This window comes from Salvelinus alpinus, chromosome 16 (genome assembly GCF_045679555.1).
Source record: "Salvelinus alpinus chromosome 16, SLU_Salpinus.1, whole genome shotgun sequence".
In the NCBI taxonomy this organism is placed as follows: domain Eukaryota; kingdom Metazoa; phylum Chordata; class Actinopteri; order Salmoniformes; family Salmonidae; genus Salvelinus; species Salvelinus alpinus.
In genome coordinates this window covers 29213658-29502015 of record NC_092101.1, presented here as the reverse complement: position 1 = coordinate 29502015, position 288358 = coordinate 29213658, and the positions used below count along the sequence as shown (strand labels likewise).

General features: G+C 44.9%; 2 protein-coding genes and 1 pseudogene across 5 annotated transcripts in view; 2 read left to right on the top strand and 1 right to left on the bottom strand.

The window, feature by feature from the left end:
* The first annotated feature begins 111106 nt into the window (after positions 1-111106).
* LOC139541310 (E3 ubiquitin-protein ligase LNX-like) lies at positions 111107-224053 on the top strand. Of its 4 annotated transcripts, none has more exons than XM_071345819.1 (11): positions 111107-111270; positions 125999-126583; positions 167580-167839; positions 169513-169668; positions 208316-208521; positions 208867-209286; positions 211573-211707; positions 217583-217760; positions 219079-219325; positions 222636-222794; positions 223030-224053. In XM_071345819.1, the coding sequence occupies exons 2-11, from the start codon at positions 126090-126092 to the stop codon at positions 223163-223165; spliced, it is 2391 nt and encodes a 796-aa protein (XP_071201920.1). In that variant the 5' UTR covers positions 111107-111270; positions 125999-126089; the 3' UTR covers positions 223166-224053. The 4 variants fall into 4 exon arrangements, with proteins under 4 accessions (XP_071201920.1, XP_071201921.1, XP_071201919.1 ...); XM_071345820.1 differs by lacking the exon at positions 111107-111270 and adding an exon at positions 111347-111484 and having other exon boundaries at positions 167580-167833; XM_071345818.1 differs by lacking the exon at positions 111107-111270 and adding an exon at positions 111347-111484.
* Positions 224054-231226: 7173 nt separating this feature from the next.
* On the bottom strand, positions 231227-267814 carry LOC139540606 (pre-mRNA 3'-end-processing factor FIP1-like; annotated as a pseudogene).
* A 1068-nt stretch (positions 267815-268882) lies between these two features.
* Positions 268883-288358, top strand: part of LOC139541308 (sec1 family domain-containing protein 2-like) — a 232142-nt gene continuing 212666 nt past the window's right edge. Inside the window, exons 1-2 of the mRNA XM_071345816.1 lie at positions 268883-269816; positions 270065-270233. Coding sequence (XP_071201917.1) covers positions 269003-269816; positions 270065-270233 — 983 coding nt within the window. The 5' untranslated portion in view covers positions 268883-269002. The remainder of the gene's footprint in view (positions 269817-270064; positions 270234-288358) is intronic.

The window sequence follows — 288358 nt, the reverse complement described above, 5'->3', positions numbered from 1 at the left end:
ATTCCAGGGATCAGTTACTTTACATTCCCTGTAGAGCTCTGTATAGAGTCCAGCACCCCTCTCCTCCCCTCCTGTCCCCTTCTCCGTCTAATGGCTGTTTAAGGGGGGCTGGGATTTAATAGCGTTGATTGTGCTCCTGTGAAAAAGGAACAGTTTCTTCTGTGTTAATTTTCTATTTTGTTGCTGTCTGTGTGCCCAGCTTTGTGTCCAATTCTTCTTCCCTTCCTAAACGCCACTGCCTCCCCCTCTCTTATTCCTGTCTTTTAATTTCTCTTCTTGTCAGACCATCTAGATTATGTTGCTAAGGAGATTTTTTGCTTTTTTCACTGTTTCCCATTGATTTGGTGTTAATGCGTTTTGAATGCCCCTTGGTGTGTGCCGAGCGCGGGGGGACGAGGGGAGCACAGGGTCTTGCTGAGTGGAGGAATTTCAATCTGAAGCGGTTAGGTGGGGGGGGGGGGGGGTTAATGCCCAAAGAGAGGCACTCAAGTGAGAAATGAAGTGGTTTGCAGAGCCCAGGAACCCCTTAGACATCCGCCTCCTTCACTGCACCCCTTTTCTCCTCCTTCCCTCCCTCCCTCCCTCCCCCTTTCCTCCTTCTCTCTTCCCTCCCTGCTTCTCTCCCCCCTCCCTCTCTCCTCCCTCCCCCATCTCTCTTCCCTCAGTCGTCTTTACTCCATCCCCCCTTCTCTCCTCACTTATCCTTAGAGTCTGGTCCACTGACAGCTCACAGGTGCACTGTCCATCTCCCCCTCTCTCTCACTGAAAACCAGCTCTAGATGAGTCAAAACAAATGCTGATTTGCTGCCCCATTAGATAGATGTGTGTGGTTATACTATAAGTGGCTCTACTATATACAGTAATACACTACATGACCAAAAGTATGTGGACACCTGCTCGTCAAACTTCTCATTCCAAAATCATGGGCATTAATATGGAGTTGGTCCCCGTTTTGCTTCTATAACAGCCTCCAGTCTTCTGGGAAGGCTTTTCACTAGATGTTGGAACATTTCTGCGGGGACTTGCCTCCACTTAGCCACAAGAGCATTAGTGAGGTTGTGCAGTGATGTTGGCTCACTGTTAGCGTTCCAATTCATCCCAAAGGTGTTCAATGGGGTTGAGGTCAGGGCTCTGTTCAGGCCAGTCCAGTTCTTCCCCACCGATCTGGACAAACCATTTCTGTATGAACCTCGCTTTGTCAACGGGGGCATTGTCATGCTGAAAAAGGAAAGGGCCTTCCCCGAACTGTTGCCACACAGTTGGAAGCACAGAATTGTCTAGAATGTCATTGTATGCTGTAGTGTTAAGATTTCCCTTCACTGGAACTAAGGGGCCTAACCCGAACCATGAAAAACAGCCCCAGACCATTATTCCTCCTCCACCAAACTTCACAGTTGCCACTATTCATTCAGGCAGGTAGATTTCACCTGGCATCCGCCAAACCCAGATTTGTCCGTCGAACTGACAGATGGTGAAGCGTGAGTCATCACTCCAGAGAACGCATTTCCACTGCTCCAGAGTCCAATTGCGGCAAGCTTTACACCACTCCAGCCAACACTTGGCGTTGCGCATGTTAATCTTAGGCTTGTGTGCGGTTGCTTGACCATGGAAACCCATTTCATGAAGCTCCCGATGAACAGCTCGTGCTGACATTGCTTCCAGAAGCAGTTCGGAACTCGGTAGTGAGTGTTGCAACTGAGGACAGACGATTTTTACGTGTTATATTTTTCAGCACTCAGCGGTCCCGTTCTTTGAGCATGCTGACCGCTGAGCCGTCTGTTATATCTGGAGTACTTCTCCTGTCTTTTCTGGTGTCCTGTGTGAATTTTAGTATGCTCTCTCTAATTCTCACTCTCTCTCTTTCTCTCTTCTTTCTCTCTCTCTCTCTCTCGTTCTTTCTTTCTTTCTTTCTTTCTTTCTTTCTTTCTTTCTTTCTCTCTCTCTGAGGATCTGAGCCCTAGGACCATGCCTCAGGACTACCTAGCCTGATGACTCCTTGCTGTCCCCAGTCCACCTGGCCGTGCTGCTGCTCCAGTTTCAACTGTTCTGCCTGCGGCTATGGAACCCTGACCTGTTCACCGGACGTGCTACCTGTCCCAGACCTGCTGTTTTCAATTCTTTGGAGACAGCAGGAGCGGTAGAGATACTCTGAATGATCGGCTATGAAAAGACAACTGACATTTACTCCTGAGGTGCTGATCTGTTGCACCCTCGACAACCAGTGTAATTATTATTATTTGACCCTGCTGGTAATCTATGAACATTTGAACATCTTGGCCATGTTCTGTTAAAATCTCCACCCGGCACAGCCAGAAGAGGACTGGCCACCCCTCGTAGCCTGGTTCCTCTCTAGGTTTCTTCCCAGGTTCTGGTCTTTCTAGGGAGTTTTTCCTAGCCACCATGCTTCTACACTTGCATTGCTTACTGTTTGGGGTTTTAGGCTGGGTTTCTGTACAGCACTTTGAGATATCAGCTGATGTAAGAAAAGTTTTATAAATAAATTTGATTTGATTTGTTGCTCCTAGACATTTCCACTTCTCAATAACAGTACTTACAGTTGACCGGGGCAGCTCTAGCAGAGCAAAAGTTTAACACACTAACCTGTTGGAAAGGTGACATCCTATGACAGTGCCATGTTGAAAGTCACTGAGCTCTTCACTAAGGCCATTCTACTGCTGATGTTTGTGTATGGAGATTGCATGGCTGTGTGCTCGATTTTATGCACCTGTCAGCAACGGGTGTGGCTGAAATAGCAGAATCCACTAATTTGAAGGGGTGTCCACATACTTTTCTATATACACTGTATAACATACATTTGAAGTGAATGGAAGGGAAATTTTGAAGTGAATGAGATCATGTATGGATGTTGGACTAGCCTTTTTATAGGATCTAATGTCTATGTATACTCTGAACCCTGTGTGAACTGGAACCAGCTGACTCTGAGTTACATACCAATACTTATTACATTTTAGTAGTTATGGTGTGGTGTCAGTATAATTCCAGAAAGGGTGTCCTCTCTTCAGTCCTTGAATGCCGCCTCATCTCCCTCACTCACACACACACACACACACACACACACACACACACACACACACACACACACACACACACACACACACACACACACACACACACACACACACACACACACACACACACACACACACACACACATACACACGCAGGGTTGGGTACCCAACCCTGCAGCTGTGAGCAGATTGCAAATGACCCCCGCACCCATAATGACCTCTTGGGCCAATTTATCCATGCTTGCTCTTAATCAAGGGTTACCTAATTCTAGAGAGGTTGTTTCTATAGCTCCTGTTCCTTTCAAACAGCTGTGGTTTTCCTGTGAGGCACCTTGGTTTGGCTTGTTTTGACCCCATATATTTTGACTACATGTTCCATGCACCCGAAGCCATGTTTTCACCCCTTTCCTGTAGGTTTTTCCTGTACTTTAGAATGGGTGTGTCTTTGTTTTTCTGCTCTCTAGTTAGTCAGGAGGTCTGTTTCGCTGCCTGACTTTGGGGTTACAGGTGATTGCCTGGGGGTGTTTTCCAAATCTCCTCCAGACCCGGCCTGATTTAACCTCTAACATTTGACCCTGATCTATCAGTACGCCAGTGGTCAACCATTTCCAGATGCCAATGCTGTAACTGGCTATTAACTGGAAAATACGAACACCTCACCTCAACATGCAATGGCTTTTGGTTTCTCAAACTCTTTTCTCAAAAGGTTTGATTGAGTTAGTCTGAGTTACTAGTTTAAGACACAAGTATATTAAGATACTCCAGACACATATGTTAATTGGGAGTGTCACCAAACAATGTTATTCAAAGGACAGAAATGGCCAAACAGCTGCAGCTTTTGAAATGTGTGACTTAATTAAATTAAGTCTATGCTCTGCTTTGAACATTGTGAGCTAAAGCTCTAATAATTTTACAAGAAATAGTGTGAAATACTATTTATATTCAACCGTAAATATAAACTAAATTGATATTTTTACATTTACTAAGTCATCATTTTTTTTTAACTATATAACATATCTTCCTGTCAGCTTAATATTTACTGAGATGAACAATCGGGACATTTTATTCAAATATTCCAGCTTGCTGATGTTTGCATTGCTGGGAAACTTTCAGAGTAAACATTTTTTTTTATCCCTTCCGTCTCATCCTTGCTGAGCGGAGCTTGTGTGTTTGTGTATACAATGCTGAGAGTGGACGATCCATCTGACACATTTGTGATTTAGTCTTTTATTTTGGTAATGAGAGTGTGTTTGGTCGGAGGACAAACGGTAGGAAAAACGTATTAGTGTCGTTCAGAAAACCAACAATGCCACCATTAATTAAGGTTTACATTAGTTTGTATGTTTATTTGTTTGTTTCTGACTATGGATGATGACAGGTTGAGCTTTGAGATACAGTATGGATGAACATAGAGCACCCTGGTGCTTTAACCATGGCAACATACATACCAGTGGATGTAGCCTATACTACCACCTATACTTTAGATATTGAACAATATGAACTATGGGCTGTTGATCCCATTCTACTCCCTCCAGTGTATAGACTTCTGTTTATGTCATGGACTGTGCCTACTTGCCATTACTAGACAGCAGAGGTATGGTTTCAAGTTGTCTGACGACCCCGTGGGAAGTAATGCCAAGCTTTCCCTCAATGTGACACCACATGGTCGACAGACTGTCATGTAAACATATAACAGCATATCACACATATACTTACACCATATACTTACACACAGACATCCTTCACCAGACAAAATACTCACAGGCATACTTGGAGACCGACACACTTGTTGCAGCCACCTGTTTTGCACTTCTGCAACAGTAGCTGTAGAACTAACAGCTGATCTCCAGTCAGGACAGGGAGGCGTGGGGGTGCCATCATTCGTCATATCTTCATACGTTTGATCCTTTAGGCCGGGAGCTTTACTGCCGGAGGAGAGAAAATCAGCAAAACTGAGTTAATGTGTCTTTGTCCTCCATAGGAGGGGAGAGCCTTTCTTCTTACCCAAGTACAAATCGCACGACGTTGGAAGCTTTCTCCGAGGACAGAGGGAGGCAATGGGGGAGAGAAAGATCTCAATCAGACATTGATCTGAACAAAACTAATCCCCCATTGGTGCCAATGTGACCCTAAAAAATCGGCTTAGAGCAGCTCGGTTAAACTGGACACGGTTTTCTTTTTAAATGGCCCCTCTCTACCCCCCTGCCTAATTCTGCCACCCACAGACATGAGTAGAACAGAATTAAGACACATACATTCATAACGCTTTTTATTACAGGCGGGTCGGGATAGGGTGGGGTGGAGGGGTGTATCTGGGGTATATTGGACGCCCCCACACAGAGTGACAGCGCAGCAGGCAAAGACACACGCTGGTACTGATGTGGCGGAACAGGATCTCTGTTCTGTCTGTTCTGTGTGAACGCTGCCAACACTTTATGTTTCAGGGTGTTTTTAAACTGAAACTTAATCAGGTAAAAGGTCTTTACTTCCAACAGCTATATTTTTTCTGCCTTTTTCTGCAACTCCCATTTTTAGAGAGATACAGTAGCTTTAGAAAAGTGCATGCACTGCAGCCACAGTCACAGGAACCTAGCAAAATCAGAGTTAAAGGAGGGTTTGTGTGTAAAATGTAATTGTCCCTAAAGAGAAAGTTTATTACCCATGATGAGTAATAAAATACAGATAAATGAATCCTTGGGTAGCACCAAAAACGAAGTAATGTAGCTCAATTCTCCATGTGCTAAAACATGTTCTCCACACATGCCACTATTATTTTTACACCCTGACTGTCATTAGACAAAGCACAGAGTTTCACTGCTTTTCTGTGTGTCTGTGGCTAAATCTCTTATATATGGCAAATAGAGGTTTGAGCTAGTCCTCTTGTACATAAAAATAGTTATGTCCGGAAGTGTGGGACTTTTCAGATTGTAAGAGTGGACCATGATAAAGGAGCGATGATTCGATTGTTACTGTGGTGTGGTCTGTTGATAGAGGCTGTAAACACAGAGGATTTTCAGAAGAGGCCTTTTTTAGCGTGTGGAAATACAGAAATGCATTCATAGAGCAGCAGACAATAGTAGGCTGAACCACTCTAGACCCACTCCAGAGACAGAGGAAAAATGCAACCACAATAAAAAATGACCATATCCCATGATTTATGTACCTCCAAATGCATCGCTGATCCTCCCGCACCACTTCCAGGGATCAACGGCTAAATCAACAGCAAAGGTTTTGGATTACTGGCAGAGTGCCAGGACACAGAGTAGTTCCCATGACAGTGAGACTCCTTTAGTACATCACACACCAGACAGCCACAGAGAGTTACACAGACAGACCACGCAGATAGACCACGCAGACAGACCACGCAGATAGACCACACAGACAGACCACGCAGATAGACAACATAGACAGACCACGCAGATAGACCACGCAGATAGACCACACAGACAGACCACGCAGACAGACCACGCAGACAGACCACACAGATAGACCACGCAGACAGACCACACAGATAGACCACTCAGATAGACCACACAGATAGACCACGCAGATAGACCACACAGACAGACCACGCAGACAGACCACGCAGATAGACCACATAGACAGACCACGCAGATAGACCACACAGACAGACCACATAGACAGACCACATAGACAGACCACGCAGATAGACCACGCAGACAGACCACGCAGATAGACCACGCAGATAGACCACACAGACAGACCACGCAGACAGACCACGCAGATAGACCACACAGACAGACCACGCAGACAGACCACGCAGACAGACCACGCAGATAGACCACATAGACAGACCACGCAGATAGACCAACTAGGCAACAAAGACATGCTCACTCAGATGAATTCACATACTCTCACAAAGACTGAAACACATAGTCACAGATGCAAACTCTTCAAATGGTGAAGCAATTACGCTGATTATGCAAAGGAAACATTGCTCTACCTACATGTATGTGTTTGTGTGTAGGCATACAAATATGAATGCATGTAGGTTTGTTTATCTATTAGTGTGACGTGTTGGTGTTTATGTGCAAGGCATATACACGTGTATATTTTTCTTGTACTGTATATGTCTGTGTCTTGGGCAGTTGTGTAAACACTGTCCCTGTCTGGTGAGGAGTCTGTTTGCTGTTTAGTCTGGACTGGGGCTATCCTGAGAGCACTGCCCCTCCCTGGGTCCTGTCATCCATCCTGTCCCATCTGTCTGTCCTGTCTGCTCCTCTGGATGTTGAAGGGAGGCAGAGTAAGAAAACAGCACACGCACGCACGCACGGGGACACTGATACTAAACACACCAGAGAACCAACCCTGTTAAGGTACAAGCTGTCACAGTCACACATTTGTCTTGTCAGAGTCAGAGGGAGAGGCAACTTACCAAGAGGAGAGGGATTTGCCTCCTAATCTCTTGGAGTGATGCTGTAAGTGTTTCTCCTGGTTGCCTGTAAAGGTCGTGGCTAGGTGAAACCCATTCCTTGTTGGCTGACCTTATCCTGAACTGACCTTTTACCCTGTGACCTCACCCTCATACTGGATACCGGACTATAATGATGATGTGGGCCTCGACGGGTCCAGCGGATGGAAACTTTTCAAAGCAAGCTTAGCGTTGTGCAGTGATGTCATCATCATGTTAGTTTTAAGTTTCAACGTTTATTCACCACTTGCACAGGATACAACAAGTGTAAAACATTACAGTGAAATTCTTACCTTGAGAGCTCTTTCCCAACAATGCAGTGATAATACTAATATAGATAATATACATAGTAATAAAATATAGAATAAAAAATAAAAAACACACAAACTACGATGTGAGTTCAAGAAACACGAGAATTAGGCTAGCGGCCAATCCTCCATTTTTTTAGATACCCCTACCCCAGGTAGAACAAAACACAACCATGTTTTTCAAATCTCTAATGTCTCCCATTTATTAAATGGATGGTTGTGAAAAAATATTTTACTGCAAAAGTGGTTAAATGTATAGATTTTGTGATACCCCGTAAACTCAAAAGGTGCAGAATAATGCCTAGCTGAAGGGGGGGGGGGGGGGTGAGCCACATAAGCTCATGTAACACAATATTGTTCTGATATTGCAAAAATGTGTAATACAAGTAGTTGTCTATCATGCATACACAAACAAACAGCATTAGGATATCTTAACGCTCTTGGAAATACAGTGCATTCGGAAAGTATTCAGACCCTTTGACTTTTTCCTCATTTTGTTACGTTACAGCCTTATTCTAAAATGGATTAAATATAATATGTTCTTCATCAATCTACACACAATACCCCATATGACAATGCGAAAACCGTTTTTTTTTAAATTTAATTTTAGCAAATTTCAACAACAAAAAACTGAAATACCTTATTTACGTAAGTATTCAGACCTTTTGCTATGAGACTCGAAATTGAGCTCAGGTGCATCCTGTTTCCATTGGTCATCCTTAAGATGTTTCTACAACTTGATTGGAGTCCACCTGTGGTAAATTCAATTGATTTGACATGATTTGGAAAGGCACACACCTGTCTATATAAAGTTGACAGTGCATGTCAGAGCAAAAACCAAGACATGAGGTAGAAGAAATTGTCCTTAGAGCTCTGAGACAGGATTGTGTCGAGGCACAGATCTGGGGAAGGGTACCAAAAATGTCTGCAGCATTGAAAGTCCCCAAGATCTCAGTGGCCTTCATCATTCTGAAATGGAAGAAGTTTGTAACCACCAAGACTCTTCCTAGAGCTGGCTGCCTAGCCAAACTGAGCAATTGGGGGAGAAGGGCCTTGGTCAGAGTGGTGACCATCCAACCTGACAAACCTTGAGAGGATCTGCAGAGAAGAATGGGAGAAAATCCCTAAATACAGGTGTGCCAAGCTTGTAGCGTCATACCCAAGAAGACTCGAGACTGTAATCACTGCCAAAGGTACTTCAACAAAGTACTGAGTAAAAGGTCTGAATAATTCTGTAAATGTCAAATTTCAGTTTTGGTTTTTGCTTTGTCATTATGGGGTATTGTGTGTAGATTGATGAGGGGAAAAAACAATTGAATCCATTTTAGAATAAGTCAACGGGTCGGAAATACTTTGCACGGTATAAACCTGTAAACACAGAGATACAATAGGTGGAAATATAAACTGTTAACTATTGATGAATGTAAGCTTTACCTTTAGGTAGCTTATTAATTAACAACTTTTCAAGTCAAATTTGCTCTCACTCAGTGCTGTATGGTCCTGCCTGACAAAAGATTCATGCAGTTACACATGTTTTTTGATGTTGTGGCTTTTGTAATCTAATCATCTCTAAGGAAACAAGTGGGCTGAGACAGTGAAAACTGCCATTTCTTTTCAGTCAAAGGTTCCTGTTGATTTTATATTTTCAACCTCTTGCAATTGCTTTACCCCCCCCCCCCCCCCCCCCCCCAATCCATTATGGTGTCCAAAATCAAATATGGCTGCCAGAATACAATTAAATGGTGGTTCAATTACCTATACATGTTTTAAATGTGAGATATCTTTCATATTTGTGTACTGTACTTATGACCTCTACTCAATAAAATGTTTGTGTAATTCAACTAGACTCTTAGAAAAAAGGGTTCCAAAATGGTTCTTCGGCTCTCCCCATAGGAGAACCCCTTTTGGTTACAGGTAGAACTCTTTTGGGTTCCATGTGTGGAGGGTTTTTTCTAAGAGTGTATGTTGGGAATCCAATAGGCCTGCCATAATGACACTCAAACACCATTGTCTAGATATAGAAAAGGCAGCAGACTGCGTTGCATGGCAACACCAAGTATTCCAAGTTACGAACCTCTTTGAGGACCAATGAGGCAACTTGGAGGCTCCAACAAAAGGAAAGAGAACCCTGGGCACCCTCGCCCTAGCTCTACAACTTGCGGTATACCGCAATATATAACTGTGGTATAACTTGCACCTCCAGGATTGGGATCTTAAGTCACCTCCTCATTTAGAAGTAGTCTTTGATTCATTACTTCCGAGTGGTGCGGTGGTCTAAGGCACTACATCTCAATGCAATAGGCGTCACTACAGTCCCTGGTTCGATTCCAGTGTGTATCACTTCCGGCTATGATTGGGAGTCCCATAGGCGGTGCACAATTGGCCCATTGTTGTCCGGGTTTGTCCCGGGTAGGCCGTCATTGTAAATAAGAATTTGTTCTTAACTAACTTGCCTAGTTAAATAAATACAAATATTTTTTAAATTGCTAATCCAATACGGCTGCCTGAATCCAACATGCCCTTCCACTGTCTCACTGCATTGTGATACGCATTGGGATGTTCTGGTGCACTCTTCTGCTGTTTGGGTTGAGCTAACACATTGCTTTAAAAAAATAAGTTATGTTCACCATCCTGGCTGTCTGCCCTGGAGTTGCCGTATATGTTGACTTGGTGACATCATGGTGTATGGGGTGGATGCAACCACACATGATGACAAGCGCATAAGGCAGGTAGGTGTTCACTAAGATAAACCAACACAACCTGACACTCATTGACAAGTAATGCCATCAACTTAGTGGGCCTTCACATATCATAGGAATTGTGCCTATCCAATGTCAATGCAATTTGAATCTTCCAGTCTGTGCTGGAGTTACCGAACATGTTGACTTGGTGACCACATAGATGACAAGCTTATAAGGCAGGTGTTCACCACATTGAACCAACATGCCTCTCCATTGTCAATGCCATTCTGAATAGCCCAGAACTCTCCTTGATAGGTCCACTCCACCATCAGTCCCCCCTCTGGCAGTTAATAGAGACACCATGGAACTGGACTGCCACATGTCAGGAGGCCATTCAACAGACAAAGTTACATCTGGAAAGTGCTGGCATGCATTGCCCTCATATGTATCTATTTTGCTTCCACCCAAGTCTGGCCAGCCCATGTGACACCTGAACTGGACTCGCATGTGAAGAATGAGCTCTTATGCTGTGGTGGGTCATGTATTAGTCTGGGAAACTGTTCAGTAATCCCAACATCCCTATAAGGACATAATGCCATCTACGGCAAACAAGAGGCCCCTAAAGATTTGGCATGGGCCCTCTACAGCTGCACCATTGACAGCATCTTGACTGGTGGCATCACTGCTTCGTATGGCAACAGCACCACCCTTGATCGTATGGTCCTACAGTGGGTGGTGCGGACAGCCCAGTACATCACTAGGGCTGAGCTCCCTGCCATCCAGGACCTCTATATCAAGCGGTGTGAAAGGAAGGCCTGGAAAATCGTTAAAGTCTCCAACCACCCAAGCCATTGACTGTTCTCTCTGCTTCCGCACGGCAAGCTGTACCGGTGCATCAAGTCCGACACCAACAGGCTCCGTAACAGCTTCTATCCCCAAGCCATAAGGCTGCTAAATAGGTAATAGAATCGCTACACGGACTATCTGAGTTGACCTTTATATTTTATTTTGTATTTTTGCCCCAGATCTACAACCACTACTGGCTACGTTGTCTCCTCACGCTGTTAGGACACACTCATGTCCTGGTCATCTCAAAGACTTGGTTTCAGTGGAGAAAAGAGGGGAACTAGAGCTGTACATATACTCTACTAGAATAGCTGACTGTTGTACTACAGATTGCTTTCCTGGAGCTTGGTTACACTACCGTGTGCTTGTGTCGTGAAAAATATGAACCCACATTGAATAGCTAGTTGGCTTCAGCTATTCAAACACAACAGAGGCATGGCAGTGCCACTCTAGTCCTAGGGCCCTATTCAATCTGTAACAGATTCTGCGATATGAATGTTAAGGTAATTTCTGATTGAGCTGACGTATGAAGCATTTACCATGAATGCAGTCTCCGCTAAAGCGGGAACTTTGCCTTTAAATTTCAAACATGTTGTAAAGCTGAACTTCTGCGATGCGGATCGAACTGAGCCTCTAGTTATACCAAGAGCCTTATGAAACCCTTTTAAAGACAGAATAGCACTATATAAAAGAAACTAGGGCAATTTATATGCAGGAGAAGGTGTTTGAGTGTGATTATGTTGGCCATATTCGATTCAGAGTAACATTTATTTACACCAAAACAGTCTTTACAGGCATTAGTGTTGTACACAATTCTTTTAAAAAATTCTCTCATCTACAAAATTAATATTTACATGTGATTTGACCTACATCAAATGGTATTATGGCAGACCTATTGGATTTTGATATTGGATTTGAGGCACCAAAGATAATCTGTGGTGCACCCCTGACTAAATTGCATGAGTATGAGCTAAAGATACAAACATTTTTATTTCGACGTCTGAGCCCACTTGTTATCCTTAGAACCGATTACAATAACCAAAACATCAAAATACATGTGTAGCTGTATGTATTTTTGTCAGGCAGACATGGAAAGTTGTCTATTAATCAGCTACCAAAAGGTAAAGCTTACATTCATCAATAGTTATTAGTTGATATTTATATTATTAGTTGATATTTCTATTTCTGTGTTTACAGGTCTATATTTCCAAGATTATTAAAGATATCCTAGTGATGTTTGTTTGTGTACTGTATGTAGGGAAGACAACTGACTACTTGTTTAACAAATTTGAGCAATATCAGAACTTGCAATATTGTGTTACATGAGTTTATATGGCCTATCCCACCTTCAGCCAGGCATTATTCTGCACTATTTGAGGTTAGAGGGTGTCACAATATCTATCAATTTAACCACTTTTGCAGTAAAATATTTTTACACAACCATCCATTTCATAAATGGGAGACATTAGAGATGTGAAAAACATGGTTGAGAAGAGATGATAACTGATTTACCTTCAATGCGATACGACCAAGTTCTCCATCCAATGTGCTGACTGTGTCCCCTTTTGGAGGGCTAGTATAGTACACATTTGTCTGATAATGCAATTTTTACATAATCAAAGCCGTATCACGGCCTGTCAAAGATCTTCTGAAAGAGAATGTCAACAGTGTGAGACACGTTTGAGCCAGTGCAGTCATGATTCTTGATCAGATTTCTGGTATATTCTTTTTTGTTTTCATAACAATTCTAGTTCCATAACTGTATCACTCCCAGGCTGCACTGTGTCTTTCATGGCTGTGAGGGCCAGGAGGGGACAGAGGCACTCTTGGTAAATGAGGCAGCTTACAAAGACTGCAGCACTCTTAGCAAGTTCCTTAAGAGAGACAGACACACTCAAGACAAAAACACACCCTGAAGAGCGAGCGAGAGGCTGAAACATCAAATAAAAAATAGATCATATGAAGGACCTGCAGCTGGAATAAGGTTCTAAAGAACAATTGTTGTCATCCTCAGTTCAGGAGAAAGGTTTAAACCCATTAGGGTACTAAATCAGTAAGAGTAGTTCATTAACTCCACCAGCCGGGGTAGGAGCAGCACACACACTTGTATGAGAAGGAACATGTTTTGTCCTTGACCATGAAGATAAAAGTCTTAACAGTTTTCACTTTCAAGTGGTACTGTTGACAGCTATGTTTCTGGGCAGTGTTTAACACACCAAGCAGTAGTTCTGACTGAGGTAATAGTGAGTCAATCATGTTGTTTCAGAGAGGCAGTGCACAGATGGAAGCAGTGAGTCATAACGAGCAGAATGCGAAGAGTGGAAAAGAGTGGGGGATATCAAGAATCCATCTTCAAAATGAGATGGACAGTCGTGTCAACCTCCTGATGTCAACCTCCTGATTATACCTGTCAACCAGACTGTCCGGGGTCGCTATAAAGAAAAGCCATGATCGATACATCAACATTCAATGAGGGACAACCTTGTCTGAGCAAGGTTAAGACTCATTAGAGTTACGGTGTTATGATGTACTCAAACTCAAACTGATTTGATTCATTCACTATCGGAAAATATCTGCTTCCACTGAGCATTATTAGTGGATTGTTTTATTGTCAAGCATGTTGCTAACTGTGCTATATGGTATCTGCATCTACATGTCATACGCTATTTTTCATGTTGGCTGAGCACATATAATCAAATGACTGGGTAACCACACACAGAGGAGCACATATAATCAAATGACTGGGTAACCACACACAGAGGAGCACATATAATCAAATGACTGGGTAACCACACACAGAGGAGCACATATAATCAAATGACTGGGTAACCTCACACAGAGGAGCACATATAATCAAATGACTGGGTAACCACACACAGAGGAGCACATATAATCAAATGACTGGGTAACCACACACAGAGGAGCACATATAATCAAATGACTGGGTAACCACACACAGAGGAGCACATGGACGTGGACAGCTGTGTTTGTGTGACCTTGTGAACCTGTCAAGCCAGTAAACATTGCATTGGAAATAATACAAACAATGGCGTCAGTAATAAATATGTTACATGTAAGTAGCATGGTGTGTTACAATCTATCTATTGCATCATCCTTTGGACCTGATTATAATGGCTCGCACAAATTAAATATAAAGACCTATTAGTTAGAACAAAATAATAAACACTTTCACAGATATTATATTATGACACTCAAGTTATAAAGTAAAAAATATAATATGCAAAAACAGTTGGTTAAAAAATACCTGACTTTAGACCACCACAGTCAAAGCTGGATTGGAAAAGGAAACACTGCCCTCTACCGTTATTCTGTGAGACAGGATCTGAGCATGAAGGTAAACGGCTCTGTAGCCTTCACTAGGTAAGCTTTTGTTCATTGACAATATTTTAACCTTTAAACCACAGGCAGTGATAAATCATTACTAAAAGTTGACCTACAAACGACACACCTAGCTGTTAACGACTGATTATGACGGGTTTGTGGGATATTTTCCTGGGTTGTGCACTGTTTTGATTTCATTTCATTTATTTGGCTTATGGTGCTGTGCTTCAATGGAATGTTAAATTGTTTCCTAGAGAGAGCCAGTGAAAAGTAATTACCAGTGGCGTGACAATGATGTCTCTTTAACCCAACAAAAACCCGACAATGAGGCAGGGGGCTTGTTCCTGTGATGCAACCAGATTTAATCCAATGGTCAGCAAAACACTCTTTAATACAATTTCAATATATAGCATACTTCCTCTTCAAAAGTTTAGTGCAGCAACAGTTTTTGGTTTGTTTGATTTTATAATCTTGCTGATTCACTCGATTACTGACATGTTTAAATACATTTTAGGCACAGATTAATATAGCATTTAAACAACCAAGCAGTCTTCAAAGATAAAATGATTATTCAGCATTTGTCCCCTTGTAACAGCGCAGTGGAGCGGAAATATGGAAATTTGCCACTGATTATAAATGCAGAGACAATATTGCTTTGTTAACTTAAACAATGTACGACAGTCCGATATGTTGGGGGATGATATTAGGGAGCCAGGGAGTATTGTTTTAGGACCAAAATACTGGTGCTTCACTATATCACATTTGACATTGTCCGAAAGCTTGACTTCATTTGCACACAAAAATATCATACAACGATGGAACGACCTGTCTGTTGTCCTTGTTAATGCAAACAGAGAAGAGCTCCAATTTCTTAATCATGGCCTCAATTTTGTCCCACAAATTGAATATAGTTGCGGAGAGTCCCTGTAATCCTAGATTCAGATCATTCAGGCGAGAAAAAACAATACCCAGATAGGCCAGTTGTGTGAGAATGATGGTCAGTAAAGAAAACTTTAAGCTCGTCTCTCAATTTAAAAAAACGTGTCAATACTTTGCACCTTGATAACCAGCGCACTTCTGTATGTTGTAAAAGCATTACATGCCCATATCATTGCATAGGGTTGTACTTTGCTGAAAAAAAAGTATGTCCATTGTGGTATGGGTCAGATTGACCCGTGCAGTTTAAACACACTCTAGACAGTCAAAGAATCAAGTAAAAACAGCCTAAACTTGATGTTGTCTTGTCAGACCTTTCAGAAAGAACAAAATACAAGAAGATATGATTCCAAAAACTCTATATTCAAGAACTAAACATATTTCATTTCTCACAAACAAGCATTTTCTGTTTGGAACTCATTTTGAGTGTCTATGTCAGAGATCTGCTGCTCTCGTACTGAGAAAGAGAAGCTCCTTTTCACCCAAACATCATTATAAAAATGCATCCAAAACCAATCAAAACAAAATACATCAAAGTTTATTTTGGACCTGTGCAAAGATCTATATACATGAAAGCCTCATGTTTGTATACAAAATCTACACAGACATTCCACAACACATCAGTGTGTCCACATTTTGATGTTAGGTTCATGACCCTAAATGAGGAAAAGTTATTTAATTTCATGGAGAAAAAGAGAGGTTAACTAGTATTTTAGACAACTCAAAAGTGGAAATGGGTCAAATTGACCCGTAACATAATAGGAGGGTTAAATGTGAATCAGATTTTTATTGTGCGTACCCCTGACGGCAGTGTACCCCAGTCTGGGAATACCTGCTCTACACCAAACCCCTCCCTTCTGCTAATTTCACCTGTGTTTATCATGGCCAAAAAGGTCATTTTTCCAATATAACCAATTTTTACTTTGTGCCTGTGGATTTTAGTAGAAACTGTTTATCATCCACACACGGGCTTGAAAATTACTGCACCATAATTCTACGTGAGCCTTGACAGATTCTCGCCGTTTCATCTGTCCTCGAGACTCTGTCCACGAGAGATTTATCATTATCAAAAGTCTTAACTTCATTCATGCCAAAAGTCACATCCCATGTGACAAGCTGACAGTAGGAACCAACGTCAGACCAATAATATCATGGTGATGGTGGGAGATGGGCCGGGATCTGGGATCCAGGCTGCAGACAGGGGTTGTCTGTGGTGACTCCTGAGGAGGTGACCCATCCCAGAACCGAGGAGTGTGATGGGGACCCGCTTGAAATGTGGATGACCTCTCTGTCAGTCAGTGGCGAGGTCAGTACAGCTGCATCCCAGCTGGAACCGAGAGACTGAAAAATAGCTTCTATCTCAAGGCCATCAAACTGTTAAACAGCCATCACTAACACAGAGAGGCTGCTGCCCACATACAGACTTGAAATCATTGGCCACTCTAACAAATGGATCACTAGTCACTTTATTAATGCCACTTTAATAATGATGTTTACATATCTTGCATTACTCATACCATATGTATATACTGTATTTTATACCATCTATTGCGTCTTGCCTATGCCGCTCGGTCATTGCGCATCCATATATTTATATGTACATATTCTTATTCCATCCCTTTACTTAGATTTGTGTGTGTATTAGGTAGTTGTTGTGGAATTGTTAGATTACTTGTTGATATTGCTGCACTGTCGGAACTAGAAGCACAAGCATTTCGCTACACTCACAATAACATCTTCTAACCATGTGTATGTGACCAATAGAATGTGATTTGATTTGAATCACCCCTCCCTCCCACCAGCCTGCCAACTTGCTCTTCCAGAGTCAGGTGCTACTGAGATGAACATCATCCCTACTGTACAGGATCTCATCAAAAGGCCCTATTAAAGGTATGGCCAGGATAATTACCAAGGTCTATCTGCTAGTCAACCTTCTGAGTGAAGATTTGGAGGGTGCTGTCTGGATACCACAACTAAGGATGATGATGATAGCCATGATTGTGGCTCTGCTGCTTGTCTAAATAGAGACATAAATAACTATGTGTTATTTGCCAGGTGTTACTGGGCCTCAAGGCCCCCTACTACAGGATCATGATAATGAGCTATGGGCTGAAATGACACTGGTGGCTCTGAAAACAGTGCCCTCCTGAGCCAAATCCCACACCTCTTCTTGGACCAAGTGGGAGGTCTAAGAAACCCGACCCCTCCCATCTATTTAACGAATTGGAGCTGTACATCCATGTACCAATGCTGGGGCATCTTTCTGGACGTATTGGCAGTGGTGTAAAGTACTTAAGCAAAAATACTTAAAAGTATTACTTAAGTAATTTTTGGGGGTATCTGTACTTTACTATTTATATTTTTGACTACTTTTACTTTTACTTCAATACATGCTTAAAGAAAAATTATGTACTTTTTACTCCATACATTTTCTCCACCACCCAAAAGTACATTTTGAATGCTTAACAGGACAGGAAAATGGTCCAATTCACACACTTATCAAGAGAACATCCCTGGTCATCTCTACTGCCTCTGATCTGGTAGACTCACTAAACACAATGCCAAGTTTGTAAATTATGTCTGAGTGTTGGAGTGTGTCTGAGTGTTGGAGTGTGTCTGAGTGTTGGAGTGTGTCTGAGTGTTGGAGTGTGTCTGAGTGTTGGAGTGTGTCTGAGTGTTGGAGTGTGTCTGAGTGTTGGAGTGTGTCTGAGTGTTGGAGTGTGTCTGAGTGTTGGAGTGTGTCTGAGTGTTGGAGTGTGTCTGAGTGTTGGAGTGTGTCTGAGTGTTGGAGTGTGTCTGAGTGTTGGAGTGTGTCTGAGTGTTGGAGTGTGTCTGAGTGTTGGAGTGTGTCTGAGTGTTGGAGTGTGTCTGAGTGTTGGAGTGTGTCTGAGTGTTGGAGTGTGTCTGAGTGTTGGAGTGTGTCTGAGTGTTGGAGTGTGTCTGAGTGTTGGAGTGTGTCTGAGTGTTGGAGTGTGTCTGAGTGTTGGAGTGTGTCTGAGTGTTGGAGTGTGTCTGAGTGTTGGAGTGTGTCTGAGTGTTGGAGTGTGTCTGAGTGTTGGAGTGTGTCTGAGTGTTGGAGTGTGTCTGAGTGTTGGAGTGTGTCTGAGTGTTGGAGTGTGTCTGAGTGTTGGAGTGTGTCTGAGTGTTGGAGTGTGTCTGAGTGTTGGAGTGTGTCTGAGTGTTGGAGTGTGTCTGAGTGTTGGAGTGTGTCTGAGTGTTGGAGTGTGTCTGAGTGTTGGAGTGTGTCTGAGTGTTGGAGTGTGTCTGAGTGTTGGAGTGTGTCTGAGTGTTGGAGTGTGTCTGAGTGTTGGAGTGTGTCTGAGTGTTGGAGTGTGTCTGAGTGTTGGAGTGTGTCTGAGTGTTGGAGTGTGTCTGAGTGTTGGAGTGTGTCTGAGTGTTGGAGTGTGTCTGAGTGTTGGAGTGTGTCTGAGTGTTGGAGTGTGTCTGAGTGTTGGAGTGTGTCTGAGTGTTGGAGTGTGTCTGAGTGTTGGAGTGTGTCTGAGTGTTGGAGTGTGTCTGAGTGTTGGAGTGTGTCTGAGTGTTGGAGTGTGTCTGAGTGTTGGAGTGTGTCTGAGTGTTGGAGTGTGTCTGAGTGTTGGAGTGTGTCTGAGTGTTGGAGTGTGTCTGAGTGTTGGAGTGTGTCTGAGTGTTGGAGTGTGTCTGAGTGTTGGAGTGTGTCTGAGTGTTGGAGTGTGTCTGAGTGTTGGAGTGTGTCTGAGTGTTGGAGTGTGTCTGAGTGTTGGAGTGTGTCTGAGTGTTGGAGTGTGTCTGAGTGTTGGAGTGTGTCTGAGTGTTGGAGTGTGTCTGAGTGTTGGAGTGTGTCTGAGTGTTGGAGTGTGTCTGAGTGTTGGAGTGTGTCTGAGTGTTGGAGTGTGTCTGAGTGTTGGAGTGTGTCTGAGTGTTGGAGTGTGTCTGAGTGTTGGAGTGTGTCTGAGTGTTGGAGTGTGTCTGAGTGTTGGAGTGTGTCTGAGTGTTGGAGTGTGTCTGAGTGTTGGAGTGTGTCTGAGTGTTGGAGTGTGTCTGAGTGTTGGAGTGTGTCTGAGTGTTGGAGTGTGTCTGAGTGTTGGAGTGTGTCTGAGTGTTGGAGTGTGTCTGAGTGTTGGAGTGTGTCTGAGTGTTGGAGTGTGTCTGAGTGTTGGAGTGTGTCTGAGTGTGCCCCTGACTGTTCTTAAATTTAAAAAACATGAAAAGTGTGACATCTGGTTTGCTTAATATAAGGAATTTGAAATGATTTATACTTTTATTTTTGGTACTTAAGTATATTTCAGCAATTACATTAACTTCTGATACTTAAGTATATTTAAAACCAAATACTTTTAGACTTTTACTCAAGTAGTATTTTACTGGGTGACTTTCACTTTTACTTGAGTCTATTAAGGTATCTTTACTTTTACTCAAGTACACATTTGGGTACTTTTTCTACCATTGCTTATCAGGAGGTTAACTAATTTAGGCATACCACTCCTCCTACCTTATTTTACTGTCTTCACCCTTTCCCTCACCTTTCTGTCTTTTTTCAGTTACTGTTCCTGGATTACATCTTGATTATAACTTTAATCTATTATGTTACCGTTTTAATCTAATCTCATGAAAAATCTCTTACTTTTTTAGTTTACTGTTCCTTGATTACTGTATATTATTTGACTCTACTCTTCTATTATATCCTGAAAACATTCTCTCTCTTTTATTGTTTTCAGTCTCTCAACAAACTTTCTTCAGTTTTCAAGTAGGCTAACTCTTCTGACTTTGTCTCTCACTAACTCAGTCCCTCAGTCACTCTCGCTCTCTCTTTCCCTCCTTCTCAGACTTGTTTCAGGCCTGTGGGACATCACTGATTGGCTGTTTGGGCTTTGGGTTCTCCTCTTTTTCTGAGCCTGGTAAACCGACCCTAACTTCACCCTGGGGGTCATGGATTATAGGTCAGGGGGACTGGTTTGGTGTGCTGACATGGTGTAAACACCCTGACAGTAACCGTCCCATGTATCATCTAGCCTCCTGTCCAGGCCCCACCGGGCCTGGGACACCCACCAATCACTAGGCATCCTGTCAAACAGAAAGACAGGGCCCTAATTCATCACCCCTTCACTGTCTTTGTCTCTGAGTCTACATGGGGCTCAGGCTCCAGCCAAGCCAGAACCACAGTACTGTAACCTACTCTGGGTCTGGTTCTGAGATAGAGTCTAACCCAATCGTCGTATAACTGCTTTAGTGAGTGTTCAAGGCTTCTCTGTGATCTGTCTGTTGCTGTTCTTTTCCACAGAATCATGTTCTGCATTCCAAATATGCAGCGTTTTATGGGTGTTGGTGTCAGCAGTGAGGAAAAGCCAAAATCCAGGCTCAGTCTGCTGAAGTCATTAGGTTTATGATGGAGAGCCTCTGATATGTTTTACTGTTAAAGGCTTGGTGCCGAGGAACTCCCGCCCTCCCCTGTGACCCCCCACAGGCATATCTCAGAGTCCAATACACACATGCATGCACGTACGCGATACACATACACGCGCACACACACACACACACAGACACTTTCATGGCACATACACACATAGACAAAGTTAAAGCACACACACATTAAAATTCTAGCCATTACAAAGCATAATACAAAACACATCCCCACCCAAAGCATAACGTATCAGTCACTCCCTGCACACACTTACAGTATGGCCCCACATCAACACAAGCCTCAATTTCACAGTGATCAGCACCTACAACTCCCGAACCCATCATTCATCTCCCCGGTCCCCCGTGGCTGATGCACTACTTTGTCTGATCATCTCAAAGTATTGGATCCTGTAACCTGTAGCCGGTTAGCAGCCTGCCTGGTGGGGGTTCACTGCCATGTGGGGCCGTTAGGGAACAGTCTCTGGGTGGACACTGGGGTCATCTCCCTGACAACACAAGATTAATGCCATGTTTATCTCCGCCGGTGAATGACCAGTGCGTAAATCTGTCATCAGCGCCTCCTGAGGTTAACCACTTTCACAGAGGTGTCTGCAAACCCTTAATCCCCCGGGACACTGATGACACACAGACACACACATGAACACACACACATGAACACACAATTTATGTAAAGCCACATGCACATTATAAACATATACTGCACATATAAGTGCATACTGTATAGGCAGCCTAATACATTTCCCTCCTGTCATATACATTCATTTTTTCCTGGAATTTCAGATGGTTATTTGGATGGTTATGCAACCAGCTTTGGATAAATATTCAGTTGAACATCTCAGCTTGTCCAATTCGAAGTGGTTGCCCTGTGGTGATGTGACCATGGTTACCTAGTCAGAGATGTGTGTACTGTAGCACAAACTCTAAAGCAGAGAAAACAGGCAATTCTAAACCCTATCTACTTTATCTACCAATCTCATTCACTACACAAAATGCAAAAATAAAGAAATACATGTGCCTATATGCAAGCCTTGCACAGACTAACACACACAGACACACACTCTCCTTTCTCCTTCCGGAGATATAAAGATGCTGTCAGAGATGGACATTCGATGCTGACTGTTTATCCTTTTTTCTCTAAAAGCTCTGATCCTGTGCATTTTTGGGGGGAGGTGTCATGGCGTGGGCTCTGGCTCTGGTGACGTTTAACAGACTCCAGATGTGGAGGAGAGGGAGGAGAGGGGAGGTGAGTGGAGCGGTGCGCCCGGCAGGCCCAGAGAGTGAGAGAGAGGGGCCGTGGCCCCCGGACCCCACAGGGGACATGACTAATCGCTGTGTCACATCCGTCTCCCAAGACTAACACAGAGCCCTCCCTCTTTTTCCCCTCTCACGCTGGCTTTATCTCTCCCTTCGTCCTCTCTTTAAACCCACCTTCTTCTCTCTATATCAGTATCTTATCTGTTTTCCTCTCTCGCTCTTCCCTTCTCCTTTTATCCTTGCTGTCCCTCTTTCTTGTGTCCATCAATATCCCTCTTAGTATTTCTACCCCTTTCCATAGATACTTCATGCTATTTGCATTCATCTTCCTTCCTGTATCTCCCTCTATTCCCAGCTCACTCAGGAACATGCAGCTCCTCACAGTGATGTCTCTGTTTGAGGAACACAGCAGAAGACATTTAGAAACGTACAGGACTTTAGTTTATTCTGGCTGACAGAGCTGGCTTGTCCTCCAAAACAGCACATGGAGCGGATTAGTAAGAATCTGCAGTTTCCATCACCCCTCATCAGAGACTCACACGCACGCACACACACATACACACACACACACACACACTACATGAACACACTCGCAAACCAACTCACACACACACACATACACACACACACACACTACATGAACACACTCGCAAACCAACTCACACACACACATGCACGCACAAACACACACACATTATCATAAATCATTTAATCGTTTAATCGCTTTAAGCTGGTTATTTAGTTTGATTTACATGAGGGGATATATAAACCTAATCAGATGATGAACGAGTGTGTGTGTGTATTTGTATGTTTATGTTGACGTCAAGAGGGACTAAATTGTAAGCTAAAACACAGTTATTTTAGGAATGCATGGCATGCCTCCCCTAAACTGATTTATCTTGCTTATCAGCAGTTATTATTTACAAAGATACATATACACACATACACATACAGTCAGGTCCAAAATGATTGGCACCCTTGATAAAAATGAGCAAAACATTGTATACAAAAAAAGGGGAAACAAGTAACAAGTATTAAAGAACATCTCAGAAAGATGTTTTCAATACTCCAGCACCCTCCCCTTGCAAGGATAATGGCACCCAGCCTTTTTCAAAAATGTTTTATGAAATTGGAGAACACATTGGGAGGGATCTTAGACCATTCCTCTATGTCTATACAGACTCTTTCCAGATCCTTGATATCCATCGGTCTGCTCTTATGGACTGCCCTCTTTCATTCAAACCACAGCTTTTCAATGGGGTTCACGTCTTTAGAATGAGACGGCCCTCTTTCATTCAAACCACAGCTTTTCAATGGGGTTCACGTCTTTAGAATGAGACGGCCCTCTTTCATTCCAACCACAGCTTTTCAATGGGGTTCAAGTCTTTAGAATGAGACGGCCCTCTTTCATTCCAACCACAGCTTTTCAATGGGGTTCAAGTCTTTAGAATGAGACGGCCATTGCAAAAAGTTGATTTTGTGGTCAGTTAACCATTTCTTTGTGGATTTTGATGTGTGTTTGTGGTTATTGTCTTGCTGAAAGCTTCCTGGCAGAGGCAACCAGGTTTTTGGCTAAAATATCATGGCACTTACATGATACAGTTCATGATGCAGTTGACCTTAAAAAGGGCCCTAGAACCAGTGGAAGCAAAACTGCCTCATAACATCAAAGATCTACCACTATATTTGACAATGGGTATGAGGTTCTTTTCTGCATCCATCTTTCGACGCCAATCTCAAAACTGGTGTGCATGGCCAAAGAGCTCTATTTTCATGTCATCTGACCATTGCATTAGTTCCAATCCATGTGTCAATGTCGTTTAGCAAACTCCAGGCGTTTACAACCTTTTTTGAGTAAAATGAAGACGAAAGAAATGGCAGCAGTTTTACGGGCACCCAACCAATTGTGCTATTATGTGGGGGTTTTTTCGCGTTATTTGTAACTTATTTTGTACATAATGTTTCTGCAATCGTATCTTACGGTAAAAAAGAGCTTCTGGATATCAGGACAGCGATCACTCACCTCGGATTAGACAAAGATTTTTTCTTCAACAAGCAGGACGCACAGGACATTCTCCGAACACCCGACAAGGCCAACATCCCAGTTATTTACAAGAGGAAGAGACGCAGGTACAGAGGACACAGCGGGGTGCCTCATAAGGATCCGCAGAAGGCGAGTGGGAAAGCAGCTGTTACCGTCAATATTACTCGCCAATGTGCAATCATTGGACAATAAATTAGACGAAGTACGATCACAAATATCCTACCAACGGGACATCAAAAACTGTAATATCTTATGTTTCACGGAATCGTGGCTGAATGATGACATGGATATTCAGCTAGCGGGATATACGCTGCACCGGCTAGATAGAACAGCACACTCTGGTAAGACGAGAGGGGGCGGTCTGTGCATATTTGTAAACAACAGCTGGTGCACGAAATCTAAGGAAGTCTCTAGATTTTGCTCACCTGAAGTAGAGTATCTTGTGATAAAATGCAGACCACACTATTTGCCTAGAGAGTTTTCAGCTATACTTTCGTGGCTGTTTATTTACCACCACAGATGGAAGCTGGCACTAAGACCGCACTCAGTCAGATGTATAAGGAAATAAGCAAATAGGAAACCGCTCACCCAGAGGCGGCGCTCCTAGTGGCCGGAGACTTTAATGCAAGGAAACTTAAATCAGTTCTAACTAATTTCTATCAACATGTTGAATGTGCAACCAGAGGGAAAGAAATTCTAGATCACCTGTACTACACACAGAGAAGCGTACAAGCTCTCCCTCGCCCTCCATTTGGTAAATCTGACCATAATTCTATCCTCCTGATTCCTGCTTACAAGCAAAAAATTTAAGCAGGAAGCACCAGTGACTCAGTCAGTAAAAAAGTGGTCAGATGAAGCAGATGCTAAACTACAGGACTGTTTTGCTATAACAGACTGGAATATGTTCCGGGATTCTTCCGATGGCATTGAGGAGTACACCACATCAGTCACTGGCTTTATCAATAAGTGCATCAAGGACGTCTTCCCTACAGTGACTGTATGTACATACCCCAACCAGAAGCCATGGATTACAGGCAACATTCGCACTGAGCTAAAGGGTAGAGCTGCCGCTTTCAAGGTGCAGGACTCTAACCCGGAAGCTTATAAGAAATCCTGCTATGCCCTCAGAAGAACCATCAAACAGTCAAGCGTCAATACAGGGCTAAGGTTGAATCGTACTACACCGGCTCCGACGCTCATCTTATGTGGCAGGGCTTGCAAACTATTACAGACTACAAAGGGAAGCACAGCCGCGAGCTGCCCAGTGACACAAGCCTACCAGACGAGCTAAATCACTTCTATGCTCGCTTCGAGGCAAGCAACACTGAGGCATGCATGAGAGCATCATCTGTCCGGACGACTGTGTGATCATGCTCTCCGTAGCCGACGTGAGTAAGACCTTTAAACAGGTCAACATTCACAAGGCTGCGGGGCCAGATGGATTACCAGGACTTGTGCTCCGGGCATGTGCTGACCAACTGGCAGGTTTCACTGACATTTTCAACATGTCCCTGATTGAGTGTAATACCAACATGTTTCACGCAGACCACCATAGTCCCTGTGCCCAAGAACACGAAGGCAACCTGCCTAAATGACTACAGACCTGTAGCACTCATGTCCATAGCCATGCAGTGCTTTGAAAGGCTGGAAATGGCTCACATCAACACCATTATCCCAGAAACCCTAGACCCACTCCAATTTGCATAACCCCCAACAGATCCACAGATAATGCAATCTCTATTGCACTCCACACTGCCCTTTTTCACCTGGACAAAAGGAACACCTACGTGAGAATGCTATTCATTGACTACAGCTCAGCGTTCAACACCATAGTACCGTCAAAGCTCATCACTGAGCTAAGGATCCTGGGACTAAACATCTCCCTCTGCAACTCGATCCTGGACTACCTGACGGGCCGCCCCCAGGTGGTGAGGGTAGGTAGCACCACATCTGCCACGCTGATTCTCAACACTGGAGTCCCTTAGGGGTGCATGCTCAGTCCCCTCCTGTACTCCCTGTTCACCCACGACTGCGTGGCCAGGCATGACTCCAACACCATCATTAAGTTTGCAGGCGACACAACAGTGGTTTGATCACCGACAACGACGAGACAGCCTATAGGGAGGAGGTCAGAGACCTGGCCGGGTGGAGCCAGAATAACAACCTATCCCTCATCGTAACCAAGACTAAGGAGATGATTGTGGACTACAGGAAAAGGAGGATCAAGCACGCCCCCATTCTCATCGATGGAGCTGTAGTGGAGCATCGAGAGCATCCTGACTGGTTTCATCACTGCCTGGTATGGCAACTGCTCGGCCTCCGACCGCAAGGCACTACAGAGGGTAGTGCATACGGCCCAGTACATCACTGAGGCTAAGCTGCCTGCCAGAGGAAGGCGCTAAAAATTGTCAAAGACCCCAGCCACCCCAGTCATAGACTGTTCTCTCTACTACCGCATGGCAAGCAGTACCGGAGTGCCAAGTCTAGGACAAAAAGGCTTCTCAACAGTTTTTACCCCCAAGCCATAAGACTCCTGAACAGGTAATCAAATGGCTACCCGGACTATTTGCATTGTGTGCCCCCCCCAACCCCTCTTTTATGCTGCTGCTATTCTCTGTTTATCATACATGTATAGTCACTTTAACCATATCTACATGTGCATACTACCTCAATCAGCCCGACTAACCGGTGCCTGTATATAGCCTCGCTACTGTTATAGCCTCGCTACTGTATATAGCCTCGCTACTGTTGTTTTTCATTTCTTTACTTACCTATTGTTCACCTAATACATTTTTTGCACTGTTGGTTAGAGCCTGTAAGTAAGCATTTCACTGTAAGGTTCTTATATTCTGCGCACGTGACAAATAAATTCTGATTTGATTTGATTTGTTGGTTGCTCTCAATAAGGCTTTTTTTTTATGGCAACCCTTCCAAGTAGCCTGTTTGCTTGGAGGTGGCATCTAATTGTAAATTTGGAGACTTCGTGACCAGAAGATGCGATCAAATTCTGTAATTCTCCAACTTTGTCCATTAGATATTTTTTTCCCTCCTTAACCTTCTTCCTCACTGTGCGTGGGGACAAGAGAAACCAGGCTAATATTGCCCTAATAATGGTAAGTAGTACATTACGGTTTTTAGCAATTGTTTTTACCCATTGCCTGATTAATGGTCAACAACCATTTATCTCTTTATGTTTGTGAGTTCCTTGAATTTTCCAATGGTTATGGATGATAACGGGACTTTACATGTGTTACCTCATTTGTATACCCCATTGAATCAGGAAGCCATAGAAGGCCACAATACAGTTCCTTATGCTGACATTCACTTAAAAAAGTAGAATGTTAAGGCAGATTTTATTTTGTTTGATTTTATTCATAAGAATCTTTAGGGGTACCAATAATTTTGACACTTATCTTTTTCTTTAAGCAATTGTATTAGGATAAAATAATATATTGATATAGCTCGGTATTTTAATTATTTATTTTATACAGTCTTTTTTGCTCGTCTTTATCAAGGGTGCCTGACTGTATACTGACTGTATACTGTGGCAGATTTTTGTGCTACACTGCCATTTACAGAGCTCTAGTGCAATTTCCTCCAGTGTCACATCATAGTCATTTTCTCTGAGTATGTGAGTGTGATGGATGGAGGGGGAGCGAGAGAAAGCGAGAGAAAGAGGAAGATAAAGGGAGAGAGAGAGAGAGAGAAAGAGATAAAGATAGAGAAAGAGAGATAGAGGAAGATAGAGAGAGAGAAATAGGGAGATAAAGGGAGAGAGAGAAATAGGGAGATAAAGGGAGAGAGAGCGAGAGAGAGAGCGAGAGCGAGAGCGAGAGCGAGAGCGAGAGCGAGAGCGATAAAGGGAGAGAGAAATAGGGAGATAAAGGGAGAGAGAGAGAGAGAAGGAGAGAGAACAAAACATAAGCCACAAGCTTTCAAAAGGTATAGGTACCTATCCGTGGTGTGAGCTGCTCATTAAATGCATCGTGCTGCGACCTGCTGATTGGACACACCCTGCACGGATCCTCTAGTCTCAATCCCACCTGATTACCCATCCGGTTAGCTCAGACCTGACTCATTCACACACTGCTGGGCCTTACAGGGGCCCATTGTTACAAACAGACTTCAATCAGACAGGCTCTCCACAACTATAATGACTTTCATCATACCAGCAAAATTGGACTCAACTTCAGCCCCTGAGACACACAGTGACACACTCATTACCCGTAGTTACAAAGGGATACACACATATATCCACATTCAGTGTCACACACACACACACACCACACACACACACACACACAGACTACCATAAATAGACATACAAGAAGGATTTGACAAAGTGAAGCCTCTTTTACCATCTATTTTCATTTTGACCATCTCCAGATCCCTCTACCAACCAGATTACTGCCTGGGGACCATGGTAACAGCCAATAACCTGGAGAACAGCCTATTTGTCACGATTGTCCAAGGGAGAGAGAGAGGACCAAGGCGCAGCGTGTAAAAAATACATCTTCTCTTTATTAAGGAGATGAACGAACGAAGCAAAACAACAAATAGACGACCGTGAAGCTATAACCGAACAAAATGCAAACATGCAACCTAGACACAGACACAGACCTAGACAATGACCCAACAAAAACATGATGCCTATGGCTGCCTAAAATATGGCTCCCAATCAGAGACAAATGAACGACATCTGTCTCTGATTGAGAACCACTCAGGCAACCATAGACATACCTAGAAACATTCACACAACACAAACCCATACACTAAACCCAACACCCCCCTTTTCCATATAACCACCCGAAACGAGACAAAACACAAACATTCCCCATGTCACACCCTGACCTAACTAAAATAATAAAGAAAACAAAGATAACTAAGGCCAGGGTGTGACATAACCCCCCCCTTAAGGTGCGAACTCCGGGCGCACCAGCATAAAGTCTAGGGGAGGTCTGGGTGGGCGTCCGTCCGTCCACGGCGGCGGCTCCGGCACAGGTCGTGGTCCCCACCCCACCATAGTCACTACCCGCTTACGTAGCCTCCTCCAAATGACCACCCTCCAACTTAACCCCACTGGATTAAGGGGCAGCACCGGACTAAAGGGCAGCACCGGACTAAGGGGCAGCACCGGACTAAGGGGCAGCACCGGACTAAGGGGCAGCACCGGACTAAGGGGCAGCACCGGACTAAGGGGCAGCCCCGGGACAAGGTAGCTCAGGACAAAGAGGTTAGCTCAGGACAGAGGGATAGCTCAGGATAGAGAGGTAGCTCAGGATAGAGAGGTAGCTCAGGATAGAGGGGCAACTCCGGACTGAAGGGCAGCTCCGGACAGAGAGACAGCTCTGGACTGAGGGGCAGTTCTGGATAAATGGCAGCTCTAAGCTAAGGGACAGCTCCGGGACAAGGTAGCTCAGGACAGAGAGGTAGCTCAGGATAGAGAGGTAGCTCAGGATAGAGAGGGGGCTCAGGATAGAGAGGTAGCTCAGGATAGAGGGGCAACTCCGGACTGAAGGGCAGCTCCGGACAGAGAGACAGCTCTGGACTGAGGGGCAGTTCTGGATGGCGAACGGCTCTGGACGCTCATGGCTGGCTGACGGCTCTGGATGCTCATGGCTGGCTGACGGCTCTGGACGCTCATGGCTGGCTGACGGCTCTGGACGCTCATGGCTGGCTGACGGCTCTGGACGCTCATGGCTGGCTGACGGCTCTGGACGCTCATGGCTGGCTGACAGCTCTGGACGCTCATGGCTGGCTGACGGCTCTGGACGCTCATGGCTGGCTGACGGCTCTGGACGCTCATGGCTGGCTGACGGTTCTGGACGCTCATGGCTGGCTGACGGTTCTGGACGCTCATGGCTCACTGGCGGTTCTGGCGGGTCCTGTCTGGTTGGCGGCTCTGGCGGGTCCTGTCTGGTTGGCGGCTCTGGCGGATCCGGTCTGGCGGAAGGCTCTGGCGGATCCGGTCTGGCGGAAGGCTCTGGCGGATCCGGTCTGGCGGAAGGCTCTGGCGGATCCGGTCTGGCGGAAGGCTCTGGCGTATCCGGTCTGGCGGAAGGCTCTGGCGGATCCGGTCTGGCGGAAGGCTCTGGCGGATCCGGTCTGGCGGAAGGCTCTGGCGGATCCGGTCTGGCGGAAGGCTCTGGCGGATCCGGTCTGGCGGAAGGCTCTGGCGGATCCGGTCTGGCGGAAGGCTCTAGCGGCTCCTGTCTGGCGGAAGGCTCTAGCGGCTCCTGTCTGGCGGAAGGCTCTGTAGGCTGATGGCAGACGGGCGGCTTTGCAGGCTCATGGCAGACGGGCGGCTTTGCAGGCTCATGGCAGACGGGCGGCTTTGCAGGCTCATGGCAGACGGGCGGCTTTGCAGGCTCATGGCAGACGGGCGGCTTTGCAGGCTCATGGCAGACGGGCGGCTTTGCAGGCTCATGGCAGACGGGCGGCTTTGCAGGCTCATGGCAGACGGACAGTTCAGATGGCGTAGGGCAGACGGGCAGTTCAGGCGCCGTTGGGCAGACGGGCAGTTCAGGCAGCACTGGGCAGACGGATGACTCAGACGGCACTGGGCAGACGGATGGCTCAGACGGCACTGGGCAGACGGATGGCTCAGACGGCACTGGGCAGACGGATGGCTCAGACGGCACTGGGCAGACGGATGGCTCAGACGGCACTGGGCAGACGGATGGCTCAGACGGCACTGGGCAGACGGATGACTCAGACGGCACTGGGCAGACGGATGACTCAGACGGCACTGGGCAGACGGATGACTCAGACGGCACTGGGCAGACGGATGGCTCAGACGGCACTGGGCAGACGGATGACTCAGACGGCACTGGGCAGACGGATGGCTCAGACGGCACTGGGCAGACGGATGACTCAGACGGCACTGGGCAGACGGATGGCTCAGACGGCACTGGGCAGACGGATGGCTCAGACGGCACTGGGCAGACGGATGGCTCAGACGGCACTGGGCAGACGGATGGCTCAGACGGCACTGGGCAGACGGATGGCTCAGACGGCACTGGGCAGACGGATGGCTCAGACGGCACTGGGCAGACGGATGGCTCAGACGGCACTGGGCAGACGGATGGCTCAGACGGCACTGGGCAGACGGATGGCTCAGACGGCACTGGGCAGACGGATGACTCAGACGGCACTGGGCAGACGGATGACTCAGACGGCACTGGGCAGACGGATGACTCAGACGGCACTGGGCAGACGGATGACTCAGACGGCACTGGGCAGACGGATGACTCAGACGGCACTGGGCAGACGGATGACTCAGACGGCACTGGGCAGACGGATGACTCAGACGGCACTGGGCAGACGGATGACTCAGACGGCACTGGGCAGACGGATGACTCAGACGGCACTGGGCAGACGGATGACTCAGACGGCACTGGGTAGACGGATGACTCAGACGGCACTGGGTAGACGGATGACTCAGACGGCACTGGGTAGACGGGCAGCTCTGGCCGGCTGAGGCGCACTATAGGCCTGGTGCGTGGTGCCGGAACTGGTGGTACCGGGCTGGGGACACGCACCTGAAGGCTAGTGCGGGGAGAAGGAACAGGGCATACTGGACCCTGGATACGCACATCAGGCCTAGTGCGTGGTGCCGGAACTGGTGGTACCGGGCTGGGGACACGCATCTCAGGGCTAGTGCGGGAAGCAGCAACAGGACACACTGGGCTCTCAAAGCGCACTATAGGCCTAGTGCGTGGTACCGGCACAGGTGGTACCGGGCTGAGGGCACGCACCTCAAGGCGAGTGCGGGGAGAAGCAACAGTGCGTACAGGGCTCTGGAGACGCACATTAGGCCTAGTGCGTGGTGCCGGCACTGGTGGTACCGAGCTGGAGACACGCACCATAGGGCGAGTACGTGGAGGAAGAACAGGGCTCTGGAGACACACTGGAAGCCTGGTGTGTGGTGCCGGAATTGGTGGTACCGGGCTGGAGCGGGAAGGTGCTACAGGAGGAGCAGGACTAGGGAGGCACACAGGAGACCTAGTTCGTGGAACTGTCATTCCCAGACGGTTAGCACGCAACTCAGGACGAGCATGGAGAACTGACTCAGGTAACATCACATCCCGCACACGCTCTGTCGGGTGGATGTCGTGCCTCACGCACCAACACAGCAGCTCCCTCATTTCACTCTCCTCCAAACTCCTCAATAAATCCTTAACAGTCTCTGTATCATTCCCGCTGCTCACCTCCAATATCCGCACAACTGGCTCTGGTTCCCTCCTTTCACGCTGCTTGGTCCTGAATGGTTGGGTCATTCTGTCACGATTGTCCAAGGGAGAAAGAGAGGACCAAGGCGCAGCGTGTAAAAAATACATCTTCTCTTTATTAAGGAGATGAACGAACGAAGCAAAACAACAAATAGACGACCGTGAAGCTATAACCGAACAAAATGCAAACATGCAACCTAGACACAGACACAGACCTAGACAATGACCCAACAAAAACATGATGCCTATGGCTGCCTAAAATATGGCTCCCAATCAGAGACAAATGAACGACATCTGTCTCTGATTGAGAACCACTCAGGCAACCATAGACATACCTAGAAACATTCACACAACACAAACCCATACACTAAACCCAACACCCCCCTTTTCCATATAACCACCCGAAACGAGACAAAACACAAACATTCCCCATGTCACACCCTGACCTAACTAAAATAATAAAGAAAACAAAGATAACTAAGGCCAGGGTGTGACACTATTAGAGCCCAGGAACAACACAGGGCCTAATGACCAATAGGTCCTTCACTGAACAAATCAGAATTCACTGCTAGGCCTTAATTCCTTACCTTTGTCTTTCTTCTTCTTGTCTTTTTCTGCATCGTACAATCTCTTTAGATCTGAAATCGAGAAACCAAATAAAAATGTCTTAAAACAAGGCCAACGATTAATTGAAAACAAAATTATCCAGTAGTCTGATGAAAGAAACTAAATCTAGGTGGTGATGTTGTGTGTCCATTAGTGCAAGCGATATGACTGGTCTTGTGCTTTCCAACATAACAAATATGAAGGATGGCAATAATAACTACTCCATTAAGCAACGTTGATGATGGTGCTCATAGATAAATATTTACTGTCAAGTAAACTATTTGGGGTTGTGTTTAGGATCTTTAACTATTCATACTCCATCGACCCACAGCATCATGGGTAGTTTGTGTTTCTAAAAAGCTCCAATCCAGATGTTCACGGGCGAGAAGGAGGAGGGGGAAAGCCAAATATTAGTCTACTGGAAGAGACAGAGTGGGCTTTGGGGTTAAAAAAGATCAACAATACAGGGCGGGAAGCGAGATCAAAGCCTTAGACAAGGAGAAAGAGGGAAGAATGCAGGAATCTGAGGAGAGAGAGAGAGCAGGGGTGACATGAGTCTTGGGTTTCATACAGAATGCTGGTATAGTTTTCCAAGGAACAAAACAGTTGGCTGAATGAGACTCATTCAGGCTGTTGAAAGACTCTCACACACACACACACACACACACACACACACACCACACACACACACCACACACACACACCACACACACACACACACACACACACACACACACACACACACACACACACACACACACACACACACACACACACACACACACACACACACACACACACACACACACACACACACACACACACACACACACACACACACACACACTATAGCGCCGCTGCATGAAAAACATAGAAGTTGATCTTGCAGATAGAATTATTCTGAAATACTGTGTGCTGATAACTTATTTATGCAGAGTGGGTGAAAACTAGTGGTCTGGTTTCCGGTGCTGTAGTTATAGTCGGCAGTGAGGGAAACAGGGTCACAATATCCCTGGTGATGATGTCATTAGCTGCCTCAGACTGGCCAATGAAGGAGTAAAAAAGGAATGTTACTCTAGGCCACTGCACCCAAAGACTGCTCCACTGCAACAACAGAGCAGATACAGATAATCACTTTTCTCTGCATTATTATTTTCTCTGATTAGGTCAGTTATAAAGTAATAATGCATGTACTGTACGTTTTATCTTTTACAGAGAGAGCTATCAAAGGACAAAATAGATTGTTTCATGTTTGTGTGTTTATGCAGCAAGACTGTGTGTGTGTGTGTGTGTGTGTGTGTGTGTGTGTGTGTGTGTGTGTGTGTGTGTGTGTGTGTGTGTGTGTGTGTGTGTGTGTGTGTGTGTGTGTGTGTGTGTGTGTGTGTGTGTGTGTGTGTGTGTGTGTGTGTGTGAGTGAGTGAGTGTATGCTCCCTCCCTTGCAACCAAACATGAAGTCAGCAGCTATTTCTGCTGGAGTGACGGATTTTCCTTTTCAAGGCCCTCAGACACAAGGTCACGGTGGTCAGTGTGTGGAGATCACAGGCAGGCCAAACCAACCCCACCCTGCCCATCACCAGACCCACTCCATCCACCCTGCCCATCACCAGACCACCTCCATCCACCCTGCCCATCACCAGACCACCTCCATCCACCCTGCCCATCACCAGACCATCTCCATCCACCCTGCCTATCAACAGACCACCTCCATCCACCCTGCCCATCACCAGACCACCTCCATCCACCCTGCCTATCAACAGACCACCTCCATCCACCCTGCCCATCACCAGACCACCTCCATCCACCCTACCCATCACCAGACCACCTCCATCCACCCTGCCTATCACCAGACCACCTCCATCCACCTTGCCCATCACCAGACCACCTCCATCCACCCTGCCTATCACCAGACCACCTCCATCCACCCTGCCCATCACCAGACCACCTCCATCCACCCTGCCCATCACCAGACCACCTCCATCCACCCTGCCCATCACCAGACCACCTCCATTCACCCTGCCCATCACCAGACCACCTCCATCCACCCTGCCCATCACCAGACCACCTCCATCCACCCTGCCCATCACCAGACCACCTCCATCCACCCTGCCCATCACCAGACCACCTCCATCCACCCTGCCTATCACCAGACCACCTCCATCCACCCTGCCCATCACCAGACCACCTCCATCCACCCTGCCCATCACCAGACCACCTCCATCCACCCTGCCCATCACCAGACCACCTCCATCCACCCTGCCCATCACCAGACCACCTCCATCCACCCTGCCCATCACCAGACCACCTCCATCCACCCTGCCCATCACCAGACCACCTCCATCCACCCTGCCCATCACCAGACCACCTCCATCCACCCTGCCCATATCACTATACACCAGCAGGGGCGCAGACACGGCATGGGCAACACCAAACCCCAGTCAGCCAGCCAACCAACACACAACACAGCCTGACCTTAACGCCGGTATCCCTGATCCAAATCATTCCTCAGTGTGCTTCTGAGCCGATCGAAGGAAGGGTTGTAAGTGTTAAGTGACAATAAATTACCTGATGAATAAATAATATGAAAGGTCCACAGAGGGGTAGTTTACCATGTAAATCTAATTATTACAGAGGTGCAGCAGATGATAGTGCAGCCATTAGACCACTTTACCATTTTATTATCTGTCTAAAAGTAAGGGCCTATTCTGCAGAATGGTCATTCACACTGCTTACAGTTGGATAGTATGGAAACGTTTATGGGATTAAAAGAGGGGAAACAGGAGATGATCAGCACATAGCAGCTGTGTGATCGAGGAAACGACAGCATTCTTGGAAACCTTTGCTTCCTTAGGGCCTACTGCTGCTGATGATAGTTTTCCTATTAATCTGTTTTATATTTTTTCCATTTCTCCACCTGTGAAGATATGGATGGACCAATAGACCAATTCTGATATTTTTTGGGGGAATTGGTTCAAATTAGGTTAAGGTTAGGGTTAGGGTTAGGGTTAGGGTTAGAGTTAAAGGAAAACTCTACTCAAATTGTGGATTTTCCCTTTAAGGGTTTGGTTAAGAGTCAGCAGTGTCCTGATAGTCTCTCCCATCTAGGATAGGTCTACCGTCATTCCCTGCCTGCCTCTGGTTGTAGGCCTACAGAGAAAGAGGATGACAGAGATGCAGGGAGAGCGACAGTGAACCATTGTGAAAAAGAGTTTCATGACAGGAACGCGTTTCTTTTTTGGGTTTGGGTCAGGGCTACATCTCTCCCCATACAGGAGACTTAGCCTACTCTCGCCCTTCCCTCGCATAAATATTTGGCTTCCTCTGATATATCTAATAAAAGTGTTTATAATGTTTCCCAAGTGTTTTCCAATAGAGGAAGGATGTAGACTATTTTACAGGGGGAAAGAAAAAGCGTGAGAGAGAAAGCGAAGAGAGATTGAACGTCAGAACGCACCTTTTGTAAATATTTGAGACATCTGTGAATCCTGTATAACCTTTTCTGTCTTGAGAGAGATTTACTGTTTCCTGTGATAAGTTCTCCATCTCACCGCTCCAATAAATACTGTCTCAGGTGCTACCATTAGCACACAAAGTCGTGGATTTAGCCTAGGCTACTTCTCTTCGTAAACCTAGAGAACAGGAGTTTGCAACGCGCCTTACCGCCAAAACCAACATAGGACACTGCACATGCAACCATGATATCCACACCTGTCGGCTTCCTTTGAACAGAACAAGAGTTGACCAATCTCCTCTTCACTTCAGTTTTCTCCTCAATTAATGCACCTTGGAGAGCGAGTATAGGAAAACTTCACTTTCTCTTCACTTAACACAAAAATGTCAAACGCATCAAATCATTATTGTTTAAAAGGCGACCACAGCCACATGTCATGACTCATGATGAATAGTAGGTCGTACACCATAGAAAGAGAAAGTTGTGAGATGTCGTGCTCTTAGTCTAGCAACGTTTATGAGTCAAACAGTAACAACACCAAACATCTGGCGTCATCAACAACACGCCTGTGTTTCGCTCTCTCTCTCCTTGGTGTGTTAATTTACATAAACCGGATTATTGCATTGTTGGGTTTTGAGTCTACAAGAAAAACATTTCACTGTACTTGTGCATGTGACATTAAAACGTGAAACTTGAAACTTCAACAAATTAATATTTATGCTTTGTTTTGGTGTCAAGCCTTGTTATTCATTTATTTTCCACCTGTGATGTGTAGGCTACATTTGAGATGTTACTTCATAAGGACAATGGCCACATCAGAGAGAAATCCCCCATGAGTAGAACCAGCAGTGAAGTGAACGTTCTGCAGCACGGTGATGATGATCCATGTGATGTTTGTAAGATTTTCAGTAATCAGTTTACAGTATTGAGAAATAAATAAACCGTGCCTCTTCATTAGCATTAATCTCCCTTTGGTTCGAAAAAAGCCACAATGACAAAATACTCTTTGATCCAATATTTCACCAAGGTTATTTTCATCCCTTTGTGATTGTTAACCGGCATGGCTACCACAGCATTCTGCAGCAATATGCCATCCCATCTGGTTTGCGCTTAGTGGGACTATCATTTGTTTTTCAACAGGACAATGACTCAAAACACACCTCCAGGCTGTGTAAGGACTATTTGTCCAAGAAGGAGAGTGATGGAGTGGAGCATCAGATGGCCTGGTCTCCACAATCACCCAACCTCAACCCATTGAGATGGTTTGCGATGAGTTCCACTGCAGAGTGTAGGTAAAGCAGCCATCAAGTGCTCAGCAAAATGTGGGAACTTCTTCAAGACTGTTGGAAAAGCATTCCTCATGAAGCGGGGGACATTCCTGGTGTTCTCATAGGACCATAATGCGCATTCCCAGAACCTCGAAGCATAACAGTAACCATTAAAAGTTAATGGTTTTTCTCTGAGCTATCTAGATAGTACACAGTGTTAAGAATCATATAAGGTCTACTGACAGTAGGCGTCTATGTAAATAATGTAAGACATTCTATATGCAGATCAATTTCTGTATGCCTTTGAGGGAGTACGTTTCAAAAGGATCAGAGAGGTGATCATGAGAAAGATGTACAGATCCTTTCAATGATCATAGGCCACATTGACTTCTATTCTTTTATTATCTGTCTTTCAAAAGAGGCATCTACGTTAACTGTATGATAACTCTCTCTCTCTTTCTGTCCATCTTTTCATCTCTCTCCTTCCCTCTGTCTCTCTAACACTCCCTCTCTCTCACTTTCTATCTGACAGGTAGCTAGCTACATATATATTTAGCTATAGGCCTATAGACTGGGATCTTCTGATAAGGCTTTCATGTTTCGGAGAGCTGTGAGGGGAGTGACTTTGAGTGAGAATGTAATCCACCATCCTATCTACCTGGGATAGAGAGAGCCCCCAGGGCTCAAAGCATAGAGACAGACACAAGCAGCAGCCATCTTACTCAGGATCCAGGCCAAACCCTGCTACATAACACATCTAAACTAGCACACTGTGACTCTGTGATATACATTGCACAGAAAAGGGCACAGTTGTCAGGATAAATCATCAACAACGTAGAGAGTTTTGAACATAATAGAAGGTATTAGATATAGCATCGCCAGTGACGTCATCGTACTGCAACATTAGCATTATAACAAAGAGGGAAGAGAGGTTCTGTTGTGTTGGATGTCAGTATGTCTAGTTTATCATTCAGAGCAGGAACACATCATCCACACAGTGAATCACAGACATACACACTATATTCATATTCATTCTAGTACACACACAACAAAACATCACTTCCAAATACCAGACACATACAAGGGAATACACATTGTGCATCAATTTGGACATATGTAGTTTTCACACTCCTCTAAGATTGACTATGTTTCTATTAAAACATTAGGTCCAGTGCATCTGTTCTTCCTCTAATGGTAGAGCTCTGTTATATGGTTATGAGTGTTGTCAGTTAGAAGGTGTGTGCATAGTGAGAGGTTCCCCAGGCCTGAAGGTCTGGAGCCTGCAAGAGCAGGTCTTGTGTAACACTGACCCTGACGGTCTCTCTGGTGACACAGAATGGGGCATTCACTGAACCATGGCCTGATGGCAAGTGACGCATTGTACTACTGTTGCAGTGTTTGGACTCTATGTTGCGTGACTGTGTGTGTGTGTGGTGTGTGTCAGATACTCTTAGGACCTGTCATCATCACAGCAATGTACAGATATAGGATCTTAATTTGATCACCCTGTTGCAGGAGAATGCCGATTTCAGGAAATGTAAAACGTATTTGAGATGTAAAAAGTGTATTTGAGGTTTAAAATAGCTTCTGAAGTTTGTAATTTCCACTTTTCAATTTCAGACTTGATTTTCCCTTATGAAAAATGTATCAACCCATACAAAAATATCCATGAATTATAATTCACATTTCTTGTTGCTGCAGGATTATTTACCTGGTGTAGAAAACTGGCTCAAATTAATATCCTACATTAGGAGTCCCCATCTGTATCCACACACAACCACACGACACGAACAGGCTGACCCCACATCAATGTCACATAGTCTATTCTGGAAGGGCTGTGGAAAGGAAAGGAGTACTGGGAGAGGGTGAAAGGGGAAAGAGGGTGAAATGAAGGCCTATATACAATTATTTCAATTAATTTAAAAAACTGTCAGAAATTAAATGAACGTGTTGGAAATTAGGAAATATCGAAAGATAAACTGAATGTATTTATTATAGAACTGTATTAAGTGTGCCTTGAATTCTAAATATATCACTGAGAGTGTCACCAGAAAACCACCCCCACACAATCACACCTCCTCCTCCATGCTTCATGGTGGGAACCACACATGCGGAGATCATCCGTTCACCTACTCTGCGTCTCATTAAGATACGGCGGTTGGAACCAAAAATCTCAAATTTGGACTCATCAGAGCAAAGAACAGATTTCCACCAGTCTAATGTCCATTGCTTGTGTTTCTTGGCCCAAGCAAGTCTCTTCTTCTTATCGGTGTCCTTTAGTAGGGGTTTCTTTGCAGCGATTCGACCATGAAGGCCTGATTCACACAACCAGGCAAGTCAGTTAAGAACAAATTCTTATTTACAATGACGGCCTACCCCAGCCAAACCCGGACAACGCTGAGCCAATTGTGCGCCACCCTATGGGACTCCCAATCACGGCCTGACGTGATGCAGCCTGAATTCGAACCAGGTACTGTAGTGACACCTCTTGCACTGAGATGCAGTGCCTTAGACCGCTGTGCCATTAGTTACTTAATAAGTGAATCTATATTCAGACATGAAGGGATACAATTCATATTCCATGAAGGTGAAAGAATGTTTAAGATGAAGACCTTTATTGTCCTGACTGTGCTGCTCCTTTCTCAGCTTGCTTTACGGCTCAGAGTACTGCTTTATAGATGAAAAGCTTGTGAAACCCAGTGTATTAATTATAGAGTGCTTCCTGTGTAGTGGTGAGTCATGTGAAAGGTATGAATGGGAAAGAGGAAATTACACAACTCTTTTCCGAACACATTATAATCAAAACTGACAGATTGTCAATTTCGTTCAATAGTGCAACTTAAAGGTTAACAATTGCAATTAGGTTTGACGTGCGTTAGGAGAATACAATCACTGGGGTTAGACAGTGGATCTATAGCTGTGCATGTGTAATTAATGCATTCAGCTGTGTGCTGTGCTCCACACTAAAAGGACAAGTCAAATATAAAGGGTGGTCTTAAGCCAAGGTAGTGCATACATGTATATTTTTGTTTCAAAGTCAGATGATGAGTGTGTGTGTGCGTGCGCGCCCATACGTGCGCCCATGTGTTTATGCATTTGTGCATGCGTGAGTGGATGAATGTTTGCATGATGTGTGTGTGCGTCCGCATGTGTGTAGAGAGCGTGAGCGTGGCAGATGGTACCAACGGCTCATCAGATCTTAGCACGACAATAAGTACCCCATCACACTGTCTATTAGATGATCACATCCTGAGATATATTTTGCACAGGAGCATGGAACTTGGTTTTTGTGGGAAACTCAGGTGTTTTGAGCTGCGGTGTTGTCTCAGATGAATTTGTAAATGTGTGTGCTGTGTGCAGGGTTGGGTAGATTACTTTCTGAATGTAACTAGTTACTAGTTACCTGTCCAAAATTGTCATCAGAAACGTAACTTTTGGATTACACAAACTCCTCAGGGAGTCATGACCGCAGTAAAATTCTACTTGACTGTTGAGTCACGGTTATCTCCTTTTATGCACTCTGAACATGCATTAATAGTACCCAACTCCCTAACAATCATCAGGTCCTAATGGCCTGGTACTCTGGGCTCTATTGTTCCTCTAACCACTCTGACATCAATGCAATCAAAAATCACATCAGGCACTTATCATCTAAACAGTATGTGCTTTTAAATCTCACCTCACTGTGATTGATCAATTTGAAGAAAGAGGTTGAAACTGAGTGGAAAACATGTTCGTTATGGATGTTGTTTTGAAGCCTAACACAATGAAATGGACAGCGCTTTCTAAGGTGATGATTAAGAGATTATGCACAAGCATAGGCCTACACATTATATGAGCCCAAGCCAAAAAGATAACCTGAATTAAAATAATGAATGTGCCGTTATACAATGCATAGCCTACGCATACTACGCATGGCAGAAAAACATTTAAAAAACGAATTTAATATCTTTGGTACATAATTGGTAGTCTAAATTAAACAAATTCATAGTTAGCCTATAATTATAGTGAATTTGTATTTGATTGTGAATAGCCTAGTAATAGGGATTTTTTTATATTTTCATAATTAATAGTCTGACATTACTTTAGCTACAGAATATTGTGATAGAAAAAGTACATTTACCTGGTTTATATGATATTAATGGTTAACAATTAGTGCTTGGATGGGGGGGGGGGGGGGGGGGGTACATGACTGTGATTATAATCAAAGAGAATTCTCTTGGTAGATAATGCGGTCCGCATTTGATTGTAAGGAATTCCAGGTCAGGAGAACAAAAGGACTTGAGTTCCTGTATGTTGTTATGATCACACCACGACTCGTTAATCATAAGGCATAAGGCCCTTCTTCTTACCAGAGAGATGTTTGTTTCTGTCAGCGCGATGCGTGAAGAAACTCTTTCTACTGCAGTCCCGTTGATGTGGATTGGGACGTGTTCAACAACTCCTTTGTTTCGCAGACAGTAAGGGAGAGGTTGTTGTCCTGCCATAATGCCAGTTCACTTAGCTCCTCACTATAAGCTGACTCTTTGTTGGTTATCAGGCCTACAACCATGGTGTCGTCAGCAAACTTGATGATGGAGTTAGTGTCTTGCAAAGCCACGCTGTCGTGGATGAAGAGGGAGTACAGCAGAGGGCTGAGGACACACCCCTGGGGGGCCACTGTGTTAAGATGCAGTGTGGAAGAGGTGTTGTTGCCACTCTTTACAGCCTGTGGTCTGCCTGTCAGGATGTCCAGGATCCATTTGCAGAGGGTGGTGTCCAGACCCAGGGCTCTGAGCTTGGTGTCGAGCTTCGAGGGAACAATAGTGTTGAATCCTGAACTGTAGTCAATGAACAGCATTGTCACATACAGTACTGTAGGTGTTCCTCTTGTCCAGATGTATGATTACAGTAAAAAAACAATTGCAATCAGAATTTATGTAATTGATCACATGTAATCAGTTATTCCCCAACCGTGTGAATGTGTTTGTGTATGCGTACTGGTTTATGCACTGGGCTGTATGTGTTTTCATGTGTTTTAATGCCTGTAAACATAATACTTTACTGAGAAACGTTAGAACACTAGAAAAACAATAAACATTAAGTCTTGAAAACTCTCTCAGGAAACGAACACACACGGTAAACAATTCAAGCTTCTCCAAAGGACAACAGAAAACACACCTCTTTTAACAGGGAAACCATGATCAGTAAATTGGACACACCTGAGTGTCGTTAATGTCTGTAGGACGGTCTCTGCCACCCTCTGGTGACAGGTGGAACCATGACAATCAGAGCTGCTGTGTCTGTGTGGGAGAAATGACAGGCCGTCAGAGCTGCTGTGTCTGTGTGGGAGAGATGGCAGGCCGTCAGAACTGCTGTGTCTGTGTGGGAGAGATGACAGGCCGTCAGAGCTGCTGTGTCTGTGTGGGAGAGATGGCAGGCCGCCAGAGCTGCTGTGTCTGTGTGGGAGAGATGACAGGCCGTCAGAGCTGCTGTGTCTGTGTGGGAGAGATGACAGGCCGTCAGAGCTGCTGTGTCTGTGTGGGAGAGATGACAGGCCGTCAGAGCTGCTGTGTCTGTGTGGGAGAGATGACAGGCCGTCAGAACTGCTGTGTCTGTGTGGGAGAGATGACAGGCCGTCAGAGCTGCTGTGTCTGTGTGGGAGAGATGACAGGCCGTCAGAACTGCTGTGTCTGTGTGGGAGAGATGACAGGCCGTCAGAGCTGCTGTGTCTGTGTGGGAGAGATGACAGACCGTCAGAGCTGCTGTGTCTGTGTGGGAGAGATGACAGGCCGTCAGAACTGCTGTGTCTGTGTGGGAGAGATGACAGGCCGTCAGAGCTGCTGTGTCTGTGTGGGAGAGATGGCAGGCCGTCAGAGCTGCTGTGTCTGTGTGGGAGAGATGACAGGCCGTCAGAACTGCTTTGTCTGTGTGGGAGAGATGACAGGCCGTCAGAGCTGCTGTGTCTGTGTGGGAGAGATGGCAGGCCGTCAGAGCTGCTGTGTCTGTGTGGGAGAGATGGCAGGCCGCCAGAGCTGCTGTGTCTGTGTGGGAGAGATGGCAGGCCGTCAGAGCTGCTGTGTCTGTGTGGGAGAGATGGCAGGCCGCCAGAGCTGCTGTGTCTGTGTGGGAGAGATGACAGGCCGTCAGAACTGCTGTGTCTGTGTGCGAGAGATGGCAGGCCGTCAGAGCTGCTGTGTCTGTGTGGGAGAGATGACAGGCCGTCAGAACTGCTGTGTCTGTGTGGGAGAGATGACAGGCCGTCAGAGCTGCTGTGTCTGTGTGGGAGAGACGGCAGGCCGTCAGAACTGCTGTGTCTGTGTGCGAGAGATGGCAGGCCGTCAGAGCTGCTGTGTCTGTGTGGGAGAGATGACAGGCCGTCAGAACTGCTGTGTCTGTGTGGGAGAGATGACAGGCCGTCAGAGCTGCTGTGTCTGTGTGGGAGAGACGGCAGGCCGTCAGAACTGCTGTGTCTGTGTGGGAGAGATGACAGGCCGTCAGAGCTGCTGTGGAGAATGAAAGTGATGCTGAAGAGGAGGAAGGCCTGGAGGAAGGCTGGGAATAAACAGCCTGATCTGTGACGCACACAGACATGCATCTGAGAGAGAGAGAAGGAGAGAAAGAGAGAGAGAGCAGGCTATAAAAGATTGTGGGGGAGTTGTTTTTCTCTACTGCCACCCGAAGAAGCACTCACAGAGGAATGTATTATTGACCAGACAGCAGGCAGGCTTTTAGATGTTGGAGACCAACTCAACCCAGAGCGCTTAACTTCCCTCAGGGATATAAGCACACACCCACCCACCCACCCACACACACACATAAACACACACACTAACCCTAACCCTAACCCAACCCTAACCCTAACCTTAACCCTAACTGTAACCCCAACCCCTAACCTAACCCTAACCCTAAACCCTAAATCCTAACCCTAATTCTAACCCTTATCCTAATTGGAATCCTAACTCTAAACCTAATCCCTAAGCCTTTACTATCCTTCTGGTCCCCACAATGAGAGTAAAACCAAAATCACACACACACAATCACAATCACACACACACACACACACACACACACACACACACACACACACACACACACACACACACACACACACACACACACACACACACACACACACACACACACACACACACACACACACACACACACACACACACACACACACACACACACACACACACAGCAGTTTTATTAATACACAAGTAGCATGTAGTAGACTATTATTCTCTCTAACATCTCAATCGTAGTCTCTCATCATTGTTGGACAGAATTGTTGAGATAATAGAGGGTGCTTGTGGACAGATTTGATGTTGTATAAATATAGGTTTTGAAGATATTTTGAACCCAGTGTAGGATTAGGGCCATGCTATTCTCCTGCTGGGATAGGAGATTACTGCCGTTCTTATCTAAAGCCCTCTGCCACCGAGGGCAGGAATAGTGGGCCCAACACAATTTGTTTGCACCACCAGTACACTGTGTATTTGTTTGTTCTGCGCGTGTGCATGGACGTGTGTGCGTGCAAGATTTCTCAGGTCTTTTGAGAAACGTTCTAAGCCCTGTTATCCAACAAGATCTCATAGTTTCGAAATTTGACGTGTTATGGATGAACGTCTGTTTTTGACACATTCATTCCGAGTGGTTAGAGGGTTAATTCCATGCGGTTACAAGGTTAAAACAAAACAACTCAAACGGTTAAGATTAAGTATTCATTTTGAGTGGTTAAGGTTGGGGCTATGGTTTGGTATTTTGGTATTTGGTATTTATTAGGATCCCCATTAGCCGCTGCAAAAGCAGCAGCTACTCTTCATGGGGTCCACATGAAACATGACATAATACATAGGAAATAACATTATTAGTCAAGGACTGAACTACATACATTTAAAACATCCCACATTGCCTACATATCAGTGCATGCACACAATAGCTTGGTCTAATACATAATACAGTGCAAATTATAATGCAATATATATAAAGTGGATGTGTCTCTTCACCGTCCCCTTTTTAATCTGGTTTTATTGCTAGTTTGAGTCAACTGGGGTGGCAGAGAGTTCCATGTAGTCATGGCTCTATTTAAAACTGTGTGTTTCCCAGCCGCTGTTCTAGACCTGGGGGCTGTGAAGTGACCTCTGGTTACATGTCTTTTTTGGTACCTTCAACACATCAACATCTTGCACAAAGACCAATAGTGATGGAGTCAATCTCTCCTCAACCTTTGAGCAAGAATATATTGACATGCATGTTTCTGATACTTGCCCTCCGTGTACATCTAAGTGCGATACGTGCTGCTTTGTTCTGGACCCACTGCAATTTACCTTTGTCCTCCCTTGCCGCACATGACCACACAGCTGGACAGTAGTCCAGGTGCAACAAAACTAGGGCCAGTAGGACCTTTCTGGTCGACCGAGATGTCAAGAAGGCAAAGCAATGCCCTATCATGGGCAGACCTCTTCCCATTTTAACAACCATTGAGTTTTCACCATGACAGCTTGCTATCTAGGGCTACACCTAGCAGTTTAGTCTCCTCAACTTGCTCAATCTAAATGAGGTTTAGCGTTGAGCAAGTGATTTCTCCCAAAACTTATGCTTTTTGTTTTTTCGACATTTTGCACCAGCATATTGCTAGTTGCCCATTTTAAAACTGACTGGAGCTCTATGTTAAGGGTGTCAGTTATTTATTTTACTGTTGCAGCCGACGTGTATACTGTTGTGTCGTCAGCATACACCCAGGCTTTATTCAATGTCAGTGGAAAGTCATCAATAAAAACAGAAAACAGTAATAGCCCTAGCCCGGCTGCCCTGCGGTACACCACACTTAACTGAATTTGCACGAGAGAGGCTTCCATTAATAAAAATCCTCTGTGTTCTATTTGATAGGTAACTCTCAATCCATAATAAGGCAGAGGATGCAAATCCATAACACCAAAAAAAAATTCAGCATAAGGTTATTATGATCAATGACATCAAAAGCCGCACTTAAGTCTAACAGAACAGCTCCCCCAATCTTTCTTTCAACCAATCATCAGTAATTTGTGTCAGGGCCGAGCATGTTGAGTGCCCATCCCTATAAGCATGCCGAAAGTCTGTTATTAATTTGTTTTCTGTAAAATAACTTTGTATTTGATAAAACAGAATTTTTTCCAAAAGTTTGCTAAACACTTGTAACAGGCTGATTGGTCAGCTGTTTTAATCATTAAAGGGTGCTTTGCTATTCTTGGGTAGTGGAATGACCTTTGCCTCTCTCCATGTCTGAGGGCACACACACCGTCTTCTAGGCTTAAATTGAAGATGTGGCAAAACGGTGTCACAATGTATTCCGCTACCAACCTCAGCAATTTAGCATCCAGGTTGTCAGTACCAGGTGGTTTGTCCTCATCTACAGATAGCAACAACAAAAAATCACCTCTTCCACACTCACTTTGGTCCATTATGCATGAATATGAAGGCTCAGCATTTGTTGTTTGCACATCATGCCTAAATTTGCTAATCTAGTCAACAAAAAGGTTTGAGGCTTAAAACAAAATAAATAAAATGATGCGCTATTACCATGAAGTATCATCGAGTATTCTCGCGACTTGCTAGAGCATTGAGAACTGTCCTAGCGCAGTAGTCTGAGCAGCATGCTCTGAGCGCCATGAGTTTGCTCCTAGTGCTGGGCAACTTTTCATTTTGTATTTTTTTGAGGATTGAAGAAGGCATATATCGATGTTCTGGAGATCTTTTCAAACGTCTGAAATCGCTGTCTATTTCTAGTGATCAGTCTGTATTATCAGCAAGGGGCAGTGCAGCCTCCTTAGATAGATTTACCTTCACACAAACATAATTATATTTCAATGAATAGATACAGTTCCATTGTCACGACTTCCGCCGAAGTCGGCTCCTCTCCTTGTTCGAGCGGCATTCGGCGATCGACGTCACCGGCTTTCTAGCCATCGCCGCTCCATTTTTCATATATCCATTTGTTTTGTCTGGTTTTCATTCCCTAATCATTCTACATGTTTTTAGCCTTCTGTTTCCCATCATGTCTTTGTGTGTAATTGTTTGTTTGTGTTGTGGATTATTGTCGGGCGCTTTACTTTTGTCATGTTCCCTGTTTTTGGCACGTTATTGTTTTTATGTGCTGTATATTGTGGAACGGAATTAAAGTGCGCCTGTTCACTACACTCTGCTCTCCTGCACCTGACTTTGCCTCCCGTACACACCCTTGACATCCATAATTCGACCTCTGATATTATCAGGGTTGTATTCTGCTTGAAGCCCTCCTATTAAGCCCACTGTTATTTCTGTCATTACAACTGACCTCAGTTACATAAATGACACTTGATATAATGCTGATATAGAGGGAATAATAGCTGCTGGGTTCCTAGCCATGGTCAGGACTGAGCGTGACAACAAAAGGTTGACTAACTTACTGGTTGTATCTAAAACTGCACGTCTGTCAGCCTTATCTAACACTGTACGTTTATCAGTCAATTGTAGTTTCTCAAGTTTGTATTTTGTGTGTTTTTTTGTTTGCCAGTGAGCTTGTATCAGTGCCAGTATATGAGCCAGTGTCAGTGTGGCAGTTACCTGAAGCAGTATTTGCTAGTAATTTACTTCAACCAACATTATAATTCCTTCATAATTCCTATCACCCACTCTCCCTCGCCCTCAGCTACATACTAAAATTGCTGAGCCATGCCCACCTAGTGTGGTGGCTTCTGTCTGTCTGTCTCACCCACACAGACACACACACACACACACACACACACACACACACACACACACACACACACACACACACACACACACACACACACACACACACACACACACACACACACACACACACACACACACACACACACACACACACACACACACACACACACACACACACACACATACACACACACACACACACTCAGAGAGAGAGAGAGAGAGAGAGTCACTCATGGTGGGGGTAACAGGGTCTGAGAGCTGTGGTAATTACCTGCATCTAAGTGGCGTCTCTCTCTGACGGCAGGCTGCTGGAGTACACTGTTTAATTACAGCTCTCATTATCCCGCTTAAGCCAACCAACGCTCCCAACGCTGTGAATGTGTCCCCAATGTGTATGAGAGGAGGAGAGCCGCCGCCCCTTCCTGGTGGTCGTGGTGTAATGAGCAAATGAGTGCGTGGGGATCAGGGAGGCTGAGTCATCTGAGAGGAGAGACAGCGGAGGAGACATTCTCTCCAGGTGAGAGGCACACAGAATGCAGGTCTAACATTAGTAGAGCTCTGAGCCATGCAGAGTACCGACCCCATATTAGAGTATATCACTGAAATGTTTTCAGGTGCTAATTCACACATCAGCAATGCTTTCATGGATATGCATCACAACCTCACCTCATTAGAATCTAAAACAATTCATAGCAACACCCTGTTTTGAACAGGAAGTATAATGTATTTTGTGTATAGTTCCATCTAACAGCAACAAGTGTAAATATTATACACATTATTATAGCTATACTTAGACCACAGTATGGGGTGATTTTAGGAAAGCATGTGCGGAACAAGACCACAGATTGGATGTTGGAAATAAACTGTGCAGTTATTTTAGGAGTTGTCCAGGGTTTGTGATGTCCAGGGCTAGACGAATGAAAGCCACCCTATCAGAGATAAAGGGCCAGGGTGAGTGACGGCCAGTGAAAGCTTGTCAGTGTCAGTGTATCCTATCAGCGCCCAGACCAGGCCCATACAGGGTAAACACTGGGTAATCTGACAGGGAATTAAAGTGCCATAGAGGGAAAGCAATCCCTCAGAGGGTGCAGGCGTGGGTAGCCGAATGAGGGCATGGCAAGGTGGCAGACTGGCAGACCCACAGAGTAATCAGTTCTGCCTCTTTAATCTGGTGCCCCCTTGACCTCTATGCTATCAGTCCTGTTTCCATGGTAGCTGGACAGGGATGGGAGTGAGCAGGGCGGTGGCAGGGGCAATATTGGATATGGCAGGCTATAGCAGTTGCCATACCCTAGCTCTAGACCAACAAGTATGTTCCTCTGCCTTATCCAAGGTTTAGCTGAAATGACGTCACTTGGCACAGTATGTCATCTGGGAGGTGGCCTGCTCCAGTCTATTTTTGCCCTGCTTTGAGTGTATGACTCTCTCTGACTCCCGACCTGCTCCTCAACCCAACACGCAGGATTGGGCAAAATAGTAACGACTAGCAATAACCCACAGGCTACATTCACAAAGACACGCTCACATGTGCATGTGTGTATTATTGCTAGCTCAGTGTGCCAGTCTGTGTTTTAATCCGGTCTTGATCATCTCCGCCGAGGAGATCAGACAGGACATCATCAGCTGGAACACTCTCTATTGGACTGACCTTTTCTCCTCCTCCCTGACCCCTCTCCCCTGCAATGAGGGCTCACTCCTGTGGAATGTTCTTTGCCCTGCACCTTTAAATTAAATTTTTTGTCATTAAGCTGACTCTCTTATCCAGAGCAATTTACAGTTAGAGCATTCATCTTAAGATAGCTAGGTGGGACAACCATATTTCACAGTTACAGTAAATACATTTTTCTTCAATACAGTAGCTATCAGCAGTCAGAGCTAGTAAAGAGGAAAAGAGTCAAGTACGAGTGTCTGTTGGGGGGGTGGGGGGGTGCTGTGGGATTATTTAAGATACTCTTTGAAGAAGTAGGGTTTTAGATGTTATGGGAAGATGGGCAGGGACTCTGCTGTCCTAGCTTCAGGGGGAAGCTGGTACCACCATTGGGGGGAGAGGGCCAAGAGACCAGAGGTGGCAGAACGGAGTGCTCGGTTTGGGGTGTAGGGTTTGAGCAGAGCCTGAAGGTAGGGAGGTGCAGTTCCTCTTGCTGCTCTTTAGGTAAGTACCATGGTCTTGTAGTGGATGTGAGCTTCTACTGGAAGCCAGTGGTGTGTGAGGAAGGAGCAGGGTGACATGGGAGAATTTGGAAAGGTTGAACACCAGGCGGGCTGCAGTGTTCTGAATAAGTTGCAGGGGCTTAATGGCACAGGAATGGGAGAAGGTCTCCAGAGATGGTCTGGAGAAGGAAATGCAGGTGAGCGGGTAGGTTGTCGGGTGGCCGTCCCTAACTAGTCGCAGGATTTCATCTGGAGAAAGAAGGGAGAAAGATGGGACCTGTGGACTCATTAGGCTTAGTGAATGAGGAGCGTATGTCATCAACCTTCTTTTCAAAGTGGATGACAAAGTCATCCGCAGAGAGTTAGGAGGGAGGGGGTGGGAGTGGATGATTAAGGAGGGAGGAGAAGGTGGAAAAGAGTTTCCTATGGTTAGAGGCAGCAGCTTGAAATTGTCACGCAGCTGCCCGAAGCCCTGTTCTGTAAGCTCGCAATGCGTCACAGCCACAGAGCAAGAAGGCAGGGCTGAGCCGGCTGGGAGGAAAGGGGACAGTGCGAGTCATAGAATGCGGAAAGCGGGGATAGTAGGGTCGAAGAGGCAGAATCAGGAGAGAGGAGGGAGAAGTATTTATCATAAGGGAGAGATGATAGGATACTAGTCACAAATTTCCCTGCCCCTTAATCCTGGTTTATGTGTCAACAATCACCTGCAAGTTATGAGCAGTCAGCAGTTCACACACTCAGTAGGCTGCTGGGAAGACAGGCAGCAATTAAAATAATTTACAGTCTATTGATGCACCCGTCAATCTAAGTAACGTAATAAAAATATTGCCATCCAAATCTGTCTATTTGAGCGAGAGATATCTGCATGGGCTGTGTCTCAATCCACTGCGACCATTTATGTCGGCCTTACGCATCTGTAGCGTCTGTAGCGTCCAACCGGTTTTGCTCCAGGACCCCCACAAGCCCCACAGGACTTGTCTAAAGTGAACCGGTTTTAAAAAGTATGGAGGTAGCTTTGTCACCTCATAAAAAGCAGCTCATTATGTGTCCAAAGAAAACCTATATTTCTTAAGCTTTCTTACACAATGGCCAGAAGTATGTGGACACCTACTTGTCGAACATCTCTTTCCAAAACCATGGGCATTAATATGGAGTTGGTCCCCCCTTTGCTGCTATAACAGCCTCCACTCTTCTGGGAAGGCATTCCACTAGATGTTGGAACATTGCTGCAGGGACTTGCTTCCATTCAGCCACAAGAGCATTAGTGAGGTCGGGCAGTGATGTTGGGCGATTAGGCCTGTCTCACAGTCAGCGTTCCAATTCATCCCAAAGGTGTTCAATGGGGTTGAGGTCAGGGCTCTGTGCAGGCCAGTCAAGTTCTTTCACACCAATCTTGACAAAACATTTCTGTATGGACCTCGCTTTGTGCACAGGGGCATTGTCATGTTGAAACCGTAAAGGGCCTTCTCCACACTGTTGCCACAAAGATGGAAGAACAGAATCATCTAGAATGTCATTGTATGCTGTAGTGTTAAGATTTCCCTTCAGTGGTACTAAAGGGCCTAGCCCGAACCATGAAAAACAGCCCCAGACCATTATTCCTCCTCCACCAAAATTGACAGTTGGCACTATGCATTCGGGCAGGTAGCGTTCACCTGGCATCCGCCAAACCCAGATATGTCTGTCGGACTGCCGGATGGTGAAGCGGGATTCATCACTCCAGAGAATGTGTTTACCGTGCTCCAGAGTCCAATGGCGGCGAGCTTTACACCATTCCAGCTGATGCTTGGCATTGCGCATGGAGATTTTAGGCTTGTGTGAGGCTGCTGGCCATGGAAACCCAGTTCTTGCTGATATTGCTCCCAGAGGCAGTTTGGACCTCGGTAGTGAGTGTCGCTACGTGCTACAACACTCAGCTGTACAGTTCTGTGCGCTTGTGTGGCCTATCACTTCGCGGCGTAGCTGTTGTTGCTCCTAGACAGTTCCACTTCACAATAACAGCACTTACAGTTGATCGGGGCAGCTCTAGCAGGGCAGAAATTTGACAAACAGACTTGTTGGAAAGGTGGCATTCTATGACGGTGCCACATTGAAAGTCGCTTCAGTAAGGCTGAGATTGCATGGCTGTGTGCTCGATTTTATACACGTGTCAGCAACGGGTGTGGCTGAAATAGCCGAATCCACTCATTTTAAGGGGTGTCTGCATAATTATGTGTAGTGTATGTTGACATTTCTTTGCATCCTTGACAATCGCTAATCAGTATCCAACAACAGCACATCCTCATTTTGGCAGGGGGAACGGTGTTGCAGTAGTCTAGTGTGTAGTTCGGGAATAATTACAAGTGAACCTTGGGAGCTTTGTGTTCACGTTGCCCTAAGAAAGGGAACTGGACCGCGGAGTTCAAGCGAACCGAACTCTGACCACCTCTCGAGATCTCAGTTCGGTTCACTTCGGGGGCTCTTTTGAGGGGCCTGAGTTCCTTTGGAGTGTTCACACTGCACAAAAAAATTAAGCGAACCGCACTGACAAAACAAAAAAACAGATGAAGACAAAAAGTATACTTATCTATAGCTAGGAGTCCTCTAGCTATAGAAGTAAGCACCTGCCCCCTGTCCTCACCCCTGCTCTCTCCCATGCTCTCACTGTGACCCCTACCCTGGAAGCTGTGCCCTGTGGATGCTCTCTTCCCTTCCCTGCTTCCTTCCATCATCTCCCTTCTCCCCAGTCCCCTGCCCAAGGGGTGCTCTCTGCAGACTGCCCTCTCCCCTGTCCCCTGCCCAAGGGCTGCTCTCTGCAGACTGCCCTCTCCCCAGTCCCCTGCCCAAAGGCTGCTCTCTGCAGACTGCCCTCTCCCCAGTCCCCTGCCCAAGGGCTGCTCTCTGCAGACTACCCTCTCCCCAGTCCCCTGCCCAAGGGCTGCTCTCTGCAGACTGCCCTCTCCCCAGTCCCCTGCCCAAGGGCTGCTCTCTGCAGACTGCCCTCTCCCCAGTCCCCTGCCCAAGGGCTGCTCTCTGCAGACTGCCCTCTCCCCAGTCCCCTGCCCAAAGGCTGTTCTCTGCAGACTGCCCTCTCCCCAGTCCCCTGCCCAAAGGCTGCTCTCTGCAGACTGCCCTCTCCCCAGTCCCCTGCCCAAGGGCTGATCTCTGCAGACTGCCCTCTCCCCAGTCCCCTGCCCAAGGGCTGCTCTCTGCACTGCCCTCTCCCCAGTCCCCTGCCCAAGGACTGCTCTCTGCAGACTGCCCTCTCCCCAGTCCCCTGCCCAAGGGCTGCTCTCTGCACTGCCCTCTCCCCAGTCCCCTGCCCAAGGACTGCTCTCTGCAGACTGCTCTCTCCCCAGTCCCCTGCCCAAGGGCTGTTCTCTGCAGACTGCCCTCTCCCCAGTCCCCTGCCCAAGGGCTGTTATCTGCAGACTGCCCTCTCCCCAGTCCCCTGCCCAAGGGCTGCTCTCTGCAGGCTGCCCTCTCTCCTCTCCCCAGTCCCCTGCCCAAGGGCTGCTCTCTGCAGGCTGCCCTCTCTCCTCTCCCCAGTCCCCTGCCCAAGGGCTGCTCTCTGCAGGCTGCCCTCTCTCCTCTCCCCAGTCCCCTGCCCAAGGGGTGCTCTCTGCAGACTGCCCTCTCCCCAGTCCCCTGCCCAAGGGCTGCTCTCTGCAGACTGCCCTCTCTCCTCTCCCCAGTCCCCTGCCCAAGGGGTGCTCTCTGCAGACTGCCCTCTCCCCAGTCCCCTGCCCAAGGGCTGCTCTCTGCAGGCTGCCCTCTCTCCTCTCCCCAGTCCCCTGCCCAAGGGCTGCTCTCTGCAGGCTGCCCTCTCTCCTCTCCCCAGTCCCCTGCCCAAGGGGTGCTCTCTGCAGACTGCCCTCTCCCCAGTCCCCTGCCCAAGGGCTGCTCTCTGCAGACTGCCCTCTCTCCTCTCCCCAGTCCCCTGCCCAAGGGGTGCTCTCTGCAGACTGCCCTCTCCCCAGTCCCCTGCCCAAGGGCTGCTCTCTGCAGACTGCCCTCTCTCCTCTCCCCAGTCCCCTGCCCAAGGGCTGCTCTCTGCAGGCTGCCCTCTCTCCTCTCCCCAGTCCCCTGCCCAAGGGGTGCTCTCTGCAGACTGCCCTCTCCCCAGTCCCCTGCCCAAGGGCTGCTCTCTGCAGACTGCCCTCTCTCCTCTCCCCAGTCCCCTGCCCAAGGGGTGCTCTCTGCAGACTGTACTCTCCCCAGTCCCCTGCCCAAGGGCTGCTCGAGGCAGACTGCCCTCTCCCCTGTGTTGGTTCCAATGTAGTGCAGTGTGACTCAGGCTCAGGTAGCTAGCTGAGGTACATGTTCATGCTAATCACCAGAACGGTCCTTCCACAGGCCCCTGTCACCTACAGTAGCAACACAGAGCCAAACTCAAAGCCCTGGAATCTCTCCCCCTTTCATTTCTCCTGTCTGTGTTCCTTCTTATCTTTATCTTCTCCCAGACCTTCTCCTCACTTCCTTCATTCCACAGCCAATGACAGATTATTCGGCTAGCCAAATCCAGCTTGCCAGCATAGTGGGGTTTTTACTGTGCGTGTGTGTGTGTGCGCGCCTGCATACACACACATGTAATTCCCAATAGACACATATTGTAAATTATGATTTGTCTTCCTTCGCTATTCCTTTCAGATTGTGAACTTATGACCTTGACCTATGACTATCCCAGAAAGATATGGTATTTTCCCCTCATTTTACATCCAAGCTGATCTGAATCGCATTCGGTGAACCTTGTTTCTATTGACCTCTGACTGTTGATAGGAATGTGTCAGTTCCAGTTCATACTGTATGTTAATGACAGAGGTCATGAAGTTGCTCTGGACTCTGCTCCACAGTGCCCCTTAACCTCCCTTGGTCTGTAGACAGTAGACACAGGGAGAGCTGCTGGTAGTGTGGGTGATGACAGGAGCTCCCCTGGGCCCTGTCAGAGCTGTCAGCAGCAACCCCACAGGAAATGCCCAGGCTTCAGGCCTATCAATGGGCCCTTTTAGCAGGAACACTGTGCCTGTTCTGGACGAGGTAAACAGAAAGTGATTCACGCCTACAGTGCAAACACAAACACACACCACTGCTGCACACACACACACATAACACATACACACAATCAAATACATATTCCTAGGCACACTGTCACACACATACACACCCTCGGGCATGCTGGAAAGCCACTGCTGTATTTGACCGTTTAATGTGAGAATCAATGTATTACTATAATCTGTCAGGGTTTAATATGGTCTAATCAGGTGTAGTCAGTCTCTCTGGAGAAGGCTCTATTGTACTGGTATTTGGGTTTCAGGGCTGAAGTTGGAGGTGGCTGAGGTGTGAGACAGCAGATAGCTCTTACTGCTCCTAGTAATGAGTTATTTAGTGAATCCTAGCCACTTGTGGCTAGAATTCACTGCCGTATTATAATGAAGTGACTACTAAAAGTTGGCAATAGAGAGGGACAGCAAAGGTGTAGAGAGAGAGAGTAGAACAGTGAGAGGGAGAGGTGGATGGATGGAGATTGAGAGAAGAGGGACAAGGGAAAGGGAGAGGGAGAGAGGGAAAGAGCAGGTTGGAATATGAAGATTCATTCAACGTAGCTGTGGAGCAGACGTTTGTTTACTTGATCTATGAGGAGAATATATGACAAATTCTGACAAGAGGGCTTTGAACTTATTAAGGATGAAAGAGAGAGGAGAGAGAGGGAGAGAGAGGAGAAAGAGCGAGGGAGAGAGGGAGAGAGAGAGAGAACGCAGCATGCTACGTCTCCGATAGACAGCTGTTTCTTATCGTTCTGCTTCACGCCCCGTGAGTCTGACACGTCCCATTCCCACTCGTGCAGCATTTTCATCAGGATTCGTCACACATTTCAAACATTGGAAAAGCTATTTTTGCCGCCACGCATCCGCGCCTCTCATTAAAGATCTCTGTGCCCATCACCTTCCAACGAGCTCAGATGATAGATATTCCTAGCCTGGGCTGACACAGAGAATGGATCATTATACAACCCAACAAACCAATCAACCAATCATGTGGGCCAGTGACAGGGTAGTGCAGGCACAGTCCAATCACTGATCTCCTTTGATCAGAGTCCTTTCGTTGATCAGGGATTCTGTCCAATCACATGGCGGCATGCACAATGAATGATAGCTCATAGACAGGGCTTATAGAGGAGTTCTGGGTTGTCACTGTCTCTGGAACAGCCTGTCCATGTAACACTCTGGGCGTAGTGGGTGCGAAGTCAGGCACAGGAAGCAGAGAGTACAGGGTAGTGCTATTTTTTGCACACAAGCGAACATAAGCCACCCCACGAATCACAGGGCGCACACAAAACAAATGCCCCAAACAGGGGGACTCAAACAGTCCGGAGAAAAACCCACGCACGAAACACGTCAACATAGAACGTGCTCAGAGCAACACAAAACAATCCCGCACAAAGAGCAGGCGGGCTTACTGGCTAATATAGCCCGACTAATCAGCCTACACACAAAACAGGTGAAACCAATAAACAGAAAGGGGTAAAGGGATCAGTGGCAGCTAGTAGGCCGGTGACGACGACCGCCGAGCGCCACCCGAACAGGAAGGGGAGCCACCTTCGGTAGGAGTCGTGACAGTCCATCTCTCCCTCCCTCTCTCTTCCTCTCTTTCCCTCTCTCTCTCTTTCCCACTCTCTCCCTCCCTCTGACCTCTGCCTTTCTGATAAGAAGACAAAAGACAAACAGCCCCTCCTGCCATCTATCGCCTCAGGGAAAAATCTTAATGGCTTGCCTCAAAGTAATAACACTTCTGGAGTTCTCTCAACTGATGGGGATGATATACAATGGGGAGAACAAGTATTTGAAACACTGCCGATTTTGCAGGTTTTCCTACTTACAAAGCATGTAGAGGTCTGTCATTTTTATCATAGGTACACTTCAACTGTGAGAGACGGAAAAATCCAGAAAATCACATTGTATGATTTTTAAGTAATTAATTTGCATTTTATTGCATGACATAAGTATTTGATACATCAGAAAAGCAGAACTTAATATTTGGTACAGAAACCTTTGTTTGCAATTACAGAGATCATACGTTTCCTGTAGTTCTTGACCAGGTTTGCACACACTGCAGCAGGGATTTTGGCCCACTCCTCCATACAGACCTTCTCCAGATCCTTCAGGTTTCAGGGCTGTCGCTGGGCAATACGGACTTTCAGCTCCCTCCAAAGATTTTCTATTGGGTTCAGGTCTGGAGACTGGCTTGTCCACTCCAGGACCTTGAGATGCTTCTTACGTAGCCACTCCTTAGTTGCCCTGGCTGTGTGTTTTGGGTCGTTGTCATGCTGGAAGACCCAGCCACGACCCATCTTCAATGCTCTTACTGAGGGAAGGAGGTTGTTGGCCAAGATCTCGCGATACATGGCCCCATCCATCCTCCCCTCAATACGGGGCAGTCGTCCTGTCCCATTTGCAGAAAAGCATCCCCAAAGAATGATGTTTCCACATCCAGTAGTGTGTTACTAATGAGACTGTGGTCCCAGCTCTCTTCAGGTCATTGACCAGGTCCTGCCGTGTAGTTCTGGGCTGATCCCTCACCTTCCTCATGATCATTGATGCCCCACGAGGTGAGATCTTGCATGGAGCCCCAGACCGAGGGTGATTGACCGTCATCTTGAACTCCTTCCATTTTCTAATTATTGCGCCAACAGTTGTTACCTTCTCACCAAGCTGCTTGCCTATTGTCCTGTAGCCCATCCAGGCCTTGTGCAGGTCTACAATTGTATCCCTGATGTCCTTACACAGCTCTCTGGTCTTGGCCATTGTGGAGAGGTTGGAGTCTGTTTGATTGAGTGTGTGGACAGGTGTCTTTTATACAGGTAATGAGTTCAAACATCCCTTTAGCGGGATCATTTTCGTAGACAACCGCTGAATTGCAGAGTGCCAAATAATACTAAAAATATTTATAAACATGAAATCACCTATGGTGTCAGATTTTGAAAATATGCTTTACAACGAAAGCAATCCTAGCGTTTGTGAGTTTATCAATCACTAGACAAAACAGTGAGAACAGCTAGCCCCAAATTAGCTTGGTCACGAAAGTCAGAAAAGCAATCAAATTAATCGCTTACCTTTGATAATCTTCGGATGTTTGCACTCACGAGACTCCCAGTTACACAATACATTTTCTTTTTGTTCAATAAAGATTAGGTTTATAACCAAAAACCGCCATTTGGTTTGCGCGTTATGTTCAGAAAACCACAGGCTCGTTCCGGTCCTGAAAGGCAGACGAAAATTCCAAAATGTATCCGTAATGTTCGTAGAAACATGTCAAACGTTTTTTATAATCAATCCTCAGGTTGTTTTTAACATACATCGATAATATTTCAACCGGACGGTAACCTATTCAATACTACAGAGAAAGAAAATGTCGAGCTACATCTCTCGCACGCAGGAACTAATCAAAGGACACCTGACGTGTTTTGAAAAATCTCGCTCATTTTTCAAAATAAAAGCTTGAAACTATGTCTAAAGCCTGGTCACAGCCTGAGGAAGCCATTGGAAAAGGAATCTGGTTGATACCCCTTTAAATGGTGGAGGGGCAGGCAACTGAACAGGGATTTTTCCAAATAAAAGGCACTTCCGGGTTGGATTTCCTCAGGTTTTCGCCTGCAAAATCAGTTCTGTTATACTCACAGACAATATTTTGACAGTTTTGGAAACTGTAGAGTGTTTTCTATCCTAATCTGTCAATTATATGCATATTCTAGCATCTGGACTTGAGAAATAGTCTGTTTACCTTGGGAACGTTATTTTTCCAAACATAAAAATTCTGCCGCCTAGCTGAAAGAAGTTAATACAGGTAATGAGTGGAGAACAGGAGGGCTTCTTAAAGAAAAACTAACAGGTCTGTGAGAGCCGGAATTCTTACTGGTTGGTAGGTGATCAAATACTTATGTCATGCAATAAAATGCAAATTAATTACTTAAAAATCATACAATGTGATTTTCTGGATTTTTGTTTTAGATTCCGTCTCTCACAGTCGAAGTGTACCTATGATAAAAATGACAGACCTCTACATGCTTTGTAGGTAGGAACACCTGCAAAATCGGCAGTGTATCAAATACATGTTCTCCCCACTGTATGCTCTGCCCCTGATGGCACCCATTTTGAGCCAAGAGAGACAGAGAAGGGGAGAATGGGAAAAGAGAGGAGAAAAGTGAGCTAGAGACAAATGGGTCAAAACATACATGTTGTGTAGAGTATTCTAGTAATGATGATGATGAAGAAGATGATGATGATGTTGTAGGCTAGTCATTACAGTAAAGTAGTCAATGCTCATTGGTCTGAGTCCAGACCACACTGTGTATTGGTGTGGAGTCGTTTCTACAGCATTAGACCTGACACATTCAATCCCACGGTGCTCTAACTTCCCCATGGGACTGTAACTGCTTAACTGCTCTGTAGCAGCTCCCCCTGCACTGGACTGCACTACACTGCAGTGTATACAACATTTACAGGGGTTCAGGCTGCCTACAAACATGTGTCAAGCCCCATCACCTTTACACAGCCTCCCTGATGCACCTTCCCATCCTAAAAGACTGCAGATAGAGAGTTCAAACAGGATCAGTCCTCTAGAGTTGTCTTTGTCATTGATTCTTACCCACGGTGGGTGTCACTATGTGCTTCTGTAAGTCTCATTAAGTAGCCAATTAGCCATGTGCCGAACACATTAATGTATTATCAACCGCTAATTATGTTGGCGAATAATAGTAGATGTCCTCGCACTGCTGCAAATGTCAGAAACGTAATGGAACATGACGGGGTTGAGTCATCACAGATACAGTTCTATCTGTCTGCATCCACCAGATAATGGCCAGCTTTGAGGCCAATTATAATATACATGTATCTATAAGAATATACCTAGAATTGTAACATTCTAAATGTTCCTCTTTTGTGGCTTAATTTTGACATATAGAACATCTCACCTTCATGATTGAGTCTAGATAATCTAGTAGAGTTTGCTGGGATGTTTAAAGCAGACCTGGGGTTAGAGGTCATGAGTATGACAATGAGGTGACAGTGAACAGAGACAACTCCCCCTCCAGCTACTGTGGGAACAGGCCTGACCTTCTGACCCTGGCAGTAAGGTCCTCTGTGGTTGGCTGTCTCTGTATCTCTGTGTCGCCTGATCACAAACACTCACCTTGGGCCTGATAGGCTGTGAGGACGAGGTCAGACAACTCAACCACTGACAGGAGGAAGTCACAGGACAGACCCCAGATAACTGTGTGGGTGTTGGATCACAGGAGGGTAGAGAGAGGAGGAGAGAATCATGAATGAATATGAATATGTATGGCTCTTAATTCACACAAAGCTCGACAGACCTCCCCAAAATGATGCTCTCAGAAATATTAAACAGGAAGACAGCTCCCAGCTCTCTCGCCGCTTACATTGGGAGAATCTAAACTCTCAGCAGTGTGTGTGTGTGTGTGTGTGTGTGTGTGTGTGTGTGTGTGTGTGTGTGTGTGTGTGTGTGTGTGTGTGTGTGTGTGTGTGTGTGTGTGTGTGTGTGTGTGTGTGTGTGTGTGTGTGTGTGTGTGTGTGTGTGTGTGTGACCCTGTTTATCTGTGTGTAATGTGAATAAAGGCAAATGTGTGTGTGCGTGTTGCGTTTGTCTATGTATGCGCTTGTGTGACTGGACTTGTATGCGCTCGGTCAGACTGGACTTGCAGGATTTAGAGCACAAGTCCCCTGGCTTAAGGAAAGGCATTGCTTAGCAACAAGCAGAGGTAGAACACAACAACAATGAACAGGTTTCTGCTTTTATTCCACCTAGATGAGAATGAAAGGATGATAGGAAGTCTGTTATAATCATACTTAATGACACATATACTTCTGTTGTTCAGTACTGTCCATCATGATATGTACAGTAACTCATGTGCATGCATGTGTGTGAGTGTTGAGTGAGTGCATGCACATGCATGCCTGTGTATTGCGTGAGTGTTCAGTGGGCTTGTGTTTTCTTCAGCCTGCAGAGTCGCACTGCAGTAGCTCCTCTCTCCTATCTCCTCTGTCCTCTGTCCTCTGTCCTCTGTCCTCTGTCCTCTGTCCTCTCTCCTCTGTCCTCTCTCCTCTCGCTCCTCTCTCCTCTCCGCATTCCTAGATGATATCGCTCCTCTTAATCTTCAAAGTGAGTCCTGACACTCAGGAAACGCCCCCCGCTTTGAGTTCCTCCTCTCTGTCAGACACAAGGCAGAGCTCCTGCACGGCGGCGTGCGTGGCGCGGTATGTTACATAAGCGAAGTGTGATGGAGGAGAGCGCTACGCTAGCTAGTACATCTTATCTCTTTGATCAGCGGGGGGTAGAGATGCTTAAAGATGCTCCCATGATGCAGAGCCGATAAGCATGAGGAGTAGTTCAAAGAGGCAGAGCCACACTTGGATGGTTATCACTGAGGATTACATTATAAAGAGGGACACCTTGTAAATGATGTCTCCCGGAATCTGCCTTGTCTCCCAATGACCTAGTCTGTGATTTTATAGTTAGTTTGTGTGACAGGGATTTCTCAGTTAGTTTGAGGGACAGGGATTTCACAGTTAGTCTGAGGGACAGGGATTTCACAGTTAGTCGGAGGGATAAGGATTTCACAGTTAGTCTGAGGGACAGGGATTTCACAGTTAGTCTGAGGGATAGGGATAAGCCAGCAGCTCATACTGCGCAGCTGTAGATTGCAGGGTGCCACACGTGACAGAGGTGTGAGACTCTCACATATGGGCCTTTAATTACCAGGTCACAGTGAGGGGAACAGGTGTGGACGGTGGAGCGTGGAGATGTGTGTATGTGTGGCACTCCTATGATGTGCCTTGTCAAAATGGTCTCCAACGACCCTCCAGGCCCTGCGCTGGGTGACCTTTTTAAGATGGCTGCTCTTCAAGAGCTGTAAACAGCTTGTTGGATGGTGTCACTTTAGCCTGTTGGCTGCTGCTAGGAATGCTGGGTAATGGAGATAGGAAATGGGAGGATGGGAGAAATGAGAGAAAAGGAGAGGAAATGAGTGAAGCAGCAGCCAGCTGAACAAGAGCCATCCCACCCTTTCAGTCGAGAGAGAGAGAGAGAGAGAGAGAGAGAGAGAGAGAGAGAGAGAGAGAGAGAGAGAGAGAGAGAGAGAGAGAGAGAGAGAGAGAGACCCAGTGAGGGTGTTTTTACTGCCTGTGTGGAGAGTTTTTTAAAGGCTCTTTAACAAACTCACACTGATGGATTCCAGTGATGCGGTCTGCCTTTAAATAGAATCCCATTCACATGATATTTACTCCCATTCATCTGAGCAGATTATTCTGTTTTTATTTTATCTTACAAATGCATTCCGGAGTACTATACTGGCTTTGTAAAATAACAACAACAGAGAGTCAAAGTAACCGCTGGTCTCTTTGTGTAGCTAGTGTACATGTCTGTGTGTCTAGGTTACATAGGCTGAGATTTGTGATTCTGGGAAAGGAAGGCGAAAGTCACTGGAGTTAATTAGGAGGGGGATCTGTTTCACATTTGGTAGTGGAGACGGCATGGAAGGCCTCGTAAAGCAGATGAAAGACTGGAGGCGTGGTCAGAACGAGACTTTATTTTGCCAAAGAGAGACGTGGGGAGAGTGAGAGAGACTGACTTTTGTCTTACTTTAATGAGACATTCTCATTATGCTAAAAACACAACATCAGCCCAATCTCTACATTAGAGAGAGAGAGAGAGAGAGTGAGAAAAGTCCAGAGAGAGAGGAAGAGTGAGAGAGAAAGGAATAGAGAGAGACAGAGAGGTTTCTTTAAGCTACAGGATACCAGAGGCATCAGAAAGACTTTGTGGTGCCAGGACTTCAAATTCATGTGGAGATGGAGACGCAATAACAAGACAGATCTGAGGAGAGAAACAGAAAGGGGGGTAACAGTGGGGGTGAGAACCCTATAGGTTAGAGAAAAGAAGAGTTCGGAGAGTACACCAGAAGAGAGAACACTATAGGTTAGAGAAAAGAAGAGTTCGGAGAGTACACCAGAAGAGAGAACACTATAGGTTAGAGAAAAGAAGAGTTCGGAGAGTACACCAGAAGAGAGAACACTATAGGTTAGAGAAAAGAAAAGTTCGGAGAGTACACCAGAAGAGAGAACACTATAGGTTAGAGAAAAGAAGAGTTCGGAGAGTACACCAGAAGAGAGAACACTATAGGTTAGAGAAAAGAAGAGTTCGGAGAGTACACCAGAAGAGAAAGGGATAGAACAGAAGAAAACAAGACTGCAGCACATCATAATTCTCAACAAACCGTCACAGATACAGATTACACTACCTGGGGGTGTGTGTGTGTGTGTGTGTGTGTGTGTGTGTGTGTGTGTGTGTGTGTGTGTGTGTGTGTGTGTGTGTGTGTGTGTGTGTGTGTGTGTGTGTGTGTGTGTGTGTGTGTGTGTGTGTGTGTGTGTGTGTGTGTGTGTGTGTGTGTGTGTGTTAAATCATGTCATACAGATGCTGATCGTCTAAGTCTCAGCAGAGGAAGAAATAGAACATCCACTATCACTAACCCCTGTAGTTTGATTAATGACTGATCAGCATGCAGACAGAATCCAATCCACTATCACTAACCCCTGTAGTTGGATTAATGACTGATCAGCATGCAGACAGAATCCAATCCACTATCACTAACTCCTATAGCTGGATTAATGACTGATCAGCATGCAGACAGGATCCAATCCACCATCACTAACTCCTGTAGTTTGATTAATGACTGATCAGCATGCAGACAGGATCCAATCCACTATCACTAACCCCTGTAGTTGGATTAATGACTGATCAGCATGCAGACGGAATCCAATCCACTATCACTAACCCCTGTAGTTTGATTAATGACTGATCAGCATGCAGACAGAATCCAATCCACCATCACTAACCCCTGTAGTTTGATTAATGACTGATCAGCATAAAGACGGATTCCAATCCACTATCACTAACCCCTGTAGTTGGATTAATGACTGATCAGCATGCAGACGGAATCCAATCCACTATCACTAACCCCTGTAGTTGGATTAATGACTGATCAGCATGCAGACGGAGTCCAATCCACTATCACTAACCCCTGTAGTTGTATTTATGACTGATCAGCATGCAGACGGAATCCAATCCACTATCACTAACCCCTGTAGTTGGATTAATGACTGATCAGCATGCAGACGGAATCCAATCCACTATCACTAACCCCTGTAGTTGGATTAATGACTGATCAGCATGCAGACGGAATCCAATCCAATCCACTATCACTAACCCCTGTAGTTGGATTAATGACTGATCAGCATGCAGACGGAATCCAATCCACTATCACTAACCCCTGTAGTTGGATTAATGACTGATCAGCATGCAGACGGAATCCAATCCACTATCACTAACCCCTGTAGTTGGATTAATGACTGATCAGCATGCAGACGGAATCCAATCCACTATCACTAACCCCTGTAGTTGGATTAATGACTGATCAGCATGCAGACGGAATCCAATCCACTATCACTAACCCCTGTAGTTGGATTAATGACTGATCAGCATGCAGACGGAATCCAATCCACTATCACTAACCCCTGTGGTTGGATTAATGACTGATCAGCATGCAGACAGGATCCAATCCACTATCACTAACCCCTGTAGTTTGATTAATGACTGATCAGCATGCAGACAGAATCCAATCCACTATCACTAACCCCTGTAGTTGGATTAATGACTGATCAGCATGCAGACGGAATCCAATCCACTATCACTAACCCCTGTAGTTGGATTAATGACTGATCAGCATGCAGACAGGATCCAATCCACTATCACTAACTCCTGTAGTTTGATTAATGACTGATCAGCATGCAGACAGGATCCAATCCACCATCACTAACCCCTGTAGTTGGATTAATGACTGATCAGCATGCAGACAGAATCCAATCCACCATCACTAACCCCTGTAGTTGGATTAATGACTGATCAGCATGCAGACAGAATCCAATCCACCATCACTAACCCCTGTAGTTTGATTAATGACTGATCAGCATGCAGACAGAATCCAATCCACCATCACTAACCCCTGTAGTTTGATTAATGACTGATCAGCATAAAGACGGATTCCAATCCACTATCACTAACCCCTGTAGTTGGATTAATGACTGATCAGCATGCAGACAGAAATCAATCCACTATCACTAACCCCTGTAGTTGGATTAATGACTGATCAGCATGCAGACAGAATCCAATCCACTATCACTAACCCCTGTAGTTGGATTAATGACTGATCAGCATGCAGACGGATTCCAATCCACTATCACTAACCCCTGTAGTTGTATTTATGACTGATCAGCATGCAGGCAGAATCCAATCCACTATCACTAACCCCTGTAGTTGGATTAATGACTGATCAGCATGCAGACGGAATCCAATCCACTATCACTAACCCCTGTAGTTGGATTAATGACTGATCAGCATGCAGACGGAATCCAATCCACTATCACTAACCCCTGTAGTTGGATTAATGACTGATCAGCATGCAGACGGAATCCAATCCAATATCACTAACCCCTGTAGTTGGATTAATGACTGATCAGCATGCAGACGGAATCCAATCCACTATCACTAACCCCTGTTGTTGGATTAATGACTGATCAGCATGCAGACGGAATCCAATCCACTATCACTAACCCCTGTAGTTGGATTATTGACTGATCAGCATGCAGACGGAATCCAATCCACTATCACTAACCCCTGTAGTTGGATTAATGACTGATCAGCATGCAGACGGAATCCAATCCACTATCACTAACCCCTGTAGTTGGATTAATGACTGATCAGCATGCAGACGGAATCCAATCCACTATCACTAACCCCTGTAGTTGGATTAATGACTGATCAGCATGCAGACGGAATCCAATCCACTATCACTAACCCCTGTAGTTGGATTAATGACTGATCAGCATGCAGACAGAATCCAATTTAGTTTCATATCCCAGTTTGGGGAATTTACTTTCAGCAGCAGTATGTACTTTAAGACACTTAAGGAAGACCCTAGATATTGAGTGGCCGGACACCCCCAGGCACACAGACACAGTTAGTCGATACATACAGACAGACAGACAGACAGACAGACAGACAGACAGACAGACAGACAGACAGACAGACAGACAGACAGACAGACAGACAGACAGACAGACAGACAGACAGACAGACAGACAGACAGACAGACAGACAGACAGACAGACAGACAGACAGACAGACAGACAGACAGACAGACAGACAGACAGACAGACAGACAGACAGACAGACAATCCAGTCTGTAGAGGAGGAAAGTTTCCTAAAGTTAAACTGGAATGACACAGGAGAGTCCTGCGAAGGAAACTAGCTCTCTGAAGCGTTTTATAACAGAGTATCAGAGAATCTGTGTGTGTAGGCACACACACATGCATGATCACACGCACACACACACAGTGCTGAAGCATTGCAGATCAGTCTCAAAACTCCTCAGAGTCAGCAGAAGCTGGTACCCATAGAGACACTATAAGTAATGACGCTGGAGAAGAGAAGCAGGTACGGGGAGTTGACCTTTAATTAGGAACGGACATGCAACAGGACAGGAACAGCGTCAGAACTGGGAAACACAAAGACAGACGACAAACAATGCAGCAGCCGGGAACAGAGCTGGGGAACTGACAAATATAGGGGAGGTAATAAACAGGGGATTGAGTGAGTCCAGGTGAGTCCAATATCGCTGAAGCGCATGACGAGGGAAGGCAGGTGTGCGTAAATGATGGTGGCAGGAGCGTGTAATGCAGGGCAGCCTGGCGCACTCGAGCGCCAGGGGGGAAGAGCGGGAGCAGGCGTGACAGATACATTCAATCGAATTATATTTAATTCTATGCTGATATCAGTGATCCAGGGAGATCAAATGATATATCAGCATGTATGGTATACACCCTCCCCAATACACACACACACACACACACACACACACACACACACACACACACACACACACACACACACACACACACACACACACACACACACACACACACACACACACACACACACACACACACACACACACACACACACACACACACACACACACACACACACACACAGCCAGGTAGTATAATCTTAAACTGTGATTTCTAATGTGCTGTGCACATACAGCCCCCTACAGGGATATATTGGTTGAGCACCAGGGCTGTGTGGTGGTCCAGGGGTTAGATCAGAGGTCACATACTGAGCCTGTCCTCAGCAGACCTGTCCTCAGCAGATGTCCATCTCTGACATCTTTGAAGAGAGATCGTATATCATGGGGAGTCCCTCCCTCCATGTCAAACAAAGACCTTGTGTTACCTTACCGAGGGCCATCATTCCTGTGTGTGTGTGCGTGTGCGTGTGCGTATGCGTGTGTGTGTGTGTGTGTGTGTGTGTGTGTGTGTGTGTGTGTGTGTGCTTGAACACGAGCATGTCTATGTGCTTAATTTGTTCGAGAGATTAAAAGACAGGAATGTAACGTGTTTTTTTTACTGTGTTTTGACATAAGTTTTGTTTTTGAGAAGCTGTTGTACCTGACAATCTCAAATGGAGCTTGAACTGCACAGCTGTCACAGAACATTGTTTGAAAGTGCACATTTTCCCTCCAGATTGTCTCTCATCGTTTTGTTTTGGAAACAAATCTCTTATTTCCCTTTTATTGAGCACACAACTCTGACAGCTGTCAAAACGTTCTCTTCTTTTGTTTATTAAATCCTTGAGTCTTCCTCTGTATCATATTCAGACCTTAACTTTGAGCCTCATGCCAAAGTTTCCATGCTTCTCCAATTTTTTATAATCTTTCCACACATTGGTTGTCTGACTGAACTATTCCTGTGTGCTGTATACTCCCCTTACCTGATCCCTATCTTATCCTAGAGTGTCCGTTTAATAGGGGCATTACAGAAGATGAAGTAATGCTAACGTTACTCATAGATCTTTTTTCAGCTTGTAACATGGGGTGCTATTTCAATTTAAGGGATTTATTGGCATGGGAAATATATGTTTACATTGCCAAAGCAAGTGAAAAAGAGAATAAACAAAAGTGAAATAAACCAAAACAAGTTAACAGTAAACATTACACTCACAAATGTTCCAAAAGAATAAAGACATTTCAAATGTCCTATTATGTATATACAGTGTTGTAATAATGTAAAAATAGTTAAAGTACAAAAGTAAATAAATAAACATAAATATAGGTTTATTTAAAATGGTGTATGTTCTTCACTTGTTGCCCTTTTCTTGTGGCAACAGGTCACACATCTTCATGCTGTGATGGCACACTGTGGTATTTCACCTAATAGATATGGGAGATTATCCTAATTTGATTTGTTTTCTAATTATTTGTGTATCTATGTAATCTGAGTGAAATATGTGTCTCTAATATGGTCATCCATTTGGCAGGAGGTTGGGAAGTGCAGCTCAGTTTACACCTCATTTTGTGGGCAGTGGGCACATATTATTTTAGGTGGTTGTAAAATTGAACAGCTCTTTTCTGGATTTTGATCATTAGCGGGTATCGGCCTAATTCTGCTCTGCATGCATTATTTTGTGTTTTTGCAGAATTCTGCATGCAGAGTCTCAATTTGGTGTTTGTCCCATTTTGTGAATTCTTGGTTGGTGAGCGGACCCCAGACCTCACAAGCATAAAGGGCAATGGGTTCTATAACTGATTCAAGTATTTTTAGCCAGATCCTAATTGGTATGTCGAATTGTATGTTCCTTTTGATGGCATAGAAGGCCCTTCTTGCCTTGTCTCTCAAATTGTTCACAGCTTTGTGGAAGTTACCTATGGCTCTGATGTTTAGGCCAAGGTATGTATACTTTTTTATGTGCTCCTTGTCAACAGTGTCTAGATGGAATTTGTATTCGTGGTCCTGGGAACTGGACCTTTATTGGAACATCATTCAATTTTGCAAAAGATCTAGGTGCTGCTGTAGGCTCTGCTTGGTTGGGGACAGAAGCACCAGATCATCAGCAAACAGTCGACATTTGACTTCAGATTGTAGCGTGAGGCCGGGTGCTGCAGGCTGTGCCCTCGCCCTTGTCAATTCGTTGATATATATGTTGAAGAGGGTGGGGCTTAACTTCTTATGGCTGCAGGGGCAGTATTGAGTAGCTTGGATGAAAGGTGCACAGAGGTGCCCAGAGTAAACGGCCTGCTCCTCAGTCATATTTGCTAATATATGCATATTATTAGTATTGGATTGAAAACACTCTGAAGTCTCTAAAACTGTTTGAATTATGTCTGTGAGTATAACAGAACTCATATGGCAGGCAAAAACCTGAGAAGTTCCACTTCCTGTTTGGAATTTTTCTGAGGCTGGTAGTTTTTCAACCAAGCTCTCATTGAAATTATAGCGAGATATGGATGAGTTTTCACTTCCTACGGCTTCCACTCGATGTCAACAGTCAATAGAACTTTGTAACCAAAGCCATGAGGTGACCACGCTTTGACCACGTGCGTTCACGTGGGAGGCAGCTCCGTTCCGTCGCTCAACTGAAGTCAATGTAATTCTCCGGTTGGAACGTTATTCAAGATGTATGTTAACAACATTCTTAAGATTGATTCAATACATCGTTTGACATGTTTCTACTGACTGTTACGGAACTTTTGGACATTTCGTCACGTTATAGTGGACGCGCTTTGTGACTTTGGAATTGTTTACCAAACGCGCTAACCAAAGTAGCTAATTGAACATAAATAACGGACATTATCTCTCTCTCTCTCTCGCTCTCTCTCTCTCCCTCAATTACTCTCTTTCTCTCTCTCGCTCTCTCCTCCTCCCTCACTTCAATCAATACTTCAAACTCAGAGGACTCGTCCCAAATGACACGTGACATCATGACATTTGGAGAAGGAGGGGGACACTGCACCAGCCTTACAAACGTCTGCTACAGTAAGCTGCCAGCCACAGCCTGGAGGGCCTGAAGGAGGAGAGAATGTAGGAATGTTAGTGTGGTGGAAAATGACAAAAAGTGATAGCAAGAAGAGATGGAGAGACAGGAAAAGGGAAGAAGGAGGGATTGATAAAAACCCACTCGCTTGGGAACACTTGCTCTGTGTGAGTCATGCGTCTTACTGAGATAAAATCTAAAATCTAAAGTAGAAATATAATTATTAATATTGTGGTATCATCAGATCTGGACAATTGTATGAAGGAAGAAACAACAAGGGAATCGAACACCTACTCTGCTTACATGGGATTGATTGACACCAGAGTGACTCTTTGTAAAGTCATTAAAAAAAAAACATCAGAAGCTTGGCAGAGCCCACAAGGCCCCTCTCACAGTGTTGCCGTGGGTGACTGCCGAGATGATGTCACCACAAGAACTGAGCCTACATGTGATATTATGGTGTAACCATTATGGCATAATCCCTAGCCTGCTACGGCTATATCCCCACTGATTGTAAACGGTTGATGCATCAGGCACCCCTGGGCCTGAGCCGAGTGGGCATCATCTGAGTGAAAGCCACAGTCACTGTACCCATGATGCCTTTGTGCCTCCAGCTTGGAGGAAGGTGATTGGCTCCGGCCTAAGTATTCACAATGGCCTTACAGTAATTGTGTTCAGTCATTAGTTGTATACATATATCTGGTAGTGAAGACATGGTGTCCTCCCCTCAGGGTTATTCAAGTGGAAACTTACAGAAACCAGTCCAGAATGATACAATGAAAGGATGATGAGAGAGAGAGATGGAGGGAGAGGCGGAAAGAGAAACAGAGAGAGGGAGTGAGTGAGTGAAAGGAAAATGAAGGGATGAATGAGAAGATGGAAGAGAGGAGAGATGGATTGGATGGATGGAGAGGAAGGGATGGTGAAATAGTGAAATAACAAACACAGGGAATGTTTCACTATCTCTCTTTCTGTGTATTACGTAAAGATCACATTCATAAAGACATGAAAGTATCTGTCCAGTGTTTCCAGATTTCTATGAACAATGACCTAAAATGAATTACAATATGAGTGAAATAATTTTCCTTCCAAAAAAATTGTAATTAAGAATGTTTAAAAAAAAGCAGGTTTTCTATGTTGGATTTTTGTGGGCATTCCCCAACAGCAGAATCGTGTGGGAGTATACCGGTCATTAAAAATAGACATGCGAGTAGACCGCTGATTGGCCAGCTCAGTCATTGAGGAAGGATAACATAATTCGCTGTGAGGAAATTGTAATTTTTTTTGAAATTGTATTTTTTAGACACAAGTTTGAAGTGGGGTTTCTAAAGTGTTTTTTCTCCAATTTATTCTTTGGCCACAGATACGATTATAGGACAGGTCATCAACATTATTTGGGTATGGGAGATTTTCAAAGGACAGTTACTTTAACACATTACCATGTTATTTATGGTACTCCCGCCTGCAGGAGAGCTCCTTGTGCTTTAGCTTACGAGTTAAACTAAATGTCACCATGATTGCACTATGATGGATCACTGGTGGAGCACAGCCAAGAGGAGAGCAGTGAGTGGGAGGGGTAATGATACACGACATGACCAAAAGTATGTGGACACCTGCTCACCGAACATCTCATTCCAAAATCATAGGCATTAATATGGATTTGGCCCCCCCCTTTGCTGCTAGAACAGCCTCCACTCTTCTGTGAAGGGTTTCCACTAGATGTTGGAACACTCTTGGGTGGACTTCCATTCAACCACAAGACCATTAGTGAGGTTGGGCACTAATATTGGGCGATTAGGCCTGCCTCGCAGTCGGCGTTCCAATTCATCCCAAAGTTGTTAGATGGGGTTGAGGTCAGGGTTCTGTACAGGCAAGTCAAGTTCTTTAACACGATCCCGACAAACCATTTCTGTAAGGACTTCACTTTGTGCACTGGGGCATTGTCTTGCTGAAACAGGAAAGGGCCTTCCCTAAAATGGTGCCACAAAGTTGGAAGCAAAGAATCATCTAGAATGTCAATGTATGCTGTAGAGTTAAGATTTCCCTTCACTGGAACTAAGGGGTCCAGTTCGAGCCATGAAGAACAGCCCCAGACCATTATTCCTCCTCCACCAAACTTAACAGTTGGCACTATGCATTGGGGCAGGTAGCGTTCTCTTGTTATCTGCCAAACCCAGATTTGTCTGTCGGACTGCCAGATGGTGAAGCGTGATTCATCACTCCAGAGAACTCGGTAGTGAGTGTCGTAACCGAGGACAGATGATTTTAGCAGGGCAGAAATTTGACGAACTGACTTTGTTGGAAACGTGGCATCCTGTGACAGTGCTACGTTGAAAGTCACTGAGCAATTCAGTAAGGCCATTCTACTGTCAATGTTTGTCTCTGGAGATTGCATGGTTGTGTGCTCGATTTTATGCACCTGTCAGCAACTAGTGTGGCTGAAATAGTCAAATCCACTAATTTGAAGGGGTGTTCACATACTTTTGTATATGTAGTGAATCACAGGAGGTTGGTGGCACTTTAATTGGGGAGGATGGGCTCGTGGTAATAACTGGAGCGGAATTGGTGGAATGGTATCAAAAACACCAAACATATGGTTTCCATCTGTTTGATGCCATTCCATTTGCTCCGTTTCAGCCATTAATATGAGCCGTCCTCCCCTTACCAGCCTTCACTGAAGTGTATGTGTATGTCATATACATTTTGTGGTATATGTGGGTACTGTATGAGCTTTGCTCAACTTTTACTACATCTATGTTCAAAGTGCTGCTATTTGCACAAAATAAATTGTATCCCAATAGGGTACCTGGATGTTCCTAGAGATCAGTTATAGTTGAGCGTTTAAGAATACACAGTACGAGCAACTGAGGTCAAAGTTCTGCCAATCCTCAGTGTTCCTATCAACCCCTAAGTTCCTAGAAAGTACATATAATTGGACCCAAGTGATACAGCCCTGATCTGGCCCGAAGTCTTGTTTGTTGTGGACTTGACCTCTATGTCTGGATAAAAAACAGTAGTGTCCCAAATGTTCCCATCTCATCCTGGTTGGGAAGGAAGTTTACAACCCGAGAACAATCCAAAGTTCTGAGATGTGTGTGTGTGTGTGTGTGTGTGTGTGTGTGTGTGTGTGTGTGTGTGTGTGTGTGTGTGTGTGTGTGTGTGTGTGTGTGTGTGTGTGTGTGTGTGTGTGTGTGTGTGTGTGTGTGTGTGTGTGTGTGTGTGTGTGTGTGTGTGTGTGTGTGTGTGTGTGCGTGCGTGAGCTATTGAAAACGATGTGTTCTGTATCAGTGCGTCCATATGTGTTTTTGTGAGTGCACACATTTAAAGGATATGTCGGGGAGCTCCATTGCTTCCTGCCTCTATTTTTTTCAGAGGAGAAGTTGTTACCGTGGTAAGCATGTCTGTCTTTATGTTGCACATGCAATTTAGCATTAGAGTCACAATGTATGACTGTGCCGATGTCTCACTCTTGATTACTACTCACGCTCCACCACGCTGTGAAATACCTTTTTTGCAGTCGATTCAGGACTGGAAAGGCCAGTGGCCACTCCAGGGTTGCCATTTTCAAAGCTGTTAGCGAAGCAATTTCATCTCACTTCCGTCCAAAAACCTCCAATGAATTTAAGTAGAGTGGCAGGTTGAGCAAAAAGAGAGAGACGCAGGCTCTTAGTAACCATGACAAAGGTATACTGGAAAAAAATATAAATAGCAAGACATTTAACTTCAATTAAATGTATGGACAACTGACAGACCTACGTCAGACCAAAGAGACTGATGGCAACTCAGTGCAACTTTGAACTGGCAGAAATCTATTCCCTCACCTAATATCTCTTGCTCTATCGCTCTGTCTCATTAAGCATTAAGAATAGTTCAACTGCTTGTATATAGAGGCAGATCATTGTTCAATTAGCAGCGTGTCACGACTTCCGCCGAAGTCGGCCCTTCTCCTTGTTCGGGTGGTGTTCGGCGGTCGACGTCACCGGCTTTCTAGTCACCATCGATCTATTTTTCAGTTTCGTTTTGTTTTGTCTGTTTATACACACCTGGTTTCAATTCCCCCATCATGTTCCCTATTTACCCTCTGGCTTTCATTTCTGTTTTGTCCGTGATTGTTTGTGCGTTAGGTGTTGTGATGTTTACGTGTGTGTTTATGATATTTTCCATTTGTGGAACTTCTGCATCTATTTTGAGTAAAACACTGTGGTTTCACTCAACACCTGTGTCCTGCGCTTGACTCCGATACTTCTCCGCACACAACCTTGACAGAATCACGGACCATCTTCAAATGGAGTCAGCAGGCGCCGCCAGCCCTTCTCTCCCAGTAGGAGAGCAGGTTCAGCAGCACGCGAATATGTTGCATAGTTTAGGGACAGCCATGGATCGCGTGCTGCAAACAATGGACAGATGGGAGAGAGGAGGTCTTCCAGTAAATCATACCCCAGCACCTCCACCCGCACCTCTACCTACCCCACCGTCCATCCCTCCATCGTACGGACCCAGTGGGATTCGGCTCTCGCTCCCAGGAGCATACAACGGAACAGCAGCCGGGTGCCAGGGGTTTCTCCTACAGCTGGAGCTCTACCTGGCCTCTGTTCATCCGTCCCCTTCGGGACACGAGAGGGTGGGCGCCCTCTTCTCCTGTCTGACTGGTAAAGCCCTGGAGTGGGCCAACGCCATCTGGGGAAGAGAAGGATCTACCCGGGATAACTATGATGACTTCTCTCGCCGCTTCCGGGCAGTCTTTGATCATCCACCTGAAGGGAGAGCGGCGGGAGAGCGATTATTCCATCTAAGACAGGGGATGAGGAGCGCTCAAGAATTCGCCCTGGACTTCCGTACTCTGGCCGCTGGTGCGGAATGGAATGAGCGGGCCCTGATCGATCATTACAGGTGTAGTCTACGAGAAGACGTTCGTAGGGAGCTAGCCTGCAGGGACACCACTCTCAACCTGGACCAGCTGGTGGATTTATCTATCCGGCTGGATAACCTGTTGGCCTCCCGCGGGCGTCTAGATCGGGGTCCGCCCATTCCATTACCCAGCTCCTTGGATCCAACCCCTATGGAGTTGGGAGGGGCTGATAGGAGGGAGACCGGAGGGGGAACCACTCCATGTACCAACTGTGGACGCAGAGGGCACACTGCTGTCCGGTGCTGGGGTGTTTCTCCTGGAAGTCGAGGTAGCAGGCGGAGCACTGGTGGGTCGTCTCAGGTGAGTAGGCACAGAACTCACCCAGAGCCTTCTGTTGCCCTCATGTGGTTACCTATAGAATTTCTTGAGTTTTCCCCGCACCCCCAGCATAAGGCGCTAGTAGATTCAGGCGCAGCTGGGAACTTTATTGACCGCTCTTTGGCTCATAGCTTAGGGATTCCTATTATTCCTGTTGATGTTCCCTTCCCTGTACATGCCTTAGATAGTCGTCCGTTGGGGTCGGGGCTGGTTGGGGAGGTCACAGCGCCCATCGCTATGAGAACGCAGGGGGATCACGAGGAGAGAATTAGTCTCTTCCTGATCGACTCTCCTGCGTTTCCTGTGGTGTTGGGTCTTCCCTGGTTGGCCTCTCATGATCCGATTATTTCGTGGCAACAGAGGGCTCTCAAGGGATGGTCCTGTCAGTGTTCAGGGAGGTGTGTAGGTGTTTCCTTAGGTGCCACTACGGTGGAAAGTCCAAACCAGGTTTCCACCATGCACATTCCTCCCGAATATGCCGATTTGGCACTCGCCTTCTGTAAAAAGAAGGCGACTCAATTACCACCCCATCGAACGGGGGATTGTGCGATAGATCTCTTGGTAGACGCTAAACTTCCCCGGAGTCACGTGTATCCTCTGTCACAGGAGGAGACGGTGGCTATGGAGACATATGTCACCGAATCTCTGGGACAGGGATACATTCGGCCTTCCATCTCACCTGTCTCCTCGAGTTTCTTTTTTGTGAAGAAGAAGGATGGAGGTTTGCGCCCGTGTATTGATTATCGCGGATTAAATAAGATCACGGTAAAATACAGTTACCCGCTACCACTTATAGCCAGTATGACCGAGTCATTACACGGGGCGCGCTTCTTCACAAAATTGGACCTCAGGAGCGCTTACAACCTGGTGCGTATCAAGGGGGGAGATGAGTGGAAGACAGCATTTAGCACCACTTCTGGGCATTATGAGTACCGAGTCATGCCGTACGGGTTAATGAATGCTCCATCAGTCTTCCAATCCTTTGTGGATGAGATCTTCAGGGACCTGCACGGGCAGGGTGTAGTGGTGTATATAGATGACATTCTAATATACTCCGCTACACGTGCCGAGCATGTGTCCCTAGTGCGCAGGGTGCTTGGTCGACTGTTGGAGCATGACCTGTACGTCAAGGCTGAGAAATGTCTGTTCTTCCAGCAGGCCGTCTCCTTCCTAGGGTAACGCTTTTCAGCGTCAGGGGTAGAGATGGAGAATGACCGCATTTCGGCCGTGCGTAATTGGCCGACTCCAACCACGGTAAAGGAAGTGCAGCGGTTTTTAGGGTTTGCCAACTACTACCGGAGATTTATCCGGGGTTTTGGTCAGGTAGCGGCTCCCATTACCTCACTGCTGAAGGGAGGACCAGTGCGACTGCAGTGGACAGCTGGGGCGGACCGGGCGTTTGGTCACCTGAAGGCTCTGTTTACCTCAGCTCCCGTGCTGGCTCATCCTGATCCTTCCTTAGCATTCATAGTTGAGGTGGACGCGTCCGAGGCAGGGATAGGGGCTGTGCTGTCTCAGCGCTCGGGTACGCCACTAAAACTCCGCCCCTGTGCGTTCTTTTCGAAGAAGCTCAGCCCGGCGGAGCGAAACTATGATGTGGGGAACCGGGAGTTGCTGGCTGTTGTCATGGCTCTGAAAGCGTGGAGACATTGGCTTGAGGGGGCTAGACACCCTTTTCTCATTTGGACTGACCACCGCAATCTGGAGTACATCTGGGCGGCGAGGAGAATGAACCCTCGCCAGGCAAGGTGGGCCATGTTTTTCACCCGTTTTGATTTCACCCTTTCCTACAAACCAGGTTCCCAGAACGTTAAGGCAGACGCACTGTCCCGGCTGTATGATACAGAGGAGAGGTCCTCAGATCCCACTCCCATAATTCCAGCTTCTCGCCTGGTGGCACCGGTGGTATGGGAGGTGGACGCGGACATCGAACGGGCGTCACGTTCAGAGCCCATTCCACCTGACTGTCCAGCTGGGCGTATGTACGTTCCGTTTGATGTCCGCGATCGTTTGATCTGTTGGGCTCATACGTCACCCTCCTCTGGTCATCCTGTTATCGGTCGGACTGTGCGCTGCCTTGCTGGGAAGTACTGGTGGCCCACTTTAGCTAAGGACGTGAGGGTTTATGTTTCCTCCTGTTCGGTATGTGCACAGTGCAAGGCACCTAGACATCTGCCCAGAGGGAAATTACAACCCCTTCCCGTTCCACAACGACCGTGGTCACACCTATCGGTCGATTTTGTGACGGATCTTCCCCCGTCGCAGGGTAAAACCACGATCCTGGTAGTTGTGGATCGGTTTTCTAAGTCCTGCCGTCTCCTTCCTTTGCCCGGTCTCCCTACGGCTCTACAAACGGCGGAGGCTCTGTTCACCCACGTATTCCGGCACTACGGGGTGCCTGAGGATATAGTTTCTGATCGGGGTCCCCAATTTACGTCTAGAGTCTGGAGGGCGTTTATGGAACGCCTGGGGATCTCGGTCAGCCTTACCTCAGGTTTCCACCCCGAGAGCAACGGGCAGGTGGAAAGAGTCAACCAGGATGTGGGTAGGTTTCTGAGGTCCTATTGCCAGGACCGGCCGGGGGAGTGGGCAGCTTACATCACCTGGGCGGAGATGGCCCAAAACTCCCTCCGCCACTCCTCTACCAACCTATCACCATTTCAGTGTGTGCTAGGTTACCAGCCGGTCCTGGCACCATGGCATCAGAGCCAGATTGAGGCTCCTGCGGTGGATGAATGGTTTCGGCACTCAGAGGAGACTTGGAACGCTGCCCATGTGCGGTTACAGCGGGCCATCAGGAGACAAAAGGCGAGTGCCGACCGCCACCGCAGTGAGGCCCCGGTGTATGCACTGGGGGATCGGGTCTGGCTCTCGACCCGAAACCTACCCCTTCACCTGCCCTGCCGGAAGCTGGGTCCGCGGTTTGTGGGGCCATTCAAAGTCCTGAGGAGACTGAACGAGGTTTGTTATAGGTTACAACTCCCCCCTGATTACCGTATTAATCCCTCGTTCCATGTGTCTCTCCTCAGGCCGGTGGTGGCTGGTCCGCTCCAGCAGTCTGAGGTGCTGGAGGTCCCTCCGCCCCCTCTTGACATCGAGGGGGTCCCGGCGTATATCGTAAGGGCCATCATGGATTCTAGACGTCGGGCGAGGGGCCTTCAGTACCTCGTGGAGTGGGAGGGGTACGGTCCGGAGGAGAGATGCTGGGTACCGGTGGAGGACATTCTAGATCCGTCCATGTTACAGGAGTTTCACCGTCTCCACCCGGATCGCCCTGCACCTCGCCCTCCGGGTCGTCCCCGAGGCCGGTGTCGTCGCGCTGCTGGAGCCGCGCGTCAGGGGAGGGGTACTGTCACGACTTCCGCCGAAGTCGGCCCTTCTCCTTGTTCGGGTGGTGTTCGGCGGTCGACGTCACCGGCTTTCTAGTCACCATCGATCTATTTTTCAGTTTCGTTTTGTTTTGTCTGTTTATACACACCTGGTTTCAATTCCCCCATCATGTTCCCTATTTAACCCTCTGGCTTTCATTTCTGTTTTGTCCGTGATTGTTTGTGTGTTAGGTGTTGTGATGTTTACGTGTGTGTTTATGATATTTTCCATTTGTGGAACTTCTGCATCTATTTTGAGTAAAACACTGTGGTTTCACTCAACACCTGTGTCCTGCGCTTGACTCCGATACTTCTCCGCACACAACCCTGACACAGCGTACCTTTGTTGTACTTTTGCTTATACACACAGCAGTGCACATGTTGTTAGAATAGATCAAGTGCTGTTAGAATAGTACACATGCTGTTAGAATAGTGCACGTGTTGTTAGAATAGATCAAGTGCTGTTAGAATAGTGCACGTGTTGTTAGAATAGATCAAGTGCTGTTAGAATAGTACACATGCTGTTAGAATAGTGCATGTGCTGTTAGAATAGTGCACGTGCTGTTGGAATAGTTCATGTGCTGTTAGAGTATAAAACAGTCCATTCTTCTAGACTAGTGTTGGCTTAGGGTCAAGGGCAATGCCATGATCACAGTGTTCACACTCTCCTGTCACTGCACCATTTGACACCTTTCTGTATTATTTAGAAGGACACGTTTATGTGTAAGCATTTCACTGTAAGGTCTACTACACCTGTTGTATTCGGCGCATGTGACAAATAACGCTTGATTTGATTTGATGTGTGAGTTCAGCACAGGAGGTTGGTGGCACATTAATAGGGGAGGACGGGCTCGTGGTAATGGCTGTAGCGGAAAAGGTGGAATGGTATCCAATAAATCAAACACATGTTTTCTAATGTGTTTGATGCCATTCCATTTGCTCCGTTCCAGCCTTTATTATGAGCCGTCCTCTGCACAGCAGCCTCCACTGGAGTTCAGCCTTCGCTTTTTATGTAACTTTGTGACTTTTAGTGTCTGAATGTCAAAATCAGTGATATATTCAAACTTAGAAGAAGACAAGCGAAGCGCTGTAAGCAAAGTCTCAATTTTAAGACTGATTTCAAAGGTAAGAATGTGTGCTAATTTGGAGTTTGAGTATATTTACCTTGATTTTAGGCAACATAGTAGTGTGTCTGCATATGTATGCTTGCGTAGTTTTTCCACAAATAATTGAATTTCAAATGTCCATTAGTGCAGGTGAGTTATTTTAGTGCAGGTGATGGTATGTTAGTACAGGTGATGGTATGTTAGTGCAGGTGATGGTATGTTAGTGCAGGTGATGGTATGTTAGTGCAGGTGATGGTATGTTAGTGCAGGTGATGGTATGTTAGTGCAGGTGATGGTATGTTAGTGCAGGTGATGGTATGTTAGTGCAGGTGATGGTATGTTAGTACAGGTGATGGTATGTTAGTGCAGGTGATGGTATGTTAGTACAGGTGATGGTATGTTAGTGCAGGTGATGGTATGTTAGTGCAGGTGATGGTATGTTAGTGCAGGTGATGGTATGTTAGTGCAGGTGATGGTATGTTAGTGCAGGTGATGGTATGTTAGTACAGGTGATGGTATGTTAGTGCAGGTGATGGTATGTTAGTGCAGGTGATGGTATGTTAGTGCAGGTGATGGTATGTTAGTGCAGGTGATGGTATGTTAGTACAGGTGATTGTATGTTAGTACAGGTGATGGTATGTTAGTGCAGGTGATGGTATGTTAGTGCAGGTGATGGTATGTTAGTACAGGTGATGGTATGTTAGTACAGGTGATGGTATGTTAGTACAGGTGATTGTATGTTAGTGCAGGTGATGGTATGTTAGTGCAGGTGATGGTATGTTAGTGCAGGTGATGGTATGTTAGTACAGGTGATGGTATATTAGTGCAGGTGATGGTATGTTAGTGCAGGTGATGGTATGTTAGTACAGGTGATGGTATGTTAGTACAGGTGATGGTATGTTAGTACAGGTGATGGAATGTTAGTGCAGGTGATGGTATGTTAGTACAGGTGATGGTATGTTAGTGCAGGTGATGGTATGTTAGTGCAGGTGATGGTATGTTAGTGCAGGTGATGGTATGTTAGTACAGGTGATGGTATGTTAGTGCAGGTGATGGTATGTTAGTGCAGGTGATGGTATGTTAGTGCAGGTGATGGTATGTTAGTGCAGGTGATGGTATGTTAGTGCAGGTGATGGTATGTTAGTGCAGGTGATGGTATGTTAGTGCAGGTGATGGTATGTTAGTGCAGGTGATGGTATGTTAGTACAGGTGATGGTATGTTAGTGCAGGTGATGGTATGTTAGTACAGGTGATGGTATGTTAGTGCAGGTGATGGTATGTTAGTGCAGGTGATGGTATGTCAGTGCAGGTGATGGTATGTTAGTGCAGGTGATTGTATGTTAGTGCAGGTGATGGTATGTTAGTGCAGGTGATGGTATGTTAGTGCAGGTGATGGTATGTTAGTGCATGTGATGGTATGTTAGTGCAGGTGATGGTATGTTAGTGCAGGTGATGGTATGTTAGTGCAGGTGATGGTATGTTAGTGCAGGTGATGGTATGTTAGTACAGGTGATGGTATGTTAGTGCAGGTGATGGTATGTTAGTGCAGGTGATGGTATGTTAGTACAGGTGATGGTATGTTAGTGCAGGTGATGGTATGTTAGTGCAGGTGATGGTATGTTAGTACAGGTGATGGTATGTTAGTGCAGGTGATGGTATGTTAGTACAGGTGATGGTATGTTAGTGCAGGTGATGGTATGTTAGTGCAGGTGATGGTATGTTAGTGCAGGTGATTGTATGTTAGTGCAGGTGATGGTATGTTAGTACAGGTGATGGTATGTTAGTGCAGGTGATGGTATGTTAATGCAGGTGATGGTATGTTAGTACAGGTGATGGTATGTTAGTGCAGGTGATGGTATGTTAGTGCAGGTGATGGTATGTTAGTGCAGGTGATGGTATGTTAGTGCAGGTGATGGTATGTTAGTGCAGGTGATGGTATGTTAGTGCAGGTGATGGTATGTTAGTGCAGGTGATGGTATGTTAGTACAGGTGATGGTATGTTAGTGCAGGTGATGGTATGTTAGTACAGGTGATGGTATGTTAGTGCAGGTGATGGTATGTTAGTGCAGGTGATGGTATGTTAGTGCAGGTGATGGTATGTTAGTGCAGGTGATGGTATGTTAGTGCAGGTGATGGTATGTTAGTGCAGGTGATGGTATGTTAGTGCAGGTGATGGTATGTTAATGCAGGTGATGGTATGTTAGTGCAGGTGATGGTATGTTAATGCAGGTGATGGTATGTTAGTGCAGGTGATGGTATGTTAGTGCATTTCCCATTTCAATAGTTATTACTGGGAATGAATGGTAGTATCCTTGATTTGTTTTTATTGGCATTTAATCTTTGGTTCCTTTTTTCGGTTTTGCACTGTTGCATGTGTCTTAGTTTGTTTTATTGTGTATATGGTGCATGTCTGCATTTCTGCCTAGGGTGTACCATATGAACCCTGATTTGACTTATTGCATGGCCTTATGTAAATATTGAATTGGGCTAGTGTATGATGAGTTGTCCTGTTTCACATATTGTGTGCAGTGCTCACATGCCTAGCCACCCCATGGCCTTCTAGTGGTATGTGCTCTGCCAGCCAAACATTAACATTAATAACCTTGACAGGAATCTGTAGTCTTTAGCTGCTTCACTAATTATCTTAGCTTTTTCTGATGGAGAGAGAAGAGAAAGAGAGAGAGAGAGTAAATTGTTTGGCTGCATTTCATCCCGGTTAATTTAGCCCTCAACCCATGGGATTGTGGGTCTTCATTAGGAATGAGGCTCCTCATTGATGTGTCTCAAAGTCAGAGGCTCATTAGAGAGAAACACTAAATCTCAGCACCCGCAGCAGCTCCTCTGGCAAGCACCAAGTAAGCAGCATCCTGATGACTCCAGCACTGGCTGATGACTGTGTAATGATGTGGACTGGTCTGCTCGACTCAGCGTTTATGTCCACTGTTACTGTAGTTTATAGGCCTGTTAGTTAGTGTTTGCTGGAGTGGGACATGAAATACACTCATACACATGTACAATGTGGAGGTCTAACTATTTGCACATGAACAGCTGCAAACACACAGCTTGGGTTAGGGTGCAGTGCCAGTGGCACCTTGAAATACAGCAAAAATGCAACCTTGATCAAGGGGAATTTTACCTCCTCATTGGCCTATGAAATAAACAAGGATGATTCAAGACTGATACAAGATGTTTTCAGGTAGTCTCCCAGCTAAACCCAACTCTGCCTATCTTCAATAGCATGCTGTCTGCTGGGCTGTGCTTTATGGTTGGTGGCTTAATGAGAGTAGCCCCTGAGCTCTGGGGGTTCAATATATGTTGGGGCTGTGCAATCTCAGTTTGGGATGTTGAATGTTACACAACTGTGTTTTGTTTGTGTGTGTGTGTGTGTGTGTGTGTGTGTGTGTGTGTGTGTGTGTGTGTGTGTGTGTGTGTGTGTGTGTGTGTGTGTGTGTGTGTGTGTGTGTGTGTGTGTGTGTGTGTGTGTGTGTGTGTGTGTGTGTGTGTGTGTGTGTGTGTGTGTGTGCATGCTCACAGTTTGTGTCTATCTTAGTTATTTCTCTCAGTTTAAGCTTCAAAGTGGACCACTGGGGGATATATTAAATGATACCTTCACTGAACCAGCCAGACTGCATCATTACACCAACAGTAGAGGAACTTTTTTTTACTGCATACATAAAACATGTAGGGACACTGGAGACTTGAACAAAGCTGTGTTTACAACAGAGGGATGAGATCAATAGTAAAGGAATCTCTTTGGCTGTGTGGTCAGAGACCTCTCTGTGTGGTCAGAGACCTGCTTGCTCTAACTGTCTCTTATACATGTAACAGCCAAAATAAAGGAAACACCAACATAAAGTATCTTAATAGGGTGTTGGGCCACCACGAGCCAGAACAGCTTCAATGCACCTTGGCATAGATTCTACAAGTGTCTGTAACTCTATTGGAGGGATGCGACACTATTCTTCCATGAGAAATTCTATAATTTGGTGTTCTGTTGATGTTGGTGGAACACGCTCTCTGGTATTCAATTGGGTTGAGATCTGGTGACTGAGACAGCCATGGCATATGGTTTACATTGTTTTCATGCTCATGAAACCATTCAGTGACCATTCGTACCCTGTGAATGGAGGCATTGTCATACTATGGGGGCATAGCCAAGGTAGCCAAAATAATGGCCTGCCCAGTATTTTTTATACATGACCCTAAGCATGATGGGATATTAATTGTTTAATTAACTCAGGAGCCACACCTGTGTGGAATCACCTGCTTACGATATACTTTGTATACCTGATTTACTCAAGTGTTTACATTATTTTGGCAGTTACCTTTATAATCCCTGTATTCTTCATCAAAATAACTGTCTCAAGATTTTCCTTCTTGTGAGAAGGAAAATATGTTTCCGTGTTCTGTGGAGGTGCTCATGCTTTAATTAAAGAGATTCAGCATATGCCTAATGACCACAGAGTTTATTTGTTCTGGTGGTAAAAATTACCCCAAAAATGTATGGAATTTCGTCTGTAAATAATTTCCTGCTCCAGCAGTTCTATGCCCATGTTTTATTGTATTGTGGCTGTTAGATAGCTCTTGTTTTCCATCTTTCAATGCAATACACAGCCCCCACATGACAAAAGGAGACATGCACTTTCACACACACACACACACACACACACACACACACACGCACACGCGCACGCGCACATGCACACACACACACACACACACACACACACACACACACACACACACACACACACACACACACACACACACACACACACACACACACACACACACACACACACACACACACACACACACACACACACACACACACACACACACACACATGTGCGCACACACACGAACACACACACACACACAGCTCCCTGGGTAATTGTTGACATGTTTAAAGGATGGGTATGCCACTGGTTGTCTCTACTTCCATCAATTTATTGATACTCTCTGAATTATGTTATCATTTCAGTTTAAAAATAGACCCTCACCACAATCAATGGACTTTTTCCATTAGCATCATATACAGTCCATGCAGCCCATCCATCTATCCATCCATTCCCCGGAATTAGCTAGTAGAGGTGGGATTAGGACCAGGCCAAGGACCCAGTGTCATTGACTCACTCACTCTCTTCCTCACCCACCCCCCTCATCTCCCAATGGCCACTGTACATGGTCTCTCTTAGGGCTTGTTCCAAATTAGACAGAATAACAAACAGACAGCCATCTTAGATGGGTACTTACTAGCTACATGTTAACCTCTTGTAGTTAAGCCCCTTTTACACTTTCCTCAATTGTTTTGCAGTCATAATATTGCGATGTGAAATGTTGAAGTTTGGTTCCAATTTGTTATCGCTAAGTGCCAGATTTCTACAGATAAAAGTCAGTTTGTTACAACAAGAAAATGATCCTGCAGCAAAAACAGGAAATGTGCATTATTATGTAGATTATAATTAATTACATATTTTGAAGGGGTTGATACATTTTTCATTTGGGAAAATGTTAAATACAACCTGAACCTTAAATACAATACAAGCTTGACATTTCCGGCATTTTCCCAGACTGGCGTATATTGGTTGAAGTTTTTCTCTATTTTTCTTTGGCTCTACTTTGTATATCTCCCTCTCTCTCTTTGTGTCTGGTCTCTGTTTTGGCAGACTGTAGAATTTAAAATGTGATGTTTAGTATCTGCCTCTCGCTGTGTGTGTGTGCCTTACAGTGGATCCAGGATGCTGGTACATAGAGCGTAAAGACACTTTTATTTTTTATAATTAACCTTTATTTAACTAGGCAAGTCAGTTAAGATTTTTATTTATTTACAATGATAGCCTAGGAACAGTGGGTTAACTGCCTTGTTCAGAACAACATATTTTTTACCTTTTCAGCTCAAATCAAATCCACTCAAATTTATTCATAAAGCCCTTCTTACATCAGCTGATATCTCAAAGTGCTGTACAGAAACCCAGCCTAAAACCCCAAACAGCAAACAATGCAGGTGTAGAAGCACGGTGGCTAGGAAAAACTCCCTATAAAGGCCAGAACCTAGGAAGAAACCTAGAGAGGAACCAGGCTATGAGGGGTGACCAGCCCTCTTCTGGCTGTGCCGGGTGGAGATTATAACAGAACATGGCCAAGATGTTCAAATGTTCATAGATGACCAGCAGGGTCAAATAATAATAATCACAGTGGTTGTCGAGGGTGAAAAAGGTCAGCACCTCAGGAGTAAATGTCAGTTGTCTTTTCATAGCCGATCAGTCAGAGTATCTCTACTGCTCCTGCTGTCTCTAGAGAGTTGAAAACAGCAGGTCTGGGACAGGTAGCACGTCCGGTGAACAGGTCAGGGTTCCATAGCCGCAGGCAGAACAGTTGAAACTGGAGCAGCAGCACGGCCAGGTGGACTGGGGACAGCAAGGAGTCATCAGGCCAGGTAGTCCTGAGGCATGGTCCTAGGGCTCAGGTCCTCCGAGAGAGAGAAAGAAAGAAAGAAAGAAAGAAAGAAAGAAAGAAAGAAAGAAAGAAAGAAAGAAAGAAAGAAAGAAAGAAAGAAAGAAAGAATTAGAGAGAGCATACTTAAATTCACACAGGACACCGGATAAGACAGGAGAAATACTCCAGATATAACAGACTGACCCTAGCCCCCCGACACATAAACTACTGCAACATAAATACTGGAGGCTGAGACAGGAGGGGTCGGGAGACCCCTCAGCTCAGGGATTTGATCTAGAAACCTTTCGGTTACTGGCCCAATGCTCTAACCACTAGGCTACCTGCCACCACAATGCCTTGCTGTTTCCAACTGAACAGTCTGGCATACCTCTACTATAGAACCAAGCTCAGGCTAGGGAGAGACAACAACCAGAACATGACATCATCTCTCTGAATCATTTTACACAGAAAACTGGATTATATCAAATCTGAAAAACTAGGTTTATATCATATTCTGAATTTCCATGACCATGATTTACCATAAAGCCGGGGATTACGTTTCAGTATTTATAGTCCTGTGACCTTTGTTTACATGCGTATTTTTGCATCTGTTTGTCGGTCTATCATTGTCTGTGTGTGCTGTGTATGTTTATGTATGACTGGTCTGTTTATGTTAGTGTCTGGCCTAAACCCCCTCTCCCCCATTCCCCCCGCTTTTAGTGATGTTAACCTCCACATCTGCTCAATGTCAGAGAGAGGTGGACCGAGGGAGGGGGAGGGAGGGAGAGGGAGGGAGGGGTGAGGGGGGCAGAGCTCCATGTGTCACTCTTGGCCTCATTGGTCTCATTTTACACACATCCATTAATCCCAGGCTCAATTCTCCCCATCATCCCACAATCTCTCTACCTGCTTCTCATACCCCCTTATTCCTCCTCCCCTTCCTCTCCTCCCTGACCAAGGAAGCTTAAAAGGCCCTACTTTCTGCACATTATTTCCCTTCTCCCTCTCTTTCTCACTTGTTCATTCCTTTTCTTCTCTGACTCACACATACAGTTTCATATTGCTTTACCACAGTGTCTCTCTCCCCTTCATTCCCTTCCTTATCCTGCCTCCTCTCATCTTTCTAATACTGACACTATTTATCTGGCTTGGCCTTGTTTTTATCTGTCACATACACAAGTACAGTGAAATGCAGGATCGGTGGGTCCCCTGCGGGACGGTTGAGCTAACGTAGGCTAATGCGATTGGCATGAGGTTGTAAGAAACAAGAACATTTCCCAGGACATACATATATCTGATATTGGCAGAAAGCTTAAATTCTTGTTAATCTAACTGCACTGACCAATTTACAGTAGCTATTACAGTGAAATAATACCATGCTATTGGTTGAGGAGAGTGCACAGTTTTGAACATGAAAAGTTATTAATAAACCAATTAGGCACATTTGGGCAGTCTTGATACAACATTTTGAACCGAAATGCAATGGGTCATTGGATCAGTCTAAAACGTTGCACATACACTGCTGCCATCTAATGACAAAAATATCTTGCATTTCAAAGATGATCGTACAAAAAATAAATGTTTTTGTCTTTGTATTTGTATTTTCTTTTACCAGATCTAATATGTTATATTCTCCTACATTCCTTTCACATTTCCACAAACTTCAAAGTGTTTCCTTTCAAATGGTATCAAGAATATGCATATCTTGCTTCATTGCCTGAGCTACAGGCAGTTAGATTTTGGGTATGTCATTTTAGGCGGCAATTGACAAAAGGGTCCAATCCTTAACTACGGTACGGGGGACGGTAGCGTCCCACCTGGCCAACATCCGGTGAAATTGCAGAGCGCAAAATTCAAAAATACTCAATTCAAATATTTAACATTCTTGAAAATATAGGTGTTATACATCAAAATAAAGCTTAACTTCTTGTTAATCCAGCCGCTGTGTCAGATTTCAAAAAGGCTTTACGGCGAAAGCAAACCATGCGATTATCTGAGAACAGCGCCCCGCATACAAAAGCATGAAAATCATATTTCAACCAGGCAGGTGCGACACAAAAGTCAGAAATAGCGATATAAAAAATGCCTTACTTTTGATGATCTTCTTCTGTTGGCACTCCAAAAGGTTCCAGTTACCTCACAAATTGTCCTTTTGTTCGATAATGTCCTTCTTTATATCCATAAAAACTCAGTTTAGCTGGCGCGCTTCAGTCAATAATCTACTCAGTTTCCCTCCATCAAAATGCATACAAAATGAATCCCAAACATTACTAATAAACTTTTCCCAAAAAGTCAAACAACATTTATAATCAAACCTTGGTATCCTAATACGCAAATAAACTATACAATTTAAGTCGGAGAATAGTATGTTCATTACCGGAGATAAATAAGAAAGAACGCGCTTTCCTCCACGCGTTTGGAAACACTACAGCCAAAATGGGAGCCACCTAGAAAAACTAAAATTTCTGGGTCATTTTTCCAAAAACCAGCCTGAACCTGTTTCTAAAGACTGTTGACATCTAGTGGAAGCCCTAGGAACTGCAATCTGGGAGGACTTGGCCTTATTTTTAAAATACTAGCCATTGAAAATAGTGGTAAGCTGAATGTTTTTTTGGGGTGGGATGGTTTGTCCTCGGGGTTTCGCCTGCCATATCAGTTCTATTATACTCACAGACATTATCTTAACAGTTTTAGAAACTTTAGAGTGTTTTCCATCCAAATCTACCAATTATATGCATATCCTAGCATCCCGAGTGGGCCTGAGTAACAGGCAGTTTACTTTGGGCACGCTTTCATCCAGATGTCAAAATACTGCCCCCTACCCCAGAGAGGTTAAGACGTTTTAACTTGCAAGCCCTACCCAACAGTGCAGTATTCAATATCAAAATAGTAGTCCTCCCGAGTGGTGCAGGGGTTTAAGGAACTGCATCCCAATGCTAGCTGTGCCACTAGAGATTCTGGGTTCGAGTCCAAGCTCTGTTGCAGCCAGCCGTGACCGGGAGACCCATGGGGCGGCGCACAGTTGGCCCAGCGTCGTCTGGGTTAGGGGAGGGTTTGGCCGGCAGCGATGTCCTTGTCCCATCGCACACAAGTGACTTCTGTGGTGAGCCGGGTGCAGAGCATGCTGACACGATTGCCAGGTGTGTGGTTTTTCCTCCAACACATTGGTGTGGCTGGCTTCCGGGTTAAGTGGGCATTGTGTCAAGAAGCAGTGCGGCTTGGTTGGGTTGTGTTTCAGAGGACGCACGGCTCTCGACCTTTGCCTCTCCCGAGTCTCCGGAGTTGCAGCGATGAGACAAGACTGTAACTACCAACTGGGGAGAAAAAGGGGTACATTTAAAAAATAAAATAATAATAATAAATAAATAAATAAATATCAAAATAGTATGAAAAAAAAGAAAAGAAAAGAAGTAGGAGAGGAAGTTATATACAGGGTCAGTTTCAATATCACATTTACAATGTGCAGGGATACTGGAGGATTTGAGGTAGGCAGGGATTAGGAGAAAGTGACTGGTAACAGGATAAATAATAATAATATTAATAGTAAACCGTTTTTGTTATTTTGTTATTTTATTAGGATCCCCATTAGCTGTTGCGAAAGCAGCAGTTTCTCTTCCTGGGGTCCACACAGAACATGAAACATAACATAATACAGAACATTAATAGACAAGAACAGCTCAAGGACAGAACTACATAAATGTAAATAGGCACATAGCATACATACTGTATCAATACATATACACAATATACAATATCTAGGTAACATAGGGGAGAGGCATATATGAAGCAGCATAAGCGGCAGGTGGGTGTGTGCGTGGTGTGGAATGTGTGTATGTAGGTGCTAGCATGAGTGTGTGAGTGTGGTAGCAGGAATATATAAATGCTTATGGTAATAAACTTATGGTAATATACAGTATACATGTAAACAGGAGTAATAGTGACCAGTAGCAGGATAAATAGATAGATACTAATGGTAATGACAATCAATAATCAATGAACAGCAGTGTAGTGGTGGTAATAAATCTAGTCAAAAATCATTTTAGCAGCAGCATGTGTGAGAGGGAGCAGTAGTTGTTAGCCATTTGATTTGATTTGATTTGATTTGAACAGTGTTATGGCCAGGGGATAGAAGCTGAGAACAGTCCATGCTCCCATTTGGAAATGTTTCTGGCCTTTCTCAGACACCGCCTGGCATGTACGTCCTAGATGGCTGGAAGCTCAGCCCCAGTAATGTGCTGGGCCGTTCCAGTAATGCGCTGGGCCGTTCCAGTAATGCGCTGGGCCGTTCCTGTAATGCGCTGGGCCGTTCCTGTAATGCGCTGGGCCGTTCCAGTAATGCGCTGGGCCGTTCCAGTGATGCGCTGGGCCGTTCCAGTAATGCGCCGGGCCGTTCCAGTAATGCGCCGGGCCGTTCCAGTAATGCGCCGGGCCGTTCCAGTAATGCGCCGGGCCGTTCCTGTAATGCGCCGGGCCGTTCCAGTAATGCGCCGGGCCGTTCCAGTAATGCGCCGGGCCGTTCCAGTAATGCGCTGGGCCGTTCCAGTGATGCGCTGGGCCGTTCCAGTGATGCGCTGGGCCGTTCCAGTGATGCGCTGGGCCGTTCCAGTGATGCGCTGGGCCGTTCCAGCGATGCGCTGGGCCGTTCCAGTAATGCGCCGGGCCGTTCCAGTAATGCGCTGGGCCGTTCCAGTAATGTGCCGGGCCGTTCCTGTAATGCGCTGGGTCTTCCAGCGATGCGCTGGGCCGTTTCAGTAATGCGCCGGGCCGTTCCAGTAATGCGCTGGGTCTTCCAGCGATGCGCTGGTCCGTTCCAGTAATGCGCCGGGCCGTTCCAGTAATGCGCCGGGCCGTTCCAGTAATGCGCCGGGCCGTTCCAGTAATGCGCTGGGCCGTTCCAGTAATGCGCTGGGCCGTTCCAGTAATGCGCTGGGCCGTTCCAGTAATGCGCTGGGCCGTTCCAGTAATGCGCCGGGCCGTTCCAGTAATGCGCCGGGCCGTTCCAGTAATGCGCTGGGCCGTTCCTGTAATGCGCTGGGCCGTTCCTGTAATGCGCCGGGCCGTTCCTGTAATGCGCCGGGCCGTTCCAGTAATGCGCCGGGCCGTTCCAGTAATGCGCTGGTCCGTTCCAGTAATGCGCTGGGCCGTTCCTGTAATGCGCTGGGCCGTTCCTGTAATGCGCTGGGCCGTTCCTGTAATGCGCTGGGCCGTTCCTGTAATGCGCCGGGCCGTTCCAGTAATGCGCCGGGCCGTTCCAGTAATGCGCTGGTCCGTTCCAGTAACGCGCTGGTCCGTTCCAGTAATGCGCTGGGCCGTTCCAGTAATGCGCCGGGCCGTTCCAGTAATGCGCCGGGCCGTTCCAGTAATGCGCTGGGCCGTTCCAGTAATGCGCCGGGCCGTTCCAGTAACGCGCTGGGCCGTTCCAGTAACGCGCTGGTCCGTTCCAGTAATGCGCTGGGCCGTTCCAGTAATGCGCTGGGCCGTTCCAGTAATGCGCTGGGCCGTTCCAGTAATGCGCTGGGCTGTTCCAGTAACGCGCTGGGCCGTTCCAGTAATGCGCTGGGCCGTTCCAGTAACGCGCTGGGCCGTTCCAGTAACGCGCTGGGCCGTTCCAGCAATGCGCTGGGCCGTTCCAGTAATGCGCTGGGCCGTTCCAGTAATGCGCTGGGCCGTTCCAGTAACGCGCTGGGCCGTTCCAGTAACGCGCTGGGCCGTTCCAGTAATGCGCTGGGCCGTTCCAGTAATGCGCTGGGCCGTTCCAGTAATGCGCCGGGCCGTTCCAGTAACGCGCCGGGCCGTTCCAGTAACGCGCCGGGCCGTTCCAGTAACGCGCTGGTCCGTTCCAGTAATGCGCTGGGCCGTTCCAGTAATGCGCTGGGCCGTTCCAGTAATGCGCTGGGCCGTTCCAGTAATGCGCTGGTGCGCTGGGCCGTTCCAGCGATGCGCTGGGCCGTTCCAGTAATGCGCTGGGCCGTTCCAGTAATGCGCTGGGCCGTTCCAGTGATGCGCTGGGCCGTTCCAGAGATGCGCTGGGCCGTTCCAGCGATGCGCTGGGCCGTTCCAGCGATGCGCTGGGCCGTTCCAGTAATGCGCTGGGCCGTTCCTGTAATGCGCCGGGCCGTTCCAGTAATGCGCCGGGCCGTTCCAGTAATGCGCCGGGCCGTTCCAGTGATGCGCCGGGCCGTTCCAGTGATGCGCTGGGCCGTTCCAGTGATGCGCTGGGCCGTTCCAGCGATGCGCTGGGCCGTTCCAGCGATGCGCTGGGCCGTTCCAGCGATGCGCTGGGCCGTTCCAGCGATGCGCTGGGCCGTTCCAGCGATGCGCTGGGCCGTTCCAGCGATGCGCCGGGCCGTTCCTGTAATGCGCCGGGCCGTTCCAGTAATGCGCCGGGCCGTTCCTGTAATGCGCTGGGCCGTTCCAGTAATGCGCCGGGCCGTTCCTGTAATGCGCTGGGCCGTTCCAGTAATGCGCTGGGCCGTTCCAGTAATGCGCCGGGCCGTTCCAGTAATGCGCTGGGCCGTTCCAGTAATGCGCTGGGCCGTTCCAGTGATGCGCTGGGCCGTTCCAGTAATGCGCTGGGCCGTTCCAGTAATGCGCCGGGCCGTTCCAGTAATGCGCTGGGCCGTTCCAGTGATGCGCTGGGCCGTTCCAGTGATACGCGGATTCTTCCAAACATTTCCCACATGATCGGACAGTGTTGCTTTGGTGTTTTATTTTATCTTAACACCTGGGGCAGTAATGGTACGTTCTGTGCTTGTGCTAGAGATATTAACAGTACTGCTCACAATATGGACCCCCCAGCATGACAAATATACATTGTCCAATAGTCCTGGGGTATAACCAAGACATCATGCACTGGCCGGGTAAGGCTTCTGCTAGTCATCTATTTCAGAGCTCCATAGCATCCTGCACGTGATTATATGTATAAACTAGTGCTTTTATTTTTACTCGTCAATAGCCATTTTAGTACGTCCCTCTTCTGACTAATCTCTGGTACATATGATGTCATATGCTATTCATTCTTTTACATGCCTGTTTTCTGGGTCAATGTGCTGTGATGCTGTAAAGCCCCACATAACTGTAAGGTCAGATGGATCAGGAGGATATGTGACCTCAAGCAGAGTGACACTGGCATTAGTGCGGAACAGTTGTTCTAGAACCAAACTGGAGCATAAAGATGTCACAGTCGATGGAAACGCAAATAGTAATAACATGAGGAAGACAGTAGTATTATGTCATTATAGATGGTAGCACTGATGGAACTATCAGAGTAATGTCACAATGGAAGTTAACATAGAACAAGCAGGGCTATGTCACAATATAAGGTCACATAAGAACAAGCAGTGATATCACAATGGAAGTTAACACAGAACAAGCAGTGATGTCATGTCACAATGGAAGTTAAAATAGAACCAGCAGAGTGATGTCACAATGGAAGGTAACATAGAACAAGCAGTGATGGCACAATGGAAGATAACAGAACAAGCAGAGTGATGTCACAATGAAAGGTAACATAGCAAAGCAGTGTCCCCAGTTGATAGAGTGTGGTGCTTGCAATGCCAGGGTCGTGGGTTCAAACAAACTACAATATCTCAATACAGATTAAGATAATAAACCATTCAGTTGGAGCTAGTGCAAAGTTTGACTGTATTCTAGCCTCCCACTTCTCCACCCACACTAACCAGAGGCAGCCATGCCCTAGTCTCTATGTGAATATCATACTGGAAGAAAATACTTATAAACATGTCAAAATTCCTTCCCAGTAAATATTACCCAGCATCCCTGAGGAACTTAGCTCATAGAGAGATCTAATGCTTTTTGAACGGGCGGCTAAGCGTTCACAGGAGGGTAGAGAGAGGAGGAGAGACTCATGAATATTTATAGCTCTTAATTCATCCAACGCGCGACAGACCTCCCCAAAATGATGCTCTCAGAAACACTAAACAGGAACACAGCTCCCAGCTCTTGCTCCTGGGAGAATCTCAACTCTCTGTAGCGTGTGTGTGTGTGTGTGTGTGTGTGTGTGTGTGTGTGTGTGTGTGTGTGTGTGTGTGTGTGTGTGTGTGTGTGTGTGTGTGTGTGTGTGTGTGTGTGTGTGTGTGTGTGTGTGTGTGTGTGTGTGTGTGTGTGTGTGTGTGTGTGTGTGTGTGTGTGTGTGTGTGTGTGTGTGTGTGTGTGTCTGCTTATATCATTCCACTGCAGTTCTGTATGAGCCGAACAGACAGACATCCCAGAATCCAGTGTGTCTCAGGGGGAGGTCTCTACTCAAACTACTGACATCTATCTCCCCAAATCCCAGCCTTAAACAATCACTGTCCCTCACAGCAGCAGGACTTAATGCCACTCAAGAGAACTGAGCACACAGACAGAGAGACAGAGATCGGTTGATAAATAATTAGTAATAATCTGCCAATTTCTTTCATGTCCTTACATTAAGATATAGGGGGAAACATACTGTAGCTATATTGAATACAATTCACGAGTTGCTTTAAAACCTCTATAAACCTTTCTTATGGTTGACGGATTTGTCAAAAATCGTGTGACATAAAACATTACTTTCTGTCCTTCCATTTTTGGCAGTATAAGTTGTTATTATATCATATATTAAGCATTAATCAGTTAAATTAGACATTGAACTTGAACCCTGTAAGAGCTGTCGGACAGTTTTTAGTAAATGCAGTGTAACTACTTAAAAGTGTGTGTCTCTATATGTTACAGGGTGAAAACAGTTTTCATGGGCACACGAATCCCCCAAAATGTATGCAATTGCAAAATCGAATGCCTATAACCGAAAGAGTAGCCTTACCTTGACACTTAAAACCTAAATCAATACTGCCTTTAACCTGGTTCAACAAATTACATAACCTAGTGGACTTCACACTATGATCCGGTAATGAAATATCATGACAAGTACATTTAGTTTCCATGTTAAACCTGCAATTTTAAACAATTCAAGGGGCTTGAGGTAGCCTACGTGAACTTGAATTTGACGCTCAGAAATTCCAATACTGGTGTTTGAAAAATTCAAATTCAATCTGGTAGTTATTGTTGCCAATTTATAAGTTCTCCTGCTCCCTTACAATTATCAGTGATTTAATTTTGATCCGTATTTGTGAGAGATGTGGTCACTTTAGTTTGTTTCCCCCTGCTTCAATTGAAGGATGTTGTGCTACTCTGTTACAGTAAAACCACATGCAGTTATGATGATTCGACAACATCTAATGCTGGCTTCAACTCGGATTTTCATAAAAATCCTTCCATTACAAAATAAACCTCGTTTTTGGTCGCTTTCTCATTATAAAAACACAGATTGTGAGATTCAAATAGTGAGATTAATGCTACCGCTATTCATGGATTTATTATGTGTGCCTGCGTCAGCCACATAGAAAAATACAGAAAAATCACCATTCTTGCATCCAATTTATTTAGTCAGGCAAGTCATATCAACCCCACAAGTGATCCAAGTTCTTCACTCGCTCCCTCAAGCTAAATCGAAGGCCGACGGGGGGAATGTTTGTGAATTGGACCTCCACTTAAGATGGCAATGAAACTGCATCCGGTTGCAACTGGGATTCCCCGAGGGAAAGTGGCTAGTGCGAGGACTGAGGGGGTGAAATTAAATCTTCTTGACTTGCTGTGTAGTCACGTGGGTCATGTGTCAGCCAGGCTAGGGCAGGCAGGGGTCGACAGTGGAGCAGGACAATGAGACTGCCCCATACACTTATATGGCTCTTTAGACACCCTGCACGCACACACACAGACACACACACGGTGAGTCACATACTGCTAATTTTTGTAGGCAAGGAACATACATAGGAATCTCTTGGATAACTGAGTGCAATAGAACTGGTTTGAGGCCCACATCTATCATTGTGTTAATATGTTCCAGGAGAACACCACCAGTAATTGAACTGTATTAATTGTTGGGTGAGAGTGCTGCTACCATTGAACTGGTTTGAATTAGAATTAGATTTAGTGAGATGTCAATACAAAGGGGAGAGTTTTGGCGGAGGAGATTAAGTGTATTCATCTTCATTTGGTGGCTGGCGTGAGCAGGAGCAGTGTTATCTGGTGGAACAGAAACGCTCTGGTAACTGTGAGACCCAGACCACCGGGACACCACTTACTGAGCCTGGAGCTGGAGCTGGGGATGGGGCTGCAGCTGGGGCTGGAGCTGGGGATGGGGCTGCAGCTGGGGATGGGCTGGAGCTGGGGATGGGCTGGAGCTGGGGATGGGGCTGCAGCTGGGGATGGGCTGGAGCTCGGGATGGGGCTGCAGCTGGAGATGGGGCTGCAGCTGGGGATGGGGCTGCAGCTGGGGATGGGCTGGAGCTGGGGATGGGGCTGCAGCTGGGGATGGGGCTGCAGCTGGGGATGGGCTGGAGCTGGGGATGGGCTGGAGCTGGGGATGGGGCTGCAGCTGGGGGTGGGCTGGAGCTGGGGATGGGGCTGCAGCTGGGGATGGGCTGCAGCTGGGGATGGGCTGGAGCTGGGGATGGGGCTGCAGCTGGGGATGGGCTGGAGCTGGGGATGGGGCTGCAGCTGGGGATGGAGCTGGGGATGGGGCTGCAGCTGGGGTTGGGCTGGAGCTGGGGATGGGGCTGCAGCTGTGGATGGGCTGGAGCTGGGGATGGGGCTGCAGCTGGGGATGGGGCTGCAGCTGGGGATGGGGCTGCAGCTGGGGATGGGCTGGAGCTGGGGATGGGCTAGAGCTGGGGATGGGGCTGCAGCTGGGTATGGGCTGGAGCTGGGTATGGGCTGGAGTTGAGGCTGGGGATGGAGTTGAGGCTGGAATGGGACACCTCACTGTTGAGGCACACTCAATATCTCTTTTTCTTTCTCTCCATCATTCTGTCTCCCTCTCTTTTTTTCTCTCTGATCATGTCCCTCTCATTCGACACACATGGTATGTCTTGTGCTCATGTTTTTCTCTCGCTCTGTTTGTCACTGTGACAGATAATACTATCAATCCCATATGTTTTAAAAGGCTGCTTTTGAAGCTATTGTTTACTGCTCATGCAAACGTCTGTTGTCAGGTCTGTGTGTAGCTGCATGGGCCAGAAGGAGCAGCAGAACAGACACTGTGATCAGACTGACAGGATAATGGAACAACCCTTTAACATCAGACACACCATTATTTTCCCACATTAATTTGTCAGAGCAGAGAAAATCTAAATAGACTGTCCTCCTTTATCATTACTGGGTTGTTTTTTGAGCACATTACGCAATCAACAAGAAAGAGGAAGGGAGCACTTATGCCACCACAACTCAGACAGTGATGCCTGCTTCCAGCTACCTCATCACCTCCTGACCCACACTGACACTCACTGTATTGATGTAATGTTTTTTTGGCACCCAGATGGTTTTACTGAGGTAAAGTACTTGGGCACCTGGAGCTGATAAGAGCTAGCCAGGGGACGTTGGCAAGCGGCCAGGCAAGTGGAGGGAGCTCAGGGTGGGGAGGGACGTTCGGCAATCGGCCAGGCCAGGGGAGGGAGCTCAGGGTGGGGAGGGACGTTCGGCAAGCGGCCAGGCCAGGGGAGGGAGCTCAGGGTGGGGAGGGACAGACAGATGTAATAGATGTGCTCCTCTCTGACTCAGGGTATTTGTGTGCTTAAATATGTGAAACTGTTTGTTCTTTAGTGCCTGTCTGGGCCAGAGTGATGGAGAAAAAGCACACTCCATTACTCTTGTAAGAGGAGAGTAGGGGAAACAAGATGAGATGGGAGCACCAGTGCATTGCAAATGCCACCTTGCATGATGTAGAACATACAATGGTAAGTGCATTTTTGCAGCACTGAAAAACTGTGCCTGACCAAAACTCGAACAAAGCAAAAAAAACTCCAAAATACTCAGTCTGGTTCCTTTCAACTTTGTGTACGGTAGAAGGAAATAAGGGACGAGAGAGAAAGTGCATTTGAAGCCAGGACAGATAAAAAGAGAGGAGGTTAGTGGTGTGGAGTAAAACCAAATGGACAGGAATAAGAGAATACTGAGATCAGAGTTGTTTCTATTTTCTGTGTCCGTGCGTCAGTTGGAGAGAGAGAGAGAGAGAGAGAGAGAGAGAGAGAGAGAGAGAGAGAGAGAGAGAGAGAGAGAGAGAGAGAGAGAGAGAGAGAGAGAGAGAGAGAGAGAGAGAGAGAGAGAGAGAGAGAGAGAGAGAGAGAGAGAGAGAGAGAGAGAGAGAGAGAGAGAGAGATTTCTTGTGTTATGCACTTCCATAAATAATTACCCAGGTGACAAAACAGAGGCCAGGTCTAGAAGCGTTGCCTTAGTTTACCTATGAAAGCATAAAACAGCTGAACATGCTTGTCTAAAAACTGCACATACCGTAACACACAACACATTACTCAGTCAGTGTCATTACAAACAACAGCACATACCGTAACGCACGACACATTACTCAGTCAGTGTCATTACAAACAACAGCACATACCGTAACGCACAACACATTACTCAGTCAGTGTCATTACAAACAACAGCACATACAGTAACGCACAACACATTACTCAGTCAGTGTCATTACAAACAACAGCACATACCGTAACGCACAACACATTACTCAGTCAGTGTCATTACAAACAACAGCACATACCGTAAAACACAACACATTACTCAGTCAGTGTCATTACAAACAACAGCACATACCGTAACGCACGACACATTACTCAGTCAGTGTCATTACAAACAACAGCACATACCGTAATGCACAACACATTACTCAGTCAGTGTCATTACAAACAACAGCACATACCGTAACGCACAACACATTACTCAGTCAGTGTCATTACAAACAACAGCACATACCGTAACGCACAACACATTACTCAGTCAGTGTCATTACAAACAACAGCACATACCGTAACGCACGACACATTACTCAGTCAGTGTCATTACAAACAACAGCACATACCGTAACGCACGACACATTACTCAGTCAGTGTCATTACAAACAACAGCACATACCGTAACACACAACACATTACTCAGTCAGTGTCATTACAAACAACAGCACATACCGTAACACACAACCCATTACTCAGTCAGTGTCATTACAAACAACAGCACATACCGTAACGCACGACACATTACTCAGTCAGTGTCATTACAAACAACAGCACATACCGTAACACACAACACATTACTCAGTCAGTGTCATTACAAACAACAGCACATACCGTAACACACAACACATTACTCAGTCAGTGTCATTACAAACAACAGCACATACCGTAACACACAACACATTACTCAGTCAGTGTCATTACAAACAACAGCACATACCGTAACGCACAACACATTACTCAGTCAGTGTCATTACAAACAACAGCACATACCGTAACGCACGACACATTACTCAGTCAGTGTCATTACAAACAACAGCACATACCGTAACGCACGACACATAACTCAGTCAGTGTCATTACAAACAACAGCACATACCGTAACGCACGACACATTACTCAGTCAGTGTCATTACAAACAACAGCACATACCGTAACGCACGACACATTACTCAGTCAGTGTCATTACAAACAACAGCACATACCGTAACACACAACACATTACTCAGTCAGTGTCATTACAAACAACAGCACATACCGTAACACACAACACATTACTCAGTCAGTGTCATTACAAACAACAGCACATACCGTAACGCACGACACATTACTCAGTCAGTGTCATTACAAACAACAGCACATACCGTAACACACAACACATTACTCAGTCAGTGTCATTACAAACAACAGCACATACCGTAACACACAACACATTACTCAGTCAGTGTCATTACAAACAACAGCACATACCGTAACACACAACACATTACTCAGTCAGTGTCATTACAAACAACAGCACATACCGTAACGCACGACACATTACTCAGTCAGTGTCATTACAAACAACAGCACATACCGTAACGCACGACACATTACTCAGTCAGTGTCATTACAAACAACAGCACATACCGTAACGCACAACACATTACTCAGTCAGTGTCATTACAAACAACAGCACATACCGTAACGCACGACACATTACTCAGTCAGTGTCATTACAAACAACAGCACATACCGTAACACACAACACATTACTCAGTCAGTGTCATTACAAACAACAGCACATACCGTAACGCACAACACATTACTCAGTCAGTGTCATTACAAACAACAGCACATACCGTAACGCACAACACATTACTCAGTCAGTGTCATTACAAAAAACAGCGCACATGATCACAAAAGATAACTATTGTACATACTGTATTACCTACACACTTACCAATACACACCAATCATACTGAAATACATGTCAAACTACATGCTAATAGTTGTGTAAAGGCATGGGGATGGGGGTTAACATTTGAGATGGGCTGAGGGTGAGTACAGCCAATGTAACTGGTTTCTCTTACAGACATATCCCATGTTCAGCCTCCTCCCCGTCATATATCAGGTCTTCATGCTTCTCTAATTGAGACGCCCTCCTCACCCTCACCCTCACAACCACTCCCCACCCCTCCCTCTCTCTCTCTTCAGTAAATGATCACATTAGTTCTGCAAGACAGAGGTCCGTGGTATCTCCGTGGTGATAGAGTGGGACCTAGTTCTTCTGGGTGACTGCAGTCTTCCTCTTCAATATTCATGCTAAGGGTAACATTAGCATTGTTACCATGAAAAATTGATGGCGTATGGAGAGGAGCAAGCCTTTCCTAGTCACTAGAGAGAGGGGCAACAGGGATAGAGAGGGATCTTGGATGAAGGTGAGAGGGATTAAAATAGAAAAAATTATATTCTGCATTTGTTTTATTTAGTGTTTATATTTCATACCTGGTTTTATAAAAGGTTGTAATTTTCGTCATGCAACCTGAATGTAATTAAATGCAGAGGCCAAGAGAAAATGAGAAGGGCAGGGGAAAATGAGACTGGGACGAGGGAGAGAGGGCAAAGTTCAATTGAAAGAGAGGGAGAAAGAAACTGTCCAAGAAAAACGATAGAGCGAGAGAGAGAGAGAGAGAGAGAGATAGAGAGAGAGAGAGAGAGAGAGAGAGAGAGGGACAGAGAGAAAGAGAGAGGGACATAGAGAGAGAGAGGGACAGAGAGAGGGAGAGAGGGACAGAGAGAGAGAGAGAGACAGATAGAGACAGAAAGAGACAGACAGAGAGAGAAGAAAGTGAAAGAGAAAGTGTCCTAGAGAGAGGGAGATTGGTTTCACCTGCATCCCAGTGTTTTTATAAACTCTTACAGGGCAGCAGGAGACTCAGCAGAAATGAAACAGGGGAGAGATTTCACTCTATTTAATCCATCTGTAGGAAATTTAGCTGCACTACTCCCAGAGTTACAGACAGTGTGAAAGAGCCAGGTTAGTCCCACAGTAGTATAGCTCCCTTTCGCATAGACCAATACTTCCCTGAATAAGATTAATCTTCACGCCCATTCTGAACCGTCCCTGGACAGTCTGCATGGACAAAGATAGTGATGCTCTGTAGTGACTACAGTGTAATTGCTTCTGAGCCACAGAGAGGGGGAATATGGAGAGGGTGAGAGAGATAGTGTGTTAGAGCTAGAGAACGACAGGGAGAGAGAGAGCAAAGGGGTGACTACTGTCTGGGTCCCAGCAGGTGTGTTGATGGGGGTGACAGTGGGTCGGTGGAGGGGTTGGGTCTTGGGGAGCAGTGGAGTCTCAATCGACCAGTTCACATCACTGTCAGGTCAAAGCCCCAGGACCCTGTCAGACAGTAGTAACTTCATCACTATGAAGTCTCATTTCACATCAGCAGATAGAAGACACTGCAAGGGCTCAGAGGAGCCCTGCAGTGACAGGAGCCACAGCTACACCTGAGATGGGGCTGAATAGTGTGGAATACCATTTACTGTATCACCAAGCCACGTTACGACAAATACTGAACAGAATCGTGCATGTATTGCACATTCTTTGGGACAGCAAATGTAGAACCAAGCCTAGTAGGGACCTAATACCTCAATAGCTGTTGTATTTTACCGAACCTGTAAACACATAATCAGTAAGCATCCCTGGCCCTGTAGAGGAGAGCAGAGGAGAGGAGGGGAGGAGGGTCTGGATGGACCGAGTGATAAATGACAGCAATAAAGGTCACTCAGTGAAACAGAGCTGTTAGTTCATCAACCCTCACTCACTCACAAAGACCCTCGTCAGCCTGATTGGCTGCTGGGTGGGCTCAAAAACCCAGCCGGAGATAGCACTGTGACAAATACCCCACTCCCAATCACAGACTAATGAGAGGGGGAGAGAGATAAAGAGAGGGATACAGAGAGAGTGAGAGAGAGGGGGTAGAGGGGAAGAGAGAGGGGTGGTGGTTGGGAGGATGTGGGGGGAGAGAGAGAGAGGGAAAGAGAGGGGATGTGAGTGCTACCGAGTTGGGTCTCACTTGAAACGAAGTACAACTTGTAAAAGCTTTATATAGCATACATAAAGGCTTCATAAGCAATCCATGAATGCTTCACAAATCATCTATAAGCGTATGTCATACTCTATAAATTGTGTATAAACATTAAACATACATAGTGAGTTAGTGAGTCTCAAATTTGGCAATACACCTTACAGTGAGAATTGTCATGTCACCCTTTATACACCATTAATAGAGTATGAGATAAGTTTATGGATTATTTGTGAAGCATTTATGTAGTGCTTATGAAGCCTTTACGTGTGCTATATAAAGCCTTTATAACATTTTACATTACATTGGGGGAGGGGGGGGGGGTCACTGTGAGAGTTATTTAAGATACTGATCAAAAGTTTGTTCCACCATTGGGGTTCCAGGACAGAGAAGAGGTTTGCCTGGGCCCACCCCTATGGGAGGGCGACGAGACCAGAGGTGGCAGAAGTGGGACCAAGAGTTGAGTGATTGCCAACTAAAAACAGACAAGTGGTAGAAAGTGAAAAAGCACAATCCAAGCATGTACATAATTGATGAAGAGGCAATCTAAACCCATGCAAAAAGCACACATTTATCTCAGGTGTTGAACTTTATATTACCAGGTAGGAAGATTGGGAACACATTCCCAACCATTACGTGGTGAAGAGATGCTGTAACAAGTGCTGTGGGTTATTTAATGACCTCTGACAGTCAGGTATTTGGTTTAACCTACCAGGGGTCATTTGGCTCCTGTTGACTATTAGAGGAAGCAGTCTGCTGTACTGGCACTACAACACCATGTCCACCGCAGCATCCGCTCCCCCATCCAGGTACTACTGACCAGGCCTAAAACAACTTTGCTTCAGGGAAAAGACAGCAGAAGGATGTAGGGTGATAACTACCTCATCCCCATACTGTTATTTATTTGCTCCTTTGCACCGCAGTATCTCTACTCATCTTCTGCACATCCATCACTCCAGTGTTTAATTGCTATATTGTAATTATTTCGCCACTATGGCCTATTTATTGCCTTACCTCTGTTATCCTACCTCATTTGCACACATTGTATATAGACTTTTTCTATTGTATTATTGACTGTATGTTTGTTTATTCCATGTGTAACTCTGTATTGTTGTTTGTGTCGCACTGCTTTGCTTTATCTTGGCCAGGTCGCAGTTGTAAATGAGAACTTGTTCTCAACTAGCCTACCTGGTTAAACAAAGGTGAAATAAAAAAATATATATATTATAGCGGAATGATCACAATGCGATCCATGCACAGAGGGCAGCTCATTTACACAGAGACCCTTACACAATCAAATGAGATGTATAGATGCCATTCTCACATTCTGGAGAATTGGTATGGGTCATTAAACTCCACTGAATGGCTGGAGATGTTATGTAAAGGGACCTGAAATCTGCATGAGCACTTAGAAAGGATTTGATTCTTTAGACAGATGGACTTGTAGAGTTTCTGCTGTGATTTTCCGAGGCGACAAGATTCATTTGAGGTTTGACAAAGGGTCACTAAGGCTACGTGCCACAGTATCTGTTTTGATGTTGTGTGTGTGTGTGTGTGTGTGTGTGTGTGTGTGTGTGTGTGTGTGTGTGTGTGTGTGTGTGTGTGTGTGTGTGTGTGTGTGTGTGTGTGTGTGTGTGTGTGTGTGTGTGTGTGTTTGAATGAGGTCATCTCCAAGAATCAAATCAAATCAAATCAAGTATATTTTATATAGCCCTTCGTACATCAGCTAATATCTCGAAGTGCTGTACAGAAACCCAGCCTAAAACCCCAAACAGCAAGCAATGCAGGTGTAGAAGCACGGAGGCTAGGAAAAACTCCCTAGAAAGGCCAAAACCTAGGAAGAAACCTAGAGAGGAACCAGGCTATGAGGGGTAGCCAGTCCTCTTCTGGCTGTGCCGGGTGGAGATTATAACAGAACATGGCCAAGATGTTCAAATGTTCATAAATGACCAGCATGGTCAAATAATAATCAGGAGTAAATGTCAGTTGGCTTGTCATAGCCGATCATTAAGAGTATCTCTACCGCTCCTGCGGTCTCTAGAGAGTTGAAAACAGCAGGTCTGGGACAGGTAGCACGTCCGGTAGACAGGTCAGGGTTCCATAGCCGCAGGCAGAACAGTTGTAACTGGAACAGCAGCAAGGCCAGGTGGACTGGGGACAGCAAGGAGTCATCATGCCCGGTAGTCCTGACGCATGGTCCTAGGGCTCAGGTCCTCCGAGAGAGAGAAAGAAAGAGAGAAGGAGAGAATTAGAGAGAGCATACTTAAATTCACACGGGACACCGGATAAGACAGGAGAAGTACTCCAGATATAACCAACTGACCCTAGCCCCCCGACACATAAACTATTGCAGCATAAATACTGGAGGCTGAGACAGGAGGGATCAGGAGACACTGTGGCCCCATCCGATGATACCCCCGGACAGGGCCAAACAGGAAGGATATAACCCCACCCACTTTGCCAAAGCACAGCCCCCACACCACTAGAGGGATACCTTCAACCACCAACTTACCATCCTGAGACAAGGCCGAGTATAGCCCACAAAGATCTCCACCACGGCACAAACCAAGGGGGGGCGCCAACCCAGACAGGAAGATCACGTCAGTAACTCAACCCACTCAAGTGACGCACCCCTCCTAGGGACGGCATGAAAGAGCACCAGTAAGCCAGTGACTCAGCCCCTGTAATAGGGTTAGAGGCAGAGAATCCCAGTGGAGAGAGGGGAACCGGCCAGGCAGAGACAGCAAGGGCGGTTCGTTGCTCCAGAGCCTTTCCGTTCACCTTCACACTCCTGGGCCAGACTACACTCAATCATATGACCTACTGAAGAGATAAGTCTTCAGTAAAGACTTAACGGTTGAGACCGAGTCTGCGTCTCTCACATGGGTAGGCAGACTATTCCATAAAAATTGAGATTTATATGAGAAAGCCCTGCCTCCAGCTGTTTGCTTAGAAATTCTAGGGACAATTAGGAGGCCTGCGTCTTGTGACCGTAGCGTACGTGTAGGTATGTACGGCAGGACCAACTCGGAAAGATAGGTAGGAGCAAGCCCATGTAACGCTTTATAGGTTAACAGTAAAACTTTGAAATCAGCCCTTGCCTTAACAGGAAGCCAGTGTAGGGAAGCTAGCACTGGAGTAATATGATCAAATTTCTTGGTTCTAGTCAGGATTCTAGCAGCCGTATTTAGCACTAACTGAAGTTTATTTAGTGCTTTATCCGGGTAGCCGGAAAGTAGAGCATTGCAGTAGTCTAACCTAGAAGTGACAAAAGCATCGATTAATTTTTCTGCATCATTTTTGGACAGAAAATTTCTGATTTTTGCAATGTTACGTAGATGGAAAAAAGCTGTCCTTGAAACAGTCTTGATATGTTCGTCAAAAGAGAGATCGGGGTCCAGAGTAACGCCGAGGTCCTTCACAGTTTTATTTGAGACAACTTTACAACCATCAAGATTAATTGTCAGATTTAACAGAAGATCTCTTTGTTTCTTGGGACCTAGAACAAGCATCTCTGTTTTGTCCGAGTTTAAAAGTAGAAAGTTTTCAGCCATCCACTTCCTTATGTCTGAAACACAGGCTTCTAGCGAGGGCAATTTTGGGGCTTCACCATGTTTCATTGAAATGTACAGCTGTGTGTCATCCGCATAGCAGTGAAAGTTAACATTATGTTTTCGAATGACATCCCCCAGGATTTCCTTTGATTAGGTCTGTTTTGATGGGGGAGGATTTTCAATGGAGGATTTAGCAATGCTGCCATAAATTCCATTGGGTTACTACATCTGTCCTACTTATTTGCCACCATAGTACTTACTGGTGCTGTGTGGCAGGATAACCCTACATGCACACAGAGATACACACATTGCTGTCATTTTAAGCACAAAACGTGTATACTTTTATTGAATCACACACCCACTTGCCTGTCTGTGTGTGTGTCTGTCTGTCTGTCTGTCTCACTGAAACAGCTGTAGATGGCTCATGTTCTGGGTTTACAGAGACAACTGTGATGTAGGCTATGCACGAAACCACAACAAAAATGTAGGATAGCAGCTGTTTTGTACACATTGACACACATATATGTGGTCTTCGTGGGTTGTAAAAAGGAACTATTGTCAGAAAGCAGAAAAACCATAACAAAGACACAGGAATCTGTCCAAGCCCCTGGTTTAATATCTGTGTTCATCTGTGTTGTACACACATCATGGTGTTGTTGTCTAAGCCTTAATGCCCCCTGTCTCTAGTTAGTGTAGCTGCCACGGTGTAATTTGCTTTAGATTACGAAGTGATGTTTTTCCTTGAGCAGGAACATGCTAGGACAAAGTCGGTCTCTGTAGTTTATGACCATGTATGTCCTAGAATAGGATTATGTTCTGGTTGGTCTAGTGCAGGGATGGGCAACTAACTGATGGCTTCAGATCAATTTCCAAAAACGGGTCCCCAACAAAAACAAATAAAGGAACTCAGTCGGGGTCTCAACTTCAAATCAAATCAAATTGTATTTGTCACATGCGTTGAATACAACAGGTGCAGACCTTACGGTGAATTGCTTACTTACAAGCCCTTAATTAACCAACAATGCTGTTTTAAGAAAATACCACAAAAAAAAGTACAGAGTCAATGTGCAGGGGCACCGGTTAGTTGAGGTAATTGAGGTAATATGTATATGTAGGTAGAGTTATTAAAGTGACTATGCATAGATAATAACAGAGAGTAGCAGCAGCGTAGAGGGGGGGGGGGTGGAAATGCTTTGCTGCCTCAGGGCCTGGAGAGCTTGCTATCAACGTGCACCAGCTGTTGTTTACAAATATACATAGACCTCCACCCCTTGTCTTACCAGAGGCTGCTGTTTTATCCTGCTGATAGTGTGTATGTTATTAATGTCGTTGTTCATCCACGACTCGGTGAAACATAAGATATTACAGTTTTTAATGTCCCGTTGGTAGGATATACTGTATGTGCTTTTTGTTCGTTCCACTTATTTTCCAGCGATTGTATGTTGGCTAACAGTACGGATGGCAAAGGCAGATTAGCCACTCCTCGCCTGATCCTCACAAGGCACCCCGATCTACTTCCTATAAATCTCTGTCAACTTGCTGTTAAGAGTTAGAATAGTAGAATACAAAAAGTGCAATTTCGAAATTTTGTTGTGAATCAGCAGTTTCTTTTGTTGTGTCAGTCATTGACAGTCACTCAATTAGCCCATGCCAGCAACATTTTTTAGATTGGTAAATTAGTCTAGCCATCTATCTAAACTTGTATTAATCACGGCCGAATACCGACAGGGCACGCAGGGCACTTGCCCTGACCTCCTGGTGGCCCCCATTGGTGGCCCCCACTCATATCAAATTAACATGGCCAAAGGCACGGCAAAATGCACAGAATTGCAGGATATTTGCTCTAAAATTGATGCTCCCTTTCCCATACTTTACAGTTGGGATGAGGTTTTGATGTTAGTGTGCTGTGCCTTTTTTTCTCCACACACAGTGTTGTTGTGTTCCTACCAAACAACTCAACTGTAGTTTCATCTGTCCACAGAATATGTTGCCAGTAGCGCTGTGAAACATCCAGCTGCTCTGTTGCGAACTTCAGACATGCAGCAATGTTTTTTTTTGGACAACAGTGGCTTCTTCCTTGGTGTCCTCCCATAAACACCATTCTTTTTTAGTGTTTTACGTATCGTAGACTCATCACCAGAGATGTTTGCATGTTCCAGATATTTCTTTAAGTCTTTAGCTGACACCAAGATTCTTCTTAACCTCATTGAGCATTCTGCACTGTGCTTTTGCAGTCATCTATGCAGGACGGCCACTCCTAGGGAGAGTAGTAACAGTGCTGAACTTTCTCCATTTATAGACAGTTTGTCTTACCATGGACTGATGAACATCAAGGCTTTTAGAGATACTTTTGTAACCCTTTCCAGCTTTATGCAAGTCAGCAATTCTTAATCGTGGGTCTTCTGAGATCTCTTTTGTTCGAGGCATGGTTTACAAGGCAATGCTTCTTGTAAATAGCAAACTCAAATTTTGTGAGAGTTTTTTATAAGGCAGGGCATAGGGCAAGGCAGCTCTAACCAACATCTGCAATCTCGTCTCAAAGTTTGTACTCCAGGTTAGCTGACTCCTGACTCCAATGAGCTTTTGGAGAAGTCATTACCTGTCACGGTTCCTAATGAAGGTGGCTCCCCTTCCTGTTCGGGTGGCGCTCGGCGGTCGTCGTCACCGGCCTACTAGCTGCCACTAATCCCTTTTTTGTTTATTGGTTTCACCTGTTTTGTGTTTGGTTAATTAGTTGGGCTATATTACCCAGCAGGCCAGCCTGCTATTTGTGCGGGATTGTTTGTGTAACTAGGGTGCACGTTTGAGGTATACGTGTTTCTGATTTTGTGGGTTTTGCTGGACTGTGTCACGGTTTTCTTCCATAGGTGAAGGAGAGGACCAAACTGCAGCGCGGCTAGTGTTCAACATGTTTAATTAGACGAATAAACGGTAACACTAATACAAATAACAAAATAACAAATGTGAAAACCGAGACAGCCCTATCTGGTGCAGACAAAACACAGAGACAGGAAACAATCACCCACCAAATCCCAACACAAAACAAGCCTCCTATATATGATTCTCAATCAGGGACAACGATTGACAGCTGCCTCTGATTGAGAACCATATTAGGCTGGACACAGAAACAGACAAACTAGACACACAACATAGAATTCCCACCCAGCTCACGTCCTGACCAACACTAAACAAGCAAAACACATAAGAACTCTGGTCAGGACGTTACAGACTGTTGCAGTCCCCGGTTTTGGGGCATTTGTTTTGTGTGCGCCCTGTGTTTTGTGGGGTGACTTATTGTTTTGTGCATTAAATTAGCACTACCACTGAACTCTCTGCTTCCTGCGCCTGACTTCGCACCCACTACACCCCGAGCATTACATTACCCTAGGGGATCACATACTTTTTCCAACCTACACTGTGTATGTTAGAATGATGTATTCAATATAGACAAGAAAGATACAATAATTTATGTGTTATTAGTTTATGCAGACTGGGTTTGTCTGTTGTTGTGACTTAGATAAAGATCAGAACAAATTTTGTGACCAATTTATGCAGAAATCCAGATAATTCCAAAGGGTTCACATACTTGTTCTTCCTACTGTATGTAGAATTGCAGGACGGGACCAGTAAAAAATGGACCTTGGTGGTCCCTCAACCAAATGTCACTCAGTGTGGATGTGGTCATGCAGACCCGTCAGCCACTGCGGCCCTTCATGATGAGTTTGGATTTTTTGGTGGGCCCCACCCCCATCATAGTTGCCCCTAGTGTGCCTGTGTATTTTAGTGTTGTGTGTAGGTGGTACACAGTCCTGCTGAGTCTACAGCTGGTATTAATCTGTAATACGGGAAAGAGAAATTAAAACGCCGCACACTGCTGCTCATGTCCCAGGTGATATTTATTTACAACAAAGTTTCGACCCTTAGGTCTTCATCAGGCATCCATATCCCAGGTGTGGGGGGGGGGGGGGGGGGGGGTAGGGGCAGTACTCAGTGACATCACTTCCTGAAACAGGGGTAAAACATGTATAACATAGTTTCACAATATTAACATTCAATGTATCAAAATATATGGTTATACACAGGGAACGTGTTCAATATTTACAGTAATATACATACACATACAATATTCAATCTGGAATATCCCTCATTATCTGACTATTAACAAAATATGTCTGGTTTGTTGTGAGTTGTTTAGTTTTGTTTCCTCCTTGCTCTCCCTCCCCCTCTCTTGCCCTCTCCCTCCAGTGCTATTTGTCTATCCCTGTATGGGAAACAGTCCAAGCCTCTCCCAGTCTCCCTCCCTCCCAGAGCAGGTTAAGCCACTTTTCTGTCTACCTTTGCTCTGGCCCCGCCCTTCTCTGCCACTTCCTGGTCACATGGACCAGCTTCCAGATGTTAGCAGCCGGCTCTGGGTCATCACAGCACATCCACAACTCTCTGACTCTGTTCTGTCCTGTTCTCTATCCCAGAATTCCCCCAGGAATTCTAACATTTCCTTACTGAACTCCACCAGCCAATCAACAGGTTCTGTGACCGGGACATTTCCTTACTGAACTCCACCAGCCAATCAACAGGTATTGTGTTCACCTGCAGTTCATACTCTCTCCCTCCCTCCATTCCCCCTCTCCCTCTCTGGCTCTTTGACAGATCTAGAGTTTCACCCTTTCCTAAGTATTACCTGACCAGGTGAAGCCGCTTTGCCTGAAGTGAACGTTGCTCTGTACTTCAACAAACTCTGTGGTCAGAATGTATGACTGCTACCTATCTACACAGCTCTGAAGGTTAACAGTAAGTAGGAGAAGTCTACTTGACAGTTTGTCTATTGTCTCATACTTCTGTTTGTGTATTTGCATCTATGAAAGTCGTTTGAATGTTGTTTGCATTGTGTGTGTGTGTGTGTGTGTGTGTGTGTGTGTGTGTGTGTGTGTGTGTGTGTGTGTGTGTGTGTGTGTGTGTGTGTGTGTGTGTGTGTGTGTGTGTGTGTGTCAGACGTGTTCTCTTCCCTATATTTGTCCTGTCTCTGTTAAGTGTCTGTACAGTAACTTATCCATATTATCTGTTTTGAGCCTCTGAGTGTAACTCTGTGTTGATCCAGACAGACTGAGCCATTAGAGCCGCTCCATTGAGCTCATTGGCTGCCTGCTTCTCTCCTGTCCTCTGAGCTCTGCTGTTCCAGACAGTAGACTTGATGGACAGGGTGTAGAGAGGGCATTGATTACCATAGTCTGTGTTTTAATCTTAAATAATGTTTGACAGATTTCTGGATCTGGGAAGCTTATTTGCTAATATCTAATTGTTTGTTTAAGTGTGGTATTAGAAGTCACGGTACACACAGTACCCTCTAGGCTGGAGCTCCTTAGATCTCAACCACCTGGCTGGATAATGATGAACCAATTACTTTCCTACAGTACGCATATTACATAACTAACACACATTATGTTAAATAGTCTAACCTTCATGAACTTTAGGTCTCATATCACAAGTGTCAAATATCAATGACATACTTCTACAGGGATGAATGTTTAAGTTATGTCATGTAATTTGCATGCGTTGTGTACATGCACTTGATATTTGTGTGCTTACACTTCAGCCTGGTCTCATAGACTAGACATTGTAAACGTAAACCCTGGACATTCAAATTAGCATGATATGTTATGTTTGGTATGGTTACATAAGACAAAAGGTTACTTAAGGCAAAAATTAAGATTACATGATTGATTGGTTGCTTGGTTGGTTTGGTGGGGTGGGGTAACACAAAGGTTGCATGTTCGAATCTCATCAAGGACAACTTTAGCATTTTAGCTACTTAGAAACTTTGCAACTACTTACTAATTTGCAGCTACTTAGCATGTTAGCTAACCCTTCCCCTAACCCTAAACATGTAACCTAACTCCTAACCTTAACCCTTACCTTAACCCTAACCTTAACCCCGAACCCTAACCCCTAGCCTAGCCTAGCCTACGCTAGCTGCCTAGCTAATGCTAGCATTAGCTACCTAGCCACCTTGCTAATGTTAGCCACAACGTATTGCAAATTCATAACATATTGTACAAATTGCAATTTGCAAAACAAAATATCATAAAATGGATGATGGACATCCACAAATTAATACATACGTAACATATCATACGAATGGAGAGAGACAAATGGTATGTTTACTATGTTATGTCTACCCCTTAGTCCAGGTTGATACACTTGATATGGGTACACACATCAAACCAAACCATGTGTGAAGTATAGGGTTGCAAAAAAACCTTTGAATAAATTCCCTGTTTTTCCAAAAGAATTCCCGGAATCAGGAGGGAATAAGCAGGAAATCCGGAATCTTCCAACCAGGATTTCTGGAAAAACAGGGAATTTATTGAAAGTTCCAGGAATTATGCAACCCTAGTGAAGTATGTGGTTGTGTTGACAGAGGGTGTTGACAGGTTGTTGACAGAATGTGTTGACAGGATGTGTTCACAATGTATTGACTTGGTATGTTGACAGGCTGTTGACAGAGTATGTTGAAAGAGTGTGTTGACAGAGGGTGTTGACAGGTTTGTGACAGAAAGTGTTGACAGGTAGTGTTGACAGGTTGTGTAGATAGGATTTGTCAGTGGTTCCCAAACTAGCGGTCGCAACCCCACATTGGGTCGCCTGATATGAAAATTGAGGGAGAATTTCCAAAATCCTGAAAAAACTAAATATATACAAAAGAAAGTATATTTTATAATATCGTCTTTGTATCTCAAAATCATTGTAATGTGGCTAACCTTAAAAATCTAAATGAAATGTTTTGAAATCTAAAATATCAAATTCAACCGGAGAGCCCCCTTAGATCATGGGAAACTTTATTGTTGCACTTGAATCATTCCCACAGTGAATGGCTAGGCCTGCTACGCTATGAAACCAAACACTATTGCAGAGACTTTAATATTACCGGACGCAATTGATATAGTAAAAACAATGGCAGAGGCACAGAAACCCACATCAATACTTTTGTCAGATATTCATGCTATAGCTAGCAATCAAGAGGAAACTGACTGAACAACTCAAACTCCCTAGCTTATGATCTCCAATGGACGATAGCTGTGAGGGCCGAGATGCCCATGCATTGACTTTTGTTCGCTATAGATGTCGGAGATGCTATTCAGGAGGACATATTGTTCTGTTTCTCGATTCCTGAGCTTGAAACAGCACAGGGGATGTTCAGTGTGCTGCGTGGCTATATTTACAAAAAACAGATTCCATGGGATTGAATGGTGGGCTTTTGCACAGATAAGGCTCCATCTATGGCAGTACGGCGGGCAGCACTCTGTACTCTAGTTATGAATGTGTCTCCCTCTGCCATATGGACGCATTGTATGATACACCGAGAACAACTGGAGGCAAAAGAGCTGAGCACAGAACTCTGAGATGTACTGCAGCAGTTAACTTCCATTGTAAACTACATCAAACCACATCCACTGCACACGTGCCTGGTTGCTAAATTATGTGGAGATAGGTGATCAGAACATGACAATGTTCTATTTCACACCAAGGCTTGGTGGTTATCGAGGGGGAGAGTTGGAAAGATGTTTCGCACTGAGAGAGGAGCTGTTGTCATTCACAATGGATGTATAACACCTGACTTGGTTGACTTTCTGTGTAATGAAAAGAAAATGTGTTTCCGTGCTTATGTCATAGATATATTTGGGAAAGTGAACGGACTGAATGCAAGCATACAAGGGAAATACAAAAACATTCTACAGATGAGTGACCGAATCAGTGGATTCAGAGGAAATAATTTTTATACCCCCATAGCTGTGCATGTTTCTAACAGACAATCAGAAATACTGTTAGAATGTTTTCAATTGTGAATGCCATAGCCCCAAATAAAAAAGTCAACATTAGCTGTTAATTACATTTTTTGTTATATGTTTGGGTTTGCGAGAATCTTCTGATATCAAAATGGTGTCCTGTACTAAAAAAGTTTGGGAACCCCTTGAGTATGTTGACAGGGTGTGTTGACAGGGCGTGTGTTCATGTGTTCATGGTGTCTTGTTCTCAGTGTGAATATATTTGATATTGTCCTTGTATATTATCTTATTCCCATTTTCTCTCTCAATTGCTATGTTTGACCTACAGTCTCCTTGTGTGTCCCTTAACCTCAACATGTCATGATTATCTGCAGTGTGACACATTCATTATTAATTTGGCTGTTTATGTAACGGACGTTCTCCTCCTCTTCGTCTGAAGAGGAGGAGTAGGGATTGGACCAAAGCGCAGCGTGAAATGTTGACATAACGATATTTATTAAAGTAAAGACGTAACACGAAAACACTTTAACAAACTACAAAACAAATAAACGACGTAGACAGACCTGAACTTGAGCACTTACATAAACACAAAGAACGCACGAACAAGAACAGACTACACAAACGAAACAGTCCCGTGTGGTAACACATACAGACACGAGATACAATCACCCACAAACAAACAGTGAGAACATCCTTCCTTAATATGGTTCTCAATCAGAGGAAATGTCAAACACCTGCCTCTAATTGAGAACCATATCAGGCAACCCATTTAAACAAACATAGAAACACATAACATAGAATGACCACCCCAACTCACGCCCTGACCAACTAAACACATACAAAAATAAGAGAAAACAGGTCAGGAACGTGACAGTTTATAAAAAATCTGCTTTATGATCACCTGATTTCATCATGGGGCACAAGTGGGTTTCTATGTTATTACCCACGGTGCCCCTCTCTGTTATTGCTGCTCTGAGCATGTGTGTTTGGAGGAGGAACACGGGGCTGTGGAATGCTCTGCCTGTGACGAACATGTCGGAACAGCCCTGCCTGCCTGGCTCAGACAACACACTGAACCTACCGGCCTGGGAACCTGCAGGGCCAGGCATAACATACCATACTCTGGCTATGTGAGCTGTTAACTCCTTGAAGAACCAGGCATAACATACCATACTCTGGCTATGTGAGCTGTTAACTCCTTGAAGAACCAAGCATAACATACCATACTCTGGCTATGTGAGCTGTTAACTCCTTGAAGAACCAGGCATAACATACCATACTCTGGCTATGTGAGCTGTTAACTCCTTGAAGAACCAAGCATAACATACCATACTCTGGCTATGTGAGCTGTTAACTCCTTGAAGAACCAGGCATAACATACCATACTCTGGCTATGTGAGCTGTTAACTTCTTGAAGAACCAGGCATAACATACCATACTCTGGCTATGTGAGCTGTTAACTCCTTGAAGAACCAGGCATAACATACCATACTCTGGCTATGTGAGCTGTTAACTCCTTGAAGAACCAGGCATAGGTTAGTAGAGAAGCAGTACAGTAAATGGGACATTCATTATGTCCACTGTAGCATGCACATTGCACTCATGCTGTTCCATTCCACATGACATACACATAGTTACATGTCAAAGTATACTCTGATCCCCATGTGCTGTATATGCCTACAGTTTGTTTCTGCGTGGGTGAGGGACAGGATGTGTTTTTTATGGAACTGTAATTGGTGTGCTTTTGAAAGGTTTAGATTTGTCAGGTCAACGCAGGTTTTTGTGGATTAGTGTCACTGCCTTTTGTTGTGCTAGCAGGATGTGCATTAGCTGCATTAGTTTACATTATCATAGGAGTATGGGACAAATTTACAGAGCTACACACTGATATACTGCAGACATTTAAATGCTGACAGTAACACACTTAACTTGTCAAAAGGTTGTTTTTCAACCAGAGCCATAAGGAAAAGAGCTGAGTAAGCACTGGGTTGTATCATTACTAACTCATCAACTCACACTGTATCACACGGTCATTGGAGATACACACTGACCAATGTGTGTGAGACTGTTTGTGCATTGTATGATTGTCTGTGTAATGTGTACGGTATGTGAGCCGTTTGTATTCATGAGTCATTGGATTAAGTCTCGTGTGAGTGGTTCTGGCCTCTGTCTACATTTAATGGTTTCCTTATGCCATCGTTCATCGTCTTTCCTCCCTGAATGTTGGGCAAAGGTTACCCTGGTTACACAAAGGACTGTCTCTAGAAAATGGATGATTTAATTAAACGTGGTGTGAACAAAAGCCAATGAAGAAAGTCCAATCAAACTGATACTTTAGAAAGGCTGAGGCTTAATTTCTCTTTCTTATTAATCATGTAGGCCTGGTTATTGGATGGCTGGTGAGGTGGGCTTTAGCCTGGTCACGTTTCAGCCTGTCATGGCCATCAGCTGTGTGTCACTCTCTATTTCCCTCCAGAGCAGGTTAGAGCAGGGTGGGTTGGAGCTCCCCGGGGGTGGTTCTGTGACGCCATGTTGTCACTCTGAGGATTAACACTGAGATAATGATCTCTGGGAGGTGTTCCCCGGGCACGGGTGTGTCTCCTCTGAGTGCTTTGTTGCGTGTGTGTGTGTGTGTGTGTGTGTGTGTGTGTGTGTGTGTGTGTGTGTGTGTGTGTGTGTGTGTGTGTGTGTGTGTGTGTGTGTGTGTGTGTGTGTGTGTGTGTGTGTGTGTGTGTGTGTGTGTGTGTGTGTGTGTGTGTGTGTGTGTGTGTGTGTGTGTTTGTGAATGTAAACCTCTGAGATTTTACTGTTTTATTACACAAAGGCATTGCTTTGGTTAATGAGTTCCAGATACTGCAGAGGACTCTGTGACTGATTGTTCTGCTGCCGTTGTCTGTATAGACTACACATATATTAAACATGTATACATTCTATTACCTCTATATTGTACTCTTCTTCTTAACCTGCGTCTTCGCGAGAGAGAGTGAGAGAGTGAGTTCTTCTGAGTTCTGCAAAATGTTTTAATTAGAGTTGGATAAACAAGTGACATCAATAAGGGATCATAGCTTTACCTGGATTCACCTGGTCAGTTAATGTAGATAAACTTGAATTTTTAACCTCAACATCTTCAATCCAAATCAAAATTCCATGCCTAAAACCTTGATTTTGGACCAAACTACCTGAATGGACTATTACTACCAAGGACTATAAAGAAAAAACGTCTAACAAACCAAACCCTGCAGAAGAAACACAGCGGAACCTGGAAATACCATCCAACACAACACTGAGTAATGTTCAGCCTAAACCCACTTCGGAAGCCACAAAGTAAAAGACAATAATCTCTACATAATTTTGTTATATAAAGCTTAATAAATAAGGCTACTGAGCTACCAAGCTGCTAGGACAGAAATGACCTGGCTGCAGCTTTAATGGCTTATCCCTGTGGAGAGGTCATTACAATACAGTACCCCATGGATATTAAAGAAACACTGCAAGGAATAAGTACAAACAAACTCCTCAAGGACAATCCAGAGACACTATTTGCTGACTGCTACAAAGAGGGGAATGTAAGCAACATCATTTCCCACACAGACCATCCCCTGGCATGGCGCAGTGCTATAAGAGCACACTACCCCTATGTCAAGAGAGAGGGTATTGGCCCAGGGTGGAAACTCTAGAATACTAGACATTGAGGAAATTTAAACAACCTCTGTCAACGTGTACAATTCTGAGGCAGTAATGGTGCAGGGCATCCTCATGCAGTTCCAGCAGGACTTTTACAGGATCAAAGAGAGAGCACAGCAGGAAAAGATCTCTCTCTGTGACGACTTCACCATCCTGAGTCTGATCACACCTCTTCAAACTGTCCTGCAGACGAGGATAGTCACCCCCCCAGCACTGAACCCACCCAGGTCCCACAACTGCACTGCTCCTCCATCATTGAGGGGGATAAATTCACAGAGCTGGAGAGAGACATGGTGGAGCTCAGAGAGTTAGTCCACACAATCCAAACAGAACAAACCCACAAAACAGACCAGCACAGCAACACCCCCCAACAAGACCCGGAGGGCAGAAGGTGGAGCTGGACGGCTGTCTGAGAGAGATGGCTGCTCTACGGACTGAGGTGAGACAACTTAAATAGGCACACATGGCACTGAAGGAGGAGGTGACTAAGCTGTGGTGTGACAGAGAGCAGGACACTCCCCCAGAGAAGCCAGCAGAACAGCCCACCTCAGACCCGGACCACAACCTCAACGGGACAGATACCACAGGACCCACCAACCCAACAGACCCCACCCCCTCCTAACAGCCCCCCTGTCAGCTCCACTGATAGCTCTCTTGACAACCCCAACACATCCACTGAGAACACACAAAAGCCAGAGATTGTGCTCCTCATTGACTCAAATGGCAAATACATACAAGAGGATAAACTTTTTCCCAAACACAAAGTGGCTAAACTCTGGTGCCCAAACACTAGGCATGCCCTGGAGCTGTTGTCAGAGGACAGACTAGGGTCACCCAGCCACATAATTCACAAAGGTACAAATGACCTGAGGGCCCAACAGGAACGGGTGGCCACAGCACTCACTTTCCCCAACGCACAAGTGGTTATCGCCACACTGCTACCATGAAAGACGTTCACCCTGCCACTATACAGTGTGTGAATGCAAGCATTACACAAGATTTGGGCTCAAAACTTAATGTCTACTTGGCACACCACTCCACCCTGGACTTGAACAACCTTTATGACCAGGTCCACCTCTACAAGGCAGCAATCCCAACTTTTGCAAGGACCCTGAAGGACGTCACCCTCAACCATAGCCCTAGCAACTCACACAGGAGCAAAAGAGCAATGAACACCCCGCCCAGACCAGCGAAACACCCTCCCAGACCTGCAAGACCCCTCCTGAAGGACCTGCACCCACGCCAAGAGGACCTACACCCAGACCACAGCATCACCAGCCACACCCCAACCAGCTAAGACAACCCCAAGCAAACCCTGGCCACACTCTATATACTGTAGGCCCCCCATATCAGACCTATGCCCCTTCTGCCCACCCCATGCCCCCAGCCCCTGCGGCAAGGACCTCAACATGACAGTAGGACATATGGCCAGGCCGTGAGCAGAGCAATAGGCCCAACCCCCACTATTACACCCACCCAAGCCCCATCCTGCGACCTAAGAGGTATGTATCAGATGCTCAACATGCTCTGCTCAGACCTACTGTGATGGTCCAGGCCTAAACCACACAAAAACAACACTAGACACTATGGAACACAAAGCTTTTACTATCTCATCCTGGAATATACAAGGTCTGAGGTCATCTGCCTTTAGCCTGAAGAGCAGGAACACAGACTTCATCAAATAAATTTGAAATACAGACATTGTCATACTACAAGAAACATGGAATAAAGGAGACGGACCCACTGGTTGCCCTCTAGGTTAGAGAGCTGGTAGTCCCATCCACCAAACTAACAGGTCTGAAACAGGGGAGAGACTCAGGGGGTATGCTAATTTGATATAGAGCAGACCTAACCCACTCTATTAAATTAGTCAAAACAGGAACATTTTACATCTGGCTAGAAATTAATAAGGAAATAATCTCAACAGAGAAAAATGTCCTCATGTGTGCTACCTATATCCCCATACTTAAACGATGACAGCTTCTCCATCCTAGAGGGGGAGATCAACAATTTCCAGGCCCAGGGACATGTACTAGTCTGTGGCCACCTAAATGCCAGAACTGGATAAGAACCTGACACCCTCAGCACACAGGGGGACAAACACCTACCTGGAGGTGAAAGCATTCCCTCCCACACATGCCCCCATAGACACTACCATGACAACATAACTAACAAAAACGGGTCACAACTCCTGCAGCTCTGCTGGACGCTTGGTATGTACATAGTCAATGGTAGGCTTCGAGGGGACTCCTATGGTAGGTACACATATAGCTCATCTCTTGGCAGTAGTACTGTAGACTACTTTATCACTGACCTCAACCCAGAGTATCTTACAACGTTCACAGTTAGTCCATTGGCACCCCTATCAGACCACAGCAAAATCACACTCTACTTGAACAGAGCTTTGCTCAATCATGAGGCATCAAAGCCAAGGGAACTGAACAATATTAAGAAATGCTATAGCAGGAAGGAAAGTAGTGTGGAAATCTACCAAAAAAACAATTGGTCAACAACAAATTCAATCCCTTCCAGACAATTTCCTGGACAAAATGTTTCACTCTAATAGTGAAAGTGTAAACTTGCCAGTAGAAAATCTAAAGAGTATATTTGACCTTTCAGCTTCACTATCAAATCTAAAAATGTCAAGCAGACAACCTAAGAAAATTAACAACAATGACAATTGGTTTGATGAAGAATGCAAAAACCTGAGAAGGAAATTGAGAAACTTATCCAACTAACACCTTCACTATGGTGAATCACTAAAACAATACAGAAATACACTACGGAAAAAGAAGGAACAGCAAGTCAGAAATAAGTTCAATGTAATTGAAGAATCCATAGACTCTAACCACTTCTGGAAAAACACTAAACAAACAACAAAATGAAGAGTTATATATCCAAAACGGAGATGTATGGATAAATCACTTCCCCAATCATTTTGGCTCTATAACAAGGAACAAGGAACAAACAGCAAAAACATATACATGATCAAATACAAATCTTAGAATCAACTATTAAAGACTACCAGAACCCATTAGATTCTCCAAACACATTGAATGAACTACAGGACAAAATATAAACCCTCCAACCCAAAAAGGCCTGTGGGATTGATGGTATCCTAAATAAATGATAAATTATACAGACCACAAATTCCAATTGACTATACTTTAACTCTTTAACATCACCCTCAGCTCTGGCATATTCCCCATTATTTGGAACCAAGGACTGATCACCCCAATCCACAAAAGTGGAGACACATTTGACACCAATAACTACCGCAGGATATGCGTCAACAGCAACCTTGGGAAAATCCTCTGCATTATCATTAAAAGCAGACTCATACATTTCCTCAGTGAAAGCAATATACTGAGCAAATGTCAAATTGGCTATTTACCAAATTACCATACGACAGACCACGTATTCACCCTGCACACCCTAATTGACAAAAAAACAAACCAAAAACAAAGGCAAAGTCTTCTCATGCATTGTTGATTTCAAAAAAGCTTTCGACTCAATTTGGCATGAGGGCCTGCTATACAAATTGATGGAAAGTGGTGTTGGGGGGAAACATACAACATTACAAAATCCATGTACACAAACAACAAGTGTGCGGTTAAAATTGGCAAAAAACTCACACATTTCATTCCACAGAGCCGGGGTCTGAGACAGAGATGCAGCTTAAGCCACACCCTCTTCAACATATATATCATCGAATTGGCGAGCGCACTAGAACAGTCTGCAGCACCCAGCCTCACCCTACTAGAATCTGAAGTCAAATGCCTACTGTTTGCTGATGATCTGGTGCTTATGACCCCAGGGCCTACAGCAGCACATAGATCTTCTGCACAGATTCTGTCAGACCTGGGCCCTGACAGTAAATCTCAGTAAGACAAAAATAATGGTGTTGCAAAAAAATGTCCAGTTGCCAGGACCACAAATATAAATTCCATCTAGACACCCATGCCTTAGAGCACACAAAAACGATACATACCATGACCTAAAAAGCCGCGCTACAGGTAACTTCCACAAAGCTGTGAACAATCTGAAAGACAAGAAGAGCCTTCTATGCCATCAAAAGGAACTATGCCATCAACAATTCAACATACCAATTAGGATCTGGCTAAAAAGACTTGAATCAGTTATGGAAACCCATTGCCCTTCATGGTTGTGAGGTCTGGGGTCCGCTCACCAACCAAGAATTCACAAAATGGAAAAACACCAAATTGAGAATCTGCATGTAGAATTCTGCAAAAAATATCCTCTTTGCACAAAGTAAAACACCAAATAATGCATGCAGAACAGAATTAGGCCGATACCTGTTAATGATCAAAATCCAGAAAAGAGCCGTTAAATTCTATAACAATCTAAAATGAAGCGATTCCCAAACTTTCCATAACAAAGCCATCACCTACAGAGAAATGAACCTGGAGAAGAGCCCCCGAAGCAAGTTGGCCCTGGGGCTCTGTTCACAAACACAAACAGACCCCACAGAGCCCCAGGACAACAACACAATTAGACCCAACCAAATAATGAGAAAATAAAAAGATAATTACTTGACATATTGGAAAGAATTTACAAATAAAACAGAGCGAAACAGAGCAAACTATCAAGGCCAAAATGCACTTCCTAACCTCCTGCCAAATGTATGACCATATTAGAGGCACTTTTTTCCCTCAGATTACACAGATCCACAAAGAAGACGGAGACAGGGAGAGACGGAGAGGCGGAAGGACGAAGAGACGGAGACAGGGAGAGACAGAGACAGAGAGATGGAGACAGGGAGAGACTGAAACAGGGAGAGACGGAGAGACGGAGACAGGGAGAGACAGAGAGACAGAAAGATGGAGACAGCGACAGGGAGAGACGGAGAGATGGAGACAGGGAGAGACGGAGACAGGGAGACAGAGAGAGACGGAGAGGCGGAAAGACGAAGAGACGGAGACAGGGAGAGAAGGAGATAGGGAGAGACGGAGAGGCGGAAAGACGAAGAGACGGAGACAGGGAGAGACGGAAACAGGGAGAGACGGAGACAGGGAGACAGGGAGAGATGGAGAGACAGAGAGATGGAGACAGAGACAGGGAGAGACGGAGAGAGGGAGAGAGGGAGACGGAGAAAGGGAGAGACCGGGACAGAGAGAGGGAGAGATTGAGAGAGGGAGAGAGAGACAGAGAGAGGCAGAGACAGCGAGAGAGATAGACAGAGAGAGGGAAAGACAGAAAGAGGGAAAGACAGAAAGAGGGAGAGACAGAGACAGCGAGAGGGAGAGACATAGAGAGGGAGAGGGAGAGACAGGGACAGAGAGAGGGAGAGAGAGAGAGAGAGATACGGAGAGACAGAGAGACGGATAGAGAGAGACGGAGAGAGGGAGAGACCGAGAGAGAAAGGGAGAGACAGAGAGAGACGGAGAGAGGGAGAGACAGAGAGAGGTAGAGACAGATAGAGGTAGAGACAGATAGAGGTAGAGACAGATAGAGGGAGAGTGAAGAAGAGCAGGACATGGCTGGTCTTCTCCATAGCAGGTACCTGAGAGTAGCAGGGCCCACCCCGGGAGCTCACAGCGGCCCACCGCGGGAGCTCCAGCTTTGTTATAGTCTGGTTCAGCTTCTGTTATTACCACAGTCCTCCTCCCAGACACACACAGCAAACAGTCAGAACTCACAACTCTCCCTCTTATGTAGGCTAAGGCCTGTGTGTGTGTGTTTACAACTAGGTGATGTGTACTCTGTCCATGTTTATGTGCGAGTGTGTATGTCTGGGTGTGTACAGTATAGGCACGTGTGGGCACGTCTATGTTTGTGGGCATGCCTGTTAGTGTACAGTATGTGCACCATTTACAGTCATTGGTGTGGATGTGTGTATGTGCTTCAGCTCAGGTACTGAATGACCTCTGTGACAGTCAGGTATATCCCCTTTGGAAGGCTATGGAGCGTGTCATGGAAACTGTCTCAGTACCTGCTGGGTTCTCACATGACTGCCAACCACACACACAGATGGAGAGGTGTACTATAGGTTATAGAGAACATCACACACTATAGAAAAGGTTCTCTCTTATATGACATACTTTGTGCTTGATTAGTCAATGTCCATTACAGTACAGTACATTGATGCTCAGTGAATTGAAACCCAATAAGGTTAGTTGATGTCAGTCAATGTCCTGTCGGATTATCTATAACATCATCAGCCAAAGTGATAGCCAATCAGGAGTTGCTTCAGAAAAATGGGCCATAAGGGTGCCAAAAAGATGGCTGTTGCCAGGGTGATGTAGTCCTTGGATGCCAGTCGTCTCTGGCCATCTGTTCAGGATGGTGTGCCAGGGGAAACCGCCTGTCTCAGAGTTGACGTAGTGATACTACAGTCCCAACCTACCTCTCATGAACATGGCATACTGTTTAAATGTACACACAGTGTATTTTGAGAGGTATTTGAAACTGTATATATTTCAGATGTAGGATCTTGTCACGTTGTATAAATGATTGGAGACAGGCGTAGGAATACGTAATAGGGGGTTTTAATACTCCACCAAAAATACAACATGCCATGAAAAGGCACAGGGACGAAGCCCAAAACAAACACATATACAAAAACACACGGATGTGACCCAAACAAAAGAGCGAGGTAAAACCGCTAATAAATACAAGGGATGAGACCCGCAATACACTAGGCGGGGTGAGACCCGTAATAACCAATGCACAACAATACATGGGACGAGATCCGTAATAACAAGTGCACAATACACGCAGCACGAAAGCCGAAACAACAAAGCACAGGTACTCACAAGACCAACGGACATGGGAACAATAACCGACAAGACAATGGTGAACAAAGGGCACATATATACAACTACTAATCAGGGGAATTGGAATCAGGTGTGCGTAATGAGACAGTTCAGTGACGCCTAGAGGCCGGTGACGTAGACCTCCAAGACTGGTGCACGGAATGAGGAGCAGTACAAGGGGAATCCGTGAGAGATCTTAATTTAAGCCAGTTTGCTACAGCAGGAAAATGATTCTGCAGCAATGGGAAATGTGGATTATTATGTGGATTATAATTAATGGAAATGTTCTTCAGGGGTTGATACATTTTTAATGTCGGACGTTTTAAAGTGGAAATTACAAACTTTAGAAGCCTTTTTAAAGCTCAAATACACTACAAGTTTGCATTTCCTGCTGTGCAGGAACATTCTCAGCAAAGAGTGATCAAATTACGGTCCTGTTTCTGTATGTCCCACACGGTACACATGTATTGAATCTGAATAGCTGCAGACAGTAAAGTGTGTGCCATAGATTATTTCTCTCTCTGTGTGTTTGGTGTTGGGATAGGGAGTATTGATGTTTCTGTAGCCAGAGAGAAAATGAGTTTCTCAGTAGTTGGATATCAGTCTTCTCTGCCAGAAGAGAAACATCGACATCAAAAGGAGTGAAATGAGAAAAGAGTCATTAGTTCTGATGCTATTCTCACAGTGGCTGGATTGCTGCTCAGTATTTCACTGCTTTGTGTGTGTGTGTGTGTGTGTGTGTGTGTGTGTGTGTGTGTGTGTGTGTGTGTGTGTGTGTGTGTGTGTGTGTGTGTGTGTGTGTGTGTGTGTGTGTGTGTGTGTGTGTGTGTGTGTGTGTGTGTGTGTGTGTGTGTGTCTGTGTGTGTGTGTGTGTGTGTGTGTGTCTGTGTGTCTGTGTGTGTGTGTGTGTGTGTCTGTGTGTCTGTGTGTGTGTGTGTCTGCCTGCCTGCTTATGTTCATATGCAACAGCAAGTTCTCTAGCTCATCTCACAGAATACTAGGATTATGAACAGCTTCCAGCTTGAAACAATATCAATGCCGCTCTCTGTCTCTCTATACAGCTCCATGGACCTCTACATTCAGTGAAATTCACCTGATCCCCCACAGCACCAAACCAAGCCTCCCTCGGCCAAACTTAGCCCCGCCCTCTTCATGAGTAGCCAGGAGGAGGTGCCTGAGGTGCCTGAGATTGCCATGGCATCATCACCCCCACCACAACCACCCCCACCACGACCACCCCCACCACGACCACCACCACCTGCCATGATTGGCTACGGCGGACTGGAGTCACCTCCCCCTGACCTGTGCCAGACGTGCGGCCAGAGACACCTGATAGAGGAGAATCATGAGTACCTGTACCGAGACGAGGTGGACGATGACCTCATGTGTCATATCTGTCTGCAGCCACTCATCAGGCCGCTGGACACGCCCTGCGGACACACCTACTGCCAGGAGTGTCTGACCAGCTTCCTGCTGGAGAGTGACTTCTGCCCCGTGGACCGCACCCATCTCATGCTGCAGAACTGCCGCAAATCCAGCCTGCTGGTGCACAAGCTACTGGACAAGCTGGCCGTGGCCTGCCCCTTCTCTGACCACTGCACCGATACACTGCCCCGAGGAGAGTTGGGGGCTCACATCAAGAACAGGTAGGTCCCGTACCCAAACACACCCTAACCCACTATGTACTGGAATAACATTTCTACTGTAATAACATATTACCCCAACACACCCTAACACAATATCTACTGTAATAACATATTACCCCAACACACCCTAACACAATATCTACTGTAATAACATATTACCCCAACACACCCTAACACAATATCTACTGTAATAACATATTACCCCAGCACACCGTAACCCACTATCTACTGTAATAACATATTAGCCCAACACACCTTAGCCCACTGCACAGACACCCTGCCTCAAGGAGAGATGGAGGCTCACATCAAGAACAGGTAGCAGAAACACTGAAAACCCCAACATGCATTTACACACTTGAAGAGGAGTGTGTAAATGTCTCTCTAAATGTCTCTCAGTCTCTCTACTGTAAGAGCAGAGAGACTTCCTCACCCACTGTATACACAGAGTGACTATACTGTATGTTTTCCTAAATATGGTTAGATATTGCAGCACCCATAATAACAGCTGCATGTGTTTTTGTGTGTTCTGTTCTCCTCATCTGCTCCTCTCTCTCAGGGCTCATAATGTTGTTGTGATAAAACTGTGTTGACCTCCAGTTAACATACACACCAAACATCCCTATTGTCTCCCTCCCCTCCAGTCCCAGGGGGAGAGAGTACACTCCTCACCCTGGCTCTTTCATCTGAACCAGCCTAGCCCCTCTGTTTACATATCATTAAAGAGCCAGAGGTTTGACTGCTCGTTGTTCAGTGTCTGGGCTCCTCACTTCATTAGCGCGCGTTAACACACTGTTAGCCCAGAGGCCTGGGAGATAATTACAAGTGCATCTCCATAGCTATGCACTACTACTGTACAACAATGTGTTTCCCATTGAACTGAATATTGATAGTGATTGCATAACCACCTCTATCTCCTGATGCTGCAATCCCCTCAAAGTTGACCACCTTTCTCTTCCCTTCTCCTCCCCCATATTCATCCTCTGGTGTCCTGGGTCTCCCACTTACTTCTCCCTCCTCCCTTTTCTCTCTCTATCTCTCCCTAGGCTCCCAGGTTTCCTCTCCGTTTCTTTCATGGTGTGTGAGTGTTGTATTGCGGTGTGTGGAGGTGATGTGATGTGAGTGGGCTGGGGGTCTCTGGGGACCAGCTCCTCTCTGGGATAGTCAGGAGGAGTCAGGAGGCGTTATTTATCTGTGGAGGGGAGAGGCTACGTCCTAGGGGGAAGATAAGAGGCACTCTGTCTTGACTGGGGATGCCCATCCAGCCTGATTCACACTCTTCATAAGGTCATACTGGTAGTTGAACTTTGGTCCTGTCTGCTTGTGGTAGTGGTTGTGCGTTTTCTGTTCAGTGTTTGTGGTCTTGTGTTTGTGGTTGTGTTTGTGTTTGCGGTCCAGTAATTGTGGTTGTGTCCTTGTGGTCATGCAGGATCGCAAGTATGTGTTATGTTTATGATGCAGTGTTTAATGTCGTAAGTCATTAGGTGTGTGTTTATGATGCAGTGTTTAATGTCATAAGTCATTAGGTGTGTGTTTATGATGCAGTGTTTAATGTCGTAAGTCATTAGGTGTGTGTTTATGGTGCAGTGTTTAATGGCGTAAGTCATTAGGTGTGTGTTTATGGGCAGGTGTTATAGCCTGTGTTTTGCTTACAAATAATTTTACAGTGAGTTTTCCATGTAAGTTTATAAAGTGCCTTTCCCAGTGAAAATATGTGAACTATTTGTACTTTAGCGTGTGTGTAGTTACAATGATTGTGTTTAGATTTTGCTGCTATTCTCTTTTTATTATCCATGCATAGTCACTTTAACTCTACCTCAATTACCTCAAGTAACCGGTGCCCCCGCACATTGACTCTGTACCGGTATCCCCTGTATTTAGCCTCGGATTTGTTATTTTACTGCTGCTCTTTAAATATTTGTTACATTTATTTCGTATTTTTTACTTATCTATTTTTTACTTAACACATATTTTCTTAAAACTGCATTGTTGGTTAAGGGCTTGAAAGTAAGCATTTCACTGTAAGGTCTACTACACCTGTTGTATTCGGCTCATGTGACAAATAACATTTGATTTGATTTGATTGTTGTATTTGTCCGTTCATATTTCGGACAGGCCATTGGGTTGTTAGCTTGTCCAGGCAGGTGTGCATTGATTCCTCCCATGTTTGGTGGTGCTATGCCTGTAGCCTGGTTTTTCATGCCTCTCAGTATACGTACACGCTGTTTGGGGAGTGCTGTCTACGTAATGTGGGATTGGAGAGGGATTTGTCTAAATTCAGATTACCCCGCAAAAGACAAGTAAATAACTTTGTCAAAGCATGTGATAAACAGAAAGTTACAAATCCCTTTGCGTGCCGATGCGTTTTGTGAGTTGCGTATTGGTGAGATTTAGGTCATTGTTTTGTGTTCATACACGGTGAGAATCCCAAAAAGTACCCAGTATAGTCCACTATGGGCCCTGGTCAAAAGTAGTGCACTATAAAGGGAATATGGTGCCATTTGGGACACAGCTGTGACCCTGTGGACATGAAAATAGATTTGATTATTGTCTGTCAATATGGATAGCCAGTTCTAGAGGATGTGTGCTTGAATGCTTGGGTCTGTGTGCATGTGTATGTACTGAATGCTAACGTGCAGGCCTGTGTATTTGTGTTGTGTATGTACTGAATGCTAACGTGCAGGCCTGTGTGTTTGTGTTGTGTATGTACTGAATGCTAATGTGCAGGCCTGTGTGTTTGTGTTGTGTATGTACTGAATGCTTACGTGCAGGCCTGTGTGTTTGTGTTGTGTATGTACTGAATGCTTACGTGCAGACCTGTGTGTTTGTGTTGTGTATGTACTGAATGCTTACATGCAGGCCTGTGTGTTTGTGTTGTGTATGTACTGAATGTTTACGTGCAGAATTGTGTGTTTGTGTTGTGTATGTACTGAATGCTTACATGCAGGCCTGTGTGTTTGTGTTGTGTATGTACTGAATGCTAATGTGCAGGCCTGTGTGTTTGTGTTGTGTATGTACTGAAAGCTTACATGCAGGCCTGTGTGTTTGTGTTGTGTATGTACTGAATGCTAATGTGCAGGCCTGTGTGTTTGTGTTGTGTATGTACTGAATGCTTACATGCAGTTAACGTGCAGGCCTGTGTGTTTGTGTTGTGTATGTACTGAATGCTAACGTGCAGGCCTGTGTATTTGTGTTCTGTATGTACTGAATGCTAACGTGCAGGCTTGTGTGTTTGTGTTGTGTATGTACTGAATGCTAATGTGCAGGCCTGTGTGTTTGTGTTGTGTATGTACTGAATGCTTACATGCAGGCCTGTGTGTTTGTGTTGTGTATGTACTGAATGCTTACATGCAGGCCTGTGTGTTTGTGTTGTGTATGTACTGAATGCTTACGTGCAGACCTGTGTGTTTGTGTTGTGTATGTACTGAATGCTTACATGCAGGCCTGTGTGTTTGTGTTGTGTATGTACTGAATGTTAACGTGCAGGCCTGTGTGTTTGTGTTGTGTATGTACTGAATGCTAATGTGCAGGCCTGTGTGTTTGTGTTGTGTATGTACTGAATGCTTACATGCAGGCCTGTGTGTTTGTGTTGTGTATGTACTGAATGGTTACATGCAGGCCTGTGTGTTTGTGTTGTGTATGTACTGAATGCTTACGTGCAGGCCTGTGTGTTTGTGTTGTGTATGTACTGAATGTTAACGTGCAGGCCTGTGTGTTTGTGTTGTCTATGTACTGAATGCTTACGTGCAGGCCTGTGTGTTTGTGTTGTGTATGTACTCAATGCTTACATGCAGGCCTGTGTGTTTGTGTTGTGTATGTACTGAATGTTAACGTGCAGGCCTGTGTGTTTGTGTTGTGTATGTACTGAATGCTAACGTGCAGGCCTGTGTATTTGTGTTCTGTATGTACTGAATGCTAACGTGCAGGCTTGTGTGTTTGTGTTGTGTATGTACTGAATGCTAATGTGCAGGCCTGTGTGTTTGTGTTGTGTATGTACTGAATGCTAACGTGCAGGCCTGTGTGTTTGTGTTGTGTATGTACTGAATGCTAACGTGCAGGCCTGTGTGTTTGTGTTGTGTATGTACTGAATGCTAACGTGCAGGCTTGTGTGTTTGTGTTGTGTATGTACTGAATGCTAATGTGCAGGCCTGTGTGTTTGTGTTGTGTATGTACTGAATGCTAACGTGCAGGCTTGTGTGTTTGTGTTGTGTATGTACTGAATGCTAATGTGCAGGCCTGTGTGTTTGTGTTGTCTATGTACTGAATGCTTACATGCAGGCCTGTGTGTTTGTGTTGTGTATGTACTGAATGCTAACGTGCAGGCTTGTGTGTTTGTGTTGTGTATGTACTGAATGCTAATGTGCAGGCCTGTGTGTTTGTGTTGTGTATGTACTGAATGCTAATGTGCAGGCCTGTGTGTTTGTGTTGTGTATGTACTGAATGCTAACGTGCAGGCTTGTGTGTTTGTGTTGTGTATGTACTGAATGCTAATGTGCAGGCCTGTGTGTTTGTGTTGTCTATGTACTGAATGCTTACATGCAGGCCTGTGTGTTTGTGTTGTGTATGTACTGAATGCTAACGTGCAGGCCTGTGTGTTTGTGTTGTGTATGTACTGAATGCTTACATGCAGGCCTGTGTGTTTGTGTTGTGTATGTACTGAATGTTAACGTGCAGGCCTGTGTGTTTGTGTTGTGTATGTACTGAATGCTTACATGCAGGCCTGTGTGTTTGTGTTGTGTATGTACTGAATGCTTACATGCAGGCCTGTGTGTTTGTGTTGTGTATGTACTGAATGCTTACGTGCAGGCCTGTGTGTTTGTGTTGTGTATGTACTGAATGCTAATGTTCAGGCCTGTGTGTTTGTGTTTTGTATGTACTGAATGCTTACATGCAGGCCTGTGTGTTTGTGTTGTGTATGTACTGAATGTTTACGTGCAGAATTGTGTGTTTGTGTTGTGTATGTACTGAATGCTTACATGCAGGCCTGTGTGTTTGTGTTGTGTATGTACTGAATGCTAATGTGCAGGCCTGTGTGTTTGTGTTGTGTATGTACTGAATGCTTACATGCAGGCCTGTGTGTTTGTGTTGTGTATGTACTGAATGCTAATGTGCAGGCCTGTGTGTTTGTGTTGTGTATGTACTGAATGCTTACATGCAGGCCTGTGTGTTTGTGTTGTATATGTACTGAATGCTTACATGCAGGCCTGTGTGTTTGTGTTGTGTATGTACTGAATGCTTACATGCAGGCCTGTGTGTTTGTGTTGTGTATGTACGGAATGCTAACGTGCAGGCCTGTGTGTTTGTGTTGTGTATGTACTGAATGTTAACGTGCAGGCCTGTGTGTTTGTGTTGTGTATGTACTGAATGCTTACATGCAGGCCTGTGTGTTTGTGTTGTGTATGTACTGAATGCTTACATGCAGGCCTGTGTGTTTGTGTTGTGTATGTACTGAACGCTAACGTGCAGGCCTGTGTGTTTGTGTTGTGTATGTACTGAACGCTAACGTGCAGGCCTGTGTGTTTGTGTTGTGTATGTACTGAATGCTAATGTGCAGGCCTGTGTGTTTGTGTTGTGTATGTACTGAATGCTAACGTGCAGGCCTGTGTGTTTGTGTTGTGTATGTACTGAATGCTTACATGCAGGCCTGTGTGTTTGTGTTGTGTATGTACTGAATGCTAACGTGCAGGCCTGTGTGTTTGTGTTGTGTATGTACTGAATGCTAACGTGCAGGCCTGTGTGTTTGTGTTGTGTATGTACTGAATGCTTACATGCAGGCCTGTGTGTTTGTGTTGTGTATGTACTGAATGTTAACGTGCAGGCCTGTGTGTTTGTGTTGTGTATGTACTGAATGCTTACATGCAGGCCTGTGTGTTTGTGTTGTGTATGTACTGAATGTTAACGTGCAGGCCTGTGTGTTTGTGTTGTGTATGTACTGAATGCTTACATGCAGGCCTGTGTGTTTGTGTTGTGTATGTACTGAATGCTTACATGCAGGCCTGTGTGTTTGTGTTGTGTATGTACTGAATGCTTACGTGCAGGCCTGTGTGTTTGTGTTGTGTATGTACTGAATGCTAATGTTCAGGCCTGTGTGTTTGTGTTGTGTATGTACTGAATGCTTACATGCAGGCCTGTGTGTTTGTGTTGTGTATGTACTGAATGCTTACGTGCAGGCCTGTGTGTTTGTGTTGTCTATGTACTGAATGCTTACGTGCAGGCCTGTGTGTTTGTGTTGTGTATGTACTGAATGCTAATGTGCAGGCCTATGTGTTTGTGTTGTGTATGTACTGAATGCTTACATGCAGGCCTGTGTGTTTGTGTTGTGTATGTACTGAATGCTAATGTGCAGGCCTGTGTGTTTGTGTTGTGTATGTACTGAATGCTTACATGCAGGCCTGTGTGTTTGTGTTGTGTATGTACTGAATGCTTACATGCAGGCCTGTGTGTTTGTGTTGTGTATGTACTGAACGCTAACGTGCAGGCCTGTGTGTTTGTGTTGTGTATGTACTGAATGCTAATGTGCAGGCCTGTGTGTTTGTGTTGTGTATGTACTGAATGCTAACGTGCAGGCCTGTGTGTTTGTGTTGTGTATGTACTGAATGCTAATGTGCAGGCCTGTGTGTTTGTGTTATGTATGTGTGAGTGTGAGGTAAGTCCACCTGGCTATAAGCCAGAGAGAGGGCTGATCTCCGCTCTCTGAACTCTACAGTGACAGGTGGCCGTCCTGTCCCTGACACTACCGACCTTGCTGGCCCTGTCACTTCCTGATGTCACAGACGATGGCCTGTAATAGGCTCTCATACATTCTGCTGCTGTAATTTGACTTTTTCTACTGCATGGCAGATGGATGCCTCATCTACACCAGAACATTCCTTTTTCAAGGGGTGCATAGCAGCCACCTTACTAACCTTTGCTTTGTTGATTCCTCTAGCCTCAACTACTCTCCTTCTGGAAGACTGTTTGAGAGGAATGGAAATAGGCAAACAATATTAATATGTGAAGTGTGTGTGGGAGGTTGTGTGTGTGTGTGTGTTTCTGAGTGTGTGTTTCGGTGGTTGTGTGTGTGTGTGTGTGTGTGTGTGTGTGTGTGTGTGTGTGTGTGTGTGTGTGTGTGTGTGTGTGTGTGTGTGTGTGTGTGTGTGTGTGTGTGTGTGTGTGTGTGTGTGTGTGTGTGTTTGGGTGGTTGTGTGTGTGTTTCTGAGTGTGTGTTTGGGTGGAGGCGTGTGTGTGTTCCTGAGTGTGTCATGACTCCTTTGGGCCAGACTGGTTTTTACTTTTTCACAAACTGCATCCTGTGACAATCCAAATACCTTCATTTTCCTGCCAGCCTGTGGCCTTGTGTGGTACACACTACTTACACACCGCAGCCCAGCACATTCAACTAAACACACACACACCAGCTCACACAACTCTACCCCTAAACACACAGCACCCACACATCTCTCTCATATTTACTCATCAAATATTAATTGGGATGGGCTATTTACACCAGTTAAGCGCATTACACAGTTCCAGACAAGACAGCACTACACTGAGACTTACTCATCCTTCAGGGTCCCTAACCACTACTAACCACTACCACAGAGAGGAGAGGAGAGGAGCTGTTAGGTAGGCTGTAGAGAGGCTGTAGAGAGATGGGGACAAGAGAGAAAAAACAAAGATGAAAAGAGGAGAGCAAGAGAGGATAGAGGATAGAGGATAGAGGATAGAGGATAGCTTTAAAGGAGAGAATCAATGTGGGACAAAGTGGTAATGAAATATAGTGGGAGAGGAATTGAGAGGAGGGAGAGATGGAGAGATATAAAGGAGATAAATGAGGGAAGCCGCAAGCTTGAAGTGTTACGTGATAACATGAGTGGAGATCAAAGTTCTCTAACCACCATCGGTCGGTCACTCCCTCAGGCTTTCTATTTACAGCTGAAGAGAGGGATGACAGAGAAGAGGGAGATGAGAGGAGAGAAGGGGGCAGAGAAAGAGGAGAGATGAGAGATGACAAGATGAAAAGAGAGAGATCTATCTATCTAGCCCTGTAAACACTCAAAACAAAAACACTCTGCTTCATTTACATGTCTTCTGTCTGCTAGCTCTGTGACCAGCCCTTATGTAACACCTTAAGGTACCCAACTTTATTAATCAATACAGTGCCCCTCCCCCCATGACGTCCTGCAGGTTAGCGTTTTCCGTCATGAATCTTGTTCTGGAGGCAGCTCTGCTGAGTTGTCACCTAACCCTAACCTTAACTCTAACCTTACCACACTGCTAACCCTAATGCCTAACCCTATCCTTCAATTTAGGTAACTTTTACAATATAGCCAATTCTTACAATACACTACATGGCCAAAAGTATTTGAGAAACCCACTAAAGGTTATTAGGTACACTACATATACAAAAGTATGTGGACACCCCTTCAAATTAGTGGATTCTGTTATTTCAGCCACACTCATTGCTGACAGGTGTATAAAATCGAGCACACAGCCATGCAATCATATTGCAAACATTGGCAGTAGAATGGCCTTACTGAAGAGCTCAGTGACTTTCAATGTGGCACCGTTATAGAATTCCACCTATCCAACAAGTGGATATGTGCTAGAGCTGCCCAGGTCAACTGTAAGTGCTTTTATTGTGAAGTGGAAATGTCTGGGAGCAAAAACGGCTCAGCCGTGAAGTGGTAGGCCACACAAGCTCACAGAATGGGCCGCCAAGTGCAGAAGTGCGTAGCGTTTAAAAATGGTCTGTCCTCCGTTGCAACATTTACATTTACATTTAAGTCATTTAGCAGACGCTCTTATCCAGAGCGACTTACAAGTTGGTGCATTCACCTTATGATGTCCAGTGGAACAACCACTTTACAATAGTGCATCTAACTCTAAGGGGGGGGGGGGGGGGGGGGGGTTAGAAGGATTACTTTATCCTATCCTAGGTATTCCTTAAAGAGGTGGGGTTTCAGGTGTCTCCGGAAGGTGGTGATTGATTCCGCTGACCTGGCGTCGTGGGGGAGTTTGTTCCACCATTGGGGTGCCAGAGCAGCGAACAGTTTTGACTGGGCTGAGCGGGAGCTGTACTTCCTCAGAGGTAGGGAGGCGAGCAGGCCAGAGGTGGATGAACGCAGTGCCCTTGTTTGGGTGTAGGGCCTGATCAGAGCCTGAAGGTACGGAGGTGCCGTTCCCCTCACAGCTCCGTAGGCAAGCACCATGGTCTTGTAGCGGATGCAAGCTTCAACTGGAAGCCAGTGGAGAGAGCGGAGGAGCGGGGTGACGTGAGAGAACTTGGGAAGGTTGAACACCAGACGGGCTGCGGCGTTCTGGATGAGTTGTAGGGGTTTAATGGCACAGGCAGGGAGCCCAGCCAACAGCGAGTTGCAGTAATCCAGACGGGAGATGACAAGTGCCTGGATTAGGACCTGCGCCGCTTCCTGTGTGAGGCAGGGTCGTACTCTGCGAATGTTGTAGAGCATGAACCTACAGGAACGGGTCACCGCCTTGATGTTGGTTGAGAACGACAGGGTGTTGTCCAGGATCACGCCAAGGTTCTTACCGCTCTGGGAGGAGGACACAATGGAGTTGTCAACCGTGATGGCAAGATCATGGAACGGGCAGTCATTCCCCGGGAGGAAGAGCAGCTCCGTCTTGCCGAGGTTCAGCTTGAGGTGGTGATCCGTCATCCACACTGATATGTCTGCCAGACATGCAGAGATGCGATTCGCCACCTGGTTATCAGAAGGGGGAAAGGAGAAGATTAATTGTGTGTCGTCTGCATAGCAATGATAGGAGAGACCATGTGAGGATATGACAGAGCCAAGTGACTTGGTGTATAGCGAGAATAGGAGAGGGCCTAGAACAGAGCCCTGGGGGACACCAGTGGTGAGAGCACGTGGTGCGGAGACAGATTCTCGCCACGCCACCTGGTAGGAGCGACCTGTCAGGTAGGACGCAATCCAAGCGTGGGCCGTGCCGGAGATGCCCAACTCGGAGAGGGTGGAGAGGAGGATCTGATGGTTCACAGTATCAAAGGCAGCCGATAGGTCTAGAAGGATGAGAGCAGAGGAGAGAGAGTTAGCTTTAGCAGTGCGGAGCACCTCCGTGACACAGAGAAGAGCAGTCTCAGTTGAATGACTAGTCTTGAAACCTGACTGATTTGGATCAAGAAGGTCATTCTGAGAGAGATAGCAGGAGAGCTGGCCAAGGACGGCACGTTCAAGAGTTTTGGAGAGAAAAGAAAGAAGGGATACTGGTCTGTAGTTGTTGACATCAGAGGGATCGAGTGTAGGTTTTTTCAGAAGGGGTGCAACTCTCGCTCTCTTGAAGGCGGAAGGGACGTAGCCAGCGGTCAAGGATGAGTTGATGAGCGAGGTGAGGTAGGGGAGAAGGTCTCCGGAAATGGTCTGGAGAAGAGAGGAGGGGATAGGGTCAAGCGGGCAGGTTGTTGGGCGGCCGGCCGTCACAAGACGCGAGATTTCATCTGGAGAGAGAGGGGAGAAAGAGGTCAAAGCACAGGGTAGGGCAGTGTGAGCAGAACCAGCGGTGTCGTTTGACTTAGCAAACGATGATCGGATGTCGTCGACCTTCTTTTCAAAATGGTTGACGAAGTCATCCGCAGAGAGGGAGGAGGGGGGGGGGGGGGGGGAGGAGGATTCAGGAGGGAGGAGAAGGTGGCAAAGAGCTTCCTAGGGTTAGAGGCAGATGCTTGGAATTTAGAGTGGTAGAAAGTGGCTTTAGCAGCAGAGACAGAAGAGGAGAATGTAGAGAGGAGGGAGTGAAAGGATGCCAGGTCCGCAGGGAGGCGAGTTTTCCTCCATTTCCGCTCGGCTGCCCGGAGCCCTGTTCTGTGAGCTCGCAATGAGTCGTCGAGCCACGGAGCAGGAGGGGAGGACCGAGCCGGCCTGGAGGATAGGGGACATAGAGAGTCAAAGGATGCAGAAAGGGAGGAGAGGAGGGTTGAGGAGGCAGAATCAGGAGATAGGTTGGAGAAGGTTTGAGCAGAGGGAAGAGATGATAGGATGGAAGAGGAGAGAGTAGCGGGGGAGAGAGAGCGAAGGTTGGGACGGCGCGATACCATCCGAGTAGGGGCAGTGTGGGAAGTGTTAGATGAGAGCGAGAGGGAAAAGGATACAAGGTAGTGGTCAGAGACTTGGAGGGGAGTTGTAATGAGATTAGTGGAAGAACAGCATCTAGTAAAGATGAGGTCAAGCGTATTGCCTGCCTTGTGAGTAGGGGGTGAAGGTGAGAGGGTGAGGTCAAAAGAGGAGAGGAGTGGAAAGAAGGAGGCAGAGAGGATTGAGTCAAAGGTAGACGTGGGGAGGTTAAAGTCACCCAGAACTGTGAGAGGTGAGCCATCCTCAGGAAAGGAGCTTATCAAGGCGTCAAGCTCATTGATGAACTCTCCAAGGGAACCTGGGGGGCGATAAATGATAAGGATGTTAAGCTTGAAAGGGCTGGTAACTGTGACAGCATGGAATTCAAAGGAGGCGATAGACAGATGGGTCAGGGGAGAAAGAGAGAATGTCCACTTGGGGGAGATGAGGATCCCAGTGCCACCACCCCGCTGACCAGAAGCTCTCGGGGTGTGCGAGAACACGTGGGCAGATGAGGAGAGAGCGGTAGGAGTAGCAGTGTTATCTGTGGTAATCCATGTTTCCGTCAGTGCCAAGAAGTCGAGGGACTGGAGGGAAGCATAGGCTGAGATGAACTCTTCCTTGTTGGCCGCAGATCGGCAGTTCCAGAGGCTGCCGGAGACCTGGAACTCCACGTGGGTCGTGCGCGCTGGGACCACCAGGCAGCGGCCACGTGGTGTGAAGCATTTGTGTGGTCTGTGCAGAGAGGAGAGAAGAGGGATAGACAGACACATAGTTGACAGGCTACAGAAGAGGCTACGCTAATGCAAAGGAGATTGGGATGACAAGTGGACTACACGTCTCGAATGTTCAGAAAGTTAAACTTACGTTGCAAGAAATCTTATTGACTAAAATGATACAGTGCTGCTGAAGTAGGCTAGCTAGCAGTGGCTGCGTTGTTGACTTAGTTTGAAAGTGTAGCTGGCTAGGTAGCCTCGGTAACTGGCTAGGTAACCTAGACAATTACTCAAAACTACACAATTATCTTGACAGCAAAGACAACTATGTAGCTAGCTAACACTACACTAACCAAGTCGTTCCGTTGCAATGTAATGTAAATGTGATAGTCTCTACAGTGCTGCTATTCGGTAGACGGTAGACGTTGGCTAGCTGGCTAGCTGCTGGCTAGCTAGCAGTGTTTCACCCACTACCGAGTTCCAAACTGCCTCTGGAAGCAACGTCAGCACAATAAATGTTTGTCGGGAGCTTCATGAAATGGGTTTCATGAAGCTCACAAGCCTAAGATCACCATGCGCAATGCCAAGCCTCGGCTGGAGTGGTGTAAAGCTTTCCGCAGTTGGACTCTGGAGTAGTGGAGTGATGAATCACGCTTCCCCATCTGGCAGTCCGATGGACAAATTTGGGTTTGGCAGATGCCAGAAGAACGCTACCTGCCCGAATGCATAGTGCCAACTTTAAAGTTTGGTGTAGGAGGAATAATGGTCTGGGGCTGTTTTCATGGTTTGGGCCCCTTAGTTCCAGTTAAGGGAAATCTTAACGCTACCGTATACAATGACATTCCAGTAAGGCCCTTTCCTGTTTCAGCATGACAATGCTCCCGTGCACAAATCAAATCAAATTTGATTGGTCACATACACATGGTTAGCAGATGTTAATGCGAGTGTAGTGAAATGCTTGTGCTTCTAGTTCCGACCATGCAGTAATATCTAACAAGTAATCTAACAATTTCACAACAACTACCTTTTACACACAAGCGTTTAGGAATGAATAAGAATATGTACATATAAATATATGGATGAGCGATGGCCGAACAGCATAGGCAAGAGGCAGTAGATGGTATAGAGTACAGTATATACATATGAGATGAGCAATGTAGGGTATGTAAACATTATATAAAGTAGCATAGTTTAAAGTGACTAGTGATACATTTATTACATCCAATTTTTAATTATTAAAGTGGCTAGAGATTTGAGTCAGTATGTTGGCAGCAGCCACTCAATGTGGCTGTTTAACAGTCTGATGGCCTTGAGATAGAAGCTGTTTTTCAGTCTCTCGGTCCCAGCTTTGATGCACCTGTACTGACCTCGCCTTCTGGATGATAGAGGGGTGAACAGGCAGTGGCTCGGGTGGTTGTTGTCCATGATCATTTTGGCCTTCCTGTGACATCGGGTGGTGTAGGTGTCCTGGAGGGCAGGTAGTTTGCCCCCAGTGATGCGTTGTGCAGACCTCACTACCTCTGGAGAGCCTTATGGTTGTGGGCGGAGCAGTTGCCGTACCAGGCGGTGATACAGCCCGACAGGATGCTCTCGATTGTGCATCTGTAAAAGTTTGTGAGTGTTTTTGGTGACAAGCCAAAGGTTGAAGAGGCGCTGCTGCACCTTCTTCACCACACTGTCTGTGTGGGTGGACCATTTCAGTTTGTCCGTGATGTGTACGCAGAAGAACTTAAAACTTTCCACCTTCTCCACTACTGTCCCGTCGATGTGGATAGGGGGTGCTCCCTCTGCTGTTTCCTGAAGTCCACGATCATCTCCTTTGTTTTGTTGACGTTGAGTGTGAGGTTATTTTCCTGACACCACACTCCGAGGGCCCTCACCTCCTCCCTATAGGCCGTCTCGTCGTTGTTGGTAATCAAACCTACCACTGTAGTGTCGTCTGCAAACTTGATGATTGAGTTGGAGGCGTGCATGGCCACGCAGTCATGGGTGAACAGGGAGTACAGGAGAGGGCTGAGAACGCACCATTGTGGGGCCCCAGTGTTGAGGATCAGCGTGGTGGAGATGTTGTTTCCTACCCTCACCACCTGGGGGCGGCCCGTCAGAAAGTCCAGGACCCAGTTGCACAGGACGGGGTAGAGAACCAGGGTCTCGAGCATAATGATGAGTTAGAAGGGTACTATGGTGTTAAATACTGAGCTGTAATTGATGAACAGCATTCCTACATAGGTTTTCCTCTTGTCCAGATGGGTTAGGGCAGTGTGCAGTGTGATTGCAAGGTCCATACAGAAATGGTTTGTCGAGGTCGGTGTTGAAGAACTAGACTGGCCTGCACAGAGCCCTGACCTCAACCACATCGAACACTTTTGGGATGAATTGGAACGCCGATTGCGAGCCAAACCTAATCGCCCAACATCAGTGCCCAACCTCACTAATGCTCTTGTATCTGAATGGAAGCAAGTCCCTGCAGCTAGTGGAAAACCTCCCCAGAAGAGTGGAGGCTGTTATAGCAGCAAAGGGGGGACCAACTCCATATTAATATTAGGCCATGATTTTGTAATGAGATATTCGACGAGCAGATATTCGGCTTTTGGCCATGTAGTGTATATGTCAACCTGCTGACCTTCTTACCCATACCCAGCCCAATGTCAGTCACTGTGTACTAATTCAGCCCCTAAACCCTGCTTAGCCAATCAAGTGTAGATGATGATTTGGGGGAGTTGTTTTTGTTTTGTTATTGCCTAAATGCATTAGCATGCTTCAGTTTGGCTGGCGCCTAGCCGAAGTGGTCTAGCCGAATGAGTGTGCTCGCATACTACCTTAAAAGACGCTTAAAAAATGAGAAAAAAGCTGCAATAGTACAGTTTGTCCATTTTGAGATGCCGTAGCCAGTATACACTTCCTCAAAATATTTAGAATTCATCTAAGATAACGCAAGAAATCTGTCATTCATTTTGTCATTTTAACCAAGGAGATCTTGGTCATGCAATTTTAACTAAGATGTTTGGTGCAGTATTTCACAATGAAAAAATGTGCATGTGTTACATGCCTCCTAAGAAGAGGTAGGTGCAGGAGTCAGGAGCAGGAGAGCAAGGAAGTCCCAGTAGCACAATGTTTATTTGCGGATGCCTTAAGATTGCAGGTTTATCAAACATGGTCTAGCCTCTGTCACATGGTCTAGCCCCCTGTTCCAATTCACACACCCCCACAACACTTTCCCTGAATATATCGCTGGGCATTTGGCCACTGGTTTGGTTCAGTCAAGAATTATTATAACAGTTAACTCTCCTTTCCTGTTCTCTCTATCAGTCTGTTTCACTCCATTCAGAAAAACAGACTTCTATCTTTGTAATGAATATTGTGTGCAGTGTGTTCTCTCCCCTGCTCATTGTCAATTATTTTTCATGTGCGGGCAGGGGGAGGTTAATGCAGTAGCTCTGTGTGTGTGTGTGTGTGTGTGTGTGTGTGTGTGTGTGTGTGTGTGTGTGTGTGTGTGTGTGTGTGTGTGTGTGTGTGTGTGTGTGTGTGTGTGTGTGTGTGTGTGTGTGTGTGTGTGTGAGGGAGGGAGGGAGGGGGATTGCGTCCAATCAGAGAAGCCCCAGGTAACCCCCCCCCCCCCCCCCCCATTTGTTTGGTCTGCTCCATCTCTCCCTCTCAGTGGTTCCTGCTGCAGTATAAGTCACAGGCTGCGCTGTTCCCTCTGATACACATACACACACACTCGTACGAGCGCAAATCCTCTTACACCTCGCTAGTGCCCGGAGCAGATTATAGCCTGCACATTTCAAATCGTATTCCAAATGTGCCACTTTCCCCTGGGTCTCCTCCCTCCTCTTCCTCCTCCTCCTCCTCCTCCTCTTCATCATTTACCTCCACGGGACTTCTTCTCTGCACCTGCTTCTACTGCTGCTGCTTCTTCTTCTTCTTCTTCTTCATCCTCCACTCTGTCTTCAACCTCTGGCAGCTGGCCTGCTCGCCTCTGCAGCTGAGATGACCAGGCAGCCTCTCTAAGGGAGAGAGAGTGAGACAGGAGGAGACAGAAAAGGGAGAACGGGAGAAGGAGGAAAATAAAAAAGGAAGGGAGTAATTTAGACCTGAGAGCTACTCCGAAGAAAGAAGGGAAGAAGTCAGCACGGTCAGGCTCGGAGAGGAGGAGGTGGAGGAAGGGAAAGAGGAGGAGAGAGCTCCAGTGCAGAAGGAGAAGGGAAGAGAAAAGAGAGAAAGAGAGAAAGAGAGCTGACTGTGTATTGACCATGAAGGCTCTGCTGCTGCTGGTTCTACCCTGGCTCAGCCCAGCCAACTACACTGACAATGTGGGCAACCTGCACATCCTCTACTCTGAGCTGTGAGTACTGTACCACTGTCCCACTCAGCATAGACCTGCTGCATCCATTCACCCCCATCACTCTCCTCCAACAGCAGCAGCCCATGCAGCCCTGCAGTATGTGTGTGTGTATCTGTGTGAGCATGCACACGCAATTGTGAATGCGATAGTGTATGTCTGTGTATGTGCACGTTTGTGCGTGTGTGTGTGTTTGTGTTTTAATCTGGCTATAAAGAGAGTGTATGGCTCTATGGCCATTTGCTCAGTTATTGACTTGGGTAATGGTTTCTGTAGCAGTGGCCATGGCAGCGGGATGCGGTTGCCTTGGCAGCGGGATGCGGTTGCTGTGGCAGGTAGAGGGTTTTGTGCAGACAAGGTCTGTTTGGATATTCCAGAGCAGCACTGCAGCATGGGAGCGCTCTCATCAGGACTGTGGGATGTTTCTGTGTGTGTGTTTCCTGTTTTGTGTGTGTGCGTGCGGTCTATTTATTTGTACCAAAATGTGAACCTGTGTACGGCTACTGCTAAACGCTTTGATGGTCTTTGTATGTGTGCGTTATTGAGTTATTCATGAGTTATTTAGGTGTGGAGGACATACATGGCCATAACTGTGTGAGTGTGTCTGTTTGATTCAACAATAACAACCATAACATATCCACACACACACACACACACACACACACACACACACACACACACACACACACACACACACACACACACACACACACACACACACACACACACACACACACACACACACACACACACACACACACACACACACACACACACACACACACACTTCAGGAGCCCATTCAGTCATAGTTAATGTGAAACACACTCTTACTGAGGCACTTTGACACCATGGCAACAACCCTCTCATCCAGCCAGCTGAATTCATCATACTGAGGAGTGGATGATAATTTCATTCAACTGGCTCAGGTTCTCATGTTTTAAAATAGACACCGTCCTCCATAAAATAAGCCTAAACAAGTACTGCATACTGTTGATTTTCGTTATAGGTTTGCAAGTGTGGAGAATTAAGTTTTGTATGTGGAGGTTTGGGCTGTGCAGCTGAATCGTATTTGTGAATATAGGTTTGGGTGTGTGTGTGTTTCTAAGTGTGTCTATATCAGTATACGGTTTGACCATGTGGGCATTCCTTCTCTTTTTATGCATATAGACTGAGTCTTTCCGGGAATAGTCTATATTGGCCCTCAGTGCATTCTTTCTGTCTCTCTCAGTGATATTGGTATATTCAGCAGACACGTAAAACCTGGGGCTCACAGATCTCTAAGCTGGGATCCTTCTGTCCTCGCCAGTCCCCAGTCTGACGGAAATGTCCCATTATGCTGCATGAATACAGGGAACAATGCAACGCTTTAAAGATTCTCCCATTCCACACTCAGATCCCCTGTTGGACAGCCATGAATCCTAGAGAGATGGGGAGAGGAGAGGGGGAGAGAGAGAGAGGAGAGAATAGGATAGGAGAGGAGACCCGGAAAAGAGATGGCAAGAACAGAAAGGGAAGAAATGGAGAGAACAGCTGGGGGAGGAGAGGTAACAAAAGGAGAACGAGGGGAGGGAGAGGATGTTAAAGGAGGAGAGAAGAGGTGCAATGAGAATAGATTAGAAATAGAAAGAAGGGTATAGAGGAGGAAAGAGGAGAGGAGAGAGAGAGAGAAGGGGAGATGAGAGGAGACAGGAGAGGATAAGGTTACTTCCTGGCCCTGCATTCCATCTGTCCATGCATACGGCTGCCATAGCAATGGGACCGTAAGGGTCCCGTTGGGAGCACGTTCAGCATGTGGGTCATTCCAATTAGGGATTGTTTGTAAATACCATGAGCGCTTTCTCTCCTCGTGTGTGCGTAATTCTGTGAGTGTTAGAGTGTGTATCTGTGTGTGTTTCCGTGTGTCTGTGCGCATCGCTGTCTCTGTGACAGGGGACATTTGTTGATTATGACATGATAGATAGGGGAGCAGACAAATGCAGATATAGTGTTTTTTTGGATGGCTGGAGAGCTGGCTGGAGAGCTGTCTGGAAAGCTGGCTGGAAAGCAGGCTGGAGAGCTGTCTGGAGAGCTGTCTGGAAAGCTGTCTGGAGAGCTGGCTGGAAAGCTGGCTGGAAAGCAGGCTGGAGAGCTGGCTGGAGAGACGGCTGGAGAGCCGGCTGGAGATCAATGGCACACCGTTAATCTTTATCCACAGCCCTGACAGCCAGGAGCAGTCTTCCAGCATTTCATAGCTCTCTCCTTCTCTCACTACGCTTTTCTCTGCCTCTCTCTCAGTTCTCTGTTTACCAAGAAAGTGATTTTATTCTATGAGAGAAATGATATTGTATTGTATGTTATCTGCACAGACATACACACACAGTATACAGTAGAGAGAGAGAGAGAGAGAGAGAGAGAGAGAGAGAGAGAGAGAGAGAGAGAGAGAGAGAGAGAGAGAGAGAGAGAGAGAGAGAGAGAGAGAGAGAGAGAGAGAGAGAGAGAGAGAGAGAGAGAGAGAGAGAGAGAGAGAGAGAGAGAGAGAGAGAGAGAGAGAGAGAGAATAGGTGTTGTTGGTACGTATTGAAATCTTTAATAAAGTTACCAGCATTGCCCTCTGTCAGCACCAATTGAAATGCAGCACTGGCACACACACAAGAGCACCTTCTGTATATAACGTTTCTCTCCATGTGTCCCTGTACATACTATACACACACACCCGCACAAACGCTCACACACAAAAAAATCACACAAAAGACATGAAAGCTGCATACACTTACCACTCCTTTTGCAAACATATACATAACCCACTCTATTTTTCCATAACACACACACTGCCACACACACGTCTCACCCCTCCCCCAGCACACATGCCCTCTACTCCCCTGATAATTACATTGCAGTGCTATAGAGCGTTAATTATGAATCCGTCTTCATTTCTGGGGCCTGGGCTGGCTTGCCTTAAACACTATGATTGGTTTAGCTTCCGTCCTTTCAACCTGAATCTCCAAGGTGTTTGATCTCTCCTAAAGCTTGACGTGGAGAGAGCTGCGGCGTACTCCCAGTGCTCCCAGAGCCTTCCGCACGGACACATCCTAACAGGATTAGCCCGCCTCCCGGCCACAGAGCAGGAGATCTGAACGATAAGAGGCGTTTGTTTTTCCAGGTCCATCCCATCCCCAGTGAAAGACATACATACCCTGACTACCATCCCGGCCCAGGCCCATCTCAGCCTCGCGGCTAGGTGGAGGGCTGGCTTCACTAATTAGACTTTGGATTATGAATCCTTTTTCTGCGGTCAGGCGGCTCTCCCTGTCTAAGCGCATCTGACAAGCTGGAGTCAGAGGAGCGGAGCAGAGGAGGGTATAGAGGTTATGATTAAATCAGGACAACAGACAAAATCTTGTCCAACTGGACACGCAAATTACTTTCTCATTGGAGACCATTCTGACCACCTGACTCCACATGATTAGTGGTTGATACTCACATACCATGCATAAAACACACTTCCTGTAGCTATACTCTAACATAGTGTAGGAACATACAGTATGGATGGATGAACAGACAACTGCGATGTGTGATATCACTTCCACCCAAACATGACTGTAAAATCAAGTCAAATCAAATTTTATTGGTCACATACACATGGTTAGCAGATGTTAATGCGAGTATAATGAAATGCTTGTGTTTCTAGTTCCGACTATGCAGTAATATCTAACAAGTAATCTAATAATTAGACAACAATTACCTAATACACACAAATCTAAAGGGGTGAATGAGAATATGTACATACAAATATATGGATGAGAGATGGCCGAGCGGCATAGGCAAGGTGCAATAGATGGGATAAAATACAGTATGTACATATGGTATGAGTCATGTAAAATATGTAAACATTATTAAAGTGCATTATTTAAAGTGGCCAGTGATTGCAAACATATACAAAATCCACTCTATTTTTTCGATAACACACACGCACTGCCACACACACACACACACACGTCTCACCCCTCCCCCAGCACACATGCCCTCTACTCCCCTGATAATCACATTGCAGTGCTATAGAGCGTTAATTATGAGTCTGTCTTCATTTCTGGGGCCTGGGCTGGCTTTCCTTAAACAATATGATTGGTTTAGGACACACTTAGAGAGAGAGAGAAAGAGACTGCATTTACACAGACACACACACACATACTGTACATACACACACACACACAGAGGTACACATTATCACATGGACCATGCATAGCCTACATATACACACACACAACAAGCAGTGATGAATTATTTACAGAAAATAATGAATGCATGAGAGAAAGAGAGCAGAGGGTAGTCTTCTCCTCTAATGTCATTGTATTCATGCAGACATGTTGAGCATGGCCTGCAGGTCGCTAGGTCAGCTTGGAGGACAAGCGGAGGCGATCGAGATTGGGTGGTTAGAGAATATACTGTGTTGATTGGGTGGGTATGAATGTTGCAGCACATATGATTGTTTGTGTATGTACACTGTAGTATTCTACTTCCTAGCCTATCGTAAAATAATTACACATACCGAAGAATGACAAGACATTCATACCAACTTCAGGTTGGCCTTCGGTCTGCCTGTATCAGTGTGTCTTTGGTCTGCCTGCATCAGTATGTACAGTATATTGAGCTGCAGCCTGTTCTACAAGGTGGATATCTCTCCTCTGCTGACTGACTTATCCTGACAGAATGGTCACGTTCCTTATGAGTGGCCAGCACAGACAGTGGAGCACAGCTATCTCAGAGACAGAGAGAGAAAGGGAGAGAGAGTGAGACAGAGGAGAGAGGGAGGAGAGGTTATGAGAGGAAAGCAGAAGCTAGTCTAATCTGTCATGTCAGTGATGTGATGCCCTGGCTGTCTCGTGCCACGCCCCTGGCCACGCCCCAGGCCACACGTCATCCAGAGACCGTGGCACATAGTGGGAACAAACGGGGCCCAGCGGAACTATGGTAAGGCGCTGCAGGGATAGTTTCCGTGGTGACCTTGTTTCCACGGGGGCTGGAAAGACTGGTGGAGGCACGTGTCCCACGGCAACAATGTCCACCTGCCCGCTCCCTGACCATGTGACCATGTGAGAAATGAGACCATAGAGAGCAGAGGCATGCAGAGTGGCACCTCCAGAACTGTGAGATACTAGCAGAAAGGGATGCTTTGGCAGGGGGTGATATTGGAGTGTTGTTCTATACCCATGACACAAACAAACACACAAAATATTGCACATTCTGACAGAATGGCAGATATGTGAAATGTTTTGCACTCTAGGCTACTCTGGCACTATATTAGTAGCATGTTAGGGAAAAGTTAGCTAACCACTTGAATGAAATGCAACTAAGTTAATAGGAGGTTAGAACAGAGATACATCTATTAGCACACTCAGGTACATATAACTATACAGCCACACCCACACACAGGCCTCTAAAGGCACAGTGAATAGAAGATACTGTGTCATCCACACCCAGGCCTCTAAAGGCACAGTGAATAGAAGATACTGTGTCATCCACACACAGGCCTCTAAAAAGGCACAATGAATATAAGATACTGTATCATCCACACACAGGCCTCTAAAGGCACAGTGAATAGAAGATACTGTGTCATCCACACACAGGCCTCTAAAGGCACAGTGAATAGAAGATACTGTGTCATCCACACACAGGCCTCTAAAGGCACAGTGAATAGAAGATACTGTGTCATCCACACACAGGCCTCTAAAGGCACAGTGAATAGAAGATACTGTGTCATCCACACACAGGCCTCTAAAGGCACAGTGAATAGAAGATACTGTGTCATCCACACACAGGTCTCCAAAGGCACAGTGAATAGAAGATACTGTGTCATCCACACACAGGTCCTCTGGAGGCACAGTGAATAGAAGATACTGTGTCATCCACACACAGGTCCTCTGGAGGCACAGTGAATAGAAGATACTGTGTCATCCACACACAGGTCTCTAAAGGCACAGTGAATAGAAGATACTGTGTCATCCACACACAGGTCCTCTGGAGGCACAGTGAATAGAAGATACTGTGTCATCCACACACAGGTCCTCTGGAGGCACAGTGAATAGAATATACTGTGTCATCCACACACAGGTCCTCTGGAGGCACAGTGAATAGAAGATACTGTGTCATCCACACACAGGCCTCTAAAGGCACAGTGAATAGAAGATACTGTGTCATCCACACACAGGTCCTCTGGAGGCACAGTGAATAGAAGATACTGTGTCATCCACACACAGGTCCTCTGGAGGCACAGTGAATAGAAGATACTGTGTCATCCACACACAGGTCTCTAAAGGCACAGTGAATAGAAGATACTGTGTCATCCACACACAGGTCCTCTGGAGGCACAGTGAATAGAAGATACTGTGTCATCCACACACAGGCCTCTAAAGGCACAGTGAATAGAAGATACTGTATCATCCACACACAGGTCCTCTGGAGGCACAGTGAATAGAAGATACTGTATCATCCACACACAGGTCCTCTGGAGGCACAGTGAATAGAAGATACTGTATCATCCACACACAGGTCCTCTGGAGGCACAGTGAATAGAAGATACTGTGTCATCCACACACAGGTCTCTAAAGGCACAGTGAATAGAAGATACTGTGTCATCCACACACAGGTCCTCTGGAGGCACAGTGAATAGAAGATACTGTGTCATCCACACACAGGCCTCTAAAGGCACAGTGAATAGAAGATACTGTATCATCCACACACAGGTCCTCTGGAGGCACAGTGAATAGAAGATACTGTATCATCCACACACAGGTCCTCTGGAGGCACAGTGAATATAAGATACTGTATCATCCACACACAGGTCCTCTGGAGGCACAGTGAATAGAAGATACTGTGTCATCCACACACAGGTCCTCTGGAGGCACAGTGAATATAAGATACTGTGTCATCCACACACAGGTCCTCTGGAGGCACAGTGAATAGAAGATACTGTGTCATCCACACACAGGTCCTCTGGAGGCACAGTGAATAGAAGATACTGTATCATCCACACACAGGCCTCTAAAGGCACAGTGAATAGAAGATACTGTGTCATCCACACACAGGTCCTCTGGAGGCACAGTGAATATAAGATACTGTATCATCCACACACAGGCCTCTAAAGGCACAGTGAATAGAAGATACTGTATCATCCACACACAGGTCCTCTGGAGGCACAGTGAATAGAAGATACTGTGTCATCCACACACAGGTCCTCTGGAGGCTGTCCTTGATTGCCTTTTAACATGAAAGGTTCTCACGCTCACACGCGTGCACACACATACACACTTACAAAAACCTCCACATACTGTACCTAATAACCCTTAGTGTGTCTCTCAAACGAATCAAATAATCTCACAGTCCTGGAAAGAATGATACCAGCACAATTCCCACTGCAGTCATTCTTAGCTGCCATGGTTTGGGCCTTATAGACTGACATTGAAGCACTGACAATTTCCAGAATTTGCATGAAAGATACCATTAGGTACCGTATGCACTATTGTGCTGTGCTCCTGCAGCAAAGCCTTTGTTATGTAGTGGAGACATCACTTTATTGTAGCGAGCTCAGAGCCAGCTACTCTCCCAAGCCGAGGAGAGAATAAATCATCTCTGTATTCGCTGTGCTGTTCTCCTCTGACAGAAAGAGAGTTACAAGTTGGAGGGAGAGAGAGGAGAGAGCAGAAAGGATGGATGGAGAGAGTACAAAAGATAGCACAGGATGGAGGAAAAGGAGATGAGCGACAGAGGAGTACAGAGAGGTAAACTGTTGTTTGAAATGCCACACTAATAAAATGACTGGTGCATATACGGCGTTCCTGGCTAGTCATGTGAGGTCATGGATTTGGCTGATGATGGGATATTGATTAGAAAAAAATCCTGATTAAAAGCTGAGGCTGATGACCTCATTGACTCAGGGTTGGGCTGTGTCCCTGATGGGGTGTTTTATTTTAGACCCTTACATTTACCTCTTTTAGCAGATGCTCTTATCCAGAGCAATTTACGGGAGCAATTAGGGTTAAGTGCCTTGCTCACATCAACAGATTTTTCAAATAGTTGGCTTGAGGATTCGAACCAGTGACTTTTTGGTTTCTGGCCCAACGCTCTTAACCGCTAGGCTACCTGCCACCCCAGGTTGGTAAACCAACCCTGCCAAATGAGATCAGCCAGACTTACGGTTGCCAGCACAGTGGAGCCACCTGTTTTTGTGTTTGTGGGTGTCTATGATATGGGCCCTGCACGTGTTCGTCTCGGGCCTGACAGGTTTTGTTGTTATGTCACACCCTATAGCTGAGATTCAATCCTATTCAGTCATTGAGGATTTCAGCTGACGCTTCATCATACAGCTGACGCTTCATCATACAGCTGACGCTTCATCATACAGCTGACGCTTCATCATACAGCTGACGCTTCATCATACAGCTGACGCGTCATCATACAGCTGACGCTTCATCATACAGCTGACATTTCCTCTGAGCAAAAGCAGTAGAATCCAATCACCACACCAGCACGCCTACTGATGAATGTTCTTTCAGTTCATCATTAATTCTCTCCCCCTTTCTTCCCTCTCTCCCTCCCTCCATCCCTCCCAATCTGTCTCTCTCTCTGCCTCTCTGTCCCCCTTTCTTCCCTCCCTCCCTCTCTCCATCCCTCCCACTCTGTCTCTCTCTCTCTCTGCCTCTCTCTCCCCCTTTCTTCCCTCTCTCCCTCTCTCCCTCCCTCCATCCCTCCCAATCTGTCTCTCTCTCTGCCTCTCTCTCCCCCTTTCTTCCCTCTTCCCTCCCTCCCTCTCTCCATCCTTCCCACTCTGTCTCTCTCTCTCTCTGCCTCTCTCTCCCCCTTTCTTCCCTCTCTCCCTCCCTCCATCCCTCCCAATCTGTCTCTCTCTCTGCCTCTCTCTCCCCCTTTCTTCCCTCTCTCCCTCTCTCCCTCCCTCCATCCCTCCCAATCTGTCTCTCTCTCTGCCTCTCTCTCCCCCTTTCTTCCCTCCCTCCCTCTCTCCATCCCTCCCACTCTGTCTCTCTCTCTCTGCCTCTCTCTCCCCCTTTCTTCCCTCTCTCCCTCTCTCTCTCCCTCCATCCCTCCCAATCTGTCTCTCTCTCTGCCTCTCTCTCCCCCTTTCTTCCCTCCCTCCCTCTCTCCATCCCTCCCACTCTGTCTCTCTCTCTCTGCCTCTCTCTTCCCCTTTCTTCCCTCCCTCCCTCTCTCCCTCCCTCCCTCCATCCCTCCCACTGTCTTTCCCTCCCTCCCTCCCTCCCTCCCTCCCTCCCTCCCTCCCTCCCTCCCTCCCTCCCTCCCTCCCTCCCTCCCTCCCTCCCTCCCTCCCTCCCTCCCTCCCTCTCTCTCTCTGCCCCTCTCTCTCTCTCTGCCTCTCTCTCTCTGCCTCTCTCTCTCTCTCAATTCAATTCAAGGGGCTTTATTGGCATGGGAAACATGTTAACATTGCCAAAGCAAGTTAAGTAGATAATAAACAAAAGTGAAATAAACAATAAAACTGAACAGTAAACATTACACTCACAGAAATTCCAAACGAATAAAGACATTACATATGTCATATTATGTATATATACAGTGTTGTTACAATGTGCAAATAGTTAAATAAATAAACATAAATATGGGTTGTATTTACAATGGTGTTTGTTCTCCACTGGTTTCCCTTTTCTTGTGGCAACAGGTCACACATCTTTCTGCTGTGACGGCACACTGTGGTATTTCACCCAGAGAGTTTATCAAAATTGGGTTTGTTTTTTCAAATTCTATGTGGATCTGTGTAATCTGAGGGAAATATGTGTCTCTAATATGGTCATATATTTGGCAGGAGGTTAGGAAGTGCAGCTCAGTTTCCACCTCATTTTGTGGGCAGTGTGCAATTAGCCTGTCTTCTCTTGAGAGCCAGATCTGCCATCTCTCTGTAGGTGATGGCTTTGTTATGGAAGATTTGGGAATCGCTTCCTTTTATGTGGTTGTAGAATTTAACGTCTCTTTTCTGGATTTTGATAATTAGTTGGGTATCAGACTAATTCTGCTCTGCATGCATTATTTGGTGTTTTACGTTGTACACTGAGGATATGTTTGCAGAATTCTGCATGCAGTCTCAATTTGGTGTTTGTCCCATTTTGTGAATTCTTGGTTGGTGAGCAGACCCCAGACCTCACAACCATAAAGGGCAATGGGTTCTATAACTGATTCAAGTATTTTTAGCCAGATCCTAATTGGTATGTCGAATTTTATGTTCCTTTTGATGGCATAGAATGCCCTTCTTGCCTTGTCTCTCAGATCGTTCACAGCTTTGTGGAAGTTACCTGTAGCGCTGATGTTTAGTCCAAGGTATGTATAGTTTTTTGTGTGCTCTAGGGCATGGTGTCTAGATAGAATTTGTATTTGTGGTCCTGGCGACTGGACCTTTTTTGGAACACCATTATTTTGGTCTTACTGAGATTTACTGTTAGGGCCCAGGTCTGGCAGAAGATCTAGGTGATGCTGTAGGCCCTCCTTGGTTGGTGACAGAAGCACCAGATCATCAGCAAACATTTCACTTCAGATTCTAGTAGGGTGAGGCCAAGTGCTGCAGACCATTCTAGTGCCCTCGCGAATTCGCTGATATATATGTTAAAGATGGTGGGGCTTAAGCTGCATCCATGTCTCACCCCACAGCCCTGTGGAAAGAAATGTATGTGTTTTTTGTACATTTTAACTGCAGACTTGTTGTTTGTGTACATGGATTATATGTTGTTGTATGTTTTTCCCCCAACACTACTTTCCAGCAATTTGTATAGCAGACCCTCATGCCAAATTGAGTCTAAGGCTTTTTTGAAATCATCAAACCATGAGAAGACTTTGCCTTTGTTTTGGTTTGTTTGTTTGTCAATTAGGCTGTGCAGGGTGAATATGTAGTCTGTCGTACGATAATTTGGTAAAAAGCCAATTTGACAGTTCATTGTTTTCGCTGTGGAAATTTACAAGTCTGCTGTTAATGATAATTCAGAGGATTTCCCCAAGGTTTCTGTTGACGCATATCCCACAGTAGTTATTGGGGTCAAATTTGTCTCCACTTTTGTGGATTGGGGTGATCAGTCCTTGGTTCCAAATTTTGGGGAAAGTGCCAGAGCTAAGGATGATGTTAAAGAGTTTAAGTATAGTCAATTGGAATTTGTTGTCTGTTCAATTAATCATTTCATTGAGGATATCATCAACACCACAGGCCTTTTGGGGTTGGAGGGTTTGTATTTTGTCCTGTAGTTCATTCAGTGTAATTGGTGAATCCAGTGGGTTCTGGTAGTCTTTAATAGTTGATTATAATATTTGTATTTGATCATGTATATGCTTTTGCTGTTTGTTTGTTGTTATAGAGCTAAAAAGATTTGAGAAGTGGTTTATCCATACATCTCCATTTTGAATAGATAACTCTTTGTGTTGTTGTTTGTTTAGTGTTTTCCAAATTTCCCAGAAGTGGTTAGAGTCTATGGATTCTTCAGTTACATTGAGCTGATTTCTGACGTGCTGTTCCATCTTTTTCCGTAGCGTATTTCTGTATTATTTTAGTGATTCACCATAGTGAAGGTGTAGACTCAGGTTTTCCGGGTCTCTATGTTTTTGGTTGGACAGGTTTCTCAATTTCTTTCTTAGGTTTTTGCATTCTTCATCAAACCATTTTTCATTGTTGTAAATGTTTAGATGTGATAGGGAAGCTGAGAGGTCAAATATACTGTTAAGATTGTCTACTGCCAAGTTTACACCTTCACTATTACAGTGGAACGTTTTGTCCAGGAAAATGTGTAAACGGGATTGAATTGAATTTGTTGTTGCCTAATTCCCTCGATTTAGGCATCGAGGAGTTCCCTCGATGCCTACCATTGACTACGTACATACCCAGCGTGCGACAGATCTGCAGGAGTTGTGGAACATATGTTTACATTGCCAAAGCAAGTTAAACAGATTATAAACTATTTTAAAAAATGTACAGTAAACATTACTCACAAAAGTTTCAAAAGAATAAAGACATTTCAATTGTCTCCCTCCCTCCCTCCCTCCCTCCCTCCCTCCCTCCCTCCCTCCCTCCCTCCCTCCCTCCCTCCCTCCCTCCCTCCCTCCCTCCCCTCTCTCTGTATATTATATATGGTCTACTCTAAAGAAAGAAAGCTACTAGTAATTGATAAACTGATCTAATTACAAAGCCAGTGAACACAGATGTTCTCTCCTTTTCTCCGGGCCTTTGTCACTATGGATTTAATTAATGAACAATCTCCCTCCGCATGTCCCACCTTGTAGCAATGTTTGTGTTGTGAGGGCCGCAAGGTGTTTACTGGGTTTATTTGCCATTAATTAGTATGTTTTGAGTTAAACATGTAGTTGTTGTCTCTCTCAAAAGTAAAAGATAATTTTCCTGCTTAAGTTCAGAAATATTTGTTTCTTCTTTGAGTGAGTGAGTGAGTGTCCATGAACCCAGGTGCTCCCCAGGTGCTCCCCAGGTGCTCCCCAGGTGCTCCCCAGGTGCTCCCCAGGTGCTCCCCTGTGCTCCCCAGGTGCTCCCCAGGTGCTCCCCAGGTGCTCCCCAGGTGCTCCCCAGGTGCTCCCCAGGTGCTCCCCTGTGCTCCTGTGTTCTCTCATCCTCTAGGAGAGGAAATAGGGCCTAGGTGCTCCTTTCACATAGATTCTTGAGGGAAAGAATGGAACGGCTGTGTTTTTTTTCTTTAAACAGTTTAAAGTGAGTGTTCCTGTGTGATGTGTTCAAGCAAAAAGCTCTCCCAGACAGGCAGACAGTTTCCTGTCAAGAGTTTAATCCTTGGGACAGTGACTTACTTTTGGAGCAGACGCCCAGAGGAATGCCGTCATTCTCAGACACAGAGAGAGAGAAGGGGAAGAGTTTTTTTCCCCTCTTCTATTCTCACGATTAGTGAGATTTTGAGTTTCTTAATCCAGAGGCTATGTTGCCAAGGCAAATAGCTTCAGTTTGATCTTGTGATAAAGCAGAGATAGAGATTAGAAAGAGGATACCCCTCAGTTCAGAAGATAAGAAGGTTGATTAACCGAAACGCTCAGGAATGATGGGATACCACCATCATAGGCCTCCTGGGCAAAGCAATTGTCGGTCCCAAATGACATTCTCTTTCACATACAAATTCCCCCTCTTTCACAGTGGCATAGATACGTTTAATTTCTCTCAGCCACTCTTATGTCAGGAGTTATATTCCAATGTGTTTTAAGAACTGAGCTGTCATGTAGTGAGCTGGGAGAGGATTGCACTTCAGTACTCCTATAGTCTGGATTAACACTGCTGGATTCTCTACTGCCAGAAGGGGGGAAGGGCCGTCGGGGGACTGGGTTGGTTCCTGTAGGACTCTCAGTAACTCAGTAGCCATCTGAGAGAGGAGATAATGCTATACACCAACCTCACAGTGGATACACCCATCAGGGATCAGGTCACAACACTGCACCATCCTTGACTGACGGGAATGAGGACACACTCTGGGTAGTCAAGGCCATTCATGGGAACCCTGTGTCCGTACCTGACTGACTGGTCTAGTTTATATTGTAATAGTGTCCTGGTTATTTGTGCTGGCTGTATATTCTGTGCAGATATGTTTCTGTGCTGCGCTCAGTGAGGGATAGGGGAACGTAGCGTCGCGTATTTGGGTTAGGGAGGATAATCCACTCACCCCTAAAGAGGATTGGAGAATCTCACAGGCTTTGATAAGTTGTGAGCTGGTGTTTATTTCACATCATATGAACAGGACTGTTTGTGTCACCGCCGGCAAGGGCGCTTCCTCCCCTCTCCCTTCCGCCACAGTCATCGCCACCGCCGCCTCTCCCACGGCATGCTGGGTAATTATTTTTGTGCTAGAGAGGGAGGGGGGAGGAGGGCAGGTTGAAAAGAAGGAGAGGAAGGGAGGATTGGTGAGAATGTTTTAGTGATAAGGAATGGGTTAGAGTTGCTGTTCCTTAGCTATCACTCTCCAGATCACAGGGTTGGATTGGGGTGATCAGTCCTTGGTTCCAAATTTTGGGGAAAGTGCCAGAGCTAAGGATGATGTTAAAGAGTTTAAGTATAGTCAATTGGAATTTGTTGTCTGTTCAATTAATCATTTCATTGAGGATATCATCAACACCACAGGCCTTTTGGGGTTGGAGGGTTTGTATTTTGTCCTGTAGTTCATTCAGTGTAATTGGTGAATCCAGTGGGTTCTGGTAGTCTTTAATAGTTGATTATAATATTTGTATTTGATCATGTATATGCTTTTGCTGTTTGTTTGTTGTTATAGAGCTAAAAAGATTTGAGAAGTGGTTTATCCATACATCTCCATTTTGAATAGATAACTCTTTGTGTTGTTGTTTGTTTAGTGTTTTCCAAATTTCCCAGAAGTGGTTAGAGTCTATGGATTCTTCAGTTACATTGAGCTGATTTCTGACGTGCTGTTCCATCTTTTTCCGTAGCGTATTTCTGTATTATTTTAGTGATTCACCATAGTGAAGGTGTAGACTCAGGTTTTCCGGGTCTCTATGTTTTTGGTTGGACAGGTTTCTCAATTTCTTTCTTAGGTTTTTGCATTCTTCATCAAACCATTTTTCATTGTTGTAAATGTTTAGATGTGATAGGGAAGCTGAGAGGTCAAATATACTGTTAAGATTGTCTACTGCCAAGTTTACACCTTCACTATTACAGTGGAACGTTTTGTCCAGGAAAATGTGTAAACGGGATTGAATTGAATTTGTTGTTGCCTAATTCCCTCGATTTAGGCATCGAGGAGTTCCCTCGATGCCTACCATTGACTACGTACATACCCAGCGTGCGACAGATCTGCAGGAGTTGTGGAACATATGTTTACATTGCCAAAGCAAGTTAAACAGATTATAAACTATTTTAAAAAATGTACAGTAAACATTACTCACAAAAGTTTCAAAAGAATAAAGACATTTCAATTGTCTCCCTCCCTCCCTCCCTCCCTCCCTCCCTCCCTCTCTCTGTATATTATATATGGTCTACTCTAAAGAAAGAAAGCTACTAGTAATTGATAAACTGATCTAATTACAAAGCCAGTGAACACAGATGTTCTCTCCTTTTCTCCGGGCCTTTGTCACTATGGATTTAATTAATGAACAATCTCCCTCCCCATGTCCCACCTTGTAGCAATGTTTGTGTTGTGAGGGCCGCAAGGTGTTTACTGGGTTTATTTGCCATTAATTAGTATGTTTTGAGTTAAACATGTAGTTGTTGTCTCTCTCAAAAGTAAAAGATAATTTTCCTGCTTAAGTTCAGAAATATTTGTTTCTTCTTTGAGTGAGTGAGTGAGTGTCCATGAACCCAGGTGCTCCCCAGGTGCTCCCCAGGTGCTCCCCAGGTGCTCCCCAGGTGCTCCCCAGGTGCTCCCCAGGTGCTCCCCAGGTGCTCCCCTGTGCTCCCCAGGTGCTCCCCAGGTGCTCCCCAGGTGCTCCCCAGGTGCTCCCCAGGTGCTCCCCTGTGCTCCTGTGTTCTCTCATCCTCTAGGAGAGGAAATAGGGCCTAGGTGCTCCTTTCACATAGATTCTTGAGGGAAAGAATGGAACGGCTGTGTTTTTTTTCTTTAAACAGTTTAAAGTGAGTGTTCCTGTGTGATGTGTTCAAGCAAAAAGCTCTCCCAGACAGGCAGACAGTTTCCTGTCAAGAGTTTAATCCTTGGGACAGTGACTTACTTTTGGAGCAGACGCCCAGAGGAATGCCGTCATTCTCAGACACAGAGAGAGAGAAGGGGAAGAGTTTTTTTCCCCTCTTCTATTCTCACGATTAGTGAGATTTTGAGTTTCTTAATCCAGAGGCTATGTTGCCAAGGCAAAGAGCTTCAGTTTGATCTTGTGATAAAGCAGAGATAGAGATTAGAAAGAGGATACCCCTCAGTTCAGAAGATAAGAAGGTTGATTAACCGAAACGCTCAGGAATGATGGGATACCACCATCATAGGCCTCCTGGGCAAAGCAATTGTCGGTCCCAAATGACATTCTCTTTCACATACAAATTCCCCCTCTTTCACAGTGGCATAGATACGTTTAATTTCTCTCAGCCACTCTTATGTCAGGAGTTATATTCCAATGTGTTTTAAGAACTGAGCTGTCATGTAGTGAGCTGGGAGAGGATTGCACTTCAGTACTCCTATAGTCTGGATTAACACTGCTGGATTCTCTACTGCCAGAAGGGGGGAAGGGCCGTCGGGGGACTGGGTTGGTTCCTGTAGGACTCTCAGTAACTCAGTAGCCATCTGAGAGAGGAGATAATGCTATACACCAACCTCACAGTGGATACACCCATCAGGGATCAGGTCACAACACTGCACCATCCTTGACTGACGGGAATGAGGACACACTCTGGGTAGTCAAGGCCATTCATGGGAACCCTGTGTCCGTACCTGACTGACTGGTCTAGTTTATATTGTAATAGTGTCCTGGTTATTTGTGCTGGCTGTATATTCTGTGCAGATATGTTTCTGTGCTGCGCTCAGTGAGGGATAGGGGAACGTAGCGTCGCGTATTTGGGTTAGGGAGGATAATCCACTCACCCCTAAAGAGGATTGGAGAATCTCACAGGCTTTGATAAGTTGTGAGCTGGTGTTTATTTCACATCATATGAACAGGACTGTTTGTGTCACCGCCGGCAAGGGCGCTTCCTCCCCTCTCCCTTCCGCCACAGTCATCGCCACCGCCGCCTCTCCCACGGCATGCTGGGTAATTATTTTTGTGCTAGAGAGGGAGGGGGGAGGAGGGCAGGTTGAAAAGAAGGAGAGGAAGGGAGGATTGGTGAGAATGTTTTAGTGATAAGGAATGGGTTAGAGTTGCTGTTCCTTAGCTATCACTCTCCAGATCACAGGGTTGAGGGAGATTATGTGATAGCTGAAGTGTCTCTCTGTGTCTGCAACTGTGGAGAACTAGGCCTGGTGTACTGCTGCTGAGGCAGGCTGTGCAAGCACAATGTTTTTCTATGATCCCGAGGAATCACTCACTGACACACACAGAGGAGAGGAGGGGGCAGAAAAGCACAGCTTCCACTACAGGAGGAGGTTTGTGTATTAGACAGGAAGGCAGACAAAAAGATAGAGTAGTTGGTTCTGAGGAAAATGATGTGAGATTTGTCTTTTTGTTAGCTTGTATACTCATAGGACACTTTGTAGGCTCATTGGATCCTCTCTCTGGGGTCCTGTCTGTCCCTCTGTGACTTGGGGACGGTTGTCTGGGTTCGCTGTTCTTGGCCTCAGACTGGAGAGATTGTGGCCTTAATTCCTCCAGACAGCCATTAAAGCTCTTAGCAGCAGTGGAGATATGCCTAAGTGGCTACGGCAGAACTGTGCCTCTGATGCCCAGAAGGAAGGGGATTTGATTTAAGGGTAGCCAAAGCCCTTAATGACAAGGCACACACGAGACAATGACTAGCGTGTCATCTCTGAGGGGAAGACCATATTGTGCTGTGATTTTCCGCTCGAATAGATAATGTCTTCTAGTTATTTTCAAACCACCTGGGTGATGCACTGGTCACACACCTTGTGTGAGCTTATTACTTGGATCATATTTACTTGGATCATATTTGGATATACAATCAATTTCAATCAGACAACACAAAAATTCTTTGATGCCCTTCCAGACTCCTTCTGCCTACCCAAGGACGTCAGAGGACAAAAATCAGTTAACCACCTAACTGAGGAACTCAATTTAACCTTGCGCAATACCCTAGATGCAGTTGCACCCCTAAAAACGAAAAACATTTGTCATAAGAAACTAGCTCCCTGGTATACAGAAAATACCCGAGCTTTGAAGCAAGCTTCCAGGAAATTGGAACGGAAATGGCGCCACACCAAACTGGAAGTCTTCCGACTAGCTTGGAAAGACAGTACCGTGCAGTACCGAAGAGCCCTCACTGCTGCTCGCTCATCCTACTTTTCCTACTTAATCGAGGAAAATAAGAACAATCCAAAATTTATTTTTGATACTGTTGCGAAACTAACTAAAAAGCAGCATTCCCCAAGAGAGGATGGCTTTCACTTCAGCAGTAATAAATTCATGAACTTCTTTGAGGAAAAGATCATGACCATTAGAAAGCAAATTACGGACTCCTCTTTGAATCTGCGTATTCCTCCAGGGCTTAGCTGTCCTGGATCTGCACAGCTCTGCGAGGGCCTGGGATCGGGAGAGACACTTAAGTGTTTTAGTACTATATCTCTTGACACAATGATGAAAATAATCATGGCCTCTAAACCTTCAAGCTGCATACTGGATCCTATTCCTACTAAACTGCTGAAGGAGCTGCTTCCTGTGCTTGGCCCTCCTATGTTGAACATAATAAACAGCTCTCTATCCACCGGATGTGTACCAAACTCACTAAAAGTGGCAGTGATAAAGCCTCTCTTGAAAAAGCCAAACCTTGACCCGGAAAATATAAAAAACTATCGGCCTATATCGAATCTTCCATTCCTCTCAAAGATTTTAGAAAAAGCTGTTGCGCAGCAACTCACTGCCTTTCTGAAGACAAATAATGTATACGAAATGCTTCAGTCTGGTTTTAGACCCCATCATAGCACTGAGACTGCACTTGTGAAGGTGGTAAATGACCTTTTAATGGCGTCAGACCGAGGCTCTGCATCTGTCCTCGTGCTACTAGACCTTAGTGCTGCCTTTGACACCATCGATCACCACATTCTTTTGGAGAGACTGGAAACCCAAATTGGTCTACACGGACAAGTTCTGGCCTGGTTTAGATCTTACCTGTCGGAAAGATATCAGTTTGTCTCTGTGAATGGTCTGTCCTCTGACAAATCAACTGTACATTTCGGTGTTCCTCAAGGTTCCGTTTTAGGACCACTATTGTTTTCACTATATATTTTACCTCTTGGGGATGTTATTCGAAAACATAATGTTAACTTTCACTGCTATGCGGATGACACACAGCTGTACATTTCAATGAAACATGGTGAAGCCCCAAAATTGCCCTCGCTAGAAGCCTGTGTTTCAGACATAAGGAAGTGGATGGCTGAAAACTTTCTACTTTTAAACTCGGACAAAACAGAGATGCTTGTTCTAGGTCCCAAGAAACAAAGAGATCTTCTGTTAAATCTGACAATTCATCTTGATGGTTGTAAAGTCGTCTCAAATAAAACTGTGAAGGACCTCGGCGTTACTCTTGACCCTGATCTCTCTTTTGACGAACATATCAAGACTGTTTCAAGGACAGCTTTTTTCCATCTACGTAACATTGGAAAAATCAGAAATTTTCTGTCCAAAAATGATGCAGAAAAATTAATCCATGCATTTGTTACTTCTAGGTTAGACTACTGCAATGCTCTACTTTCCGGCTACCCGGATAAAGCACTAAATAAACTTCAGTTAGTGCTAAATACGGCTGCTAGAATCCTGACTAGAACCAAGAAATTTGATCATATTACTCCAGTGCTAGCTTCCCTACACTGGCTTCCTGTTAAGGCAAGGGCTGATTTCAAGGTTTTACTGTTAACCTATAAAGCGTTACATGGGCTTGCTCCTACCTATCTTTCCGAGTTGGTCCTGCCGTACATACCAATACGTACGCTACGGTCACAAGACGCAGGCCTCCTAATTGTCCCTAGAATTTCTAAGCAAACAGCGGGAGGCAGGGCTTTCTCCTATAGATCTCCATTTTTATGGAACAGTCTGCCTACCCATGTGAGAGACGCAGACTCGGTCTCAACCTTTAAGTCTTTACTGAAGACTTATCTCTTCAGTAGGTCATATGATTGAGTGTAGCCTGGCCCAGGAGTGTGAAGGTGAATGGAAAGGCTCTGGAGCAACGAACCGCCCTTGCTGTCTCTGCCAGGCCGGTTCCCCTCTCTCCACTGGGATTCTCTGCCTCTAACCCTGTTACAGGGGCTGAGTCACTGGCTTGCTGGTGCTCTTTCATGCCGTCCCTAGGAGGGGTGCGTCACTTGAGTGGGTTGAGTTACTGACGTGATCTTCCTGTCTGGGTTGGCGCCCCCCCCTTGGTTTGTGCTGTGGTGGAGACCTTTGTGGGCTATACTCGGCCTTGTCTCAGGATTGTAAGTTGGTGGTTGAGGATTTCCCTCTAGTGGTGCGGGGGCTGTGCTTTGGCAAAGTGGGTGGGGTTATATCCTTCCTATTTGGCCCTGTCCGGGGGTTTCTTCGGATGGGGCCACAGTGTCTCCTGACCGCTCCTGTCTCAGCCTCCAGTATTTATGCTGCAGTAGTTTGTGTCGGGGGGCTAGGGTCAGTTGGTTACCTGGAGTACTTCTCCTGTCTTATCCAGTGTCCTGTGTGAATTTAAGTATGCTCTCTCTAATTCTCTCGTTCTCTCTTTCTCTCTGAGAACCTGAGCCCTAGGACCATACGTCAGGACTACCGGGCATGATGACACCTTGCTGTCCCCAGTCCGCCTGGCCTTGCTGCTATTCCAGTTTCAACTGTTCTGCCTGTGGTTACGGAACCCCTACCTGTCCCAGACCTGCTGTTTTCAACTCTTAATGATCGGCTATGAAAAGCCAACTGAGATTTATTCCTGATTATTATTTGACCATGCTTGTCATTTATGAACATTTTGAAAATCTTGGCTCTCTCTAATTTTCTCCTTCTCTCTTTCTTTCTCTCGGAGGACCTGAGCCCTAGGACCATACGTCGGGACTACCGGCCGTGGTGACTCCTTGCTGTCCCCAGTCCGCCTGGCCTTGCTGCTATTCCAGTTTCAACTGTTCTGCCTGCGGTCATGGAACCCCTACCTGTCCCAGACCTGCTGTTTTCAACTCTTAATGATCGGCTATGAAAAGCCAACTGAGATTTATTCCTGATTATTATTTGACCATGCTTGTCATTTATGGAAATTTTGAAAATCTTGGCTCTCTCTAATTTTCTCCTTCTCTCTTTCTTTCTCTCGGAGGACCTGGGCCCTAGGACCATGCGTCGGGACTGCCGCCCGTGGTGACTCCTTGCTGTCCCCAGTCCGCCTGGCCTTGCTGCTATTCCAGTTTCAGCTGTTCTGCCTGCGGTTATGGAACCGCCACCTGTCCCAGACCTGTTGTTTTTCAACTCTTGATGATCGGCTATGAAAAGCCAACTGAAAATCATTCATGATTATTATTTGACCATGCTTGTCACTTATGAAAATTTTTGAACATCTTGGCATAGTTCTGTTATAATCTCCACCCGGCACAGCCAGAAGAGGACTGGCCACCCCTCATAGCCTGGTTCCTCTCTAGGTTTCTTCCTAGGTTTTGGCCTTTCTAGGGAGTTTTTCCTAGCCACCGTGCTTCTACACCTGCATTACTAGCTGTTTGGGGTTTTAGGCTGGGTGTCTGTACAGCACTTCGAGATATTAGCTGATGTACGAAGGGCTATATAAAATAAAATTGATTGATTGATTGATTGATGGTACAGACGCTACAGCTTATTTCATACCCAGCAAGTTCGTCTGGTGTCTTGCAGGATGAAGACAGGAAGACAGACAGGTACACCCACAGATGGACAGACAGGGAGATGAACAGACACACAGACAAATAGACAGGGAGACGAACAGACAAACAGACGGGGAGACAGACAGACAGATGGGGAGAAGGACAGGGAGACGGACAGACAGGGAGATGGAGCAGGAGACAGACTCAGAGACGGACAGATGAACAGACGGTGAGACAAACAGACAGGGAGAAGGACATGGAGACGGACAGAAAAACAGTTGTACAGACAGGGAGACAGACGGACAGACACACCGACGGGGAGAGGGACAGGGAGACGGACAGACAGGGAGATGGACCGGGAGACAGACTCTGAGATGGACAGACAAACAGACAGGGAGACCGGGAGACAGACGGGGAGACGAACAGACAGACGGACAGACAAACAGACAGGGAGGCAGACAGGGAGACGGACAGGGAGGCGGACAGGGAGACAAACAGACGGGGAGACGGACAGGGAGACGGACAGACAAACAGACGGACAGACAGGGAGACGGACCGGGAGACAGACGGGGAGATGGACAGACAAACAGATGGGAGATGGACAGGGAGACGGACCAGGAGACAGACAGAGAGACAGACAGATAAAGAGACGGGGAGACAAGGACACCGGTAGACATAAGAAGTAGCCTTTGACAGACCTGAACAAATGGTATGTATGTTTTTATTAATGGTTATTCAAATATGGCACCAGGATTAGAAGGAAATTGCTGCTTGGGTGGTCTCTGAGATTTACATACCTGAATGGAACTTCTTCATCGCTCTCTGAACAGCTATGTTTACTGTGGTTTTCCACTGCCGAAGTTGAAATAATATTAAGGGAATGTTGTCTAAGGATTTAATTGCTTACTGTCAGCTTGGCCCAATGTACTGTACTACAGGCTTTGCAATCTGTAGGTGTATCGCGGTGTCTGTATTTGTGTGTGTGTTGTTTGTGTGTGTGTGTGTGTGTGTGTGTGTGTGTGTGTGTGTGTGTGTGTGTGTGTGTGTGTGTGTGTGTGTGTGTGTGTGTGTGTGTGTGTGTGTGTGTGTGTGTGTGTTGTTTGTGTTGTGTGTGTGTGTGTGTGTGTGTGTGTGTGTGTGTGTGTGTGTGTGTGTGTGTGTGTGTGTGTGTGTGTGTGTGTGTGTGTGTGCGCGCATACGCGCGTGCACGTAACATGCTGGTGTAACAGCAGTATTTTGTTTCTGATGTGCATGTAGCTTTAATTACACTAATGGATGTTGAGTGACATGTGAAAGGCTGCTGCTCCTCTCTACTGGTGTAGGGCTCAGTGTTGCTGACTCGACACGCTTGATGCGATTCAATATAGTGACTCTGAATTAAGGTGAGTTTCCAGCAGAGAGAGAGACACACACACACATGCACACGCACACGCATGCTTGGACGGACACACACACACAGACAAGCCTCCCTCCATCTGACAGCCTGGTGGAACACAGGTGGAGGAGGGGGAATTAGTAACCACAAGTATCCCTGCATAGCAGAGCTCTGACTGGGCCACAAATCATGATCAATGGGCCTCTGCTTGGCTCCACTGTCTGAAACTTCATCCTCTTCTTTGAATGTCAGTCACCACACCGAAACTGAATGGACTGCTCCCCAAACTCTCTGTGTGTCTGTCAGCCTAGTGTTAGAGCTGACTGGCGAGAGTCAAGCCCAATGGCTGGAAAAGTAAGATATAGAGGCCAGTTCAGGGTTAAATGTTTCTGTCTGTGATGTATGGACACAGAACATGACCTGCTCAGACAGACCTCTGATTGAGACAAAACGCTGGAGCCCCCAGAGAGCCAATGGCCTCTCTCCCACAGACACACACAGCCTGTTTCTGGGCTGCCATTATTCGGCGCCATTTAATGCTATTTCCTCTATTTGTATCCTCCCAAATTGAGCATGAGGCTGACTGCCACCATTTTAGCTATTGTTTTATGTCCTCCATTTTGCCTTAATTGCATCCTGTCCTCCATATACAGTAATAATACCTGCTGCTGTAATGAGGATGTATATAGAAATGGATCCAGTTTGCCGTGCATGTCTGTGTGTGAGTAGAAGCTCTAACTGGGTCTGACCCAGCCCATAAAAACACAGTAAAAGTTTGTTCTTATGGCTCCACAGAGATGCAGAGACAGGACAATGTTATTTCAGCTTCCGTTGTTGGAGCTTCAACTAAAAACCTTTACTATGGGAGAGAAAGACACAGAGACAGTTATTTGCTGTCTATATGCAAACACATTCCCAACATTATCAGTTTGTGAAGATTTCAATTGTAGGGATTTGTGTGTGTGTGTGTGTGTGTGTGTGTGTGTGTGTGTGTGTGTGTGTGTGTGTGTGTGTGTGTGTGTGTGTGTGTGTGTGTGTGTGTTTGTGTGTGTGTGTGTGTGTGTGTGTGTTTGTGTGTGTTTGCATGCGTGCGTTCCTGTGTATGTGCATGTGCACATGGGTGTTTGTGTGTTCTGTTTGTGTTGCATGTCGAGTGTAGGTACGGGAAAGAATAATAGTTTGAGAATGCGATTAGTTTCATGAGGGAGAATATGACTTAAAGACCTGCGTGGTGTTTTGTATTCCTGATGTCTCTTCTGTTACCTGTTCTGTACGTTTGTTTGCTCACCTCATTATTCAATCTGCTAGCTGGTCTTATCTACAGCGGCTCACAGAGCAGCATAATGCATATCATTATACACTGAATGAATAAAATGAAGAAGCCAGGAAGGATGACAAGAAGCAGAGACTCAGAGGCTCAGTATGACATTATCAAACCACTTTTTATTGCAGATGAACAGCCATTAAATACAAATACAATGATCAGGGACGTATGAAAGAAAATATGCAATTATACACTAGCAGGTTGCGTATTGGGTGTGTGATGTTGCCTGAGGAGGAATCACTTATCAAGATGATGACCTCAGTCGTGAGGTTAGATAGATGTCGCCTCAGGGCAGCTTGGATCAGGAAGTTGAAGTGAGGAGATGGACACAGCCAGAGGGTGATGGGTTGGAGATCACAACACTTTAACTACTGCTCCTGAGATGGTGGTGACCTTTAACCTTTATCCCTCTGCTTTAATCCCTGTCCATATTGTCTCTAACTGGACAGTGTTGTTAACCGTTGACACTACTGATCCACCGAGGGTACAGGAGAATTCAGACAGTGTTGACATGTTGTCAGCCATTGTTGACCGATGGCTATCTCCATTCTGCTCCGTGATTCAGTGGCTGTTGTGTGTTCAGCGGAACATCATTTATGACACATGGTAATTAGTGATGAGTCATTGAGAGCAGAATAATGGTTCTATCCATCACAGGTTCCACACACCTCACTGTCCCAGTATCCCATATTCTCTTGCTGGAATGTTGTTGTTGATGCATCACCTCATCCAGCTGGGCCTATGGTGTGTCCCCCTGACTGACCGTCCTTCTCTCCCTGTGTGGATTTGCAGGTGTAAAGGTGCGTCTCACTATGGCCTGTCTGCAGACAGGAAGCGGCGTTCCCAGGAGGGTGACTGCACTGACAGCACGTCAGAACTCACCGTTGCCACCCTGCCCGGCGATGGCCCCACCTCTGCTGCCGTCGCCCTCCTATCAGACGATCCCGGCCTCGTCAACCCTGCCTTTGACCCCAGTATGGAGGACAACAGCCAATCAGGCAGCACCACCAGCCTGGCAGCCCGCAGCAGTACCAAAAAGAGTGATTGTGAGTGTGCGTACGTACGGATGTGTTTGTGATTGTGTAGTTCTGCAACAAGTAACCTTTCTCTGATCTATAAAGCAGTGTGTGTGTGTGTGTATGTGTGTGTGTGTGTGTGTAAATGCGTGCGTGCTTGTGCGTATTGAACTGTTTGTCAGTGTGACTGATTGAAATGCAATAGAAAGCAGGGAGCCAGCGGAGGCTTTGTAGTCACAGTTTCATAGTCCCTCACTCACATCGATACCATCAGTAAACACTATTCAAACATACATTTTACATCATACCCACACAGGTAAACATCCCAGAACCCATGCTCAATGAAACACAGTATCTGCACTACTTCAAGATTTTTGACAGAAATCCTATTCTTAAATTAGCTTTTGTAGCATTGCTTCTTCACTAATCTTTCATCACAGAGAGAGACAGCGGTAGAGAGACAGAGAGACAGCGGTAGAGAGACAGAGAGACAGCGGTAGAGAGACAGCGGTAGAGAGACAGCGGTAGAGAGACAGAGAGACAGCGGTAGAGAGACAGAGAGACAGCGACAGAGAGACAGAGAGACAGAGAGACAGCGGTAGAGAGACAGAGAGACAGCGGTAGAGAGACAGAGAGACAGAGAGACAGCGGTAGAGAGAGAGACAGACAGAGAGAGAGACAGAGAGAGAGACAGACAGACAGAGAGACAGAGAGAGAGACAGACAGACAGACAGACAGACAGACAGACAGACAGACAGACAGACAGACAGACAGACAGACAGACAGACAGACAGACAGACAGACAGACAGACAGACAGACAGACAGACAGACAGACAGACAGAGCAAGCGAGCGAGCGAGAGAGAGAGAGAAAGAATGTAAAGAGAGGAAGTGAGAGTGGGTGGAATGAGAATTTCACACAGCCCAGTTCCATTAATACTGAATGACGTGATAGGCCCTCACCCTCCACTCATCCACCGGTGAACCCTGGAGCCACTCACACCTGTTGTACTCACTCACATCCCCTTCTCAATGTGAACGTGCTGCCGGTGGGGACACCAAATAATGCTGCAACAGCACTTTTGGCCCGGGCCGCCGAGCAGAGCACCCACCGCCATGCAGAGCCACTGCTGCTGAACAAGCTGTCATCTCCAGAAGAGCTGGGTGCTTTTAAAGAATAATGTAGCTGTCATGAGGCCTTTGCATCTCTCCAGGCCCGCAGAGCGAGGGGCGCTGCAGAGGCTCACTGCCCCGCTTTCAGGGGAGCCAGGCTGGGGCTCACACTCCACTGCAGCCTGCTCCGCTCTGGTAGAGCCACACTCCCTGTCAGAATCTCAGTAGACTATAGTAGGGTCAGACTGCTGTATTTATACTGCACCAAGTTTTATCTATTGATGACATGAAACATGACTGCTGCAGTTTACGAAGCTCATCACCCCTGCAGAGTTTATAGGCCCCCTCCATCCTGTTCCTCAGCTTTGACATAATGACAAACAAATGAGTGTTTGGGGAATTCATGAAGGATTTTGATTGGATTCTCTAAAACAAATGTGTTCAAGCTGTTGTTATGGCTTTTTTAGAGGCAGACAGAACGAGAGATCTCAGGCATCTGATTGGCTGTGGTGAGGCAGTCTCAGAGACTTGTCCAGGCATGTTCAGTCAGAACAGAGCTGCTCTGTAAAGTGTGCCCCTGTCTCTCTGTCCCCTCAGTCCGAAACTATGACCGCACCTCGGTCAGGAGCCGCTCCTTCAGGCGGTTGAACCGTGCATTCAGTGTCCTGCGGAGGACCAAGAGCGGCACATCCGTGTCCAATGAGACCGCAGAGGAACGAGACAATGCCAGGAACACCAGTGTGCCCCAGGAAGGTATGCGTGTGTTTGTTTGAGTGAATGATTGTGTGGTTAATTTTTCTGAACCAAATGAAATTTGTGTATGCTGTGTTTTATCATTGGGGGTTGATTTAATTCGGTATGATGTCAGTGGGGGTTGTGTTTAGTTCAGTGTGATGTCAGTGGGGGTTGTGTTTAGTTCAGTATGATGTCAGTGAGGTTGTGTTTAGTTCAGTATGAAGTCAGTGGGGTTGTGTTTAATTCAGTATGACGTCAGTGGGGGTTGTGTTCAGTTCAGTATGATGTCAGTGAGGTTGTGTTTAGTTCAGTATGAAGTCAGTGGGGTTGTGTTTAGTTCAGTATGACGTCAGTGGGGGTTGTGCTAAATTCAGTATGAAGTCAGTGGGGGTTGTGTTAAATTCAGTATGAAGTCAGTGGGGGTTGTGTTTAGTTCAGTATGACGTCAGTGGGGGTTGTGTTCAGTTCAGTATGACATCAGTGGGTGTTGTGTTAAGATCAGTATGAAGTATGTGGCGGTTCTGTTCAGTTCAGTATGACATCAGTGGGTGTTGTGTTAAGATCAGTATGAAGTATGTGGGGGTTTTGTTCAGTTCAGTATGAGGGGGTTGTGTTCAGTTCAGTATGAAGTCAGTGGGGGTTGTGTTCAGTTCAGTATGACATCAGTGGGTGTTGTGTTAAGATCAGTATGAAGTCAGTGAGGGTCGTGTTAAGTTCAGTACGAAGTCAGTGGGATTGTGTTTAGTTCACTATTAACGTCAGTCGGGTTTTGTTCAGTTCAGTATGACGTCAGTGGGGTTGTGATTAGTTCAGTATGACGTCAGTGGGGTTGTGCTTAGTCAAGTATGACGTCAGTGGGGTTGTGTTCAGTTCAGTATGAAGTCAGTGGGGGTTATGTTAATTTCAGTACGATGTCAGTGGGTTTGTGTTTAGTTCAGTATAAAGTCAGGGGGGGCTGTGTTAGGTTCAGTATGATGTCAGTGGGGGTTGTGTTTAGTTCAGTCTGACGTCAATGGGGTTTGTGATTAGGTCAGTATGAAGGCATTGGTGGTTGTTTTCAGTTCAGTATGAAGTCAGTGGGGGTTGTGTTTAGTTCAGTAAGACGTCGGTGGGGTTGTGTTTAGTTCAGTATGAAGTCAGTGGGGGTTGTGTTTAGTTCAGTATGAAGTCAGTGGGGGTTGTGTTTAGTTCAGTATGAAGTCAGTGGGGGTTGTGTTTAGTTCAGTATGAAGTCAGTGGGGGTTGTGTTTAGTTCAGTATGAAGTCAGTGGGGGTTGTGTTTAGTTCAGTATGAAGTCAGTGGGGTTGTGTTTAGTTCAGTAAGACGTCGGTGGGAGTGTGTTTTGTTCAGTATGACGTCAGTGGGGGTTGTGTTTAGTTCAGTTTGACGTCAGTGGCGGTTGTGTTTAGTTCAGTATGACGTCAGTGGGGGTTGTGCTTAGTTAAGTATGAGGTCAGGGAGGGTTGTGTTTAGTTCAGTATGAAGTGTGGGGGTTGTGTTTAGTTCAGTATGAAGTCATTTGGGGTTGTGTTTTGTTCAGTATGACGTCAGTGGGGGTTGTGTTTAGTTCAGTTTGACGTCAGTGGCGGTTGTGTTTAGTTCAGTATGACGTCAGTGGGGGTTGTGCTTAGTTAAGTATGAGGTCAGGGAGGGTTGTGTTTAGTTCAGTATGAAGTGTGGGGGTTGTGTTTAGTTCAGTATGACGTCAGTGGGGGTTGTGCTTAGTTAAGTATGAGGTCAGGGAGGGTTGTGTTTAGTTCAGTATGAAGTGTGGGGGTTGTGTTTAGTTCAGTATGACGTCAGCAGGGGTTGTGCTTAGTTCAGTATGACGTCAGTGGGGGTTGTGTTTAGTTCAGTTTGACGTCAGTGGCGGTTGTGTTTTGTTCAGTATGACAGCAGTGGGGATGGTGTTTAGTTCAGTATGACGTCAGCAGGGGTTGTGTTTAGTTCAGTTTGATGTCAGTGGGGTTGTGTTTAGTTCAGTATAAGGTCAGTTGTGGTTGTGTTCAGTTCAGTATGAAGTGTGGGGGTGTGTTTAGTTCAGTATGACGTCAGCGGGGGTTGTGCTTAGTTAAGTATGATGTCAGTGGGGGTTGTGTTTTGTTCAGTATGACATCAGTGGGGGTTGTGTTCAGTTCAGTATGATGTCAGTGGGGGTTGTGTTTAGTTTTGATTGAAGTCAGTGGAGTTGTGTTTAGTTTTGATTGATGTCAGTGGGGGTTGTGTTCAGTTCAGTATGACGTCAGTGGGGGTTGTGTTTAGTTCAGTACGAAATCATTTTGGTCATGCTTAGTTCAGTAAGACGTCGGTGGGGTTGTGTTTAGTTCAGTATGACATCAGTGGGGGTTGTGTTCAGTTCAGTATGATGTCAGTGGGGGTTGTGTTTAGTTTTGATTGAAGTCAGTGGAGTTGTGTTTAGTTCAGTGTGACGTAAGTGGGGTTGTGTTTAGTTCAGTATGATGTCAGTGGGGGTTGTGTTTAGTTTTGATTGAAGTCAGTGGAGTTGTGTTTAGTTTTGATTGATGTCAGTGGGGGTTGTGTTCAGTTCAGTATGACGTCAGTGGGGGTTGTGTTTAGTTCAGCATGAAGTCAGTGGGGGTTGTGTTTAGTTCAGTACGAAATCATTTTGGTCATGCTTAGTTCAGTAAGACGTCGGTGGGGTTGTGTTTAGTTCAGTATGACATAAGTGGGGGTTGTGTTCAGTTCTGTGTGACGTTATTCGGGATTGTGTTTAGTTCAGTATGACGTCAGTGGGGATGGTGTTTAGTTCAGTACGAAGTCAGTGGGGCTGTGTTTAGTTCAGTATGAAGTCAGTGGGGGTTGTGTTTAGTTCAGTATGGTGTCAGTGGGGGTTGTGTTTAGTTCCGTTTGATGTATGGGGGGGTTGTGTTTAGTTCAGTATGACGTCAGTGAGGGTTGTATTTAGTTCAGTATGACGTCAGTGGGGGTTGTGTTCAGTTCAGTTTGACGCCAGTGGGGGTTGTGGTTAGTTCGGTATGATGTCAGTGGGGGTTGTGTTTAGTTCAGTATTACGTCAGTGGGGTTGTGTTTAGTTCAGTATGACGTCAGTGAGACTTGTGTTTAGTTCAGTATGAAGTCAGTGGGGGTTGTGTTTAGTTCAGTATTACGTCAGTGGGGTTGTGTTTAGTTCAGTATGACGTCAGTGAGACTTGTGTTTAGTTCAGTATGAAATCAGTGGGGGTTGTGTTTAGTTCAGTATGATGTCAGTGGGGAATGTGTTTAGTTCATTATGAAGTCAGTGGGGTTGTGTTTAGTTCAGTGTGACGTCAGTGGGGTTGTGTTTAGTTCAGTATGAAGTCAGGGGGGGGTTGTGTGTAGTTCAGTATGATGTCAGTGGGGGTTGTGTTTAGTTCAGTATGAAGTCAGTGGGGTTGTGTTTACTTCAGTTTGATGTCAGTGGGGGTTGTGTTTAGTTCAGTGTGACGTCAGTGGGGGTTGTGCTTAGTTAAGTATGAAGTCAGTGGGGTTGTGTTCAGTTCAGTATGACGCCAGTGGGGGTTGTGTTGAGTTTAGTATAATGTCAGCAGGTGTTGTGTTTAGTTCAGTTTGAGGTATGTGGTGGTTTTGTTACGTTCGGTATGAAGTCAGTGAGGGTTGTGTTTAGTTCAGTATGATGTCAGTGGGGGTTGTGTTTAGTTCAGTATGATGTCAGTGGGGGTTGTGTTGAGTTGAGATGGAAGTCAGTGGGGTTGTGTTTAGTTCAGTAAGACGTCAGTGGTGTTGTGTTTAGTTCAGTATGAAGTCAGTGGGGTTGTGTTTAGTTCAGTATGATGTCAGTGGGGGTTGTGTTTAGTTCAGTTTGATGTATGTGGGGGTTGTGTTTAGTTCAGTATGACGTCAGTGGGGTTGTGTTTAGTTCAGTATGACATCAGTGGGGGTTGTGTTTAGTTCAGTATGACGTCAGTGGGGGATGTGCTTTGTCAAGTATGAAATCAGTGGGGTTGTGTTCAGTTCAGTCTGACGCCATTGGGGGTTGTGGTTAGTTCAGTATGACGTCAGTGGGGGATGTGCTTAGTCAAGTATGAAATCAGTGGGGTTGTGTTCAGTTCAGTCTGACGCCAGTGGGGGTTGTGGTTAGTTCAGTATGACGTCAGTGGGGTTGTGTTTAGTTCAGTGTGACGTCAGTGGGGGTTGTGTTTAGTTCAGTATGAAGTGTGGGGGTTGTGTTTAGATCAGTTTGATGTCAGTGGGGGTAATGTAGTTCAGTATGATGTCAGTGGGGTTGTGTATTGTTCATTATGACGTCACTGGGGGTTGTGTTCAGTTCAGTATGACATCAGCGGGAATTGGGTTTAGTTCAGTATGATGTCAGTGGGGGTTGTGTTTTGTTCAATATGACATCAGTGGGGGTTTTGTTTAGTTCAGTATAATGTCAGTGGGGGTTGTGTTCAGTTCAGTATGACATTGTGGGGGTTGTTCACAGTTCAGTATGACGTCAGTGGGGGTTGTGTTAAGTTCAGAATGATGTCAGTGGTGGTTGTGTTTAGTTTTGATTGAAGTCAGTGGGGTTGTGTTTAGTTCAGTGTGACGTCAGTGGGGTTGTGTTTAGTTCAATATGAAGTCAGGGGGGGGTTGTGTTTTGTTCAATATGACATCAGTGGGGGTTTTGTTTAGTTCAGTATAATGTCAGTGGGGGTTGTGTTCAGTTCAGTATGACATTGTGGGGGTTGTTCACAGTTCAGTATGACGTCAGTGGGGGTTGTGTTTAGTTTTGATTGAAGTCAGTGGGGTTGTGTTTAGTTCAGTGTGACGTCAGTGGGGTTGTGTTTAGTTCAGTATGAAGTCAGGGGGGGGTTGTGTGTAGTTCAGTATGATGTCAGTGGGGGTTGCGTTTAGTTCAGTATGAAGTCAGTGGGGTTGTGTTTAGTTCAGTTTGATGTCAGTGGGGGTTGTGTTTAGTTCAGTGTGACGTCAGTGGGGGTTGTCTTTAGATAAGTATGAAGTCAGTGGGGTTGTGTTCAGTTCAGTATGACGCCAGTGGGGGTTGTGTTGAGTTTAGTATAATGTCAGCAGGTGTTGTGTTTAGTTCAGTTTGAGGTATGTGGTGGTTTTGTTACGTTCGGTATGAAGTCAGTGAGGGTTGTGTTTAGTTCAGTATGATGTCAGTGGGGGTTGTGTTTAGTTCAGTATGATGTCAGTGGGGGTTGTGTTGAGTTGAGATGGAAGTCAGTGGGGTTGTGTTTAGTTCAGTAAGACGTCAGTGGTGTTGTGTTTAGTTCAGTATGAAGTCAGTGGGGTTGTGTTTAGTTCAGTATGATGTCAGTGGGGGTTGTGTTTCTTTCAGTATGACGTCTGTGGGGGTTGTGCTTAGTCAAGTATGATGTCAGTGGGGTTGTGTTCAGTTCAATCTGACGTCAGTGGGGGTTGTGTTTAGCTCTGTATGAAGTCAGTGGGGGTTGTGTTTAGTTCAGTATGACATCAGTGGGGGTTGTGTTAGGTCAGTATGAAGTCAGTTGGGGTTGTGTTTAGTTCAGTATGGTGTCAGTGGGGGTTGTGTTTAGTTCAGTTTGATGTATGTGGGGGTTGTGTTTAGTTCAGTATGACGTCAGTGGGGTTGTGTTTAGTTCAGTATGACATCAGTGGGGGTTGTGTTTAGTTCAGTATGACGTCAGTGGGGGATGTGCTTTGTCAAGTATGAAATCAGTGGGGTTGTTTTCAGTTCAGTCTGACGCCATTGGGGGTTGTGGTTAGTTCAGTATGACGTCAGTGGGGGATGTGCTTAGTCAAGTATGAAATCAGTGGGGTTGTGTTCAGTTCAGTCTGACGCCAGTGGGGGTTGTGGTTAGTTCAGTATGACATCAGCGGGAATTGGGTTTAGTTCAGTATGATGTCAGTGGGGGTTGTGTTTTGTTCAATATGACATCAGTGGGGGTTTTGTTTAGTTCAGTATAATGTCAGTGGGGGTTGTGTTCAGTTCAGTATGACATTGTGGGGGTTGTTCACAGTTCAGTTTGACGTCAGTGGGGGTTGTGTTAAGTTCAGAATGATGTCAGTGGTGGTTGTGTTTAGTTTTGATTGAAGTCAGTGGGGTTGTGTTTAGTTCAGTGTGACGTCAGTGGGGTTGTGTTTAGTTCAGTATGAAGTCAGGGGGGGGTTGTGTTTTGTTCAATATGACATCAGTGGGGGTTTTGTTTAGTTCAGTATAATGTCAGTGGGGGTTGTGTTCAGTTCAGTATGACATTGTGGGGGTTGTTCACAGTTCAGTATGACGTCAGTGGGGGTTGTGTTTAGTTTTGATTGAAGTCAGTGGGGTTGTGTTTAGTTCAGTGTGACGTCAGTGGGGTTGTGTTTAGTTCAGTATGAAGTCAGGGGGGGGTTGTGTGTAGTTCAGTATGATGTCAGTGGGGGTTGTGTTTAGTTCAGTATGAAGTCAGTGGGGTTGTGTTTAGTTCAGTTTGATGTCAGTGGGGGTTGTGTTTAGTTCAGTGTGACGTCAGTGGGGGTTGTGCTTAGTTAAGTATGAAGTCAGTGGGGTTGTGTTCAGTTCAGTATGACGCCAGTGGGGGTTGTGTTGAGTTTAGTATAATGTCAGCAGGTGTTGTGTTTAGTTCAGTTTGAGGTATGTGGTGGTTTTGTTACGTTCGGTATGAAGTCAGTGAGGGTTGTGTTTAGTTCAGTATGATGTCAGTGGGGGTTGTGTTTAGTTCAGTATGATGTCAGTGGGGGTTGTGTTGAGTTGAGATGGAAGTCAGTGGGGTTGTGTTTAGTTCAGTAAGACGTCAGTGGTGTTGTGTTTAGTTCAGTATGAAGTCAGTGGGGTTGTGTTTAGTTCAGTATGATGTCAGTGGGGGTTGTGTTTAGTTCAGTTTGATGTATGTGGGGGTTGTGTTTAGTTCAGTATGACGTCAGTGGGGTTGTGTTTAGTTCAGTATGACGTCAGTGGGGGATGTGCTTTGTCAAGTATGAAATCAGTGGGGTTGTGTTCAGTTCAGTCTGACGCCATTGGGGGTTGTGGTTAGTTCAGTATGACGTCAGTGGGGGATGTGCTTAGTCAAGTATGAAATCAGTGGGGTTGTGTTCAGTTCAGTCTGACGCCAGTGGGGGTTGTGGTTAGTTCAGTATGACGTCAGTGGGGTTGTGTTTAGTTCAGTATGAAGTGTGGGGGTTGTGTTTAGATCAGTTTGATGTCAGTGGGGGTAATGTAGTTCAGTATGATGTCAGTGGGGATGTGTATTGTTCATTATGACGTCACTGGGGGTTGTGTTCAGTTCAGTATGACATCAGCGGGAATTGGGTTTAGTTCAGTATGATGTCAGTGGGGGTTGTGTTTTGTTCAATATGACATCAGTGGGGGTTTTGTTTAGTTCAGTATAATGTCAGTGGGGGTTGTGTTCAGTTCAGTATGACATTGTGGGGGTTGTTCACAGTTCAGTATGACGTCAGTGGGGGTTGTGTTAAGTTCAGAATGATGTCAGTGGTGGTTGTGTTTAGTTTTGATTGAAGTCAGTGGGGTTGTGTTTAGTTCAGTGTGACGTCAGTGGGGTTGTGTTTAGTTCAGTATGAAGTCAGGGGGGGGTTGTGTTTTGTTCAATATGACATCAGTGGGGGTTTTGTTTAGTTCAGTATAATGTCAGTGGGGGTTGTGTTCAGTTCAGTATGACATTGTGGGGGTTGTTCACAGTTCAGTATGACGTCAGTGGGGGTTGTGTTTAGTTTGATTGAAGTCAGTGGGGTGTGTTAGTTCAGTGTGACGTCAGTGGGGTTGTGTTTAGTTCAGTATGAAGTCAGTGGGGTTGTGTTTAGTTCAGTTTGATGTCAGTGGGGGTTGTGTTTAGTTCAGTGTGACGTCAGTGGTGGTTGTGCTTAGTTAAGTATGAAGTCAGTGGGGTTGTGTTCAGTTCAGTATGACGCCAGTGGGGGTTGTGTTGAGTTTAGTATAATGTCAGCAGGTGTTGTGTTTAGTTCAGTTTGAGGTATGTGGTGGTTTTGTTACGTTCGGTATGAAGTCAGTGAGGGTTGTGTTTAGTTCAGTATGATGTCAGTGGGGGTTGTGTTTAGTTCAGTATGATGTCAGTGGGGGTTGTGTTGAGTTGAGATGAGATGAGATGGAAGTCAGTGGGGTTGTGTTTAGTTCAGTAAGACGTCAGTGGTGTTGTGTTTAGTTCAGTATGAAGTCAGTGAGGTTGTGTTTAGTTCAGTATGATGTCAGTGGGGGTTGTGTTTCTTTCAGTATGACGTCTGTGGGGGTTGTGCTTAGTCAAGTATGATGTCAGTGGGGTTGTGTTCAGTTCAATCTGACGTCAGTGGGGGTTGTGTTTAGCTCTGTATGAAGTCAGTGGGGGTTGTGTTTAGTTCAGTATGACATCAGTGGGGGTTGTGTTAGGTCAGTATGAAGTCAGTTGGGGTTGTGTTTAGTTCAGTATGGTGTCAGTGGGGGTTGTGTTTAGTTCAGTTTGATGTATGTGGGGGTTGTGTTTAGTTCAGTATGACGTCAGTGGGGTTGTGTTTAGTTCAGTATGACATCAGTGGGGGTTGTGTTTAGTTCAGTATGACGTCAGTGGGGGATGTGCTTTGTCAAGTATGAAATCAGTGGGGTTGTGTTCAGTTCAGTCTGACGCCATTGGGGGTTGTGGTTAGTTCAGTATGACGTCAGTGGGGGTTGTGTTTAGTTCAGTTTGACGTCAGTGGGGGTTGTGTTTAGTTCAGTATGACGTCAGTGGGGGATGTGCTTAGTCAAGTATGAAATCAGTGGGGTTGTGTTCAGTTCAGTCTGACGCCAGTGGGGGTTGTGGTTAGTTCAGTATGACGTCAGTGGGGTTGTGTTTAGTTCAGTGTGACGTCAGTGGGGGTTATGTTTTGTTCAGTATGATGTCAGTGGGGGTTGTGTTTAGATCAGTTTGATGTCAGTGGGGGTTATGTGTAGTTCAGTATGATGTCAGGGGGGGGGTTGTGTGTAGTTCAGTATGATGTCAGTGAGGGTTGTGTTTAGTTCAGTATGAAGTGTGGGGGTTGTGTTTTGTTCAGTATGATGTCAGTGGGGGTTGTGTTTAGATCAGTTTGATGTCAGTGGGGGTTATGTGTAGTTCAGTATGATGTCAGTGGGGTTGTGTAATGTTCATTATGACGTCACTGGGGTTGTGTTCAGTTCAGTATGACATCAGCGGGAATTGGGTTTAGTTCAGTATGATGTCAGTGGGGGTTGTGTTCTGTTCAATATGACATCAGTGGGGGTTTTGTTTAGTTCAGTATAATGTCATTGGGGGTTGTGTTCAGTTCAGTATGACATTGTGGGGGTTGTTCACAGTTCAGTGTGACGTCAGTGGGGGTTGTGTTAAGTTCAGAATAATGTCAGTGGTGGTTGTGTTTAGTTTTGATTGAAGTCAGTGGGGTTGTGTTTAGTTCAGTGTGACGTCAGTGGGGTTGTGTTTAGTTCAGTATGAAGTCAGGTGGGGGTTGTGTTTTGTTCAATATGACATCAGTGGGGGTTTTGTTTAGTTCAGTATAATGTCAGTGGGGGTTGTGTTCAGTTCAGTATGACATTGTGGGGGTTGTTCACAGTTCAGTATGACGTCAGTGGGGGTTGTGTTAAGTTCAGAATGATGTCAGTGGGGGTTGTGTTTAGTTTTGATTGAAGTCAGTGGGGTTGTGTTTAGTTCAGTGTGACGTCAGTGGGGTTGTGTTTAGTTCAGTATGAAGTCAGGGGGGGGGGGTTGTGTGTAGTTCAGTATGATGTCAGTGGGGGTTGCGTTTAGTTCAGTATGAAGTCAGTGGGGTTGTGTTTAGTTCAGTTTGATGTCAGTGGGGGTTGTGTTTAGTTCAGTGTGACGTCAGTGGGGGTTGTGCTTAGTTAAGTATGAAGTCAGTGGGGTTGTGTTCAGTTCAGTATGACGCTAGTGGAGGTTGTGTTTAGTTCAATATGACGTCAGTGGGGGTTGTGTTGAGTTTAGTATAATGTCAGCAGGTGTTGTGTTCAGTTTAGTTTGAGGTATGTGGTGGTTTTGTTACGTTCGGTATGAAGTCAGTGAGGGTTGTGTTTAGTTCAGTATGATGTCAGTGGGGGTTGTGTTTAGTTCAGTATGAAATCAGTGGGGGTTGTGTTTAGTTCAGTATGATGTCATTGGGGAATGTGTTTAGTTCATTATGAAGTCAGTATGAGATTGTGTTAGGTTCAGTATGAAGTCAGGGGGGGGTTGTGTTTTGTTCAATATGACATCAGTGGGGGTTTTGTTTAGTTCAGTATAATGTCAGTGGGGGTTGTGTTCAGTTCAGTATGACATTGTGGGGGTTGTTCACAGTTCAGTATGACGTCAGTGGGGGTTGTGTTTAGTTTTGATTGAAGTCAGTGGGGTTGTGTTTAGTTCAGTGTGACGTCAGTGGTGTTGTGTTTAGTTCAGTATGAAGTCAGTGGGGTTGTGTTTAGTTCAGTATGATGTCATTGGGGGTTGTGTTTAGTTCAGTTTGATGTATGTGGGGGTTGTGTTTAGTTCAGTATGACGTCAGTGGGGTTGTGTTTAGTTCAGTATGACGTCAGTGGGGGATGTGCTTTGTCAAGTATGAAATCAGTGGGGTTGTGTTCAGTTCAGTCTGACGCCATTGGGGGTTGTGGTTAGTTCAGTATGACGTCAGTGGGGGATGTGCTTAGTCAAGTATGAAATCAGTGGGGTTGTGTTCAGTTCAGTCTGACGCCAGTGGGGGTTGTGGTTAGTTCAGTATGACGTCAGTGGGGTTGTGTTTAGTTCAGTGTGACGTCAGTGGGGGTTGTGTTTAGTTCAGTATGAAGTGTGGGGGTTGTGTTTAGATCAGTTTGATGTCAGTGGGGGTAATGTAGTTCAGTATGATGTCAGTGGGGTTGTGTATTGTTCATTATGACGTCACTGGGGGTTGTGTTCAGTTCAGTATGACATCAGCGGGAATTGGGTTTAGTTCAGTATGATGTCAGTGGGGGTTGTGTTTTGTTCAATATGACATCAGTGGGGGTTTTGTTTAGTTCAGTATAATGTCAGTGGGGGTTGTGTTCAGTTCAGTATGACATTGTGGGGGTTGTTCACAGTTCAGTATGACGTCAGTGTGGTGGTTGTGTTTAGTTTTGATTGAAGTCAGTGGGGTTGTGTTTAGTTCAGTGTGACGTCAGTGGGGTTGTGTTTAGTTCAGTATGAAGTCAGGGGGGGGTTGTGTTTTGTTCAATATGACATCAGTGGGGGTTTTGTTTAGTTCAGTATAATGTCAGTGGGGGTTGTGTTCAGTTCAGTATGACATTGTGGGGGTTGTTCACAGTTCAGTATGACGTCAGTGGGGGTTGTGTTTAGTTTTGATTGAAGTCAGTGGGGTTGTGTTTAGTTCAGTGTGACGTCAGTGGGGTTGTGTTTAGTTCAGTATGAAGTCAGTGGGGTTGTGTTTAGTTCAGTTTGATGTCAGTGGGGGTTGTGTTTAGTTCAGTGTGACGTCAGTGGTGGTTGTGCTTAGTTAAGTATGAAGTCAGTGGGGTTGTGTTCAGTTCAGTATGACGCCAGTGGGGGTTGTGTTGAGTTTAGTATAATGTCAGCAGGTGTTGTGTTTAGTTCAGTTTGAGGTATGTGGTGGTTTTGTTACGTTCGGTATGAAGTCAGTGAGGGTTGTGTTTAGTTCAGTATGATGTCAGTGGGGGTTGTGTTTAGTTCAGTATGATGTCAGTGGGGGTTGTGTTGAGTTGAGATGAGATGGAAGTCAGTGGGGTTGTGTTTAGTTCAGTAAGACGTCAGTGGTGTTGTGTTTAGTTCAGTATGAAGTCAGTGAGGTTGTGTTTAGTTCAGTATGATGTCAGTGGGGGTTGTGTTTCTTTCAGTATGACGTCTGTGGGGGTTGTGCTTAGTCAAGTATGATGTCAGTGGGGTTGTGTTCAGTTCAATCTGACGTCAGTGGGGGTTGTGTTTAGCTCTGTATGAAGTCAGTGGGGGTTGTGTTTAGTTCAGTATGACATCAGTGGGGGTTGTGTTAGGTCAGTATGAAGTCAGTTGGGGTTGTGTTTAGTTCAGTATGGTGTCAGTGGGGGTTGTGTTTAGTTCAGTTTGATGTATGTGGGGGTTGTGTTTAGTTCAGTATGACGTCAGTGGGGTTGTGTTTAGTTCAGTATGACATCAGTGGGGGTTGTTTTTAGTTCAGTATGACGTCAGTGGGGGATGTGCTTTGTCAAGTATGAAATCAGTGGGGTTGTGTTCAGTTCAGTCTGACGCCATTGGGGGTTGTGGTTAGTTCAGTATGACGTCAGTGGGGGTTGTGTTTAGTTCAGTTTGACGTCAGTGGGGGTTGTGTTTAGTTCAGTATGACGTCAGTGGGGGATGTGCTTAGTCAAGTATGAAATCAGTGGGGTTGTGTTCAGTTCAGTCTGACGCCAGTGGGGGTTGTGGTTAGTTCAGTATGACGTCAGTGGGGTTGTGTTTAGTTCAGTGTGACGTCAGTGGGGGTTATGTTTTGTTCAGTATGATGTCAGTGGGGGTTGTGTTTAGATCAGTTTGATGTCAGTGGGGGTTATGTGTAGTTCAGTATGATGTCAGGGGGGGGGTTGTGTGTAGTTCAGTATGATGTCAGTGAGGGTTGTGTTTAGTTCAGTATGAAGTGTGGGGGTTGTGTTTTGTTCAGTATGATGTCAGTGGGGGTTGTGTTTAGATCAGTTTGATGTCAGTGGGGGTTATGTGTAGTTCAGTATGATGTCAGTGGGGTTGTGTAATGTTCATTATGACGTCACTGGGGTTGTGTTCAGTTCAGTATGACATCAGCGGGAATTGGGTTTAGTTCAGTATGATGTCAGTGGGGGTTGTGTTCTGTTCAATATGACATCAGTGGGGGTTTTGTTTAGTTCAGTATAATGTCAGTGGGGGTTGTGTTCAGTTCAGTATGACATTGTGGGGGTTGTTCACAGTTCAGTATGACGTCAGTGGGGGTTGTGTTAAGTTCAGAATGATGTCAGTGGGGGTTGTGTTTAGTTTTGATTGAAGTCAGTGGGGTTGTGTTTAGTTCAGTGTGACGTCAGTGGGGTTGTGTTTAGTTCAGTATGAAGTCAGGGGGGGGGGGTTGTGTGTAGTTCAGTATGATGTCAGTGGGGGTTGCGTTTAGTTCAGTATGAAGTCAGTGGGGTTGTGTTTAGTTCAATTTGATGTCAGTGGGGGTTGTGTTTAGTTCAGTGTGACGTCAGTGGGGGTTGTGCTTAGTTAAGTATGAAGTCAGTGGGGTTGTGTTCAGTTCAGTATGACGCTAGTGGAGGTTGTGTTTAGTTCAATATGACGTCAGTGGGGGTTGTGTTGAGTTTAGTATAATGTCAGCAGGTGTTGTGTTTAGTTTAGTTTGAGGTATGTGGTGGTTTTGTTACGTTCGGTATGAAGTCAGTGAGGGTTGTGTTTAGTTCAGTATGATGTCAGTGGGGGTTGTGTTTAGTTCAGTATGAAATCAGTGGGGGTTGTGTTTAGTTCAGTATGATGTCATTGGGGAATGTGTTTAGTTCATTATGAAGTCAGTATGAGATTGTGTTAGGTTCAGTATGAAGTCAGGGGGGGGTTGTGTTTTGTTCAATATGACATCAGTGGGGGTTTTGTTTAGTTCAGTATAATGTCAGTGGGGGTTGTGTTCAGTTCAGTATGACATTGTGGGGGTTGTTCACAGTTCAGTATGACGTCAGTGGGGGTTGTGTTTAGTTTTGATTGAAGTCAGTGGGGTTGTGTTTAGTTCAGTGTGACGTCAGTGGGGTTGTGTTTAGTTCAGTATGAAGTCAGTGGGGTTGTGTTTAGTTCAGTTTGATGTCAGTGGGGGTTGTGTTTAGTTCAGTGTGACGTCAGTGGTGGTTGTGCTTAGTTAAGTATGAAGTCAGTGGGGTTGTGTTCAGTTCAGTATGACGCCAGTGGGGGTTGTGTTGAGTTTAGTATAATGTCAGCAGGTGTTGTGTTTAGTTCAGTTTGAGGTATGTGGTGGTTTTGTTACGTTCGGTATGAAGTCAGTGAGGGTTGTGTTTAGTTCAGTATGATGTCAGTGGGGGTTGTGTTTAGTTCAGTATGATGTCAGTGGGGGTTGTGTTGAGTTGAGATGAGATGGAAGTCAGTGGGGTTGTGTTTAGTTCAGTAAGACGTCAGTGGTGTTGTGTTTAGTTCAGTATGAAGTCAGTGGGGTTGTGTTTAGTTCAGTATGATGTCAGTGGGGGTTGTGTTTCTTTCAGTATGACGTCTGTGGGGGTTGTGCTTAGTCAAGTATGATGTCAGTGGGGTTGTGTTCAGTTCAATCTGACGTCAGTGGGGGTTGTGTTTAGCTCTGTATGAAGTCAGTGGGGGTTGTGTTTAGTTCAGTATGACATCAGTGGGGGTTGTGTTAGGTCAGTATGAAGTCAGTTGGGGTTGTGTTTAGTTCAGTATGGTGTCAGTGGGGGTTGTGTTTAGTTCAGTTTGATGTATGTGGGGGTTGTGTTTAGTTCAGTATGACGTCAGTGGGGTTGTGTTTAGTTCAGTATGACATCAGTGGGGGTTGTGTTTAGTTCAGTATGACGTCAGTGGGGGATGTGCTTTGTCAAGTATGAAATCAGTGGGGTTGTGTTCAGTTCAGTCTGACGCCATTGGGGGTTGTGGTTAGTTCAGTATGACGTCAGTGGGGGTTGTGTTTAGTTCAGTTTGACGTCAGTGGGGGTTGTGTTTAGTTCAGTATGACGTCAGTGGGGGATGTGCTTAGTCAAGTATGAAATCAGTGGGGTTGTGTTCAGTTCAGTCTGACGCCAGTGGGGGTTGTGGTTAGTTCAGTATGACGTCAGTGGGGTTGTGTTTAGTTCAGTGTGACGTCAGTGGGGGTTATGTTTTGTTCAGTATGATGTCAGTGGGGGTTGTGTTTAGATCAGTTTGATGTCAGTGGGGGTTATGTGTAGTTCAGTATGATGTCAGGGGGGGGGGTTGTGTGTAGTTCAGTATGATGTCAGTGAGGGTTGTGTTTAGTTCAGTATGAAGTGTGGGGGTTGTGTTTTGTTCAGTATGATGTCAGTGGGGGTTGTGTTTAGATCAGTTTGATGTCAGTGGGGGTTATGTGTAGTTCAGTATGATGTCAGTGGGGTTGTGTAATGTTCATTATGACGTCACTGGGGTTGTGTTCAGTTCAGTATGACATCAGCGGGAATTGGGTTTAGTTCAGTATGATGTCAGTGGGGGTTGTGTTTTGTTCAATATGACATCAGTGGGGGTTTTGTTTAGTTCAGTATAATGTCATTGGGGGTTGTGTTCAGTTCAGTATGACATTGTGGGGGTTGTTCACAGTTCAGTGTGACGTCAGTGGGGGTTGTGTTAAGTTCAGAATAATGTCAGTGGTGGTTGTGTTTAGTTTTGATTGAAGTCAGTGGGGTTGTGTTTAGTTCAGTGTGACGTCAGTGGGGTTGTGTTTAGTTCAGTATGAAGTCAGGGGGGGGTTGTGTTTTGTTCAATATGACATCAGTGGGGGTTTTGTTTAGTTCAGTATAATGTCAGTGGGGGTTGTGTTCAGTTCAGTATGACATTGTGGGGGTTGTTCACAGTTCAGTATGACGTCAGTGGGGGTTGTGTTAAGTTCAGAATGATGTCAGTGGGGGTTGTGTTTAGTTTTGATTGAAGTCAGTGGGGTTGTGTTTAGTTCAGTGTGACGTCAGTGGGGTTGTGTTTAGTTCAGTATGAAGTCAGGGGGGGGGGGTTGTGTGTAGTTCAGTATGATGTCAGTGGGGGTTGCGTTTAGTTCAGTATGAAGTCAGTGGGGTTGTGTTTAGTTCAGTTTGATGTCAGTGGGGGTTGTGTTTAGTTCAGTGTGACGTCAGTGGGGGTTGTGCTTAGTTAAGTATGAAGTCAGTGGGGTTGTGTTCAGTTCAGTATGACGCTAGTGGAGGTTGTGTTTAGTTCAATATGACGTCAGTGGGGGTTGTGTTGAGTTTAGTATAATGTCAGCAGGTGTTGTGTTTAGTTTAGTTTGAGGTATGTGGTGGTTTTGTTACGTTCGGTATGAAGTCAGTGAGGGTTGTGTTTAGTTCAGTATGATGTCAGTGGGGGTTGTGTTTAGTTCAGTATGAAATCAGTGGGGGTTGTGTTTAGTTCAGTATGATGTCATTGGGGAATGTGTTTAGTTCATTATGAAGTCAGTATGAGATTGTGTTAGGTTCAGTATAAAGTCAGTGGGGGTTGTGTTTAGTTCAGTGTGACGTCAGTGGGGTTGTGTTTAGTTCAGTATGAAGTCAGGGGGGGGTTGTGTTTTGTTCAATATGACATCAGTGGGGGTTTTGTTTAGTTCAGTATAATGTCAGTGGGGGTTGTGTTCAGTTCAGTATGACATTGTGGGGGTTGTTCACAGTTCAGTATGACGTCAGTGGGGGTTGTGTTTAGTTTTGATTGAAGTCAGTGGGGTTGTGTTTAGTTCAGTGTGACGTCAGTGGGGTTGTGTTTAGTTCAGTATGAAGTCAGGGGGGGGTTGTGTGTAGTTCAGTATGATGTCAGTGGGGGTTGTGTTTAGTTCAGTATGAAGTCAGTGGGGTTGTGTTTAGTTCAGTTTGATGTCAGTGGGGGTTGTGTTTAGTTCAGTGTGACGTCAGTGGGGGTTGTGCTTAGTTAAGTATGAAGTCAGTGGGGTTGTGTTCAGTTCAGTATGACGCCAGTGGGGGTTGTGTTGAGTTTAGTATAATGTCAGCAGGTGTTGTGTTTAGTTCAGTTTGAGGTATGTGGTGGTTTTGTTACGTTCGGTATGAAGTCAGTGAGGGTTGTGTTTAGTTCAGTATGATGTCAGTGGGGGTTGTGTTTAGTTCAGTATGATGTCAGTGGGGGTTGTGTTGAGTTGAGATGGAAGTCAGTGGGGTTGTGTTTAGTTCAGTAAGACGTCAGTGGTGTTGTGTTTAGTTCAGTATGAAGTCAGTGGGGTTGTGTTTAGTTCAGTATGATGTCAGTGGGGGTTGTGTTTAGTTCAGTTTGATGTATGTGGGGGTTGTGTTTAGTTCAGTATGACGTCAGTGGGGTTGTGTTTAGTTCAGTATGACATCAGTGGGGGTTGTGTTTAGTTCAGTATGACGTCAGTGGGGGATGTGCTTTGTCAAGTATGAAATCAGTGGGGTTGTGTTCAGTTCAGTCTGACGCCATTGGGGGTTGTGGTTAGTTCAGTATGACGTCAGTGGGGGATGTGCTTAGTCAAGTATGAAATCAGTGGGGTTGTGTTCAGTTCAGTCTGACGCCAGTGGGGGTTGTGGTTAGTTCAGTATGACGTCAGTGGGGTTGTGTTTAGTTCAGTGTGACGTCAGTGGGGGTTGTGTTTAGTTCAGTATGAAGTGTGGGGGTTGTGTTTAGATCAGTTTGATGTCAGTGGGGGTTGTGTTTCTTTCAGTATGACGTCTGTGGGGGTTGTGCTTAGTCAAGTATGATGTCAGTGGGGTTGTGTTCAGTTCAATCTGACGTCAGTGGGGGTTGTGTTTAGCTCTGTATGAAGTCAGTGGGGGTTGTGTTTAGTTCAGTATGACATCAGTGGGGGTTGTGTTAGGTCAGTATGAAGTCAGTTGGGGTTGTGTTTAGTTCAGTATGGTGTCAGTGGGGGTTGTGTTTAGTTCAGTTTGATGTATGTGGGGGTTGTGTTTAGTTCAGTATGACGTCAGTGGGGTTGTGTTTAGTTCAGTATGACATCAGTGGGGGTTGTGTTTAGTTCAGTATGACGTCAGTGGGGGATGTGCTTTGTCAAGTATGAAATCAGTGGGGTTGTGTTCAGTTCAGTCTGACGCCATTGGGGGTTGTGGTTAGTTCAGTATGACGTCAGTGGGGGTTGTGTTTAGTTCAGTTTGACGTCAGTGGGGGTTGCGTTTAGTTCAGTATGACGTCAGTGGGGGATGTGCTTAGTCAAGTATGAAATCAGTGGGGTTGTGTTCAGTTCAGTCTGACGCCAGTGGGGGTTGTGGTTAGTTCAGTATGACGTCAGTGGGGTTGTGTTTAGTTCAGTGTGACGTCAGTGGGGGTTATGTTTTGTTCAGTATGATGTCAGTGGGGGTTGTGTTTAGATCAGTTTGATGTCAGTGGGGGTTATGTGTAGTTCAGTATGATGTCAGGGGGGGGGTTGTGTGTAGTTCAGTATGATGTCAGTGAGGGTTGTGTTTAGTTCAGTATGAAGTGTGGGGGTTGTGTTTTGTTCAGTATGATGTCAGTGGGGGTTGTGTTTAGATCAGTTTGATGTCAGTGGGGGTTATGTGTAGTTCAGTATGATGTCAGTGGGGTTGTGTAATGTTCATTATGACGTCACTGGGGTTGTGTTCAGTTCAGTATGACATCAGCGGGAATTGGGTTTAGTTCAGTATGATGTCAGTGGGGGTTGTGTTTTGTTCAATATGACATCAGTGGGGGTTTTGTTTAGTTCAGTATAATGTCATTGGGGGTTGTGTTCAGTTCAGTATGACATTGTGGGGGTTGTTCACAGTTCAGTGTGACGTCAGTGGGGGTTGTGTTAAGTTCAGAATAATGTCAGTGGTGGTTGTGTTTAGTTTTGATTGAAGTCAGTGGGGTTGTGTTTAGTTCAGTGTGACGTCAGTGGGGTTGTGTTTAGTTCAGTATGAAGTCAGGGGGGGGTTGTGTTTTGTTCAATATGACATCAGTGGGGGTTTTGTTTAGTTCAGTATAATGTCAGTGGGGGTTGTGTTCAGTTCAGTATGACATTGTGGGGGTTGTTCACAGTTCAGTATGACGTCAGTGGGGGTTGTGTTAAGTTCAGAATGATGTCAGTGGGGGTTGTGTTTAGTTTTGATTGAAGTCAGTGGGGTTGTGTTTAGTTCAGTGTGACGTCAGTGGGGTTGTGTTTAGTTCAGTATGAAGTCAGGGGGGGGGGGGGTTGTGTGTAGTTCAGTATGATGTCAGTGGGGGTTGCGTTTAGTTCAGTATGAAGTCAGTGGGGTTGTGTTTAGTTCAGTTTTATGTCAGTGGGGGTTGTGTTTAGTTAAGTATGAAGTCAGTGGGGTTGTGTTCAGTTCAGTATGACGCTAGTGGAGGTTGTGTTTAGTTCAATATGACGTCAGTGGGGGTTGTGTTGAGTTTAGTATAATGTCAGCAGGTGTTGTGTTTAGTTTAGTTTGAGGTATGTGGTGGTTTTGTTACGTTCGGTATGAAGTCAGTGAGGGTTGTGTTTAGTTCAGTATGATGTCAGTGGGGGTTGTGTTTAGTTCAGTATGAAATCAGTGGGGGTTGTGTTTAGTTCAGTATGATGTCATTGGGGAATGTGTTTAGTTCATTATGAAGTCAGTATGAGATTGTGTTAGGTTCAGTATAAAGTCAGGGGGGGTTGTGTTTAGTTTAGTATGATGTCAGTGGGGGCTGTGTTAGGATCAGTTTGACGTCAGTGGGGGTTGTGTTTTGTTCAGTATGATGTCCAGTGAGGGGTTGTGTTTAGTTCAGTATGAAGTCAGTGAGGGTTGTGTTTAGTTCTGTATGGAGTCAGTGAGGGTTGTGTTTAGTTCTGTATGGAGTCAGTGAGGGTTGTGTTTAGTTCAGTATGATGTCAGTGAGGGGTTGTGTTTAGTTCAGTATGAAGTCAGTGAGGGTTGTGTTTAGTTCTGTATGGAGTCAGTGAGGGTTGTGTTTAGTTCTGTATGGAGTCAGTGAGGGTTGTGTTTAGTTCTGTATGGAGTCAGTGAGGGTCGTGTTTAGTTCAGTATGATGTCAGTGAGGGGTTGTGTTTAGTTCTGTATGGAGTCAGTGAGGGTTGTGTTTAGTTCTGTATGGAGTCAGTGAGGGTTGTGTTTAGTTCTGTATGGAGTCAGTGAGGGTTGTGTTTAGTTCAGTATGATGTCAGTGAGGGTTGTGTTTAGTTCTGTATGGAGTCAGTGAGGGTTGTGTTTAGTTCTGTATGGAGTCAGTGAGGGTTGTGTTTAGTTCAGTATGATGTCAGTGAGGGGTTGTGTTTAGTTCTGTATGGAGTCAGTGGGGGTTGTGTTTTGTTCAGTATGATGTCAGTGAGGGGTTGTGTTTAGTCCAGTAAGACGTCAGTGGGGTTGTGTTTAGTTCAGTATGAAGTCATTTGTGGTTGTGCTTTGTTCAGTATGACGTCAGTGGGGGTTGTGTTTAGTTCAGTTTGACGTCAGTGGGGGTTGTGATTAGTTCAGTATGATGTCAGTGGGGGTTGTGTTTAGTTCAGTATGATGTCAGTGGGGTTGTGTTTAGTTCAGTATGATGTCAGTGGGGGTTGTGTTGAGTTGAGTAGGAAGTCAGTGGGGTTGTGATTAGTTCAGTAAGACGTCAGTGGGGTTGTGTTTCTTTCAGTATGACGTCTGTGGGGGTTGTGCTTAGTCAAGTATGATGTCAGTGGGGTTGTGTTCAGTTCAATCTGACGCCAGTGGAGGTTGTGTTTAGCTCTGTATGAAGTCAGTGGGGGTTGTGTTTAGTTCAGTATGACATCAGTGGGGGTTGTGTTAGGTCAGTATGAAGTCAGTGGGGGTTGTGTTTAGTTCAGTATGGTGTCAGTGGGGGTTGTGTTTAGTTCAGTTTGATGTATGTGGGGGTTGTGTTTAGTTCAGTATGACGTCAGTGGGGTTGTGTTTAGTTCAGTATGACATCAGTGGGGGTTGTGTTTAGTTCAGTATGACGTCAGTGGGGGATGTGCTTTGTCAAGTATGAAATCAGTGGGGTTGTTTTCAGTTCAGTCTGACGCCATTGGGGGTTGTGGTTAGTTCAGTATGACGTCAGTGGGGGATGTGCTTAGTCAAGTATGAAATCAGTGGGGTTGTGTTCAGTTCAGTCTGACGCCAGTGGGGGTTGTGGTTAGTTCAGTATGACATCAGCGGGAATTGGGTTTAGTTCAGTATGATGTCAGTGGGGGTTGTGTTTTGTTCAATATGACATCAGTGGGGGTTTTGTTTAGTTCAGTATAATGTCAGTGGGGGTTGTGTTCAGTTCAGTATGACATTGTGGGGGTTGTTCACAGTTCAGTATGACGTCAGTGGGGGTTGTGTTAAGTTCAGAATGATGTCAGTGGTGGTTGTGTTTAGTTTTGATTGAAGTCAGTGGGGTTGTGTTTAGTTCAGTGTGACGTCAGTGGGGTTGTGTTTAGTTCAGTATGAAGTCAGGGGGGGGTTGTGTTTTGTTCAATATGACATCAGTGGGGGTTTTGTTTAGTTCAGTATAATGTCAGTGGGGGTTGTGTTCAGTTCAGTATGACATTGTGGGGGTTGTTCACAGTTCAGTATGACGTCAGTGGGGGTTGTGTTTAGTTTTGATTGAAGTCAGTGGGGTTGTGTTTAGTTCAGTGTGACGTCAGTGGGGTTGTGTTTAGTTCAGTATGAAGTCAGGGGGGGGTTGTGTGTAGTTCAGTATGATGTCAGTGGGGGTTGTGTTTAGTTCAGTATGAAGTCAGTGGGGTTGTGTTTAGTTCAGTTTGATGTCAGTGGGGGTTGTGTTTAGTTCAGTGTGACGTCAGTGGGGGTTGTGCTTAGTTAAGTATGAAGTCAGTGGGGTTGTGTTCAGTTCAGTATGACGCCAGTGGGGGTTGTGTTGAGTTTAGTATAATGTCAGCAGGTGTTGTGTTTAGTTCAGTTTGAGGTATGTGGTGGTTTTGTTACGTTCGGTATGAAGTCAGTGAGGGTTGTGTTTAGTTCAGTATGATGTCAGTGGGGGTTGTGTTTAGTTCAGTATGATGTCAGTGGGGGTTGTGTTGAGTTGAGATGGAAGTCAGTGGGGTTGTGTTTAGTTCAGTAAGACGTCAGTGGTGTTGTGTTTAGTTCAGTATGAAGTCAGTGGGGTTGTGTTTAGTTCAGTATGATGTCAGTGGGGGTTGTGTTTAGTTCAGTTTGATGTATGTGGGGGTTGTGTTTAGTTCAGTATGACGTCAGTGGGGTTGTGTTTAGTTCAGTATGACATCAGTGGGGGTTGTGTTTAGTTCAGTATGACGTCAGTGGGGGATGTGCTTTGTCAAGTATGAAATCAGTGGGGTTGTGTTCAGTTCAGTCTGACGCCATTGGGGGTTGTGGTTAGTTCAGTATGACGTCAGTGGGGGATGTGCTTAGTCAAGTATGAAATCAGTGGGGTTGTGTTCAGTTCAGTCTGACGCCAGTGGGGGTTGTGGTTAGTTCAGTATGACGTCAGTGGGGTTGTGTTTAGTTCAGTGTGATGTCAGTGGGGGTTGTGTTTAGTTCAGTATGAAGTGTGGGGGTTGTGTTTAGATCAGTTTGATGTCAGTGGGGGTAATGTAGTTCAGTATGATGTCAGTGGGGTTGTGTATTGTTCATTATGACGTCACTGGGGGTTGTGTTCGGTTCAGTATGACATCAGCGGGAATTGGGTTTAGTTCAGTATGATGTCAGTGGGGGTTGTGTTTTGTTCAATATGACATCAGTGGGGGTTTTGTTTAGTTCAGTATAATGTCAGTGGGGGTTGTGTTCAGTTCAGTATGACATTGTGGGGGTTGTTCACAGTTCAGTATGACGTCAGTGGGGGTTGTGTTAAGTTCAGAATGATGTCAGTGGTGGTTGTGTTTAGTTTTGATTGAAGTCAGTGGGGTTGTGTTTAGTTCAGTGTGACGTCAGTGGGGTTGTGTTTAGTTCAGTATGAAGTCAGGGGGGGTTGTGTTTTGTTCAATATGACATCAGTGGGGGTTTTGTTTAGTTCAGTATAATGTCAGTGGGGGTTGTGTTCAGTTCAGTATGACATTGTGGGGGTTGTTCACAGTTCAGTATGACGTCAGTGGGGGTTGTGTTTAGTTTTGATTGAAGTCAGTGGGGTTGTGTTTAGTTCAGTGTGACGTCAGTGGGGTTGTGTTTAGTTCAGTATGAAGTCAGGGGGGGGTTGTGTGTAGTTCAGTATGATGTCAGTGGGGGTTGCGTTTAGTTCAGTATGAAGTCAGTGGGGTTGTGTTTAGTTCAGTTTGATGTCAGTGGGGGTTGTGTTTAGTTCAGTGTGACGTCAGTGGGGTTGTGTTTAGTTCAGTGTGACGTCAGTGGGGGTTATGTTTTGTTCAGTATGATGTCAGTGGGGGTTGTGTTTAGATCAGTTTGATGTCAGTGGGGGTTATGTGTAGTTCAGTATAATGTCAGGGGGGGGGTTGTGTGTAATTCAGTATGATGTCAGTGAGGGTTGTGTTTAGTTCAGTATGAAGTGTGGGGGTTGTGTTTTGTTCAGTATGATGTCAGTGGGGGTTGTGTTTAGATCAGTTTGATGTCAGTGGGGGTTATGTGTAGTTCAGTATGATGTCAGTGGGGTTGTGTAATGTTCATTATGACGTCACTGGGGTTGTGTTCAGTTCAGTATGACATCAGCGGGAATTGGGTTTAGTTCAGTATGATGTCAGTGGGGGTTGTGTTTTGTTCAATATGACATCAGTGGGGGTTTTGTTTAGTTCAGTATAATGTCAGTGGGGGTTGTGTTCAGTTCAGTATGACATTGTGGGGGTTGTTCACAGTTCAGTATGACGTCAGTGGGGGTTGTGTTAAGTTCAGAATGATGTCAGTGGTGGTTGTGTTTAGTTTTGATTGAAGTCAGTGGGGTTGTGTTTAGTTCAGTGTGACGTCATTTGTGGTTGTGCTTTGTTCAGTATGACGTCAGTGGGGGTTGTGTTTAGTTCAGTATGAAGTCATTTGTGGTTGTGCTTTGTTCAGTATGACGTCAGTGGGGGTTGTGTTTAGTTCAGTTTGACGTCAGTGGGGGTTGTGATTAGTTCAGTATGATGTCAGTGGGGGTTGTGTTTAGTTCAGTATGATGTCAGTGGGGTTGTGTTTAGTTCAGTATGATGTCAGTGGGGGTTGTGTTGAGTTGAGTAGGAAGTCAGTGGGGTTGTGATTAGTTCAGTAAGACGTCAGTGGGGTTGTGTTTCTTTCAGTATGACGTCTGTGGGGGTTGTGCTTAGTCAAGTATGATGTCAGTGGGGTTGTGTTCAGTTCAATCTGACGCCAGTGGAGGTTGTGTTTAGCTCTGTATGAAGTCAGTGGGGGTTGTGTTTAGTTCAGTATGACATCAGTGGGGGTTGTGTTAGGTCAGTATGAAGTCAGTGGGGGTTGTGTTTAGTTCAGTATGGCATCAGTGGGGGTTGTGTTTAGTTCAGTTTGATGTATGTGGGGGTTGTGTTTAGTTCAGTATGACGTCAGTGGGGTTGTGTTTAGTTCAGTATGACATCAGTGGGGGTTGTGTTTAGTTCAGTATGACGTCAGTGGGGGATGTGCTTTGTCAAGTATGAAATCAGTGGGGTTGTTTTCAGTTCAGTCTGACGCCATTAGGGGTTGTGGTTAGTTCAGTATGACGTCAGTGGGGGATGTGCTTAGTCAAGTATGAAATCAGTGGGGTTGTGTTCAGTTCAGTCTGACGCCAGTGGGGGTTGTGGTTAGTTCAGTATGACATCAGCGGGAATTGGGTTTAGTTCAGTATGATGTCAGTGGGGGTTGTGTTTTGTTCAATATGACATCAGTGGGGGTTTTGTTTAGTTCAGTATAATGTCAGTGGGGGTTGTGTTCAGTTCAGTATGACATTGTGGGGGTTGTTCACAGTTCAGTATGACGTCAGTGGGGGTTGTGTTAAGTTCAGAATGATGTCAGTGGTGGTTGTGTTTAGTTTTGATTGAAGTCAGTGGGGTTGTGTTTAGTTCAGTGTGACGTCAGTGGGGTTGTGTTTAGTTCAGTATGAAGTCAGGGGGGGGTTGTGTTTTGTTCAATATGACATCAGTGGGGGTTTTGTTTAGTTCAGTATAATGTCAGTGGGGGTTGTGTTCAGTTCAGTATGACATTGTGGGGGTTGTTCACAGTTCAGTATGACGTCAGTGGGGGTTGTGTTTAGTTTTGATTGAAGTCAGTGGGGTTGTGTTTAGTTCAGTGTGACGTCAGTGGGGTTGTGTTTAGTTCAGTATGAAGTCAGGGGGGGGTTGTGTGTAGTTCAGTATGATGTCAGTGGGGGTTGTGTTTAGTTCAGTATGAAGTCAGTGGGGTTGTGTTTAGTTCAGTTTGATGTCAGTGGGGGTTGTGTTTAGTTCAGTGTGACGTCAGTGGGGGTTGTGCTTAGTTAAGTATGAAGTCAGTGGGGTTGTGTTCAGTTCAGTATGACGCCAGTGGGGGTTGTGTTGAGTTTAGTATAATGTCAGCAGGTGTTGTGTTTAGTTCAGTTTGAGGTATGTGGTGGTTTTGTTACGTTCGGTATGAAGTCAGTGAGGGTTGTGTTTAGTTCAGTATGATGTCAGTGGGGGTTGTGTTTAGTTCAGTATGATGTCAGTGGGGGTTGTGTTGAGTTGAGATGGAAGTCAGTGGGGTTGTGTTTAGTTCAGTAAGACGTCAGTGGTGTTGTGTTTAGTTCAGTATGAAGTCAGTGGGGTTGTGTTTAGTTCAGTATGATGTCAGTGGGGGTTGTGTTTAGTTCAGTTTGATGTATGTGGGGGTTGTGTTTAGTTCAGTATGACGTCAGTGGGGTTGTGTTTAGTTCAGTATGACATCAGTGGGGGTTGTGTTTAGTTCAGTATGACGTCAGTGGGGGATGTGCTTTGTCAAGTATGAAATCAGTGGGGTTGTGTTCAGTTCAGTCTGACGCCATTGGGGGTTGTGGTTAGTTCAGTATGACGTCAGTGGGGGATGTGCTTAGTCAAGTATGAAATCAGTGGGGTTGTGTTCAGTTCAGTCTGACGCCAGTGGGGGTTGTGGTTAGTTCAGTATGACGTCAGTGGGGTTGTGTTTAGTTCAGTGTGATGTCAGTGGGGGTTGTGTTTAGTTCAGTATGAAGTGTGGGGGTTGTGTTTAGATCAGTTTGATGTCAGTGGGGGTAATGTAGTTCAGTATGATGTCAGTGGGGGTTGTGTTTAGTTCAGTGTGACGTCAGTGGGGTTGTGTTTAGTTCAGTGTGACGTCAGTGGGGGTTATGTTTTGTTCAGTATGATGTCAGTGGGGGTTGTGTTTAGATCAGTTTGATGTCAGTGGGGGTTATGTGTAGTTCAGTATAATGTCAGGGGGGGGGTTGTGTGTAATTCAGTATGATGTCAGTGAGGGTTGTGTTTAGTTCAGTATGAAGTGTGGGGGTTGTGTTTTGTTCAGTATGATGTCAGTGGGGGTTGTGTTTAGATCAGTTTGATGTCAGTGGGGGTTATGTGTAGTTCAGTATGATGTCAGTGGGGTTGTGTAATGTTCATTATGACGTCACTGGGGTTGTGTTCAGTTCAGTATGACATCAGCGGGAATTGGGTTTAGTTCAGTATGATGTCAGTGGGGGTTGTGTTTTGTTCAATATGACATCAGTGGGGGTTTTGTTTAGTTCAGTATAATGTCAGTGGGGGTTGTGTTCAGTTCAGTATGACATTGTGGGGGTTGTTCACAGTTCAGTATGACGTCAGTGGGGGTTGTGTTAAGTTCAGAATGATGTCAGTGGTGGTTGTGTTTAGTTTTGATTGAAGTCAGTGGGGTTGTGTTTAGTTCAGTGTGACGTCAGTGGGGTTGTGTTTAGTTCAGTATGAAGTCAGGGGGGGGTTGTGTTTTGTTCAATATGACATCAGTGGGGGTTTTGTTTAGTTCAGTATAATGTCAGTGGGGGTTGTGTTCAGTTCAGTATGACATTGTGGGGGTTGTTCACAGTTCAGTATGACGTCAGTGGGGGTTGTGTTAAGTTCAGAATGATGTCAGTGGGGGTTGTGTTTAGTTTTGATTGAAGTCAGTGGGGTTGTGTTTAGTTCAGTGTGACGTCAGTGGGGTTGTGTTTAGTTCAGTATGAAGTCAGGGGGGGGGGTTGTGTGTAGTTCAGTATGATGTCAGTGGGGGTTGCGTTTAGTTCAGTATGAAGTCAGTGGGGTTGTGTTTAGTTCAGTTTGATGTCAGTGGGGGTTGTGTTTAGTTCAGTGTGACGTCAGTGGGGGTTGTGCTTAGTTAAGTATGAAGTCAGTGGGGTTGTGTTCAGTTCAGTATGACGCTAGTGGAGGTTGTGTTTAGTTCAATATGACGTCAGTGGGGGTTGTGTTGAGTTTAGTATAATGTCAGCAGGTGTTGTGTTTAGTTTAGTTTGAGGTATGTGGTGGTTTTGTTACGTTCGGTATGAAGTCAGTGAGGGTTGTGTTTAGTTCAGTATGATGTCAGTGGGGGTTGTGTTTAGTTCAGTATGATGTCAGTGGGGGTTGTGTTGAGTTGAGATGGAAGTCAGTGGGGTTGTGTTTAGTTCAGTAAGACGTCAGTGGTGTTGTGTTTAGTTCAGTATGAAGTCAGTGGGGTTGTGTTTAGTTCAGTATGATGTCAGTGGGGTTGTGTTTAGTTCAGTATGATGTCAGTGGGGGTTGTGTTGAGTTGAGTATGAAGTCAGTGGGGTTGTGTTTAGTTCAGTATGAAATCAGTTGGGGTTGTGTTTCTTTCAGTATGACGTCATTGGGGGTTGTGTTTAGTTCAGTTTTATGTTTGTGGGGGTTATGTTTAGTTCAGTATGACGTCAGTGGGGGTTGTGTTTAGTTCAGTATGACGCCAGTATGGGGTTGTGGTTAGTTCAGTATGACGTCATTGGGGGTTGTGTTTAGTTCAGTATTAAGTCAGTGGGGTTGTGTTTAGTTCAGTATGACGCCAGTGGGGGTTGTGTTTAGTTCAGTATTAAGTCAGTGGGGTTGTGTTTAGTTCAGTATTAAGTCAGTGGGGTTGTGTTTAGTTCAGTATGAAGTCAGTGGGGGTTGTGGTTAGTTCAGTATTAAGTCAGTGGGGTTGTGTTTAGTTCAGTATGAAGTCAGTGGGGGTTGTGGTTAGTTCAGTATGAGATCAGTGAGGGGTTGTGTTTAGTTCAGTATGATGTCAGTGGGGGGTGTGTTTAGTTCAGTATGAAATCAGTGGGGGTTGTGTTTAGTTCAGTATGATGTCAGTGGGGAATGTGTTTAGTTCATTATGAAGTCAGTATGAGATTGTGTTAGGTTCAGTATAAAGTCAGTGGGGGTTGTGTTTAGTTTAGTATGATGTCAGTGGGGGCTGTGTTAGGATCAGTTTGACGTCAGTGGGGGTTGTGTTTTGTTCAGTATGATGTCCAGTCTGGGATTGTGTTTAGTTCAGTAAGACTTCAGTGGGGTTGTGTTTAGTTCAGTATGACGTCAGTGGGGGTTGTGTTCAGTTCAGTATGACATCAGTGGGGGTTGTGTTTAGTTCAGTATGAAGTCAGTGAGGGTTGTGTTTAGTTCAGTATGAAGTCAGTATGGGATTGTGTTAGGTTTAGTATGATTTCAGTGGGGGTTGTGTTTACTTCAGTATGACGTCAGCAGGTGTTGTGTTTAGTTCACTATGATGTCAGTGGGGGTTGTGTTTAGTTCAGTATGATTTCAGTGGGGGTTGTGTTTAGTTCAGTATGATTTCAGTGGGGGTTGTGTTTACTTCAGTATGACGTCAGCAGGGGTTGTGTTTAGTTCAGTATGACATCAGTGGGGGTTGTGTTTACTTCAGTATGACGTCAGCAGGGGTTGTGTTTAGTTCAGTATGACATCAGTGGGGGTTGTGTTTAGTTCAGTATGACATCAGTGGGGGTTGTGTTTAGTTCAGTATGAAGTCAGTGAGGGTTGTGTTTAGTTCAGTATGAAGTCAGTATGGGATTGTGTTTAGTTCAGTATGAAGTCAGTGGGGGTTGTGTTTAGTTCAGTATGGTGTCAGTGGGGGTTGTGTTTAGTTCCGTTTGATGTATGGGGGGGTTGTGTTTAATTCAGTATGACGTCAGTGAGGGTTGTATTTAGTTCAGTATGACGTCAGTGGGGGTTGTGTTCAGTTCAGTTTGACGCCAGTGGGGGTTGTGGTTAGTTCGGTATGATGTCAGTGGGGGTTGTGTTTAGTTCAGTATTACGTCAGTGGTGTTGTGTTTAGTTCAGTATGAAATCAGTGGGGGTTGTGTTTAGTTCAGTATTACGTCAGTGGGGTTGTGTTTAGTTCAGTATGAAGTCAGTATGGGGTTGTGTTAGGTTCAGTATAAAGTCAGTGGGGGTTGTGTTTAGTTTAGTATGATGTCAGTGGGGGCTGTGTTAGGATCAGTTTGACGTCAGTGGGGGTTGTGTTTTGTTCAGTATGATGTCCAGTGAGGGGTTGTGTTTAGTTCAGTATGAAGTCAGTGAGGGTTGTGTTTAGTTCTGTATGGAGTCAGTGGGGTTTGTGTTTAGTCCAGTAAGACGTCAGTGGGGTTGTGTTTAGTTCAGTATGAAGTCATTTGTGGTTGTGCTTTGTTCAGTATGACGTCAGTGGGGGTTGTGTTTAGTTCAGTTTGACGTCAGTGGGGGTTGTGATTAGTTCAGTATGATGTCAGTGGGGGTTGTGTTTAGTTCAGTATGATGTCAGTGGGGTTGTGTTTAGTTCAGTATGATGTCAGTGGGGGTTGTGTTTAGTTCAGTAAGACGTCAGTGGGGTTGTGTTTCTTTCAGTATGACGTCTGTGGGGGTTGTGCTTAGTCAAGTATGATGTCAGTGGGGTTGTGTTCAGTTCAATCTGACGCCAGTGGGGGTTGTGTTTAGCTCTGTATGAAGTCAGTAGGGGTTGTGTTTAGTTCAGTATGACATCAGTGGGGGTTGTGTTAGGTCAGTATGAAGTCAGTGGGGGTTGTGTTTAGTTCAGTATGGTGTCAGTGGGGGTTGTGTTTAGTTCAGTTTGATGTATGTGGGGGTTGTGTTTAGTTCAGTATGACGTCAGTGGGGTTGTGTTTAGTTCAGTATGACATCAGTGGGGGTTGTGTTTAGTTCAGTATGCCGTCAGTGGGGGATGTGCTTTGTCAAGTATGAAATCAGTGGGGTTGTGTTCAGTTCAGTCTGACGCCATTGGGGGTTGTGGTTAGTTCAGTATGACGTCAGTGGGGGATGTGCTTAGTCAAGTATGAAATCAGTGGGGTTGTGTTCAGTTCAGTCTGACGCCAGTGGGGGTTGTGGTTAGTTCAGTATGACGTCAGTGGGGTTGTGTTTAGTTCAGTGTGACGTCAGTGGGGGTTGTGTTTAGTTCAGTATGAAGTCAGGGGGGGGTTGTGTGTAGTTCAGTATGATGTCAGTGAGGGTTGTGTTTAGTTCAGTATGAAGTGTGGGGGTTGTGTTTTGTTCAGTATGATGTCAGTGGGGGTTGTGTTTAGATCAGTTTGATGTCAGTGGGGGTAATGTAGTTCAGTATGATGTCAGTGGGGTTGTGTATTGTTCATTATGACGTCACTGGGGGTTGTGTTCAGTTCAGTATGACATCAGCGGGAATTGGGTTTAGTTCAGTATGATGTCAGTGGGGGTTGTGTTTTGTTCAATATGACATCAGTGGGGGTTTTGTTTAGTTCAGTATAATGTCAGTGGGGGTTGTGTTCAGTTCAGTATGACATTGTGGGGGTTGTTCACAGTTCAGTATGACGTCAGTGGGGGTTGTGTTAAGTTCAGAATGATGTCAGTGGTGGTTGTGTTTAGTTTTGATTGAAGTCAGTGGGGTTGTGTTTAGTTCAGTGTGACGTCAGTGGGGTTGTGTTTAGTTCAGTATGAAGTCAAGGGGGGGTTGTGTTTTGTTCAATATGACATCAGTGGGGGTTTTGTTTAGTTCAGTATAATGTCAGTGGGGGTTGTGTTCAGTTCAGTATGACATTGTGGGGGTTGTTCACAGTTCAGTATGACGTCAGTGGGGGTTGTGTTAAGTTCAGAATGATGTCAGTGGGGGTTGTGTTTAGTTTTGATTGAAGTCAGTGGGGTTGTGTTTAGTTCAGTGTGACGTCAGTGGTGTTGTGTTTAGTTCAGTATGAAGTCAGGGGGGGGGTTGTGTGTAGTTCAGTATGATGTCAGTGGGGGTTGCGTTTAGTTCAGTATGAAGTCAGTGGGGTTGTGTTCAGTTCAGTTTGATGTCAGTGGGGGTTGTGTTTAGTTCAGTGTGACGTCAGTGGGGGTTGTGCTTAGTTAAGTATGAAGTCAGTGGGGTTGTGTTCAGTTCAGTATGACGCCAGTGGGGGTTGTGTTGAGTTTAGTATAATGTCAGCAGGTGTTGTGTTTAGTTCAGTTTGATGTATGTGGTGGTTTTGTTACGTTCGGTATGAAGTCAGTGAGGGTTGTGTTTAGTTCAGTATGATGTCAGTGGGGGTTGTGTTTAGTTCAGTATGATGTCAGTGGGGGTTGTGTTGAGTTGAGATGGAAGTCAGTGGGGTTGTGTTTAGTTCAGTAAGACGTCAGTGGTGTTGTGTCTAGTTCAGTATGAAGTCAGTGGGGTTGTGTTTAGTTCAGTATGATGTCAGTGGGGGTTGTGTTTCTTTCAGTATGACGTCTGTGGGGGTTGTGCTTAGTCAAGTATGATGTCAGTGGGGTTGTGTTCAGTTCAATCTGACGTCAGTGGGGGTTGTGTTTAGTTCAGTATGACGTCAGTGGGGTTGTGTTTAGTTCAGTATGATGTCAGTGGGGTTGTGTTCAGTTCAATCTGACGCCAGTGGGGGTTGTGTTTAGCTCTGTATGAAGTCAGTGGGGGTTGTGTTTAGTTCAGTATGACATCAGTGGGGGTTGTGTTAGGTCAATATGAAGTCAGTGGGGGTTGTGTTTAGTTCAGTATGGTGTCAGTGGGGGTTGTGTTTAGTTCAGTTTGATGTATGTGGGGGTTGTGTTTAGTTCAGTATGAAGTCAGTGGGGGTTGTGTTTAGTTCAGTTTGATGTATGGGGGGGTTGTGTTTAATTCAGTATGACGTCAGTGAGGGTTGTATTTAGTTCAGTATGACGTCAGTGGGGGTTGTGTTCAGTTCAGTATGAAGTCAGTGGGGGTTGTGTTTAGTTCAGTATGGTGTCAGTGGGGGTTGTGTTTAGTTCAGTTTGATGTATGGGGGGGTTGTGTTTAATTCAGTATGACGTCAGTGAGGGTTGTGTTTAGTTCAGTATGACATCAGTGGGGGTTGTGTTTAGTTCAGTATGAAGTCAGTGGGGGTTGTGTTCAGTTCAGTATGAAGTCAGTGGGGGTTGTGTTTAGTTCAGTATGGTGTCAGTGGGGGTTGTGTTTAGTTCAGTTTGATGTATGGGGGGGTTGTGTTTAATTCAGTATGACGTCAGTGAGGGTTGTATTTAGTTCAGTATGACGTCAGTGGGGGTTGTGTTCAGTTCAGTTTGACGCCAGTGGGGGTTGTGGTTTGTTCAGTTTGACGCCAGTGGGGGTTGTGGTTAGTTCAGTTTGACGCCAGTGGGGGTTGTGGTTAGTTCGGTATGACATCAGTGGGGTTGTGTTTAGTTCAGTATGACGTCAGTGAGACTTGTGTTTAGTTCAGTATGAAATCAGTGGGGGTTGTGTTTAGTTCAGTATGATGTCAGTGGGGAATGTGTTTAGTTCATTATGAAGTCAGTATGGGATTGTGTTTAGTTCAGTAAGACATCAGTGGGGTTGTGTTTAGTTCAGTATGAAGTCAGTATGGGGTTGTGTTAGGTTCAGTATAAAGTCAGTGGGGGTTGTGTTTAATTTAGTATGATGTCAGTGGGGGCTGTGTTAGGATCAGTTTGACGTCAGTGGGGGTTGTGTTTTGTTCAGTAAGACGTCAGTGGGGTTGTGTTTAGTTTAGTATGACGTCAGTGAGACTTGTGTTTAGTTCAGTATGAAGTCAGTGAGGGTTGTGTTTAGTTCAGTATGAAGTCAGTGGGGTTGTGTTTAGTTCAGTATGAAATCAGTGGGGGTTGTGTTTAGTTCAGTATGAAGTCAGTGGGGATTGTGTTTAGTTCAGTATGAAGTCAGTGGGGGTTGTGTTTAGTTCAGTATGAAGTCAGTGAGGGTTGTGTTTAGTTCAGTATGAAATCATTGGGCTTGTGTTTAGTTCAGTATGAAGTCAGTGGGGGTTGTGTTTAGTTCAGTATGACGTCAGTGGCGGTTGTGTTTAGTTCAGTATGACGTCAGTGGGGGTTGGTTTAGTTCAGTATGACGTCAGTGGGGGTTGTGTTTAGTTCAGTATGAAGTCAGTGGGGTTGTGTTTAGTTCAGTATGACGTCAGTGGGGGTTGTGTTTAGTTCAGTATGACGTCAGTGGGGGTTGTGTTTAGTTCAGTATGACGTCAGTGGGGGTTGTATTCAGTTCCGTATGATATCAGTGCTCTTTATGCTGTGTCTGCAGTTTTTGTGATTCCCTGTAGAGGTTTTAGGTGTGCGTGTGTGTTTGAGCTCAGTACATTTTTCTGTGTGTGTGCATGCCTGTGCTTGCATTGATTTGTGTGTGTCTGTGTTTATGTAAATGTCTGCCTGTGTTTGTTTTTTTGTGCATGTATTTGTGAGCAGTTCCTTTGGCTCTGTGCTGAGGTGACACTGCTGATAGCCCCCAGCGTAACTGCAGCAACATATGTTCCTTTAATAATTCAGCTGCACATTGCATAAGAGTCCACTGGTCCCCCAGAACAAAACAGAACAGAAGAGAGTGATCAGATGGGAGATTGGCAGCCTGTGGGCTAGGTTGGAGGAGAGAGAGGGACCTCCAGGGGACATGGACAGAGAGCTGCTGGTCCCTCCTCTACCTCCTCACCTAGCCAGGATCAACCAGGCCAGATGACAGGGTGATGAAGGAGCCTATGGGGCTAATAGCAGGCCTGTGATGGAATATATGATTTGTAGAGGGATAATGTGTTACTGTGTTTATTGAAGAGGGATACAGAATCTATTTCAGAGGCATACAGAATCTATTTCAGAGGCATACAGAATCTATTTCAGACACATACAGAATCTGTTTCAGACACATACAGAATCTATTTCAGAGGCATACAGAATTTATTTCAGAGGCATACCGAATCTATTTCAGAGGCATACCGAATCTATTTCAGAGGCATACAGAATCTATTTCAGAGGCATACAGAATCTATTTCAGACACATACAGAATCTATTTCAGAGGCATACAGAATCTATTTCAGAGGCATACAGAATCTATTTCAGAGGCATACAGAATCTATTTCAGACACATACAGAATCTATTTCAGAGGCATACAGAAATGATTTCAGAGGCATACATAAATGATTTCATAGGCATACAGAAATGATTTCAGAGGCAAACAGAAACTATTTCAGAGGCATACAAGATCTATTTCAGAGGCATACAGAAATGATTTCAGAGGCATACAGAAATTATTTCAGAGGCAAACAGAAACTATTTCAGAGGCATACAAGATCTATTTCAGAGGGATGCAGTATACAGGACGACCATGGAGAATGAGAAGGATGGAAGGAGTCGTGAAGATTAGGATGAGTAGTGAAGGATGAGCTGTACTGTTTATGATGGTGATGATGAGGGCCATGGGACTGGGAGAGAGAGTGAGTGAGAGAGTGAGTGAGAGAGTAAGTGAGAGAGTGAGTGAGAGAGTGAGAGAGTGAGAGAGTGAGAGAGTGAGTGAGTGAGTGAGTGAGAGAGTGAGTGAGAGAGTGAGAGAGTGAGAGTGTGAGCGAGAGTGAGCGAGAGTATGAGAGAGAGAGTGAGAGAGAGTGAGCGAGAGAGAGTGAGCGAGAGAGAGTGAGCGAGAGTGTGAGAGAGAGAGAAGGATAGTAGGAGAAGAGGAGGGGAGATACTGTATAGTACAGTGTGGGATACAGAGGAAGACAGATGGGAGATGGGAGATGAGAGAGAGAGAGAGAGAGAGAGAGAGAGAGAGAGAGAGAGAGAGAGAGAGAGAGAGAGAGAGAGAGAGAGAGAGAGAGAGAGAGAGAGAGAGAGAGAGAGAGAGAGAGAGAGAGAGAGAGAGTTATATAACAACCACAGGTCTGTGTGTTAACGTGATCTTCTCCCTGGAAGCAATGAAGAGAAGATATTGACTTTGGAAGGGAGAAACTGCAGCGCGATTAGAACTAGGGACTGGGGCTATGGAACAAGAGAGATAGGGGGAGAGAGTGAGCCAGAGAGAAAGAAAGGGAGAATGAACAGGGAGGGAGAGGTTGAGAGATACAGTGCCTTCAGAAAGTATTCACACCCCTTGACTTATTCCACATTTTGTTGTGTTACAACCTGAATTCAAAATGTATTGAGTATTTGTTTTTATCTCAGCTATCTACCCCCCATAATGACAATGTGAAAACATGTTTTTAGAAATGTTTGTCAATGTATTGAAAATGAAATACAGAAATATCTAACTTACAAAAGTATTCGCACCCCTGAGTCAATAGTTTGTGGGAGCACCTTTGGCAGCAATTTAAGCTGTGAGTTTTTCTGGGTATGTCTCTAAGAGCTTTTCACACCTGGATTGTGCAACATTTGCCCATTATTATTTTCAAAATTCTTCAAGCTCTGTCACCTTGGTTGTTTCTCATAGCTAGACAACCAGTTTCAGGTCTTGCCATAGATTTTCAAGTAGATTTAAGTCAAAACTGTAACTCGGCCACTCAAGAACATTTACTGTCTTCTTGGTAAGCAACTCCAATGTAGATTCGGTCGTCTGTTTAAGGTTATTCTCCTGCTGTAAGGTGAATTAATCTCCCAGTGTCTGGTGGAAAGCAGACTGAACCAAGTTTTTCTCTAGGATTTCTCCTGTGCTTAGCTCCATTCCGCTTCTTTTTTATCCTGAAAAACTCCCCAGTCCTTAACAAGTATACCCATAACACGATGCAGCCACCACTATGCTTGAAAATATGGAGAGTGGTACTGTATTGGATTTGCCCCAAACACACACTTTATATTCAGGACAAAAACTTTTCCAATTTTTTTGCAATATTACTTTAGTGCCTTGTTGCAAACAGGATGCATGTTTAAGAATATTTGTATTCTATACAGGCTTCCTTCTTTTCACTCTGTCAATTGGGTTAGTATTGTATTGTGGAGTAACTACAATGTTGTTGATCCACCCACAATTTTCTCCTATCACAGCCATTAAACTCTGTAACTGTTTTAAAATCACCTTTGGTCTTATGGTGAAATCCCTGAGTGGTTTCCTTCCTCTACAGCAACTGAGTTATGAAGGACACCTTTATCTTTGTAGTGACTGGGTGTATTGATACACATTCCAAATTGTAATTAATAACTTCACCATGCTCAAAGGGATATTCAATGCCTGCTTTTTTTTACCCACCTACCAATAGGTGCCCTTCTTTTAAAGGCATTGGAAAACCTCCTTGGTCTTTGTGGTTGAATCTGTGTTTGAAATTACCTGCTGGACTAAGGGACCTCACAGATAATTTTATGTGTAGAGTACAGAGATGAGGCAGTCATTCAAAAATCATGTTAAACACTACTATTGCACACAGTGTGAGTCCATGCAATGTATTATATGACTTGTTAAACATTTGTTTTCTCCTATTTAGGCATGCCATAACAAAGGGGTTGAATACTTATTGACTTGTAAATTGAAAAACATAATTCCACTTTGACATTATGGGGTATTGTGTGTAAGCCAGTGACATTTCTGAAGGCACTGTAGAACATCTGATAGATGTAGAGCACAAGGCAGTTCACAGAATTGTCAATTTAAAGACATTTTGCCCATTTATACATTACTAATGTAGCTAACATTAGATGTAGCTAACCTTGCCTCGATTCGGCAGTCTTATCCAGATCATCATAACATTTGTAGTTCTTTATGACAGCCACATTATAAGCTAATTAAAGTTTCATTTTGTGGGGGTAAATACAGGCAAATATAATGATAAAAGTAATCTTGTCCTTGAGAGATTATTCCATGGAGGGAAGTTTTCTGTGTCTGCGAGTTTTCGCTTCTCCGCTGTACTTGATTGATTAAGGTCACCTGGTTGTCTAGGTCTTAATTTAAAGGAAAAAACTAAAACCAGAAGACATTAGGCCCTCCATGGAATGTGTTTGACACCCCTGTTCTAATGCCGCTTAAAGGGAAAGTAAGTGAAAGTAATCAGATTACGTTACTGAGTTTGTGCGATGATTAAAAATAGCACAAAGAAGAAGATATAAGGATCATTTACACTGAACAAAAATATGAACGCAACATGTAAAGTGTTGGTCCCATGTTTCATGTGCTGAAATAAAAATCCCATAAATGTTCCATACACTGTCAGATTTTGTGCACAAATTTGTTTACGTCCCTCTTAGTGAGCATTTCTCCTTTGGCAAGAAAATCCATCCACCTGACAGGTGTGGTATATCAAGAAGCTCATTAAACAGCATGATCATTACACAGGTGCACCTGTGAGTTGAGGTGCAAAGAGAAAGCCATATCTCAGACTGGCCAATAAAAAGAAAAGATTAAGATGGGCAAAAGAACACAGACACTGGACAGAGAAGCTCTGCCTAGAAGGCCAGCATCCCGGAGTCGCCTCCTCAACTGTTGACGTTGAGACTGGTGTTTTGCAGGTAATATTTAATGAAGCTGCCAGTTGAGGACTTTTGAGGCGTCTGTTTCTCAAACTAGACACTCCAATGTACTTGTCCTCTTGTTCAGTTGTGCACCAAGGCCTCCCACTCCTCTTTCTATTCTGGTTAGAGACAGTTTGCACTGTTCTGTGAAGGGAGTAGTACACAGCGTTGTACGAGATCTTCAGTTTCTTGGCTATTTCTCGCATGGAATAGCCTTCATTTCTCAGAACAAGAATAGACTGACGAGTTTCAGAAGAAAGTTATTTGTTTCTGGTCATTTTGCTGATGCTCCAGATACATAACTAGTCTAAAGAAGACCAGTTTTATTGCTTCTTTAAACAGAACAACAGTTTTCAGCTGTGCTAACATAATTGTGAAAGGGTTTTCTAATGATCAATTAGCCTTTTAAAATGATAAACTTGGATTAGCTAACACAACGTGCCATTGGAACACAGGAGTGATGGTTGCTGATAATGGGTCTCTGTACGCCTATGTAGATATTCCTTTAAAAATCAGCCGTTTCCAGCTACAATAGTCATTTACAACATTAACAATGTCTACACTGTATTTCTGATCAATTTTATGTTATTTTAATGGACAAAAAAATTAGCTTTTCTTTCAAAAACAAGGACATTTCTAGGTGACCGCAATTTTTTGAACGGCAGTGTGTACAGTATGAGGCTGTGGTTGTGTATTTGTGGGAACTTTATATCTCAGTTCTCTGTCAGTACAGTCAGTGTGTATCTGTATAAACGTGTGTGTGATTTTATCTCCACCCAAGCAATAACCTTGTGGAAAAGTCAATGTGAGGGTTTTCCCAAGCATACTTGGTACATATAGATATATGTGACTAATGATACAAACATGTGGAAGGATGATCAGCCAAGTGGATTTTCCCCTTAGGCTTGTACAAGCTTGTTTTGCTAACCTGGGGGAGTAGAGCCAGCTGCTTCAACGCTAAACCTCTCTACGCGGCCTCTCTGGCTTCCTCCCTCTGTCTATTTCTAGCTCTCTCTCTCTGTTTCTTTTGCTTTCTCCTTGGCCTTGCATTCTGCCTCTGTGAGAGTTCCTTTTCATCATAGAAATCAGAGAAACACACTACTTCTCTCCCTCCCTCATTATCTCTCTCTCTCTCTCTCTCTCTCTCTCTCTCTCTATATTTATTTTTATTTTTATCAAATCTATGAAATAACACACATGGAATCATGTAGTAACCAAAAAAGGGTTAAACAAATCAAAATATATTTTACATTTGAGATTTAATGGCAGCTTTGTCTAGTACTGTATAAATAAATAAATCAATATTTATACAGTGCGGAGGCAATAATAAATATATATATTATATATATTTATTTATTTATTTATTTATACAGTACTAGACAAAGCTGCCATTAAGGCAAAGGGTGGCTACTTCAAAGAATCTCAAATGTAAAATATATTTCGATTTGTTTAACCCCTTTTTGGTTACTACATGATTCCATATGTGTTATTTCATAGATTTGATAAAAATAAAAATAAAGAAAAACCCTGGAATGAGTGGGTGTGTCCAAACTTTTGACTGGTACTGTATATTTCCCTCCTTCACTCTCAGTGCTGGCTCTACCCCAGCTCCATCACCTGATCCCTGATGGTGAGGTCACCAGTATTAAGATCAACCATGAGCCCTCGGAGCCCCTGGCCATCAGCATCGTGGGGGGCAACGAGACCCCCCTGGTGCGTATCCTCATCCAGGACATCTACAGGGAGGGGGTAATCGCCCGGGACGGACGCCTGCTGCCCGGAGACATAATACTCAAGGTCAGTTTTTGTTCAAAGTAAGGTGGAATACTATTCGGCATGTATGTGACAGGGGCGGCAGGTAGCCTAGTGGTGAAGAATGTTGGACCAGTAACTGGCAGGTCACTGGTTCGAATCCACAAGTTGGAAAGGTGGAAAAATGTGCCGTTCTGCCCACTCCCCGGGCACCTCCGCAGCTCTTTGATTCAGAGAGGTTGGGTTAAATGTGGAAGACATATTTCGGTCAAATGCATTCAGTTGTGCAACTGACTAGGTATCCCATTTCCCTGTATGTGTTGTGTGTTTGAATTTCTCATCACAGCATATAATCTGTGACTTAACTCCACATCTCCCTCTCATCTTCAGGTGAATGGCATAGACATCAGCAATGTGCCCCACTGCTACGCCCTGGCCACCCTCAAACAGCCTTGCCAGCTGCTGCGACTCACAGTGCTGAGAGAGCAGCGCCACCGTTACCGCTCACACTCCGGGCACCACGGGCACCCCCACGACGCAGCCGGGGGCTATCCGCCTCATGGCCTCCCCCATAGCCAACCCTTGAGGGACGACAGCATCCACGTGGTCCTCGCTAAGAGCACCCCAGAGGAGCAGCTGGGCATCAAGCTGGTGAGACGACCAGAGGAACATGGAGTCTTTATCTTCCACCTGCTGGAGGGCGGCCTGGCGGCACACGACGGGCAGCTCAGCGTCAACGACCGTGTCCTCGCCATCAATGGACACGACCTGCGCTACGGAGCACCAGAACACGCCGCTTTACTCATCCAGGTCAGTCTGCAGGGGTTAGAGGTTAGGGAGCATTGGTTGGTTGTGGTTTACAATAGTTGGTAATGGTATGTATTTCTTGTCTCTGGGTCCTGTGATATTATGGCTAATAGTGGTGTGTGGTTCTGGTTAATTGCACTCTGTTGGCTGTCCATTGAGGTTAATTGTGGTTAATTGTTGTGTGTCTGTGGTCGACTGGGCACTGCTCTACTGCTTGGCTGAGGCTCTGCTTCTTGGTGGATGCTGGGTAATTGCGGTGGTGTGTTTCTGGTTGACTGTGGGATGTAGCTATAGCTGTGCTCTCTGGGTTTTTGTCTGAGGAGACTGGTTTGCTCTTGGGGTTCTCTGAGGACCCAACATGACACACAGCAGATTGTTGTTCTCAGAGATTAAGAACTGGCTGGAAACCGATTAAATTAGTCAAATTAAGGCGATAATGAGCTGGACTGGGTAATTTAGGAGGCAGCTCTGCGGCACAGAGAGCACAGGCACTCTCAAATGAGCAACACGGGAGGGCGAGCTGTGTGTGTGTACTCACAAATGTGTGTGCATGTGCCTGCGAGTGTATGTGCGAGAGTGTGCATGTTCATCCGAGTGAACGAGGGAGTGAGTCGCTGTGTGAGTGGGTGGACATACAGCCTGAAAAAGAGACAAAAGAGAGTAATAAAGAGCATGAAAAAGAAAGTTAGAGGAAAGGTTGAGAGGTGAAAAATACAGATTGTTAGAAAAATAAGTTTAAAGGTGAGTTTTTGAGTTGAAGTTGGAAAAGTCATAGTGAGAGCGTGAGGGCAGCAGAGAGACTGCAGTATTATGAGAGAGAAGAGAAGAGAAAATGGGGGTGAGTCACACTAAACAGGCTGCTTCCTGAAGCAAGTTAAAGGGTGCAATTGAAATGTGTGTGTGAGTGAGAGTGTTTTGTACACCACACTTGTTTATTATTTGTGTAAACCTCTCAGAGGTAATAAATGTTTTACATATTTTACAGCCTGGCCAAGCTCTGTGTGGGTGATTTTTCCCCCCCTTGAGCTGTCTTAAGGGGTTGGTAGGAGGAGGTATAAAATGTAATAAAAGGAGGTATAAACACAGGTTTACCTCAGGGCATTTCTATGTATGAGCACCAACATGTGAAGTTCATAGGATTATTTCAAATTGGGTGTCAAGTGAAAGCTACGGGAGAAATTAAGGCATTGATGCATAAAATTCCAACTGAAAAAATATGCAAAAGTAAAGGCTTTGATTTCTGAATAGACCGATGGAAACGGGGTCTTAGAAAACATCTATGTAACGTGCGTTGTTTGAAGGAGACCAAGGCGCAGCGTAATTTGTGGTCATCATATTTATTTAAATGAGAACCAGCAACAAAATAACAAAGAGAAACCAAAACGAACGTACCGTTCCGTAGGCTACAAGAGCTGTACAAAAACAAGATCCCACAACATAGGTGGGAAAAAAGGCTACCTAAGTATGATTCCCAATCAGAGACAACGATAGACAGCTGCCTCTGATTGGGAACCACACTCGGCCAAACACAAAGAAATACAAAACATAGAATGCCCACCCCACATTACACCCTGACCTCACCAAATAGAGAAATAAAACGTCTCTCTAAGGTCAGGGCGTGACAATCTACCAGAAATGAATGCAATTCATGATGTAATTCCTTTACCGTAATTCCATTACCGGGTGTAAGTCCACTTCACTTACTGTCGTAAAATAACAAAAAATATTTTCTTTTCAAACTCAAGGTGCCATGTCATACAGTAGCTTACAACACATTATTTCTGCAGACGTGGTCACATAAAAACCTAAGGGAGATTTTACCAAAGTTTGCTTCTGCACAGTTCTTCCACAAAATAAATGTTTGTAAATGTTAGTCTAAATTGTTAAAAAATAGTCCTTGTGCATGTTGTATGGTTTGTTAAACTTTGAAATCAATGCTTTTTGTTTGGCATACATTTTAAAGTGAAAGAAATTAGTCAAAGCGTTCCATTATCATGGAATTGCCGCTCATACTCTACCCTCAATATAGCATCTGGGATGAGAATGATGGGCCTGTTTGAGCTGTTATAGTTTCTGTGTCTGAGTCTAGTTATGTGGCAGTGAAGTATTAAGTGCTTGTTTGGATATCTGGATCAACTTCAGTGAAGCTGTATTCAATGTTTATTTATGGGGCTCAACCATGATATTCTTCTACAAAGTGACTGTTTTTAGTTTGTCACTCTTTTTTAATTGCTATGTGTGTCTGTCTGGTTCTGAGCTTGGTTGTGTTTGTCTGTTTGTCTCCTGTAGGCGAGTGAGGAGCAGGTACACTTCATAGTGTCTCGTCAGATCTGTTTACCCACGCCTGACATTCTGCAGGAGGCTCCATGGGGCATGGACGGCCCCCCTCCATACTCCCCAGTGGACATGGAGCATACGCTACTGGTTAGCTATGCATAAAATGCATGACGCACGCACAAGCATAGGCACACACACAAACAAACACAAAAACACAGACACAGGTTTGTTTGAAGAGCTTTTCTTGAGGTTATACACACACTAAAACCCCAGACTTTGAGCTCTATTCAATCCGTATTGCGAAGTTCAGCATTACAGCATGATTGAAATGTAAAGGCAATGTTCCTGCATTAGCGGAGACAGCATTTACGGGAAACGCTGCATATGTCGGCTCAATCGGAAATTACCTTAACATATATATTGCGCAATCTGTAATGCTTCAGCGATACAGACTGAAAGAGCTCTTTGTATTCCTGCCTCTTCTTATCATGTTAAATATTCCTTTTTATGTGAAAATGATCCTGAGCCGTACTATTCTTCCATCAAAGAGGACCGTGTCATCCCTGACTGTGCCAAAGTGTTCCGCTCCTCTCAGAGAGCCATGTGCGTTTTCCCAGAGCAGCCGCCTCTCTCTCTCTGAGCCTATTATCCATGAAGAAAACATCGTCAGGATGTACACACCTCCACGCTAAAACAGGATTTTCTCCAGCTCATTATTGGAGCTGACGAATTCCGTTGTTCTGATGATGATCAACTTCACAGCTCTCGTCTCGCTTTCTTCTCACTTTCTCTATTTGAGGTGCTAATTCTCTCAGACACATTGTTAAAACTGGAGAATGTGTGACGCCAGAGTGGAGTGGTACTGTATTCTTCAGGTAAAGTCCTTGGCATCAAAGCTAGTTGAGAGAGAATGAGGCTGTAATAGAAAGAACCCTGCAGAGATAGCAGGTAGCAACAATAACAACGTATTATCATTCTGAGATAAGCTAAGCCACCTTCAGCAGGACTATAGATCATATTTAGACTAAATCTAACCAGACCTTTATATTGTGATGTAATATTGGTCTTAAAGCCCCCATGCAGTCTTTGTAATTGTATTTTAAATCATCACTGGATGTCTAATAAATCACTGTCTGTGTTCATTTAATGAAAAAAACATTACGAACACCTGCTCTTTCCATGACATAGACTGACCAGGTGAATCCAGGTAAAAGCTATGATCCCTTATGGATGTCACCTGTTAAATCCACTTCAATCACTGTAGATAAAGGGGAGGAGACAGGTGAAATAATTATTTTTAAGCATTGAGACTATTGAGACATGGATTGTGTATGTGTGCCATTCAGAGAGTAAATGCCTTTGAACGGGGTATGGTAGTAGGCACCAGTTTGAGTGTGTCAAGAACATGCTCAACAGTTCCCTGTGTGTATCAAGAATGGTCCACCACCCAAAGGAAATCCAGCCAACTTGACACAACTGTGGGAAGCATTGGAGTCAACATGGAACGCTTTCAATACCTTGTAGTGTCCATGCCCTGGCGAATTGAGGCTGTTCTGAGGGAAAACAGGGGTGCAACTCAATATTAGGAAGATGTTCCTAATGTTTTGTACACTCAGTATTTATTGTTCTTCTTTGGCCCTTGAAATGCTCAGACTGATAGGATGGTCTAGAGCACACCCCCTTACACAGATGAACAGTCAGTCAATGGTCTATTATAATCAGATCACATTGTGACATCATGATGTGGGACAAAAGTTCCATCCCACCTGAACAGGCTGAAATTCCAGATACATTTTATTTTTGTTCAAACAGAGGTGCATTCAACAAGACTTCTGTTTGTGAACGCTCACGGCGAACTATGTTTGTTTTCAACAGATTCTTTCTGGTAAAACAATGGATAGAACACGTAAAATGTTGATTTTAGCTGCAGCTTCTGCAATAATCGATGACTCTTTAGACTCTAGTACTAATGTCACGTAGTGGCTACTTATTTTAGTGTGTATTGACAAGAAAAAGTGAGCATCCGATTGGAAGACTTAAGGGTTATGTGGAGGAAGTCATCCCTCGATACAACGACTTTGCCTTTCGATCTCATTTTATGATGAGCCAAGAAACCTTGCAGGTAATTTGCATGTGTAGATGATCTCGTTGTTTAGATTAAACTAGCCTAAATAAAGTTGTGTCACAAAAATCCCCAATGATGTAGCTAGCTAACGTTATCTATAAGCACGAATGCATCCCACTCTTAGTTAATTGACCAACCAGACAGCTGTGTGTGTGGGGTGTACAGTCAACCAACCAGACAGCTGTGTGTGTGGGGTGTACAGTCAACCAACCAGACGGCTGTACATTAAGCATATTATTTATACGGCCCCTTATCTATCGACAGTTGCACAAAGGGGAAATAATTAAAATGTTAAAAAATTAAGTACAATGTAGCCTATAATGAATAATACATCATTGTATCATTGCTATTTGCCTCTGTCTTACACACAGAACAAAGGCAGGACAAAACTCTAAGATGACAAAATCCAATTTTGCTGTTTTTCAGATATTGCGTGAGGAACTCATCCCTCTGGTTCCATACAGAGGAGAACTACTGGAGGATTGTGTGTTGGCCTCTCTCTGGCTGTTGGCCAACTGCTCCAAATAGTAGATGGCCAGAACCAGCTGATGCCCACCTACCTCAAGTGGCCAACACCCACCCAGTTTTCAGTTCTGGAGGCAAATAGTTACAGGGTATCAGAGGGTTCCCTGGTGTGATTGGGTGCATAGATGGCACCCACATTACCATCAGGGGGCCCTCAGAACATCGGGATGCCTACACTAACCGAAAAGCAAGCCCAGCTTCCAGCTGCAAGCTGTATGAGACAGCCAACTTCGCTGGGAAACGCTGGTTCTGTGCATGATGCAGGGTGTACAGGACCTAGATGCCCACCCTCTTATCCCCTAAGCCTGGATCTTATTGTCCCACTCAGGGACAATGGTCACCCAGTGGACGACCACAAGCGATTCAATGCAATCCACGGCTCCACCCGAGTCCAGATCGAGAGATCCGTTGGCCTCTTAAAGTGCATTTGGAGGAGGCTCCAACATCTTGACATGCTGCTGCTGTAGAAGATTCCAGATGTCCTCGCCAGTGCCTGTGCCCTCCACAAAATGGCCCTCATCCATGAGGGCATCACAGAGGACTTGGATGAGGACTATGTTGTGGCACAGGCACGTAACATCGAGCCAGTCCCTAATCATGCAGACAACAGAGTGGCTCTACGTAACCAGGCTGCCCAGAAGAGGGACAACAAAATGGGCCGGCTCTAAACAATAAAATAATTGTTGATGCACGATGGAGAAAATTGTTCTGGTGTCCATTTCTTTAAGAAATAGCACTTTTAATGGTTTAGATTAAATAAATAAAAATGTAATAGACTAACTTTATTCCAGAATGAACTTGAATAGAGAACAAAAAAATAACTGACAGAGAAAATGTAATACTTTTTTAATGATATTGTATTCATGAATAACACGAATATACAATTTTGAAACATAACTGATTTGCTAGACTTTAAAACATACTCACTGCTTATTCCAAAACTAATTTGCTTCAATAACAATCACTGCTCATTGAAAAAAACATTTACTTCAATTAAAAATCACTGCTCACTCAAACTGTTTTCACTGCTCATTCAATAAAAACTATTTACTTACATTTTCACAATCATTGCTCAGTGATACGCTGCAAAGCATGAGTAAACTTTTCCAAGAGAGAGTTCCTGTCTTGCTGAATCTGGGTGCTATGTCTGCAGGCTGAGCATTTCCTTAATTTTCGCCTCGACGGTTGCGGTCACACTTTTCTTGGTTGACCTTTTAGGTTCTCATGGGCTGTGTGTGGGTGTCAGTGTGAGGAATGTGAAGGTTGGGTGCTGTATGTGCTCGTGGTTGTGTGTGGGTGGAGTTTTTGGGGTGTTTGTCAGTGTGAGGAGGGTAAGAGTTGGGTGTGCAGTTTTTGTGGATGTAAGTTGGAATTTTGTGGTCTGCAGGTGTATGTAGGTGGAGGTGTTGGGATGTGTGTCAGTGAACAAAGAAACAAGACCTCCTCCTTGGCCGGTTTTCGTATGACTGTTGAGGATAGCCTTATACCTGAGTAAAAACACACGCAAGATGCAAGACCTCTTAGATGCAAGACATCTTAGATGCAAAAGCATAGTACAAACTGATCTAGCTAGCGCCTAGCGGCTAAAAAAGGCAAATTATGCTCTCTTAATCTCAAGATTATATATGCATTCCTAATTACATCAAAACATCATTACACATGTTGGTCTGTATTAAACTGATACATAAATATTCAGTTGAACAATCGAAAATAGATTGCAATACATACAGGTGTCTAAGGCTCTATTTACTGTTGCATGTCTGCCACTGCACCACATATCCATTGCTCTGTTTTTTGGCCACCATACACCATGCCTCCTTCTCCTTGATAACAGGGCTCTCAAACTTCTCCTCTATTAGTGACAGCACTGCTGAGTGAGTCCACTGAAATCCACCTGATTTATACATAGCTGCTTTAAAACTTAACACTCCACTTGAGCCTCCCCGTACTGAATAGAAATCTATAAACTGTATGTTACAGCTAGCCAACACTAATAATAATTGTGGGATGTGTTCCTGTTATTCAGTGGTCTGTTTAATACAGAGAGACTGGTCTGAGAGCTACAGTACGTGCATGGACAGGTTCAAACCTGAGAAGAACCATGCCTCCCCTAACCACTGATACAGGATCAGATTTATTTAACCTCTTAATTGTTAACTTTAGGATTGTGTGAATGTAGTTACATGTCCCCCCTGTATGGGGTCTCAAGGTGATCGAGTTAGCTAATACATAGCTACTGTGTTAAATCCAGATATAGATAACTAGTCTTCATAACTTGACAACAATATTGTGTAACACCTAACCACAGATGAAAGGGGAAACTATTACGCTAGCTAGGTAACTTAGTTAGATCGCATAATGTAGCTAACGTTAATCCTCACCTATGCTTTTCTCCATCATCGATATCCAATTCTTGATCAACAAGAAAATTAACATTTGGGTATCTAGTTAAGTAATGACACACTTGCTATAATGATTTTGTGATAGTAGCTAGGCTACTGTACAAGTTGGCGTAGATGGCAAACTACCTTTTAAACCAGTAGCCCGACTATCTTGTTGTGCATCTCCTCGCCTTGCCAAGACGAGGGTCAAATAAGATGGAAAAACAAAAACAATGTGAAAAACAAATAGAAGCAATGAAGAAAAACCATACATGATTCATATAATGTCTATAACGTGTAGTTATTCAATACATACAGTATGTAAATAATATAAATTTACTTAAACCCAGTCAATTTTCTGTTCACCGCACACTACCTCTTCGGGCTGTTAGCTTATGTGTGCGAACGTTTGCCACAAACTGCATTTAAAAATAAATTATGTTCACGAGCTTAAGCTAACATTAGCAAACTTTTGCAAACTATTCCCCTTGTTGAACGTGCCTTAGCTCTTACACAAAAAGGGCATTATCATTGTTTTCACAATTTCAGAGTGATATTTCGACCATGGGTTTAACTACACTGCCCCCTTAATGAAGTTGGCTTCATATTGTGTTTTAATATTGGTTGGCTTCTAGTGGCTGTGTTTGTGTCTGTTGGAGGGAAACCAAGCCAAGCCTAGGAAGGAACTCCATGGCCGTCAGCAATCCTTGTTTTACTGGAAGAAAAACAGGACCATACTGTACAATTCTTTAATTTCAACACAGGCACAGAGATACAATTACAGACACAAAAATACACTCACACACACACATTCTCACACAAAACACAAGAAAACACACTGGACACAAACAAACAACACCGATAAACACTCATTATTACAGTTTAACCCTTAACACCAATAAACACTCTATTGTAAACACAAATCTATTTCAGTTTAACCCTTAACATTTCTCACATTGCACCCCTCCCCTCTGTCTTGTCCCCTCTGCAGGACTCATGTGAGAAGCCGGCATGTTATGAGAAGACGGTGACGCTGGCCAAGGAGCCCCATGACTCCCTGGGGATGACAGTGGCAGGGGGCATGTCCTCCCGCGGCTGGGACCTCCCTGTCTACGTCACTAACGTCGACCCCAACGGAGTGGTGGGACAGGAGGGATCTATCCGCAAAGGTACCAGCCTGGTGATAAACCTTAAACACCACAGTCTCAAACACACTCATACAATTATACACACTCACACAGTCTCTCTCTCTCTTTCACTCTCACTCAGTCATACAGTAAATCAAATCCAATGTTCTGGCAGGGAATTTAGCTGAATTGCTCCAATATTGACTTTGATAGTTTCTCTGTTCCATGCAGTCCCTGCTGGTCTTCATGATGCCAGAGCTGGTACTGCAGACAGGCGTCATGTGTGTGTGACATGTCCCTTGTGTAGAACAGACAGGGTGATTGAGAAGAAACACTCAAATTCCTGTTTCATTACCAAGCTTATTTATTCAACAGGAAACGCAGGGGTGGTTACTGTTCAGGGCTCGCCAAATTAAGTATAACACACACACCCACCGACACACACAACCACTGACACACACACAAACACACACCACACTCAGATTTTGTTAAGTAGGTTCCAGAGGAAATGACAGGCTGCATTTTATCAGCTCATTATACAAAATCAGTCAACTCTGAAATAGACCAAACACAAACAGACTCCCAAAATGATTGGATACACTTGTGGCAGGCCTGTTACGGTTATATACTGCAGTGTGTGAGAGTATAGGTGTGTGTGTGTGTTTGGGTGTCTGGGTGTGGGATGTCAGAACATCTGAGGGAGCGCTCTGTGCCGGGCCAGACATCAAAGGGCAGTGGAGGCATTTAAACCCAGAACTACTCATCCTAGGGATCCGCCTCAGATAACCACAGTACAGAGAGACCAGACCAGGGTGTACCACCTTCTGAATACACAATACTCTACATCTGTGTGTGTGTGTGTGAGTGAGTGAGACAGGTAGAGTATGATATTTAGTGTTATTCCCCTAGCCTTTATCAAAAGCATAATTCTGAGTCTGTATTCCTGTGCATTCCTGTGTGTATCAGTAACATGCATATGTTTGTGTATACAGCTGTCTACATAATAATTAACCAGATTGTACCCTAGCGTGTGTGTGAATTTGCATAGTGCATCCTAATCAAAGGGGGTGGATGTTGTCCTTTGAGCGAGCCTCCACTCCAGATAGCAGCTGGCTGTGCAGTGTGCTGCGGTGCAGTGCTATGTGTACAGCACTGTCTAAGCCCACTTTGATTATCTGGAAGTTATTTGGTCCCACTGCTTTGTGTTCCTGCGAGAGAAGATTGAATATTCAATAGGCAGACGAGACGAGTCCTTGTCCCTGGGAACTTTTGCTTTTGAAAGGCATCAGAATCAGACAGTGGTCAGGGCAACAACACTGTGCTAAGTGGTGCTGTGTTCTGTCCTCCCCTCTGCCTGCAGGTGACATCCTGCTGAACGTTAACGGACTGGACCTGACGGGGGTGACGCGGGGCGAGGCTGTGGCCAACCTGAAGAACACCACCTCCCCCGTGGTGCTCAAGGTCCTGGAGATGAGGCCTCCGGAGGAGAGCCAGCCAGAGTTCCCCTCGCCACCCTCGCCCACCGACAGCACCAAGCAAAGCCTTGCAAAGCTGCCACACACCGATGACTACTCCCCACTGTGGGTGTCATGGTTGCAGCTGCCCAGGTGAGTAGCAGTACCCCTCAGCTAGCCTTCCTATTCTATATCTCAGAAACCTTGCGCTTATCTTGTTCTACTAGCACCATCTTTGCTGATAACTTCTATATTGAGGAAAAATGTACTATGACTGTGATATGTGGTCTCACCTAGCTATCTTAAGATGAATCTACTAACTGTAAGTCGCTCTGGATAAGAGCGTCTGCTAAATGACTAAAATGTCATATGCACAAATGTTCTCTTCTCCAATCTCAGCCTCTTCTGACCTGATCAGCTCAGTGTTTGACTGGGCCAGATGGGAGAGGAGGAATGATAATTATATACACTACACTCACAATGTTAAGGACACAGTCTTAACCATACGGTTGCCCAGACACCAATAGCCTCTGTTTGGCATATTTTTTAAGCCCCCTTTGACAGAACAATGTACTTAATGAGTTGATGAACATAGTTAGGTGTTGGCTTGCTACTTGAGTGAAGGCCCTTAATGAAAAGCACTAGCCAACAGATATGGAAGGGTACAGAGAGACCTAAAGAGGTAACAGGCTACATTACAAGGCCGATATGGGACAGAGGGAAGGGGAGAAGGAGGGTGATGACAGGATTAAGCAATAAGGCCCGAGGGGGTGTGGTATATAGCCAATATACCACGGCTAAGGGATGTTCTTACGCATGATGCAACATGGAGTGCCTGGATACAGCCCTTAGTCGTGGTATATTGGCCATATACGACAAACCCCCGAGGTACCTTATTGCTATTATAAACAGGTTACCAACGTAATTAGACCAATAAAAATACATGTTTCGTCATACACTTGGTATATGGTCTGATATACCACGGCTGTCAGCCAATCATCATTCAGAGCTCAAACCACCCAGTTCATAATGATGAATAGACACTAGTGTATACCGCGTCTGGCCTTCTCGCCATGGCCTTCAGTCTCTTGCTCATCCTCTTCCTCACATCCCAGTCTCAGAAAGTGGTCACTGACACTCTCCATCATTCTCTTTTAAACGGCTTACCTTGCCATCTTTAAAGTTGATTTGCTCATCAGACAAATCTTCCCATCTCCTGGGGTGTGATGTGTGGCAGAGTTGTTGGATTGAGGGATTAAACCCCTTCTATGTCTCTCGTTTGGATAGAGTTCAGATTCTGGCAGAGTGAGGGATATGCCCAGGGATGCAAACTGGTGAGTGCCCAAAAAGGTGATACTTTTTTTTTGCACAGAAACATGCAAAAAATCCCTGCTAGGGAGAAATGCAGGTTTTAACTAATTAAACAACAAAGAAAATGATCTACATGATCAGTCTCTGTGTGTAAAATAAAAAGTGGTTAATGTGAACCTAACTCACAGCTAAAGAATGTAAGGAAAGCAACCCAATGTTATTTGTTGCCTAGACTTACTGCACATGACACTCAAGTCTTGAGAAAAAAACAATACACTAATATTGCAGTTAGCCATGACAGCCTTTATAATAGAACACTTGTGACCACACACACACACATCTAAATATTGCACTTGGGAAAAAAGTAGAAATAGAATGAAACAAACAGGCATTCTATTTTCACTCTATTATAGTGGCCACTACAGTAGACATCGATCAAGTGCACAAGGCTACATGTGTGCAAAAATAACGTTCACTGAGTAAAAAATGTAATAATCCCCCCTCACTCACACAAAAGTGTTACTGTCAATTTCAACACAACAAAAGCAATATCTTTGGGATACACTGCACGTTATTACATTGTTCACTTTCTGCCTGTGGACATCTGTTCTACAATGTGCCAGCAGAGCATGATACCTTTTTTTGGCATAATTGATCTCTTTCAGGCAGAGAGTACACCTGGCATACACCTTTAGATCCACTGTATTAAAACAGGGAAAGTGTGTGGTGTTTCTTTCACCTCTATTGGCCTACAGCATAAGTCAGGCCCAGCTCCAGCTACACTTGATCCCTGAATCCACTTGTTCAACAAGCAACACCTCATTTTCACCAAATTCTCTCATTCTGAAAATTAACCACATACTGTAGAGGGAAAAAATTAGTTCACAGATAGTAGTTAGTTCGTTAGCTAGTTAACATTTCACACAGATTGCCAGGGTCCAGTAAGCAACTAACGCGTTATTACTTTAGGAGCGGCAGGAGTCGTATACCAGTTAATATTATAGCGTATTGGTTAGGTTACTAACGTTAGCTCATCTGATGTTGTAACGTTAGCTAGCTAGCTGTCTGACTTTATTAGCCAGCTAATTTTCAAACAGTAAACTCAATTATTTGATCAGCTAAGTTGGCTAATGTTGCTCAACATTTCTCTGGCTAGCTAACAGAGAATTCGATCCAGCTACTATAGCAAGATACTTAACAATGGTAACAATAATTGTTCCACCACACTTTCTCCCTCACCTTAAACTTTTCAAATGCCAGTGGTTTTTCGGTTACAGCTCATGAAGCACACTTCATCACCTTCTCACCCATCTCTGTGGTCAGGCTTCTCACCTACCTCTTCGTTATCGTTCAGGGATGCACTGCTGTAACTGGCAAACTGCCTTTGCACCCTACGCTGTCTTTCCAGAGCGTACGCAGATTCTGTAACAAGCAAATTGGTTGTCTCTTCTTTCTTCAGTCGCGTGTTGCATTCTGTTGTTAAGTGAACGATTGGCTGAACCTTGGATACAGCCAGTATTGCTCCAAACGCGCATCACTCGTTCAACCAAACATGCATCATTCGTTCGCTTACAAACGCGCATCACTCGTTTGCTTACAAACGCGCGTCACTCGTTTACAGCCAGTAGTGATCCAAAGTCCCCCCCCAAAACTTTTATTCTTAGTTTGCATCCCTGGGTATGTCCATTTCTCTACAGATCTGCCACTGCTGCTATAAAAACCTGCCCTTACTGTAATTATTAATTTTTTTAACTACTGGAGTAAAATAGAAACTAAATTTCTCCCCAACCGGCAAAATTGATTAGAAAAGTGAAAACCAACTAGTGATTCACCATGGGAATTCAGTCCAAATGGGCAACAGTTCCAACAGGATTTGAATGTAATTTTCACTCACCCCCGGGCAGTGTGAGAGACTGATTATAAAATCCCTCCCTTCTCAGCACTGTATTTTCACAGCTCTGCCTCACCTGGGAGGAAAAGCCATGTCTCCATTCTCATTGAATGACAGCCAAGCCGTTGTTTTTTTATGACAGACTGCCACGGGACTCTGCAATCTCACTGCTGCATATGTGCACACAGTACAGGATGGGCACACATTTGAATGCTGGCAGCAGTCTAGAGATTTCCTAATCCCCCTTTTTGTCCCTTGCAGGCACCTGTACTGCTGCAAAGACATTGTGCTGCGCCGGAGCACCTCAGGCAGCCTGGGCTTCAGCATCGTGGGGGGGCAGGAGGAGGTCAACTGCAATCAGTCCTTCTTCATCCGTTCCATCGTGGAGGGCACACCAGCCTACAACGACGGCAGGATACGGTACAGACAACTAAACCTATATCTCACACACTGGCCAGAGGACCTATATCACTGCATGTTTGCTGAATCTTCTATTTTTCTGTGACAAATTATATCCAGTATTTACCTTATCGTTACAGTAGTCTTGTATTTACACACTGCTAGCATTGCTATATGGGCCTCCTTTACTATACTGAGTCCATCTCTATGGTTGTTAAACCCTGCATTAACCCCCCCCCCTGTTCTGTGTGTGTAGATGTGGGGACATTCTGCTGGAGGTGAATGGCAAGAGTACGTGGGGGATGACCCACACAGCCCTGGTGCGTCTGCTGAAGGAGCTGCGGGGCAGAATCACCCTGACCATCGTGTCCTGGCCCGGAACTCTGCTGTAGCCCCGCTGCAGCCACAGGGAGGGGCCAACACTGACCCAGGAATGTGGGCGGAGCTTTTAACTGGATTACAACGCTGAGCCCTACCGTATGGGATGGGCTTTCACTAGTGATGTAGCTATGGAAGGCGGACCTTAAGAACCCTGACACCTGATGGACAGCTGAGACTTTGTCAGGAGTTCAGAGGAGGCCAACCATCCATGTGACTGGAATTTGACCAAACCTCCCAGAGACACTGAGCTGGGAGGAGCTGGATCTGTGGCCCTACCCCTGGGATGTTCGGAGCATTCTGATTGGAGGAGAGGCTTGTTCGATGACAATGCATCCAATGAGGGGGGTGGGTGGTTGGGAGGGGACACAAGTTGCCAATTCCATTGGTTCTATGTTAGAGTATGCATTTAATTGGACTCACATTTCTTTATTGTAAATGTTGGCTATCTAAAAAAAATACTGATTCAAGCAATTGTACTATGTTTCTATTTCTTTCAATGTTTGTTTGATGGCCTTTCAATATAGGCTTTATTACGTTTGTACTAACAGTGGTTATCATCTTCATCTGTTGGACTGAAGACACATTGCCAAGTAGCCGTTTGTGTTGAGATGTTTTCAGAAGCTGTTGCTAAATTATCAAAACACGGGCAAAAGTATAGTAAAAAAAACTAAGTAAAAATGTGTTCATAATCTGTTAAAAGTAATATTAAGGTGACATCGTGGAGGCCTTACTGATTTTCCTACTTTTGAAAAAAAAAAAAACCTGACTTGGTTTCTGTGTGTTTCCGTGGATGTGTCTGGTCTAGGGCCATTTAACGCGGTTCTGTCACATGCTTCGGCCTGCGTAGTATATCTGATGGTACCTTTGGCAAAATAATCAATAAAGTCATTGGAAAAGGACACTTGTCTGAGAGCTTTGGCAAGGGTTGGGGGTTTGGGTTCATGTTAAATGACCTGGGATAAGATATTATTTAGCACAGCTCACTGAAATTCTAACTATTCAGCTGAGGTCCAGTCAGCTCCTTTATCCAAACCTATCTCTTAAATGCAACAAAACAAACTCCTCTCTCAGGTGAGACAAAATATACAGGTTGTATTCAACGTAAACATAAAACAATTATTAGTTTTTTCACCTTCAAAGTAAACTAAAACATATTAATATCAAGAGAAGCCATCCAGTCTCTGACAGGTTAAACAGAACGCATGAGGGTCACACCGGGGCCTCCTATTGGCTGGTGAGAGTCACTGTGGGCTCAGATAGGTTGGCTGTCCCCCTCCTTACTCTCATGTCTTCTCCTGCTGCTACTGTTAACAGATGCAGACAATCACTGGTTGCTTACACTGTCTACCTCAACAATGTGTGTAGGAGTGTGTGTGTTGTACCTGCGTGAGACTGCATGTCTCCCCTCTTAGTCTCTGTCTCTCTTCTCTCAGTGTCTCATCTCCCCGTAGTCCCTGTACCGGTGCCACTTCTCCTCACTGCAACAACAACTCACTGGTCAATAACCACAAACACTGCTTCCTCACTGGACATCACTGAAACAGTCTTCTTGTTGGACAATGGAAACTAGAGAGTGGCAGAAGTAGTGCGATAAGCCAGGTAACATTCTGTTGTCCCATTTTCTCTGCTCTCTCTCCTCGTGTGTTGCAGGGTCATTTCTGTAGAAATGCTGGGCCCAGGGGACCAGATGATAGCAGCACCTTTACCCACAAGGCTCTCTGTTTGGCCTTAGTTTAATAGCATCCTGTGGTGAACACAAAGCCCACCTCTGTCCTCCTGTGACCTTTAGATGAAAGCACCACCCACCCCCCATCTCCTCTGGGCTCAACAAACAGCTCCATTATTTACTGGAGAACTCCTGGTCCCACAGGGCCACACTCTTTCACACCATCATTCACTAATCCCCCCCCCCCCCCCCCCCCCCAGCACTCTCTTTGTCACACACGGACACATGTACGCGCACACACACGGTGGAGGGGTATTTTATGCTGGACATAGTGACAGAAACTGAAACAGACGTGCACCTCCAGTCTCTTAAAGTGTCAGTTTCTCTAAGTAGAGAGAATACACATGTGCATTAACTTTACAAATAGACACATATGGTGCTCAAAAGCCATCTGACATAGACAGCTCATCCAATTGGAACGTGAAAAACACCCTTGCCAAAGCAGAGAGAAAAGAGAAGAGAGAGCAGGGGAGTTGAAGGACTCATTAAATATTTGGGCACTGGGAGTTCTCTTAGCAGCGGGAGTGCAGACCTGAGGGCCTGTTTGCAGTCTTCCACAGTTGTTAGCACTAACACACTTATACCCACTTCACACAGAGTCACTGTCACTGAATGAAGAAGTGTTCGTTTCCTAGTGCAGGTTTCATACAGGAAAACATTGTAAGTGTATGCAAGAGAATGAGCTATGTGTTCCTCTAAGCCTGGGGATCAAGAATGTGTTTCCAAATTCAGTCTCTATTAACACTATTAACACAGAAAGAGAACGTTTGTGTCACTTACATATTGGTTACCATTAATAACACCCAGAACACTAATACAATCCCTGTGTGTGTGTGTGTGTGTGTGTGTGTGTGTGTGTGTGTGTGTGTGTGTGTGTGTGTGTGTGTGTGTGTGTGTGTGTGTGTGTTTGTGTGTGTGTGTGTGTGACGCGCTGCCAGCTGGAGAGATGACAAGCCCCTCCATACTGAGCTACAGGGATGAGATGAGATCACATTCAGAGGACAAGTGTTCACCAAATGGCCAGCCAGCTGCCCGGGCTGCCTGCACCGGCCAGAAGAGACAGAGAGGGAGAGATTGAAGGAGGGATGTGTCAGTGAGTCTGAATGTGTGAGGGTGTCTTTGGGAGGGTGGAGTGGGACAGTTCTGTGTTGCATTAGCCAGAGTGTAAGCCTAGGTGCTAACTCCCAAACACCAGAGGCTGGTGCCCAGAGAGGGCTGTCCCAGTCAGGATGTAACTCAGAGGGTATCAGTGGTGCTAAGCAGAGCCCTTTAAAGAGCAGTATGTAACCAGAACACATGCCACTGACACCTCTACATACGCCAGAAGGGATGAGCCTCTACTCTGCTAGCAACATACACACAGAAAATGTAATTCACTACTTAAATGTTCATACTGAAAATAGACACCGTCGGTAGACTTTCATGTACCCAATATGAATCATGCCATGTGATCAGAATGAAGGGCGTGCACATTATGGTTGAATGGCGGGAACCAGGTTACCGAGATTTACCGCCTAAAACCACTCCCTTTTCCCGGGATAAATAACTGAGAGAAACCGGTAAATTATAATAAATTATTTATATGAACAGCATGGCGTGAAATGGAACTGTTCAAATATATGCAATGTCTAAAGCTGGCTTCTTTAAGCTGGGGACAGACAGCCCATCTCAGTATGGAGTGTAGTTCACAATGCATGTAGAACGATCATCTCATCATGGTAACTTTTCTTTTGTGACAGGTAGGCCTACATTTGCTAATATAAAGACCGAATGCGCATCTAATTTACACATCTCAATCTGGCTTTCGGGGGTCACCTTGTTTTTTTATTGCAGCTGCAGAGTTTTAAAACAGCCTATCACTCGAATATCGTTGCTTTATCGTGCATGCACAAACACTCTCTCGCAGTCTTTCTCTCGTTCCATCAACTCAAATATATAGCCTTATATATAGATGTCCTAGCCTATCTCTTTCAGGTAATACATTCAATGCAGTATTAGCCTTATATTTAGCTAATTAATGATGGGTTATGCATAATAAGTTTCTAACTTATAGCTTCTGTCTCTTGCGCAATACACACGTACCTGTGCTTCGCTGGCCTCTCCTTAAAAAGCGCTCCTTAGCTCTTGGAGTCCCATGCAGGAAAAGCTGGACTAGAATATTGGTATTGGTATTTCTTATACCAATAGACTATTCGAAGAGGGACGCAAGCTCTTTTTTGCTGAATGTTAAATACAGCCGCCAATAGAACTCACCGGTAGTTTGAAAGAAGAGCAACGACAGTAGGCTAAAGCAGTTATTTATTCAGACCCATAACCATTCAATCTTCGTGAAGAGAAGTGAAAGCCTTCTGCATCTAATTTTTGTCTAATATTATTCAAGGATGTCATCAGAATGACAACAAAATGTATTTCATTTAACTGTTGAAAGCGAGGAATGAATGAAGCAACAATAGAGAGAGAGGAGGTAGGCTAATACCATTAAGGGAAATATTATGAAAAGGTATATATACGTCAGCCTACTAATTATACAAATAGGGCCTATTATATTTCCAAATTAAAATCGAATCATGTGCTGCACTAGAAACGCATGTTCTCCTCTGCTCTATCATGACATTATTCCAGTCAATATAAAACAACACAGTACAGTAATACAGTTCACACTAAAAAAACAAAGCTTACTGGAGCTAGTTTAATTTATTTAACCAAGAGATCATATATCTAGCTACATCTATGGGGTTTTAAGTTTTTATGACGTGCATAATGTGCAGTAGCCGATATCATATATGTATTGGATAACGACACAATAATTTGGGCTATTTGGGGCTTGGGCTCATTAAATGTTGTTAATGTAGGTCTCCTAAAATGTATTGAATATATGATTCAGGTAGCATCAGGTCTGAATGTTCATGTTGATCAAAGCCCTAATCAAATCCAGACATATGTACTGTATATGCTTTTGAATGACACACCGAATTACCTGGGAGAAAAGTGATATAATCTCAGGCTGGAACATTTGTAAAATACTGGGAAAATATTCAACCCTAGTGCGCACACACCCCAACACCCTGGAGGTCTTAACATCCTAGGAGAGAGACAGGTAAACTGGAGCTCTCCATGGGGACCAGAACAGAACCACAGTGCCAGATCTGTCTGTCTGTCCCAGTGGGCCCGTCACACACATGGCTGTCCCTCCCTCCCTGACTTCCTCCTCTCCTCCTGTGGTTACATCACAGCTTCCCAGCTGCCCATATGTCCCACTTCCCTCATATAACCTGGAACACAGCTGTCCCCAATATGATCCTCAGCACGACCCACTGCAGCAAAGAGTTGAGACAGAGAGACACTAGATTAAGAAGAACATAGTCATAGCGTGTGTAGGAGGGAGAGTGTGAATGTGTAGGTTGATAAGCTGCATGATATTGTGGGCATGAGGAGGAGTGTGAGTAAGAGGCAAGAGGCCGTATGTGTGTCATACTTGGCATTTGTCCGAGTTGATATGAATTAATGACACATCTAGCTACTGGTCAACCTGAGTGTGCTGTGTAAATGTATGGCGTGTGTGTGTGCGTTAGGGCCGGGACGATACCAGTATCGCGATACGTGTTAGTATCATGGCAAGGAAACAAAATATGCCGCGGATTTAACTTCTTTAGGAAAACAGCCCTAATGTTGGAAACAAACATCATTATTTTGTCCTCCAGAGTCAAAATTTTATCCCCTTTTCTCCCCAATTTTTCGTCGTATCCAATCGCTAGTAATTACTATCTTGTCTCATCGCTACAACTCCCGTACGGGCTCGGGAGAGACGAAGGTCGAAAGTCATGCGTCCTCCGAAGCACAACCCAACCAAGCCGCACTGCTTCTTAACACAGCGCGCCTCCAACCCGGAAGCCAGCCGCACCAATGTGTCGGAGGAAACACCGTGCACCCGCCCCCCTCGGTTAGCGCGCACTGCGCCCGGCCCGCCACAGGAGTCGCTGGAGCGCGATAAGACAAGGATATCCCTACCGGCCAAACCCTCCCTAACCCGGACGACGCTAAGCCAATTGTGCGTCGCCCCACGGACCTCCCGGTCGCGGCCGGCTGCGACAGAGCCTGGGCGCGAACCCAGACTCTGGTGGCGCAGCATAGCACTGCGATGCAGTGCTCTAGACCACTGCGCCACCCGGGAGGCTAAATGTTTTTATTTTTAAAGCTATAGCACACAATAGTTTACATACAGCATTAAAGAAAAAAGAGTTTAGTCTGCTGTCACACCCTGATCTGTTTCACCTGTTCCTGTGATTGTCTCCAACCCCTCCAGGTGTCGCTTATTTTCCCCAGTGTATTTATCTCTGTGTTTCCTGTCTCTCTGTGCCAGTTCGTCTTGTATGTTTAGTCAAGTCAACCAGCATGTTTTTCCCGTACTCCTTTTCTATTCTCATTTTATAGTCCTCCCGGTTCTGACCCCTGCCTGGCTCTGGACTACTTTCCCGCCTGCCTAATCATCCTGCCTGCCCTGACCTTGATTCTGCCTGCCCTTCGGTACCCATTGGACTCTGATCTGGTTTTGACCTTTTTGCCTGTCCACGACCATTCTCTTGCCTACTCCTTTGGATTAATAAACATTGTAATACTCCAACCATCTGCCTCCTGTGTCTGCATCTGTGCCATGATATCTGCTTTGTGTTTTCATTTTTGCCATGGAAGAAATAATGCGATACTGGTATCATCCCAGCCCTTCTGTGTGTGTGAGCCCTTCTGTGTGTGTACGGTGTGTGTGAGCCCTACTGTGTGTGTACTGTACGGTGTGTGTGAGCCCTACTGTGTGTGTACGTTGTGTGTGAGCCCTACTGTGTGTGTACTGTACGGTGTGTGTTTGTGCATGGCACATGTGTTTGGATCACATGGGTGCTGGTCATCAGCAGAGAGCTCTAGTACAGAGAAGACAGACGGGGCTCATCTATAAGAGAGCAGCAGAGACCCTGCACAGATCTACTGGAAAACACTGGGACATTTGGTTGAAAGAATATAACTTTCTCTATATTGCATTCTGCAGCTCCTTCACTGACTGAATGTGTTGTTATCTCTCCATCTCTACCCATTCCTCTTGCTGGCCCCTCAACACCAGACAGCCTGTGTGTTTTGTTATAGTTCCTTCTCTTTCCCAGCTCTATTCTGCCCCCTGTGGCGGCAGCAGCTCTAGAGCAGACAACCAGGGGTTCCACCCACTACCCAACTCCTACCGCAGTGCCAGAGCCAGTACAACACCCCTGCACCTCCCCTCCACTTCCCCAACACTAGCACCTGACACCCCTCTAGTCTAGAGGACTGCAGACAGTGTTCCTCTCCTGTCTATTCTCTCCTCTTTCCTTCTCCTCTGATTTCTCTTCTCTCGCTCCCTCCTCTGCTGTCGCTTTCTCTCTGCCTGCTGCACATGTGTGAGGGAATGCCAGGCCAGACTGGTAAAATGGACCAGCACATACAGTACTTCAGCACCCAGCAGCCTACAGTATTACAGCTGGCAGGACTGGATCAGCTCAGACCTGTCTGCACTCTGCACTGTCCCACAGTGGAGTCAATGGAGTGTGTGGTGAGAGGATGAGAGAGAGGTGGCCCATAGGGAGGACAGAGAGAGAGTGAAGAATTAAGTGTTTACTAAGGAGAAAACTTGAGACAGAGAGGGCAAAAGAGTAAAGTGTAGATAATTGATTAACATATACAGTGGGGCAAAAAAGTATTTAGTCAGCCACCAATTGTGCAAGTTCTCCCACTTAAAAAGACCAACGAAGGAGTGGCTTCGTAAGAAGCATTTCAAGGTCCTGGAGTGGCCTAGCCAGTCTCCAGATCTCAACCCCATAGAAAATCTTTGGAGGGAGTTGAAAGTCCGTGTTGCCCAGCAACAGCCCCAAAACATCACTGCTCTAGAGGAGATCTGCATGGAGGAATGGGCCAAAATACCAGCAACAGTGTGTGAAAACCTTGTGAAGACTTACAGAAAACGTTTGACCTCTATCATTGCCAACAAAGGGTTAATAACAAAGTATTGAGATAAACTTTTGTTATTGACCAAATACTTATTTTCCACCATAATTTGCAAATAAATTCATTAAAAATCCTACAATATGATTTTCTGGATTTTTTTTCTCATTTTGTCTGTCATAGTTGAAGTGTACCTATGATGAAAATTACAGGCCTCTCTCATCTTTTTAAGTGGGAGAACTTGCACAATTGGTGGCTGACTAAATACTTTTTTGCCCCACTGTATTTCATGATAACAAGCACTTAAATTGCATTATTATCATGGTGTTTCCATAAAGAGTCCTAGTGCCAATACTGAGGTAAAACCTCCTTCTCAGATTATCACTCACCTGTTGACAGCCTGGAAATAAGGGCTGTGCTCCCTCTCCCTTTCTTTCTAATGTCCGTGTTCTCTGGTTTTGGCTCTTTCCTTGTGGCGCTCTCACTCGCTATCCCGCCGTGCATAGTATTCCCAGGCCTTGGGACTGTCCAATACTCCGGCTCAGGAGGCTGCTGCGGCACCCGGGGGAGGAGGAGGAGGATACACACCTGAGGGGCAAAAGGCGAGCCAGTCAGCTGATTCTATTATTCACCTGCACATGAGTGTTCAGCCTCCAATAAAAATGTGAAAAAAATGACAATGACTTATCTAGAAGTCATTATGCAGTGAGGACAGCTTTATGAGCCATTTTAACTTTCTGAGAGGAAACTTAACAATGAAAGCTCAATAAATGAACAATGTAACTTCAGAGTGTAGTGCTTCATCAAAACAAATTTTCATCAAAATCTTTCAAACAGCATATTTAGGACACACAGCAGAGGCACAAACACCCCAATCTAACTCAAACAGCATATTTAGAACAGGTAGCTGAGCCCACTGTAGGAGGGAAAGGGAACAAATCAAAGTTGTGTTCAAATTATTTAGCAGACTTCTGAGTATTTTTTCAATATGGCAAAACATCTCAGACCCTTCCCTTACACCTAACACACAGCTCAAGATGTTTTGGCCAATTTTCTTATGAAAGAAATATCCTCATTTCCCAAGTCCCATGAAAGTTGGGAAAAATGTCAGAGAAAGCAGGAAGGCAGGAAATAGTGTGAATGACTGAGTGCGGGTTATTCCACTGAAGTAACCTCCTAATGTCTCATTATAACACATAGCTCCAGAGGCATCACTGGCAACACATTGACCTTTACATCTTTGCCATTAGTGTTGTTGAGGTTGTGAAAATGTCTGTATTACAAATAGGCATCTTTGCTCATGCTATTTTCTGCACAGAACTGTTGAGTTAAAGGTCAATATCATTTGTTGAAATATCATTTGTTGAAATATCATTTGTAATAGTTCCTTCTCTTTCCCAGCTCTATTTTATTAAAAAAAAAATGATTTCACCTTTATTTAACCAGGTAAGTCAGTTGAGAACAAGTTCTCATTTACAACTGCGACCTGGCCAAGATAAAGCAAAGCAGTGCGACACAAACAACAACACAGAGTTACACATGGAATAAACAAACGTACACAAAATAACACAAAATAAAAAAAGTCTATATACAATGTGTGCAAATGGCGTGAGGAGGTAAGGCAATAAATAGGCCATAGTAGCGAAGTAATTACAATTTAGCAAAGAAACACTGGAGTGATAGATTTGCAGGTGATGATGTGCAAGTAGAAATACTGGTGTGCAAAAGAGCAAAAAGTTAATAAAAACAATATGGGGATGAGGTAGGTAGATTGGATGGGCTATTTACAGATGGGCAGGGTACAGCTGCAGTGATCGGTTAGCTGCTCAGATAGCTGATGTTTAAAGTTAGTGAGGGAGATATAAGTCTCCAACTTCAGTGATTTTTGCAACTCGTTCCAGTCATTGGCAGCAGAGAACTGGAAGGAAAGGCGGCCAAAGAGGTGTTGGCTTTGGGGATGACCAGTGAGATATACCTGCTGGAGCGCATGCTATGGGTGGGTGTTGTTATCGTGACCAGTGAGCTGGGATAAGGCGGAGCTTTACCTAGCAAAGACTTGGCGACAAATATGAAGCGAGGGCCAGCCGACGAGAGCATACAGGTCGCAGTGGTGGGTGGTATAAGAGGCTTTGGTGACAAAACGGATGGCACTGTGATCGACTGCATCCAGTTTGCTGAGTAGAGTGTTGGAGGTAGAGTGTTGGAGTGTTGGAGTCAGTTTTACGTGGGTATGTTTGGCGGCGTGAGTGAAGGAGGCTTTGCTGTGAAATAGGAAGCCGATTATAGATTTAATTTTGGATTGAAGATGCTTAATATGAGTCTGAAAGGAGAGTTTAGAGTCTAGCCAGACACCTAGGTATTTGTAGTTGTCCATATATTCTAAGTCAGAACCGTTCAGAGTAGTGATGCTGGTCGGGCGGGCGGGTGTGGGCAGCAATCGGTTGAAAAGCATGCATTTAGTTTTACTAGCGTTTAAGAGCAGTTTGAGGCCACGGAAGGAGTGTTGTATGGCATTGAAGCTCGTTTGGAGGTTTGTTAACACAGTGTCCAAAGAAGAGGCAGATGTATACAGAATGGTGTCATCTGCGTAGAGGTGGATCAGGGAATCACCCGCAGCAAGAGCGACATCGTTGATATTTACAGAGAAAAGAGTTGGCCCGAGAATTGAACCCTGTGGTACCCCCATAGAGACTGCCAGAGGTCCGGACAACAGGCCCTCCGATTTGACACACTGAACTCTATCTGAGAAGTAGTTGGTGAACCAGGCGAGGCAGTCATTTGAGAAACCAAGGCTGCTGAGTCTGCCGATAAGAATGCGGTGATTGACAGAGTCGAAAGCCTTGGCCAGGTCGATGAAGACGGCTGCACAGTACTGTCTTTTATCGATGGTGGTTATGATATCGTTTAATACCTTGAGCGTTGCTGAGGTGCACCCGTGACCAGCTCGGAAACCGGATTGCACAGCGGAGAAGGTACGGTGGGATTCGAAATGGTCAGTGATCTGTTTATTAACTTGGCTTTCGAAGACTTAACCTTTCACGAGCCTCTACCCCGGGTCCGGGATCACCCCCCACCCCCCCCACACACTAATTAGCATAGCTAGCATAGCTTCAAAAGTAGATAGTAGCATCTAAATATCATTAAATCACAAGTCCAAGACACCAGATGAAAGATACAGATCTTGTGAATAAAGCCACCATTTCAGATTTTTAAAATGTTTTACAGGGAAGACAAAATATGTAAATCTATTAGCTAAACACGTTAGCAAAATACACCACTATTCTAACTCCATCAGTTTCTTACTCCTTCAGGTGCTATCACCAATTCGGCTCAACTAAGATATTGATAGCCAATAACCTATAAAAAAAAACATCAGATGACAGTCTGATAACATATTCATGGTATAGGATAGTTTTTGTTAGAAAAAAGTGCATATTTCAGGTAGAAATCACAGTTTACAATTGCACCGACCATCACAAATCCACTAGAATTACTAGATAGAGCAACGTGTATGACCAATTTACTCATCATAAAACATTTCATAAGAATAGACAAAGCATAGCAATGGAAAGACCCAGATCTTGTGATTCCAGACAATATTTCAGATTTTCTAAGCGTTTTACAGCGAAAACACAATAAATCGATAAGTTAGCATACCACATGTGAAAACGTTACCAGAGCATCGATTCCAGCCAAAGAGCGCTATAACGTAATCACCGCCAAAAGATATTAATTTTTTCACTAACCTTCTCAGAATTCTTCCGATGACACTCCTGTAACATCATTTTACAACATACATATACAGTTTGTTCGAAAAGGTGCATATTTAGCCATACAAAACCGTGGTTACACAATAAAAATACTAGGAAATCAAGCCTCAATATGTCTGACGTCATCTATCAGAGTGATCTAGTTTAATTGAAAGCTAATCATATACTTGACTAAAAAATACAGGGTAGACAGGAATCGAAAGACAAATTAGTTCTTAATGCAACCGCTGATTTACATTTTTAAAAGTATCCTTACTTTTCAATACAGGGTTCGCCAGGTGAAGCTATACCAAACAAAATGGCGAAATATGCGTTTAAAATATTTCGACAGAAACACGGTTTATCATATTAAATATTGCTTACTTTGAGCTGATCTTCCATCATATTCTTGGGCAATGTATCCTTTCTATGTTATAAACGTCTTTTGGTCGATAGATGTCCTCTGTCCTTCGAAATGTCCACCACCAACGACCGACACCCCGAAACGTTTCCAAAGCTAAAAAGGGCACGACAAATAAATTCCTCAAAATCGCACTAAACGGATATAAATTGCTATAAAACGGTTCAAATTAACTACATTATGATGTTTTTAACAACTATAACGACTGAAAACATGACCGGAGAAATATCACTCTCTAAAAAACGATTTGGAACGAGGCAAGTCCGATGGCCTTCACGCTTCAGGCGCACGATGAGAAAGGGGGGTCTCTGTACATTTTGGGCTTTTATAATGGCTGGGAATATCCCATCGAGTTCATTGAAAACGTGATGACGTACAGACACCCAGAGGAAGACGTAGGCAGTGTCGGTTTCTTCATAGCATTCACTGTCGCCTTAAAAACAGACCCCAGATCAGAGGGAAAAATTTCTGAAATCTGAACCCTGTCATGAAAAGTGCTGTAGAAATTGTTCTGTACCACTCAGAGACAAAATTTCAACTCCTATAGAAACTATAGACTGTTTTCTATCCAATAATAACAATAATATGCATATTGTACGATCAAGAATTTAGCACGAGGCAGTTTAATTTGGAGACACAAATATGCTAATGCGGAACAGCACCCCCTATAGTTGCAAGAAGTTAAGAAAGGCAGGGCAGGATGGATATAGGTCTGTAACAGTTTGGGTCTAGAGTGTAACCCCCTTTGAAGAGGGGGATGACCGCGGCAGCTTTCCAATCTTTAGGGATCTCGGACGATACGAAAGAGAGATTGAACAGACTGGTAGAGGTTGCAACAATGGCGGCGGATCATTTTAGAAAGAGAGGGTCCAGATTGTCTAGCCCAGCTGATTTGTACAGGTCCAGGTTTTGCAGCTCTTTCAGAACATCTGCTATCTGGATTTGGGTGAAGGAGAAGCTGGGGAGGCTTGTGCAAGTAGCTGCGGGGGGTGCGGTGCTGTTGGCCGGGGTAGCCAGGAGGAAAACATGGCCAAACGTAGAGAAATGCTTATTGAAATTCTCGATTATTGTGGATTTATCTGTGGTGACAGTATTTCCTAGCCGCAGTGCAGTGGGCAGCTGGGAGGAGGTGCTCTTATTCTCCATGGACTTTACAGTGTCCCAAAACTTTTTGGAGTTAGAGCTACAGGATGCAAATTTCTGTTTGAAAAAGCTAGCCTTTGTTTTCCTGACTGACTGCGTGTATTGGTTCCTGACTTCCCTGAAAAGTTGCATCTCGCGGGGACTATTCGATGCTAGTGCAGTCCGCCACATGATTGTTTTGTGCTGGTTGAGGGCAGTCAGGTCTGGAGTGAACCAAGGGCTATATCTGTTCTTAGTTAAAAAAAAATTTTTAAAGGGGCATGCTTATTTAAGATGGTGAGGAAATTACTTTTAAAGAACGACCAGGCATCCTCTACCGACGAGATGAGGTCAATATCCTTCCAGGATACCTGGGCCAGGTCGTTTAGAAAGGCCTGCTCGCAGAAGTGTATTATGGAGCATTTGACAGTGATGAGGGGTGGTTGTTTGATCGCGGATCCATAGCGGATGCAGGCAATGAGGCAGTGATCGCTGAGATCCTGATTGAAAACAGCAGAGGTGTATTTGGAGGGCAAGTTGGTCAGGATAATACCTATGAGGGTGCCCATGTTTACGGATTTAGGGTTGTACCTGGTGGTTTCCTTGATAATTTGTGTGAGATTGAGGGCATCTATCTTAGATTGTAGGACTGCTGGGGTGTTAAGCATATCCCAGTTAGGTCACCTAACAGAACAAACTCTGAAGATAGATGGGGGGCAATCAATTCACATATGGTGTCCAGGGCACAGCTGGGAGCTGAGGGGGGTCTATAACAGGCGGCAACAGTGAGAGACTTATTTCTGGAGAGATACATTTTTTAAATTAGAAGCTCGAACTGTTTGGGCATAGACCTGGAAAGTATGACAGAACTTTGCAAGCTATCTCTGCAGTAGATTAAAACTCCTCCCCCTTTGGCAGTTCTATCTTGATGGAAAATGTTGTAGTTTGGTATGGAAATCTCAGAATTTTTGGTGGCCTTCCTAAACCATGATTCACACTGCTAGATGTGAATGTGAAATCCTCTATAATTTCCACTCCCTGTACTCTAGGAGAGGCTACCTGAAGGGAAGGTGGGGTACGGTGGAGCTAAGCGACCATCATAGCCTTCAGAGCATCCACTGGTAGGGAGAAGGTCACATATCATAATCACACACACATCTACACACAAACAACCACACAAACCAGAGTACACAACACCCAGTCCACTCTAGGAGGAACACATTTATATTCTCATGTGCCTCTGATTAGACTTTTCATCCTCATCTTTTGATAATTCAGTACTGTATCTATTTTAAACCTGGACGGACATAACAGCAGAATAATTGCTACAGTATACAGTTGAACGCTCCATGGGAAATTAAAAACAGGATTGTGGTGGTCCTTGATGGCTGGAGTTGGTCTAGGATTTTGTTGTCCAATGGTCTAATAGGCCACGTAGACCTTATGTTCAGTTCACCCCTCAAACCTCTGGTTGACACCACACGTGGCCGAATAGTGGCTCGCTCACACATTCTACAACACATATGGAAAACTTGAGGCAAACATTCACTTCATAGATAAATTAAGAACAAATAGAGTCTAACAATTGGACTGAGAGTAGCCAGTCAGCCTTTGGCAGTCAGAACACACAACGCAGGAAGTCATTCATTTTAATGTGCGATACAAGAAAGGCGAATAAACTTAAGGTGTAAAAAAAAGAAAAGAAGGTAAGGGTCTGGTAACTTAAATGATCAAAGAGCTTTTCCAAATTCAGAGTTCCATTTCCCTCCTGTTTGATGTGACTGGCTCGTTGTCAAGGCGCAGCACATGCCTGCCAACCAGGGATGAGGAGGCGGGAGTGTATTACTGATATTGGCAGGGTCCTCTGCCCATCCGCACCGCCACGGCCTGGCGCCATTCCCGCTTAGTTCAAACTAAAAACTTCAGTACAGGCTGAAGGTGAAGTGGGTGTTCGAGGCCTGTCCAAGAGGACTGCTTCCCACCAGGTGTGTGTCCAAACACACGTATCTATAAATACTCTGGCAGAGATGGTGCCCAACCTCCCGTCTGTTCCCTCTTTCAGGCCTGGCCAGCTTCTCTCTGTGGAACGACTTGTAAATGAGGACCAGTGGTAGAAGGCTGATGGATGGGTCTATTTGTGAATGGATATATGCAGGATGAGTTGGCTGTGGCCCTTACAGCTGGGGATCATTACTGTGGACAGTTTTTAATGGTTAATCAGTGCGTAGGACTGCCACGCACCACTCTGCCTCTGGCCCCAGCATATAATCACCATAAAACATTAATTAATTAAAACTCAATCTACAGTATGCAGGAACTGTAGTGCCTTTAGAGGCAGACTGTCATAGAGGAGTACAAAACAGAGTGCAGTACAGAAACACGGAGTGAGGAGGTACATTCCTCTGTGGCTGATGAGTCCGAAGGAGGAGGAATGGGTCAGAGAGGACCAATTGGGGTTCCATGGCCATTGGCCCTCAGAGAAGAGAGAGAAGTAGGGCTCAGTATGTGGGATCAACATCGTCAGCATTACAGTCTCGGGAGACCATAGATTTATTGTGCCTTGAGGGGTTAGGTCTTAGCGCAGCATCTGCTGTGGCTGTGAAGTCCATTCTGTGCGAGGCAGACTCGGCCACAGTTGTCACATTTGTAGGCCGGCCCGGATGTTGTAGATGTTGTGGTGGTGACCTGATGTTCTTTTGCCTTTGCTTCTCGGTGTTGAGCCAGGGTTGTTTTGCTTGTCAGCAGCTGCCAGTGGAGACGGTCCTGGGCGGCATCTTCCCAGATATCAATGTTGATGACAAAGGACTTGAGGTCTTGCTTGCAGACATCTATATAGCGCAGCTGTGAGCAGCCCGTTGGTCTCCCTCCAGAAGACAATTCTGCATAGGGAATGTCCTTCGGAATTTGTCCGATGTCCATCCGATCGTCGTCTGCAAAAAGAATGTCCCTTTTGTTTTAGCTTTGTTTGTTGTTTTAGCTTTTAAGCGAGCAAGATTTAATAGTGTCCTGTCCATTCTTGTATGTAGGTAAACTCCCTCAGTACATGTTCCAAAGGCGTGCCAGAGGATGAGGGAAAAGAATATCCTGAAACAAGATGGGTGCCAGCACACATCCATGCTTAACTCCGCCACAGATTTTTAAGGGGTCTGAAGTGGACCCATCAAACTGGATGGTGCCTTGCATATTGGTGTGGAAGTACTGAAGAATGCTGAGGAGTTTTGAGGGAATCCCATCCCCTGAGAGGAGTGAAGTGTGGTCTGATCCTCTCCCTGGGCCTCAAAGTCACTGGCTGAAGGAGCAAAGCTCAGGACCATGCCAGAACTACCTGCTGTTCCTAATATTCCACACAATATTAAAGTCAGGAGTGAGTATACTGTATATATATATGTGTGTGTGTGTGTGTGTGTGTGTGTGTGTGTGTGTGTGTGTGTGTGTGTGTGTGTGTGTGTGTGTGTGTGTGTGTGTGTGTGTGTGTGTGTGTGTGTGTGTGTGTGTGTGTGTGTGTGTGTATCAGTACGAAATAGAGACGTTTGAAGTAATGGTAAAAGAGGAAATTATTCATAAATGCGAGTAGAGATGGCTGGCAGAGTTCAGACAAACGGAAAGCCCTTGAAGGATGAGACGATTTGGCAGAGGACAGAGATGTGAGAGGAACCATGCTTTAGACTGGAAACTGGTGAGTGGTGATTGAATTCAGACACAGATAGATACAGCAAATTAGGGGAAAGGGGAAAATTTTTATTTAGAAGAAGAGAAAGACTGAAAAACAGACAGCCAGGAAGCAGGAGAGACAGACTAAGAAAAAATAGAAGAAAGAAGAAAGAGAAATCACTAAATCCACAGTGGGTAGATAGATCCACCATCCAAAATAAATAAAGCAACAGAATAAAAGGCAACGATGCAATTAGCCCATGTAGGAACCTCCAGAGAGCCTGAGCCTGCAGCAGAACCCGGCCCTGTGGTGATCTAAGTGGTTTAAATCCAAGCTGAGCTGTGGTGGGAATATGCAGAGAGGTTGTGACTTCGGCAATGTTTTGTTAAGGAGGGAGTGGGAACAAGGGAGGGACGGAGGGATGCGTTGGATAGTAACTGATAAACAGGAGACTCCAGTCACAAACAGGAGACTACTCTCCTGGTTTAACTGCCTTATTTGGCCACTCATCCAACTACAAGGTCAGGGATGGAGCACAATGAACGGTGCCTGGCGTCAGCAAATTAAAAAAAAGGAGCCAAATAAGTATTAAAATGTTCCCTCTGTCTGTGGACAGGCTGCACACATCACAGGGCTCCAGACAATACTTACCTCAACGTTTATCCCTGTCAGTCAATCAATGCTACTGATTTAGGATCATAATTTGACCTACACTGAGTGTACAAAACATTAAAGAACAACATGACATAGACTGACCAGGTGAGTCAAGGTGAAAGCTATGATCCCTTAAGGATTTTAACTTTTTTTTAAGTTCCTTTGAACGGCGTATGCTGGTAGGTGCCAAGCTCGCCGGTCTGAATGTGTCAAGAACTGCAACGCTGGTGGGTTTTTCACGCTCAACAGTGTCATAACTCTTCTTTGACGATCTGAAGCATCAGGTTACAGTGGGTCCGCTCTACAGCGTGCTCTCTCTTGTAGAGGGGGAGAGCGGGAAGTCGGCTGTTTAATGGTCGGTCATAAAATACGCTGCCTCTATGCTCTGTAGTGTTCGAGTTGGAATGTAAACTGTGGAACACAGAGAGACCCTTGGACATCAAAAGTTTGAATAAGTAAACAATATTTTTGAGAATGTGGGAGTGGTCCGTGGACACTTAAGGGACAGTCATGTCGAGTTTGTTTCATTTGGTGATTTCATAAAGGAGAGGAAACAGACATTAATGTGTCTTTGGTTGTGTCCACTTCTCAATTATGGGGTTTACATCTATCTAAATGTTGTGAAACGTATATGAGTACATATGAAACTATTTGTGAAAAGATGAAATGTGATGTTAGCCTTCTAAATGAGAGTATGGGTTTCCATATGAAGCTTTAACCAAATCAGTAGCCACGCCCATGTGAGACATTACGTCTGCATCATGGACCGCCCTTTTTTCAGAAGTGTATAAAACCCATTCCTGAAGAAATTTACATTAGACCAGAAATATGGAGCTGTCGCTACATGTTGGAATTGTTAAGAAATTTACAAACTGAAGTCAAACAACGCCGGGACGGAGGCCCCACGTTGAAATGGCTACCACTCCATAGGCCCAGGAGATCAGACAGTGTGTAGTGTTGGCTACACGGCTGGAAATGGTTCAACTCTGAGTCTATCGATCACTACAGAATAAGAGCAAATCCTAGATGTAGAATTACCAGTCTGCAGCTGGAAATTACGTAAATCTAGTACGAGAATACCGACAACCGCGGACACATCTATTCTATGCAACAACCATCTGTACGTCTGATGTATCCATTACAACAGACACTATCCAGAGCTGCCTGGAAAGCTACAACCACGAAAGACATTGTGACTTCTGGGGAAGTTAACCAGAGACTCTCTGATGAACTGACTCTCCAGCAGACAGACCGGCGATTCAAACAGAGAAGACAACAACGACATACGGGCATAAATTTGGCAATTATTTTCCAATAAGCGGCCGTTCATGTGCAAAGGATAGCATTTCAATTAATATAATTATCAACTGTGTGTAGGGAATCCATTTTGTCTTTCCCGCTCTTTATCCGTCACACCCCTTTCCATTGTCTACCAAGCCGTCATACTGGTTTAGCCCACTAGGGACTTATCAATGTATTGTGTTAGTAACCAATAACTATATTGTTTGTTTATGTATTTCGGTGATTTGTTTAGTTAGTTAGTAAATAAATAATTGAACCAATTTGTATATCGCTGATTCATGATTTAGGCTAGGGTTTGTGCAGATATCCAAGGGTTTGTGACGTATCAAGAATATGACTGATGAGGTAATAATAATACATTAATACAAGACTGTACTCGATAAGATATGAAAATATATGAAGAGTTATATTCGGGAATTGAAACTATAAACAACATATTCCTGCGGTGCCCCGAATCCTGGTTAATTAAAGTTAAATGATTAGTTTAATCGCGTAATTAAATGACACATAGAGAATTGATTTGATAAGATACAGTCTTCACATATAATGATAGTCAACAACACGACAACAGTTTCCCATGTGTATCAAGAATGGTCCACCACCCAAAACACATCCAGTCAACTTGACACAACTGTGGGAAGCATTGGGCCAGCAATCCATGTAGAATGCTTTTGATACCTTTTAGAGTCCATGTCCTGACAAATTGAGGCTGTTCTGAGGATAAAAAAGGGAGGGGGTGCAACTCAATATTAGGAAGGTGTTATTAATGTGTTGTACACTCAGTGTATATTGTCACAGCTGAATAATCCTGCAGCAACAGGATTTGAACCTTTAGTCCATATATGGGTTGGCTGACAACGTCACGAAAATGATGTGTGTGCATCAATGTGGCCGAAAGGCGTTCATTGTTATGATCTGAACGGTCAGATAGCTAGCAACCATGACAAAAAGCTGCCATGTTGGGAATCGTAGGTGGGTCGTTTCAGCTCGTTGAATCTCGCTATTGCTACCATGTCTTGTTCTGAGGTGTTTTGATTGATGTCATGTCTATGCTAATATGGCAAAAATTCTCTAGCTAGCTAACCAACAAATGTAACGATGTATGAGAGACAACAAGTGCTCATTGTGCAAATATATTTATTGTTTTCAATAAACATTTGGAGACTAAATATAGTTTACACGTTGTTCACAGTCTAAGCCAACCCCGCCAACCCGTCTATTATGTTGCTTGAGCTGTGATAAGGCTATTAGCTGGCCAAAAATAGGCTACATGAAAAGTTCAATACTGTTAATATAACCATGTGTTAGTGTGGGTTTTCAGTTAATTTATGTAAAACACAAAGCTCATCTGCATTTCCTGTGGTGCATAGAAATTCTCAGCAATAAAAGAGGGATCAAATTAAGATCCTACCTCTGTAGCTGTCTATCACTTAAACTGTACTGTCAATAATCTCTCTACATACATCAATCTCCTGATTTGTATCTTTCTACCCTATCTTTTTCACTATGTCTTGCCTTGTTGGGGAGTAGCAGTGGTCTCGCTCTTCTCTCTCTCTGTCCCTGTCTTTACTCCCTCTCCTGCTTCTACTCCTACTGCCCCTGTAGTGCATCATGTACAGACAGTCAGAACGCCAACATTCTGTAGACAGACAGACACACACACACACACACACACACACACAGGACAGAATGGAACAGAGACTCACCTGTCTAAGGTAGGGATCAGAGAGGGAGGGGGTGCTCCAGGAGGGTAGCCTGCAGGAAAGAGGACATTGTCTGTCAGTCATCAAGTCTTGATTACTGTGCAATAAACAGATAATAGAAAATGTGTTTTCCGGATTGCGGATAGGTAATCATTGCTGTCGTGTCTCTGACTGATTAAATTATGTGACAGGCTATTTTATCAAATCGATTACCTAATGTTTGATTGATTACGTGATTTAATTTAACCATGCAACAATTAACTCGTTAATAACCTGGGGCACCACGGAAGAGTGTTTATAGAGCTGCTGTCTTCCGAATAAACTAACTCTTAAAAGATCTGAAGATCTTTTATATCAATAGCAGTCAATTATTAATCGTCACCTTATTCAGTCTCATCTGAACGTCGTAAAATTCTTAGTTATCTTCATGAACCCTGGCTAACAAGTTGAATCAGCAATAAAAAATTGGCTTAATTATTTATTTACTAAATACCTAAATAATCACACAGAATTACATATACACAGGATGGATCATACATCGATTACTAATCATGTCATAAAAGAAAAAGTACCTTGCAGACGAAACAGATATGACGGCTAGTTACACAAAGAAAGGGGGTTGGGTTTGAATGAAAGAGCGGGAAGAATGAGGGACAAAGGAGATTGGGTCTCTATCTGACCTTGAAAAGATATGCTAACGTAAATACAGAATCTTATGCATTCTAATAACCGCCCATTCGGAAAAGGAAAATGCAAGATATATATTTACACTGAGCTGCGCTTCAATAGATGGGTCGAAGATGGAAGACTGGTTTGCCCAGTAGAGATCACCCTTGTCCTTTGTAGAATCTGTCTGATCGTAGTGTTGTAGGGTGGATACGTTGTACCCTGTCTTTCTTATTAGGAGATTGTCTGTACTTTCCTAGGCCATGTACGTTTACAGCTGCGGCTGATAACTCGACTTCTAGGATGTATCACTTCTTCTTTAGTGAATAAGAGTTCAAAGTTCAGACCATTTTGCCATAATCAGCTAGCGCAGAATACTGGCTGGTCTAGTCGAAATTCATCCTTCCAGCGTGGTGATCATCACCTCCACATTGAAATTAGCCCTTTTAAACATATGGACACCAGTCATCACATCATTGGGAACTAAATGTTAATTTCGTTAGGTTGTAGTTGAAATTGGGGGAGAGAAGGGCGTGTTTCATAGTTCTCAACCAATGTCTGTTCACTTGGGCGTGGCCACTGAGTGAGCATAGTTTACTTATGAAAACAATTCTCTCATTTAGAAGCTAAAATTACATTTAATCTTTTCACAAATAGTTTCATATTTAAACATTTAAATTGCACAACAATTCCATGTGAATCTGATAACTAGAATGTGTATACTTTCCAAGATACAATTTATGTCATCCTATCATCAGATATAATGTCCCAGACACCAACTGATCTGACATCATATTCTTTAAAGTACCAACGGACACTTTCAACTGGTTGGATTACAGAAATATTGTACCATTCCCCAACCTTTTGATATTACCATACTCGCTCTATGTTAACAAAGGGCTTTCCAAGAGTTCAATCTGTAGAGTGGAGAGAAAAGGGGGAAAGGTATTTATGGGGGTCATAACCCTCATACAACAGGGCAACGTCATGACATTGCCGACCGCATTGGACCAGAATCATCACAATATTGTTAAATATTGCATCAACGTCATTTCTCATAGGCATTACACATTTCCAATTTCCCTCCTCTCACGATAGTAACTTAAAAGTATTATTGATCACCAACTGTGTGTGTGAGTTTTCACAAAACATTCAGTATGTTAGGATCAAGCCATCAAGGCATCAAAGACAACAACCATGCCAACATCGACCATGCACAACATCCAGTGTAGACTAGAGCCAACATCTGTTTCCATCACAGTAGAAATGCTTACCAGGTGGAAGAACATTGATGGGGATCCCTGGAAGGCACGTAGACACGCACAGACACAGTCATAATAATATCAGTTAAAACAACATTATCCCTCCACTCTTCAGCAGAACACACACAGTCAGTCACTATGGCAGCAGGTTCATAGAGTAGGCCTAATGTACAAATGGAAACACTTACTCCCACCTCAGAAAATCCAATCTTTTGAAAGAGCCACACACACAACAAAACGAAAGTACAGGCAGTTTGTGACCTCAGATGGCTTTTTTTAATCCGAGGTCATTGGACATATCACTGCTTGAGGCCAACAACTGTACTACTCATGAGCCAATAATGGGCCTACATTGATTTGTGAATGTGCTTCTTTCCCTTTCAAGGCAATTCGATACGTATCTAGATACATGGGCTCCGATACGATACAGGAACAATAAAATAACAATAACGAGGCTATATATAAGGGATACCGGTACCGAGTCAATGTGTGGGGGTACAGGTTAGTCGAGGTAATTTGTACATGTGAGTAGGGATGAAGTGACTATGCACAGATAATAAACAGCGAGTAGCAGCAGTGTTAAAAACAAATGGATGGGGTGGGTGTCAATGTAAATAGTCCAGTGGCCATTTGATTTGATTAATTGTTCAGCAGTCTTATGGCTTCGGGGTAGAAGCTTTTAAGGAGCCTTTTGTTCATAGACATGGCGCTCCGGTACCGCTTGCCATGCGGTAGCAGACTGGAGCCTCTGACATTTTGTGGGGCTTTCCTCTGACATCACCTATTATATACAGTGGGGAGAACAAGTATTTGATACACTGCCGATTTTGCAGGTTTTCCTACTTACAAAGCATGTAGAGGTCTGTAGTTTTTATCATAGGTACACTTCAACTGTGAGAGACGGAATCTAAAACAAAAATCCAGAAAATCACATTGTATGATTTTTAAGTAATTAATTTGCATTTTATTGCATGACATAAGTATTTGATCACCTACCAACCAGTAAGAATTCCGGCTCTCACAGACCTGTTAGTTTTTCTTTAAGAAGCCCTCCTGTTCTCCACTCATTACCTGTATTAACTGCACCTGTTTGAACTCGTTACCTGTATAAAAGACACCTGTCCACACGCTCAATCAAACAGACTCCAACCTCTCCACAATGGCCAAGACCAGAGAGCTGTGTAAGGACATCAGGGATAAAATTGTAGACCTGCACAAGGCTGGGATGGGCTACAGGACAATAGGCAAGCAGCTTGGTGAGAAGGCAACAACTGTTGGCGCAATTATTAGAAAATGGAAGAAGTTCAGATGACGGTCAATCACCCTCGGTCTGGGGCTCCATGCAAGATATCACCTCGTGGGGCATCAATGATCATGAGGAAGGTGAGGGATCAGCCCAGAACTACACGGCAGGACCTGGTCAATGACCTGAAGAGAGCTGGGACCACAGTCTCAAAGAAAACCATTAGTAACACACTACGCCGTCATGGATTAAAATCCTGCAGCGCACGCAAGGTCCCCCTGCTCAAGCCAGCGCATGTCCAGGCCCGTCTGAAGTTTGCCAATGACCATCTGGATAATCCAGAGGAGGAATGGGAGAAGGTCATGTGGTCTGATGAGACAAAAATATAACTTTTTGGTCTAAACTCCACTCGCTGTGTTTGGAGGAAGAAGAAGGATGAGTACAACCCCAAGAACCCATCCCAAACGTGAAGCATGGAGGTGGAAACATCATTCTTTGGGGCTGCTTTTCTGCAAAGGGGACAGGACGACTGCACCGTATTGAGGGGAGGATGGATGGGGCCATGTATCGCGAGATCTTGGCCAACAACCTCCTTCCCTCAGTAAGAGCATTGAAGATGGGTCGTGGCTGGGTCTTCCAGCATGACAACGACCCGAAACACACAGCCAGGGCAACTAAGGAGTGGCTCCGTAAGAAGCATCTCAAGTTCCTGGAGTGGTCTAGCCAGTCTCCAGACCTGAATCCAATAGAAAATCTTTGGAGGGAGCTGAAATTCCGTATTGCCCAGCGACAGCCCCGAAACCTGAAGGATCTGGAGAAGGTCTGTATGGAGGAGTGGGCCAAAATCCCTGCTGCAGTGTGTGCAAACCTGGTCAAGAACTACAGGAAACGTATGATCTCTGTAATTGCAAACAAAGGTTTCTGTACCAAATATTAAGTTCTGCTTTTCTGATGTATCAAATACTTATGTCATGCAATAAAATGCAAAGGAATTAGTTAAAAATCATACAATGTGATTTTCTGGATTTTTGTTTTAGATTCCGTCTCTCACAGTTGAAGTGTACCTATGATAAAAATTACAGACCTCTACATGCTTTGTAAGTAGGAAAACTTGCAAAATCGGCAGTGTATCAAATACTTGTTCTCCCCACTGTAGGTCCTGGATGGCAGTAAGCTCGGCCCCAGTGATGTACTGAGCCATTCGCACTACCCTCTGTAGCGCCTTACGGTCAGATGCCGAGCAGTTGCCATTCCAGGCGGTGATGCAACTGGTTAGGATGCTCTCGATGGTGCAGCTGTAGAAGCATTTGAGGGTCTGGGGACCCATGCCAAATCTTTTCAGTCTCCCGAGGGGAAAAAGGTGTTGCGTGCCCTCTTCACGACTGTCTTGGTGTATTTGGACCATGATAGTTGTTTGGTGATGTGGACACCAAGGAACTTGAAACTCTCGACCCACTCCACTACAGCCCTGTCAATGTTAATGGGGGCCTGTTCGGCCCACCTTTTCCTGTAGTCCACGATCAACTCCTTTATCCTTTATATATGTTTTAGTTTGAAACGATTCAGTGCGATTCGGTTGGATTAGAGATTCAATCGATGCGATTCGGTTCGATGTGATACGATGCTCTAATAATTGTTGCATAAACACAATCATTTTCCATTTTAAATTAAAATCTACTGATGGAACTCATGAGCTGGGCCTCTCTGAGCTGGATCTGTCTGAGTGTGTATTTGTGTGTGTGTGTGTAAATTATGTATGTCTACGGTGTAATAATCTATGCCATTTACCAGATGCTTTTATCTAAAGCGATTCACAGTCATGCGTGCATACATTTTATGTATGGGTGGCCCTGGGACTCAAACCCACAATCCTGGCGGTGCAAGCGCCATTCTCTACCAACCATACGGGGGGGATGTAGCACAAGGATTTCACACCACATCTCTAAATCGAATGGTTTTGACCGTTTTTACATAGTGATCTTCTCTTCACCTCTTGCTTTGACCATGCAGTGCGCCTCCCAAAAATGATTGCTGTCCTCGTTATGAAATGATCAACTTTACCCTGTTTATCTAAAAATTGCCATATGCACTGATTGTTTAAAACAAAACTACCAAAACATTTGCTGATGCTGAACCTGAACAAAAAAAAATTGTAACAATTGTAAACCCGTTCAAAAAGTAGAGCCAGATGAGAGTTGTGTCTCCGATAGCTTACTTTTATTCCTGTAAAAAAAATTAAACAGCTCATAGATAACGATACCTAGCAAATTACATAGGTTGTCACTCAACTAATAAAGCCTAATATCAATCAAGTCATTTTAGCATGTGAACGTGGAAGGTGTCATGCAGATGTGCAAGATCAGAAAACAGGCCGCATACATTAGTCAGCGTGCGAAGCTGGGCAGAGTGCGCAGTTTGACTAGGCTACTGATTTGCCTTGGTTGTTCAGCAGGCAAAATAACTGTCAAGATCAATGACTGTCAAGACAGTTACCTGCAGTTTGACCCTGAAGTAGAGAAGGCATCAGTTGTCACAAAAGATGAGAGGTATTTTTGGAAGGTAAAAATTATGTAACATGAGCAAAATAAAATAGTGAACTGGCAATTCATAATGTTTGAATCCATTTTCTGACCGACTCGTGCTACATTTGGATCGTGTCCAGGGACCGATGCACTTGTATCTCAAACACTTGAATCGGGGATCGATGTGTATCGGTGAATAATTACATTACATGTGCTCAAAAAGCATGCAAGCTGACACTCAATCTGCCACAACATGATAATTTCTTAGGCTTTATCGTCTTTAGGAGAATTCTGTTTAAGACAGAGAAACTTGAAACATGCATAACCTATTTTGGAGAGGTGTCAGAATGTCACAACAACAGAATCAAACGTTCCTCTAACATTAATAAAACCATCCCCAGTCAAATGCCTGAGTGCACTTCTCATGGCCCCACTATTTTATACTAGAAGCTTTCATGTCTGGGCGCGACACACAAACTGCCCTTTAAATATACACACACACACACACTCCTTTGAAGAGACATCATGCATTTCTGTTTTTCCACAAAGACCCCTGATGTGAATGAGTTTCAGAGCAGTTTTCATCAACAGAAAAAAAGCAAAAAGGGTTAAAAATAAGAAAAATAAGAGTTAGTGAAGTAATAAAAGAGCATGCAGCAGCTTTTAGAGTGAAATATAGAAGTGTCTTCCTTCCCTCTCACAGCCCAGTCTCACTGTGGGGCTGAACTGCTCTATGGAAGACCAAGCAAAGCCTTTGATACATTAGGCACCACCTGGTAACCCAAGGGAGGCACACATCTAGTCAGACAGCAGATTAACATCCCCACAGAGAAAATATAGTCCTTCCTTGATGCCACAGCAGAGAACAGAGGGCACAGAAAACAAAGCTCTGAACATGGTGTAGTCTGCCTCCTGCTGCTGGTCTAGCTTCAGGCACTGCCTATGACAGAACCCTGAAGCCACACTGTGATGGGTTTCACTAGGTTTAACTAGGGGCATAGGATCTAGCCTGGAGGAAACTCAACCCCACACACACACACACACACACACACACACACACACACACACACACACACACACACACACACACACACACACACACACACACACACACACACACACACACACACACACACACACATGAAACACAGCACTGCAACAGAGCACTCAATTAGAAGCTTCACATGCATGCATCTATAATACATAGCCTACATAAACACAGCTGTGGTTACAGAATACAGCAAAATGCCCTAAAAACAAGTTGTTTAATTTGATTTTCTGTTTCATGCATATGCATTAGTAATGGGTGAATGGAGGATCAATGAATACTGTATGTAATCAATATGCAGTTAAACCTGATTAAACAATTTGTCTGGCTACTCTCCTCCCATTGCATTGTGCTTAACAAAATAAGCTCTAAATTTACACATTGGACTCCCAAAATCACACCCATGTCTTGATAGAGCACATTTTAAAATCAGTTAACTGAGCCATTTCAATTCCAAAAGCTGTTGCTCAATGTGATGGAGCATCTTTACATGAGCCAATGCATTATGCTCGCACACACGCACACACAGTAAACACACACACACACTTCAAAAGAGTTCCCTCCACACATGCCATCCATGTTTGCGTGTGTGAGTAATTGTTTCTACCTGTCGTGGCCTCAAAGCGAGCGTTTGATGAGGGCTTGAGTTTCAACGCTTGGCAGCATATGAGAAAGCTAATGGCTGACGGCTAATTGCTGGTGATTGTGCTTGCGTGGCTCTCTCTCATGCTAACGTTTCACAGAGTCATTATGCTGGAGGCTTTTAGATTCAGCTGATATACTGTTGAGACCGCAGCCTGCTGTTGTCCCACTCTATGGGCTGCCTGCATTCGCTATGACTAGCTGAAGACACTACAGGCAGCACTACCTCTTCAATGTTTCTTCTACTATTATTGATCTTGCCAAGTGCCCCAAAAACTATTATGCTCCGACCACCGCTGCTGTGGTAGTCATCTGTAGCTATTAGCTGAAGATACCACTATAACAGACACACAAACCTGACACAAACCCGCTCTAGACACTGATGGATAACAATGTTGCTTTTACAGGGACAGTCAGTTAGTAGGGCTGTGACGGTAATTGAATAACCGTGTAACTGACGGTTATGGATGAAGACCGTCAAAACCGTTTAAATAAGCCGACATAACTTGTTGTATATACACTGATATACACTACAGTTCAAAAGTTTGGGGTCACTTACAAATGTACGTGTTTTCCATGAAAACATACATTAAATTAGTTGCAAAATGAATAGGAAACATAGTCAAGAAATTGACAAGGTTATAAATAATGATTTTTAATTGAAATAATAATTGTGTCCTTCAAACTTCGCTTTCGTCAAAGAATCCTGCATTTGCAGCAATTACAGCCTTGCAGACCTTTGGCATTCTAGTTGTCAATTTACTGAGGTAATCTGAAGAGATTTCACCCCATGCTTCCTGAAGCACCTCCCACAAGTTGGATTGGCTTGATGGGCACTTCTTACGTACCATACGGTCAAGCTGCTCCCACAACAGCTCAATAGGGTTGAGATCCGGTGACTGTGCTGGCCACTCCATTATAGACAGAATACCAGCTGACTGCTTCTTCCCTAAATAGTTCTTGCATAGTTTGGAGCTTTGCTTTGGGTCATTGTCCTGTTGTAGGAGGATATTGGCTCCAATTAAGCGCCGTCCACAGGGTATGGCATGGCGTTGCAAAATGGAGTGATAGCCTTCCTTCTTGAAGATCCTTTTTACCCTGTACAAATCTCCCACTTTACCACCACCAAAGAACCCCCAGACCATCACATTGCCCCCACCATGCTTGACAGATGGCGTCAAGCACTCCTCCAGCATCTTTTCATTTTTTTCTGCATCTCACAAATGTTCTTATTTGTGATCCGAATACCTCAACCTTAGATTGTATATCCATAACACTTTTTTCCAATCTTCCTCTGTCAAGTCTCTATTCTTTTGCCCATCTTAATCTTTAATTTTTATTGGTCAGTATGAGATATGGCTTTTTATTTGCAACTCTGCCTAGAAGGCCAGCATCCCGGAGTCGCCTCTATTAGCAGTTTTGTTAGCAGTCGTGGCCAAAAGTTTTGAGAATGACACAAATATAAATTTTCACAAAGTTTGCTGCTTCAGTGTCTTTAGATATTTTGTCAGATGTTACTATGGAATACTGAAGTATAATTACAAGCATTTCATAAGTGTCAAAGGCTTTTATTGACAATTACATGAAGTTGATGCAAAGAGTCAATATTTGCAGTGTTGACACTTCTTTTTCAAGACCTCTGCAATCCGCCCTGGCATGCTGTCAATTAACTTCTGGGCCCCATCCTGACTGATGGCAGCCCATTCTTGCATAATCAATGCTTGGAATTTTTCAGAACTTCTGGGTTTTTGTTTGTCCACCCGCCTCTTGAGGATTGACCACAAGTTCTCAATGGGATTAAGGTCTGGGGAGTTTCCTGGCCATGGACCCAAAATATTGATGTTTTGTTCCCCGAGCCACTTAGTTATCACTTTTGCCTTATGGCAAGTTGCTCCATCAGGCTGGAAAAGGCATTGTTCGTCACATAACTGTCACTGGATGGTTGGGAGACGTTGCTCTCAGAGGATGTGTTGGTACCATTCTTTATTCATGGCTGTGTTCTTAGGCAAAATTGTGAGTGAGCCCACTCCCTTGGCTGAGAAGCAACCCCACACATGAATGGTCTCAGGAGGCTTTACTGTTGGCATGACACAGGACTGATGGTAGCGCTCACCTTGTCTTCTCCGGACAAACATTTTTCCGGATGCCCCAAACAATCGGAAAGCTGATTCATCAGAGAAAATGACTTTACCCCAGTCCTCAGAAGTCCAATCCCTGTACTTTTTGCAGAATATCAGTCTGTCCCTGATGTTTTTCCTGGAGAGAAGTGGCTTCTTTGCTGCCCTTCTTGACACCAGGCCATCCTCCAAAAGTCTTCGCCTCACTGTGCGTGCAGATGCACTCACACCTGCCTGCTGCCATTCCTGAGCAAGCTCTGTACTGGTGGTGCCCCGATCCCGCAGCTGAATCAACTTTAGGAGACGGTCCTGGCGCTTGGTGAACTTTCTTGGGCGCCCTGAAGCCTTCTTCACAACAATTGAACCGCTCTCCTTGAAGTTCTTGATGATCCGATAAATGGTTGATTTAGGTGCAATCTTACTGGCAGCAATATACTTGCCTGTGAAGCCCTTTTTGTGCAAAGCAATGATGGCGGCATGTGTTTCCTTGCAGGTAACCATGATAAACAGAGGAAGAACAATGATTCCAAGCACCACCCTCCTTTTGAAGCTTCCAGTCTGTTATTCGAACTCAATCAGCATGACAGAGTGATCTCCAGGCTTGTCCTCGTCAACACTCACACCTGTGTTAACGAGAGAATCACTGACATGATGTCAGCTGGTCCTTTTGTGGCAGGGCTGAAATGCAGTGGAAATGTTTTTGGGGGATTCAGTTCATTTGCATGGCAAAGAGGGACTTTGCAATTCATCTGATCACTCTTCATAACATTCTGGAGTATATTCAAATTGCCATCATACAAACTGAAGCTGCAGACTTTGTGAAAATTTATATTTGTGTCATTCTCAAAACTTTTGGCCACGACTGTACACTGTTGACGTTGAGACTGGTGTTTTGCGGGTACTATTTAATGAAGCTGCCAGTTGAGGACTTGTGAGGCATCTGTTTCTCAAACTAGACACTCTAATGTACTTGTCCTCTTGCTCAGTTGGGCACCGGGGCCTCCCACTCCTCTTTCTATTCTGGTTAGAGCTAGTTTGTGCTGTTCTGTGAAGGAAGTAGTACACAGCATTGTACAAGATCTTCAGTTTCTTGGCAATTTCTCACATGGAATAGCCTTCATTTATCAGAACAAGAATAGACTGATGAGTTTCAGAAGAAAGTTCTTTGTTTCTGGCCATTTTGAGCCTGTAATCGAACCCACAAATTCTGATGCTCCAGATACTCAACTAGTCTAAAGAAGGCCAGTTTTATTGCTTCTTTAATCAGAACAACAGTTTTCAGATGTGCTAACATAATTGCAAAAGGGTTTTCTTATGACCAATTATCCTTTTAAAATGATGAACTTGGATTAGCTAACACAACATGCCATTGGGACACAGGAGTGATGGTTGCTGTTAATGGGCCCCTGTACACCGATGTAGATATTCCATAAAAAATCAGCCGTTTCCAGCTACAATAGTCATTTCCAACATTAACAATGTCTACACTGTATTTCTGATCAATTTGATGTTATTTTAATGGACAAAAACAAGGACATTTCTAAGTGACCCCAGACTTTTGAATGGTAGCTGGCTTTCTGTATAGCACTTTGTGACATCGGCTGATGTAAAAAGGGCTTTAAAAATACATTTGATTGATTGTGTATATATGCAGAACAGCCAACAGACAAGGTAGGAATATCTTTATTTTGACTTCGCTGATGTTGTGTCAATACAAAAATGCGACAGATCCTCCCAAACCTGGCATTTCTTAATTTGTTGATTCATATTTAAAAGTAATAACCTGAATAATAGTAATGAAATTCCATGATGATAACGAAGTGTAATGGATTGTTTCAAATAGGTTTTATTAGGACGCATATGCACATCCTTGAACGATTATGTTGGTGTCTGTACATCGGCCTGGCCAATTACCGTAACCTCAAATTCCAAGACCGTCACAGCCATATCAGTCAGTACAGGTGCCAAACTACACTGATCAGTACAACCAGTTCTACACTAGAGCTCCAGACAACATCCCTTAGTGCTTCACAACACAGACTGGCCTGCAATGACAACACAACCGCACACTAAAACCTGGCCCTATCAAGCAATAATACTATACCACTAATGTGACCCTACCGTACCAAGAGTAACAAAGCTCTCTTTCTCTCTCCCTCCAATCTGCTGGCTCTGCACTTTTCTTTTCTTCCAGGAGCTATTTTTATCACATTGAACATTTGCATCACAAAAGGAGGCAGAGCCTGTAACTTAAAGAAGGAAAGCCAGGTTTGCCGGGTCGACAGGATGTTTGATATTTTGGTTGTATTAGGATATTTGGCACAGGTTGAACAACACGTCGGTACCGGGCTCATTGAACTTAGGGGGTGCTGGGAGTGTGTGAGGGGTGAATAGAGGGCTGCTATTTTGAAATCTTTGAAGATGAAGCGATGGCAGCCTGCGCTCAGCTGTGAGCTCAGGCCAGGGGGGACTTCCTGCCCTCTGCCTCATATTCATCAGGCGATGAGGAGGAAGTCCGGCAGACTGACAGCACTGGGCACCCACACACCTGGACAGAATTACACACACCTGGGGAAAAAGACACTGACCCATAGAGTGCACACAAATGTACACACACCCACATGTTTATGTTAACCCATCTGCATTCACCTCCAACTCCCAAACATGTCCTTCAACACGCAGTGTTATTTATTACCACTTATGCTGCCTGTCCTTCATGGGTTCCCAGCATGGGATTTACACCTGCAACTCTCTGGGTTACACTTTCGTCTGTTCCCTCAAACCCCTCAACTGTACTAATGATGCACCCACACAATGAGAGTAAGGCCCTTTTTACATTGACAAGAGTTGAAGGATATTCGAGGTATCGATTGTTGAGATACATTACTGTAATGAGAGAGAGATAGAGAGAGAGGGAGAGAGGGGGGGAGAGATAGAGAGTGTCATAGTTGAATGCCATTTTTCCATGACATCCCGTGATGTCATGAGAGTGACTCACCAGTCTGTCTGTCTGTCTGACCCATGACCTTCAAGCAGTGTCTTTATTCAATCCATAACCTTGCCATTTATATTGCATAATTGTTATGCTGAACAGAGGGCACACAGACCGAGAGCAATGTTTGTGTGTGTGTGTGTGTGTGTGTGTATATATATATGTTTGTGTATGAGGGGCTGAGGTAACTTACGTGGTGGAGGAATGAGTGGAGGGGCGGAGTTGACATTGTAGGGTGGAGGCGGGAAAGGAGGTGGGGGGAAGAAGGGGGGCATCTTAGTGGGAGTAGGCTCAGCGTCAGATGGCTCGGAAAGCACCTGTAATGCATGCACACACACACACAGACACACAAAAACAAAGCTCAGACTAGGTAAGCAAATTTACTAGATTAATCAAGAGGAAAGACAAGGTGTAGTTTAGAATAACACAGACACACAAACCTGGATGTTATTTCCTTCTATATTGTGACGTCTCTGTTCCTCTACCCGGCTGATGGTACCAGTTTGTTCTCCAATAACATTGGTGGTGCCGCTTGTCTTTCTACAGGCCAGAGCAGAACAGAGTAAACATACAAAAAACCCAACACAATATGATTCTGTGCATAGATCATGCATAAAAAGGTATGCAAGTTTGGGTAAATCTCTTGTTTTTGACATGGTTTGTGGATGTGATGTGATCAGGATGTGATCTGTTTACCAGTGTATGGGTAACATCCTGATGTGGCATAAGTAGTAAGGCATTTGCATTAAAATATATATATTGAAAAATATATAAAACACAACATGTAAATTGTTGGCGGCAGGTAGCCTGGCGGGTAGGAGCATTGGGCCAGTAACTGAAAGGTTGCTGGATCGAATCCCAGAGCTGACAAGGTAAATATCTGTCGTTCTGCCCCTGAGCAAGGCAGTTAACCCACTGTTCCCTGGGCGCCGATGACGTGGCTGTCGATTAAGGCAGCCCCCCGCACCTCTCTGATTCAGAGGGGTTGGGTTAAATGCGGAAGACACATTTCAGTTGAATGCATTCAGTTGTGCAACTGACTAGGTATCCCCCTTTCCCCATGTTTCATGAGCTGAAATAAAAGATTCCAGATATTCTCCATAGGCACAAACACTTATTTCTCCCACATTTTGTGAACAAATTTGTTTACATCCATGTTAGTGAGCATTTCTCCTATGCCAAGATAATATATCCACCTGACAAGTGTGGCATATCTATCAAGAAGCTGATTTAACAGCATGATCATTACACAGATGCACCTTGTGCTGGGGACAATAAAAGACCACTCTAAAATTAGCAGTTTTGTCACAGAACGACACAAATGTCTCAAGTTGAGGGAGCGTGCAATTGGCATGCTGACTGCAGGAATGTAATGTTAATTTCTCTACCATAAGCCGTCTCCAACGTTGTTGTAGAGAATTTGGCAGTACGTCCAATCGCCCTCAAAACCGCAGACCACGTGTAACCATACCAGCCCAGGACCTCCACATCCGGCATATTCCCCTGCAGGATCGTCTGAGACTAGCCACCCGGAAAGCTGATGAAACTGAGGAGTATTTGAGGAGTAATAAAGGCCTTTTGTGGGGAAAAACTAATTCTGATTGGCTGAGCCTGGCTCCCAAGTAGGTGGGACTATGCCCTCCCAAGCCCAAACATGGCTGCGCCCCTGCCCATTCATGTGAAATCCATAGATTAGGCACTAATGAATGTATTTCAATTGACTTATTTCCTTATATGAACTGTAACTCAGTAAAATCATTGAAATTGTTGCATGTTGCATTAATATTTTTGTTTAGTCTATACACACACACACACACCGTGTGTACAAAACTTTAAATACACCTGCTCTTTCCATGACATAGACTGACCAGGTGAATCCAGGTGAAAGCTCTGATCACTTATTGATGTCAATGTAGATGAAAGGGAGGAGACAGGTTAAAGAAGGATTTTTAAGCCTTGAAACATTTGAGACATGGATTGTGTATGTGTGCCATTCAGAGGGTGAATGGGCAAGACAAAAGATTTAAGTGCCTTTGAACGGGGTATGGTAGTAGGTCCCAGGTGTAACAGTTTAACTTTAGTCGGTCCCCTCGCCCCGACCCGGGCGCGAACCAGGGACCCTCTGCACACATCAACAACAAGTCACCCACGAAGCATCGTTACCCATCGCTCCACAAAAGCCGCGGCCCTTGCAGAGCAAGTGGAACCACTACTTCAAGGTCTCAGAGCAAGTGAAGTAACCGATTGAAAGGCTATTAGCACGCACCACCGCTAACTAGCTAGCCATTTCACATCCGTTACACAGGCACACCGGTTTGAGTGTGTCAAGAACGGCAACGCTGATGGGCTTTTCACACTCAACAGTTTCCTGTGTGTATCAAGAATGGTCCACCACCCAAAGGACATCCAGCCAACAACAGGACAGTGGTCAAAACCGGGGGATGAAAGAGAACAAAGAGGCTGACACGAATTGTGCAGAGAAACAGACTGGCTACAGTTAGTCAACTGACGGTCCAGTACAACATTGGTGCCCAAAGACCCATAAAATATACTCTTCGTACCTTGACATGAATGGGGTATGAGAGCCGATGACCTTACAGAGTTCCACTTCTTTCAGCAAAAAACAAGAGACTGCGGTTGCAGTGGGCAAAGGAACAAAAAAACACTAGACACTGGAGAATTGGAAAAATATTGCCTGGTTTGATCAATCCAGGTTCCTGCTATTTCACACTGATGGGAGGACTAGGGTATGGAGAAAACCACGAGTACATCAAATCAAATTTTATTGGTCACATACACATGGTTAGCAGATGTTAATGCGAGTGTAGCGAAATGCTTGTGCTTCTAGTTCCGACCGTGCAGTAATATCTAACAATTTCACAACAACTACCTTTCACAACAACTACAGTATATACATATGAGATGAGTAATCTAGGGTATGTAAACATTACATAAAGTGGCATTGTTTAAAGTGACTAGTGATACATTTATTACATCCAATGTAATATTATTAAAGTGGCTAGAGATTTGAGTCAGTATGTTAGTGATGGCTGTTTAACAGTCTGATGGCTTTGAGATAGAAGCTGTTTTTCAGTCTCTCGGTCCCCGCTTTGATGCACCTGTTCTGACCTCGCCTTCTGGATGATAGAGGGGTGAACAGGCAGTGGCTCGGGTGGTTGTTGTCCTTGATGATCTTTATGGCCTTCCTGTGACATTGGGTGGTGTAGGTGTCCTGGAGGGCAGGTAGTTTGCTGCCGGTGATGCGTTGTGCAGACCTCACGACCCTCTGGAGAGCCTTACGGTTGTGGGTGGAGCAGTTGCCATACCAGGCGGTGATACAGCCCGACAGGATGCTCTCGATTGTGCATCTGTAAAAGTTTGTGAGTGTTTTTGGTGACAAGCCAAATTTCTTCAGCCTCATGAGGTTGAAGAGGTGCTGTTGCGCCTTCTTCACCACGCTGTCTGTGTGGGTGGACCATTTCAGATTGTCGTTGATGTGTACGCCGAGGAAATTAAAACTATCCACCTTCTCCACTACTGTCCCGTCGATGTGGATTGTAGGCCGTCTCGTCGTTGTTGGTAATCAAGCCTACCACTGTAGTGTCGTCTTCAAACTTGATGATTGAGTTGGAGGCGTGCATGGCCACACAGTCATGGGTGAACAGGGAGTACAGGAGGGCTGAGAACGCACCCTTGTGGGGCCCCAGTGTTGAGGATCAGCGGGGTGGAGATGTTGTTTCCTACCTTCACCACCTGGGGGCGGCCCGTCAGAAAGTCCAGGACCCAGTTGCACAGGGCGGGGTCGAGACCAAGGATCTCGAGCTTAATGACGAGTTTGAAGGGTACTATGGTGTTAAATGCTGAGCTGTAATCGATGAACAGCATTCTTACATAGGTATTCCTCTTGTCCAGATGAGTTAGGGCAGTGTGCAGTGTGATTGCGTTGTCTGTGGGCCTATTGGGGCGGTAAGCATCCACGTTTCAACATTGCAGGCTGGTGGTGGTGGTGTGATGGTGTGTTTTCATGATCCACATTGGGCCCCTTGATAAAGGTGGAGCAACATTTGAAAGCCACAGAATATCTGAACATCATTGCCAATCAGGTGTATCCCTTCATGGCAGCAGTGTATCCATCTGCAAAGTATTTTTTTTTCTGCAGGTTAATGCCCCATGCCACAAGGCTAGGATTGTCCAGGAATGGTTCCACGAACATGGTAGTGAATTCAGCTTACAGCAGTGGCCTGCCCAGTCACCAGATATCAATGCAATTTAGCATCTGGGGGAAGAGATGGAACAAGCTATTTGGAGTAGAGATCCACTACCAGCCAACTTGACACAACTGTGGGAAATATTGGTGTCAACATGGGCCAGCATCCCTGTGGAACGCGTTCCGACACCTTGTAGAGACCATTCCCCAACGAATTGAGGCTGTTGCGAGGGCAAACGGGGGTGCACTTCAATGATAGGAAGGTGTTGCTAAAGTTTTGTACACTCAGTGTATATACAGTATATTATATAATGCCTGTGACCCCCATCACCCTCTTCCAGGTTCATTAACGCATTACCTTCTTTAACTGGGTCTTCTTCTCACTGCACTCTGCTAACATTCCCCAAATCACTAGGATTTAATCTGAAATAAACATTATAAGGGAAAAGCATAAAAACTGCATCAACCAGAAGTCACTCCCCTCTGCCCTCTAATAAAAGCACCCTAATATCAAATAAATATAAAAGCCAGAAGCCGACACACATATCACTACTTCATCTACTTTCTCAAAGATACATGGATTTAAAATGTGACAGAGAAGAAAGGCCCACACTAACCCTCCCTTACGCTGGACACAGTCAGGCTCCTAAGCATCTTTGCAGTATTTTTGTGTGTGTGTGTGTTATTTCTCACGTTATTAGCCCAGAACATTCTTTGAATAATTACATACAGCCGGAAATAACTTTTGGATATCAGAGTCGGTAACTCACCAGCATTACGACCAGAAACACAACTTTCCTGAATTGGATTCTTTGTTCTTTCTCAATTCCATTCTATTACCTTTAGATGTGTGTGTATTGTTGTGTATTGTTATATATTACTGCACTGTTAGAGCTAGGAACACAAGCATTTCACTACACCCGCAATGACATCTGCTGAATATGTGTATGCAACCAATAAAATTTAATTTGATGGAATGTGGAGAGAATGCAATACAACACAATATGTGCTCCTCCAACCAAGCATCAAGTTTGCACCACAAAGTTTCCAAACCCAGTGGCCCAACAATGCGAGACTTCTGGGAATGCTTGCAAAGCAGACAGACGTTGAGAGGTCAATGAGAGAAGTGAAAAATTATTCCTTAGTTGTTCATTTTCTCGAAATCTAATGGCACAACATAGATTTGAGCCAATGTCTTAAGTAGCTGAACATGTCATTACTCCAACCTTGTGAAAAACAACTTTATAATCAAAGGAGTGCCTTTGATTTGACAGCCTGCACATGTGCAGTTCGGCGTGAGACGACCGTTAGAACCAATGACGTGTTTCTGCGCATTAGCTTAGCTAGCCGAACATCGCCATGACATCGCCTACAAGCATGATCTGGGATTTCTATTGGAGAAGCAGTTTCTACACATTTTCATACTAAACCATCTTTGTTTGAACTTTCACCCTTCCGGAGCCACCAGTGTTCGTTCTCACAGCTCAACAGAGGGAGCAAGAGGGTCTGTAATGTAGGGAGGCCTTATTTAACATTTCATCCGCTGCACAATGCTGTGTGTATTTGTGTTTGTCATGCTTGGACTTTCTGCTTCCCTTCTGTCGGTCGTGTCACTGAGAGAGGGAGAAGCGTGACCACTGAGTAACGCTCAGACTCACATCACCTCCCCTGAGGGGAACCTTGCTGAGGGGGGGGGGGGGTATCATATAGAGACGGACCTTTACTTAAGTGGCCTGTGTTAATCACCCTTATCCCCCTCAGTTTGTAGTCTGGACCACCCTGACATGAGCCCTGCTAAACTCACAAGAGACAGGATTGGAGGGAGCGAGCAAGAAAGTAGGAGAGGGACAGAGCCAGAGGGAAAGCAAGGAGGTGAGGGGTGGAGGAGTGTGTGTTTGTGATAGTCCATCACTCTTCCTTATGAGGTGCAGAGCACCTGGTGTCTGAGTGGAACCAGAATGAGTCCATGGGGCTGAGAGGACAGGAGTGTTTACGAACAGTCTGCTAACGTCTTCTGCTACGGGCTCAAGCCCGTAAATGATTGGCCCATGTAATTGAGCAGTAAAACTCCAGGGCCCCAGTCTTCACACAGTAAAAGCAGCTCCCCGCAGGGCTCTGCCTGCCCCAACGCTAAAAACTTCCCTTCACAGGTGGCCGTTAACGGGAACGTGACGGAAGGTGGTGCGCATGAGGACTTCATTAGAGGGAACAGAGCAGTTTAACTAAGCAACGCTTGCAGCACCTCTACCTTTATTTCTAGCCATTTAATAGTTAAGTAACTTAACATACCTTCCATGAATTATCACTTCAAAACATTTCCGGATGTAATGTGTTCGGTAAGAACATTACCTCAGACACAGGTACCACTGACCAATACAAACTTGACCCATTGACCACCCTGATGGGTTCCAGGTGGCAGTGACCAGTGAAGTGAGGCAGTGATGACCTGCTGGTAGTGGTTACCACAGACATATGTAGTATGGTTATTCATGCCACAGCTGCTGTGATACATACAGTGGGGGAGAGGGGGACAAATCAGGGTACCTACCTGGACAAGGCTGATTTGTAGTGGTTGCTGGGGAAGGAGTAGTCAGATCTAAAGCAGGGAAGGCCCCCATTCCTGGACCTAAGAGGAAGAACAACTCACTCACACAGCTTCAACAATGTCAAAGCCTGAGAATGTTTCTTTAATGGGAACAATTATTGTACTTATATTGTGATAATGCATAATCTTGTATCCAGGTCCAAAAAGAATGACATATTTTACCATGAGTTTAGTGGCTGAAGCGTGGTTCATGACCTCATACCCCATGCGCAGTCTCCTCTGGTTCTCACAGTAGGCATTCCAGGAGTCAAATCAAATCAAATGTATTTATAAAGCCCTTCTTACATCAGCTGATATCTCAAAGTGCTGTACAGAAACCCAGCCTAAAACCCCAAACAGCAAACAATGCAGGTGTAGAAGCACGGTGGCTAGGAAAAATTCCATAGAAAGGCCAAAACCTAGGAAGAAACCTAGAGAGGAACCAGGCTATGAGGGGTGGCCAGTCCTCTTCTGGCTGTGCCGGGTGGAGATTATAACAGAACATGGCCAAGATGTCCAAATGTTCATAAATTACCAGCATGGTCAAATAATAATAATCACAGTAGTTGTCGAGGGTGCAGCAAGTCAGCACCTCAGGAGTAAATGTCAGTTGGCTTTTCATAGCCGATCAATAAGAGTATCTCTACCGCTCCTGCTGTCTCTAGAGAGTTGAAAACAGCAGGTCTGGGACAGGTAGCACGTCTGGTGAACAGGTCAGGGTCCCATAGCCGCAGGCAGAAGAACAGTTGAAACTGGAGCAGCAGCACGGCCAGGTGGACTGGGGACAGCAAGGAGTCATCATGCCAGGTAGTCCTGAGGCATGGTCCTAGGGCTCAGGTCCTCCGAGAGAGAGAAAGAAAGAGAGAAAGAGAGAATTAGAGAGAGCATACTTAAATTCATGTCCTCGTTAAAGCCATAGTTAAAGTAGTCTGAGAAGTGCGAGCCTAAACACAAACACAACCGAAAGCTGAACAGACCGTATCACAGACCATTCATCAGCCAGGCCTGAGTTTACACCTGCAACAGAACACGCACAGACATAATCTCACTCCAGGGTTTCCGATGTGGCCCTGGACATTTGTCCAACAGCATTTTAATTTACCGGACATTTGAGAAATGTATCGGAACCATATGCATTGGGCGTCAACCCACATTGCTCAGAATGACAGAAATCACATTTAGATTATGGTAATTCATTTTAACAGGACATGCAAGTCAAGGATGCAACAACGTGTGTCATTCTTACTGAATTCTGATGTGCACTTTGAAGATGTTGGAATAACCGACCAGATTTACTTTCCCAGCCAATCTACTATCCTCCATAGTAGAAAAGTGTACCTATTCAATTGGTCAGACTGTCAAGAAAGAAATGGCCTTTTCCAAACAGACTCTGGGCCAGTTGTAGGATGATAGATCCCAAATTCATACAACCAGTAGGCCTAGGCTACATAAAAAAAAATTTGAAAAGCAATGAGTTTGATGCAACAGATCAGAACATTTAGCTTAAAATGTTGATAAACTATTATTTCTTCACGTTATGAGCGCAACAATGCACACAAGGCAGTAGGCTCTGCACAAATGTTTGTTCCATAATGCAATTAGCAGGAAAACAACTTTTTCAAAAGCACACAGCACATGCAAGCGGTTTCAGAGATGAAAATATCCGTTAGAAATTTAGAAAGAGGGGAGATATAAAGATGCAACAACTAGCATGGGTTGCTAATATGACTAGGATTGTGCTTTGGCTACTGGACAATGAAAGAAAACTAGTAGAACATGAGAGAAATAGGCTTCTGGTTTCAATGGCATATGGAAATCTTTATAAAATAATTGCCTCCACAGATATGGTCAGATTTTTGCTAGGCTACTTTGAAGCAAGGTAAGACATGCCTCATAATATGTAGTAAAACGTTCAGGTTTCAAACAATTAAGTATGTTTTCAAAATGCATACTGCCTCCAGCTCATTACAAAGTGATGTGTGATGTGCTAATGAATCCTGCCTTCTGTTGCCTATGCATTTGAATGGCAAATGGGAAGCGCGCTTCAATTACCAGTGGAGAAATACATTTAAAAATGCTAATTTTAATCGTGGCCATCAAAACGTTTAACACGCGATTGCATTTAGAAATGTTGATCAATGACTGGGATTATAAAAGCATGTTTCACTCCAGTAGCAACGACTTAGCTGTTTGAGGATCTGTAGCAGTAACTCTGAGCTCTCGCGCTGTCTGACAGATTTTCCTCTTAAGGGCTCTGTATCTGTATGCTGTTTGTGTGTGATAAATAAGATACATAATGAATATACACACGCCAATTTAATTCTACTCAATTATGCTAATTATCCTATAGACCGATAAGCATGACCAGTCAAAAGCATTATTTTGCAATCAACCTTACCCAGCATCAATTTTATTTATCGTTTTTTCTATTATTATTATATTTTTGTTTCATTTATTTTTAATCAGCCAAAAGCCAGCTATTACAGGCGGAAACCCTGCTTCACACCAACCAACCAACACACACACCACTTACCATGCTTTCTCCATGGCTTTTCTTCAAAAGACTCCACGTCGACCTCCAACACAGGGATTCCGTTAACACTGCCCTGTGCATCCACGTCCACTCCTGTGGCTTTGGGGCAAACTGCACCGGAGATGACAGGACACACAGTCAGTGACACATTCACATCACACTCTTGCCACTACAATTAATGAGAGTCTGGATGAGTAACAATGGTGCGTTCACGTCGGAATTAGGAAACTGACATTTCCGACTAGCAGGTGACGCGGAACAAGCATGCACTGACACATACATGACCTATGTGGCCTAGGTGAGGAGTGTTTACCTGACGCATGTGTTCTCCCTGCAGCCTTAATGATGAGATTAACAGGCATGGATCCAAAGGCACTACACAATGAAAGAAACAAAAACAAAAACACACACAGTTATCATCATCACCACCAAGGGGACACACACTGAGAGACATGCTGCCTCCATGACTCTGGGCAATGTGCTTTGAAGAACCTTGAAAGTGACATGGGGTGGGGAGAATAAGGCATGCTGCCAAATATGCATACTGTAACATGGAACCATAATCATGACTCATAAAATTATCTGAGAAAGGAGAGGCAACAGCAACTGACGTCGGTCGCGCTGACAGTCAGGTGAAAAAAAGCTATCTTCAAAAGGTTTTTCCATCTAACAGTGTACAGGGTCTGATATAGAATGTTCTTTTCAACTCAAATTGGATCTTCAAAACTAATCCAGATTGCAGGACAGTAACACACTGCTGTATTTAACACGTTGCTGTTGTCTAGACTCTCACCTGAACGGCTGAGACGAGGCTCCAATGGTTACACACACGCCATCATCATCCTCATTGTCGCTGTCACTTTCTTGGTCTTCCTGACCTGTATCCTGGCATTACAGAAACACAAAGACAAAGATGGAGACAACATACATTCATAAAAGCATTACATGCATCACACACACAGTTAATGAGGAATATGCCAAGTAGCAAGAAGGGTTCTGAGGGAATCCATGATGGGTTTCCATCAAAACAGAAGTGTTGTTTATCCCAGGTTTACTCCTCCATAACCCTGAGCAGTAGGTACCTGTTTCACTACTCCATTCTCATGGACCTCAGCAGTCGGCTAGGGCTTTGCACTGTGAAAAAAACATAACATCACTAGAAAAACACAGTCAGTTTAGATTGAGACTTTTGTAACATTTGAAGAATAGAGTACAGGGGAATGTTAAGAGATTTTCAAACAGGGATATTACTTAACTTGTCTGCAGACTGCATACTGTACATTTCCTTGTAAAGGGATGAAAGTAAAATGACAGCCTATTGCTTGAAGAATCCCTAATGTAATGGTCGAGCAGCTCAAAGAGAGACTGTTTGATTCTGAAAACGCTGTGTTTATTCTGAGGCAATACGCTTTAACAAAGCCGAACACAGCGACCATCATAGCCCCTATCTAATGGAGCCTTAGATCCACTTTACCACGCTCACAAACAAACAGCGCCTGCCCGGCCAAGGATTTAACGAGCATCCAAATAGTTCTTAATGTTCCACTTGACTGGCTGCACATTTCAGGCGTTGCACATAGTGGCATCAGATACACACACAACCCAGAGATAACAATATTGCTCAGTCATTATTGAGCAGTGAAAAGTGCATTATATCTAAATGCTTCATTAATAAAGCACAATTGGTCCTAATGGGGAATGAAGCCACCAGCCCATCTCATTCTGAATCAGTTCACTGCTTACTGTTGTAAGTGATCACTCATGGTCAAAATGGTTTGAAAGCAAGAATCATTTAGTGCAAATAGGGGAGATGAAGCTGGAGATCATAAAACAGGTAGGGTATAATGGCAAATATTTGTAGAATCAGTACTGGCTGACTCAGAGTGAATACTGTGCCTGTGTTGTGAATCTCAAAAAACATCAAATAGAGGTGTGATGACTATATTATTCGTGTAGACAACTAAAAAGGTGTCATTTGTGTAAAAGACAACTTATGCTTGCTTCAGAAATACGGAGGGTGTGACGCAATTGCAGAGCCTCAGCAGGCCAAATCGAGCTCTGTACCGCATCGCCGTGCGTCTCCCAAATTTTGTAACAATGCGAGGACTCCGTACAGCTCCACATTAACATGATTGGTTGACAGTAGGGAGGTTGTGTAAAGAGAAGAAGCAAGAAGTATGAATGCTCTGACTGACTTTTGAAGAGGACGCATCACAGTAAATGCCTTACGGCCACTGCAGATTTCGAATTGACTAAATTTGTGTACCACAATTATGAATGTAAGTCTTTTACAAAAGGAAACATTTGACAGTATAGTCTAGTAGTATCCACGTCTGATTTTCTAGTACGCTAAGTGTGTATTTGAGATCTAGGTAACCCACTGGGCACAAACTGGATGAATTAACATTGTTCTTGAACCAACCTTGAATAGACTTGAATTGATGTCTGTGCCCAGTGGGAAGTGATGAATTGAGGATGGAATAGGTGACTGTCTGCTATGTACAAACAGAAGTTTAACAGTGGGTGTTTTACCTGTCACCTGGCACTTACCCATTAGGTGCCTCTTCCTCTGCCTTCTCCTCAATCTCATATATCACAGAGAAGAACCAGTATCAACATGTTTACAACATACACTCAAAATCAAAACAGACAATATCACAGTTGTCTCAAAATATCTAAATGCCTGAACTCAATAATTTCTTGTGCTTGCAATTTTATTTAATAGTCACAGGACATTGTTCTCATATTCACTCCCTACCAAAAACGTTACAGGAAATAAGCAGCAGGAGAAACCAACCCAGTGTCGCACTGTCAACGTGGTACGCTGTCGCACGTGTTGTTTCTGGTGTTGTGGTTAGATTGCTAGCTAAAATAAATTTGACAGCCCATTATTTGCCAGACACAGAATGGTAACTTAACCCTATAAAAATGTAAATATTTGAGAGCTAAATAGTGTCGTATCTGTTTTGACTACCTCCATATAACAATTATTCCTCATCATAGCCCCTGCTTGCATCAGAAGCTTTGTCATTTTCTTCTGCGGACATGTCTCTCCAAATTCAGTCACTTCTTCTGAATCACACAACTTGACAGTTACCCCAGCAAATAAAATAAATCGCTATGAAATAACGTTACCAGTTATTTCGCCAAACTCGAGATTTTCACAGCACAGATTTTCAAGTTTCAAACTGTTAGTTACAACGGTGAAATTTAAAAAATTACGGAAAGGACAGCGTGTCACCTTATCAGTCAAAAATAGTGACAGTTTACTTTAATACACACACGTTTCCATAGCGACAGTCCACTTTTCACGGGCATAAATCCACGTTGGAAGAAACAGCAGTTTCCTATTGGTCAGTATGTATTGAGATTCTCTTTTTTTCGCTTCAGTGTATTAATTTTGCAATTTTGTTTCTGAGCATCATGATAAGCATATCTAATCTGTATGTTTTTCTTATTTACTCAAGACATGTATGTGTGTGTAGTGTGGCTAGTATATTGCTATATGAGGAAACTCAATTCAGCCTAATTTCTGTTTTTAATAAACAGAAAATTCTGAACATTCCCAAATGAAACCGGTGCAGCACGTGTATGGTTACGTATATCTGTCGCGACGTGGTATGACACGTCACCATTAAGAGACTCATGTGTTGGTGTTGTTGTTTTGGAATGGCGTTTGCCTGACAATTTTATAGGAATCTTCTACTTTTCGCTCGGTCTAAACGACAGTATCATCTCCACAATGTTACCAACTGAGGGCTTTACGTGTTTCCCCGGTCAGATGTGGGACAGAGTGTTGTCAAAGGTAAAGAAAGCGGTGGTTTTCATGGACGACAAGTGTGCTGAGAGTCTTCACTGGAACGGTGGAGCTACCAGTGTATTTGAGTCTGGTGCTCGTAATTTAAAACAGTTTTCGAGCTTCGAAGCTGGTGGTGAAAACGAACCAAAGGCAGTGTTTGTGGTGAGCACTTTGCTCAAAGGAAGAACAGCTGACATTATACAAGACATCGTTGGCCTCAGTCATTTTCAGTACTGTGTCGTTTTCACCACCGTAGCCCACTCCATACACCTCCTCGCTAACCATGTCACTGCTGTATTAGAGGGGAACCCTGTGTTCGAGCAGTTTGAAGATAAACTGTGCGAATGGATGGGAGATATGAAGTACACCGCTGAAGTCATGCATGCCCCCGTGGTCTTTGCTCCGGTGTCACCACAGCTCCTTCTCGCGCCTACCTTCGCGCACCTGTTCCCGCTGCTGCCACGGGACCTCGAGACCATCAATATAAAGCGCCCAGAGAAGAAGAGGTTCGGAAGCTTGACTGATGTTGACATGCAGTCTCTTACTCCAGAGCTGCAGATTGAAATTAAATCTCTAGCCTCTGCGGTTAATTCCATGTTTGAGTCCACCAGCACCCGGGAGGAGAGCTTCGCCTTGGGTCCAATGAGCCGTCTCATCGCTGGGGAACTTGCCAATCATCCTCAAGCCAAAAACCGCAGAAAGACAGCACCCAATAAAGCATCCATCGTCTTCATCGATAGGACACTGGATCTAACAGGTGCATAACACAGTCTTGTACAACTACTGATGTCCATAAATATGCCAAGCTGCAGCCCTGAGTGCAACATTCACACTTTCCACATGTCAGAATTATTTAATTGCTGCTCCTCCCTGCCTAACAGAAATGGCATTTGATTGCCATACTTCCTTATTCCATATTCTATTCCCCTTACACACATAATTAATTCATGTTTACATGGACCTTGTTTTTGGTTTAAATCTCTCTCTGTTTTTCCTTGTCCTCAGGGGCTGCTGGTCACCATGGTGACAGCCTGGTGGAGAAGATATTTACTGTGCTGCAGCCTTTGCCAGGACACACCACTGATGTGCAGGTGGACATGCTGGAGCTCACTAACCTGCAGCGTACCCCTGACTCACAGCCTACCCTGGCTCCAGGCTGCCTCGTACAGACCCAGTGAGTACATCTGTGCTGGAGCAGTTATAGCAAAAATATTATACTACTGTTGAAAAGTCAAATTTCACATGATTCATATACTGTATGATAGTTCACTTTTATAGACCCTGGAAATACTTTTTTGACAATCTATCTGGGATTTAAATACGGATGGAGCCAGATATTGTTAGGGTTAGGATTTGAAAGAGGGTTGCAGTTTGGCTGGGCCTATAATTATATTTCACGTAGGCACAGGGGATATAGAAAAGGCGGAGACTAGAGAATGGGTTTTGTAAGTTTCTGACCTAGGTCACCTCTGATCAGCAGTCATTATACTGCTGTAACTGTTCTTGTTTTCTCATAATTTAAGCAAAAGTTTGCTTGACTTGCTGGCCTTTCTGCCCATGTAATTTCCTTTGGTCAGAGTTGTGGGTTAATCTGACTGTAGTTCTGCTATGATGTGTGTTTATCTACCCAAGGCTCTAATATATCATATCTACTGTATAACAAGGTTTCTAATGTTGCTGTAAAAGAGAATATATTCTCAGTCAATTTACCTGGTAAAATAAAGGTAAATAATATATGTTTAGGTTAATTTATCTTGGCCCACAGGGGGTAAACAGGTTTGTGTGTTGTGCTGAATCTCTCTCCTTTCACCCATTCTCTCTCTCTCCCTCTCTCTCACCCACTCTCTCTGTCTCTTGCTCTCTCTTAATTGTTTTTCTCTGAGTCTTTCTCAGTCATTATCTCGCTCTTTCACCCTCCCCTACCCCTTACGTTTATGGGGGAACACATGACTTGTATTAAGTAACAGAGGTTCAGTGGAGCTTGCCTCCAGTCTGGCCATTGGGTGTGCACGTGTTGGCCTCTTATGGTGAGGCTGTTGTACATGGCAGGGATTAGTCCTAACATCATGTGTTCAACTCTTCCTCTTCCTCTGCCTCTTCATGTGGTTGCAGGAGGAAAATACTTTCATTGGCTATGAAAACGGTTGGCCAGCTCTGCTCTACAATATTTTCTAACTCTTGTTTGCCTGAATGGGCACCCGCTCCTACCCAGTGGGTGGTTGATCTGGAATGGAGCAGGCCCTGTTTGAGCAAGGTGGGAGGTTTAGTTCTAATGGAACGGTTCTGCTGGTTCTGCTGGGTAAGAGCAGCTCAGACAGGGAGGGTACTGTAGCGTTTAATTTGAGCATATCAGGGGGTAGAGCAGGCCCCACTGACTCCCAGACAGAGGTCTTCGTCTGGAGCATTTAGGCTACACCAAGCACCTGCACATTCCCACAGATCTCTCACCATGTGGATGAACTCAATTTACTATGTCCTGATTAGCAAATCCAGAATGTGTTGATCATTTGGAGGTTCTGGTGGCTCTACAGAAAGTCTTGCAAATGCAGCCTACTTCAGACTAGCTATATTTTCTAACATCCAAAAAGGGGATTGAGGTGAGGGACAAAGCTGCAGTTTGTTGACCTGGATTGGGAAGCAGACCTTTGGGGGTGTTAGGCTGTATTAGATAGTATCCTCTTCCTTGCTATCAGTTTTTAGCATCAGGATTCAGACTTTCATCAGAGAGCGACTCCGAGCCAAATGTGTTATCGCAGAGAGCAGTCGGGAAGGATGGGATCAGCTATCTCTCGCTCTCTCACACACACACAAGTGGAGATAGCAGTAATTGGATGATCTCGCAGCCAGGGGCCGTGGTGTCTGTAGGGGCTGAGTGTGTGACGTGTGCCAGCAGGAGCGTTATTGCCTTCCCTATCTCAGAGCAGATGGGCCAGTTGACTCTTATCACATCTGTTTAGGAGATTGAAGCGTAGCCCAGACACACTGAGGTTAAAGCACCTGGAGCTCCTGGCCCATTTTACACTCTCAAAGAACATTTGTTCACAATCTTTTGGTCTAAAGTTGTAATGTGTTTGTCTATACCGGATACATAGTTTAACGTTAATGTCACAAGTACAGTGAAAAGCCTTTCTTGCAAACTCAAAAACCAACAATGCAATAAATCAGTAACAATGTAATACTAGAAAAAACACACGAGAAATAAGAACAATTATGAAGAACAAATAGAATGGTTAACGCAGCATCAGGCTGGTTCCACTAGGCTAATAACTTTATGCACATGTTTTGATTTATTGATGGAAGGCTTGGGATCAAGTCGGTATAGATTGGCTGTGTAGCCCTGTTCATATGATACAGGTACAGTATGAATTGTTATGCTTTGCTGGTTATGGGGCCCAGCCAGGCTACACAGTATGATTGGCTGTATTATGAAATCCCTCCCAGTCAGCATTGATTTGATTTGTGTCTGACCGCCTCGTCTTATGTAGCAACATTTTAAATTGTGTTTTTTTACATTGGATAAATGTAGAGTCTCAGAGCTACTAAATTTTATATCATACACTGCAGTTGAGGAATAATCGGAAAGTATTTCTGCTTTGAAAGTTGATTAACTTGTAACCCCACTTTTGAGAAAATGTCCCATGAATGTTTTTGGTACACCTAATGGAGACCTCTACTTTGTCTACACCCATTCAGCATTGTTCACACCCTCTTAAGCCTTAGCCCTACACATCTCTTTAAGGATTCACATGTGAGGCCATGTGCTAAACAGAATGAGTAGTTTAGTAAACAACCAAAGATTTCAAGACTAAAAGTGGTAAAAGTAGTAGCATACAATAAGGAAAAACTCCAGGTTAAAAATACACTGTTGTTCTTCACATTGTCATCTCTGGCAAACACACACTATATCAAATATCATATTTATTTGTCACATGCACAGGATACAGATGGTGGAAATGGTTACTTGCATAGTAGCAATATCAGAAACAGAAAGTGTCCAGATAAAAATAATTACAAATTATTAGATGACGCTTACCTGATACACTTGTCTAAATTGATGGGTCATGTGAAGGAAATGCTATAACCAACCCCCAGCCACATAGCTAAGTGGATGGGTCACTATTATTTAGACATGTACACATGGTCATGAAATACAATAGATGGCCGTAATCACCCTCAGACACACCTGGCTAACTTGATGGGTCATGTAATCATCTGGTGAAGTGGTCTTTTGTTTAGACATGTAGCTAGCAAGCTAAACAATGAACTGGCATAATCCCAACTCGTACTACTGCCAATACAAACATTGTCATAGCTGTAGTAAGAATCTCCAGGTAGTTAAAGCGCTAACCAACTAGGTTCAATGGCTAACATTAGGCTATAACTAGCAATGCAAATGTTTTTTCTGATTCAAATAATATTACTATACAGATCATACACGTAACGTTAGCTAGAGAGCCAGCAAGCTAACATTCGCTAGCTAGCTAACAGTGCGCTTTAATTTGCAGTGAAAATTACTTTCTGTCAAAATTAGAAACGTATAATATCTGAAAATGTATCTAGACTCTTACCGTATACATGGCTGAACGCTTCACTGCAGACTGGAACCATTTAACTCTGTTTTGTTTGTAGCTACATCTTGTTTGGTCAGCGTTGTGTCAAGTCACTCTTTTTCCAATGGATTTGTCGATAGCGCCTGCTAAATTCAGGGCATCGATGTTGTTGAGAAAAGTTGCTAAACTTTTTTGTAGTTCTCAATGGCTAACGTTATCTTTAAAAAACAGCGCAGTAGAAAGGACTATCAACACATACTGAGCAGCTCACATTTATAGACAGAAGTATGCTACATGGCAGACCAATCCTAACTCATCTGCCGGCATGTCCAGCCCATATATTATCGCAGCCAATCGTGGTTAGCGTGACGGTTCCTGTATTTTTCCGTGGCTAAACCAACTAGACTTATAATTTTAACAATTGTATTCATATTTACAGATGGAATACAAGTTTGTTATAAAAGCACATAAAAGTTCATATGTAACAAAAGGCATTTATTAAAACAAATAAAAAAAACTTTCAAATACTTCTCCTGTGAAGTAGTGAGTCACATTTGTTGATATATTCTTGTCAAATTTAAAACTTTATTTGTCACATGCTTCGAATACAACAAGTGTAGACCTTACCGTGAAATGCTTACTTATAAGCCCTTGACCAACAGTGCAGTTCAAGAAGAGGTAAGAAAATATTTACCAAATAAACTAAAGTAAAAAATAATAAAAAGTAACACAATGACGAGGCTATATACAGAGGGTACCGGTACTGAGTCAGTGTGCGTGTGTACAGGTTAGTTGAGGTAATTTGTGCATGTAGGTAGGGGTGACATGACTATGCATAGATAATAACAGCGAGTAGCAGCAGTGTACAAAACAAATGGAGGGGTGTCAATGTAAATAGTCCGGTGGCCATTTGTTTAATTGTTCAGCAGTCTTATGGCTTGGGCGTAGAAGCTGTTAAGGAGCCTTTTGGTCCTAGACTTGGTGCTCCGGTACCGCTTGCCATGCGGTAGCAGAGAAAACATGGGTGACTGGAGTGTCTGATGATTTTATGGGCTTTCCTCTGACATTGCCTATTATATAGGTCCTGGATGGCAGTAAGCTCGGCCCCAGTGATGTACTGGGCCATACGCACTACCCTCTGTAGTGCTTTACGGTCAGATGCCGAGCAGTTGCCATTCCAGGCGGTGATGCAACTGGTCAGGATGTTCTCGATGGTGCAGCTGTAGCACTTTTTGAGGTTCTGGGGACCCATGTCAAATCTTTTCAGTCTCCTGAGGGGGAAAAGGTTTTGTCATGCCCTCATCACGACTGTCTTGGTGTATTTGGACCATGATAGTTTGTTGGTGATGTGGACACCAAGGAACTTGAAACTCTCGACCCTCTCCACTACAGCCCTGTCGATGTTAATGGGGGCATGTTCGGCACGCCTTTTCCTGTAGTCCATGATCAGCTCCTTTGTCTTGCTCACATTGAGCTCATCGTTTTCGGTGATCAGGCCTACTACTGTTGTGTCGTCAGAAAACCTAATGATGGTGTTGGAGTCGTGTTTGGCCACGCAGTCGTGGGTGAACAGGGAGTACAGGAGGGGATTAAGTACACACCCCTGATGGGCCCCAGTGTTGAGGATCAGTGTGGAAGATGTGTTTGAATCCTACCCTCACCACCTGGGGGCGGCCCATCAGGAAGTCCAGGATCCAGGTGCAGAGGGAGGTGTTTAGTCCCAGGGTCCTTAGCTTAGTGATGAGCTTTGTGGGCTCTATAGTGTTGAACGCTGAGCTGTAGTCAATGAACAGCAGTCTCACATAGGTGTTCCTTTTGTCCAGATGGGAAAGGGCGGTGTGGAGTGCGATTGAGATTGCGTGATCTGTTGGGGCGGTTTGTGAATTGGAGTGGGTCTAGGGTATCTGGGAGGATGCTGTTGATATGAGCCATGACGAGCCTTTCAAAGCACTTCATGGCTACCGACGTGAGTGCTACGGGGCGGTAATCATTTAGGAAGGTGGTAAATGGACTGTGGTGGTAAATGGACCGCTATGAATAATATAAACTCAGCAAAAAAAAGAAACGTCCTCTCACTGTCAACTGCGTTTATTTTCAGCAAACTTAATGTGTAAATATTTGTATGAACATAACAAGATTCAACAACTGAGACATAAACTGAACAAGTTCCACAGACATGTGACTAACAGAAATGGAATAATGTGTCCCTGAACGAAGGGGGGGTCAAAATCAAAAGTAACAGTCAGTATCTGGTGTGGCCACCAGCTGCATTAAATACTGCAGTGCATCTCCTTCTCGTGGACTGTACCAGATTTGCCAGTTCTTGCTGTGAGATGTTACCCCACTCTTCCACCAAGGCACCTGCAAGTTCCCGGACATTTCTGGGGGGAATGGCCCTAGCCCTCACCCTCCGATCCAACAGGTCGCTGGCCATGGCAGAACACTGACATTCCTGTCTTGCAGGAAGTCACGCACAGAACGAGCAGTATGGCTGGTGGCATTGTCATGCCGGAGGGTCATGTTAGGATGAGCCTGCAGGAAGGGTACCACATGAGGGAGGAGGATTTCTTCCCTGTAACGCACAGTGTTGAGATTGCCTGCAATGACAGCAAGCTCAGTGACACACCACCCCAGACCATGAGGGACCCTCCACCTCCAAATCAATCCCGCTCCAGAGTACAGGCCTCGGTGTAACACTCATTCTTTCAAGATAAACGTGAATCCCTGGTGAGACAAAACCACAAATCGTCAGTGAAGAGGACTTTTTGCTAGTCCTGTCTGGTTCAGCGACGGTGAGGACCTGCCTTACAACAGGCCTACAAGCCCTCAGTCCAGCCTCTCTCAGCCTATTGCGGACAGTCTGAGCACTGATGGAGGGATTGTGCGTTCCTGGTGTAACTCGGGCAGTTGTTGTTGCCATCCTGTACCTGTCCCGCAGGTGTGATGTTTGGATGTACCGATCCTGTGCAGGTGTTGTTACACGTGGTCTGCCACTGCGAGGACGATCAGCTGTCTGTCCTGCCTCCCTGTAGCGCTGTCTTAGGCGTCTCGCAGTACAGACATTGCAATTTATTACCCTGGCCACGTCTGCAGTCCTCATGCCTCCTTGGGGCATGCCTAAGGCATGTTCACGCAGATGAGGGACCCTGGGCATCTTTCTTTTGGTGTTTTTTCAGAGTCAGTAGAAAGGCCTCTTTAGTGTACTAAGTTTTCACAACTGTCTTAATGACCGTTCCACAGGTGCATGTTCATTAATTGTTTATGGTTCATTGAACAAGCATGGGAAACCGTGTTTAAACCCTTTACAATGAAGATCTGTGAAGTTATTTGGATTTTTACGAATTATCTTTGAAAGACATTTCTTTTTTTTGCTGAGTTGTTGTTTTTTTTGCTACAGTGCTTCCTCCTTTAAAAGTTGTGTCATACTGCAGCACACCTTGCGGGCTGCTGCAGCATTCTATGGCACGTTATTTAATTGTCAGACATTTTTTTTACGTTAATGCAAGTTAGTGCTAGTTTGACCACCCGAGGGAAACTTTGAGAAGCATATGGCAGTCTCCCATATTGGCATTACTAGAGAATTTATAATCTTTTTTGTAAAACATGGGATTGATTAAAAAAAATGTGGCTTAATTAATTTGTTTATAATTATGGTGTTTCTATTCTGAGAAATTAAAAACGAAACCCTCAGTTTCCACTAGGATGGAATGGAAAATATTGCGCTGTACAACGTGAAGGTCAGGAGTAGGCTACAGCATAAGAGGATTGCAGGATTCTAAATTAATATCTATGGGGCATAATATTTCCACACCCTAATTGTAGTGTAACCAATACTCATTTCGCCTATTGTAGGCCTACAGTATATCTCGGCCAATAATTACATTTAGAGGATTGGAGGGTTCTAAATGAATATCTAAGGGGGATTTTCTGTTAGGATCTGTGAGAATATCTAAGGGGCTTTTATATAATTCTAAATTGAAATTGGGTTTTTATTTTCGTAATAAGGCTTGCTTCCTGCTTATGGCTAGAAAGAAGCTTGTTCAGGCCACTTTTCTCTGTAATTGATTATGGTGACTTGTTGTATATGCATGCAACCTTGCGCTTTATTACATATGCCAAGTCACTCACCCACCATTGCACATTGTACCAAATGGTAGGTTGGACCTCACTTTATATGTGCAGAAAGATACATTTGTATGTGTTCATCTACAGAGCCCTTTTGGGTAAACTCCCTCTGTAGTCTGGTCTCCTTCACCACCAGCAGTTACCATACCCGGTCTGCTCAATGGTTGCTACTTAAAGTCCCCAGGACATTCACAGTATTAGGCAAGAGTGCCTTCTCTTCTTGTGCACCATACGCATGGAATAATCTACTATCTATGCTTCGTCTAGATATGTTAGTGCCACCAAAGGAATTTAAAATATTGATTGGAGACTCTGTTACAGAGGAGTGTAAATGCTTTTTTTAGGCTGGATCATGTTGTATTGTTGTATGTTTTAATTATGTAATTTGTTGCTGCCTTCAATGCCAGGTCTCCCTTGAAAAAGAGACTCTGGGTCACAAGCTTTTCCTGGTTAAATAAAAAATAATAATCGCTTTGTTTAAAAAGTAATGATATTTATGAGATTTCGTTTTCATTTAACCTAGAGCGAGTAAGAAAAAGGCCATTCTTGAGCATGGGGTGAGACATTCTCACTCATTTGTAAATAAAGCCAGTTTGTTATTTAGCTTTCTCCAGAATTAAATAATTCTAACTTGATTATTTAGTAGACTTCACTTGCATATATTCAGTCAACACATATCTTAAGAATATCATGGAATATAATCCAACATTTTTGTTTCTCCATGCTTGTCTCTGAAATAGACATCCTGCTGAAATAGACATCCAGGCTATATATAATGATATTTTGGAGATGATTTTGTTTTCAAAAAACAACAGTGAGCGATTGTAGGCCAAAATATAGCCCTGCTAATAGCCGTAACGATGCTGTACAATGTGACCATGTGTGTTTCAAAGAGTATTTTCTAGTAAGCAACAATTTGTTTGCCTTCATTTGACAACTTTGTTCCTGTAATTCAGTGATATTTATTCCAATAGTAATTTGTTATGGATCCATAACTAAATCAACATTTCATTGAGTGTTTTTATCATTATTTTATTAAGGAAAGCATGAAGATGCTGGTGAAGAAATACAGTACTGTTAAGTATATGCTTTTACATTTGGATAATAAAGCATTATGAAGATATAAGCCACCTGCATGTGTTTATTAGGCTACTGTGCAGTCTGACAAGTAAACATAGCCTACAGTACATACTGTAGTAAACATGGTAAAGTGCCTAATTCCTTACATAAGGGAGAGCAGGCCATGTCCAGACTTTCTCGGTGACCTCAAGTACCTTCAATAATGGCTGTACTAGAGAATGCGGGCACATGGGAGACCGGGGTTCAATTCCCCGACGGGGAGGAAGGAGTAGGCTGTCCTTGTAAATAAGAATTTGTTCTTAACTGATTCCATATCAAATGTATATATATATATTATATAGCCCTTCTTACATCAGCTGATATCTCAAAGTGCTGTACAGAAACCCAGCCTAAAACCCCAAACTGCAAGCAATGCAGGTGTAGAAGCACGGTGGCTAGGAAACCCCCCTAGAAAGGCCAAAACCTAGGAAGAAACCAAGAGAGGAACCAGGCTATGAGGGGTGGCCAGTCCTCTTCTGGCTGTGCCGGGTGGAGATTATAACAGAACATGGCCGAGATGTTCAAATGTTCATAAATTACCCGCATGGTCAAATAATAATAATCACAGTAGTTGTCGAGGGTGCAGCAAGTCAGCACCTCAGGCGTAAATGTCAGTTGGCTTTTCATAGCCGATCATTAAGAGTGTCTCTACCGCTCCTGCTGTCTCTAGAGAGTTGAAAACAGCAGGTCTGGGACAGGTAGCACGTCCGGTGGACAGGTCAGGGTTCCGTAGCCGCAGGCAGAACAGTTGAAACTGGAGCAGCAGCACGGCCAGGTGGACTGGGGACAGCAAGGAGTCATCAGGCCAGGTAGTCCTGAGGCATGGTCCTAGGGCTCAGGTCCTCCGAGAGAGAGAGAATTAGAGAGAGCATACTTAAATTCACACAGGACAACGGATAAGACAGGAGAAGTACTCCAGATATAACAAACTGACCCTAGCTCCCCGACACACAAACTACTGCAGCATAAATACTGGAGGCTGAGACAGGAGGGGTCAGGAGACACTGTGGCCCCATCCGATGATACCCCCGGATAGGGCCAAACAGGAAGGATATAACCCCACCCACTTTGCCAAAGCACAGCCCCCACACCACTAGAGGGATATCTTCAACCACCAACTTACCATCCTGAGACAAGGCCGAGTATAGCCCACAAAGATCTCCGCCACGGCACAACCCAAGCGGGGGCGCCAACCCAGACAGGAAGATCACGTCAGTGACTCAACCCACTCAAGTGACGCACCCCTCCTAGGGACGGCATGAAAGAGCACCAGTAAGCCAGTGACTCAGCCCCTGTAATAGGGTTAGAGGCAGAGAATCCCAGTGGAGAGAGGGGAACCGGCCAGGCATTTACAGCAAGGGCGGTTCGTTGCTCCAGAGCCTTTCCATTCACCTTCACACTCCTGGGCCAGACTACACTCAGTCATATGACCCACTGAAGAGATGAGTCTTCAGTAAAGACTTAAAGGTTGAGACCGAGTCTGCGTCTCTCACATGGGTAGGCAGACCATTCCATAAAAATGTAGCTCTATAGGAGAAAGCCCTGCCTCCAGCTGTTTGCTTAGAAATTCTAGGGACAATTAGGAGGCCTGCCTCTTGTGACCGTAGCGTACGTGTAGGTATGTATGGCAGTACCAAATCGGAAAGATAGGTAGGAGCAAGCCCATGTAATGCTTTGTAGGTTAGCAGTAAAACCTTGAAATCAGCCCTTGCCTAATAGGAAGCCAGTGTAGGGAGGCTAGCACTGACTGGAGTAATATGATAAAATATTTTGGTTCTAGTCAGGATTCTAGCAGCCGTATTTAGCACTAACTGAAGTTTATTTAGTGCTTTATCCGGGTAGCCGGAAAGTAGAGTATTGCAGTAGTCTAACCTAGAAGTAACAAAAGCATGGATTAATTTTTCTACATAATTTTCGGATAGAAAGTTTCTGATTTTTGGAATGTTACGTAGATGGAAAAAGCTGTCCTTGAAACAGTCTTGATATGTTCGTCAAAAGAGAGATCAGGGTCCAGAGTAACGCCGAGGTCCTTCACAGTTTTATTTGAGACGACTGTACAACCATCAAGATTAATTGTCAGATTCAACAGAAGATCTCTTTGTTTCTTGGGACCTAGAACAAGCATCTCTGTTTTGTCTGAGTTTAAAAGTAGAAAGTTTGCAGACATCCACTTCCTTATGTCTGAAACACAGGCTTCTAGCGAGGGCAATTTTGGGGCTTCACCATGTTTCATTGAAATGTACAGCTGTGTGTCATCCGCATAGCAGTGAAAGTTAACATTATGTTTTCGAATGACATCCCCAAGAGGTAAAATATATAGTGAAAACAATAGTGGTCCCAAAACGGAACCTTGAGGAACACCGAAATTTACAATTGATTTGTCAGAGGACAAACCATTCACGGAGACAAACTGATATCTTTCCGACAGATAAGATCTAAACCAGGCCAGAACTTGTACGTGTAGACCAATTTGGGTTTCCAATCTCTCCAAAAGAATGTGGTGATCGATGGTATCAAAGGCAGCACTAAGGTCTAGGAGCACGAGGACAGATGCAGAGCCTCGGTCTGATGCCATTAAAAGGTAGTTTACCACCTTCACAAGTGCAGTCTCAGTGCTATGATGGAGTCTAAAACCAGACTGAAGCATTTCGTATATATTGTTTGTCTTCAGGAAGGCAGTGAGTTGCTGCGCAACAGCTTTTTCAATTTTTTTGGAGAGGAATGGAAGATTCGATATAGGCCGATTTATAGTTTTTTTTATATTTTCTGGGTCAAGGTTTGGCTTTTTCAAGAGAGGCTTTATTACTGCCACTTTTTTAGTGAGTTTGGTACACATCCGGTGGATAGAGAGCCGTTTATTATGTTCAACATAGGAGGGCCGAGCACAGGAAGCAGCTCTTTCAGTAGTTTAGTTGGAATAGGGTCCAGTATGCAGCTTGAAGGTTTAGAGGCCATGATTATTTTCATCATTGTGTCAAGAAATATAGTACTAAAACACTTAAGTGTCTCCCTTGATCCTAGGTCCTGGCAGAGTTGTGCAGACTCAGGACCGCTGAGCTTTGGAGGAATACGCAGATTTAAAGAGGATTCCGTCATTTGCTTTCTAATGATCATGATCTTTTCCTCAAAGAAGTTCACAAATTTATTACTGCTGAAGTGAAAGCCATCGTCACTTGGGGAATGCTGCTTTTTAGTTAGCTTTGCGACAGTATCAAAAATAATTTTCGTATTGTTCTTATTTTCCTCAATTAAGTTGGAAAAATAGGATGATCGAGCAGCAGTGAGGGCTCTTCGGTACTGTCTTTCCAAGCTAGTCGGAACACTTCCAGTTTTGTGTGGCGCCATTTCCGTTCCAATTTTCTGGAAGCTTGCTTCAGAGCTCGGGTATTTTCTGTATACCAGGGAGCTAGTTTCTTATGACAAATGTTTTTCGTTTTTAGGGGTGCAACTGCATCTAGGGTATTGCGCAAGGTTAAATTGAGTTCCTCAGTTAGGTGGTTAACTGATTTTTGTCCTCTGACGTCCTTGGGTAGGCAGAGGGAGTCTGGAAGGGCATCAAGTAATCTTTGTGTTGTCTGAGAATTTATAGCACGACTTTTGATGCTCCTTGGTTGGGGTCTGAGCAGATTATTTGTTGCGATTGCAAACATAATACAATGGTGGTCCGATAGTCCAGGATTATGAAGAAAAACATTAAGATCCACAACATTTATTCCATGGGACAAAACTAGGTTACAAAGGATGACTGTGACAGTGAGTAGGTCCAGAGACATGTTGGACAAAACCCACTGAGTCGATGATGGCTCCGAAAGCCTTTTGGAGTGGGTCTGTGGACTTTTCCATGTGAATATTAAAATCACCAAAAATTAGAATATTATCTGCTATGACTACAAGGTCCGATAGGAATTCAGGGAACTCAGTGAGGAACGCTGTATATGCCAAGGAGGCCTGTAAACAGTAGCTATAAAAAGTGATTGAGTAGGCTGCATAGATTTCATGACTAGAAGCTCAAAAGACGAAAACGTCATTTTTTTGTTTTGTAAATTTAAATTTGCTATCGTAAATGTTAGCAACACCTCCGCCTTTACGGGATGCACGGGGGATATGGTCACTAGTGTAACCAGGAGGTGAGGCCTCATTTAACACAGTAAATTCATCAGGCTTAAGCCATGTTTCAGTCAGGCCAATCACATCAATATTATGATCAGTGATTAGTTCATTGACTATAACTGCCTTTGAAGTGAGGGATCTAACATTAAGTATCCCTATTTTGAGATGTGAGGTATCACGATCTCTTTCAATAATGGCAGGAATGGAGGAGGTCTTTATCCTAGTGAGATTGCTAAGGCGAACACCGCCATGTTTAGTTTTGCCCAACCTAGGTCGAGGCACAGACATGGTCTCAATGGGGATAGCTGAGCTGACTACACTGACTGTGCTAGTGGCAGACTCCACTAAGCTGGCAAGCTGGCTAACAGCCTGCTGCCTGACCTGCACCCTATTTCATTGTGGAGCTAGAGGAGTTAGAGCCCTATCTATATTGGTAGATAAGACGAGAGCACCCGTCCAGCTAGGATGGAGTCCGTCACTCCTCAGCAGGCCAGGCTTGGTCCTGTTTGTGGGTGAGTCCCAGAAAGAGGGCCAATTATCTACAAATTCTATCTTTTGGTAGGGGCAGAAAACAGTTTTCAACCAGCGATTGAGTTGTGAGACTGCTGTAGAGCTCATCACTCCCCCTAACTGGGAGGTGGCCAGAGACAATTACTCGATGCCGACATCTTTCTAGCTGATTTACACGCTGAAGCTATGTTGCGCTTGGTGACCTCTGACTGTTTCATCCTAACATCGTTGGTGCCGACGTGGATAACAATATCTCTATACTCTCTGCACTCGCCAGTTTTAGCTTTAGCCAACACCATCTTCAGATTAGCCTTAACGTCGGTAGCCCTGCCCCCTGGTAAACAGTGTTTTATCGCTGGATGATTCGTTTTAAGTCTAATACTGCGGGTAATGGAGTCGCCAATGACTAGGGTTTTCAATTTGTCAGAGCTAATGGTGGGAAGCTTCGGCGTCTCAGACCCCGTAACGGGAGGAGTAGAGACCAGAGAAGGCTCGGCCTCAGACTCCGACTCGCTGCTTAATGGGGAAAACCGGTTGAAAGTTTCTGTCGGCTGAATGAACGACATCGGTTGAGCATTCCTACAGCATTTCCCTCCAGAAGCCATGAGAAAGTTGTCCGGCTGCGGGGACTGTGCGAGGGGATTTATACTACTATCTGTACTTACTGGTGGCACAGACGCTGTTTCATGTTTTCCTACACTGAAATTACCCTTGCCTAACGATTGCGTCTGAAGCTGGGCTTGCAGCACAGCTATCCTCGACGTAAGGCGATCGTTCTCCTGTATATTATGAGTACAGCGACTGCAATTAGAAGCCATCATGTTAATGTTACTACTTAGCTTCGGATGGTGGAGGTCCTGACGAACCATGTCCAGATAAAGCGTCCGGAGTGAAAAAGTTGAATGAAAAACAAAAGATATAAACGGTAATTAAAAAGTAAAAACCGTAAAGTTGTCAGTTAGCAAAGTAAGGTTGGCAACAAAACTCACAGCAACACGTAAACAAGTCTGCAAGTTGTGACCGGAAATGACGAAAAACAAATCACTGTACAAAAGAATGTGTTGTGTTATTTCATAGCTGGGATGTCTTCACTATTATTCTACAATGTAGAAAATAGTAAAAATAAAGAAAAATCCTTGAATGAGTAGGTGTGTCCAAACTTGATTGGTACTTGCTTAATTAATTAATTAATTAATTAATTAATTAAACCCTCTGGGTTTCCGTTAGGATGGAACGAAAATATGGCGCTGTACAATGGTCGGGAGTACAGTACTGGGCTATTTAGCTAAAGAATCCCCATGTCGTGCGGGCACGGCACGTGGGAGACCGGGGTTCAATTCCCCGACCGGGAGGATAGAGTAGGCTATCCTTGTAAATAAGAATTTGTTCTTAACTGACTTGCCTAGTTAAATAAAGGTTACATTAAGAGCATAACAATTCTGCACCCTAATTTTTTAAATCTTGTCTAACCAATACCCAAATGGAGATTAAATTACGGTATATCGAAAAATATGATGTGACTCTCCGCCAATAATTACATATGGAGGATTGGAGGATATTTCTGTAATTCAGTGATATTTATTCCCATAGTAATTCGTTATGGGTCCATAACTAAATTAACATTGGCATTTTGAAAGAGTATTTTAATTATTTTATTACTGAAATCATAAAGATGCCATTATTAGTTATATTGCTTTAGTTTGAACGTGCAGACTGGCACTAAGAACAGAACAGCGGGGACGTTTCCCTAGTCAGCGCCATTATTAGTGCAATGCACCTTAAATAATTTGGAGATTATTTCGTTTTCAAATAACATAAAATGAGCAAGACAAAGGGCATTCTTGAACATGGGGTGAGACATTGTTGCTAATTTGTAAATAAAGACAGTTTGTTATTTAGAATGATTTGTTTCTGTTTTTAGAGGGGGAAAAACAAAAACCTACAGTCGTCGAGGCCGACACGGGTATTGAACCAGCATCTGTAGCAACACTGTCTTAGACCGTTGCGCCACTCAGGTGCTGTACAATGTGACCGGTCGGGAGTAGCCTACAGTACTACAGTAACAGAAACAAAATCCTAACAAAATAAAAGAATAAAAACCTTAGTGTAACAACAGTTTTAGTAAGTAATACTGAAGTCAAGCACTTTTATCAGTTCCTATTTAGGTTTATGTCGCCCATTCATTGTCAGTTAGAGACACAGTAGGACCCAAAAGCATAGTCGGTGCTCTAACTCCCCCTTGTGCTGGTCTGGAGCAATGAAGTGGTGACGCAGGGTACCGTAATAAACCACAAATTACCTCTAAGTCCTGCGGCGTAAGCTCACAACTTTTAAAGGAGTAACCACTGTACAGCTTATCATAAGGTACTCTACCTCAGGCGGGCAATACCTCGAGACTTCTTTAATATTAGACATCGCGCACCAGCTGTTATTGACAAATAGACACACACCCCCACACCTCGTCTTACCAGACTTAGCTTCTCTGTTCTGCCGGTGCATGGAAAATCCCGCCAGCTCTACATTATCCGTGTCGTCGTTCAGCCACGACTCTGTGAAACATAAGGTATTACAGTTTTTAATGTTCCGTTGGTAGGATAATGTTAATCGTAGGTCATCAATTTTATTTTCCAATGATTGCACGTTAGCCAATAGAACGGATGGCAGTGGGAGTTTACTTGCTTGCCTACGGATTCTCCAAAGGCAGCCCGACCTGCGCCCCCTTGTCCTCTGTCTTTTCTTCACTCAAATGACGGGGATTTGGGCCTGTTCCCGGGAACACAGTATATCCTTCTCATCGGACTCGTTAAAGGAAAAAGCTTCTTCCAGTTCGTGGTGAGTAATCGCTGTTCTGATGTCCAGAAGTTATGTTGGGTCATAAGAGACGGTAGCAGAAACATTATGTACACAATAAGTTACAAACAACGCAAAAAAATTACAGAATAGCAAAATAGTTGGTTAGGAGCATGTAATACGTCAGCCATCCTCTTCAGCGCCATCTTACCTCCCAGACTGTGTTTTGATTGGGTTTGTAATGAGCCGTGTTTTTAAAGCTTTAAAGGGATACTTCTGGGTTTTGGTAATGAGGCTCTTATCTGCTTCCCCAGAGTCAGATAAACTCATTGACACCATTTTTATGTCTCTGTGTCTAAATCCCAAAGTATCCCTTTAAACAGTAGGCGGGGGCCTAATTTGGTATTTTATTGTATGATATTTCCCTTTTGAAATTGTAGGATATTTTTTATAGATCACTATGTTTAGGGCTCCTATGGATGGTCGTTGATTTTAGCTTCCCAAACAGACCCATGACTTTGCTATGCAATTAGTATGATGTTACATGACCTGGTGTGCGTTTTTACCTTCAACACGAGCCTGGACTGTAACTGTGTTTTTCCAGCTCGTACCAGAGAGAGACCAGATTTTCTCTAAAGTCTAAAAGTCTGCTGTGTGCCTACACATGTTTTACATTTAAGTTTGCTTTGTGTTCAAGGTTCTGTCGTTGTTGGCGAGAGTAGGCTATATGGTGGTTTTGAGCATTTGTGTGCTGTTTTTCAGTGTTCATGTGGACCTTTGAAACTCTGCATTGGTGTATAGTATGAATTTGGTGATGTTGAGAGAGTGTGTGTGAAGTCAGGTATCCTCCTGACCACTGTGTAATGTAATGTGCTTGGCTTGTACTCAGGTTGGTGCTCTTTGATCCTATACGGGACACATGAATGTTTCCCCCTTTCAGACTGAAACCAGCACCCCCACCATTGGGTACCCTGGATTCTGATCCTATGATGGGCAGACAGGCGGGTAAAGGCAGGGGTCGGTGCGGGTGGCCAAGGTGTTCTGGGTCTGATCCAGGGGCTGCCAAGACTTGAGACAAGCCTCAGAAAAAAGGACCCAACCGCACCCTGCCCTGAGAAAGCACAGCAAGTCTGACTCAAAAGAGGGAAAACACACCTATTTCTGTACGGGCTGGGAAAGGAGAGAGTTAAAAGAAAGAAAACACAGCTGCGTGGTAAAGACATGGGAATGAACAGGGATGGAGTTCGCCAGCCTGTAGTCCTAAAACCTGGAAAGGATTTACCTCTGGTTCGTTCCGCCATTCCTATGGGGAAAGAATAGGGTTCTGGGATAAATGCTGAAAATAAGGTCAACACAGGCTTATTAGATCTTATACATTTTGTTCTGTAAGTCAGTTAACATGACCTTTATGAATTATGAAGCCTTTATGTGCTTTTTTTGGTAGTTATGTATTTTATTCGCATCCCCATTAGCTGTTGCAAAAGCAGCTAAAAAATGCTTAAAAATTCACAAAAAGTGATGTTAGCTGATGAAGATTCTCATAGAACAAAATGTATAAGATCTCCTAAGTCTGTGTTTACCACAGACTTCATTTTCGGCGTTTATCCAAAAACCCTACAAAAACGACCATAGGCTTTGTCTAATGAACCATTGCGGAGTTAGTGCCTACAAAAAGACTCCATTACTATTGCTCTCTATAGGAGCGTGTGGCAAGATGACTAGCAGGGGAAAAATAAAGAGACATGGGTGTGGCCTGTGAGACATGGGTGTGGCCTGTGTAGGTTACCCACTGTTGTTTTCTTTGGCCACACCCATCCTCTGGGTTTCCTATAGTGACAGCTTTGCTTTACTTATGAGCCTGTCAAAATATTGTTCAGCTCTATATCACACACCTAGCAAGGCCTCTTTCCTAAGGGTGTCTTAATGTTCTTGGATGAGTTGTGTACTACAGTATATACTGACCATGCAGTGCTAGCGAGGATATTTGAGTATGGAGTGTTTTATTTAAGCAGAGCGGAATATGAGGAGAAGAAACCAAGATAATCTTGAGCACTGGATTGACCACTAGTTTACAGTAAGAGAGGGTCTCTGGAGG

What these genes read in the sequence shown, in the direction of transcription:
- LOC139541310 (XM_071345819.1), top strand. Translation starts at nt 126,090, where the DNA reads ATGAGTAGCCAGGAGGAGGTGCCTGAGGTGCCTGAGATTGCCATGGCA. An exon ending in GGGGCTCACATCAAGAACAG is followed by an intron (nt 126,584 to 167,579) that starts GTAGGTCCCGTA and finishes GTGGATTTGCAG; the next exon opens with GTGTAAAGGTGCGTCTCACT. An exon ending in GGAGGGATCTATCCGCAAAG is followed by an intron (nt 217,761 to 219,078) that starts GTACCAGCCTGG and finishes CTCTGCCTGCAG; the next exon opens with GTGACATCCTGCTGAACGTT.